The sequence below is a fragment of the Labrus mixtus genome, chromosome 6, assembly GCF_963584025.1.
Source record: "Labrus mixtus chromosome 6, fLabMix1.1, whole genome shotgun sequence".
In the NCBI taxonomy this organism is placed as follows: domain Eukaryota; kingdom Metazoa; phylum Chordata; class Actinopteri; order Labriformes; family Labridae; genus Labrus; species Labrus mixtus.
Window position 1 is genome coordinate 26754316 of NC_083617.1, and position 288358 is coordinate 27042673.

General features: G+C 41.3%; 7 protein-coding genes and 2 long non-coding RNA genes across 16 annotated transcripts; 5 read left to right on the plus strand and 4 right to left on the minus strand.

Annotated features, from left to right (window-relative positions):
• The first annotated feature begins 752 nt into the window (after window positions 1-752).
• Window positions 753-7500, plus strand: ccnj (cyclin J). 2 transcript variants are annotated; one of them, XM_061040727.1, is made up of 6 exons: window positions 753-905; window positions 1045-1196; window positions 2129-2339; window positions 2848-3147; window positions 5454-5613; window positions 6493-7500. In XM_061040727.1, the coding sequence occupies exons 2-6, from the start codon at window positions 1128-1130 to the stop codon at window positions 6833-6835; spliced, it is 1083 nt and encodes a 360-aa protein (XP_060896710.1). In that variant the 5' UTR covers window positions 753-905; window positions 1045-1127; the 3' UTR covers window positions 6836-7500. The 2 variants fall into 2 exon arrangements, with proteins under 2 accessions (XP_060896710.1, XP_060896708.1); XM_061040725.1 differs by having other exon boundaries at window positions 754-905; window positions 1103-1196.
• Window positions 7501-21184: 13684 nt separating this feature from the next.
• Window positions 21185-47695, plus strand: btaf1 (BTAF1 RNA polymerase II, B-TFIID transcription factor-associated). Its single transcript, XM_061040740.1, has 38 exons — window positions 21185-21586; window positions 24691-24814; window positions 25052-25166; window positions 26057-26200; window positions 28069-28268; window positions 30712-30845; window positions 31098-31227; window positions 31345-31413; window positions 31535-31624; window positions 31708-31803; window positions 31939-32115; window positions 32294-32434; window positions 32523-32647; window positions 33711-33831; window positions 34142-34246; window positions 35085-35234; window positions 35698-35840; window positions 35973-36147; window positions 36260-36463; window positions 36754-37174; window positions 37743-37927; window positions 38023-38179; window positions 38886-38995; window positions 39366-39567; window positions 39872-40020; window positions 40266-40418; window positions 40796-40917; window positions 42115-42282; window positions 42476-42553; window positions 42638-42767; window positions 42877-43018; window positions 43130-43260; window positions 43557-43679; window positions 43915-44067; window positions 44151-44362; window positions 44475-44634; window positions 45433-45603; window positions 46608-47695. The coding sequence occupies exons 1-38, from the start codon at window positions 21573-21575 to the stop codon at window positions 46746-46748; spliced, it is 5565 nt and encodes a 1854-aa protein (XP_060896723.1). The 5' UTR covers window positions 21185-21572; the 3' UTR covers window positions 46749-47695.
• Window positions 47696-56590: 8895 nt separating this feature from the next.
• Window positions 56591-110433, minus strand: cpeb3 (cytoplasmic polyadenylation element binding protein 3). 6 transcript variants are annotated; one of them, XM_061040730.1, is made up of 11 exons: window positions 110294-110433; window positions 107734-108629; window positions 97222-97375; window positions 83278-83334; window positions 78283-78306; window positions 74068-74235; window positions 72038-72127; window positions 61952-62070; window positions 60187-60301; window positions 58955-59136; window positions 56591-57041 (listed from the first exon to the last, which is right to left on the minus strand). In XM_061040730.1, exons 2-11 carry the CDS (start codon window positions 108616-108618, stop codon window positions 56814-56816), a joined length of 2022 nt encoding a protein of 673 aa, XP_060896713.1. In that variant the 5' UTR covers window positions 108619-108629; window positions 110294-110433; the 3' UTR covers window positions 56591-56813. The 6 variants fall into 6 exon arrangements, with proteins under 6 accessions (XP_060896713.1, XP_060896712.1, XP_060896715.1 ...); XM_061040729.1 differs by lacking the exon at window positions 110294-110433 and adding an exon at window positions 108903-109126; XM_061040732.1 differs by lacking the exon at window positions 110294-110433 and adding an exon at window positions 108903-109120 and having other exon boundaries at window positions 97291-97375.
• A 1558-nt stretch (window positions 110434-111991) lies between these two features.
• On the plus strand, window positions 111992-143247 carry marchf5 (membrane-associated ring finger (C3HC4) 5). The gene is made up of 6 exons (XM_061040739.1): window positions 111992-112417; window positions 124485-124687; window positions 137462-137592; window positions 137727-137910; window positions 138008-138174; window positions 140797-143247. The coding sequence occupies exons 1-6, from the start codon at window positions 112374-112376 to the stop codon at window positions 140914-140916; spliced, it is 849 nt and encodes a 282-aa protein (XP_060896722.1). The 5' UTR covers window positions 111992-112373; the 3' UTR covers window positions 140917-143247.
• Window positions 143248-143315: 68 nt separating this feature from the next.
• ide (insulin-degrading enzyme) lies at window positions 143316-179901 on the minus strand. Of its 2 annotated transcripts, none has more exons than XM_061040735.1 (25): window positions 179626-179901; window positions 177857-178041; window positions 177258-177465; window positions 175793-175962; window positions 173001-173123; window positions 171049-171161; window positions 170712-170874; window positions 170517-170609; window positions 170302-170393; window positions 169360-169440; window positions 168726-168829; window positions 167140-167242; window positions 166910-167032; window positions 166044-166126; window positions 164462-164606; window positions 162340-162450; window positions 161985-162105; window positions 159824-159915; window positions 156314-156425; window positions 153517-153684; window positions 152920-153192; window positions 149591-149652; window positions 147454-147526; window positions 147299-147366; window positions 143316-146651 (listed from the first exon to the last, which is right to left on the minus strand). In XM_061040735.1, the coding sequence occupies exons 1-25, from the start codon at window positions 179709-179711 to the stop codon at window positions 146556-146558; spliced, it is 3048 nt and encodes a 1015-aa protein (XP_060896718.1). In that variant the 5' UTR covers window positions 179712-179901; the 3' UTR covers window positions 143316-146555. The 2 variants fall into 2 exon arrangements, with proteins under 2 accessions (XP_060896718.1, XP_060896717.1); XM_061040734.1 differs by lacking the exon at window positions 164462-164606 and adding an exon at window positions 165283-165427 and having other exon boundaries at window positions 179626-179894.
• A 1546-nt stretch (window positions 179902-181447) lies between these two features.
• On the plus strand, window positions 181448-203253 carry LOC132975883 (kynurenine 3-monooxygenase). The gene is made up of 16 exons (XM_061040737.1): window positions 181448-181602; window positions 184287-184391; window positions 184728-184797; window positions 184944-185041; window positions 186379-186468; window positions 187095-187143; window positions 189984-190071; window positions 191732-191897; window positions 191989-192060; window positions 199282-199403; window positions 199901-200048; window positions 200121-200178; window positions 200280-200362; window positions 201251-201352; window positions 201431-201490; window positions 203029-203253. The coding sequence occupies exons 2-16, from the start codon at window positions 184329-184331 to the stop codon at window positions 203173-203175; spliced, it is 1416 nt and encodes a 471-aa protein (XP_060896720.1). The 5' UTR covers window positions 181448-181602; window positions 184287-184328; the 3' UTR covers window positions 203176-203253.
• Window positions 203254-206364: 3111 nt separating this feature from the next.
• opn3 (opsin 3) lies at window positions 206365-220043 on the minus strand. Its single transcript, XM_061040738.1, has 4 exons — window positions 219517-220043; window positions 215352-215671; window positions 209086-209337; window positions 206365-208299 (listed from the first exon to the last, which is right to left on the minus strand). Exons 1-4 carry the CDS (start codon window positions 219839-219841, stop codon window positions 208027-208029), a joined length of 1170 nt encoding a protein of 389 aa, XP_060896721.1. The 5' UTR covers window positions 219842-220043; the 3' UTR covers window positions 206365-208026.
• A 49447-nt stretch (window positions 220044-269490) lies between these two features.
• On the minus strand, window positions 269491-270736 carry LOC132975887 (uncharacterized). Its single transcript, XR_009673328.1, has 3 exons — window positions 270263-270736; window positions 270029-270078; window positions 269491-269672 (listed from the first exon to the last, which is right to left on the minus strand). It is a non-coding gene; the product is annotated as an uncharacterized LOC132975887 (long non-coding RNA).
• Window positions 270737-272206: 1470 nt separating this feature from the next.
• LOC132975890 (uncharacterized) lies at window positions 272207-273946 on the plus strand. Its single transcript, XR_009673329.1, has 2 exons — window positions 272207-272700; window positions 273730-273946. It is a non-coding gene; the product is annotated as an uncharacterized LOC132975890 (long non-coding RNA).
• The last annotated feature ends 14412 nt before the right edge of the window (window positions 273947-288358 follow it).

Below are 288358 nucleotides of genomic sequence, written 5' to 3' on the forward strand. Positions count from 1 at the left end.
CTGTTGTATCATCTTTAACCTCTAAATACAACAATAGTAACTAAATAAATAAAGTTTATGCTGCAGGGAAAAACAACTTGATCCATTCATTGTGACCATAAATGTAGGAGGAGATTGCTTAATGGGGTATTTTTCTTATATACTGCCATTTATTGACCACTGGATTCCGCCCCCTGCTGGCCATGGATTTTTTTATTTTTCCTCTGCATCTGGCCTCACTGCTCAAGTTTTACGATCATTTCTTGTTAATCTGTTAATTTATTTTCTCCTTATACTTGGTTATTGCTGTTGTTATAGGATGTCGTCAGTTACTTTTCTTACTTTTTAGTGGTTGCCATTTTTAGGCTATGCCCTGCTACAGCTGGAGATATGATGCATTCTCGGGAATGTAATAGTCTGTATTAAATACCCTCTGGAAGACAATAATTTAGAGCGATACAAGATTTAAATGGCTTGTACCGGAACACATTGTTTTTTTCATTCTCTTGAGGGAAATTTCATCATGAAATGAATACCCCCCCAATCCCAGTGTAACAGTGTAAAACTGCTTTAAATGTGGCCTCTCTCTGCCATACTCGAATAGTGTGGTTTGTATATTGTATATTCAATTTAATGACCGTAAAAAGAGAACACAGTCTGCCGAAGTCAAATCCTGTGTAGTGTGCACACCTGTCCAATGAGGATGAGTCTGATTCTTGTTTAAAATGTTGACGCGATCTCGAAGGGAAGCTCGCGTTTCCGGCGGCCCTTGAAGGCAGCAGTGGTGTTAGCTGAACTCGTGCTGAGCCGAAGAGCCTCGCTGACTACAACAATGAGTGAGAGCAGCAGCAGCAGCAGCAGCGAGCATGTCCAGCTAATGTGAAGTAAAGTTTACTTCAGTGAAACAACATACATGTGCTCATTGGGTGAGTCCACTGAAACAGTTTTAATGTTAGTAAAAACAGTAAACAGGAGATATATACCGAGGTGAACCACTCCTGATCAACTCATGTGAAGCTGCAACGAGTTTGAAAAAATGTGAAAACGTTGTGTTTCCATGTGCAGAGCGGCTTCAGCATTCAGCATGAGTTGACACCCCCCTCCCACATGTTTGTATTTGTAGAGTTTTTTCCACAGCACTGTGTCAAATGGAGCTGGAGGACCAATGGTGGACAGGACAACTCGCTGCAGATATCTACCAGGCGCTCAGATACAGAGTGAGTGACATCAGCTTCAGTGATGACTGCTGAACAAACACACAGCCTATGAATCTTCTGATATGTGCATCATCTTGTGTTTACATCTCTTGGTGGATTTCTCCTTCTTTATGCTTATTCTTTATTGTTACAATTTAGGAGTATTTACGTTCCGGATTCATCCCTTTACTCGTTCAAAACCTCCCCAAAAAGTTCACTGTAGTATTACAAAGAATAGTCTATACATGAAGGAGTGTTGAACCTGCAAAGAGAAACTTTTTTTTTTTGCTAGTAAAATGGTTGAAAAAGTCATCACAAGTTTCTTTTCCATTTATAAATCGACTTCTGGCTGCAGCTCTGGTTTTGTGTGTTTGATTATTTTTAGAGCAACAGACACAAGATGTATTCATTTGAAACCTGATGATATAGGGTGTGTATTCATTCAGGGGCGGTTCTAGACCACTTTTCCTGAGGGGGCCAAACTGGGTCCAGCTGGACTTTAATGGAATTTAAAATGATGCTTTAAAATAATGTAAAGCTGCACAATTTGGTGTTCATACTCTACAAAAGCTGAGGATGACCAGGGTTACAACTCAAACCTGGTTGCCATAGTTTAATAATTCAATCATGAAATCAAAATGTGTAGTTTCCTTACATTTGTACTTTGTTTATCGGACATTAGGAGTTTTTAATACGCCGTCTGGACATGCTAGTAAGGCACTAGCATGTCCAGACGGCGTATTGACAGAGGTAGCAACTCATTTGAATTTAAAATGTTAAGAGAAATGATTATTAATCACATTGATCAGCCCGTAAAACTGAACTGTACCCAGAGGTGAGATATGAATCTTCTCAAACAAACAGTCATGATATTTACACACGGTTTTCCAAAAAGTCTAAAACTCAGATTTGTTACCCGTCATGTCTCTGTTCCCTGACACGTTGTCAAACAGGAGCTCAAGCTGCCCTCCTTCAAGGGCCAGTCCCCTCAGCTCAGCCTGAGACGATACTTTGCTGACCTCATAGCCATCGTCAGCAACCGCTTCAGGCTGTGTCCTGCAGCCCGACACCTGGCCGTCTACCTGCTGGACCTCTTCATGGACCGCTATGACGTCACCGTGCAGCAGCTCCACATGGTCTCACTCTCATGTCTCCTGCTGGCCAGTGAGTTTGTAGATGACCTCTCGCTCCAGCATGTGATTGTTTCTTTCTGCTTCGTGTGATGTTTATTAAGATCCCATATTTGACTTATTTCACCTCTGATGTTGTCAGTCAATGAAACATTACTTCTAGAGTAGCTTTGCATGATTTGCATCTGACTGGCATCAGTAAAAACCCTAAAGCTGTCTCTTTAAGGCCCCCCTCTCTTTACGTGCCCACTTTCCTCTGAATGGCCAGCTCTCTCGAAGTGGCAGAACGCTGTAGGGCTACCATTGGACGGCTGCTCTGGAGTTCTAGGAGAAGATAACCTATGTTAGAGGATTTAACATCTTATGTAGAGGCTTGAAGCATGATTTAACAAGCTGTTTAGCGCCCTCTGTTGGCTCACCCAACATACATTTACCTCATGATCTAAAACTTTGCCCATCTTTAGTATAGGCATCCAGCATTGTAACACCATATGTGAGTTTTAAAAATAGGGTCAACTAGGGTCAAATGTTTGTCTCTGCAGGTAAATTTGAAGAAAGGGAGGACCGGGTCCCCAAGCTGGAGACTCTGAACAGCCTGGGGTGCATGAGCTCCATGAACCTGGTCCTGACCAAGCAGGGTTTACTTCACATGGAGCTGCTGCTGCTGGAAACCTTCCAGTGGAACCTGTACCTCCCCACAGCCGCTCACTTCATAGAGTACTACCTGTCCATCGCTGTCAATGAGGGGGACCTCCATGATGGCTGGCCTATGACGTGCCTGGAGAAAACCAAACTCTACATGGCCAAATATGCCGATTACTTCCTGGAGGTTTCCTTGCAAGGTAAACCCACTTTTTATGAAGTCTTTTTTTATCTCTTATTCAATTTGTGATGATCACGACTCATAGCTCACTATTTGAAAATCAAACCCTGTGCGGGAGAACAGGGGCAATCTGTGAAACTTTTTTTTTTTTGCCGTGGGCCACCTTTGGCCTAGTGGTTATTTTTGCGTGTCCCATGTACAGAGGCTGTAGTCTCTAAAGCGGGCGTCCAATCTGACCTGGGGCTCCTTTCCTGCATACTCTCTCTCTCCCCAATTTCTGACTATCCATTTCTCAACCATGAAGACTCATCCGGCTTCTTGCTCCGTCACTCTCTCTCTTTCTCTACTTAGCTTCATCTGTCACCGTCCTCTTCAGTCTCTTAGACTCAGGCTTTGTATCACACAGGACGGAGATGGGATAGCTGGCGTATTTTTAGCTAACGGCTGTTGTGTGGACGAGTCCTGTAAAGCCATATGCACTTACTGGCCCTCACTTATCAATCTGGTGTAGAAACCAGCACAGATTTGGGTGTAGAAATCATCGTACGACAGGGTCCACGTGGGACCTATGAAACGTGCGAACCTGGCTGATCACGGCGTACGCAAGACCGGGTGTTGATAAGTGTGGCGTCTGGAAACGATCGTCATTTAAATACCACGCCCCTATATATTCACTGCTCAGCTGTCCTCGCCCCCAGAGTTTACGGCATGGAGATACTTAATACGGCAAAGAAGAGAAACGAGATATGACCTGAGTGACACCATAACAGAGAGAAGTAAAGAGGAATAACACTGTGTTGTCTGGCAGCCTGACATGTAGGATTAAAGAGCTTCAGAAGAAATGCGCCTGCATGAAATCTCAACAGCATTGGTTTTAAATATAAAAAATATATAACATCCGTGATATGTAACGTACATAATATAGGCTGTAATATAATTTTTTAAAATACTTTTAGTTTAAAAAACCTGGTCAGACCAAACGATCGCTACAATGTAGCCTAGTGTTGCGGGTCTTAAAAGAAGCAGCTCCCGGACCGGAGGACGCCAGCCGGACCCCACCTGCAATTATCCCAGATCGTGGAGCGAGTAGAGAATATCAGGCCCAAGTGGTGCATGCGAACCTGCATCTGTTTCGGATACCGTCGGCTGCACTGGCAGCTCGCCATTAATGAGACTTTAAAAGAGAAGAGAAACCTGAAACGTCCTGCATCACATGAATAAAGTGTTTGATCAAACGCTGTGCAATGTGCACTTCTCATCCGATTAGCCTTCTTTCCAAACATAAGAATTTAACACTTACATAAAAGAAGGTCCTGACTCCGCCTTACAGCCCCCCGGATTTCTTTATTCGTTATTATGTCACATGTAGTCTGGCCTATGTGCGTCTGCTGTGCACAATTACGCATGTGGCACACCAGCGTATTATTGATGATTTAAATCTCCGGACATACCGATTAGTTATGATCTAATGTTAATATTCTGAATTCTTAAATATTTCAGAGGCTAAAAGTTGTATTTAGTATCCTCTAGAAGTTTGTCTGTCCTTTTTAAAGTAACTGTTTTTAGTTTTTCTGTTTTAATTTGTCTTAGTATCTCTGCAGTGATATTCCTGTGCGCTGAACGTTTAACATGTATTTACTGAAAGCAGCCTCTCTAATCTTCAATCTTTAAAGTAAATCGATTAAACAAACAAAAATTCATCAAATAAAACACACAACTAAAGAAATCACCTGACAGCTCGCGCTGCTCAACATTATTTAAAAAGCCTACAGAGATCGTTAGAGGTGGAGCGTAATATAAAATACATTTTAGATGCCATATCTTATCTAACAGTAAATCTGTGAACCTCTATCTATCTGTCTTAACAAGCACTGTTATAGTATGATCTAATTATTCTCCGACACAGACAGATTCGCTGCAGCGCACGTCCACACTGAGTTGAAAATGTGCGTACACGAACTGAGACCTGGCGTGAGATTTGAGCGTACCCTCCGCTCACGTCCAAATTGATAAGTGCCGAACTTCGCGTGGAAATGACCGTGAGGGCCACTGTGTGTTAAAGTTACATAGTGCTGAAAACAGGTGACCTGGGCACTCTGTGGACATGAGATAGATGCAGTACTACATGATGAAAGTATTGCTTTTAGATCTGCTGTGAGACTACAAGTTTAATGTGAAAAAGTTCCATATTGCTGATTTAGTGGTCAGACAAGCAGACAGTTAAATTTGACCAGAACTCTTTTTCTTTTTAAAAATCATGAATGAATTTACTGCTGCCAGTGTTTCTTTTTGTGATGGATTTCTCTTTTCTCCCTCCCCCTTCAGATCATGTGTTTTTGTGTTTCGCTCCCTCACTGGTGGCGGCTGCGTGTGTGGCCACCTCCCGCCTCATCCTCCACCTGTCCCCAACATGGCCCAACCGACTGCAGCGTCTGTCAGGCTACTCGTGGGACAACCTCGTCCCATGTGCCGAGAAGCTGCTCATGTACGTGTCTCTCTACAGTTCCCGACAGTTTATAAAAATGGCCTGAAAGACAATTGAAAATGAAGGATTTCATCTTGTGATAATAAAGGACACTGACAACAGAGAGCTTGCTGACACACATGACACAGGGGCGACAGGATCGCACACAGACAGAAGGTCACAATGCAAGGCAATTCAACAATCCTATCAGAGAAAGACTGTACATTGACACTTAGAGATTTTTTCAAACATATTGATAGATTAAACAACATGTCATAGAAAGGACAAACCCGAAACAATCAGTCTGCAGTATTTGATCCACAACAACTCTACTAGTCTCCTCTGAACAAAGACGATATCTTCTGTAAAAGACTTACAAGGAGTGAAGCCTAGATCACATCAAAGTATCCTCCAAAAAATAATGAAACAGACAAAATAAATTAACAGATGCCAAAAAAACTTCAGCAAAATATTTATAAGTGAGGGGGGGGGATTATTACTACAGGGGCACAAGGGGAAGATAAAGTCTAGATTTTCATTGCTTCCTAGATCACAAATGTGATAAATCAATAAAATCCATGTATTGCCCAGCCCTAATGGCCATAAATTGTGACAATTTTTGTCTCGCATAAAACACCTTTCAATAAGCGTCATAAACTGGAGACATTCAAGAGTTTCACTGTCTTGGATGTAGTCGACCTCTGTGGAATATGCAGCTCCTGTTAAAACCTCCTGACTGATGAGTACAGTAGTGAAACCTTACCTGGAAACATGCACAGCTAACGTGAGCAGCAGCTCAGCAGAGAGCGTGTGATTATATTAAATGCCATAACTGTTGGCCTTATACATTTGGGTTTTCCCACTAACCAACTCTCCAACTCTTTCTCCATATACTTCTAGTGCACATGACAGTGACGTCAAAGAGGCCAACAAGCAGAAGTGTGTGCAGCCCGGCCAGCAGCAGCAGCAGCAGGGCCAGACGGCGTTCAACAGTTCAGGCCAGACAGCCACTGTGGCGCCGTACCTGCAGCGGTCCAGCATGCAGTATCCCCAGCAGGCCCCCAACCACAGGCCCGCCTCCTACCTCAGCCACTCCACCAGCAGCCTGCAGGCTCCTAACGTCCCCCAGCACGGCGCCGCCCAGCCCATCACTACCTCACTGGAACCAAAGAGCAACATTCCCAACAGGGCTTACCAAGTCAGCATGCACTACACCTGCACTGCTCCCTGCTTTGACAGATGAGGTGTTTTTTTTTGTGGAGATGAGGGATGTGATGTTTCTCCAGAACATAGCAGTATATGAAGAAAGAAAAAAGGTGTGTTTTTAATTTGAAAAAGACAAGAAAGACATGATGACATTGGTAGAGCACTTTGAACCATTAAGTGTACTCCATGTGCAATATGCATGCTCTGCTGTGGAGAGAGGCTGCATCAGGAGTTTAGTTTAGTTTGAGATATCGGGTATGAATGTTGTTGTGAGGTGGCTAGAGGCAGAGTTTGCACCTCTGGACCCACTAGTGTTACTGTATAATTTAGCTACAGACCAAAAGTCTTGTATTTATTTGAGCCAAAATACCTCTTGAGTTATTGAACGTATGAATACCTCATGCCTGTAGCCTTGACGACGATTGTTGTGCTGAGTTAAAGGGGGTCACAGAAAGAAACCTGCACCTGTGGTTAAGATGAGAGAGCACAGTCAGAAGAAATTCTGTACCTCCACATTTTGTTTGTTTTGTTTTTTGATGAGTGTTATTTGTGAAACTAAAAAGATAATTTTCTTCCTCTGGGTGTCACAGTTAATTTGCAGAGGAAATGTTGCTCTTCTGTACACAGAGGATTTCAGTCGGTGCTGTGCACTTCTATGACCATAGTTTTAAATAAAATACAAATCTGTGTTAGTTGAACTGAGGTTGTGGTCCTGTTTACTTCTTTAACATTGTCTTATGAGTGGGTTTAAAATGATTTCACATGATTGAAATCCTTTGAAATGGGGGATTGTTCTCAACCTTCCTCTGTAGGTGAAACACAGGAGGCCCGAAACACCTCAACAATGACGGCATGCAGATGGAATTTAGACTCTGTGCAGCTGTGGAAACTTTGTCAGACAGTATCAGTGCAACCTAAAAAACAAAACAAGCCAACTTCAACTACATAACAAGCTCATCACTCTTTGTTTCATGTGCTGTGCAAATAAGAGGGAAAGTTGGGTTATCATTAGAGCAGAACCGTTCACACTTAAAGGTCCAATCTGAAAGATATCTAGTGAATTACATTTTAAAGTGACCTTACTATATGATCAGACATTAAGGAAACATGCTACAGTTGCAATCAAAATGATTCAACCCCATTGCAAATTAGGTTTATTGGCTAAATTTACAAACTTTCAGCTGCTTGCAATGAACAAATCAAAAAAGCACAATTTACATAGCTCAACACAACTAATAATATCAGTGGTTTCTCTAAGTTCAACACAAAATGCCACTTTTAATGCCTGCTGCAGTCTCAAAATTATTCAACCCCTTTATGACAAGCATCTTTAGTACTTCGTAGAGCACCCTTATGACCTGCTGCAAACGTGATGCGTAGCCAGACACCAGCCTTTGGCAGCGTTCCTGAGGAATCTTAGCCCATTCCTCATGGGTGATTTGCTCCAGTTCTCTAATATTCTTGGGTCTGCGTGCTGCAACTGCCTATTTCAAGTCCCACCAGAGATTTTCAATGGAGTTCAAGTCAGGCGACTGTGATGGCCACTCCAGAATCTTCCAGGACTTCTTCTGAAACAAAGCCTTGTTGGACTTCGAGGTATGGATCATTGTCCTGTTGGAAGGTCCAACGACGACCAAGTTTCAACTTCCTCACTGATGGCATGACGTTTTCTCCTAGAATTTCCTGATATCCTGATATATTGAATTCATCTTTCCCTCTACACGCTGAAGGTTGCCAGTGCCAGAGGAAGCAAAGCAGCCCCAGAGCATCACCGAGCCCCCACCATGCTTCACTGTAGGCAGGGTGTTCTGCTCAGCGTATGCTTCATTCTTCTTTCTCCAGACATTCCACTGATCCATAGGCCCAAAAAGTTCCACTTTGGTTTCATCGCTCCACAGAATAGAATCCCAAAACTTCTGTGGCTTATTTATATGCTTTTTAGCATATCGGAGCTGGCTTTTTTTGTGCTTTTGGGTCAGTAGTGGTGTACGTCTTGGAGTTCGGGCATGGAGACCTTCAGCGTTTAGTATGCGCCTAACTGTGGAAACAGAAACCTCAGTGCCTGCTGCCACCATGTCTTGCTGCAGGTCTTTTGCAGTCACTCAAGGGTTTTTGATCACTTGCCTTCTCAGGAATCTGGTGGCAGCCATTGATAGCTTCCTCTTTCTGCCACGTCCAGGTAGTGTAGCCACAGTTCCTTTAGCTTTAAACTTGCGAACTATGCTTCCAGCTGTATCTCTAGGAACATTCAGTGCCTTTGCTATCTTTTTGTATCCTTTTCCTTGTTTGTGCCAGACAATGATTTCTTCTCTTATCTTTTTGGACAATTCTCTTGATTTAGCCATGTTTCTCACATGCAACCAATTGTCACTGTCAACAAACTCCTTGTCAGACCAGGTATTTGATGTGTTTCAAGCACACCTGATGGAACTAATTGAGCCCTTGATTGGTTGCATCAGGTGTGCTTGAAACAACACTCAATTTGCAAATGTGTGCTTTTATGAGGGATTCTATTCAGGGGGTTGGATAATTTTGACACTGCAGTATTCTTTAAAAAGTGGCACTTTGTGTTGAATATGGAGAAACCAATACTAATAATAATTGTCTAAAGCTCTTAAAATTGTTGTTGTTTGGTTTGTTCATTGCAAAGAGCCAAAAGTTTGTACATTTTGCCAATATACCTAATTTGCAATGGGGGTTGAATAATTTTGATTGTAGTAATAAGTGCTGGCTTCTCTGACAACAATGCAGCAGCCAGTATGTCCTCCTTCTAACTTTAGATTCTGGTCCTGAATGCTCTGGATTTGTTTTAAACTGAGGCTAAAAAGCCTCTGCATGTTTCTAATAAGCTCCACGAGCAGAAACGTGCTCAAACTAGGATCAATATTGGAGATGCTTTAGAAAAATGGAGAGAGGTTAGAACGCAGAGAGGTTTACAGACCGATGCCGAGCTGGATAAACACTGAAGCTACAGTGTCCGCGAAATGGCGACCTGTGTGAGCATTGACTCTAAAGAGGAGGGGGTGGGATAAGACAGCTCTCTCCAATGTTTTGAATTTGACCTGCAGTACACATTTCAAACACTAGGTGTCAGAGTTACATATTGCTCCTTTAAATGGTTTTGAAAATGATTCTTTTATTTGTAGCTATAAGTCAGAAATCTGATATGGCACTGACATATTCTACAGATTTAGACGTTAAGCTGCAGTGAAAATTAAAATATTCCTGTTATAAATATTATCAACCACAGTTAATTTTCTGAGACATTTTTGGTAGATTAACGTGAGCGTCCCAGTTATAGCTTCCTATTCTCGTCATCTTCAGCACTGCAGCAACGTGTGATCCTTGTCTGTACCTTGCTGTTCATGCAGACAGTGTGGCTACTCTCACCTTTCACATGCATGCCATAAAGAAAGAAAAGATTCCCTCACTGACTTGCTCTGCTCAGGTGTGCAGTGTGGTCTGAGCGTCAGAGGTAGAGATGTAAATAACACGAAAATATTAAACACTTGTTCTTTCTGTGTCCACCAGAGGGCGCCTCCAGTGGTCTCAGAAAGATGTCAAAGTGTATAGAAATCTATTTGAAAGACAGCCCTGCACAAAATTCTGTAATGATTTAATGTTTGCAGTTTCTAGATCTGACTCTTTTCCAATACAGCAGGATGTTTTATTTTGTTTACTTTGGTTCCTTTCAGAGGAAAATAGATGATAACCTTAGGGGGAGTTATAATGCAGGCTACCTTGTGATTAACAAATTGCCACCAGGGACGCCAGACAAATATTTTCCACAGCTTTTTAATTTACATAAAAGACAAACTGAGGAGTCTACTGTTTACTTCCTTGGTGAGTACATTTTGTTAAAAGCCTGATTTTGGCCGGCAGAATTGAACAGCCCAAATAATTTCACAGGTATTTCTGTTCCAAAATTGTGGAATTCTCTACCTCCTCATCCTCTGTTGTGATTCTTAAGACTCATCTTAAAACAAACTTCTACTGAATCGCTTTTAATTCTCGAAAACCCAGTGGATCCCAACCATGATGACCCCACTTTGACTTCACAAAAGTCCGGTGACCCCAGACATCCAAAATACACGGAGCTTTTTGCTAAAAGTGTTTTTGATTTTCATCATCATGTACTGTAATAGTTGTAATCACTATACTGTGGTAAACATTCATCTTAGAGCACATTTAGGCCTCTTTGTCTAAATGTTTGTGGACAGAGGAAAAAAGTCTGGATGACATTTCTGCACAATTGACGACAGACAGACAGAGACTGCTGGTTTCCTGTTTGGGCATTGGCTGTGGCCCACTGTAAACCATGTTCAATATACTTTAATGTACAATAAAAAAATGTAATTGATCAATGAATAAGAATAACAGATGACCACATTTGAATTCCAGGTTAGTAAAGCCTGCAATATCCCGTCAGGCTCAGTAAGTTCTTTTGACTGCTGCGATTGTGTTGTCACCATGGCAGCTAAAGTAAGACTAGTACTGCTGTTATTGATGCAGTTAAGAATAATAGTGGACATGTTTTTTAATGCATTTGATTTAGATTTTATTTTGTCTGTTACCATCTTATGCTTCGTAGTTTTGTGTGTATCACAAAGTTGGTTAAGTTGAGTTGAGTCAAAGAAACGTCTTGCAAACGATGCTAATGCCGGTGGAAAACTTAGCATCTAACCCGTTGCTCCTCCCAGCTTCATTTCCTGGTCCAAATATGGTCACATATGACTCCAAAAAGGCAACATGGTGACGACCAAATGTCCAACCTGAACAAACAACAAACAAACAAAAGGTTAGAGTCACTATGTCTACTTCCTTTATACAATGTTTGCTCTCTGTTCAACCAAGACATGCTTTCTCTCAACGTGACATGAACAGGTCGGTAAAAGCTTTGAGAGGAATACGCTAAATATTGGCTTTGTGTAAAACATCATGTTTTATGTACCTCTGGGGTGGACCACGTCCTGTCACACGTGGACATCAAAGTAAAAGTCTAGCACCAGGCCGAGTCTCTACTGATTTACATTTCCTTCACATCAGTTGGTCTCTCTTATTTATTCAACTCTTGGTTTAAAGAAACCACAAACGCTCTTGATAGATTCTAATTAAAGTCAGTTCCTGTTTTCAAACAATGCGGTCAGTTCTGATGAAGACAATACTTCCAAACGAACCTCTAATAATCCTCTCCTGGTTCCTGCATGTCACTGTGACGCCGGCTAACTAAAATAGTATATCCGCTCTGGTGTTCTGCGTACGCTGCAGAGCTTCCTGTGGAGGAGGAAGCAGACTGATGATCCTGGTGCGGAGGAACAAAAACGTCTACACACTGCCTCCCTTCCTCCCACTGCTGTTCACTATACTGTGGATATCAGTTCTGTATCCAAACCAGTAGGTGGATCTGTAATCTGTGCAGGAAGCTTTATCTTAACTGCTTCGTTATTCTCTGGATCCTCCTGCGTCTGAGTGCGGAGCGGCAGCCGAGTCACTGCAGCTCAGAGTAAAGATAACACTACCAGAAAACTATACTTAACTAGAGTCATTCTGACTCTTTATGAATTATCTACATATAAATAATCCCAGAATAAAGGGATCTCTCATCTGATGAGAGGTATGTAATCGTCTCAGAAAAGGCTTATAATAAGCAGGACGCTACATTTATGATCTTAATCAGTGGTTGGTTCTCAACTGGTGGGCCGGGGCAGAAAGTGGGTCATGAATGTGTGCTGGCCTTTGTTCTATTTAGATGTTTTGTACCGTCTGAGGTCAAACCTGCACCCTTTTTTTATTACACAAATCAGACTGGTTAAAACATATCTTAAATTTGGGTCGCGATTAGTGAGTTTGACCTTTGACCCTCAGGTCGTCATTTAGAGCTTCAGTAAGGAAGACAAAAAGACTCCAGGTCTCATTTGTACCAAGTGCAATTAATATGTTGAACAACAATTAGCTATTTGCTCTTTGTACTTGAATTGCACATTTGCACACCTCCACTTTGCACTTTAATAACTTGGTTGGAATTTCCATTTCGGTATGAGCTCTTGACTGATTTTATTACAATGTTTTTATGTTTTGTTGTGTTTTCTGATTTTTTTAATTTGTTTTGGTTTATGATTTATGGTGATGTTGTCCTTGTGTTTCTTGTCTTCTGTATGCTCCAATGCAAATTTCCCCTTGGGACAATAAAGAATCTGAATCTGAATGACTCATTAAGGAGTCGGAGGTGGAGCCTGAGGACAGACCAGTTGAGAGCCACTCTTTGAACTGAAAACAAGCTTCTTTTAAAACACAACTAAAGAGAAGCCAAACACTGACAAAATGACACACCAACATAAAATCCTAGTTAACAAAATAAACTTGTAACTATGGCAACAACACCCTCCTTCCACTGAAAAAGTAAGATAAGCTCTCGCTTTCACACGATCACTGTATGACCCACTGGACACTTCTCCTCTTCTTCTTCTTCTTCTTCTTCTTTTTGGTTTTATGGCGGTAGGCATCCAAGAATTCGCATTACTGCCAACTACTGGATAACAAGTAGTATATAGCTATATTATGAAATATATGGCATTTACAGTGTGTGTACACCCAGTGATCCCTCTTCTTGTCGTACCCTACACATCTGCCTGGGCCTGTACAGTTCCTCCCCTGTGATATCGTCAATGTCCAAAAATATCCTTGCAGCATCTAACACCATTTTAACACGTTTCCGATTTACACTGTAGTATATCTGCAGCACAATCTATGACAGGAACGCTAGAAAACGTTTCTTGTCCATGCAAATGTTTTGGCCGGTTCCAGATCTTTCCTGTTGTCCTTCCTTTTGATGTACATTGACAACTCCCGCAGTTCTTTCAGTCCTTTGACGGCCTCAGCGTATGATAGTCCTCTTTCAGTTCTAATCATGGTCACTTTTTCTTCCTTGACTTGGCCACTGCTCTCTCCTCTCTCCTGCTTTTTATTCTTTTTTCTAAACGTAGTCCCTTTGATTGCTAGTTGGCATCGGGTGAGCTCAATCACCAGCTGTAGTAAGGAGGGCAGATAAGTCAATGTGATCATTATATTAGAATAAAAATGATGCAGGAAAATCAAACTGAACAAGAAGAAGGCGTTAAAAAAGAAGAAGCATAAACTCATCCTATCAGGAAGAATGCCGAAAGTAATCTTCATGAGAAACATTTAAAATATCCAAAAGATGTTCAGAAGAAAATAATGACTTTCACATCCTTCCTGTGGTTTCTTAGAAAAAAAGAAAAAAACACCCACCCACCCACCCACCCATCTGTTTCTCCACTAAAAGGAACACACAAGATTTAACAATGAATAAATGTTCCACAATCAAACGTTTATGGTTGTTAACATGTGTTATATCAATCAGTGTTGTATTGTCTTTGTTCGTTTTAGTGCCTTGGAAAAAACGTGTAGGGCTTCGTCTCATTTGATTGGCCCAAAGCACAGCGGGCCTGCTGAGCATGAAAAACATGTGTCACTATAGCGATGACACATCGGGGGCATTCATAAAAGATTTCAAAGAAAAGATGGTCACAGTTAGAGGAGGCTACACAACGTTTTCTTAATGACAACAGGATTTTTCCTCATAGATTGAATCTTTGATAAGGGACCTCAGAAAAACGGAAACATATAACGAAGGCCGCCCATAAAGAGAAGAAAGGGGAAAGCTCTCTCCCGGCTGCACGAGGGGCCCATGAAGTTTAGCAGAAACATAAACCATCCTGAATTAAAGCAATGATAGCATCATTTTGTTCCTAAACCTAAATACTCACCATTTGAAAATGGAACCCCTCCCTCCCTTTCTTAAAGTAGTATTAACCTTTTAGTTTGTGATGTGAACGTCATGTTGGACTACGTATAGGCTACCCGTGCTAGGTCCTGCACAAAAATAAGGATGGCAGAAAAGAAAGGAGGTGTGGACATTTGACCCCAACGATAACATGGGTCACAACCCAGGCTCAGTGAGCTGGACAAACAGGTAGACCACACAGTTCTAGAGGAATATAAATAATAATTTATTGAAACCTAGGGGGAAAGACCCTCATCAAAGAAGGTGTAATCTGTAAATCAGTGGTGGTTGCTATGGTGAATGTACGTGGTGTTGTGGAGGCAAAACAAAGACCAAAAATCAAATGTAGTGTTGAAAAGAGAGAGCTAGAGACTGAGAAGCCGGCTTAAATACTCAGACCCAGGCTGCCCAGGTGCATGACATCAAATGAACTGGCTCCGCCCCTTACTACCTGACGGCAACCTGAGTGAGGAGAGATACAAGTCAGGAAGAGCACTGGCACAGTCAGGGGTCGTCACACATGTCAACAAACTCTTTCCAGTCAAGTCCAAAAACTGATCTGACCCAGGCTGAGGGGGTCAATGTTAGCCAGGAGGCTATCGCTGCATATCCAATGCATTGATACTGATATTAGCAAATCAAATCTGTGGAGGGCCCATTCACTCTGCCTGTCAGGGGCCCAGTCACAAGCCTGAATATAACTGAAGTATTTTGGATATTTTGAGTTTGGAGTTGGTCATGATAATAGGAACTTCAAAAGACGGTCTAAAACACATGATGAAACCCTCTGATACTGAACACTCATTTTTCATGATCGCATTTCAAAAAACTGTTAATACATTCACATGTTGTGAATGTCACGCTGCTTGTCAACAGGCAAAGCAGGCAACTTTTTGGGGCCCCAGACTGAAAGGGCTCCCAAGGGCCGAAAATCTTTAAACCACACCAGTGGCTCTAAATGTGTCAAGTTTGCAATGACAGTATGAAACCTCCCTAAGGGGGCCCCGTCTGACAGCACTCACAAAGATTGTCAATGCGAGACAGCGAAGGAAACTGAAGATGAATTATCTGTCAGGCATACGAGTTTGAATGATATTATAGTAAATGACTGATTTCTGCTAGCTTCACCTTTTTAATATTTATTTATGTTTAACATTAGTTAACTTAGCGAGCAGAGCAGCCTGACTTTACATTACATTGTATTCATTTAAACACTGGCTCTTTTTCAAAGGTATCTAACTTGAAGATATTTAATCATTTACATTTTTATTGTGCTGGTATTTACTTGTGTTCATATTCATATTTTGATAATAAATGAAATGTGAATTTTTGAATCGTTTTCATGTTGTCAGATTATTTATAACATAATGGTGATGAGGGGCCCCTGCTGATTTTTTGCCTAAGGATCTCAAATCCCCACTGTTTGTTCAAATCTAATTTTAACTACCAGAAAAAGCCTCATGCCTCCCATCATGTTTTTGCCGCCCTCTCTAGGGAGATCCAAACACCGAGATGGTGAACCATGGCTCTAAGTGGACCTCAGTCCATAGACAAGATGATTTAAAACCAAACAAATGATGCCTGAAACTTAGAATCAGAAGAAAATAAAATGTGCATCAAGATTGCAAAAGTATTGAGACAAACTAACCAGACAAAACAAGTAATGGTAAGAGTACAGAAACCATGCAGGGTCCAAAACTGCTGACTTGCAAAGATCCAGAGCTGCAAGTGTTCCTATGTTGATTTAATCAAGTTCCTGAAAACAACAAAAAAAGAAATGCAAAAGGAACAATTCTCTCACTCCCTGTATCTCTACGTCTGGTTATTATAAAAAGGATTACATCAAGGCAGAATGAGAGATTTGACAGAAGCACCTAAATAACTTCCCTTCGGTTGCAGGTGACTTTAAGTCAAGTTCTGACAGGTTGTTTGCAGATCCAGGTACTCCTGGAACATTTCTGTCTGAATGTTGAACTCATAGGTTGAGGCTTTTATACAGATTTAAATAGATGCTTGTATTAAAGGCAGGGTTGGTGATTTTCAGAAACTAGCATCATTTTGAAAGTAGCATTCCCTTAGTGCTCCGTCTGCACCCCCTCCCCTCTGTGCTCCCTCAAAAGCCACTCCCCTCACTTACATGCACGAGCGCCGTTACTCCAGAAGTGGACCTCAGCTCATCTCTTACATTGTGTAGAAACTATGTCGTCTCATGTCTCATTCAGCGGTAAGTACACTCACAGTATAAACTCTGTCATCGGTGACGCGCTTTGAGTGTGAGTTAGTGCACGCAAGAGGTAGAGAACGAGCAGGGAGACAGGGAGGCGTCTGATTGGTTCATCAGATTGTTACCTCGTCAGACATTGGTCAAAGTTTTTACAGGCTTATAAACTGATACAGATGATGGATTTTCTTTGTTCCTTTTTCAGAGAACATGAGTTATTAATTTCTGTCAGGACCTAAAGACAATTTCAACCAAAATCTTAAAAAGTGGATCTGAAGGAAATCAGAAACCCTGCCTTTAATGTTCCACATTTGGCATAAATAAATAAGCTTTAGTTTGTCCTCCAACATACGCAGAAGTATTTTTCAGTGCAGACTTCCCTTGTACGATTTTTGAATGCATGAACAGAGAAGCTAAATCTGGGGGTGACAATCCCACTCAAGGATTAAACAGGGATCAGATAAAGGCACTGCACACGGGGGGAAAAAACACTCTTTTCTTTCCATTGAATCATGTGTCGTCCTCCTCCACATTCATGAGCTCATTATATACACACATCACACACACACACACACACACACACACACACACACACACACACACACACACACACACACACACACACACACACACACACACACACACACTGCTTTGTGAAAATCTCCCCATCCAACTTCTGGAGGAGGAAGAATAAGCCTCAGATTGCATTCAAATATGTCTTAATATTGCATTAGAAACGCAGCTCTCTCTCTCTCTCTCTCTCTCTCTCTCTCTTTCTCTCTCTCACTCTCTCTCTCTCAGCCTCCTTCTCTCTCTCTCTCTCCCTCTCTCTCTCTCTCTCAGTCTCCTTCTCTCACTTTCTCTCTCTCTCTCTCTCTCTCTGTCTCCTTCTCTCGCTCTCTGTCTCCTTCTTTCTCTCTCTCTCTCTCTCTCTCTCTCTCTCTCTCTCCTATTCAGTTTGGAGGATGTATTTCCCCTCACTCTGTCCAGAAGGCAGATGGTCCAAGCATGAGCCAGCATGAATATGTCACTGAGATCCCCAGCAGTGTATTCAAATGAGATGAGGGGCGGCAGATACGTCGCCCATTACACTGCTACATGCGGCTCGTGATGGAAACCTTTGCAGATTGAATTGGACAGGTGTCACTTTGTCTTACTGTCAGCTCTTCACCTGCCGGTTTCTCTCTCTCCCCCAGTGAAAACTAAACCAAATCAAGCGTGATTTGGGCACAATTAAAGATGTAACTTTTCTACCGGCTGGATTCTGCAGCATCAGTTGTTAAACACAGTTCAGTCTGGAAACACAATGTGCACCTTTGCCAGTTCTAAAATAAATGTGCCCAGGATAAATGTTATATATGGACTGTGCTGCAAGCCTCGAGCTGCAGCTCCTTTTCTCCTGTGCATGAGCAAACATGCTGATGTTCTGTATTGCTGTTGCTTTCAACTGTCAGCACAAATAACGGCTGAAAAAAGGTAAATATAGAATCGTAAATTACAAAACAACATGACTTTACATTTATATGAAGAGATGAACATCCAGGTTCTATTTAACTAGCAGTTTATAAGAAGGAGAAAATCAAGTGTACATTTATAACACATCTTTTACTTGTTTTATTTGCTTTCTATAAAACCAACAAATGAATGAAATCAACGAGAAGCAGTCAGTGCACTGTTCTCATCTGTGTTTACATTACATGCACATTCTTTACATTAGCTCATGCAGGAGAGATACTGTACAGTAGATGTGAGCGCACATAGCTCTACTATCTGCTCTGCTCTGTGCTTATTTTAGACATTGCATAACAATGTTTCATAACCAAAATACTGAAAGAAGACAAGATGTTCATTATGTGATACAATTCATTTTAATTTTGAAGATATTAGATGAAACGCCAACACATAAAGTCTCTGCTCCCTCTTCTCAGAGCCATCTTTCTTTTTTTACTGTGGATACAAAGTGATTGATCGTCGATTGATCGAAAGTGTGGCTAACAGTCTCCATAGAAGAAAGGGGACAGAGTGCGATGACATCGATCATTTACACAAAGAAAAATGAAAAGATGGTTGCACCAGATTTAGCCAGTCGCTTATTTCCATCTGTAGTCGTCACATGAAAGTGACACAAGACAAAAAAAAAAGACTCCACTCAACAGAGGACAACAAAGAAACACACCTGACAACACAGGGAAGTTAAACAGAATGCTAAACACTTTGGATCAATGTATTTCGATAAAGGAGGAAGAAAAGTTGAAATGTTGAAATAACATGAAAATGTTTAGAATAAGGATGAAATGTGAAATTAAGTGGAAACATCAGAATTTAAGTCGATATGTTGAAAATGAATTTTTGAAGAATTTTGAGAATGTAGAGCGGAATTTTTTAGACTTGAGTCAAAAACGTGTCATTAATTTGGAATAGAGTCAAGTTTATGAACCAAAGTACAGACAATGAGAACTTGGAAAATAGGTGGAAGTCCTCCGATCCCGTCAAAATTTTGAGAATGAACTTGAATCACATTTTTTTAAACAGTCAAAATCTTTATTTCTAATGTTCTTGACACTGTCACTTTACTCCTGATATTGAAACATTGAAATGCATAATAAAGTAAACCTTCTTTATCTGCTCTTGTATATATACCTAGCTCGGATGCTCCTCTGTATATTCATAATAATAACTATAGTTTTTTAAATTATTATTATTATAGGAGATGCAGAGCAGCAGTTGTCCCCATGTTCTTGCTTACCAACGACCGGATGTATATTTAATGAAGTCTATGTAGTGTATGGCAAAACAACCAAGGGTTAAACTTGTAATCAAAATCACAAGAAACGCTGTTACAAAATGATTATATTTTGTATTTAATGTGAATTATTATTTCATATTTTTCAACCAATCTGTTTTATTAAATTAAAAGTTTTACAGTTTGGACCTCAGACACTACAAAACATTTGATAGAAACTGAAAATTTGGAACATGTTTAATATGCAGGGAGGCAGTTGCTCAGTCTATGGGGACTTGGGTTGGGAACTGGGAGGGTTGCCACTTCAAGTCCCAATGTGGATAATAATATGGAAGTTGGTCTGGAAGCTGGAGAGGTGCCCTTGAGCAAGGCACCGAATCACCAACTGCTCTGGTGCGCTGCTAGCTTGGCAGTGTGTAGCAGCCCCACTCTGACATCTCTCCACCAATGCATATCCACACGTTCTGTTTGTGCATGTGTGTGATTCAGGTCTGTGTGTGTGAGAATTATGTCTCTCAGTAACAGAGTGTAAAACCGGAATTTCCCTCAGGGATCAATAAAGTAAATACATTAATTTACACATTTTTTCCGGGGACACTTTCATGACCCACTATTGGGTCACAAACCACCAGTTGAGAACCACTGTTCTTTAGTATTCTTAAATTGAAAAAAAAAAGTCGATTCATTTGAAATCTCAAGTATAGAGTCGAATTAGCGAGAAAAAAGTCGAAATGATAAGAATATGGTTGAAATGTGGAAAAAAGACGAAACTTCGAGAATACATTATAAATGTTGCGAACAAATTCAAAATGTCAAGAATTAAGTTGAAATACAATTTTGTGAAATTCACGAAATTCTATTTTAATTTCATTTCCGATATTTCAACTTTTTCCTCATGTCAAAGTCATCTTTATTGTCAATTTTTCCATACGTGCTGGACATACAGAAGAATTGAAAAAAAAAATTGTAAGCTAAGTATAAAAAGGTTTTAAAAATATATACAAAAATATAAAATATAAAGGATAAAATACAGATATACAAAGAATATCGGCTCAAAGTGCCTGATTTCAGTGCCTGAAAAAATCTGGAAATGTAGAGAAGAAAGTTGAAATACAATTTCAATGATAAAGTTGAAATATTTCACAAAAAAAGTGGAATGTTGGGAATAAAGTTGGAAAAGTATCAGGAATTAAGTAGTAATGTCGAGGAAAAAGTCGAAAGGTTGAAAACGAATTCGAAATGTGGACAAAAAAGTGAAAATGTCGAGAATTAAGTTTAAATACAATTTTGTGAAATTTTATCTTTATTTACAAATTGTATTGTATATGTTGTTTTCGACTCTTTACTCAAACTGTATAATGAAAAAAATATCTTCCTCCTCTCGTTTATTTCTTATGCCTGGCCCTAATCTTCTTCCGTATGATATTCGTTTGAGTTTAAAATAAACTTTCGCCACGTCGAATAAAAACAATAGTGTCTGTTTCAATGAGAAAAAAAGGTAAACTATTATTTTCTCTTTTTTTCCCCCATTCGTTTCCTCTTTTAACGTGCATTCTGATTGGCTCTCACCGACGCTTGTAGCCAATCAGCTTCGGCCTGCCATGGAGGAAGGAATAAATGCAAGATGGCTCCTCGTATAAAAACAGTCTTCTGGGTTGCCCCCAACGTGCAACAAAATAACTCTTTACACCTTGTCAGGTTAAAATATTTATCCTCGGAGAGTTCTGAAGGGTAACTCGAGCTTCCGATTGATATGCGTACGGTGCTTGACGACGTTTCGTGTGAGAAGGTAGATAAGAGACAAGAGGGAGAAGTTTGAAGCCATGAGTCGGTGCTGAAGTGTTTCTGTGTCCGCGGAGCCGCCAGGACACTCCGGGCCTCGGCTAACCTGCTAACCAGCTAATCACCTGCTGGTTGTTGTCTCCGTTCAACAGCAGAGAGAGAGAAGGAGAAAGTTTCTAAATCACTGACTGCCTGTTGAATGTGGGGCGACACATTAATGAACAATGGCTGTATCGAGGTAAGATTAACGGGTTAGTCAGTCGGGTTAGCTTGCATACAATTAGCGGGCTAACATGCTAACACCCGCTTTTGACTTGTCAAAGAAAGGCCAACAAGCTAACACAGTGTCACCTCACAGTGTAACTTTCTCACTGTTTCATTGACTGATTTAAAGCTCGCAGGAGACCGGAGTTGGTTGTTTTTTTTACCTGCCCTTTCACATTTCTCTGCCCTGAAGAAAGAAGAGACACATTCATGTTAAATAGTGAGAGTACTCTCTGACTGTCTGTGTAACTCAGTAACTAGACCCTTCATTAGGTTGTAACAGTTAAAACAAAAGCATATCACTTCTGAGGACCATAAGAAAGATAACATTTTTGTATTTCTTTGGGAGTGACTATTATTCTGCAATGCATAATATTCAAGGGTTATCTACTATCTCCTGTATATTCATATTATTTAAATAAAACAACACACTACCTACAACCTCAATAACAAAGATGTAGTTGAACTAATGTCTCTAACAGAGCCAGTTAGGGATGTAATGATTCACTCAACTCACGATACGATTCACGATACAATTTATTTTACAAAATGAGACTACAAACCCACTTGGATTGGCCTTTTTTAAATGTTTTTGTTCTCGCAGCAATGGGAGGTTATTGAAGCTTCTCATTGTGGTGTTGATTAAATTCTGTATCATGTAGGTTGTGCTATCTGTGTAGTTCCTTGTCGTCTTGTAATATTTGCACACAGTTTTTGTCACGTAGTCTTCTCACCTCTTTTGTTTTCTGTCTCGGGGAAGCTAAAATGCTTCCACACCTCCGATTTAAAAGACGGTGGTGTGTCCTCAATTTCTAAAACTTGCTCTGCAGCTGCCAACGCTCACCATATTATTGGTGATGGGAAATTTGACATCTTTGCATCGATTTATCACAATTTTACGATTAATCGTTCCATCCTTAGTGCCAGTAGAAAATAGTGTGGCTCGATTATGGCAAAAATCATAATCACGATTATTTTTGCTTGATATGAGATCACGATTATTGACACTATTACTCGTTGATTTTTACAACATTTGCATCATCACGTGTTTAATAAACTTAAACACTCTGAAAAACAAGCAATGCATGAAAAAAAAAAAGTGAAAAATCATAAAAACAATCATCAATAATAATGATACAATACAAATACATTCACCATGTTTTTGACTTAGTAGTGATGAACTCTTTTGGCCAAAATATTAACAACAAACGCGTTGAAACAAACATAACAAAACCTTTGGACAAAACAAACGCAATACGGCCTGCTGTGCAGTAAAAGTTTAATCCCGATTCTCTTTTTTTCCTTCATTCTGAGAAGACAAAATTGAAATCAAAACTCGATTAATTTCCCAGCCCTAATAGAAAGTGAGCATTATGTAGTGAGGCAGAGTTAGATGGCACAGCGATATTGGATCACATTATATCATACAAGTTTATTAATGCTGGTAATCAGACCAAGGACCCTGTTTGATGACTAGGTTTATTGATCCTTTTTAGAAGGATGTATAAATTAGGCTGAACGATATTGGAAAAAAAAGTGACACTGTGATATCTTTTCTTTATGCAATATATTTTGGAAAAACTGGATAGCATTGTCTTATTGAGAATCATGCATAAAGAGTGCAATATGTTCAACAAAGAACATGTTGTATATTTGTAAATGTATTCCCTGTGCTTCCTCAATTGGTACTTATTGTTTATTCTATTATAATTATTAATTTTTATTCTACAGAGTAGAATACAAACATTCCCGCCAAAGAGCTGCGCTGCAGACAGCGCCCGGTGCTGAAGTGAAGCGGTTGCAGCCGACCCCTGTAGTCGGCTTGTTTATACCGCAATATTACAAATTGGGCTTACCGCGACAGCCCTAATGCTGAGTTAGAAAGCAATGCTTGCTTGCATAAAGTAACTTAACTTAATGAGAGAAAATTCTGGATAAAATTGTAATTAATTGTGCAGCCTTAATTGATTAAATATTATAATAGCATTAATACACATCGTAAACATGGACTAATTAAAGATCACCTTCAGTTTTAAATTCCTATTGTCTATCCCTTAAATTAAAGTGCCGGGCGGATAATGGCAAGAGGGCAAGAACAAGTTGGTAATTGCAGCAAATATTTACACCCCTATTTGAAATAAATTAGCAGTGTTGAAGTAAATTTAGTTTTCCGGATCAAAGATTGGTCATCGGGTAAAGCACATGTTGCATGCAAACATTTCCATTTAAAGGAAATACACTAAGTTAGCACAGAACACCTGACGTATCACCTAAAAAGAAATGCAGTAGTAACCCTCATGTGATTTTTGTTTTAATTACAAAGAAATTGTCGTTTAAAGGTTTCATTATAACACTCTATTACTTAAGTTGTTTATTGCATAATGATATAAAAGTAACTATGTGCATCCGGCCTATGACATCATTTGTAGTCCCCTGAATTAAAGCCTATCAAAAGAGTATTATGGCGGACCTTGTGGTAATTACTTTCAAGGGAATCTTTCCAAATGTAAAAGCCTGTCAAAGTGAAAGTGTGTTCTGCACTTCCTTGCTGCACAGTTAAGAATTATCTTCTACAAGCGTTGTTATTCTTGTGTACTTTTCTAGCGCTTTCAGTTGTCACAATTCCACATGTTAGTGGTCCTCTTACTTAGCAAAGTATACTCCTCTTTAGTTTATCTGAAGTATAAGTGGGAGCCAGGCTCAAGCCCAGACTTTCTCTAATCCAGTCACCAATTGTATTAATAGCCTGCTAATGACATCAGTGAAAGGCCGGGATCATCAGACGCTCTGCCTCGTTGCAAAGCCAAACAATTCATTAGACATAATGGTTTTTTTTCATTAAATTGGGAACATCTGCAAAGGACAATCAATTTCTGAGAATATTATTTATTGTGTTGATGTGAATTTAAAGATTATGCTTCATATATTCTGGCCTTTTCATCAGGTTTCAAAAGCTTATACGGTGTCTGTACACAGTAAAGCACCAACAGTTTGAGAAGGGGAACCAGCATGTTTGTTCTCTGCCTTATATTTTCTTTATTGCTTCTGTTCATCTGTTTTTTTTTGTGCGTGTTCTAGACTTGATCGTCTGTTTATCCTGCTTGACACCGGAACAACACCAGTAACCAGGAAAGCAGCGGCCCAGCAGCTTGGAGAAGTAGTCAAACTCCACCCACATGAACTGCACAACCTCTTATCAAAGGTGTGTGTGATAGCTTCCTCCTGTGCATCCTCTCTCTCCTTCTACATAGGATGAGATCACTCTGGGTATCTTTGGTTATCCCTGTGAAATATGTAAAATACTGATCATTTATAACAGTGGTATTCTTGCTGGCAGAAAGGTCTTTTGTTTGACATCTTTCTGTCCTTCTCTTCAGGCTGTTTTATTTTATGCTGCACATCACATTTGTAATCCTTTTTTCATTTTGCCAATAACAAGGTCCTGACATACCTACGGAGTCCAAACTGGGACACCCGTATAGCAGCAGGCCAAGCTGTAGAAGCCATAGTGAGGAATGTTCCTGAGTGGGACCCGGCTCCCAGGCCTAAAGAAGGTGAGCTCGGGAAGTCATGTTAGTTTCTAATTTGTTGAATTTAACTTATTAAGTAGAGGCCGATTTTCTCATTCCTCTCTGGCTAAAAGAAAGAAAACACTGCTTATTCACTTTTCATTTCAGAATCATAATTTATAAAATACTCACAAAACAAATGTCTCTTTGAGTTTAAGTCAAATAGTTTTAAACCTCAGTTGAAAAGATTTACAGTCAACCTACATTCTGTCAGTCAAATATCAACACTTTGTTTATCAGCTGCACAATTGTAAACAGAGCAATGCAGGAGCTTTAATTTAAGCAAATATGAAACTGAAATCATTCTTCTATTTTATTGATATTGTTAAAGCAACGGTGACTTGAAACCCTAAGGGCACACTCACACCAGGCAAAGTTGCCCCCTACCATGCTTATGCATGATTGTCCCCCCTCTCTATTCCCCCGCCGGCATGCACTCATGCTGCTCCAGGACTAACCGGGCCTGAGCCCTGGGCCTATGTGGCTGAATGTGACGTGTAGTGTAAAAGTGAAATGTGCTAATTGAGTGAAGACCATTAACCATTTATGAGTACTTGATCGAGTGCTGCTGTGTTTTTTTTTTTATCGCAACTGATAACAAAAACGTTTCTAAAAATGAGATGATAAATGACGACTGTATTGTATGATCAGCTGTGCTGTGGTACAAAGTGATTCTCACAGAGGAGAATCACTTTCTTAGCATGTAATGCAACAACATCTGTAAATCATGACTGTTTTTAAAAAGCTGCTCTAATGCCTCTAACAAATCTTATTCTTGGTTAAATACATCAGTGTGGACATGAACGGATTCATAAAGTGGTTAAAGAGATAGATGTGCATTTATCTAGATGCCATATCTTTGTTGTTTCCTGTAGAGTCTTGTGAAGATTTATCTCCAGAGGACTCCTCCTGTGACCGTCTGACTTTCTACCACTTTGACATCGCCCGCCTCCTCAAACATGGAGCCTCTCTGCTGGGATCTGCCGGGGCTGAGTTTGAACTACAGGATGACAAAACTGGTTTGTGGTGATTCTTTTGTGCATCTTTCTTTTGTTACAGACAAATTCAAGGGGAGAAAGCTGATGCCTCATTACATTATGGTCATTCTGTGTGTAGAGTTTGACGGGTGCAGAAGGAACGTGTGAATAATTTGAGCCTTAACTATGAGAGAGGGCGTCCTTTTTTCCCGATGCTGATCACTGGAGATTTTGTATTCTGTTGTGCCTTAATTTGAACAGATTTGGTATAATTTCTGGGCCTTTTATTTGGATGGGACAGTGGATAGAGTAGTAAATTGGGAGGAGAGAGAGTGGGGAGTTGCATGTGGTAAAGGAACCACAGGTCAGGCTTAAACTCGGACTATAGCCTCCGTACATGGGGCTTGACCTAACTGCTATGCCATCAGCATCCCTGGAATTATTTTTGACTTAAGGAAACAGATTCTGCCACGACTTTAGCTTCCAAAACAGACTTTGTGCACCAGATTTACTCTTCAACCCTAAACTCACTTGATTGCTGTGAAAATATGTAAAAACTGGACTGGCATGCAACAACAAGTGCTGTTGCCATAAAACAATCTCAAAACAGCATTGTGAAAAATGTCTAACAACAATGAACTTTGGTCTTTTTTACACTCTGGATAGTTGTTGACAGCTACCGAAAAGCTAAACGAAACAATAATTTAATTGAGGGTCTTTAACTCTTTGCTGGCCATGAAAATATTTCCAACTGACTACTGTCATGAATATGACTTAATCGTTTTTGTCATCTGTCTTTGGAAGTTAAGCTGATCTAATGTCAGCAGCAGTAAGTGGCTTGCAGCCTCTGAAGCTATTTGAAAGAGTGTCTGGGAAAAGTCTGCTAAGTTTTAAACCTTGAAACTTCTTTATTCAGCGTTTTAAATATAACTGCATGATCCCTTTTCTGGGACAGAAGAAAACTCTGCAAGACTTCAGCCTCCTACAAAAACTTTAAAGGCAATAAAACAAATCCTACAATCTCAGACTGTGTAGTATCACTAAAGGTGCTAGTCAACCTAAGTGTTTGTAGATGAGCTGTATTCCACTTAGAAATAATAATTTCCACGGGAACTTATTCCAACTGGCAGCAAAAGAGAATAATCATGACAGTATTCATGAAAACAAAAAGTGATCATGGGTATGTTATCTTCAGTATTTCCGAGCCTTAACTGCAGCATTAACATCTCTTCTTGACTGAAAAACAACCACCAGTGTGGTTAGTTTACTATGAATTTGAATAAGCAAAGCAGGGCGTGCTATCTTTTCTATCATTTGAATTTTAACCTCCTGAATGAGTGTACGTACCTGTTTTTAGTTGTTTCATCAGTTGTAGCTTCTGTTTAGTTAAAGACCGTTTGAATGATCTCTTGTAATGAAGAGCTTCTTTTGATACTGTTTCTGTATTTCTTTATGTTTACAGCACTTATCTTTTTTTACCTCCTACTAGGGGTGGACGGTAAACAGATTTTTTGTTCTGCCACAACATCGATTTTTGCAATAACTATAAATCCCAACAATGTTATGAAAAATCTCAGCTAATTTGTAGCTCCTCAACTGTGCAGGAAAAAAACAAAACTTAAAACTGCACAGATTCAGTTTCAAGCTACAATGTACTTCTCAACACAGTAACTTATAAAATTATCTTTCTCTGGTCTCATGCACAGAAATTAGTATTGCACCGTTGCCTTATATCGCTTTATAATAATACTGTTACAACAAAAAGTGTGACATGAATCTGAGGTCAAATCGCCCACCGCTGCCTCCTAGCTTACACTGTTTCACTGTTTAATATTCTCATCTACATGCTCTGTATTCCTCTCATAGCGACGGCTACTAGATCAAGTTTTCATCCTTTCATGTGTGTTCAGGTGAGATGGACCCTAAGGAACGTCTGGCCCGCCAGAGAAAGCTGCTGCAGAAGAAGTTGGGTCTGGATATGGGTGCCGCCATCGGCATGGACACAGAGGATCTGTTCAATGATGAAGACCTTGACTACACCTGCCAATCCAGTGGACTAAGAGCCCATGGAAGCAAAGCCACAGCTGGATCCAGTTCCAGAAACCATGTGGTGGGTCACTTTTCAGCCTCTAAGCTTTGAGCTTGAACTCGTTTGGTCTTAGTGACTGTAAAGTTTAAGGAGAGTAGGAGTGAAGACGTCTTATAGTCATTAAAAAGAGCCATTACATTTTAATTACAATTTCCTCTGACCTTTTCTAGATAATTTCAAGACATCCAGTCTCTTAACTTGTTCAGAAACCTGCAGTTCACAACCTCACAGAGGGAAAGTAATCTATGTCAGAGGCACTTTCACAACTGACAACTTGTTTGGTTTTGGTGGGAGTCACTCGAGGTGAATGTTCCAGACTGTTGCTTACTGTGTTCACACATGTGTGTACATCTACATTACACACACCTTTTACTCGGGGTGGTTTCAGGCTAAAGTCTGTAGGAAATGGGCAGTTTGCGTTCACACATGGAGCCCACCAGGATAATGTTTAAGTTAACTGTTTGGATATTGCTCGGCTCTAAATGTACATTTTGCAAAATGTTGAATAACAGTCTGTTAACGACTTTTGGTGTGTTTTCGATTAACGAACAAAGTAGACAAAACGAGTTTGCTCTAACATTAATACATGGTAGTCAGAACATATGCAGTGAAGTGATTTTGTTAAGTCCATGAGCTGCTATGCTTTTTATAAGTGCTCATGGGATTGTTCTTTTCAAATCAATAACCTCAGTCAGAATTATCTGGTTTTTAATACAAAAAAGGCACAAGATCACATGAGTACAATCAGGGATCAGCAGGCCAAGATCACCGCTTCCACCTTCTGCCTGGTCTACAATGCACCCCCATGCCCACCCCTGCAGGTAGTGGGCCCAAAGGGTGGTGGCTCCATGTTGTTCTTCCAACAGGGCCCCGTTGAGGTAAATCGTGCCACCAGATGCTCAATGTCGAGCCTTTGTTTGTCAAGAGGCTGAAAACCGGCCTCAGCTCCAGCTCTTAGTCTGTCGTTAGGTTGACTGAAAGTTAGAGTGAGACGGGAGGAGCCAGAAAATTTTTCAATTATCAATGACTTTACACAAACTTCTGCACACTATCTAAATTGCACAAAAACATTTGCAATGTTTGAGTATCCAAATATTGTGTTGTGTGGGATGAAGCTGTCTCACAGCTCTGGGATCGGAGCTGTTTCTCAGTCTGGATATCTGTCTGTATTGTCTAGAAACTTCTAATGGTCAAGGATTGTGACTTTTCTGTGTCATTGATGATGCAGTTGGCTCTGCTCCGATCTCTTATAAAACGTCTCCTTTATGGAGCGCTCCCAGTGGGCCTTCTTTCCTACAGCTGTGTAGCATTACAGTCAGATAAGAAACTGAATCTGGTGGTTTGTAAGCTCTCAAATGTGCATCACTAGAAACTAAAGAAAAAATGAAAAATTGCCCTTATTTGTTTTAATACACCGTTTGTGCAATGCAGCAGAAACGCTTGTCCTGACATGGTAGCTGTTCCAAAAATGTATTTAAATTCACCCTGACTCAGCTGTTATCTATTTGGCCTGACACTCTTTGTGACTCATTCTGTTCTCTTTCTTAGCCTCAGATGAATCAAACGTTTGTGTTTTTGTGCTGTATGTGTTTTAGTCTTGACTCATGCGTTCTGCTCGTCATATGTTCTGGCCTGTGTGTAGTTTCTATTTTGGGGAGCTGCATATATCTAAACCTTGAAGGCAGGGAATATCAGTATTGTCAACGTGGTAATGCAACAGAATAAACATATTTTTTAATTCTTTGCTTTGATCTGTGTTAAGGATTTCAAACACACCACAAATAATAACTGTCTAAATGTGCATCATCGGTAGCTGCAGTAGATGTTGCATTATGAAACATAGGGTTTTATACTCTGATGGTGTTTCTGGCAGAAATTTCCTCACAATAAAAAAACATGAATATTACTCATGGTTTAACGGGCAGGAGATTTCAATAAGTCTCAAAAGAACTGCAGAGGTTTTGGAGCAGGAGGATAAACGAGTTTAAAGTCAAATGCACCGCTTGAAGATTCATGAGACTTTGAGGCAGTGAGTGCGTTTGTGAAGTGAGTCATTGAATAATCTGCTCTACATTGTACAGTCATGAACACTGTAAGGCAGCCCACAGGCCAGGTCCAGCCTGCCACAGTTATCTTACCCAGTCTGACCTCTGCTGTTGTGTTACATAAAGTGCTCCACTCTGCTCGACTTGATGTTGACCTCCTCCCACACCATATCCCCGGACTTGACTCTTGATCTTTAACATATTAACCCAACGGTTGCCTTGCACTTAGATCAGTCTTACCAGTGATATTCTGTTTTGCTAATGTAAGTCCAATTTAGCAAATAGTTTCATTCTACCTGCTGCGCCCCCGTGACTTTTGGAAATAATTGATAAGAAACCCTGTCATAATGTATCTGATGGCGTATGAAAGCGTTCAGTTAAATTATAAATTAAACATCTGTCCCCTGTTTTACTTTCAGCCAATTCAAGCTGCTGAGTTGATCGACTCGGAGTTCAGACCAGGTATGAGCAATCGACAGAAGAACAAGGCGAAGAGGATGGCCAAGCTGGTGGCCAAACAAAGATCCAGAGATGTGGACTCAAATGAAAAGAGGTCAGATTATACAAACTGTGTCTAAAACATGCATAGTGGGACTTAGCTCGTCTTCATCTCTTTAGGAAAAAATGACTGGATCTGAATGATCAGTCCTGGCTCTTTAAAAAAAGAGTGTACATAGTGTTAATATCAAAATACTTTAGATGTTCTAATGTATGGCCCAATTTTAATCTCTACAGATCTGGGCCTTTATTTATTAGGTTTGTTCTAAAGATTAAACAATTCTCTTTGTGTCCCTCTACCTCGTAGTAATGACAGTTTTGAGGGAGAACCTGAAGAGAAACGGAGAAAAACCACAAACGTCGTCATCGACCAACCAGCATCAGAGAATAAAGTCTTAATCGACAACGTTCCAGATAACTCCAGCCTTTCAGAGGAGGTTAGTGATCAGAAATATATTCAATAGTTTATTAATGTCAAGTCTTACATAAATTAATTTTCTACAAATGACCATGTAAAATAGTATGTTTCTAATGTCTCATAGCTTTCTGTTCAGGCAAACGAGTGGCCTCTGGAGAGCTTCTGTGAGGAGCTCTGTAATGACCTCTTCAATCCTTCATGGGAGGTAAAAATCAATAAACAACTTAAACAAACAATGCAGACTTGAACACAGGAGGGGTTTAACACCTGTGCAAAATGAATGTGAAAACAGAAGAAAGAATAATATTGCATGTGTTTGTTTACAGATTCGTCATGGTGCAGGCACAGGTCTTAGAGAAATCCTCAAGTCCCATGGTCCTGGTGGCGGGAAGCTGGTGGGAAGCACTTCAGAACAGGTACATCCTAACCCTTCTTAGGTTTTTTTAAAGCTTTAATTGTGACTCAAACCTGACACAAACTCTTGGACCTCATGGCTTAGATGCTGCGGCAGCATCAGGAGTGGATAGAGGATCTGGTCATCCGGCTCCTCTGTGTCTTCGCTTTGGACCGCTTTGGAGATTTTGTGTCTGACGAGGTGAGTTTTCAGTTTCTCAATTATTTGTCAAATCTAAGATTCTCCATTGAGTATTTCTCACAACATATTTTTTTAGGGCAGTGTTAGCTTGATGTATCCAAACGCTTTCTGTCTTGAAACCTTTCCCTTTGCCAGGTGGTGGCTCCTGTCAGGGAGACGTGTGCACAGACCCTCGGTGTGGCCCTTCGTCATATGAATGAAACTGGAGTTTCAATGACCGTGGATGTTCTGTTGAAGCTGCTCAAAGAAGACCAATGGGAGGTCCGTCATGGAGGCCTGCTCGGGATCAAGTATGCCCTGGCTGTCCGACAGGTACCACCTGATGATAAACTGTCAAATAAGCAAAGCAAGGTCCTACAATATGTTAAATCTGAGTGCCATATGTTCAGGAATAAGAAAAAAAGTGGGAAGAGAGGAAGGATAAGTGAAACTGTAAAACTTTTCCTTCTCGTAAATCCACGTTGATTATGTCTGTTTCACTGTGTCTCAGGACCTGATCTCTGTGTTGCTGCCCCGGGTGCTCCCAGCCATCACTGTGGGTCTACAGGACCTGGATGACGATGTCAGAGCTGTGGCAGCATCATCCCTCATCCCTGTGGTGGAAGGTTTGGTACAGCTGCTACCCAACAAGGTCAGAGAGGCAGCAGAGGTGACTTTATAACAGAACACATTTAGTCCATTTTGGCTGAAATTAACTAGATTCTGTGTTTGTGTCTCAGGTGCCCTTCATAGTGAACACACTGTGGGATTCCCTTTTAGACCTGGACGACCTCACAGCTTCTACTAACAGCATCATGACGCTGCTGTCCTCTCTGCTCACCTACCCGCAGGTCCGACAGTGCAGGTCGGTCTCAAAGAAGGTCACTCAGTAAATAGATGCTACTGTCTGCAATATGAAGTGTGAACAAAAGGAGAGGCAAAGAAAAACAAGTAGAAGTGATTATGATCAAGTGTCATGAAAAGGAAGGTAAAGCCCTGAATTGTTGTCAGAAATTTCATATTTATTAAGAATAATATTCGTTCTTATAGTTTTACTAAATACAAAGTATGAAGCCTTCTTGGTGGGGTACTAAACAATTCAATCTTTAAAAGATTCAATTTATTTAAAATATAGAGGACATTATCACCGGTAACAATTTAAACGCCCTTGGCTAAGTGATTGGCTGGTTCGATTAGATAGTTCACATGCTAAGATAACAGGTGCTAACATATGAAATAAATTAAATGACACTCTTACCATACATTGGACAAACAGGAGCACAGACTTCTTGGAAGAACTCCCAGCCCAGTATGGTTTGCTTCGTATGTGGTGGTGCTAATATTTGCATGTGAAATTGCCCCTAAAGGCTCAAACCTCACATGTCCAGCTGAGATGACTCATACATTCAGCAACCCCCACCTGCCAGTCTAAGCACCCACGTCCCTGATTATACAGCCTCAGTGTAATTTAAATGGATGAGTTATTTGTGTTAATTTGTATGTCATGAATGGGGAAAGTGGTCGCTCAAGGCTCTGCTGGCTTCATTTTTGACTGTAGTCATAGAGGACATGTCATCATGGGATTTGCAAAATGTGTCATTGCGTATTAAGGCTGATGTCCTTCACATAGACTGAAGTGACTTGACTCATCTGTTGTCATTTAGCTGAAGGTCTCCTCTGAATTCTGTTTTAAGTTAAATATCAGCTCTGTGCCAAGAAGTTGGCTGAACTTCACTTGAACTTGATTTACCGCTGAGCAAACGTGCTACACACAATTTCCTAATATCATGGCTGACCTTTTCAGTCTGTGTAGGTGTATGAATCTTCTAACGGGGCTTTCCTTTATCCAGTTGTATTTTAAAAGATGACCTTGCAGGGCCCTTTCCTGACTCTGTATTCATATTGACACACTCTGTTGTCCACTCCAGCATGCAGCAGTCATTAACAGTCCTGGTTCCTCGGGTTTGGCCATTTTTGAGACACACGATATCATCAGTAAGAAGGGCAGCGTTGGAGACACTTTTCACACTGCTCTCTAAAGCTGAGCAGGTAAATTTGACTGAAGACAACTGGATACTCATGTTATATATAGCATCCTTATACACACAACATTAAATAAGGTATAAAAAATATCTGCATTAGGATTATTACTGCATAAAAGCTTTTCTTTTTATTGTACATCCATGTTTGTGTTTTTTTTTTTTTAAACCAAAAACAAGAAGACAAATTCCTTGTATGTGTAAAAGTACTTGGCGATAAACTTGATTCTTTTCTCATTCTGATAATTAACTGAACTTTGTGATAGTCTTGTATAGTCCCTCGCCTAAGTGCTTAGACCTTTTCTGTTTTTGTTCATCAGAGCTGTGCCATGTGGATTAACCCCATCCTACAGGACATGCTTCGACACATATTTCAGTCTTGCATACTGGAGAGCAATGAGGAAATCCTTGAGCTGATCCAAAAGGTTTGTTAAATGGGTAAAATGACCAAGGACTTCTTACACCTAATGACTTTTCAAGAGATTTCAAAGTCAGAATAAAATCAGGAGAACGTTGCTAGAGTCTGAGTCTGCTCCAGTGATCTCGGTCTTTTGTTGCAAGGTGGTCATTAAACTTTTTTTGTCTTGCCTTATTCAAATTGTACTTTTAGTAGTTTGAGTAATAGTAATAGCACTCGTAATAGTAGGACTCGCCATCACCGAACAGGAAGCTGCAGACTAGTAAACATGCTCCTGAACTGTGGAATAGGAGGAGAAACTGGGGGAGTTGTGTAGAGAGCACAATTTATTTTAGACATGTTCTTCCCTTTTGTACCAGGATAGCGTGGAGAAGGAAAGAAGGTTGGGGATTTCTAGGTACTCAGCATTTTCTGTCAGAGTATGCTAGGGAAGTTCTCTGTCATCACCGTGGATTTCAGCCCTCTACACTCAAGTTTCAACCAGGAATATAAACTTGTTTATTGTTCTCTGGATTTTGAGGGCCACTCTATCGTGATTTTAAAAGGGGAGGATATGTCAAGAAGAGGAGCTCTTGCTTTCTTCAAAGCTCCACCAGTTTCTACTGAAAAGTTTTAGTTGTAAAATTTTCACCATGTGCATGATGGGAAATCATGGCAAAAGGAATCTAGTTTTATTCTTTCAGTTAATGACCCTGCAAAATCTCCAGTCTTTGTAACATCTTGGTCTGTGACTAAAACTCTGAGAGTTTCTGACGCAAAGTCTTCCAGAAGCCAAGTTATTTTTGTCACCATTTATTTTAAATGTACATTTCTCACTTTTTCCCCTTTCCCCTGTCTTTGTGCAGGTGTGGATGGAGCTGCTGTCTCAGGCACCCCAGCAGTACGTGGTAGCAGCCAGCTGTCCGTGGATGGGTGCCTGGCTCTGTCTCATGATGCAGGCCTCACACATTCCCATAGACCTGAACATGCTGCTGGAAGTGAAGTCTCGCTCCAAGGCAGGGCTCTTTTACTCTACCATACAAGACTGAGACATATGAATTCTGTTAATTCTCAGTTGATAATTTCTGGCTCTAGTTAATGTGGTGTTGTAGTGACTGGTTCCTCAGATATGATTCTGCATTCAGGCCAACTTAACTCTGTGAAAGTGATATTATCTTAGCTTTAACATTTAGAAAAACTAATCTTGAGGTTGTTTTTTTCTACATATATAAAGGTAAAGTCATTTTCTCATTTCATTTAGTAATTATCTTACATATTGGTCCTTTAAGAAAGGCTTAGTAGTAGTGAGCAAAGTAGGAGTTGTACTGTAGGTACATAATGGACAAAACATAAGCAGATACTTGTATTTATATGTAAGGCCAATATTAATGGAAAATGTTTTGGCCTGATACATTCAGCATCCCTAACTTTATTGAATTTGTTAGACTTACTGATGTTCAAGTTGTCTCTCCCTAACAGGATAAGTTGGGTGCAAAGGCCCGTCAGGGGACCATCCTGGTGAAGGAAACGGTTCAGGAGTACATAGCAGGAGCAGAGACTGTGGCAGACGACTCGCTGACACGAGACTATGTCGTGATGCGAGCTCGTCTCATGGCTGCTAGGTAAACTCATACTGTTGAAATTAAACGTTTTCAACCCTGGCTGAACATGTGGCTGCCACTCGGTAAATAAAGAGAACCATGTTAAACTTAAAGTTTTAAAAGTGTTTCTGCTGCTCTGTGTCTATATTCCAGATTGCTGGGGGCTCTGTGTAGGTGTATCTGTGACCCTCAGCTCAACGCTGCATCACAGGAGATGCGACCAGCTGAGTCTTTGGGCCAGCTGTTGCTCTTCCACCTCAACTCCAAGTCTGCCCTGCAGCGCATAGCTGTGTCTCTGGTGCTCTGTGAGTGGGCTGCACTGCAGAAGGTGAAAAGCTTAGATGAACAGTTTGTTAATGCTTGAGTCATTTTAAATTGTAATACTTTTTGGATGTTTTTTGAGCATAAAATAATCAGAAAAGCGTTGATGTCTCTCTCAGGATTGTCAGCTGGTGTCGTCCATGGTGCAGCCTCGTCTTCTGGCTGTTCTGTCTGAGCACTTGTACTATGATGAGATCGCCATCCCCTTCACACGCATGCAGAATGAATGCAAGCAGCTCATTGCACTGCTAGCTGAATCCAACATAGACCTGCAGGATCGCCTCAATTGTAGTGTATTCACTATTGATCAAGCTAACGACCTGGTAGGTACAACCACACATACATGTCAGAACACGAAGTCTGATTAGATGATGCAGAAACCTTTTACTGGCTGTAGTCCTGAATTAAGTGACTTTAAGCCTTTTTGTAATGCAATAAAATAAAAATGCTATCCTTAACTTGGACTAGAAAAGATGACTGACTTGGGAAATGTTCATCTTGGATCTTTCAGTCCTGAACTGACATTTTCTGTAAATGTATGGCACATAGTTGTTCCTCAGGTAAATTTGTTTAAGTTCCAGACTCACACCCTCTCCCGCTGCTTGTTCCCTAGGTAACCACCATCTTTACAGACTCGACAGGAGCTCTGAACGTCAATTCCAAACAGTGGCAGGCACTGGACAGTAAACGGCAGCAGGCTCAGTCCACAGTGCTGGAGACGAGCACAGAATGGCAGCAGCTTCATCTGCGTGTCCACATGTTCACCGCCTGCGCAGTCATTAACCTGCAGGTTCTTCCCGACAAACTCAACCCGCTGGTCCGACCTCTGATGGAGTCAATAAAGCGAGAAGAGAACGCTCTGATTCAGGGATACGCTGCTTCTTTCACAGCCAAGCTGCTGCAGCAGTGCGCTGGACGCTCGCCATGCCCCAATCCCAAGATCATCAAAAACCTCTGTGCCTCTGCTTGTGTAGACTCTGCAGCCACGCCCTCATCTGCCTGCCCTGTGCCCCCAACGCAAGAAAACTTCAAAGGTTAGAGCTGTTTAAGACGCGCAATATTCCAAAATGTATTAAAAATGTTGGCTACCAGGTTTCATATTGAAAAGACAAAGTTAAACCAGGAACAGTCTGAAAGAAAAGTCAGCAGTCGGTCTCAGTCTTGCATGGCTCAACACCAACTTAAAACTTTTGATTAAAAAGGGCATCCTCTTTTTTCTGGTTGCCAAAATTAAGTATATTGTTTAGAAATTAAATAGAATACTATTTGATTTTAAAAAAAATGTAAAATGTCACATAAAATGCTCAAAAGTTTAATAACAGTAACTAAACAATTATACACAATTTGAAACTTTCCCGATTTTGTGCATTAGCTGATCATATTTTAATGCAACTGTTGTCTTCACAAACCTCTCGATAATAGGTCAATCATGTAGCTTAGTGCTCCTTATTCACATGTGTTCATGTGACTATAATGCAGCAAATATTCAAAAGTGTTGATTTAAAGTTCCACAGCCAAAGCTATTAAAACGGAGGAAGTTCTAAGTTCGGTAAAGTCCTAATACAGACTGGATTTTTTTTTCTGTCTTCCTTGTGTCATTAGGCTGTGGGTTGGAGAAAGACGGCATGCATCACATGGTAAACAAAACACGAGGGATCATCACCCTGTACCGCCACCAAAAGGCAGCGTTTGCCATCACCAGTAAAAGAGGGCCAGCCCCTAAAGCCCCAAAGACCCCCAGCACTGAGCTCCCTCCAGGCAGCACCATCAGCACTGATAATGACGAGGTAAAGAAGACTTCTAAAGTACAGATCTTCACATTAAGCTTATTATGACCACAGTTTGTGTTGATCCTCTTCTCTATGAATTGTTTCCTCTTCAGAGCAAGAAACCCTTCCTCATTCAGAGACGAGGGTCGGAGTTCTCCCTGACGACTATTGCTCGGCACTTTGGTGCAGACTTCACTACGACTCTGCCGTACCTGTGGGAGAGCACAGTGGGACCTCTGAGAACTGTGGTGACAGCAGGTTACAGCCTCGGTATGTGGATTTGATTGAATACATTTCAACAGCACCAAAGCAACAACTGTCCACACAAATCTCAAATAATCTGTCTGAAATATAAACTTTTGTGTGAAAAATCTGTAATACTTTCTGATGTGAAACACAGGTGGTTGCTAACTTTTGTTTGGGACTAAGTTATCAGCTAGTGTGAGCAATGTCAGCAAGGTGCTTTAATTTATGGAATAATGTACATTTATTGGATGTCTGTTGACTGGGGGGGAAAACAAATGTTTTTTAAAGGTTTGATGGATCAAAAACAATAAACAGGGACTGGTTTGTCCATTTGTTTCCAATGTAAATTTATTTTAAAGCCTAAATATGAAGAGAAGAGGACGCGCTACTGAGGTGGCTCCATTTGGGTTGTGAATTAGTCTTTCAAACAAGTTTAAGACATTTGCAGTCATCTTGTTTGTCTTTTTAAAGCAAGTTGAACTATTAGAAACATTTTCTGAGGTAATATTCCAATGAGAAGTAGGATCATGTATGCAATCTGTGCCATTTTTTAACCTGTGGGTTTATTCTCTAATTTGACATTACTTTTATAAATAAATTAGTAAAAGGCTGTCCCTCACTGCCCTCACTTTTCAGACCCAACAACTACTTGCACTTCTTGTTAAAGGTGTAGAAGTTGGTATTAGCCTTGATGCCAATAAGTTCTGTATGTCTTCTTCATGTGTTCTAGATAGGCAAGTTGAGCTGGAGAGGGGAGACGCTGCAGCTCAGGATCTGGTTAACTCTCTACAAGTGCTGGAAGTCATGGCTGGAGCCATGGCTGCTGAACTCAAACCTCTGGTAAGACTGCCGCTCCTCCAGTTCTGCTCTACTCTGCTTCTATCATCATCAAATGACGTCTTATCACCGATCAGTTTGAACCATATTAATATTCAACAGTTAAAGACACTGTGTGTTAAGAAAAGTCATTATCAGAAACTGCAGTGGCCTTTAGGTGAACTGAGTCAGCATCCTGTTGCTCCCTTTGTACCACCTGTTAAATTAAGGAACATTTGGTCAATGACTGAAACGATGACTTGTATTCACAAGGCTGAATGTTTTAGACGAGCATTACATTATACACCTTTTGCTTTAGACACAGCATCACCCTGCTTATCCTCAAAGTACAAAGAAAGCACATTTATCTTTTCTGTTTCTGCTTTTGTTGTAGCTCCTGGAGCATCTACCCCACCTGTTCACCTGCCTGCAGCACCCATACACAGCAGTGCGTCACATGACGGCACGCTGTGTTGGCGTGTTTAGTAAGATCGCCATGCTGGAGACCATGAACAGTTTCCTGGAGTGTGTGCTCCCCTGGTTAGCAGCGATCGGGGACTGCACCAAACAGGAGGGCGCCATCGAGGCTTTAGCCTGTATCCTAAAAACAGTGACTGAAATAAACATCCTGTTCTAATGCATTTCATTACAGATATCTGGAATCCTTTTTTAAACAAAGAACAAACAAAAAAATAATGCTAAGAGGAGATGTGATGTGCAAGTTGTTAAAAGTTTACAATCGAAGATCTGATCAAAATTTGTTTAAGACTTCTGAAGACTTTAGGTAGTGTGACATTTTAGATTAATTTAGACGGGCCCGTGTAAATATGATCGACTGACCCTTGAAGTTGTTGCTGCAGTATTCTTGTTCAGTTCTTTCCTTGACTAACATCTGTCCAGGTGTGATGGAGCAGCTGGATGTGGACATCGTGCCCTACATCGTGCTGCTTGTCGTACCCGTGCTGGGCCGTATGAGTGACCCCAGTGACAGCATCCGTTTCATGGCCACACAGTGCTTTGCTACACTCATCCGCCTGCTGCCTCTAGAGGTACGAGCACACACAGAATCAGAGATACTTTATTAATACCCGGGGGGACATTTGGTCGTAACAGTTGCTCTTAAACACAATCAAGTGTTGAAATATAGGAATATAAATAAGTATATGTATTTAGCAGCAGTTTTGTTTTTATGCAACGTTAAGATTCTACAAAATGGTTTGATTGCATCCTTGCTAAACACCACTTCATATGTACCAAGTGTTTTGCTTCTAAAGGTTTCTGTTCTCTCAATCAGGCAGGGATACCTGACCCTCCAGCCATGTCCGCAGACCTGATCCGGCAGAAGGCCAGAGAACGCCACTTCCTGGAGCAACTACTAGATGGAAGAAAACTGGAGAACTACAAGATCCCTGTTCCTATCAAAGCTGAACTCAGGAAGTACCAGCAGGTGGGTGCCAGGGTCCACTTTTCCCTTTAAAAAAACCTCCTTAGCCTGAAATCAGAAGGAGGCTCAGACTGTGTCACATTTAAACAACATGTCAGGTTTTTGACCGAGAGGCTCTTCATGTCGTGTCTGAGGTTTTTCTGCAAACAACGAACGGTCTTCTTGACATCTTGAATTTGGAGCAGACAAACAGACGGGTTGTGTGCGTCTGCTATGACCGTCCATCTCTTCAATGTAGCATTGTAAAAAGCTAATATGCTTCTATTGGTCATCAAACTAGCGTCAACAAGTCAACCTTAACTGTCAGATGATTGCCTATTTTTTATCTCTTTAAGTTGTTGTTTTTTTTTACAGTTGTGTATGCTTGTGTTGTCCTGCAGGACGGAGTGAACTGGCTGTCCTTCCTGAACAAATACAAGCTGCACGGGATCCTGTGTGATGACATGGGCCTCGGCAAGACGCTGCAGTCCATCTGCATCCTGGCAGGAGATACCTACCTCAGGTACGCGGTCCAAACATCACTCAGAGGGCGAATCAGTGTGCTGAAGCACTCAAACTGAAAGTCAAAACAGCAATAACACTCAGTCTCCTTCATGATATACAGAGGACGTGACACGTTGGCATCATTTATAACCCCTTGAACTCTTTAATTCAGAAAGCTTTAAACTCCTAATATTTTCAGGCAGATCCTTGATGTGTCTGCTATCATAAAGAAAAAAGGTTATTAAAACACATTCTGTGGGATTCAACTTAAAGTGAGCTGAAATTAAAACTGAAGAAATGGATCTGAATTTGAACGATGGGAGTTAAGGTTATACATTTGTATATGACTTAAATTCATAAAAATTCTGCGGAAATGAACAATTAGTCAGTCAAGACAACTGTCTATGTTTTCATCCCTAAAGTGTGATCACACGCTGTGTAAACAATGATTTCAAAATGTGTCCTTATTTATTGGTCAGTACATTAAGAACATTTTTTTGTTACTGTGACTATCAGTTTTCAAAACCCTCACCCTCAAAACTCACATTTAAGTTTGCTCTAAAAAAAGTTGTCTTGCTATTTTAACAAAAGGAGGAATTTCCTTTTGACCTGATTTTGTAAAACAGTGTGAATAGATTTCTATTTATTTCTGACGACAGTGAGCCTGCACAAAGAAGGTTTGAGTGTGATAGAGAGAGAGAGTTTGAGGACATTCATAGGCTGGAGTAGTACGAGCTTCGCTTCACCCCCGCTATTAAACATCAACCAAGATTCTTTTTTAAATGAGGTCACCTTCAGACTCCATGGATTGTGTTCCCTGACAGTCACAGAAATAAATCAGAATCCCCCCCAAAAAATGACATATTTGCTGAACATACTCCTAAAGCCTGGGGCGACAGATTTATAAAAACACACTTTCTGAAATGTTCTAAGGATTAAAAGCAGGAGCTTCAGAAATAACTTATTTTCAAGTAAGAAGACCTAAAGCACATTTAGAACAGTTACTCCTACAAACACAAGAGGACAAGGGTTAAATAATCATCATGAAATTATAATACAGGGCAGAAACCGGTGCATGAAAATTCTGATTCAGAACAGTCTGATACTTTAACATCAACACTTCTTTGATCTCATTGTTTTTAAAAAGCTCTTTAATGTTCGAGCTGCTGTGTGAGTAAACCGGACTCAGCCGTCTGTATGTGTGATGTCTGCGCAGGGCTCAGGAGTACGCCAAGACTAAAGCGGCTGACTGCAGCCCCATGCCCTCTCTGGTGGTTTGTCCGCCCACGCTGACCGGACACTGGGTGGACGAAGTGAGCAAGTTCTGCTCTAAAGAGTACCTCCACCCGCTGCATTACACCGGACCTCCTACAGAACGGATGCGGTAAAGATTACTCAGACTTTTATTTTGGAAAGAAAAATGCTTTCATACAAACGCAGAGATTTCTGACCTCCAGTGAACCACTCCAGACTTTATGAGCTAAATAAGCAAAGTGAAAGAAAGCATTGTTTAAAGTTAAGATGAACGTGTTCTCTTAAAAGTCCTCATGAACCTAAACAAACGTTTCCTTTTCCAGGTTACAACATCAAGTTAAGAAACACAATCTCATAGTCGCCTCTTACGATGTTGTTCGGAACGACATCGACTTTTTTAGGTGAGTCTCACTCCTGTCCTAACATGAGATGGTGTTTTAGAGGTCGGTGCTCAGTTTTTAATGTTCTGTCTCTCTGCATCGTAGAAATATCAAATTTAACTACTGCATCCTCGATGAGGGTCATGTCATCAAAAACGGGAAAACCAAACTCTCCAAAGCCATCAAGCAGTTGGCCGCCAACTTCAGAGTCATCTTATCAGGAACGCCCATTCAGGTGAGGCGCTGTCACCTGTCAATCAAATGTACTTGGAAAATAAAAAAAGATCTTTCATTGTGTAGTGATGAGTCAGATGCTGAGTATTTTCCCCGCTCTGTGATCCCAGAACAACGTCCTGGAGCTCTGGTCGTTGTTCGACTTCCTCATGCCAGGCTTCCTGGGAACAGAACGACAGTTTGCTGCTCGCTACGGTAAACCGATCCTGGCCAGCCGGGACGCCAAAAGTTCCTCACGGGAACAGGAAGCAGGTACGTCAGCTCTCTCTCTCTGAACATATGTCACTGGTGTGGCTTGGTTTAGATTTAAAGATCTGGCTTCATGCAGAGTTGACTGTATTTAATGCTGGTTTCTCCTGCCAGGTGTCCTTGCGATGGAGGCGCTTCATCGACAGGTGCTGCCCTTCCTCCTGCGGAGGATGAAGGAGGACGTTCTCCAGGACCTTCCTCCTAAAATCATTCAGGACTATTACTGCAACCTGAGTCCTCTACAGGTACGTGTGAACTCTGCTTCTATTAACTGAAAGTGGACCTACATCTTTCTCCTACCTTGTCCTCCTTTTCTTCTGATTTTCTTTGATTGCTTCTTTTTCCTTCTTCTTCTCTTCTCCCTCTCCTTCTTCTACTACTTTTTCTTCGTCTTCTTTGTGCCATCAGTATTGTTTTTATCAGCCGGATTTCCCATATCTGACCTCTAGGCCATCAGCGTGTCTGAAGTTTTCTTACTTAACTATGTTGTTACTTTGAGGTTGATGATCTAATTCAAAGTATGTTGTTTTGCCACCTGAAGGTTCAGCTGTATGAAGACTTTGCAAAGTCTCGAGCCAAGGCCAGTGTGGACGACAGCCTCTCTACAGCCTCAACAGAAGAGGAGGAGAAGCCTAAGCTGAAGGCTACAGGACATGTCTTCCAGGTACACTGTTCTTTTTTTCTAAATATTTATTTCCAGATGGTACGAAGGGTAAACCAGAAACAGAAGCTGACCATGTTGATGTGCTATTTTTAAACATCCTCATGTTTGTACCTCGAAGTCTTCTTTTATTTTTTTACTCTATTGTTTGGATAAAATTTTTGTTTGGGCACTCATTTTTCAAGTTTATTGTGTAAGTAGTCAGTACTAAGTACATTTTGTTTCTCCATTATTTCAGGCGCTGCAGTACCTGAGGAAGCTGTGTAACCACCCGAGCCTGGTCCTGACCCCGCAGCATCCGGAGTACAAACGTGTCACTGAGCAGCTGGCGAGCCAGAACTCGAGCCTGCGGGACATTCTGCACGCGCCCAAACTCTCAGCTCTCAAACAGGTAAAGTTCCTTTAGATCAGCTTCACTGTTTCCTTTCTGCTCGGCTCCAACAGTGTGATACTCACGTGTCCTCTGCTCTCCAGCTGCTGTTGGACTGTGGTCTCGGTGGTGGTGTAGGATCAGAGGGCGGCACTGAGGCTGTGGTGGCCCAGCATCGTGTGCTCATCTTCTGTCAGCTGAAGAGTATGCTGGATATTGTGGAGCACGACCTGCTGAAGCCCAAACTGCCCTCGGTCACCTACCTGAGGCTGGATGGCAGCGTGCAGGCCGGCCTGCGTCACTCCATCGTCTCCAGGTGAGGGCCTTCAACTTTTTACTCTTTTTAATGAAATACGAAATGAACTGCTGGATCATATCTATGATAAGGGAAATATTTCTGATCTGAATCAAACTATTGTCTCTTTCAGGTTTAACAACGACCCGTCCATCGATGTGCTGCTGCTGACCACACACGTTGGGGGTCTGGGTCTGAACCTGACGGGTGCAGACACCGTGGTGTTTGTGGAACACGACTGGAACCCAATGAGGGACCTGCAGGCGATGGACAGAGCCCACAGGATAGGACAGGTACTGTTGATGAACACACAGAGAAACATCATAAAGCTTAGTGTGAGCCTGAAGCAGGACTTTAGGGGGGACACCATTAACACTGCAGGAGTCTGAGATATCAGAGATCAGACATAAAATATTCCACCTGTGGACTCTTTTTCTGAATGTACAAAAAAAAGATATAAACAGAAGAAGAAAGGGACATTGGGTTTTTTCATTCAAAGCAAAAGCAGCCTCATGTTTATCCACATAGGTGATTATAGCGTCTGAGGGTAATGTATTTCTTCCACTTCTCAAATTTGTTCCTCTGAAGCCTCAAACAGAAGGTGGTCCGTTCCATTTAGAAGATTTCATGACTTGAATCATACCGGTCCTCTCTATAGATCCTGTCGCGGTTTTGTTAACTTTTTGTCAAGAGTTCGTCCAAATATATGTAACTGTGGATCAAACACCAAAGACTAAAGCCTGATAATGATTAATTCACTTTAATTTTCTTTAACTGGATTCTCCAAATCCACTACAGACAGTTTCTCATTTGAACAGTATGAACTGTGTCCCCTTAAAATCCTCATTGTGTGTCAAATTCAGGTTTCATTACGACACTGTCTCCCACTGTGGGATGTTCATTACTGTTTCCCTCATGAATTATTAAAGTCCTCTGTTTGAACAGTGTTGGATTGTGTGACACTGCTGCTCTTGTCTGGAACCAGTGAAGCAAAATGAACCAAGTGAAATGAAGTTGGCAGGGCGGCTCAGTCCCCTTCTCTTCTGGTCCATTCTCTTAATGTTGTCCTCGTGTGTGTTTGTGTGTTGCAGAAACGGGTGGTGAATGTCTACAGGCTGATCACTCGCGGCACACTGGAGGAGAAGATCATGGGTCTGCAGAAATTTAAGATGAGCATCGCCAACACCGTCATCAGCCAAGACAACTCCAGCATGCAGAGCATGGGCACAGACCAGCTCCTCAACCTGTTCACCCTGGACAAGGTGAGACCTCCAGGTGGTCCCAGCTCAGATACAGTGCTGAGGGTGGAGGGGGGTTAATGGGTGTCACAGATTGCTCACCAAGAAATGGAAACAAACATCATGTGGTCACTCTGTTAGTACAGAAGTTCAGTTTGCTCACATCTTAATAATCAAATAGAAAAATTAGACAGAGCAAAATGTATCTTACTGTTACTATAAAAACACTCAAGACATAAATGAGATTCTCTGAAAAAACTGTCAGACTTAATTGTTCCCTTTGATTATCCTGGTTTTGGTCGATATTCAAAAGGAATCTGACTTTAACCTTGTAACTTTAATGTCAGAAGGGATGCAACAAGGCAGAGGTTTGGACTTAACATGTTCTTCTTTGGGGATGCATTATGGTTATTGTTTAAATGCACACAGAATATATTTACCTTCAAGGAGGGATCTAAAGGATCGGAGGACATTCATACGTTTTCTTTGAACTCTTTTAGCCATAAACCAAGTACTATAAAACTGGTTTCATTTCTTACCACATAGATTGTGCTGCCCTGCAGTTTCTGCAGAAATGAATCAAGTTCTTTAATATTCTTTAGTCTGCATTTTTTAGGAAGTGCTTAAAAATTAAACTTAAGTAATTCCAGATATCTTGTACAGCACAGGATATTTCTGTAGCCCATGGCTGCAGACATAGACACAAAAACCTGCTGATATGTATAAAACTATTAAAGTTAGGAGCTTTATAAATGACTTAAAATGAAGTTAGACGGCCTAAAGCACTATTAAAGCAGGTATTCCTACAAACAAAAGAGGACCAAAAATCCCAAAAGGATGTAGAAGAGGGACACATGGGAGCATGTTGTGAGATCAATAAGCCCAGTGTTTGGATTCTTATCAAACTCAATACTGAAAAATACATCTGACATGTGTCCCAAACACTGACACATCCTGCATGCTGTGCTGTTACCTGCTGAGCCTCCTTCCTGTTTGCCTGATCGGTCTGCTGTGTCGATGTGTTTCAGGGTGAGAAGGCTGAGCAGTCAGCGTCAACCTCAGGGAAGTCCTCCATGAAGTCTGTGCTGGACGGACTGGGGGAGCTTTGGGACCAGCAGCAGTACGACTCAGAGTACAACCTGGACACCTTCATGCACTCCCTACAGTAGCACTGCAAGACCCCCACCACAGCCCTCATCCACACCCACACAGCCTCCCGTCTGCTGACCGAGCTGGACCCGGTCAGAGCCGGAGGAGACCCAAACTGCTGCAGATAACTTTCGCAGTCCACCTACACCTAACGCAGGATAAATGAGGTGGGCTGATAGTTAACGTTCATGACCATAAGCAATAACTCAAGCACAGCTGGAATAAAAAAACTCAATTTTAACGCCTCAAACTAAACGGTACACGGCAGAAAAGTGTGTCTTAACATTTTTAGGAAATCCCATAATTCTTTGAGATTTGCAGAGAACCCAGAAGAAGAGGTGGTACAACGTGTCTGTACCAAAACATCTCCAGTGTTAGTTTACAACATCTGCATTAGTCAGCGGTGATGATGCGTCTAGCTATCCTTAAAGCTCCAGGTGCTGCTTTTCTCCCATGATGCATTGCCAGAGTATACAGTGTTAACTACTTCACCATTACTCTCCTATCCCACTTATCTCATGGTCTTAAAGCGCTGCGATGCCCCGCCACGTCTGTCAGCCGCTCTCTGACTGATACAAACATTTTTCTGTACGACGAAAGGGAAACGGGTGGAGAGCGAGGGAGCTCACTGGAGGACGCACAGGATATCATCACTGACTCTTTCTGGCACAGTGATGAGCAGGTTGTGCTGTAGAGGGCGCTGTAGTTTCCCCTCGCCCCAGGAGAGTCTGTTCACATGAGCTGTGTGTTTGAGAAATGAACGAGTGTGTCCTGCTCTTCAAACATGTGGTGTCAAAAGGAGCACTTGAAGCAGCTTTACAGAGACTGAACATGGGGCCAAGAGGAAACTGGTACCTGAAAGATGCCACAAGTATTTTAAAAAGAAGAAATAGACTTGTACATACTTCTGTAACTGCTGCTTTTTCTTTATGATTGTGGAGTTGTAATAAATTCTACAAACCTTTGAGTTACATATTCATGTTTTTATTACCCTGTGTGTGTGTCTCTGTGCTTGTCTATGTGTCTCTCTGTGCTTGTCTATGTGTCTCTGTGCTTGTGTGTGTGCATGTCTTATGACCAGTAGATGGTGTGGTTGCACACTCGAGAAATATAATACTGACACAAACACTGACACATGAATGTACCTGACCTCTGGTGACCCGCCTCTTTGGCTGTAAGGTCCATATTGAAGGACACTTTCCTGCTTTACAACAGTCCCACTTAGCAAATGCAAAATGATGCCAACACTGCAGTAAATCCAGCTGTAAAAAATAAAGTTCCTCTAAATTTAAAAACTCAACTTTCAGGTGAACAGAATTCTGTAAATAAGGACAAAGTGGAAGCAGAAAGATGCTGGAAACATCAGATATTATAAGCAACTGAATACCAAATGATATCATGACTGTTGATTAGAGCCTCACAGATATCTCAATCAGCCTGTTTTCAGTAAGATTATCCTTCATTCGCTGATAAGCATTCACTTTTACAGGACACAATGCCAGAATCATTCAGAGAAAATTGGAAAGTATTCCCATCCAAAGGGATTTTTCTTGAACGGTTACCAGTGGCCATCATTGCTGTCAAGCTTGTGAAGATGATTTTTTTTGGGGATTTAAAATGTTTCCTTTCTGAATAGAATAGAATTACTTTATTGATCCCAAACTGGGAAATTGTGGCGTTACAGCAGCAGGTTATCCAACACACAATATGAGTAAAAAACACAATGTTAGCAATCTAAACACAATATAATATTAACCACAAAGTAAATAAGTACTAAAAGATATCAAAAATAAGAATTGGGTGTTAATCACGATGACCTGCGTATTTCAAACTTGCAGTATTCCCATGGCAGCTGTTTTACTCCAACTTCAAATTCAGGATTTAAAGCTTGCTTATGCTTTCCAGGAGAGAAACATCACGCTAATTTGTTTCTAGTAGCAAGTCATGCAAATATAGAAAAGACAATCGTAATCTTCCTTAATAATCCTGATTGATCGGCTTGTTGTAACTGATATTTGCCATGTTCAAGCTCCCCTTGGACAACTAACATACAGTAAGCCGAAATCCACTTCCCTGCTTAAATAATGAAGCCTGAGTGATGTCATCCATCTGTTCCTGCAGGGGGCTTTGGAGTCCCATCGATGGCGGTCTCCATGCTAGAAATCCTGTCTCAGTCTAACTTTCAGTCAACCTAACGACAGGCTGGGAGCTGGAGCTGAGGCGGGCTTTAAGCCTCCAGACAACCGTTACATCGCGCCCACCTGTCAATCATGTCAGCTACATGCTTTATAGTGAATATAGCTTATCGTTCATTAAATCAAAACGGATGAGTTATCACCCCCCAGATTCCCGACACCTATACTTCTCAAAAAGAGGGAATACTGTGAGAAGAATTCACAACGGCTTTCCATCTTCCCAGAGAGAGGTGTCTTGGGCAGGAAATGAAAAGTGTGTGTGTAGTCGAGGGTGGATTTAAAACCACATCATTTCCTGTTTATTCCAGGGAGGGGGTTCTTAAGGAAAGTGGTACTTAATTTAGTCTTGAGGTTTTCACTTGTGAGTTTTACGTCCTGTAGCCTTTATTGGTGTCCGATACATTTCTACATTTCACGCAGCTTTGGAAACTACATGTAGATATGGACCGGGATTTGTGAGGATACTTTTCACCTCATGTCTGCCTCTATAGAATAAAACCAAAATACTGGATTCAAAAATATTTGTTAGTATACCTGAGCTGTTTTGATAAGGTCCTATTATGACGGAGGGGGAGAGGATGCCATGCCAAAGACAACAAAGCTCAACAGCGTCATACAACTATGTTTAATAAGATTGACTCATCAGTACAGAAAAAGGAAAAGGAAAGCTGGAACGACAAAACTGAAGCAGGTCTAAGCATTAGCAGTGTTGAGCTCCGTGTTTTCAGAGCTCAGTGATCCCATGAAAGAGTTCAGATCAAGCCGACAATCTCCAGACAGAAGCAGTTTGTATGTCAGAAAAACAAAAAACCCAGCAGAGAAAATCACACATTTACACTTTGAAAAGAGCGGGATGTTGGTGGAAAAGCACATCACCCATGTTTTTTTTTTTTCATCTATTCTGGGATCACAGCATGACGTGACCTTCAATGTTTACCTCCTCAGAGAACGCCCGTGAAGCAGAAGTGAATACACACAGTACGCTATCCAGGTCTAAACACTCAAAACAGATATATAGAGAGGGTATATAAAAATGGTTGGCATCAAATGATCTTTTTATCTGCACATCTGGGAGAGAGATACATATTGGGGTTGTGGTGATTACTGGACCCTGGGAGAGAGTATATGGTGAGACAGGTTAAGAGACATCAATGGAGGGGGGGGGGGGGTTGGTATTAAGATCAACTGTATAACCTGTTGAGTATAAAGACAGAAAACACTTAAAAACAAGGCTGCAAAGCCTTAAAGTCAAACAAGCTGACATGAAGTTGGATAAACATTTCAATGTCTCATGACTGTTCACTAAACATGAAGCTCTGATGACATCATCCTCGCTTAAAGCTACGGAAAGTCGCTCCCCCCCCAAGCCAATAAAATCTCCAAACATTGCAGCATGTCAGCGTTTCACTCTTTAAATAAACACGATGTTCTGCAGGTTCTTCTAACATATCTGAAGTGACATTTCTAAAAACATGTTGGGTCATAAAACATCTGACATGATCTTTATTTTGATTGTGAGGTCACAAGTTTTTGATGGCACTTTGAGACACGTCTGACTATCTTTTGCAACGTCTTATTAGCGTGATGTGATTTTTTAAATTATTATTTGTTGTCGGTCTTTACAGCATTTACAGCAGCGTAATACAAACACAAGAAAAGAAGACGGGGAAATGCAAGTTCAGGAAATGTGGCGTCTAGATGAAAGAAATACAGGGAATGAACGTCGGGAGCAAAAAATAAATATGAGGCGACTTGCGAGAAATGCAAAAAGAAAAGTTAAACTTATGACTAAAGGAATCATAGCCGTTGAATAATATGTGAAATTTAAGAAGCACAGATGCGACACTCTGCAAAAGTGTGCAGCAACACTAGCTGGATGTTTCTTCCTTTAGACAGAGTTAGCTTTTCCCCCAACAGTCATTAATGTAGAGCTTAGTGGCTGCTAGCTGTAGCGTTATATTGAATACAGATGTAGTAGGTTGTTTCAGGAACATGAGAGTAGTTAAAATCCTGTCGTTAAAATATATTAAAAGATATATAAAAAAATGTCTGCACTAAATTCGATGCTACAGCCATTTAAATATTATCTTCATCCAGAATAAAAATGGACACCTGTGCCCTTAAACGTGCAGACACAGAAGTACGCTGAAGGCTGACTCATAAAAACATGATATCTTGTTAGCTAACAGCTAGCTAACAGCTAGCTAACAGCTAGCTAACAGCTAGCCGGGCTCCGTCCAAACAAACGTCTCCATAATTGTTTCTTTTAACACAAACTGAAACTGCTTCTGTTGTTCTGTGGGCAAAACTATTCTTCTGGCGGGGGGCTAATGCTAGGCTAAGTTGGCAGACCATAAACTGTACAGTCTGTCAGTCTAGACCAGTGGATCTCAACTGGTGGGATGGGACCCAAAAGTGGGTCACAGAGCCGTTTTCAGTTGGTCGCAAAAATGTTTCTAAAATCTGTGACTACTTTTAAACATGTTTTCATTAAATTGAAAAAAAAAAAAACAGAAATTTGAGGTTGTGATTTCTCATTAAAGACCGGGTGGCGGTTTCTGAGGCAGTCGTTCCCAAACTTTTTTTCCTTGGAGCCCCCCAACTTGTATCTGAGATAGGCTAAGCAGGTACCTCCAAGAACCCAATCAGAAAAAAAGAAACATGGCTGACAGAAATAACATAACCATTAAGAATATGTCTACACACACTCGTTTACTAAACAACCTTTTTATAAACTATCCAGTGAGTGTGTAGTCTGTACAACCTCAGAGCAGACAAATCCTCGCAGCAGGACCCCAGGTTGGGAACCAGTGGTCTAGACTGTACAGTCTACAGGACAGACACAAGTTGGGGTCAATTGTATTTAACTGTTGACAAGAAGGCAAATATCCAAATGTGTAACTCGCCTTTTAAAGCAGAACATGAGGAGGGGACATTTTAAATTAAAGTTAGCCTTCAGAGACAAGTTTAGGATGAATATTAAAAAACTGTGACCTTCTTTTGTTTTTGTTTCGACACAGTAGACCTACATCGCTACATTTACATTCACTCAGGAGTACAATCACACCAGTGCACTCTGCAGGAATTTAAACTAAAGCCCCGTTTCCACCAAGCCGTCGTGTTCAGCTCAGCTCAGTTTAGTATGGTACGTGTTTATTGGCGTTTCCACTGTCAAAAGTTGGGAATGGCACCAGAATAACCGATCTGTAACGTCCTGTAACAAAAGCAGAAAAAGCCAGTTACTGGCTTTGGGTTCGGAGGAAGGACATCAGTTGGGGGCTAGCACCCCGATAGAGGAAGCTGCAGTGGGTGGCGGGGGAGACACCACAGGTGAAACACCAGTGAACGGCGGATTCCAGCGGACGACCCTGCAGTTGACCAAAAGGCACCGTAGGAGGTGCGACAGGCCTAACCTGTACGACAATCTACCACCCTTCTGTTGGGATGCCGAGTGTACCGATCCGGCCGTAAAGGGTGAAGCTAGACCCACCGCAGGCCGTTGATTGGCCAAAAGAATCGTGCAACAAACTAAAAATGGCGGTGTCCGTTGCTTGGCTAACTTCGTAAATTTGTTACTGGAAAGCGGTGAACTCGGGTGTGATGTCATTCCCTGCTCTGACATCAGACTTCTGAGGTAAATGGAACGACCTTAAGGGTACTGTTGGCTGTGGGAACCAGACCGAGACATACAGAACCAGGAACCAAACTGTAGAGAACCAAACCGGGACGCTTGGTGGAAACGGGGCTTATGGGACTAAGTCTGAGTTACTGTAGAGTCATAAAGTATTTAAATATCGGCAAAGCATTGATGTCCATGTCCCACAATGACATCACAACATACTGCATGTCTGCTCCATTCTGCAATTTTTTATTTTATTGCCCATTCATTTGTTTACATTGCGAATCACTTAAACATCACCAACCACCAATCTGCTGTGTGTGAGTAGTTCTTTTTCTTTTTTTCTTCACACTAATGTAAGCAACATCAGCGAGTTAACACATAAAGCTTAGCAGTTCAAGAATCGAGACACTTTAGTAACAATTTAACAAACGTCTTTTTTTCTCAGCTTCAAAATAAAATGAACAAAGTGAACAAACCAAGTAAGAAAAGAAAAAAAAAACTTTTTAAAAGAATTAGCATCATAAAATTAATTTATTCCAAGTAAAAATACAAAATAATATGAATGACATCGACCAGATATGAAAGTCTCCCCCAGAAACAACGGCTAATGGTGGAGAAATAAGTCTGTGAAGAAGAAAAAACAAAACACAAAATAAAAAAAGAAAATATGTAAATATGTTTCAATTCTTTTCGTTTTTAGCAAAACTTTCTAAAAAATAATGAAAATTTTTCTCAGTACAAAGGCTACATTACTACTGGAAGGTACTAGCAGGTAGAGTAGGTAAATACACAGTAGAAAATGATTTTAGTGAATCACAATGCTTGCAATGAAAATAATTCTGCAATAAAGATTTATGCCTCTTTTTTCTTGTTTTCGTCTTTTCTACAAACAGTACAAACAGTATTGCACATTACAACAAAGAATCAAGGTTCTTAGCCTTTTAAAAAAACGGGACTAATTCAAGTCTTGCGTGAATAAGAAGGCCACCGGTCAATTGATGCACCTTTCGGGGGCTTCTGATCAAGTTACAGGTGAAAACACTCTCGTCGTGTGTGTGTTGTTGTTTTTTTGTGTGTGTGTTAAAAAGAACATTCTCGCCTCTTCTGTGACACTCACGAGTCTCCGCTAAGCTTCAGGGTCACGTCGCCTCTTTTACAAAAAAAAAAAAGGGAGCACGAACGTTCAGGAAACATAAAAAACGTCTCTTAAAAAAATAACGAACAGAAGATCTTTCATAACTCTGGTCAGCATAGTAAATGATTGGTTATAAATATACAAAAAACGTGGGAAACATTTTTTTTTTTCATCTATGAGCACCTGATATTTTGTTTTTCTTAAGAGCTCTTCTCGACCAATTTGACCAGCGGGACCCTCCGCCCACCCTCCACCGTGATAAAGTAGACTCTCTCTAACTATGTCATTATATTAGTTATTATAAAGCTCCTTCAGTTTGTCTTTGTCAAAAAAATAAAGTCTTTAAATGAAAGCAAATAAGCATGATACAAATAAAAAAATCAACCATCTGTTAAATCATTTCTCTGAAAGAATTAAATTAATATATCATTTTTTTCATCTGAATAAACTCACTTAGAAAATATCAGTTTCTCTCCGAGTATAGTTCAAAATTGAGGTATTGCAAAAGATCTTGTCAGTCAGAAAGCACGCTTTATCGCCTCTTCTTCTTCTTTTTTTGTTGTTGTTGTCTTTTAACAAAAAGAACCGCTGACCGTCGAAAACTGTTCAGATACAAAGAGAATAGTGCATAACAATATCGATCATAGAGAAGGAACAAACATAGAAAAGCTGTCCGGGTGGGGAAAGAAACGTCACAAAAACACCCAGACTTCACTTTCAGAGGGATACGTATTATTACTCAGGGTTAGCCTCTGCTTTTTTCTGTCAGTAAAAAAAGTTTCTTTAGCTTTGATTCGTTTTTTCTTGGACAACAGAAACACCAATCCAGAAGCATAAAACAGTTTGCGACTATTAAGAGGAGGGGACAGTGGGGGGTGGGGGGGGGGCGCCAACATGGGCAGTTTGACCTTACAGATAAAACGAAGGGGAGCGGACCACTCACATGAACTTGCGCTGTCGCAGGATCCCGTTCAGATTGTCCACAAAACTGCCAAAACCAGTGTAGCTTGCCCCCTTAAATCTAGAGCCGCTCTGTCTTTAGCAGCCAATTCTCTCATCCCTACCTCCCCCCTCCCCAAATAATGTTTGAGCTGTTTAACCCTTTGATAAAAACCAAAAAAAGATAAAGATGTCCACTTTTTTTTTTTTTTAGCAGGTCCATTACTTCAAGCTTTGCAGGAAAAAAAAACATCTGGATAAATATGGTTAACCCCAGCTCGCACATCTGCATCGTCTGGTGTCGTTATTCCCATAACCAAAACCCCACCCACCCACCCACCCTCCCCTCTCCAGCCGTATAGTGAGAGCATGTGCAGAGCTCAACCTCAAGTCTCCAGTAGCTTCAATGTTTGATTTCACGCCTCCTACCCCACCCACAATTCTTCTTCCCTACTCCACACCTCTAATCGTCTGCTCCCTCCGCTCCTCCTCCTCCTCCTCCCCCTCCGTGTGGAGTTTGTCTTTTAAAAGTCGAACATGTGAGCTCTTTGGTTGCGTTCTGGGACGTAAACGTGCGCTTCTGTTAACGAATAAACGAACAGAAAAGACCTCAGTTGTCAGTTTAAGCTCACATTGTTTTGTCTTCTGTGTGTGCGTAGGAAAGACAGCCGTCCTTTGTGTGTGTGTGTGTGTGTGTGTGTGTGTGTGTCCATGTGTGTTCCAGAGGCTTCTGTGTATTCTGGTGCAAGTATGTGTTTACAAGAGAACATACAGTATACACGTGTGCATACACTAGTTATGAAGTTTCACAGGACTTCTATGTCGGACATCAACGACAGTTAAAGCGAATCACAGTTCTAGGCATACACACCTAACTACATACGGTATAAAAAAATTGCACAATTATATCAACAATCACTGCAAAAAAGTTACTTCACCTATCAGAGACAGTTTGAATGGTTATCCTACATTTACTTTGTGATTATTAAGGTTGTTTTCTCCCCGTGTCGTCTGCGGCGAGGCCCGCCATGATTCCGCCGACCCGTCCTCTCTGTTCGTGTGTTGTGCAAACTTGGGCAGAGTCGAGGAGTAGACATGATACTGAAAAGTCTTTGCATGCAGCAACCTGATTGAAATAAACATGCAGTAAGGGGCGACCCACCCCCCCCCCCGATCCCCCTTAAAAAGGTAGCCATCTTTGTCTTGGGGGCGCCCCCTCCCCCTGTTGATAGCTCGTCGTTGCCAGGTGCTTCTCGAGATCTGTTGTGATTATTGTACACCCAGCCTGAAGAAAGTACGAGTGGTACCTGGTCATACCATGGATTTAGCAGCAAAGCTATTGCAGCATTACATTTACTTAACACTAGAAAATAATGTTGTTATAAAAATAAAGACCTAGAGATTGAAAGCCAACTAATCCACGTATGAGGTATTAATATTATCAGAGTCAAAATTGAGAGTGAATATAGCCGTGTTGTTATTTGTACTCACACTACTGGATAGTTGTTGCTACATCTTGTGCCTCCTGTTTCTCTTTTCTGTTTGCCTTTGGTAGGACTCTTCACGAGGGGCGATAGAACTACAGCTTCTCAAAATAAGTGCATGCTCCTTTTACATAAAATTTTAATTATCTATATATGAATAGATAGGTAGAAAACAAAAAATATATACTTTTTTTTTTCTTTAAATATTTAAATGGTCCCACCTCTGTTCTCAGTAAAGGGGGAGGGGTCCAACAGGACGTACCACAGCACCCAGTCAACAGCAGACAGGTGTCAAACAGACCATCCTGTGTGGGTGCGCGTGTGTGTACGTGTGTGTGTGTGTGTGTGTGTGTGTGTGTGTGTGTGTGTGTGTGTGTGTGTGTGTGTGTGTGTTTGGTGAGATTTTGTGCCAAAGTGCAAATTTAGCGCTGATAGATGTTTGTGTCCCCCGCAGTGCTTCATCAGAGGTGACACACTGAGTTCAGAGGGAGGGGTGGCGGGGGGGGGGGACTGTCCCGTGTCTTTGACCAGATCTTTTTTTCATGAGGTGTATGTGGGGAGACGGGTGGAGGAGGTGGGGGGTATAGGGGGTTGTTGCAGACTCAGACTGCAGGGCAGGAGGGGTTCAGGTGGTTGTTCTTTTCAGGGGGTCGGGTGTGGGTTCACGGGGGGGGGGGGGGGGGCTGCAGGGCTGGACGCGAGACCCCCCCTCAGCTCCAGCGGAAGGACACATGTCGAGGCCGGTCGCCCCCCTCCTTCACCAGCGGCTTGTGAAACTCTCGGCCGGCCCTTGAGTGGATGCTGGCCCAGCAGTACTCGCAGTAGTACTGCAGGCAGGTGACGTTGGCACAGAAGAAGGGGGCGAACTTCCCCCCGCAGCGAGCCCCCTGACACTCATCACACATCTGGTCGTCCAGGACGTACGGCTTCACCTCCACCTGGAGAGGAAGACGGAGAGACGTGAGACAAAGTTCTGTTTATTCTCATCCACTGACACAGCAGGAGCAGATCCAGACTGGGGCACTGAGTTGTGCAGGGGTTTCATGGAGCATGTGTGTCTCATTACATCGTCTACAAATACTAACATTAACATGTTTAAGATGTTAAAATCCTGTGTATAAATTCATAGTGTGGTAACATTTAAATGCAAAGAAAGCTGGATGTTGCAACACATCCCTAAAAACAGATTTAAACAGAAGCCCTGCCTCTGACAAGGCAAATCACCAATCATAGTTTGGGATTTTGGGGAGATGCAGATGAAAACACAAATCACAAATTAACATATAATGAGTTTGATATTTTACGCTGCTTGAATTTTGTTAAGTCAGAATTATAAATCCCCGTTTGATGGACCCAAAGTTTCTGCATGACTGTGCAGCAAAGCATGAATATTTTACACAGGCCTTTGTTACAAATGGTAAAACATACACATGCTGAGTGGGAAAGTGTTGCTTAGCAACATTAAAAGTGTTTGTTTATAGTGATACATTTCATATTTTGTGATGTGTTTATTACAAAGGCTTGTAGCTTGATAACGAATTGAACTTAATTACGCAGCAGGAGAGACTTAATGGTATCAGACATTGGTGAAAAAGATGATGTTATTATGTACATTTATCAGTAATGGCATTTTCTAATTGACCAAAAAGACTCCAGCGTCGTGCTCCCCTTAACTGTCTTCTAATGCTAGACTTGCACTCTGATCAGTTTTGAGGATGTAAGTGTGTTTTCTCCCTCCAAGCTTTACTAACAACACTCAGGCAAAGGCAGTCTCTGTGCAGTCCTTTCCAATAAAACCGAGGCCAGATTGAGGCAGGTATCCGGTGAAATGACTTTGACCACTAAGCAGGGAGACATGAAATGAGAGCTCGGTCGCCATGGAGACGCAGGGGGGGTGGATGCTAGCCTAGTTACAGCGTGGCCACAAAATGAAAGGTTATCGAATCCCTCAACTGTAGGAGGGCTGTCCCCTGTTTGACGAACCCTGCAACAACTACAGGAATAAAATCTACAATACGCTGCTGTGCCGTTACATATCATTTAGCTGAACCGGATAATGAGCTATTCTGTGACATATTACCACCGAGAATAAAGGGGAAAAAAGAGAGAAATACAAAGAAAAGTGGCTTAAACAGGCATCCCTCTATAACCGTATTTATCCCTGTGTTTGATCTACTTTCTGCAAAAGATACAATTCCTCAAAAAGTGTTGATTCTGTCCACAGATTACATCTTCAAATAAAAACAAACTTAGAAATATATATAGATATATATATATATCTATATATATCTTAAATCTATCTTATCTTAAAATAATTTAGAAAGGAACGCCTTCTTTGTATACTTAAGTTATTTCCTCTGACTTGTTTTGTACACTCTTTGTATTTCAGTCATAACAAAGACACCCTGCCCTCCTCTGAAGATGGATGAAGAAGAGGTGGGGTGGACTGCCACGCCCTGCAGAGGCTCGGCTTCCTGGCCGACACCCAGTCTCTCTCGGTCACAATCTGCCCCGCTGCAATTGGCCGGCGTGTCTAAAATAAGCAGGCTGCAGCGGAGCCAGAGTGGATACACACGTATAGGGAAGTACTATAATTAAACCGACCCTGTGTGTCTGCAACTTGAAACATCTGTCGGTGGCTCCGGCGGCCAAGGGCCAGAGTGATTGCACAGCCGGGCCTGTTCTTCCGTTATTGTAGGCTGTGCCATAATGAGAGCTGTGATGGATGTGAGAGGGCTCAGGCAGAGTTCAGCTCTGCAGCGTGCCAGAGGAATGACTGTGAAAACCTCAGCTGTGGTGGGGACGGAGAGGAAGGAAGATTGTGAATGAAGTGGGTGCTAAACTCACTCACCCTTTTGTCGATGTCATTGTGCTGCAGCTGTACGAAGCGAGCGCTGATGGCGGCGATGTAGCTCTGCTGGTTGGAGAAGGCAACACGGCCGGCTCCCTTTGGGTATTTGAGCTCCGGGTCGGTGTCGATGCCGGCATAGCAAACACCTCCGTACAGCCGGTCCATGATCATCGCCAGCTCCACTGCAGAGCAGGAAAGGTGATTGATATAAGAACAACATGAAGACGATAAAACAAAGTCCTTACTCAGACTGAGCTAACGTCATTCATTTGTGACAGCTCAGCCTGCAGCCCCCAGAAAACCATCAAACAGCATCAGAAAAAGAAAAAGATTTTTAACCTGCTTTATTCAGAACTTCATTGTATTGAATCATCTTGCCAGTTTGTTTTGAAGAGGAAGTGGCCTCTGCGTCTGATATTTTTTGCTCCTCATAATTACTCGTTAACAAATGAAAATCCTTGCCCAAATTCTCAGTTAACTTTGTAAGCTGCAGCTCAGCTTGCAGCCTGATGTTGTTGAAAACACTGATTTTCTAAAGTGGAAATGTTCACTCAATGTGCATGTATTTTTCAAGTTAAATTGACTTAAAAAAAAAAAAGAAAACATCCTTAAATATATGTGTTAGACAGCTTCGGTACTCTGAAAGTTTCTCCATTTAACAGTGCTCTGGTTTCCTCAGGGCCTCAGTCATACTTTGGAGTAGTCTTCAAACTAGAAGTGTTGCCAAATAAGTATTGAGTCTTGACATTGATCAATACAGTAAAAAAAAAACACAGGGTCAGCCAGGTGCTGTTTTGAGTTTTTGTGGGTTTAATATCTGCTAAGTCCTGAGATGAGAAGCCTTCAGGCTATCTTTAGAAAAATTAAAAGGTTTATTTCAGACTTTGGTGATTGACTCTGTTATTATCCGATAAAAGAATCTACCCTCCCCCCCCCATTCATCCGAGTAGCAGTCTCAAAGTGCTGGTATAATTAGTCGGTGTCACATTGCAGACGAGCAGGCGATGTTTATCCCAGAACAGAAGGACTGAGCCTTCCATTACAGCATGAATTCTTAACATGACGACCGCTTGGCCTGCGTCCTGGAAACCTGAGTACAGGATTGCTTTCTCACAGGGAGAACTTTCATTATAGCCTCTGGCCTCAGAGCTTCATGCCAGCACTGTGCAGCCAATTTAGAGGCTTTAGGGGGGGATCACAAGTAAGTTGTTCCCCTCGTAGAAGTTATTTACCTGCACGCAGGGGCCGCGGCACCCCCCCTACAAAGATGGTCTTGCGGGGGTCCAGAGGCTGGGAGCCGTCCATGACAAAGTCACTGTCGCTCAGGTTCCAGGGACGGATCTGGACCTGCACCAGAAAGAAGGATCAATATGGTCATGAATCAGAGAAATGTATGGTAAACTTCATATATTTCCCCAAGTTATGGATGCAGCCTTGGAGAGTTTTGACAATATCAGATATAAAGCTCTGCAGTGACAGATGTTTATCTAAGGTGAACATTTACCTGTGAAGCTTTTATTAGGGATATGCCCATTTTTTCCACAATTATCAGAAACTTGAAGGCAGTTGAGAAAGTAAAGGACATTGGGCCAAAGTAAAACAACATATTCAACCACCTATTAAGACCACCCATTAGTCACCAATCGACAACAGTAAACGTTGGCATGACCAGTAAATGATACTTTTCAATCCTTCATCTATATATCTACTGCTTATTACCAAATGCTGCAATAATAATATGCTAAACTTGCATTTTGAATAAGCACGACTTTACACCTGCTACATAGAAATGTTACTATTGTTAAAGGTCACATATTATACTAATTTTCAACCAGTTTAAAGAAGTCTCAGAGCTCCCCAAAACATGTGTGTGAAGTTTCTTGTTCTAAATCCACTCTGATCCTGTATTTGATCATGTCTATAAACCCCTCTATTTCAGCCCTGCTCAGAACAGGCTGTTTCTGTGTCTGTACCTTTAAATGTAAATGAGCTGCGTCTGGCCACGCCCCCTCTCTGGAAGGGCTTGGGTGTCTCTGTGCTTTCTCGCTCCATGTCCTATTGTTTACAGAACAAACACCTAGCTGTGGGAGTGTCACCCACCTGGGGGAGGGGTTACTGCCCTTTGTGATGTCATGAAGGGAAAATCTCCAAACAGCCTGTTTGAGCACATTTTCTGAAAAGTGGAGCAGGCAAAAGACGGAGAGGATGGACTTTTCCAATAATTGGGGGGGTTTGTAGACGGACCAAGGACATACAGAATATTAGTGTCAGAAAAACATGGCAAAGTTAGTTATTCATAATAGGTGACCTTTAATGTGAGATACAAGTGAAGAGCCACTGGCAGACACATGGACATGTTTAACAATATAGTTTAATGTAAATAAACAGATTCTTTGAATATGAAATAAAAATCTGTAGTAAGGAAAAGTTTTCTGATGTTGAGAAGAAGTTATAGTTTGTAATCAATTTAGTTTTGACCTTTATTGTAGAGACGGACAGGGCAGTGAATAGAATTATAAATTATTCTCCAATCTTCCCTTTCTTTCAGACCCTAGCCTACCCTAGCCCAGCCTACACTTAGTAGGAGACATTTTGATGACATTTTCTGTATCAATTAATCTAAAACCATTCTCTTTAAAATGCAATCCTTGTGAATCCATCCCATGTCATCTGTCAGAGGATGCATGAGTGACGTCGTAAACAGCGCAGTCATAGACAGCGCAGTCATAGACAGCGCAGTCATAGACACGGTCTTTAAACTCTGTTCTCTTATCTCAAGTTGCTTCTTGGACGGTTCAAAATGGCAGAGGAAGTCTTACAGTGGATATCCATCTGCCACGCCCTAGCTTGACGTATTGGCTATGAGAAATGAATGCTAACAGTTTGCTTATAGTTTACTTATTTTAACTGCATTCCTGTATGTAAGGTTTACTTAATGTCTAGTTGTGTCTAGTTAGTTGGAGAAGACTTCCTCCCATAAAGAACACTGTCACTTACTGGTTTGTCTTTGATGGTGGGACTGGACACACACAGGTAGAGCTTTCCGTCCTCCTCGATGCAGGCGTCGATCAAGGCCTGAACAGAAGTCTCTTCCTGGAACAGCAGGAAGGCGTAGCCTGGAACACAGAGAAGGCAGGGGTTTAAGAAAAGAGATACTCTCTAAGAAAACCTTCATCTGTGGCATTCATTAATCATACCTATTTGACAACTGCTCAAGTCACAGGCCTGTGACAAAGCTCTACACTTTTTCCTCTGTAATAATTCATGCTTTCAGACAACTTTGGATGACCTTGTGGCCTGTTCTCCTGTCCTCATTCGACTTTTCTGAATAAGACGCTCCGCACCCAGCACCCCACTCCCTGAGCTACTTCAGATTAAATGGCTAAGCAAAGTGCTGCACTCGGAAAGAAACCATGCAAAATTGATCAGCCCAACACACTGCAGATCCTCCCTATAGGAATCTGTTCAGGTAGAGAGGATTTGTTGATGTCTTTTCAAGGCGGAAAGAAAGAGCAATTCAGACAGTTACTCTGTACCATTGAATTATTAAACTCCGAGAGCATAGACCTTATGCAAGGTCGGAGCTATTAAGCCGGTTCCGGGGCAACAGAAAGGCAAATCAGGAGGGTGCAACCAGCAGACCATGCTACTGAAAGGACAAAGAACAAACGGCAAGAGCACAAAGCAACTTTTAGATTAAACACTTGATACCCAAAGACAGACAGGTGAATATATTTGCTGTCAGAAAGCAGCAGATGTTGGTGTGCACAGTTGTCTCTGAGTGGGTTGTAAATTATTTGTATATTGCTTTTTTTAAATTAGCAAAAGCCCAACACCACCTGTGGCACCCATGAGTCAGGGATATATGAGCTGCTGTCTGAGTGGGCTGGGTAGATATGCACAAGTGCACACAATCACACACACCCATATGTCGAGAGACTGACTTCTATACGAGTACATTCTGTCTCCAACTATCTATAATTTGGTTTGTAGTGTCTGCTGCAGAAGCTCTGCGCTCAAGTGTCTCTCAGTATCACCTTCACACACATACACACACACACTCACACCGATGTGCTCATGCAGACAAATGCTCGCGTATAAAAAAGGCGAGGAGGAGGAATGTGCAACTGTCATGTTTCACTTTAACATTCCTGAGCGGAGCTGCTGCAGATGAGGTGAGCTGAGAGGAGAAATAAAGCTTGACTCGGCAGTCGGTTGTGTTATGTGGGTAGGTCTGAGCCAGTGTGTGTCAGGGCAGGGCGGAGCGGGGGGAGGGAGGGAGGGAGGGAGGACGATGTGAGCATGTGCTGGAATAAAACAAAAGAAAGAAAAGGTAGCGAGTAGGGAAGGTGAGATGGAAAAAAGCATTCGAGTGTGTCCTAGTGTGGCCTGACACTGCTGCTGCTGCTTGCAATGTTTCTGATGGTGTGTGTGTGTGTGTGTGTGTGTGTGTGTGTGTGTGTATGCACTGACTGCATTTGACAGCTTGTATGTAACTGTGTGTGTGTTCAAGAGATGTGTCCCCTGTCACAATGGCATCAAATCGTAGTATCACATCAAATCACATCATACTGTATCGCATTGTATCCCCAGTTTTGTATTGTATTGTAATTTTATCAAATCATATCATATCATACAGTCAGCATATCATATTGTATTGTTTCTTATTGTCAGTGTATAATATAGTATCGCATTGTATGGTCAGTGTATCACATCGCATCATCAGCGAATTGTATTGTAACGTATTGTATCTTTAGCCGAATGTTTTAGATTTTATAGTCATCAAATCTTAATATTGTATTGTATATTATATCACATATCGTATCGTCAGCATATCATATTTTTATGTATCACATTGCATCATATAATATGTCAACGTATGTTACTGTTTCATTTTCCTCGACTTCCCATTCCATTAAAAATAAATCTGGATCCCTAACTTACATGTTGCGTTGGTAAAGTGTCCCAGTTCCTGGTACGGAAATCAAACCTGTTGGCCACAATAGGCCAGATTAGGTACACAGGATCCCAAAGCATCATTTTAATGTCCCCATTCAAACACTGAATTAAGATACATTTTTCAAGATTAAAAGGTTCCAGCTCCTACAACGTGAGAATCTATTGCACCATCTCTGACAGAGAACTAAATAAAGTCGGGTTCAAAGTGTTGGTGACTTGAAAATATTAAAGAACATGTGCATGGCGTTTTATTTCTACCAGCAGTAATCATTTAGGTTCTTGTCAACAGATAACTCAGTGATGGAGTGAAAACGTAAAGCTGAGGCTTACAACAACAAACTAATATAACCATTAATAATCACCATGAACTCCTTTTATTGGCTGCTACGCAATAATGATGTCACAGCGTTAAATGAAGAAGGGCAGCACTGACAGTCAGGATTAGAAATGTACTTAGTTTCTTTTGGATTGATATCAGAGTGTCTTCATGCTAACACACAATTAGAAGATTGTTTGCATCTGTTTTTTATGCAAAGCAGCCACAGAGGCTCCTCATAATGAACAGTTTGTAGCAGATTGTATTATAAGCACTTTAGAAGTAAAGTAACAGGCTCATAACCTCAGCGGGGATATAATGTTTCCTCTAATAACAAGCTGGAACAAAACACTCATAATGGAAAAAAAACTAAATTGCAATCAGCCGCTTTAATTTCAGTTAATCTCTGTTTGTAACACGGAGCCGACCCTCTCCGGAGCGGCCTCGGCTTTAAGAGGACTTAGTGCATCGTCATCTTCCTCCACGTGCCTCATCATCACCCGACTTAAGTCCCCCGTCTCTCTCTGTTCTGCCGTGTTACATAAACAGGGTTTGTCATTGGGTGAAATCATGTGGTGTAGCACTGACATATCCCCCCTTAGAGGAAAAAACAACTGCAGTCTCGCAGAAAAAAAAAAAAAAAAAAAAAAAACAGCATGAAAAAGGCAGAGTTAGCCAGCAGCTCGTACAGTCTGAGGCAGGGAACAACGTGTTCCATGACCCAGGGCAGACGAGAGACACAGAGAGGGGGAAGAGAGGGAGGGGGGAGAACGGGTGGAAAGAGGAGGGGGGGGGGGGGGGGGGGGGGGGAGTGCGAAAAGGTAGGAAAGCAGCATGAATGACTGCCGTACAAACAGAGTCACAGAGAGGATGTAAAGAGTGTAAAGAAGGACTCGAGGCTGCAGCTTTTATGAGCTCTGTCAGATAGTTTCTAAACTAAACAAGAAGCCAGACAGAGTCAACAGAGAGTGGTGAATTTTTGACCCATATATGGCCCAAATCAGCAGTTCTATGACCCACATTTAGCCTGGAACGATGCCACTGACTCGCCATAAGTCAAGCCTGGCTCTTGCCGTGTGGCCTTCACAAACACACGCTGGAGACTTTACATAAGAAGTGGAAGTAGCCTCTTTGTTTTAAAAGGTAAGTAGAAGTGTCTTTAATCTGCATTGTTTCTAATGGCCAGAAGGAGGCGACTCTACTGGTTGCAAAACAGACTGTATAAAATATGGACGTAGACACTGTGACATCACCCTTTGGTTTCTGAAGAAGAAAAAGGCCAATGGTCATATCAGAAATGATGCCTCCACCTAACTTTTCACAAGTAACAGGCAAAGGGGTGGAGCTGACAAACAGCTACAAGACGTGCACCTGTCGGTCAGATAAGCCACGCCCCTGAATTAATGAATATCTCTTCAGCTTAATAAAATAGAAACAGATGAGTAATAAATAAACCCCCTATACAACGTGAACCAATAAAAACATGAGCTATTTATACCAAAGTATTTTCTTGAACCAGGATGTAAACATGCTTTCTCCACATGTAGAAGTTCGCATTTTAGTATGTGTCCTAATGAGGATCCCTCGGCTCTTGCAGACAGCCTCAAGTGGACATTCGAGGAACTGCGGTTTTTGGCACTTTCCCTTTGGCTTCCTTTTTTGACCCCGAGGTTTGCTGCTTGTTGCAAAAAGAAGTTTAATTTCATGAACGCCGTTGGGAAAATGAGTGTACCTCTTGGATAATGTTAGTTGTACCCTGTGCTGTTTTTCCTCTCTACTCCTCTGTTGTCTCCAGCTCTGCTCAGGTGAAGCTTCTGATTACACAACGAGGTGCACCTGTCCTCCGTGCCAGAAGCCCAGGGTCTGACTTCTGGAGGCGGAGCTTTGCGGCGGTGACTGCTGTGTGTCGCCTCTCAGTTACGGCTTTGTGTGTTGTTGTGTTTTGTTCATTTAGTCTTTAGAGGATCTCTTTGTTCGTCTGCTAATAATAAATGTCTTAGTTGTGACTTTTGTAAGGCGTTTTAAATTATCCATGGGTCAAAGTGTAGTTACAGTCGTTCGCCAGATGGGGCAGCCTTAGTATTCACACGGTTAATTCTTATAACAATTTGACGATCTAGTTTCTTTCTTTTTGAGGCATGAGGTTCAATTTCAGTCTAATCCTTCTCTTTTAATCCTAAAAGCAGAGTCAGGGACAGGGTTAGCAAATTAGCCACGGCTAGAAAAATTGTGTGCATGACATCGACTTATTTGAAGACCTGGTTAACCGGAACCACCTGTGATTGACAAGACGCAACCACAGCTGCCTGTTAAAGTGTTACTAGGCACATACCCCCCCTCTCCAAATATGGTCACTTCTGGCTTTAATCCATTTAGTGTTACAAATGTAACCTTTGTCTGTACTCGTTTAAGGCCATTCTGATTGCATGTGTCTTTTATTCCCTTGGAGCCATAGTGCATAACAACAGATCACATTATACGTCTAACCAGTGGAAATAAATCAAAGACTTAGAAAGTTTTTCTAAGTCCTGAATCATTGTCATGTGTTGTATTCAACTGTTAAAGGAAACTTATCTTTATCAACTTTAATTTCCTTCTGCTGCTATTTCGAGGTCCTATCAGGACGCAGTACTGTACGTCTCTCTGATCGATGAACCTGAACTACACTCAGTTAGGACAGTGTGTGCTTTACAGTCTGAAACAGAGTGTGCTCTAAAGTGCTCGGTGCCACCTGAACGCTCCCACACCGAGTCTGAATGGTGCTGAGGGTCGGCCTTTTTCCATCAGCCCTGCATGCGCACTGCAGAGGCTTACACCACAGGAGCAGGGCACAGATCTGCAGTGGCTCGCACCTCAGGTTTTACAGGCTTCGCTTGCTTGTGAGCTGAAGCATCGTCTATAAAGGAGGGTTATAAATGCAACCCATGATTATTCCCCCCCCCCCCCCTAAAGAGTGCTGTTTAGACATCAACAAGATGCAAAGAGCTGCGCTGACCTCACATAACACTCCATCATAGTATCTGGTGCTAGCAGACACTTTACATCAGCCACATAGCACAGTTGTGTCTTTGGATCCGATCCTGTCGGCTCAGTCACCGATTGGTACACAAACATGTTTCCACTGCTGTATCAGAGTCCCACATCGCTCTCCTGTTCCCTCCATGACCTCATCAGCTGAAAGTTGTGTTCACTTCGCTGAAATCCAAAACGAGATGAGCAGATATACAGTGAGCACAGTCTGAGCGTGTCTCTCTCTGGCTTTCATAGTGACATTTAAATCCAGGTTTATCTTTTCAGACATGTGTCCACAGATTTATTCCACACAGACGAGGGTGCTGAGAGGGAACGGCCGAGAGATGAAGCTGTCAAGAAGAACACGAGAGGCGGAGAAAGTTAAAGGAAAGGAAATGTTATGTAGGAAAGCTGTATGAAGCAGACACTCCATGTTTAATATGTATCCCATGAGAGGAAAGAGAGAGAGGAATAAATCTGCACAGGGCTTTAAAACTGCCACAAAATGTAAACAGAGCGACCGCTCGCAGAGGCTTACACCACGAGGGGAGAGAAGAAGAAGACAAAACAGATGAAGAAGAGGATACGGGAGATAAAACAGACAAAGCTGAAGATGATGAAGAAGACTCTGTACAAAATGACGTTGTAGGTGAAGAAGCAGCGGAAGATGATTAAGACAAGGGAGACAAAGAAGAAAGAAGCCAGAAAGATAGACATGAAGAAGACAAAAAAGAAGAGGACCAAGTAGAGGACCAAGAGGAAGACAGGTAACATATGAAGATGATGACAAAAATACAGATCTAGAAGAAGAAAAGAAAGACAACAAATATTTAAAAAAAAATTGACACAGATATTCAAGAAGAAGAAGACAAGGCCAAAGGAGGTGAAGAATAAGAGTGAACAAAGAAGGCGGCGACGAAGAAGAATAAATCAAGCAAGAAAAATTAAGAAGACAAAGAAGGAGAACATGGAGACAATAAAGGCCGAGACAAAGAGGAAGCAGACACAGGCAAAGAAAAGAAGAGGCAGAAGAAATGAGAGAAGCCGAGAGAAAGACAAAAAGAGACGAATATGAGGACAGAAAATCAGAACACAAAGACGAATAAGAAGGTGACTAAGAAGGAGAGGAAGGTTATGAAGAAAAAGAGAGGATGATAAAGACAAAGAGAAGAAGTGTGAGGGAAAAGGCTAAGGGCATAGAAGGTGAAGAATAAGACCAGGAAAAGAAAAGAAGTTGAAGAGAGCAGAGATGAAGAAGAAGAATAAGACAGGGACGAAAAAGATAAAGACAAAGAAGGAGAACATGGAGACAATAAAGCGAGAGAAGAAGAGGAAGCAGACACAGGGAAAGAAAAGAAGGCAAAGAAAAAGATGAAGAAGAGGCAGAGGGAAAAAATAAGTTACAGAGAAATGCAAACAACACAGAGATAAATTAGGTGATGATAAAGAAGAGGATGGAGGTGAAGAAGCAAAAAAAAAGGATGATGAGGAAAAATACAAAGACAATACAATTAATTAAGGAAGCCAAGGTCAAGGAAGGTAAAGAAGACAAAGAAGCTGAAGAATAACACCATGAAAAAAAGAAGAAGCCAGAGACAAAGAAGGAGAACATGGAGACTGACAAGAACAGGACGCAGACACAGTAAAGGCGTAGAAAAAGTCACAAAGACAAGGCAGCGGGAATAAAACAAGTTCAAGAAAAAAGACGAATACGAGGACAGAAAAATCCTGACAGCACAAAGACAAATAAGGTGGTGATTGAGAAGACGATGGAGGTTAAGAAACAAAAGACAGGATGATAAAGACGAAGTAAGGAAAGGACAAAGTAGATTTGAAACCAAAAAAAGAAACGGAAAAGAAAAGAAATGTAGAGGAGAAAAGGGACAAGAAGAGGAAAATAAATTAGGAGAAAAAGAGGAGAGGATGAAGGAGAAGGAGGAGTAGAAGGAGAGGCATGTTTGGCAGGACGGATGGAGGGGGACACAAACATCTGCTCTCCTAAAAACTAACACGGGCCTCGAGGCTTTGGAGAGGAGTCAGGGCTCGGGCAGAGGAGGAGGAAATCAGGCAGAGCTAATCATCTCTATTAGAAGAAGTCATTCACTGGATGTAATCCCAGCACACGGGGGGGGGGGGGGGGGGGGGGGGGCAGACATGGAGGCCTGATGGTAATAACACCGTAACTTCTGCGAGCTTCATGGAAAAAAGAAACTACTGTTTTTGGGGGCGGATGTTTTTCCCCCTGTGGTGTTTTAATAGAGCCGATAATGACTCACTGCCGTCAGGAGCACATTTTACTTTTTAACCTTTTGAAGGTTTCAAACACGTCAGACACACCGGTCCTGCAGCATGACGTGAGCGCTAGCATTTGTAGCAGTTTATAGCTCCCAGTGCTCAAACTGCAGCGTCACCCCATCCTCCCCCTCCTCCTCCTCCTCCATCCACAATCACAGACAGAAATAGCTCTAGGATATTTCAGGCTCTTTGCCCACAGTAGTGTCTGATGATGGGAGAGTGTGTGAGCGGCAGCACCACACTGATCAGAGTTTCTCCGTCACAATCGATTATTGTTGTTTTCTTTTTCTTTTTTTTTTAAAGGTGAGATGATCAAGAAGGAAACATAGCTAATACTTTAGACCCTTTACTTGACTTGAAGAAAAAAAATCACAGAGCCTTTAACACCAATATTTCAAAATGCTTTCAATTACTGAGTTTCACCACAAACAATCCCAAAACCCATCGCCTATCAACGTCTGATAGACCATTTAAGTCTCTGGGAATGGATGTACATTTGTTTTACATCTTAGTAGTTCTGGTTAGAGATGCGCCGATCCACATATTTGTATTATTATAATGAATAGTGTTATTGTTGTTGTTGGTATTGATATTGTCTGTGAGGCTACACAAAGCTGTAGTAAACCTAGCATTGTGTTGTGCTGGCTTCAAATACAAACAGGAAGCAGTCAGGTTTTCAAATAAATATTTGTTCAATTTAAATATTTTTAACTGAAGTGTACTTTCGATCATATAGAAGGAGCTGTTCCATCTCGTCTGAACGTCGTCATGGAGACGATTTGTGGACACTTCTTTACAGTTCAGTCTGTATGTCTTAAGAGTGAGACTGTATGAGCTGAGTGTGTTTCAAGTACCCAATGATCTTTCTTGACCCGTGACGTTGATTTGCACCGTCAGTCCGATTCCCGATACGTAAATTACTTCAATATCGGACCCGATACCGATATTAGATGGGATCGGTCAGGACATGACTTCCTTACTTTAAAACGCTGTAATTTCTTGGTCCATAACATCTAAGAAGAGCGGCCGTAGAGTCTCAGCTCAACAGTAGATTTTAAGTCACACAGCGGCTTCACTCTGGCTTACTTCAGCGGTATGAGACCGAGAGAGAAACCATTTCTCTTCTGATGTTCTTCTAATTAAAAGGAATTAAGTTTGTCAAAATAAGACCATGATGCAGATCTGTAAAAAGTCAAGTGCCGTCAGGTCTGTCCTCAAGAGGAGAAGAAAACATCTTTTAAAATGCTGCTGGCTGTGTTGTTGTCGGAGCCAGCTACGAGCTAACTAAAGTGTGCTAACATTAGCCTGCTAACACAACAGTGCAGGCCAAGGGCAAATGCAGCTCAAGCCGAGGACAAATTTTGTTAAAAGGGGAAAAAAAGTTGCAGCTGGATAATGACAAGGTTCATTATAGATGATTATAAAACTGAAGAAAAAAGGTTCTAAGATACCATAAATAATTTGAGCTGTAAACACATGAGAGCTTGGGGAACAGTTAGGTAATCCCTGTTCCTTCTTCCTCTCCAAGAACAAAATAAGTCCGGTCCCTCTGAGCCACAAAATGAGTCACCCCTGAACCAAAAAACACTCTGAGAACTGTACGGACGAACGTTAATGTGAAGCAGGACGGAAAGTGACGCCTAGCTTCCATTCAGTCAGGTTTGGAAGGACGTTTAACGCGAGGAGAGGCCGATGACCTTCTGATGCAAATCCAACATCTGTAACTAACACATGCACAGGCAGATGTGCACTTGCTCTCACCCCTGAAGCCATTAGTGCTCCGTCACCGGGCATCTGCCCCAAGCTCACATGCCAGTTAATATGGAGAGTGTGACACAAACAGGACATTTAGGCAGTTTCTCTCTGAGTTTTACAGCGAGGAGAGGAAGGTTTTAAATTAGAGTGAGGGATGGATTTTACGCAGATCTCTCCTCCCCTTACATGGCCGCCATAAGCTCATTCATTCCCCTAAAAGGATGCTGTATTTTTTTTCCTCCTGGATATTAGTATAGCCGAGCCTGTTCAAAATAATCCGCCCAAAAAAACGAGAGTGGGGGAGAAAACTGGCAGAGGTTTCCGCAGGTCCTCCAGACACAGCGTATTACCATCTGCCTGTGGAATGATAGTTATTTCCAGAGCGTCTTTAATATCTCTCCTAATATGTCACAAACAGCAGCTCCCGGTTCAGAGGCAGCGATGTGGAGGCTCTCTGATCACCTGCCTGAAGGGAGACAAACATGCACACTCCTCAGGACCCTCACAGAAACAAACGGCTTCAGGGTCAAATCTCCTGCCGGGCAGTTATGGAGTCATATGTCCTGGGTGTCTCTCACACAGAAAAACCACAGGGGGGCCGCTCGGATAAACAGACAGCTCCATGCGTGCCCGGCATGAGCCATGCATTCTGGGTAACCTGACTCTAAAAAGAAGAAGCCCCCGAGGTGATATTTATTGGTGCATTATGGGAAAGTGAAGACGACGCTCTGAGAAAGTCTTGTTACCTTTAGGGGGGAAGTAGGACTTGCTCTCAGCTTTGTGCGGCCAGTCGACCACAAGGTGTCCGTATCGACGGAAACTGTTGGTGATCTCATCTGAAAACAGGAGAGAAGAAAAGGCAAACATGTTATTTCCATGACGTTATCAGTAGAGATGCGCCGACAGGGTAAATACCAGTGCTTAAAATAACAACTGATGAACCGATATGTTTATTCTTCATGTGTGTTTTTCAGATGTGCTATGACATTTGATTTATTTATATTGTTGCTAATTGTCCCTCCTCTCATGTCTCTGCATGCCGCTGATCTTTCTCAGAGACGATGTAAGCGGTCTCACAGCAACATTTGTTTGATGCTCCAACATAAAAAACAAATCAGAGTTTGTCCAACAGATGACTTCCTCTGTCCAATAAAAAAAACATTCCTCTCCTCTGAATTTCAAGCATTTAATTGATGCAACACAACAGATACACGTCTGTACTGACATCGATGCGTGCCACATTATTTGCCGACGGGCCGATGTCAGTCAACAGGGTCGATGTTGGCTGAGTTTAACAGATGGATCAGTGCATCCAGAGTTTAGAGAGAACACTTCATTAGCAGAGCTCTATGCAGAGTCACAGTCTGTGCTTTGACAGTTTCTATTTTCTGCTGCAGTTTGTAGACCCTGCATTAAACAGCTCAAGCTGTGGAAACTCATTAATTTTCAGCAGGGCTGGTGTTGTGCATCGGCTCATTACACATCTAAGACTGGCTGGTATGTGAAAGATGAATTTATCTTTACAGTGAGGCATGGAACTTCTAACCCTTGACTATCAAACCACGGGGACGTCACCTCGTCATGTTTGGTTCAGGAGATATGATGCTAAAGAGGCTTTTTTTTAGTGGCTACATCTAAAAACAAACTCAACGTTAACCCAAAATCTCACCAACAATCCTGCAGTGTTGCATTACACTGCAAGTTCGAAGCCTTTATATCTGTCTAAATTCTAGTCATAATATAGTATTACACTTAATATAAGAAACATTCACCTGGCAGGTCCAAATAAAAAATTAAGGCCCGGATTGTTTGTAATAAATAAAAATAGCTGTCAATGCAGCACCCTAATTTAGCTTGTAAGGTTTCTTTTATTTTATTTCAGCTTCGCACAAAGATAGATAAACAGGAAGCAACAGCTACTCTGGCCAAAGGTTAGGAAATGTCATGTTGTATTTAAGCCCGTGCTAGTACACTGAAGGTCACACCTAAACGTTTGTAAAGAGGCCATCAGAATAAACTTATCACGTTCATACTAGGCCGAGAAGCAGCGGGAACAACTTCGGGTTCGGACATGTTGCTGCAGGAGCTGGGGATCGAACCCCCAACCTTCCCAGAAATGATCCACTCTACCAACTGAGCCACAGTCGCCCCTGGTGAGGATTATGTGCCAAACTTTACCTGAGTTTCTAGATGCCTTAACAAAAGTGGCACCAGTTCTCTCAAGGTAGAGAACATGCATTCATCCTAAAATCCATCCATTTATTATCTATACTGTTTTTTCCCATTTGGGGTCACAGGGGGCTGGAGCCGATTCCAGCTGTCATTGGGGTGAGAGGCGGGGTTACACCCTGGGCTGTTCAGTCAATCACAGGGCTGACATATAGAGACAGACAACCAGACACACTCACATTCCAACCTACGGACAGTTAACCTAACGAGCATGCCTTTGGACTGTGAGAGGAAGAGTCAAACTAGGAACCTCCTCCCTGTGAGTCAACAGTGCTAACCACTGCAGCACCGTGCAGCCCTCATCCTAAAATGTTGAATTTTTTATTTAGTTTTGATAAACTGTCATTAAGCATATCTGTAGTCAGAGCGCATTGAGGGAGCAGCTTCAAAGTGCAAACGCTGAATCCTTAATAACAGCAATTTGATTCAAGGTGCCTTTAAGAAATGCATCAGTGTGTTCGTCCACAAAAAGCCAAAGACAAATACTGCACTGAGAGGGTTCTTGTTGTTAATGACTGCTTTAAAACGTCTCTCTTCATGGTTTTACCTTCATCTATATCAGGGGGGAGACCTCCAACAAACACCTTCCTGGAGTAGCGCTCCATCCTCTCTCCGTTCTGGCAGCGGGTCGGTGAGTTCAGGCCCGGAGTCAGGGAGGGGTCACCGTGGCCATCGTCGAGGAAACCGTCTTCAAAGGGAAACAGACAGGAACGACCTGCGAGGAGAGGAAGAGAAGGAGAAAAAAGCCAGACGAGGAGAAGAAGGGGGGAGGACAGAGTGTGAAGTAAACATAGAGGGAGGGTGTGTAAGACATTACGGAAATTTAACACATCTGGAACTTATATGTGTTTGCATCTCAAGGTCACAGTTCTGACTGAAAGAAGATGAGTTGGTGTGCGTCTTTTTAATTAATGTAAGGATGTATTTTAAAACCTCCTGACACAGAGACATCTTTACCTGCTTTATAGCCACATTATTTAAAACAAAAACATAAAAAAACAAAAAATAACATCGTATAGTAAGAAGTATGTGGAGCAACATGAACATTAAAAGATTCCCATGGCCTAGAGTTTCAACAAGTTCAATCTGGATCAGAGGGATCTGAATGTTGAAATTAAAATATTTTGTTTTCCAGGATCGGCTGATCCTTCTTACTTTTGTGTCGGCTTTTCTAAGAAACAATTGAATGGATAACACTGATGCAAAAGTAATGTAAACTTTTCAAGATTACCAAAATCGGATTATCGTGGCTCCGAAAGGCCAAGGGCAACATTTCACAGTGTAGCATATTTGCTGTGTAGAGACCAAGAGGTAACATAGCAAGCCTCGTGACACTTAGTGTTTTACTTGAGAGGAAATGTCAGTCAGACCTCATTTGATCCACAAACAAATCGTATTTAAATATCTGAAAAACAGACCCTGGACTGAAGAAGTAAAATTGGACCGTACAACCGAGGGCTGTCACGATACCACAAAGTTTAACATCAATATGATGCTAGTGCAAATCAAACAATGCCAATTCATGTTTTGATACCACTGCACAAAATTAGAAGTCCTAGGCACCACATGTTGGGTAATATCCCGTTTTTAATAACCAAAAGAAATTCAAGATAACAGCTGCACACTGTCTAAATTGCACAAACATGTTGGAGTGTACACTGTACGATTTCAGCATAATATCCTGATTTCTGAGTCATGCTGAACGTTTTTACATCCTGCCGAATTGCAGCGCACGATGGTGATCATCCGCCTCTTCAGCTGCTCAGAACAGGTGGATGATTTTCTGGCATGTTCGATATTTTGTACATACGACTGCTCACACTCACACCATGAGAGCAGAGCCACCAGCCAATTCACCGACTTCGACCCTTTTCTTCTTAAATGTGCCTGCACAAAAAGTGACGGACAGCGCCAAATCCCCGTGGCAACAGCAGGCATCCCTGTTTAATCTGCACTCACCTATGATCATGACAGCTGCTAGTTAGCTTGTGTTTATCGACGAGTGTCTGTGAGAGAGAGAGAGTGTGGGACGTGTGTACTCGAGCCGTGCATGAGACAATACACAAAGATATGACTTAAACATCCATCTCTGGGAGTTTTCTATTGATAATTGTGAATGCTCTGCCCTGATCTAACTCGTACAGTGAGCTCTCAGGTCGTGCATGACAATCGGGTTGGACAGTGTGAGCTGACATTCCACCACCACTTTTCTACAATCGAGCAGCATAAGCCTTGGCAATGTAGATGTGCAGTATAGACAGTGCTCTCTTTTGATCGCTGCAGCTTTTGGTTAAACAAGATGAATGAAGATCTGTAGTGTCTTTAAAGATACTTCCAAACACTACTAAGGGGTGGTATCATTTTAAAGTATGTGTTTTTGTTGTAATGATATTTATGTTTCAAATGTGAAATATTGGTTCCATGCAGAATACTTTCTCTTGTATTTCTTTCTTTATTATTTCCTTCAGTTCGTCCTGAGATCAGATTAACACAAAGTAAGAAGGAACACTAGTCTCCGTCTTCCTGTCAGCACCTCATCACCCATTTTACACGGAGCAGTTTGATTGTTTGCTCCAGCTTCACCGTGCTACAACCACCAAACAGTAATGTTGCAGTGGCCTTACAAATGTCACCCAGCAGCTTTCCTCCTCGCTGCAGAAAAAGAGAATTAGTCAACAAAGCACATCAAATCAGAGCCGAGCTGTCGTTGCCATTCAGATGATGAATCACTTCTGAGTCAGCGTTCCCCATTATGAAACCCTGCAGAGTCATTTTGACAGGACTCCAACCATTGGTATTACCAAATGATGCAAACAGATCATTTGATGTTTTTTCCCTGACAAATTCCCATCCCTAATAGAGCCAGAGGAGACTGGTGTTTTTGGACTGATTACAATTTTTGATTTTTGAAGAGAAAAATCAACTGATTACCAATATGGCAGCCAATTTTGAGCTGGAATGAAAAGAGACATATTCGACATGGACTGCGCAAAAGTGGTGCTTAATCCCTATTTAGAGATTACACATAATGGAGCACAATCTGTAGGCGAAGTGCTTTAAAGTGTCTTTAAAATGACCACTATCAACCACTGATGTTGCAGAAGGTGTTGACTGCATGCTGATAACGGTCCTGTAGATTGCAAAAGGTGTGAAAAGCACCAGCTTTAATGCAATCCCCCAAACTATCTGCAGTCATCTAATGACGATTAAACACTAATTATACATCTTAACCAAGCGGCAACCGCCCATGTTGAGAAATGAAGCCAATGCTGGAGTGCAAAAAACTGCAGTTCTCTGAGGGTCCACTTGAGGCTTTATCCAAAGGCCTAAATATCCCCATTACGTCCCGTCATAAATGTGATTTTTTTACAGCAGAAATAAACATGTTTACAGCCTGGTTAAAAAAAGGTTTTGGTATCAATAGCTAATATTTTTTATTGGTATCATGTAGGGGGGAGATAGTTTCATAATTCACCCGTTTTTATCTTAAAAGAGCTATTCATACATTTGCATAATTAGGGGGGTGACTGTTTTGAATGGACAGGTTGTCGCTGTTTTCCAGGATGTTTAAGACCAGCCTCATTTTCCCCTTTTTGTCTGTTTTTAGATTGATCAAAAGTTAGGCTGAGACAGCATTTGCCAACATGGCGACCGCAATCTTTGGGCTTCATAATGTCTCTTTTGAAAGCTATGGGTGACGTCACCGAGACAGAAACAAATGAGTGAGGTCACTGATACTACGTCCATGTTTTATACACATGTATGTGTCTGTAAGTACAGCTACAGACCGCTCTCTTACCTCATCAAACTGTAAACAAAGGCAACACACAGAGAAGAGTCCTGACGAAGACTCAGTAGAGTCGAAACGCGTTGACAATCCCTGTTAAATAAAGGATTTTTATATGCTATCAGAGTGCTTCAGACTTTCAGTTTAAAGGCTTTATATATATAAATATCTTTATTCTGCTCGTATCTTCACACTGCATGTAAATTTACCTGAAATGAGCGTGATCTAGAAACACAGTTAAGCAGTGAGTACAGTATGTTATTCTTCTTTTCTCTAGTTCCTCAATTAAACAACTTTTATACGTGAGGGGAGGAGTCAGCCGGCCAAGCCCAGAGCCGGCCGGGCGATGTAAACAAACTGGAGGTAGGACTCTGAAAACTCTGAAAACATCACAGACAGTGGGACTGTGTTACACCCATTGTAGACAGTCATGACTCACAGAGTTATTTTCAGAGGATATACTTGATTTATATTATATTTAAGTGTGAAAAATTGCATATAAAGCCTTTAAGACTGCCGCTCCACACTTGACTTTTTCTCTTCTAATCAGGACAGTCAAACTTTTTTATTAACTACACAGAGAAGAGTGTCTGGTTCGAAAGTCCTTTACACGGTCGGCCATTATTTGCTGCTCTTCTGTCTCATTTAAACTATGTTGTAATTTAATTTTGCAACCTAATCCCAGGTAAACACTGACTCAGAATAGAGAGAAGAGAAAATGGGCAGACATTTTTTTTTTCCCTCTCACCATCATCAAGCAAAACGAGATTCATAGAGACAGACTGTTTAGACCTTTTGCCTTCCAGTGTTGATTAAACGCACAACATGGAAAAGAGAGTGTCAAAATTAATATGATTTCATTCAATCACAGCACAGATGAAGAGCAGAGAGTGACACCACAATTGAACCCCCCCCCTCAGCCTCTGAAAGAGACATGTCCGACATGGCAAACAGACCCCCCGTCAGAGAAATTACCTCTTCTGCGGCCATAGCTCCGGGCTGCTTGTGAGCACGGGAGGGGGGGGAGACACAAGGAGAGACAGGGGGGTCGGGGGCAGGAACAGAAGGAGGAAAGAGACACAGAGACATGGGTTGTGGAAATAAACCAAAAGCAGGAAAATCTCTAAGGCAACAGTGGAACCACAGATGGCCACACCTGAGGCTCGGAAACAGGAGGGGGGGGGGGGGGTTATTACAGCCTGGCAGCAGCCCACAGTAAACCTGCAGCACCTGCCCTGGCAACAGATGCATGCAGATGCTGGCAGGTGGGACAGGAGGGGACAGATGAGGTTTATATACGGAAATGTGCCCAGATTAGGCAACATAACGTGACGCCCTATAGCCGGAGATCTCAGCCTAATGAACCCTCACCGGCTCGTGTTCGTGCTAATCTGCAGTGAATATTCACAAACGAGGCCATAAAATCAGAGCGCATGCAGGACGGACGGTGGAGCAGGTTAGTCATTATCATGGCCTTGGTGAAATATTAAAAGTTGGGCACGTATGGCAGGCCAGATGCCAGTGGAAACTTCCCACAGGAGAGGGTTTGAAGGCGTTTGGCAGCGATGGGGCTCTGGGAGGAGGAGTGCAGAGATATGTTGTCTACGCTGAAGTGATCTGAATCTACAGCGAGGCAAAGGTGAGAAGTGTGATCACTTAAATCTAATCAGCTGGTCACATGTGGCAGTTAAAAAAATCTTATCTTTGTAACATTTTTTATGCTCCTTGAAGTGTTCTGTATGTGAAATGTGGCTCAAATGAAGCTCATGACAACAATAAAGTTACTACAGGAAGGTTGGATTTTAAGCTTTCTCCCAGATCTTTAACCCACATTTCCTTGACCCCTCTCTATAAACGACAGCACCTCATCGCATTGCTCGCACCATACCACACCGCAATGTACCACACCGCAATGCACCACATCGCGGGAAGAGAGAGTGGGATGGACATGCACGCAGATGAGTTTACTTTTGTATGTGGAGCGCAAAACTTACCAGTTGACCTAAACCAGAGCCTCAACCATCCAGATTTTTAAATCCTAAAAACCAAACATGTCTGCAGGAGCTTTAAGAGCAAATCTGTTAACTCCCTTTGCATTAGCAGACAATGTCGGCCTGATATTGGTTCTAGATAAGATCAAGACAGATTTCTCTTCTGATTGTTAGGGAGGGAAGGGGAGGAGGTGTATATCAACCAATTGTATGTTAAAATTGTGCTTGAGAGTTTTTTAGTTTTTGAAATCAAGCCACAGAGGAGACAAAATGTGGCTTAGGACAGTTCAACAAGCAGCCGCAGGGCTAATACAGTGCTAAACAAATCCTCCTGCTCCTGTGAGAGCATCAGTCACAAAGCACTTGAAAAACCAATATGGGCCTTTGCATTGTGAGAGCCTCATTGTGTGTCTCGCCCTTCTGGCTTCTCTCAGGGAATATATTGTGTCTGAGCCTCTTCTCCCTTTGCTATCTTTTCATTAAAAAGATCTGGCTCCCCAATTCCCCCACAAAAAAACCTGGGCTGCCTCTCTGCAGCTTTGCCCTCTCACTGTCTGGCCTTGGCAAGACACAAAGGCACCTAGCAACCAAGGCGAAATTAAGACAACTTAGCGCTGGGAACCCGACTGAGGCAGAGGAGAAAAGGGAAAGGTTAGGGTTAAGAATAAGTACCAACTTTAAATTGTGTGGTGTCTAGGGGAGAGAAAAAATGTCTGAAATGAAACTAGCGGTTCCTCTGGGCATGATGAGTTTGATGTCTCTCACTTTGCTCTGCTTCAAAGCTTCAGACACTTCTACTAAGCTGTCAAATGAACAACAGCAATAAATCTGGATAGAAGACCTACGCTCACTACTCTGCGTTCTTTCTTCTTCACTTCAAGTGCTAACGCCATCAGGAGAAAGTGTATCCCTCTCAGCATGAAGCCTCAAAGCTAATGGGACGAAATGAAGTAGAAACACTGAGTAAAACACTTTAAAGTTGAAACCAAAGCTTCCCCTGTCTGCACACATCACAGACTACAGCGGAGAGAGAGAGCCAGTTCTGACAGACTTGGAAGATCCGGGCAGATCTGTGCTTGCCTGAGCGTAATCCCATGACACAACAGTTTAACATCAATCCGGGACACGTTCTCTGAGGAAACGACTGATGAAAGGAACAAAATGTGAGAGGAGCACCGGCGTTGTCAAGATTTGATGGTGGAAAGTGCTACACTGAGAAAGTCTTTCTGCCTTTACCGGTTTCTATACCCTGCAGGCCAACTGAACATGACCAGAGAGGGGGAAAAAACAGAGCTTCTCTGAATTGTCTTTGATCGCAAGTCAGAAAAGACATGCCTGATATTTTGCTGAGGTTTGTACAAAAAGATGGGAAACAATATTACTCCTTAAAGCACAACCAAAGACGGATATGTTATGTCCTATTGGAGTATCGCTTGTAATCTTCAAACGATGCAATTGATCAATTTAAAAAACCCTGGCTTGGAACACTCTGGGCTTGATTCACTAAGAATTAAATGTAATCGCTATTAGCTCCAAAATTGTCCCACTACCTGCTTCCTCTCAAGGTCAAATGCATAACTTTGATGGTATTCAGGCACTGATGCCCCCCAAAGGTTCTCCTGCTCCGTGCTGTTTGCTCTTGTTTTGCATTTTGAATGTGAAGAGTAGCCATCTGCACCTTTACTCTTTTGCAGAGCTGCACTGTCATGCTGACGGGGCACAGTTTTTGTCTTTATAAAGATGATGAGCTGGGACACGAGGGGGAACTTTTTCAAGTTAATTGAGAGGCCAGACTTGAAAATGAAACTGATTAAAACAAAGCTTCCTCTCTGAATGGGGCAAGCAAGGACAAGTTGAAGAAAAAAACAACAACACTCGCATTCTCCTCAAATGTAACGGCTGCAGACCGTCTTCTCTACTGTGGATGAAGTGTGGAGCCTCTGACCGATCTGGACTGATTTAAGCCCTGATTATACTAATAACAGTCAAAGTAATACTTACAGACTTTATTTAATTTGTTTTGAACTCAAACAGAAATGTTTTCCTGATCACTAGAGAGTTTGCGTGTGACATGTCTTATAAATACTGTGGCGCAGTTACCACCAACTCTCAGCAGAAGGTCATTTATACTCCAACTGCACGTGGCTGTTAGCTCCAATGTTTGTGAAATACACTTTTTGAAACACAGCAAATGTGCAAAGATAGGGAGGATTTTTTCCACTAATTACTGCGTATAGTTGCTTATCAAACACGCACAAACAGCACCAGCGCAAAGATACGCTGTTTGCTCCGCAGCGCAGTAAGGGGTAATTTAACCCTTGGCTTTATTTTGTAAGTCAGTCGTGTCTTTTGGACTCATTTCCACTGGTTTAATGGGCACAAAGTCATGCAATCTTTTCATTATTCAAGCCCTCTGTGGTATCACTGAAGCTGCATATGTGATAAAGACCTCATTTCACTCCTGTCTCATCTGCTGGCTGGGGGACACTTTGGGGGGGGGGGGGGGTCTGGTCTCACATGTTGGCGTATTTTTGGAAGTGCTATTCAGATATCAACTGTGCTTCCCTCATTGCCTCGAAGATGAGGTTTATGGTGTCAGGTTATCCAGCCCTTAGAGCATTCTGACACTTTGGTCAGGGGGCGTTTGTTTTTCATGGGAACAAAGCATAACAATACTTAGAAGTCCAAATGGGGGGATCCATGGTGAGTTAGACATTTGGATCCTATGATGACTAGTAGGTTGGTGAAGTTTAGGGTTTTCTCCAGTCGATTGCTTCTGCCTTCAGCCTTTTAAAAAGGCCACAATGTGATCTTCGGGGTAAATGGAGCCGATCAAAGTATGTGCACATAATGTTCTTGTTTTTGTCACTGACAGGATCAGATCGTTGTTCAAAGTCTCTGAAAACATCTCAGAAAGTGTGCCTACAGAAAAAGACCTAACGTATATCTTTTTTTTTTGGAACCAAAAACATGATACAGAACCATATATAGTTCTTTTTTCTCACAGAATACAAGAGATGCTGGTCTACAGGTGCCTTGAGTGATACATTTTTTGTGTAACACAAATTTGTATCCGGACTTTCTTTAAATTAATTTAATTGTTTTAACCTTTCTATCTACACTAATGTTATGTACATGTAAGTAACACACAAAAAAATCTTCCTAGCTTGCTTCTTTAGTGACTCAAAAATAAAGATGCATGCGCAAAATCACAATTTAAAGTCACAAAACTCTTGTAGGTTGTCTAACTTTCAAAGACACATTTATTGGCAAGTAAGTCCATTTAAAGTTTGACAGTATGCACGAGTTATTGCTTGGAATTTTTAAAGGTAAGTTCAAAGTATGCAGAGAATTTATTGACAACTAAAAGTAATTACAAAATGCAGTTAATACATTTACACATATAGAAAACTACCAGCAGACTGTTGAACACATCCAGAATACTTCATTTTAAATTTAGTCTGATTAGGCAAATATCCAACCATTCAGATTTCAAGGGGCCCATGCCACCCCTATGGACACGCCCATGAGTTCAAGGCAGCGTAGATAAGCAACTCCAGTGTTATGTCAGTTAAAATGTGCATGTTTTAAATGGAGCTGGTGGCTTTAAAGAAAAAAATCATGTAACGCCTGCTTCTTGTTTTAACTGTTTCAATGCTGGGATCTTTTCTGCGATGTCTGAAATTTGGAATCACAATCTGATCCTGTTTGTGGCAAAAACACGCACATTTAGTGGATATGTTGAGAGGGAAAATTCAACGTGTGGATTATTGTTGCAGGCTGCGGACTGACGCAAACAACTGGAGCAAAAATATTTCTGGTCCTCAAAGTCATTTAGAACAAATATATGACCAAATATGTCCTGGTTTAATAACACCTTGATCCCCCTTTTTGTCACTTTACAATGAACAAAAGCTGCAACATTTTATCAGTAGAACTGAAACATCTCTAATGAAATGCACAGTAAATGGTGACTTACTGTTTATTGGCATTATGTGGTCTGCTCCAGGGTGGTGGAAGTTGAGGCCCATTCGTCCTGTTGAAGAAGAAAGAGAAGATTTTACAAAAGAGGAAAAACATTGAAATCAATGATTCAAAAGTCACTGTTAAGAATTATTTATTAAACTTCTGTTCTACAGTGGGGAATGTAAAAATGATGCAATGTTTTCAATGAAATGAATAAAAAACAGACCAGAGAGAACAGATGTGAAGAAGAGGTGGCATTCCTTTGTTGCCCCATATCTCATATTAACACACACACACACACACACACACACACACACACACACACACACACACACACACACACACACACACACACACACACACACACACACACACACACACACACACACACACACACACACAAACACAAACACAAACAAAAACAAAGGCAGCTGGAAGAATTCAGCACAGTGTGTATTCTGTTATGGTGACAATGTGTGCATACTACACAAGGCCCATCTGTCAGTGTTTTCATGAACGCAGAGGGACGGTGTGGGACGTCGAAATGGAAGTGTTCCTGATTTTCTGTCGCCGTCATCCTATTGGCATACTCGCCAAAACAAGACACTTAAGCCGAGGCAGAAATAGCTCACCTGCTTTGGCACAAAATATTGCTGTCTCACTGTCAACATCATTTGCAGAGGCAGCCGCAGAGGCACACCCTTTATCCCTAACCACTTTAAATTAGGGCCCTCTGTCAAAATCCGCCTACACCAGCTTTACACTCAACAAACATCAAGCAGGCAGCCCACATAGAGTGAATTCAGAAAGACGGAAAGTAAAGCAGCATTGAACATGGAATGCACATTGATATTTGACATTTAAGTTGTAGATTTCATGAAAACAAAGCAAACGAGTGTCACCTAAAACACCTCAGCACATCTTTTTTTTCTGCATGATTAAGGACATCAACATACTGAAAGCTGCAACTTGACATGTCAAAAGTTTCATGTGTGAACACACAAGAAAGATAGTGGAGACAGCCAGGGGGGCTCTTCATGACTCACACAACAAAAGGGGGGTTAGAAGTTAGTCCAGTGTTGCCAGATCTTGTGGGAGAAACAAGCAACCAGGTTAATGCAACCAAGTCCGAAAAGGCAACGACGCCCCAAAAACTGTCCCCAGTTAGGCCACAGATTGTATGCACACGATCATTGTGACTTCTCTGTTTGTGATGAAACTGCTTCTTTATGTTTTCTATTCCACGGTACGGCCTTCTCTGCTTATTTGCTAATACCGTAAATATCTCGAACTACTCATAGCTTTGATTTAGGCAAAAATTGTCATCATAATATCGGACTCTGTTTCTTCGTCCGCCAATTGAGTGTCATTCTTTTTATATCATGTCTTGTCTCCCCCCCCCCCCCTCCCCGTCACCCGACTAGAATGGCCTCTCCCTGTGAGGTTCAGGTATGTGTGAACAGGCATGTTGGGAAGATTTCAGAGGAAGCCTACCGTGCTTTGTGAAAACGGCACAAGTCAGAGAATGAAAATACCAAGCATTTATTGTTGAAAGTTATCCACTCATTACCCAGCTACAACAAAGTTTTTTTTCTATTCATGAAAAGAATGTAATTTAATGGGTATCTAATAACAAGAATGACAAAAGATTAGCTGAGGGCAAAAAGGTAACCCTTAAACTTTCTTTGTGTCAAGAATTATGACAGTAAAAGGAGAAGAAATGTTGGGAGGAGAGAGTGGAGCAGCAAAGGGCCCAAGTTGGATTCAAACCCATGGCTGCTGCAATGAGGACTTTAGCCTCCATATAGCCGTGCAACATAACCACTATCCTATCAACGCCCCCGAATTCGACATACGTTTTGAGACTAGCACAAAAACATGCTTTTTCATCTTACGTGCACAACTTCACAAAACGACAAGTCCAAAGTATTTCACGCAGACTTGACAACCCTAAGTTGTAAACAAACAGAGATATAGGTGGGTAAGGGGGGAGAAGGGGGCGGCCTCCCTGCAGCTCCACAGATGTAGATTTCCAAACATTTTCCCATTCAGTCAGAATCCTCTGGGGCAAATACACGTTTGTTTGAACACGTTTACCTGGCTGAGTGACACATTATCTTTGCTCTTTCCAACTTATGAACATTTTGTTGACAGAGACTCGGTGCACCTGAAGAGGAGGAACATCCTGAGTCATGTCCTGACACCGAGGGTTATCTGTTATCATCTCATCAGTCTTCCACCTGATCTTTGGGACGCATTGTGTCTCTTAGTTCAGGAGCCCAATGAGGTAGCTGTGCAGAACCCTGTGTATCTATCGGTAAATGTGTGGGTGGTCTGTTTGTATTCCCCCAACAAAATAACCAGGTTAGAAGCCAAATGTTTGACTGTCTGAGGTGTTCTTGATAGAGAGTTCCTGATTCAGAATTTGGACCAAAAGTAAAGCAAATGTACATCTCAGAAGTTGATGGCCAGATCATCTGTGTTTATTTGCACTGTTGAAAACAGATCCCTCGTCTTTTCTGCCCTTGAAAATAAACCGAACTCTAGCTGTTTTCACACATGCACTCCTAAAAAACATTCTCAGCAGGAAGTTTTCCATGTCGGAGTGGGGGGGGGGGGGGGGGGGGGTAGGCAAGATAGAAGGACGAGCAACAGAGTCCGTCACTGTGATCAATGAGTCAATGCTTTGTAAACTAAAGAGTGGAGAAGAACTAACTGGTGAGCATAGATCGTGATGAACTAATATTATAATGTGCCAATCACAGGATGTAAACATCATACCCCTTTCTCACTTGTTTGTCGTGAATATTCTTGTCGGACTTCTGTTATTAAATAAATTCTCCCCCGATGCTTTTAAACCTACACGATGATTGTAATCCAATGCAATGGACTAATCGAGCTATATACTGTAGCTCAACTAAACTGTGCATGTGTCATGTGAACATATTGACACATGATTTCAGTGATTTATATCTATTCATATCTATTCTTTGACTTTATTTTTATTCAAGCTCTGCAGATTATTCCTTTTAGTCTGAACACATGTTTACAGCTCCTCATCAAACTGTCTCTTTGAGCTAGTACATCTGCATTTGGTTGTGGTGATGTGTCGGTCGTAAGCCAGATCAAAGAATCGGCTCTTTTAATTGACAATCCTTTTTTTTTTTTTGGAAAGTAATACAAGGCAGAACGATATGATGATCTCCGCGCTACTGGTGCTCCATGCATGCAGTCACTGAATGTCATATGTGTGCTGTGCAACCAATCACGAGGTTAGACAAGGCTCATACCACCAAACAGAGATGGGCGGGGGTCCATCGCAGCGTTCATAAACGGGTGCGCTGAACAGGAGGGAGTTAATGCAATGAAAACAATTGGCTGGAGTAATTTATTGATATTAGAAAATGGCATCTTTACTTTTGAATACTTCAGTACAAAAAATGTATTGAATAATTTAAGCGATATATGTGTACATGTATAAATCATAAGTCAAAACAGTGCTAAATTTGGGGCGCTGGTGGCGCAGTGGTTAGGGCCCCATGTATGGAGGCTGTGGTCCCAAGCGGGCGGCCCGGGTTCGAGTCCAGCCTGTGGCTCCTTTCCTGCATGTCATTCGCCACTCTCTCTCCCTGGTTTCCAACTCTATCCACTGTCCTATCTCTCAATTAAAGGCACAAAAAGCCCAAAAATAAATCTTTAAAAAAAAAAAAAAAACTGTGCTAAATTTGACTGAATTATAAAAGGTATAAGTGGTAAAGTGAAGAGTCGTTTGGGAGCCGAAAGACCAAGCTCTTGTTGGTGAGCTGAGCCAAATGATCTGGCTCACTAAAAAGAACCAGACTTCCCATCACTATTTGGTTGGGCAAAAAGGAGCAATAAAGGACATCACCATGTAGAAACCAGTTGTCAGTTCAGTGAACTTATTAAAAACATAAAGCTGTGACATGTTTATACAGTACTCAGTACTTACACAGACTTGAGTCATTTTGGGTGAACGAGGGGGACAGTTGCCTTCCTAAAGACTTAAATAGATCTGAACCTGTGGCATCTGCTTCCCCCGGGAGTCGAGTGGCAGGGGGCCTGAGGGGCCCCTCAGTTTCTGTCACTGCTCTTCTGCTGACATTTCCTCACTGCGCGCTTGAGCTATTCTCAACCTCCCCGTGATGCAGGCACAGCAGCGCCAACACTCAGGAGGCACACAGTCTGCTGCCTTTAGACACAGATTCAATCATACCTCGTCTTCACCCTAATGACAATCATCGGACTGAACAGCAACCATGACCCGATCGCTCGGGGAGAAAGTAAGGGAAGGATCACCTGAACACAGCCAGTGGCTTTTGTGCTCCAGAGGAGCGTGACAATACTAGAATTTAAAACTTACAAGTAAAAATCTAATGATAATGACACCTGTTTTGATACCGCAGCAAAAACAAATGGAAGTCCTAGTCACCTGATAATGGGAAACTCTGTTTTTAATCAACCAAAAATTGCAAGCAAACTCCTGCGCACTGTCTAAATTGCACAAAAACATTACCGAAAACTTGCCAATACCCTATCCATTATCTGTACTGCTTTTCCCGTTCGGGGTTGCGGGGGGGCTGGAGCGGATCCCCAGGCGAGAGGCAGGGTACACCCTGGACTGGACACCAGTCAATCACATATAGACAACTGACATATAGACAACCAGCCACATTCACATTCACACCTATGGGGGCAATGTAGAGTAACCAGTTAACCTAACCAGCATGTCTTTGGACTGTTGGAGGAAGCTGGAGTCCCCAAGAGAACCCACACATGCACGGGGAGAACATGCAGACTCCACACAGAGAGGCTCCTGTACGACGGGGATTCCTTTGGGGTTAAAGGTATGACCGAAGTAATATTTTTTAAAAAAGCTTCAGTACTTTTCGATGCTATACTAGTGCAGTTATAGGTGCAGTACTAGAGGTTAGGTCACGCCCCGTGAACGGAGTCTGTGGTCCTCCAAGTGGGCGGCCCAGGTTCATATCGGACATGTGGCTCCTTTCCCAAATGTCATTCTCCACTCACTCTCTCCAGATTCTATTTTAACCACTGTCCTATCTAAAAATAAAGGCAAAAAGCCCAAAAATAAATCTTAAAAAGAAGAAGAAAAGATTATTGTTGTGTCAAATAATTAAAGTTGTTGTAAAAAAAGATGGTGATGGGTGTGGTATGGTAGAAGTTGGCAGTCAAATGTCAGCCGACAAGCTTGAGCAGGCATCCCTTCAAGACCTGAAGTCATAGTCGGTCGAGGTCAATGTCCACAAACTTTAGATTGTTTATGTGGGCTGGGCTTGATTGATTTTACACTCTCTCTACTGTCCTCACTCCAGCTGAACTGTCAGTGGTTAATGAAGAATCCTGATAAACAAATGGTTTACTCGTTGACGTTAGCTAGGTAGCTCAGTTAACGCCAGGATTTAAAGCTTGGATTGAAACTCAACCAACGGAGGAATGATGGTCACACTGCTTACTCTGGAGATTTGGACAGCCATGAGGAAGGGAATGTCAGTCCCGGAGGGGGGGGGGGGGGGGGCATGAGGGAATGTTGGAAGAGAAACGCTGTACATGAGCACAAAACCACACTGAGCAGCGTCCCAGTGACAGAGGCCACTTTGATTACAGGGAACATGGATTTTAGGTGATTTACATTTGGTCCAAATCAAATCTGACTCCAGGGACAACTGGGACAGAAAAGAAATGAGATCCAACTCTGTAAGTTCTAAAACTTCATTTTTGTTAAAGTGACTGTGCAATAACAGTAAACATCCAACTGTTAACTAAACTCTCCTTCTCTGTTTAAGAAAAACTGTCACACACACTGACTGAGTGTAAAAAAGGCTGACTCCAACTGACTTCCAAAGAGGTGGAGTTGAAGCAGGGTGAATGAATGAATTTGGTTGCTGAAACACACTCACCTAGCTCACCATCTTTACCTAGCATATCTAAACGATGAAAGCAACAGGAACAAAAGATGACAGTTAGAGGTCAGTACCAGGTTTTAGCTAAAGTGAAGCATAGCAACCTGGAAAACAGCTTCCTGCCTGTCATTCAATCGGCCACACCCCTTATTGCTCAAAACTATGCGTAGCTCTTAGCCTTATCAAAAGTCATTTAATCAAAAGATGGGTTATGCAAAAATCATCCCCTGAAAAGGGTCATAGGGTCCTATGAGGGATTCCTTTGATTTGGCAACACAGCTCCCTGGTTCTGATTTGCTTCTCTGGCTTGAGGGCCTCTTGGTACCTTTTACTTTTCAAATTATAGAATTAATTGATTAGTTGATTAAAGTTTATCAACAGCCAAAAACTAAATCAAGGGAGTTACCTGCTGAGTCACTGGAACCAATAATCAACCCTGTCCGCCGTCATAGATTTACCATGAGGATACCTGAGGGAAAAGACGTTCGGCCGACGTATTAACATATCTGAGTGCTGCAGTTACATTTTCTCTAAATAAAATTCAGCTGATCACCTATGAGTGTGTCCCACCTGCCCTCTCTGACCCCCGATGACACCTCTGGTAGAAAGCCTCAGCACAAGTTATGAGATCAGAGCGGTTGTGCCAACAGCGAGGTGTGGAAGTGTTAGCACTGATGAAAAAACACAGCTCAGCAAGGAGCCTCCAAGCTCTGCACTTCTTCCTGCTGACTGCTGCCAAAGAAACCTTCAATTACCAACACGACACTGGCAAAAAAAAAAAAAAGGTGAAAAACAAGAAAAGAATACCAGCTGAGGGCAAGTGTCTGGCACAAAGCCGATAAAAGACTGGAAAACTCTGGAGGGAGGATGTTTCTTTCAGGAAACCTGATCAGTAATTGTCTGTCTTCAAACCAGCTCGAACTGAACCCAACGACCCCCGACAAGATGATCACAACAGAGCCCTCAGATTTTAACATTTAACACTTTAAACTATAGAAAATGGTGCTCATTATGAACACAGATTGTTTCAGCATTTTTCTCGGATTAAGTCCCTACTGGTGCCAACCACCCACTGTTACTTATTATTTCATAATCATAAAACTATTAAATGCCTTTCATATTATAATAGAGGATTTCCACAATCCAGTTAAGCCTGATGCACAGCTTGGCAGTGATATTAATGCCCTCAATAATATTTCATGGCTTTAGAGATCTGGAAAAGCCAGGATTTTAATAAGACAAAAACAAGCCCAGACTTGTTGTGTTGCTTGGACTGGATTAGCTCAGTCATGCTCGCAGGAGTCATGCATTTTCCACCACAAAAAAACACACTCTGACAGTGCTGTTTATTGGAAGGAAGGTGCTAAAGCTCAATCTTTAACACATGTTCTTATCTCTGTGTAGTCATTACGCGTGTTTAAAGTACAGGGCATCCCTCTGACATCAGCTCAAGTGTTTTTTTAGCTGCAAGGGTTGAAAAGTTAAGAGGTCAAGTCCAGCTTGTGGGCCAAACATCAGCACAAGAAATGTGTTTGAAACATTGACTTTCACCTAAGGTTTAGCTGGGTGAGTGCTCCCTGACCCTGAACTAAAAGAAAAGTTCACATAGTTCAAGCTCACCACAAAACTACCAGGATCTTCAAGAGCTGCACAAGGAAGTGAAATCCTTAACTCAAGCTGTTTTCACACATGCACTCACAAAAATATTTTAGGCAGGCTACACCTGACATTTTCCAGAGTTGCTTGTTCACATATGTCCCTGACAGTGGGAGACCTTTCCTTTCAGCGGTAAGGGATGGAGAGGTGTCAAAATGGTGAACAAGCAACAGAATCCAAAGTTATGATGACAGTTTTTGCAATGATGAAAGTATGATTTATTTTTTATTTAACCTTTATTTAACCAGGTTGGTCCCATTGAGATTAAAAACCTCTTTTTCAAGGGAGACCTGGCCATGAGGCACCTTGATTACGTGCACGATGATAAATTGTAATATTGTAAATGGACTTGAGCTTGTATAGCACTTTTCTAGTCTTCTGACTACTCAAGGCTCTTTTATGCTACAGGTCACAGCTACACATTCACACACTGATGGTAGAGGCTGCTGAGTAAAGTGTCCATCAGAAATAACTAATTCCATTCATACACATTCATACACCGCCTCTGAAGCAGTGGGAGTAACTTGGGGTTAAGTGTCTTGCCCAAGGCACAGGGACATGGGACGTGTGGCTGCAGGAGCTGGGGATCGAACCGCCAATCTTCTGTTTGATAGACGACTGACTCTACTGGTTGCGTGATATTGATATTACCTGCTGTGCTCCCGCATTAGCTCGCCCAAACTTCAGCCACACATTTACTAGGGGGGCTGGCAGAAAAGAAGTCTTGCTAATAATTTGCAGCACACCCCAAACATTTGCAAGAAGTTTCTGGTAGTTTTGTGCGTGTGCGAAAACACCATCAATAACTTTTTTAAACCTTTATTTAGCTTTACAGAGCGTAGAGACAGAAATAGCATTGTGTGTGCTCTTACAGTGTTTTAAAGACGACTGAGCACCTTGCCCTCTTCCACTGTAACTCACCTGACCTGTGCTGCATTTGTAAGTCTTGTTTTCCTCCTGATAAGAGCCCCTGTATATGTGTGTGTGTGTGTGTGTGTGTGTGTGTGTGTGTGTGTGTGTGTGTGTGTGTGTGTGTGTGTGTGTGTGTGTGTGTGTGTGTGTGTGTGTGTGTGTGTGTGTGTGTGTGTGTGTGTCAGCTCTTATCCACTGACCGATGATCCTGTCAACAAGCCCACAAAGTCAAACAGCACCAGTGTTTGCTGTCCCTCGACTACTGGCTTCATTAAGACCTCACACCTTTTGTTACACCTATGTACCTCATGCATCATGGGTGACACAGGCTGTGAAATCAACACAGGAGTGCCTGATGGAAGCTTAACTAGTGAACACTATCTACGCCAAATGAAGTCGGTGTTTTTATTTTATTAATACCCAGTCCAAAGAACTATTAATAGACTTTAAAAGATTAAATTTTGGCTATGAGATTATGTTTCGCCTCATATGTCCTTGTCGGCTCACACTGGGTTGTCTCGTCACTTTTAGCAAAACCTTAGCATCAAAACGTGTTTATTAACCCAATCTGTGCCATTAATCCAAAATCTGAACTAAAAGAGATCCTATATCAGATCAAAAAAAGGTTTGAAATCAGCTCGTTGCTCTGCGTTCACTGTGTGTGAGTTTACAGTCATACAATCTCAATTCCAAACACCCTAACTCATCTAGCTGGTCAGGAGCTGCAGATCAAACTCATTCCACTCTGTACACTGCACAGCAGACGTCGACGTTTGGTCTGATATCCGCCTCACTTCAGTCAGTCCCGACTCAGGTCAGAATCGCCCTGAAATTGCACGCCTGTGCCGAGCTTAGACATTTTTACATTTTGCATGGACACTTGAGTATAATGCTGATGATTTCACACAGTTTTGAGGAAATCAGAGGAAACTCAAGCTAGCTGTGTGCTGACCTCAGGTTAATTGATGCCAATGTATTTGTTTTTGGATTTGTTTTGGATTCAAGAGAAACATGTTGCAAACACAGGTAAAACAAGAAGAACAGCAGGTAAACACTAAAACAGTAAATTATCGTTATTATGCACTCTTTGTTTATATATTGTACCTCGGTTTTTTTTGCAATATTGAACATTGCACATTTTTCTCATATCATGCAGGTGTACAGTGCATATAAAGGGAGAACGCTTTAAGGGTTCCAGTTTGGTGGTTTGAAGTTTTGGTCACTGTGCGGGGCTGCTCAGCTGGAAGCACTGACAAAAAACAGAAACTACTCTACTCTTAAACTATTATTAAAGAAAAAAAACAAATATAAACATTACTTTTGCAAAAAAAAAAAAACATTGGCAACAGAGTTCCTACACTAAGAGACAAAGTGATGCTTTGGGATTCAGACCAGAGCAGAGACACTGTGGGCGGGTTTGATTCACACTCGGCTGCCACGAGGACTTCGGGGACTTATTACACTCTGGATGATCTCAAATGGATAGTGACAACATGGAGAGTGTGTGTGTGGGGAGTGGTTCATACTGCAGACACAGTATCCAGTCTGTGAAGTCGTCTTTTCAGAGACGACCGTGACAGCCTGAGAGAGTGTTTGAGGTGAGTCCGCTTTGTATGGAATGTCACAGTTGATTTACATGTCAGGAGCATTAGGCTGTGTGTGTCCTGAGTGTGTGTGTGTGTGTAGGCTGTTGTCAAACCGGTGGTGTTTTTCCAGGCCAAAGGGGAGAATCTCTGGTGTGTTTGTGTTTTTGTGGGTGGGGTGGGGGGGGGGGGGGGGTGCCTGGATCTCCACTTGTGAGCTCAGCTGACCCATTTCAGGAACTACACGTGGACCAGAAAGCATTTGTTTGTTCAGGCAGAACAAAGTTAATAAATTTATAATAATAAAATATCTCTCTCCACCTCACACTTTGCAGCTGACTCTACCTACTATCTTACACATGCACAAAACTCCTGAATGTTTCGTCAATAGGTTTGCGGTGAGCTGAATGTGACATATCTGAATTTTTTCACCCCCGACCTTATCTGGACTTTTTCCTGCAGTCCCACCAGCAAACTGTCTGCAGGAAGTTGGGTAGTACATAATTGAAGCCGCTTCAATGTGTTTTCCGCTTATTCATTTATACTGCGCATATGCCTAAATGCACATAGCATTATATGGGATATAAAGGCAAAAAATGTCATCACTTGTTTGATTTGTCCGCCAACTCAGCAGCGTCCTGTTTGCATGATCTCCTGCCTCCTGAGCCACTCTGAAAGAGTAATTCAGGACATTTTCAGGGGAAGCCTGTCCTGAAAAGGCATTTTCAGGGGGAACAAAATCAGAAGGGCATGTTTGAAAAAGGCTTGTTTTGCTGGTTGACTCACAACAAATTGACCTCCCTTCCAGCGGAGAAAAGAGGGGGTGTGGGTGGGATGACATCACACTCTTTTAGCGGACCCAGTAATTCAGATTTGTACCATTTAAAAAATGCTTCTGCTTCTTTAAAAAAAAAAAAACACACACTCACTCATCCAAACAAGGACTCATAAAAGAACTATTCCAGTCACAATGGGAAATATGTCAGACACGTCTGTGGATGTGGGTGAGACGTGTTCTGCTGGGAATGTGAAACTGGGCCGGCGGTGTTAATTAGTTTTGACTCAGACGGTGATTTGTTTCTATCTATCCTCAAAGTGCCTTAAAACACAGCTATTGGCAGAAATACACCCATTAAAATCATGTTTTCTCTCATCATCACCCCGTCTTATCATAGGTGGCTGCACATAACACTTACTGACCTAGATCTGTTCAAGTTAGAACCCGACAACTCAAAAAAAAAGTGAAAATTTGCCTGAACACTGGCATCCGAATACAAGCCTTGATTCCACCCAAACTTTGGTTTTGTCACTGGCTTAGACTGTGCGCTGTCATGTTATCATTTTAAAATGCTTCTTACAATTAAATGGCAAATAACTGTAGAGACTGGGGGAGTAAAAGTCCTCCTGCAGGAACAGTGTTTGCTACACAATGTAATAAGGCCTTTGAAAATGGAGTCTAAGTGTCGAGCCTGAAAGTGCCCATTCTGTGTTCACTCCAAGGCCGTCCAGTTTCAAAGGCTCTTTCAAATGGGGACCGCAAATGCATCCTCCTTTCCCCTGCCGACAAAAATGTTCCACCCCCGTGCATCCTACGAGGCCCAACGTATATTGAGATTCGTTGCAAGCCGTTTCAAACGAGCTGGCGGACTCTGAAGGCAGACTGAGAGCGCACTTCTAATGTTTAAAGATTAAAGGGGCCTTGAAAATTCTCTCACTAAATGAATGTTCGTTATATAGTTCAGGAGCAGCTGTTGAACCTGTCCACATGAGCAACATGAGCTGCAGGTTAGCCCGGCCCCCTTTATGGGGAAACAGGTGAGAGTGCTAGCATGCAAGCTAGGCTATACATCTCAGCAGACTGGACCATATGGCCACTATCATTTTGACAATTTTAACAATTAACGGACCTGAAAATGAAGGAAAACTATATGGAAGGTATCTATTGGACAGGATGTTCCCTGCTGGCTTTGTGATGTGAAATTGAGAACTAAATTATGAAATGTGAATGCTCTGTCAGCTATGTTTCTTCAATATATCATTACAGCAGACTGGGCACATGCAGGGCGGAGCTGATGCCGTTGGCACATAGCTTACCGCAGCCCCACGCAGTCTACATGAGGAGAGGGGTAAACAAGAGAAGAGAGAAGACAGGAATGCACACCTCTTCACATCTAGCAGACTTTCTGTATTCCCTTGTATGTGCTCTGTCTTTGCTCCTGAGCTTTGATAAACAGTCTGTAAAGCCCTGCAGGATGTCACCACACCTCTACAGTGAACATAAGCAGGGCCGGACGATGCTCTAACAATTCTCTCACAGGACGGGACTACAGGACAGCAGACTCCACACACGAGAAAGCGACATGCTCTGCTCATCACAGACGCCTACACTGTACCACCAATCTTTCCATTTTAAAGATGTGAGAACGGGTAGAGAATATAAACCCTCCACCCTAACCTGACAGGGCCCCAAGGGGGAGACTGGATCCAAAGTTTTTACAGCACGCACGTGACCTGAGCTACGAAAATATTATCTTAGAGGGCCTGACATACATTGGATGGCCTTAAAAGGGTGTGAAGAGATATCTGTTTTCATGATTTCATAAACTCTCTTTTCTCTCCAGGAGATCAAACATGACACTCTTATTTTTTTATGAATCTACACTCCACAAGGTTACTTGGAGGCACTGATAACCCTGATCTTAGGGCTATGTGAAGTCATGAGACATGTCACACGTGTTAAAGTGAAGCAAAATGGTAATAAAAATATATATATATTATCATATTCTTCCAATGCAAATGAGATAATGCTGCCGGTTTGTGGAGTTACCTGATCAGGATGGAGGCCTGAAGTCAGATGGTTTATGTTAACTTTAAAAGGCTGTTTATTTATATCAACAATTTCTTCATTGTGGAAAATAACTTCACTTCCATGCATTTTGTTCATCTTTCACAGAGGAAAAGGAGGTAGTTATACGCACATCACATACAGGTGCAGGACCGTTCAAAAACAGCAGACTGAGGAAGAAGATAGGCCCACACACTGAGGGTGTCTGTGACAACCTTTTGACCAGACCAAAACGTTGTAATTGTGATGAATTTAAACTTTTTGTGACATTTGAGCAGGAGAGCGGGCCTATCGTCATCCTCATCTTTCACAGAGGACAACGACTGTCTTTAAGCGCAGCTCAAACAATTCTTTACAGCGGGCGAGAGTCTGCAACCTCGTCATGCACTAAAAAATATCCTGCAGACTGACTGGCTGATGTTGCTATTTCCTCTGTGTGATTGGCTGTTTGAACGATCCAATTCCAGGAAAAAGTCAATAGTTTATCCTCAATATTTGCATACATTTGATCACATTCCCCTTCAGGCTTCATTCCCTTGCCCATCCCTGACATGAGTGTTTCTGATTCTGCTGTAGGAGAACATCATCCTCAAAAACATTGAGATCCACTACACACATTTATACTAACATGATCAAGTCAACAGAAGCACAAGTCATGTGACATTAACACTTGATCCACTGATTTCAACCAGAGCCAAAAGTTAAAGAATGGAAAAAAAAGGAAAACACAGTTTGCAAGTAAAGAAAACATGATAGCACATTGCTGTATGTCTACTCCACCACAAACACACACACCAACAGAAACACGCACAAACAAAAATCATGAGAGATTTTGCAGGTAAGGCTCATGATGTTAATCATTAATCACTGGAATTTTGAAAAAGAACATTATGATCCACACCTGATTGGTCGAGAGATTGGCAAATAGAAATGAAAAAATGTATGCAGGGATGACAAATTCGAATGAAGCAAAAATAAAATAAAAATACTGTAAGCATGAACGTATGAATATTCCTAACCTGCAAAATGATTCCTCCATATAATATCAGCGATAGTCATTGGTGGGCCACCGGCAGGGTGTGGTTTACCTTTGTCGTGGTCAGTTCTTATCATATCCATTAAGGAATTCTCCAAAGAGTGCAAGCTAAAAGCGTCGAAGGGCCGATTCCGGTCCTGAAAACACAGCAGAAACAGGACACGGGTTAGCATTACAGTCACAAGAGCAACACTTTATCACCTCATGATCTTCCAGGACTCGCACATGCTGTTGGAATTAGACGCGGTTCCCCAACTTGCTCAAGGGCAGATCACTGGCAACCCCATACAAGTACATACAGCTCCCATTCATGCAAGAGAAGCCAGACAGACTGTGGTGCATTCTCATCTAATTTAGAGCAATATAAATCAACCCTATCAAAGCAGACCTCCTGTGTGCAGCTGCTGGAGGTCATCCTTACAATAACTGTGTTTAAATCAACCTGAAATAAAAAGCTATAGAGCCCTCATTCATGTTGGAATAAGATGCTGAACACTTTAAAGGGGACATATTATGTACAGTATTTTTGAACATATATTTGGTTAACCTGAGTGTCTACTGACCCACAAAATGTGAAATAAATCCATCCAGTCCTTTGTTTGTGATCTGCATTAGTCTTACAACACAGAGAAAAATGCTCCGTTTCAAATTTGCTCTCCTTGTGATGTCACAGTGGGATTCTGGTAAAAAAAAATAATTAACCTCCCCTCCCCTGGTATCTCCACCCATGGACTCCACCCCCAGCCTAGAACAAAACTTTTGCGCAAGTCGGCCATTTTTAGTCCACAGGGAGTGATGTTTAGAGTGATGTCTACGGGGAAAACTCAGGGGGGGGGGGGGGGGGCTCATTGCATTTAAAGAGACACACACACCAAAACAGAGTGTTCTGAGAGAGCTGGTTTATACAGGGTCACAAACCTCCTCTGGTGTTTGATTCATGTTATATTTTGATCAAAGCACAGCACAGATGTTTCAGTTAGACCACAGGGGACTGTTTGAAAAGGTGGAGAAGGGGGACAATATGTCCTCTTTAAAAAAAAACAAGCAATACATGAAAATGAATAAGTAAAAGAGGTAGTAGGTGGTAGTGGTGATGTCCATATGAAACATATAATCAACATTGAGGCACAATAATTGATTCATCTCGATTATCTTGTTTTCTTGATTGTGGGACGCCAACATTGTAATTGAAATTGAATCTCTATTACTTGCCCAGCCCTTGTTGTGAGGGTGAGTTGACATCATGTTACAATTGAAAAACAGAAACAAACTTTAAGCCTTTTTCATACCAAAAAGCTGCAGTGAACGCGGTCTGCCTGAGAGTCCGTACAGAATATTCCTCTACTGTCAGGTGAGTGGGTGGCGAGGTAACAGAGGGGCGAACAACAGATACCCCGCTGCTGTGCCTTCTGGTAATACATCATTGTGCTCGTGACTCTGTGGATGTTCTGAAGTCAAGTCGATTAAAAGAAAAATCCTCACAGATGATTGTTGAAGGGATTGTTTTAGACTGAATGCCCACAGGTGTCTGGTTTTAGCTGCTCTAATGTGAACATTTGCTGATTCATTATCTATGAAGTGTTTTTTTTGCTTTTGTACTGCAGTGTTCACAAAACCAGCAATTTGAAGAAGACACCTTACCAATCACAACCTGTCTCCTGATCCTGTGAAGTAAACTGGTCTACATAAGTCCAAAACCTGAGAGTCAGTACATCAATGGTGGCTCATCAAACACGTACACACCCCCTCTATGTGTGTGTGTGTGTGTGTGTGTGTGTGTGTGTGTGTGTGTGTGTGTGTGTGTGTGTGTGTGATCAGTAGAGTAACATGTGAGCCAGAGGTGCAGCCTGGAGCCAGAGTGTACGGTCCTGGCAGCTGTATCCTGTGGCGGCTGTGTGAAGGGGGGGGGGGGGGGGGGTCTCTTTGTTTGAACTCACAGCTTTTGTTGCTCATTCGGCTGAGCATTCAAAAGTGTTATTCCCCCCTCTCTGGACCCGACAGCGGCATGTAGATAAAAATCTGCCCACTTGGTACAAACGGTAAACACTTAAAAACGCTGAGCTGTGGGTTTCCTCCCCCCCCCCCCGACACATGTGGATGAGCAGAGTGACGGGTGGGGTGGGGGGGGGGGTGTCACAGAGCTCGATATGGTCTAATAAAGTAAATAAATCATAAATACAGAAGTCCAAACAGACTTCAGATATGGAACCAGCATGTGGAGTGCAGGTACGTGTCGACCTGTTGACTACACTGCAGCTCGTCTTTCCTCCTGACATGATTTAAAGGAGCTCGTGATCAGACAATGATACCTGATTTTAATCCATACACTCAGTCAGACTGCAAGGCTCAGGAGTGGATGCTCAATTTATAAACTTTGTTTTATTCTAACTTCATGGGGGGGGGGGGGGCAACAGATGATAAATCTATGTTCAATCAATCGATCGAACAGTCAAACAAACGATCAATAAATAAAGAAATCAAATCAAAGACATCCATCATTTGGAAAAGATCAAGAGAGTAATGTTTCAGGAGCCCAGATGTGATCCGTTAGGATTTTATGGAAAGTTTCAAGACCAGGCATGAAGATTCATTTTTTTAAATTGCATTTCCAGAACTGAATTGAAAGGTTTACTATCAAGAAGAGCTCTCAGTCAAAGTAAAAATGAATTAGAGTAGAACAAGTTGTTTTTTTTGCATTATGAGAATAAAGTCAAAATATCTTCCTCCACTGTTTACTTTTTGTTTGTTATACCTTTCATTGAAATTTAATCAAATTAAAAATGAAATCTCCACAAAACAATTCAATCTACACGTCCCAGCTGGTTTTTGGACAGTTTTGATTCTCATAATGCAAAATAGGAAAACAAATCGGACATCTGAGATTTTATTTTTCTGGCTTTCAACCATCTTCACGTCTTAATTCTCGAAATACAAATCTACCTCCTCTCATTCCGACACTTTTCCTTTCAAATATCTGTTTATTCTATCTGATATCAGCTCACTTTTAACACTGAATCCATTAAATGTCGTCAAAAACTACGGGAGCCCTGACATGCATCTGTACATGTTGTCTCACTCTGTGTCCTGCACTAAGGAGTAAATCTTTGTTATCTTCTCTAGATCTGAACTTATTTATCTCGCTATCTTGGCAGCTTTGTTATCTCAACATAAAATAGATAAATAATCGGAAATGACTTGCTCTGATAAAGCAGCAACCTCCGCTGTTGAAAAATGAAGCAAAATCAAAAACCTACAGTTCCTTGAGTGTCCACTTGAGGCTTGCTGCAAAAGCCAAGGAATCCCTATCAGAGCCCATGTTAAAATTAAATAAAACATATATACAACAGAAGCACACATTTTTATAAGCTGGTCTGAAAATTTTTTTTAGTTGGAGCATTTTGAGCTCATGAAGGATATGAGTTGCATGATTAGGGGCGTTGTTGATGCGATTGCAAACGGGACCTTTGCCTGTGTTTCTCAGGCGTTTAAAGACACACTAAGCTCCACCTCTGTCTGTTACCAGGTTGAGTGAAGGTTAGGTTGAGATGGCATTTCCAATATGGCGACCGCCCCTTGTTTGGCTTCTAACCTCACGTTCAGTAACCAATGGATGGCGTCATGGAGACTACGTCCATGCTTCATACAGTCTATGGGTTTCACAGGAGAATAGAGTAAAATAAATGTATGGGTGTATGTCCTCCTGGGGCTTCCATACAAATTATACAACCTGGGATAGACTTATAATCAGTATTGGATATTTAAGAACCTGTTCAAACCAGGTTTTCAACTACACGTTTTTCTCAGTATCAATTAAATGGAGGATTATTTTTCATAGTAACTGATTATGTTTTAGTCTAAAATGACAGAAAGGAGATCTTTCCAAGAGTCCACGATAATATCTTGATGATGTAACTTGATTGTTGTAACCAGCACTACAATATGAAAATATGAATATTCTATTTTCAAAGAAGCATTAACAAGGCTTTTTACATCATTGCCATTTGTGGGAAATTACTGACATTATTTGGAATTGAAATAGTTTTCTGTTTTTTCTGATGGTGCAAGCCAACATGCCCCCTGTGCCCTCTCAATCCTGACCAGAACCACAACACGCTTATTATTATGTAAACAGCCATTTGACAGCTAATATAAGACATTACGATTGGCAAAATAAAAAGTTTGGATAGTAAGGAAAACATGTGAAAACATGTGAGCTGCAATGTGAATGTTTTGCATCATGTTCCTCAGACAGCCTCGGCCTGTGAGACTCTGCTTGTCAGTCTGCAGAATAACTTTCAGTGTGTTGATCTGATCTGATCTGATTGTGATCACAGAGGAACTCGCGATAGAAGGCGACTAACATGACTTTAAGTCAGGGTGTCTCCTCAGCACATCATGTGACTTTGAGTCTTGAGCCTCACGCAGACATGTTAAGTTGAATTCCGCACATTCCTCCGCCTTTGAGCGTCAGCCGGCAGCAGGTGAGAATGAGCACATATCGCAGCACACGGGACTCCACATTTTAACCTACAAAACTACCGAGGCAGATCTACAGAATGACAACATGTACACCTGTCACCAGCTGTCCACATGACGGCGCGGGGCCGCTGAGTGTAACCCGGCCTGCTGCTCGGATCAGCAGTTTGCCTCAGTTTCACTTCAGTAAACAGCACACTTGACATGTGGCACCCTGACCTTGCATACGGGTGATAACTCCTCTCCAATTATGGCTGTAATTGCTAAACAGCTAAGTGTGAGCTGAAGCCAGGGTTGCATGACTGAGACACATAAGCCCTTAAAAACATTACTTCCCTGCCAGACGGCAATAACTCAACAGCACAAAATGCTTCAGGAAAACTGATGAGCTGTGTGATCTTAAAGAGGGTTTTCAATTCACACTTAACATGTCTGTTTACTAATCATAGAGAGCAATAAGCACCAGTTGAAATTAAATGAACAAGTTGTTCCAGACAGACAGGATAAAAGGTAAGGATTCGTACAATACTTGTTGTTGATCTCAATAATCAATGTTACTTTGAACCTCAAGAACCACATTACACCTGTCCTTGCTTCCCCTAACTGGCTACCTGTGAGCTATAGAAAAGATTTTATTGCTGATTTCAAAGCCATAAATGGCCCGGCCCCAGCCTATCTGTGACCTGCTTACTCCTTGTGAGATCCTGCACCAGCAGGTCTTACTAAACTACTGGTAAAATAGTTAATGGGCCATTTACCAAAACAGTCTTCTGACTATTCAAAGTACTTTACACCGCAGGTCACACCTAGCCATTCACACCCATTCTCACACTGATGTCAGTGGTTGCTATGTAAACAGTCCATTAGCATTAACTAATCCAACACATTCACACGCCGCTGACAAAGCTGCGGGAGCAACTTGGGGTTAAGTGTCTTGCCCAAGGACACGTCGGAGATGTGCCTGCAGGAGCTGGGGATTGAACCCCTGACCTTCCGGTTGAGAGACAATCGACTCTACCACTGAGCCACAGCAGCCCCAGCCTACTATCATTTCCTGAAACCCGACTCGACACAAAAGGTGACCGAGCCTTTGCAGATTGGGCCCCACAGCAGTGGAACTCCATGTCCTCTTTTAAAATGGCTTCTTAAAACTCAATTTCATCGGCTTTTTTTTTTAACTGCTGGCATTGTTGTGAACTTCTTTGGCAGGTTTTCAGTGACATATATGTTGAATTGACGTTAGGGTCTTGAATACTGTAGAGAAAAAAGATCGTAAGGCGTGCAGCCCAACCCGATGGGGGTGAGCTCCAGCCTAAACTGGCTTCTGGCCCAGCTAAGCCTTCCTTGTTCTCTTTCTCACATTCTCTCCGCAGAGTGTCCTGACTGTTTTCCCTTTACTATTGTCGTGGTTGGGAAGGGGAATTTCTTCACTGAGCGTTTTTCCTTATCCTGATTGATACAGGTATCTAGTTTTTATGTCAAGCACCTGTTTATTTGCCTAACTGTTAGTTTTATTAGTTTTGCGGTATGAAAAGCAGTTTTGCTTGTTTATATAATAAAGCACTTTGTAACATGTTTTTAAAAAGTGCAATATAAATCAGTTAATACTATTATTATTTCTCGCACCATGTCAGCCGGGACCAGCAAAATTATGTCTGGAAGTACTTTGACAAAAAGTCGACAATAACATGGAGTGCAAGATATGCATCTAAACTTGCATATCACCGAAATACTTGTTTAATGCTTAATCATGTGCGCTCATAGCACAAGGAACAAACCAGCGGAGACAGACAGCAGGCAGTCTCGCATCACATCATCTGAAAGCCTTGTTAGCACCCTTCATTGTGATCATACCAGAGCAGAGATTAGCCCGCTAATACGGAAACTGGGGACTGAAAATATGCTCCCATTGAGTTTTGTGGAAGGAGAAAGCCACCGGGAGCTGATGGCGTTTGTCAAACCAGAGTACAAGTCACTGTCACGGAGAACAACAGCCCTGAGAGGCCAAAAGATTAATGAGGAAACAGCAGAATTTAGACCTGTTCTGCAAGGTGTGTACAAAGAGGCTGCTGCTACAGACTCATGGACAGCTCTTAGTACAGAGTCATAGTTTGACATCCCTTGTCATTTTATTCATTATTTATTCACCGCTGTCCTGCAGAGACACAGTACTGATTAGCCGCACAAGCAGCTGCAGAGGAGTGTCGGGGAAATTGTGTGCTTGTGTACATGACAACGCAAGCATTTTAAAATATGTGTTTATTCGATTACTCATTCATATGTTTAGAGTTAGTCAAATATTTAAAATGACAGAAAATGCCATTCTCTAATAAAAAATAAACATAGCCAGCTGTGTCTTTTTGGACAAGCGTTTTGAAGCCTTGACTTTGGTGTATTGGCCATCGCAATCCTGGTTATTAAAAACCAGAAGGACCGTGCATTACGGATGGGGTGACGCTACAGAGGAGTAACGGACTAGCACATGTTCAGGTCAAGTCATTAGCAGGCTAATTAGCTAGTTGACGAATAGTTGTTGTATTAAAAGAATCAGTCGTACCAACTTCTCTGCAGGAAAAAAAAATTATAACGGTATCATTATTATAAAAATGTTGCTTAAGCTAATATAAGTTTAGAATTTAGGACGATCATCTCACAATGTGAATGCTTCTACGAGCTACGTCAAATAAATAACCAATAGAAATGCAACATTAAAGGACGCACCAATCAGCGTGACCACACAGGCGCCAGAGCTCTTAAAGCTAATGCTAACAATAACATGACAACCCAACCTCGTTTTCCTCACCACAACCGTGTACACATTTTTCTATTCCTCCTCTTTTTCTTTTTTTATGCACATGAACGCCACTATGGCAAGAGCTAGCTTTATGCTGACCGCCATGGCAACCTCAGCTCGATCAGGTTGACGCACACTGATGATGCTATTGACGCTCCGTGTTGATTTGCTTGGCAGCCTACGATTCACTGGGTACCTCATTGCACAATGCACATTTATGCCGTACCAAACATTATTAGATCAGCACAGTGTGGTTTACATTAATCTTATAAGATCACAAAAATCACGCCGTCTGTAGGAGGCCTAAAGGGGATTACGATACGTTTGGACCCGGCCTCTAGAGGACACTTAAAGAAGTGCAGTTTTTGGCACTTTTCATTTCTCAGTCATGGAGGTTGTACCATGATTCAGTTATTTTTTGTTTGTTTTGCAGAGATAAATCACCACAAGGTCAGTGCGATCATTATTTGCAACACCAGCTTGGCCTCGGATTCAAATTCAAACACTACAACCTAATAATGTTTTCAATCGACAAATTTAGCTTGATTCAAACAAAGCATGAATTGTCAGATTTCTGCAGATTACTTTTTCACACATCCGTTTATATCTCTAATTGGCGTATATTTCTCACGCAGTATGTCACTTTAACCCTGATGTTCCATCTGGCAACAGCACATGAGAGAAGAATACATGACAGCATTTCAGTAAACAGTCACCCTTCTGTACAGCGTGACCTGTGGCATTTTGACCTCGTGTCCTGGTGACAAGTGGAGCAAAAGAGGCACTCACCAGAGGACAGCCGGGAGAGGAGGCCTGACTGACACACACAATCATTATCTCCTGAAAGCAGTACGTTTCAAGCTGGCTGGAATTTCACCCTGCACCGGGCTGCCGTTTTTCTCTGCACAGAAAATCCCCTCTGCAGTAACAGTTCAACGTTTAGACCAGTCTGCCGCTCTGCATGCAGTTACTCACATTCATCGAGCGAATAACCTCTTCTTTTTAAGAAAGTCAGTGACTGTAGGGGAGAGTATTCAGCTGGATTCATTTTTGATGTTGCAGTGTGTGTCATGCAGCGTAAACAGGGATAAGACATGATTAGAGAAAAAGTTGCACAGTATGAGGACCGTTCATCCAATCAGACACGCCAATCAAGGCAGGTTAAATTAAATTCATATCAGTATGAAACAGGTGCCCATCATGGTGTTGTATAAGAGGACAGGGGCAAGACTGTATTCCCCCTAGTGTATGGCGGGACTGTAAAATGATCTTGGTCCAGGATGGTGATAGAATCATTATCTCTATAACGCTGATAGATTTGATAGAAATTGTATTGCACAATATGGATAGATGAAACAGCCTCTCCATCAGTGGAATTGAATTTAAAAATACACAGTCAGTCTGCAGATTGTTCACACAGACTTTAAAAGAAGCTTTGCAGATGGCAGTTCCTGAAATCTCAGCCACTGAACATCGGAAAACGATCTGTTTTTAACAGGAACAGCTATTCATCATTTTACTCTCAGCAGCTTTTGGTGAACATTGTTGTTTTTTTAAAGCTTCGACCTACTTTTTGCGACCATCGTTGATTAAAATTTCAAACCTATGGGTGTTGAAAATGAAATCAAGCTAAGTATCACACAATTTTAGACCAGCTTACAATAGACAAATGAAGAAGGCAGTAGGCCTAAACATGGCTTTTGACCTCATTTGTAAACTATCATATTTCTCTGTTTTTTCAACGTTACTGTAGCTCACAGATGTTAGTCACTGGTGTTATGAAGCTAGAGCAAAAACAGATCTTGTTCAACTCTGGTTGAAGAACTTGACTTCTACTGAGCCGTCAGTTTGGTTTATTAGAAGACCAGAAGCACTTACAACAGACCTATTAGCTTGTTTATCCATAATTAAGTCAAAAAAAAAGCCGAAAATAGGGACATAAATCAATGTGAAAACTTCAGGTATGTCATATATTGAATAAAAACCCACACCTATCTTAATTTGACTGTAAACTGTTGTATGAATTAAGTTAAAGATAATTGCCTCTAACTTCCGGGTTGGACCTGCGCTGCGTTACCATCTCGGTTCAAATCCCGCCCACTATGCGATAAGGAGCCAATCAAAAACGAGTTGTGGGGTTACATTCATGTACTATCGTAAATCTAGCCATATTGACTACTGCGCAGAACGTCCTTCACTTTAAACATAGTTTATATTATTTTATAGGACATTTTGTCATTTTCTTAAATAATAATAGTTTTTATAATAACAATAAATATAATCCTCAATGTTCAGTTCTTAGTAAACTTAGAGTAATACTTTCAGGTAATTTTAATGAGCTTACAGACTGATGCATGTTTTCTCCTATTTATAGTGCAGCATGTACTCTCTGCTACCAGCTATTTATCAATCAAAAACAATTTAATGACAGCAATACGTCATGGCCCACGCTGATCGTCAGGGCGGAAAGTAATCAAGTGACACGGATCTTGTTGGACCGAATTCAGAAGGTTACGAGGATCACCTGAATTAGTCATGTGCCCTTTAAACTTCACGGAGTGAGCGAGAGAGCTGGCAGGGGAAACTTAACCGTTTCGTGTAAACTGTGCACAGCGACTATTTCTAGGACAGTCTGTCGGTCTCAGTGCGTAAACACAGTGGTGATCGATGGTTAATACCTGAAGGACTCACTGTCTCCATCGATTTTTTTTTTACCTCCATAACACAACCCTGCAGCATTCAAGTTATAGCCTATACAGCCTGCAAGATTCACTGCAACCTGCAAAACCTGCTCGTCATTTGTCAGATCAAATAGGTTACAGCTTCTGTTTATGTCGCATCAAACTAAAGACATGGCAAAATATGAACATATATCACATCATTGTGAAATAGAATATGAATAATCATAGACAGCTCACTGATGTGCTGAAATTATTTCTAAGAGGCACATTTATCCATTAAATAGTTTTTGAATCGCATAATATCTGAACATATTTTATGAGTCAATTCTGACCTTAGGCTGTCCTAGTTATTGTAACCTATCTCTGTCACTTAAAGTTTCCCCTTTTATTATGATATGGAAAAAAAAGGTGGAAAACAATCAAGTGAGGCTAGATTTCGGAGAGCTTGACCAGAAGAGTGAAAGTGACAACATGTCAACGTTTTTTTTTAAATGACTAAATGGAGCAGCAGAGATAGGCCTGTGCCTGATCTGAGTGTATTTACCTGGAAAGGCAGTATGTTGTTGCTGTTGTCAGTCCTGAAGCCGCTGTCCTCCATCCAGGGTTTGGGGGTTAGAGGACCTGGTCTTGGGAATTTTGGGGGTGCTATAACATTGCTGGAATAGGGTTTTTTCATTGGAGAAATGGGGTTCAGGGCAGACGGCACCCCGACACCGACTCCTACCCCGACCCCAACCCCGACACCCACCGCTCTGCGCGGGTCCCTGCCCGCCTGCAGACCGCTCCATGGGTTGGAGGCTGTGCTCCATGTGGCGTTTTGGTGATTATTCCAAGCGGACGATGGGGCAGAAGATGACGACCCTTTACTGTTATTCATTATGGTTTGATAAGCGTTTCTCTGGGGGAATGGCCCTTGGCTGGGGCTGACAGGGGATCTCCTCTGCTGGGACTGCTGCTGCTGCTGCTGCGGGGCTTGCTGCTGTTGATGCTGCTGAGTCTGCGGGGCCAGGCCGATCTGCGGGGAGAAATTTCCCCCGAAGACCGGGTTGACGTGGTGGGGGAAGTTCTGGAAAAGCATCGTCCCGTTCACAGAGGGTATTCCCTGGAAAAAGCTATCGTCCACGGCGTTCGTGGTTCCTGTGGACCAAGTGCTCCCAAAAGAGGAGGAAGGGGAGGACAGGGGACCGCCGGTCTCTTGGTGGAAGTTCAGCCCGGGCAGGATCGGCGACTCCATCGGCACTTTGTCCTTGCTGCTGCTCAGCGCTGAAGCCGCTGGGTTGCTCCCAGATGACGGGCTCTCCGACTCCGATGAAGACGAAGTGGGCTCCGATGACGGGGTCGGGGTGGAGGGAGGAGGGTCTACTTGCGTTGGATCTTGCTGGTGGTGAGGCTGGGCTTTGTTTTTGTCCATCAGTAAATCATCCTGCATGGTTTGCTGAGCTGCAACGAGGGGAAACAGAGACGAGCAGTTATTATTATTATTATTATTATTATTATAGCTGGTATGCAGGAGATCACTGCTGTAGTATCTGATGAACTGGGACAACTCCGACAGGGAGAGGATGTTAGAGGGACCAGGCAGCTGCAAAGCGAATGCGTGATCACCCATTTAGCCGCACAGAAGAAGAGGAAAACACACTTCCCAAGACTACGACAATGATTCAGAAATCCCACAAATTACAAACGGGGGAGCATATGGCTGTAGATATTCACCAGATTTCGCCACGTCTCGTTTTTTCCTTCCACGCAGGAACTCCGGAGCTGCAATGTGAAACTGATTCAGAGTGTGTTTTGTGCCCAAGGACCTCCCCTATGTTCATTTACATACGTCAGTAAATACAGCTGTCCTTCAGCAAGGTTAAAGACAGATCTACCTTGACACAGGCAGCTCCGAAACACACTACTAGGCTATATTTAAAGAACTGGACCAAAATGTTTATTTCGCCCTTTTTTTTTATTGCTGAAGAAAGTGATGCACTTGAAGCACGAGATCCAAACATTTTCTCTGCATTACAAATAAGTTGTTCATATGTAAGCACGGTTCATGAGAAGAGAATAATATATTGAATAAGATAAAGTTGATGTGCCAAAATGTAGCCTATTATAATTTATTATGACGCAAAGGGGGGCTCAGGTCGAGTGGCGCATTGTCACAGCCCATGAGTTGGCAAAACACGTGAAGAATTATAATACGTAAAAGAAATTAAAGCTCAGGCTGTGACAAGACTAAAACTATACTCTGTGTGTTCGGCTCGAAGTTAGAGATGTCAGAAGCCTATACTGGACCTTCATGCAGAATTCAGCACACTTTAACTTCGTGACAACGCCTTGCAAAAACCCAAATAGACTCACACGCAGATAATTAAGACGTCAGTTTCACATTCAGAAAGCCATAAAGTTGCAACACCATAAAACACATCTGTAAGCAGGTCAATGTAAAATGTAAATAAAACCAATATATGATTATTGCGAGGCCACTCTGAAGCACATGCAGCACCTACCATAATAAATAGCACAGTGTCAAATCATGCAAGGTTTAAATTATGCTAAATTGAATTTTTTTTAAATATAAATAATGCTCCTCTTGACTGCAGGAAAGCTAACATGCAGCATACTAGGCCTGTCAATAACATGACAGGAAAAGAGTATGAAAATATCCCTGAAGACGACACATTCAGGATCATTGCTGCAGCAAGATGCTACTTTGAGCCCTTAAATTGGACTTTGAAGGTATAGACTGCATTGCACTCTCTCACACACACGCACACACACAAACACACTGACAAGCACGCACACACACACAGCACCAGTTAATCCGTATTTTCTCCTCCAGGAGCAGCTCCTCCAAGGTCATCAAAGCAGCTGAACCAGCAGCTCACCTCCCTGGCCCCTCACCTCAGCAAACTCAGCCTAAAGCTGACCCCTCACATGCCTGGTTATCGCGATGATCGAGGCATCCGATACATTTCAATAAACCTTGAAATCCCCCCATAATCCATATGTTTCCCTGCACAAGCGGCCAAACAGCATGCACAAACACACGCACACAAACACAGAGAGAGACAGCGGGGTCGCTCCTCTGCCTCACGTCCAGTCTGAATTACCTTTATCGTTCACCTTTTGGGATTCTGTAAATAAAGATATTTCTGTTTGCCTCGTCTCACTTAGGGTATGACAAACGAGCTACCCTGGTGCCGAGATAGTCAGCAGTTGCCTCAACAGCTGATTGACTGCGGCGCATGGATGATGCCGAGGGAGGTGTAGGGAGTTGTAGTTTCTCGCTATTGCAGTGGCTGGTGGAGCAAATTTGTGTTTCCTCGAGTCCTATGATGGGTCTAATGAGAAAAAATTTATAGAGTAAACACTGAGAATTGTTGCCTGAGGAATGCAAAGATTATTTGCTGAATAGGTTTATTTAGCCTATATTTTATTATTAGTATGCACTTTTTGTATAATCCAATCAAGCTTTATTTATAGAGCTCATTTTAAGAACAGCAGTGTTCACCAAAGTGCTTTCGTCCACAAAAAATAGTGGCTGCAAATAAATTACATATAGGCCTAATAATAACAAATAATAAAAAGAAAATAAACACAAGATCAACACAAAACACTATTATTATTATTCGTGTATTTAACAGGGACACATGCAATACAAATAAGAGACTAAATGAGACTAAACAGTAAAACAACTATTCTAAGAGGAAACATTCAATGCTCACAAACTTGCTTCAGTTTCAGCCACTGTTTTACTTGTATCTTAAAAACCTTGAACTTTTTTGCAATAAACTACTTGAACTCTATAGGCTACATATTTATTGATGTATTTTATAGTCGTAAATGTAAAGTCTATTTTTTAGGAGTGCAAATTTGATATCTAAGAGAAATTGTGATGTATAACTATTAGTCAAATACATTGTTTTGTCTCTTGTGTTCTGAGGTGAAAAACTATTCAGGTCCATAGCTGGCCCTTTGTAGATGATGTGGAAGCAGCAGCAGTCAGAAAAACCCATAGATAATTGACTTTAAATAAAGTGTCTTTGTGAGGAATACTCAAGTTTACACTATTCCCCGACAATTGTTTTGTAGAAAACGTAATGTTGGCTATAAAACACTTTCAGAATCAAGTCATTTTCCAATTAAAAAAAAGACATGACTTTAGATAAAGTCCAAAAGGACTGTGAGCCAAATGATTTGATAATCAATAGTCCTACCTCTTCAAAAAACACATGCTTGTCACAATGTTCTATTGCTTGTCCTGTTGGGTTTAGTCAAATACAAGGCCAAATTACCCAAATTGGCATAATGTTACGGGATTATTCCTGCATAATTCTTATCATTTTAACTTCAATGGGCTATATTTAGGCCTATAGTATACATTTGGCCTATCATACTCCTGCAGTCATATAGGCTACTACTCATGCACACATATTGATAAATCTGTAGGGTACCTGCTGTATTTCTAGTAATTAAAGTATAACAAAACGCTTTAATTTATGTAATTGCTTGCTAAATACATTCTGAATTACTCTACATAGGCTACTTTTTTAATTTTTTTAGATAAGTCGAAGACATTTTGTGAACAGCTGTGAGAGGTTTTCTTCACTCACTTATGCAGATTCATGACGAGTGTATTTATAAAAAGGGTGTTATATCCCTCTGTTACACTAATATGTAGCATATTTCATGCATTTGTCTGATTTATTTTCCGCAAGAGGGAATGAAACATTGTTAAACTACATTTCCCTTTCGGATGAGCTTTGTGGGCGCCGGCCTTGTTTTGATGACGCAATCACGCACATGCGCAGCGTGCCTTTCTGCGTTACCTCAGAGACGGCCAGTCAATGGAGTCAAGCGGTCACACAAACGCGATAATATTAGTGACAAACGAGGCCGTCGCCGCTGTACAGATGCATTTTAGTTGACAAGTATATGTTTTCCGGAGTACAATGACCGCGAAGGAATAGTGTTATGTGGAGAAATTGTCTTGTATGCAGCTGAAGCGCCGTTGTCAACACAAAGGCCTATGTAGGTAGCTAGTTAGCATACAACGTCTGCTAGCTGGCTAGTGATACAACCTCAGCTGCAGCAGATCAACAGGCGTTCAATTTTAATGTTTTATTTGTAACTCGGTTCATCTGCCCTACAAAAAGACATCGTCCGGGAGTTTGTCGCTTCACAAAGATCATGGCGGAGCCGGATGCCGTGGTCATGCAGCAGAATTTAGACAGGTGAGTTCAAGTTTATGTCTAGCATGCTAAATACAGCTACGTAGCTTTACGTGCGTTAAGGACGGCTGGCATTAATGTGGGAATGTGAACTTCGTTTCAACTTTAACGTAAAATGATAGTTTCATACTGACTCCTGACACTAAACTCTGTTGTGATTAACATTACAGCTAGCTGGAGGGTGTGTAGGTACAGGACATGCTGTCATAACATTACCCTCAAACTATGGCAATATCTCTAAATCACTTTGGACTTATTTACTTTATAGGACACATTTGCAACTCGTCACCAGTTGACCCTTAAATAAGCTAAATGTCATAATGTCATCTGCATTTTATTTCCAGAGGCTTGTTAACTGTTTACTCTGAGAGGGGGGTGTATCCTGTGAGATCTCTTTAAAAACAATGCTCAGATGTAACAGTGTAAACTGTACAAACAGCCAGCTTATCATCTCCAAACTATGTCCAGGGCCAGTTTGTGTTCATTCTTTTAGATATGTACAGTACACACACACACTTAGTTTGAATAATCAACATTCTTAATATCTTGATAAAATCACTGCATTGTGTGGCACCAAAGATTTTTAAAAGTCATGTTGAGTGCTGTCTCTGACAATAAAAACTGAGTGTAAAAGAGAAGAAGTGCAAGCGCGTGCTAGAGTTTTGGTTGAAAAGTCATCTTGGGTAATTTATACAAGCATGAGGAGGGACAAGCATACAACAGTTACCAACAGATTTAGGAGCAATGTAAAGCAGAAACATGATCCCAACAGCAACAAAGCACATCTGTGATCGCGGTAAAGGTGCTTTGTTGCCATATTTTTGTGTGAACTCGCATATTTGACTTTGAGTCATTCTGCCAAACTGTCATAGCTGTCCAGTGCCTGTTCACATAAGTTAGCAGATTCCCTTTGAAGTCCTGGGAAAGTGTTGCAGTGGCAAGTTTTCCAGTTGACAAGTCTCACCGTGTCTTCTCACCTTGAAATGTCTGACAACACAAGTTTTACTCTGCAGAATAGGGCAGCCCAATGAGCAGTTTTAATGCTCACATGGAGGGGACATCCATGGTGACAGTTTTAGAATCAGATTGAGATCAAAACACATACACTCTTGTCCTCTGTGCATTTCAGCTGGGATGTCAAGCTTACATTCAGCAGCTCTGCACGTTGCTCTGAGCAGTACCAGGCCCTCAATGCTGTAGCCTGTCATATTTGTGGTCACTCCAAACATAAAATCCAGACTTGCAAAAGCTACCTGCTCGATACAGTAGGACCCTTCAAAACCCTTTCAATGAATTCCTTACTCTCTTAAGGTGCTTTCACACTAACACAAAACTCCTAAAAAAAATCCCAGAAGTTCTCAGGGTGGGCTACATTTGTGCACGCAGAAAGCCAATGACCTTGAGTTTCTCCTGCCAGCACCCGAGTGGGATGGTGATTTTTCTCCCCTGATCAGTGCACAGCCAGAGATTGTGTGAACACAACTGGTACGATCTCTGTGCACTAAATGAAACTACTTCATTATGTTTATTTTTTGCCAGTATGTTCTTCTCCCCTCTTTTGTTGATATTGTGAGGTTTTTTTTGCCCCGATGGTAGCTTGTACTCCGATTCAACAAAAGCCATCAGCTAGTGGAAGCCTTCTCCCTCAACAGGCGTAACTGCGGCATATTGTCAGTCATCTTTTAGTTTTGAATGAGCTCCATAATCTTGATTGCACTGGTGACATCACGACTGCACATGCTAAAACTTCTTCCAAAACAGGTGACAAAGAGCTCCCCTGTTATCCAGGTCAGCGGTTTAACTTGGGGAGAATGAACCGTTTATAATCAAACTTCTTGTTTTATGATACCAGAAGTCAAATTTGAAGTAGATTGCATTGCACCTTTATTTGCTTATACTTCCTCTGAATGCTTTAAAACATCTATCCTACTTGCCGGCCGCCACTCTGCATGGGGTGGTATCATATGTCAGACTGAAAGCTTCAAAAGTTCTCATTTCTGCTGTATGAATCTGTTCTGGTATTTCTAAATATCAGTTATATTACTGTGTCCCATTTTTTTTAAATGTTGATATTGACAATATTTTAAATGAAATTACTCGATACATCTAGCAAAAATTAACATCCGAACAGGCACTTGAGTATTCCTGCTCTTAATCAAATATATTTTTCAAGCACAAACAGATGATCTTTGTCTCATGGGTATTGCAGTTTAAAATGTGATTAGATTGAACTGTTGTCCACCATGTGAGCAAGCTGTTATTTTTTTCCCTCTAATATTGAAACAATAACAACTGACCAAAATTAACAGACCAGGTTCATGTCTACCCACCTTTATTCTATATGTTATAATAAAACTGCAGCCACCTCTTTAAGTTGAACAAGGCACAATGGTCGATCACGAGATATACGGCTACATGTGTAAGAAGGATTTTCCATGTTCTTTGATGCTGCAATTTTAGTACCGCAGTTTCCCTCAAAATAGTCTCTGTTATTGGAAACCTTGTGCATGACTCAAAGTAACTTGTAGACATAAGAGGTTACAGTTTCTGTCAATATTGAACTTTAAACTTTCAACCATTTCCCAAGCACCGGGTACAGTATAGCAGGGAAAAAGGAAGGGCAAGGGAACTCTGTGAAATGTGCTTCAGCAATGTGTTGCAGATGCAATAACCCTGACTGTGTTTGAGGAGCTGATAGTGGAAAGATGTATGTCATGTCCCCTTACTTCCAGACGGTTGTGTACCCAGCCTCTATCACTGACAAACATAAGGCTCCACAGGCTCTTATCTGGGCCTGCCACCTGCAGCCAGCTGCCCCTGCAATGCAGTGTTTCACAGAGAGGTGTGGGGGGTACACATTTCAATTTAACTTGCCCTTTTTATTGGCTAACACAAAACCTCCCTGTTTTATTCTTGTAATCGGCTTTGTTGTACATATCTCTGACCCTGTTGCTTTTTTTATGATTGGCTCTTTGTGTTGCTCAACCTCCTGGTTGAGAGATAACTTAACTCTACCTGAGCCACAGCCATCCGTATGTAATTTGTTTTGCTAAGTGTGGCTAACGTTAGCAGTGTTGGCACAGCCAACCTTAGATCGTTCTTGCAGGTTAATGCTATGACTGTGCTCAATATGTGTACACCTCTTACTGTATATACATTTTCTAGATCAAAATACTGCTGATCCGTTTACTGTGCTTGTATACATCCGGGTAGTAGAGCTAAAAGAGAAGGCCCATTACTGGGGGTTAGAAGCCAGTCTGTGGCTACATCCCTTTTGCACCTATTTATAGTGAGTACCCCTCTGGGATAATAAAGTTTACCTTGACATTGACATCCCTGGCTTGTGAAAGACGCCGCATTTCTGCTTGGACATAATTGCGCATAATTGAGGGCCAACGTATTAAAGGTCCCATATTATACTTTTTCTGTTTTTATATGCTCTTTAGTGTGTTTTCCATGTGTCCTGTGCATGTTTAGGCACATCTATGTGCAAAAAGTCCTGTTAGCTGTAGCATTAGCCGCATGTAACGCTCGGTTCTAGCCCCCCTCGATAAAAATGTGTCAGTCCGACGTCATTGTCAGTGTGAGATCACTCTAAGCCCATTGGCTCGTTGTGGCAAGCCCTGCAGCTCATGTTGCATGCCCGTTAACTTCTGTAGCACGCCCACAATATGCCGTAGCCTGCGGTAGCACAGTGCTAAGGTGCTACTGTTTATGCTACCCTCGGACGGAGCCAGTGGCTGCATTCCCAATATGGTAAAAGAGGCGGGACATTTCCGAGAACCGTGCTGAGCAACTGACCAATAACGACAGAGCGGATCGGCAGACCAATCAGAGCAGACTTGGCCCACGTGGGGCTCTGCAGTGGGGGCTCAGCAGAGTGTAGCTGATGGACTCAGAACGTAGTGGGAGCAAGGAGGAGCAGTACATGAAAACAGACACTTTTTTCGGACTTTAGCTATTGTGAACGTACAAAAGTAGGTACATAGATTAAATATACGAACCCCAGAAAGGGCATAATATGGGCTCTTTAAGATATTGGTAAAGGTTTAACCGACTATAAATTCTGTTGCTGACTAGCGAGGGTGAAAACGTACAATCGTTTAGTCAACTAAACGCTCACGGCTTCCTGGCTTGCTTAAGTTTTTACAAGCTCAGACCAGCAACCCAGTAGAACAAATCAGAACTTAAAACTGCTGGGCTGAACTCTTTGCAGCCCAACTTTAGTGGCTGCTGCAAAAATGTCCTTACTGCAGCCTTTTTCAGTTTGGCGTCGAACTAAACTTCAGCCTACACGAGTCACGTGTTTAATTTAAAGAGGCAGGTTTTGATTCCTTGGTGATGAGAGAACATCTGATCTGAAAAAAATGTGTCTCCTTGCAGGTTGCTGTCAGTGCTTTCATAGAGGGAGTCAGTCACAGAAAGGGGCAGCTCAGCATGTTGTCACAAAATGTGCTTTAGCTGTCTGCAAAAATAGCCGGAGATCTTTAAATCAGAGTTTGTCAGAACAGCCGACAGACTAGAGTGTGGCTTTGCTACCCTCAAAATGACTCATCAATTTTATAGTTATTTAAAGTATTGGTTTATGATTCAAGCTCACGATTGCTCCTTCATTGCTCTATGTACAGTAAAGCAAAAAAAATACCTTCAAAAAAACAGATTGTATTTAATAATTGAGAAACATGTAAACATCAGTCTTAAGAAGTTATAGTTTTATTAATCCTACAATTAGTTGAGCTTAATAACCAAACACTTTTATATTTACTGATGTCAAGTTTAGTTTTTGCACCTATTTAGTATTTATAGTGAGTATTATCGTAATGAGTTATGATATTTTTGTCATCAAGCTGTATTGATATAGTTATATTTTAAATCCAAACAACATCGCTACCAGTCAAAGTATTATTAACTCTGCAGCAAATCATAAACAAAGATGTTTCCTGGACTCCTGTGTATGTGTTAAAGTAGTACAAAGGTCAGGGAGCCTAGTACTGCAGCTGGGGGAAGCACACGTTTGTTATGGAGTGGCCTGAGGCTGTTATGTTGTTGGAGGCTCCTGTGTGAGTTTACTCAATGGACAAACTTATACAACAAGTTGTATAAACAATGTTATCACACATCCCTGCATTCTGTTATCTGATCACTTTCTGTTACTTTTGAAATATCATATATCATAATCACTTTAAGTAATTAACTAAAACATATACACACAGTCACTGCAAGACTGAAATGTATTTGTTGATGCTGTGAAATGAGTGTTGATTTAGATCGGGTAACAGCAGAAGCGGGACTTCTATAATGCTGTTTTTGATTGCACAACATTGTAAGTACATCCTGTTATTTTTCTGTAATCCTGATATGAAAAATACCTGAACATAAGTATCACATCTTCTCATAGTTATGGCAGCTGACCCCTAAAAGTTAACCCTTAATTTAACCAGAAGCTGACAGATACAGTGTACTGATCTTGCACTCTTTATGGTAATATGGTCTTGGGTAATATGCATCTGTCAGGGTGGCAGAGAGACTGGGTGGTTGTAGTTTAACTGACATGGACAAGATTAGAAGCAGTCAGATGTGAAGAACCCCCCCCCCGACCATAACTTTCCTTTAAGATCTTTGTCGTCCAGGATCCGGTGGTTCTTTGCCCCGCCTTTTGAACCTCCAGCTTTCCCACCGTCATGTGACCCCCACTGAGTGAAAGAGGCTTTTGTGGTTGGGGTCTTATGTGATCTTTCAAGACCGGGGGCCTGACTTGTGAGATGATGAGAGAGTGGCTGTGTTGTCTCGCTCATCTTTGTACACAGTGTCAATCGCACTGTTGCTTCCCATCAGACCCCATTCTCCCAACTAACATTTGTACGGCTTTATCAACAGTTCTGGGTTGTAGTTTTTTTAATTGTAAGTATCCAGAAAGTTTTGGCCAAAAGCAAAGCAATTTTTGATTTGATGTAGTGTTTTTCCAGGTCATTACAAATAAGCAAATTTGCACCATGAAATGTAAATCGAGAGATCCAAATAACACCTACACAGGATTTAGCATCAACCCAGCAACACACATTTTCATAACTTTGGTGACTTATTTATTTGACGTTGTATAACAAAAGTTTATCAGGGTTCAAAATCTGCTGACTTCCTGACATACAAAACAAGCGGTTTCAAATGTTGTTTTCTTATCTTGTTTATTTGGTCAGATCTGATAAAATGAATGAGATTTGTTATTTCTGATGGTCAGACTAGAAATGCTCTATATAAGCTTAGTCCATTTACTGAGGTTGTTGTATTGTTTTATCGCCCTAAGACTGGTTTGGATCATTCTGTCTTTAAATTATAACTACAAGTTTGTGTTCCTGCTTTCATTCCTGTAAACTAGAGGCTGTGTTGTACTTATGCAGCACAGAGCCTAATGTTGAACAGGACTGAGGTGACAGCGAGGCAGAGATTAGGGTTTCGGTCGGAGGGTTGTATTTCCCCACAATTGTATCAGGTCCTGTCATTCTGCTGGGCTGGGTTACGTTATACTGTAAGAGAAGGATCTGAGGGAGAGCTGAGTTTTGTTCTTCACTGGGGTGATCCTGCACATGCTTCCTCGTGTTACACCTTCAGGTTCATTCTCTGTACTGTCTAACAAATGGCCACATGATGAATATTTGTTCTTATTTCCTTTCCAGATGTGTGGGTAAAATAATGTGATAGATTTTGAGTGTTGGGTTGAAGCAAGGATGAGATGGGCTGTTGTGTCCCTAGATGTTTAGGATGGTAGACGCCATGTCCCCTAACCTGTCCATGTCATCTGAGCACCTTGACCCTAAGGCATACTCTCTCCTGCTTAGTCATGTTTTATTCAGCACCAGGGAGTATAGTAAAGTTAGTCTCTGCAGGTGAACAGAGACCCAAGCAAAGACCCAAGTTGGTCTCCCTCACTCTTTCATAGATGAGCCCTCTTTATTTGAGTAACAGCACACGACCTCAGTGTGATGATGACAGAAATCCACAGATTTGGCATCCATTATTCTATAGTTGGAGCCACAGGGTTGAAAGATGCATGGTGTATTTTCTGAGTCGACTTCTGAATACATTTTGAAGCCAATGAGGAATTTGTGCTAAATATGACTGTCAGTGTCCAAAATATCATTTTTTGAATCATCAGAAGCAGTTTGAGGGCATTGTTTGCCTTTATTTATAAAATTGTTTCTCTGTCACAGAAAGTTGCAATAGTTAGAACGGTAACCACTCTCTATATTAACAGCCATTCAGGCATAATATTAACAGTCAATCAGGCATAGAGCAGGAAATCATAACCACAAGTCAAGTCTTTAGTCATTCCAAACAAGCACATTTGCACCAGGCAACATATATCATGCCAGCAAAATCATGCAACTCATTGTCTGCATCTATAGCAACTTTTTTTCAACTCTGTTGAGAATTTCAAGTGATGCTATGTCTCTGTACCATCTATTAGTAGAGCCAGCTGAAAACCTGGGAAAGAAGTAATTCAAAGTTGCATAGTCTTGTCTTGCTGACCAAACATGTATTTTATTTTTTATAATCATAATGTAGTTATTTCAACATCTTTTGACTTAGTAAAGCCCAGTTTCCACTAGGGCTGGTTAAAAATATTGATTCATCAATGCATTGCAATTATTATTTTCCCAATTCAATATTGATTCAGGGAAATCCTGAGATTGATTTTTTGTTGTTGTAATGACCTCCCTTCCCACTGGAGGCACGGTGGGTGCTGTGAATTCAGGTCAGGCACAATTGTGCACTTTACATATAGTTTTTTGTCCATGCCATTTCAGTACAGTTATGTTTATTATGACTTAAAGAAACTCTGTGCAAAAAACAGCATAGCTTTTGGTCTGAGCACAGCCCTAGGAACCTCTGTGATATCACATGGCTCCATGTAGTCTCTAGGTTTCAAGACTTTGATTTCCCAATAAACTTGTACATCATGGGAAGAACTTGCAGGATATTTATAGTCACAGAGGCTGTGAATAATTGTGGGAACTGTTGGAGCTCACAATGGTTGTCAGTATACACACCAGAGCTTTTCCATACTTATAGATGTTTTTTAGGGTTATGGGACTTCCTGTACTCTGAAAACAAGTGAACAATTAGATATTAAGTACACACCACTATGGGATGTTTCTAATGTTCCTGGTGCTGATAGAAACATTTCCTACTGCAGAGTGAGTGCAGGTTTCCTCCATTCCAGGCATACCTGCTATTAAAGACAGGAAATAAACTCTTGCTACGTCTTATCAGGTCACATACAGTTGTCAAAGTCCTGTCTGACCTGTGTGCTACCTCTTCGCCTGCTCCAGAAGTTTTAGACTGACTATTTACAGGATTGTAAAAAATGGACAGACTTGTATGAATGCGTCAGAATATGTGAGTTGATGTGGTAGGGGACGGGGTGAAAAATTAATTATTCATGCTGTCTTCTGTATATTATAAAAGTAAATCATCCTAGTCTTAAATTTCCAAATTAATAAACCCACATTTCAAATGGTAAAGATGCACCACAATTTCCACAAAACAGCCTGAGAAGAGAAAAAAGACAAACATCTTTATCACAGTTGTCATGTTCCAAAGGTGAATGAGGGTGGAGGTGTGTGTAGGCTAATCATTGTTTCGTTCATCCTGTGAATGCCACCTGTTCAGTGCCATGTGTAATTATGAAAATGAGAGCGGAAATGTCACAATTCGCAGGATCAGACTGTAAACGGGTAATGGGTCCCTGAACCAGTTGGTCACCTAGCAACAGACAAGTCTAAGGCCAAGATGAATTTGGGTTTGGGAAATGTGGGTTTATATTAAACGGTGTTATTTTTCTGTATTTTATCAAAAGGCCCTAGTGCTCCTTTTAGTCTTCAATCAGTGATTTAATTCGAACCTATGGCAGTTTGAATTGGTGTGTTGAAGCTAAAATAAGATCTGGTCTGCATTGTTAAATTTAGCCTCGTGCACTGAGACATTCAGGTGCTTAACCTCCCACCCAGTCAGATGCTGATGATTCATTATGAAACGATTATATAATGTCACAGTTTGGGATTTCAAATTAGCTCGCAGATGTTGGACAGGTATGAAGCAAAAAGGGGTCTGGGGGCATTGATCACAAATGAGAGCATTTAACTGGGAGTAAGTAGAAGCAGGGTCAACAAAAAATCTGAGGGCTTTCCACTGTAAGGGAAGAGGCACAAGTTTGAGAAGATGGACCCATTACCCCAGCCTAATGATCATTGGTTGAAAAGACCCTTACTCGACTTGTAGTATGTCAGTTAAATGTTTTCAAATATGTTTTTTTACAGCATTGTTCATGAAACAATGCAGCAGCAAATGGTAACAGCATGGCAGACTGTTACTGTTTCTGTTACACAATATATCAAAACCAGTCTATAAGGTCTATTGTTTATAACGTTTTTTAAACAGGACAGAGTTATCCACAAATGTCTATCCTAGTGATGTTACCAGGTGACACATTTCAAAGTCCATTAAAACACAGTTAAATTCAGAGACGTCGATTAGTCTGAAGGAAAGAAAACCTTCATCAAACAGTGAAATTGAGCACAGTTTATTACACATTGCTCAACACAGGATCACAGCATCTGAGGGCACACAATGTCAAAGTGTTTTGCTAAGTGTGGCTAACGTTAGCAGTGCTAGCACTGCCAGCCTTTGGTCCTTCTAGCAGGTAAACATCGGCAAACCTTCGCTGAATGTGGTTACGCATTCCAATAGTTTCTTAATTTGAGTGATCAATAGTACTGCCAAACCCCTCTGGACTATGAGGTGCCATCCTTGCTGGTTTACGTCTGGGGGGTAGAGCATTATGGCGGTATGGTGTAGCCATTGACCAGCTCCCAGCCCTGGCTACGGGTGGGCAGCAGCATTACAGCTCAGAGACAACCTTTAACCCCTTCTTCAGGCCTGAAAAAATAAAAATATTAATTTGTTTAATGGACTTGTAATTCTGGTTTCAGCTAGCAAGGGTGAGGACGTTTGATTATTCAGTTTACTAATTGCACACATCCCCGAACCTCCCCACACATCTAGAAAACAAACGAGAGTGATCGTTCACTGGTTAAACCATAATAAAGCAGTCTAAAAAAAAAACCAATTTCTTAGACACTAGAGCTGGGGCGATATGATTACTCACCGTCTGTGTTTGTGCTTTATTCAGTTGTGCATTAGACTAACATCTATCAGTATCCACTAAAATATGTCATAAATTTTGTATCTCTAACTAGATTGTTTTAATGCCTAGACCTTATTCCTCCTTCCTCATACCGTGAATCCTTTTTTAAGAGGAAGAACAGTCAGGACTTTGCATGTTTGGGAGGATAGGAAGGAGGATGTGTTGAGGTACTTTTGTGGAGGATGTTAAAATATGGTTTGGCTCGAGGCCAGGACAAGGCATTTGTCTGGATGTCACACACAAGGGAGATTGTGTCTCCTCTGCAGCCCAGCCTCTGCACATCCTCACGGTGGTTCATCAGAACATTGTGTTCACTTGCACTGCGATGCCTTGCTGAATTTAGGCCTGAGTCGCAGTGTGATAAATCCTACAGGCAACGTAGGACAAGAAGCATGTAGCTCAAACTAGAGGCTGCAGAAAGCAAAAGAACAAGGTGCACAATGAGGTGAATGTTAGACCTCATTTGAAGGTTTGGTTAGAACATTATTGATTTTGATGAGAAATGATAGGCATGTTAATGATGTGAAATATAATCTTGATCCTGAATACCTGGCGTTGTATCCATATGGCTGCGTGAAGGGCAAGTTTGTATGAAAGAGAGTGACTGTGCTCTGAACATTTCCTACTGTGCTGTCAGCAAAACAGCTTGTTTGCCTATACACTCTACATATTGATCTTGGCTTATATCATGCAGAGTCACTGCCCCGGACTGACGTGGTGTGTGTGTCTGTGTGTGTTCCACTTAGAGACTTTGATCAGTACCTGTTTGAATGTTCTCTAAATGTTCTCTCCAACAATTTCCTCAGGAAGAAATCTAGAGGGAGTTTGATCTAAACCTCAACTTTGACTCATTTTAGAAGTGACTTTGTTTTTGCTGAGTGCCACATTTTCAAAGGGAACATGAAATGACATTAACACTGGTCTCTCCTTCACTGTACCACACAAGGACAAACAGAAAGTCAAACACACTGGCATGTCTCAATAGAAGAAAGCATAACCTACATAATAAGAAATACTACATACTCCTCATCTAACATTTACACCAGACAACAGTAGGGGGGAAAAAAACCAAAAACAATAATACAATTCTACAATTCATTTTGCAGACGCTTTTATCCAAAGCCACGTATATCAGAGAGTAAGTATAACACAAGCAAGGATCTAGAAAATAGGAAACAACATCAGTAACGTGCAAAGGAACAGCTTTAAGTCTGATCAGACACACAGGTACTGACAGGAAGTGAACAGAGGCAAGCACAACATCGGCATCAAAACCATCCTAAAATTATATTCAAACAAAACAATCATCATCATAATCAGTAATATCAAAACCATCGTCATCATCATCAAGGTTGAAGGTATTAAGTAAGGAGGTCAAAACTTGTGACTTTGACATGAAGGGCTCTATATCAGGAGAGTCACCGATGTTATAGAAGTCGTAAAACAGTTTATTTAGATAACCAAGAATGCATTGTGAAAAGATATAAAGCCTGGAAGAAACATCAGGATGGTTTGTTTTGTTAGTAGTGTCTACTGTTGGTCTTTGGTCTCTTTGGTCTCTTGTAAGCCTGTTTTTGGGCTGGGGATATTGTTTATGCATGACACATTGATACAATCAGTGCAAGTAAAGGCTTGTATTTTGTTGAGGCCATGTTTGTTCTCTATGTTGGTTGTCTCCTTCTCTGTCATTTAGCTAATGATAGACTCTTAATGTAAAAGTATACCACAGAAAAAGCATCGCTTAACTATAAAAATACATTAAAATGTATTTAATTTAGACATCTTTAACCTGCTTCCTGAGTTATTTTGTTCTTTGTGTTTCATTGTCTTCATCTGACCTGTGGTGTGTTTTTGTGTGTTTGTTTTCAGGAGCTGCTGGGTGTGTTTTGCCACAGACGAGGATGACCGCACAGCAGAGTGGGTGCGTCCGTGTCGCTGCCGCGGCTCCACTAAGTGGGTTCACCAGGCCTGCCTGCAGCGCTGGGTGGACGAGAAGCAGCGGGGAAACAGCACAGCACGCGTGGCCTGCCCACAATGCAACGCAGAGTACCTCATCGTCTTCCCCAAACTGGGTGGGTTTCATCTCACTATGAAATAAAACTAGGGGCTTTTGGGGTTTTCTCTTTGGGCTGAGAGGCTTCAACAGTCAGGGGGGTCTAAGGCATCACAACGTACTTTTATACTGGGCCGAATTGTATCGGCGCTGATGAAGGCCTAGTGCTGTCTCTTTTTACACTTTTTAGTTTTCCATAGATATTAAAGAGGACATGTGGTCTCAATGAACCATCTGTGCTGTGCTTTGGTCAAAATATAACATGAAGCACCAGGAGGTTTGTGACCCTGTATAAACCAGCTCTCTCAGAACGCTCCGTTTTGGTGTGTGTGTTTCTTTAAATGTAATGAGCCCCCCCCCCCCTTTTTCCTGTAGACATCACTCCTCTGTAGCGAGAATAAAAATAGCGGACCTGCGCAAAAGTTTTGTTCTAGGCTGGGGGTGGAGTCCATGGGTGGAGATACCAGGGGAGGGGATGGTTTTTTTTTTTTTTTTACCAGAATCCCACTGTGACATCACAAGGAGAGCACATTTGAAACCAAGCATTTTTCTCTGTGTTGTACGACTTGTGCAGACCACAAACAAAGGACTGGATGGGTTTATTTCACATTTTGTGGGTCAGTAGACACTCAGGTTACCCAAATATATGTTCAAAAATACTGTACAATTGGATATTTCATAATGTTCCCTTTAAACTGTAGTGTAAAAGAGAGCGTGGCTGCTGCTCTGCTATACTCCACTGACAAGGAAGTGACAACAAGTTTCCAGTCTGTAATTCTGAATTTAATTTGCTCGACTGTGAAACTGACCTGACACCGCTCATTTTCCACTACTTGCCAACGTACAGGCAGCATCATGAAGCAAGTTTCCATGTAAACAGCTCGCTGCAGCTCCTCTTTGAGGGCTCTCTAGTAGCTGCTTCCTGAAACTGTATCCAAGCTGTTCGCTCAGTGTTGCCTGAGTGTGTGTTTATTTACCAGCAGAGGTTCTGAGGTGAACTGGGTAAACATTCCCTCTCCGCCTGACGAGGAACAGAAGGGGGCTCACTTGTTATTCAACCTGTTTGGAGGCTGATTAACCAGCTGCAGGTTAGAGAAGCGGCTGCACCAATTATCCCGACACGTCAGAGTGACGAGGGCTTCAGTCGTTCCTGAACATCAGCCATGATTCATTTCACTAACAAACATTTCATAGGGACATGCTTATGTGGACAGAATCAGTACTTATGTTTGTGTCATGAAACATGTTTCTGGCTGCGGCAAAAAGATTTAATGTTCACATCTTAATGTCTGACATGGACATGGAAATAAAACAAGCGAGCTGTCGTTTATTTGCCCATCGCCTCCCGGGCCGCTGCTGTACCGACCTCAAAGAGAGAAAAGTTGCAATTTGAGACAGTCGCTGGCCCTGAGACAATGTCGGTGTGCGCCGTGCAGAAGGCCTGGCCCAGCTGGTAAACAGGTTCAGGTGTATTTATAGAGGGGCTGAGGTGTCCGTCACCATGGTGCTTTAAGAAAAAGAGGTCTGCTCAGATTCTGTTAACACTTCCTGCTCCTCTTCCTCATCAGTAGATAATAGGGATGGGAATTTACAGTAATCCCTGTACTCGATTACTCGAATTACCTAATGAACGAGTACTCGAGTACCCGCAGATTATTATTATTATTTTTAAACAAAAAAAGGGTCCGTCGGACACAGATCTCCCGGACCGGAATCATAGACTTTATAGACCTGTAAAATGACATAAACATCCAATATTTAAACATAAATATAAATAAATAACCAACAACAGAAAGCGATTTCAATTTCAACGACGTCGCTGACAACGACGTGTGCTAACAGGGCTAGCAAATGACGTGATGCGAGACTGCCTGTTTTCTCCTTGTGCTTTAAGCGCATGTGGTTAAGCATCAAACTAGTATTTCTATGGTATGCAAGTTTAACGCCACATATCTTGCACTGCACATTAACTTTATCGTTCTTGTCGAAGTACTTCCAGACATCACTTTTCTTGACTGACATGTCGCAGGTGTAGCAGACGGTTCTGTATTTGTTGTGCTTTTGCTTTCGGTGTAATAATATGTTCCTAGAGAGTTGCCGTAGCTGCCGTAAAGCCGTTGTTTTTGCTGAAATCTGGCTCGGTGTGTACAAAAGCTGAAGCCGTGGCCGGAGAAGTCATACGTTTGTATCCTGTTAATTATTTTCCTACCTAGTATATTCAGTTAGGCGAAAACAAAAAGCTGGGTCACACATGTAACGCTGTATGAGTTCAAGTTTTGTAGCCATGAGCAGTGCTTGCACAGGTGCGCGAGTAACGAAATGTTACTCGAATAATGGGGTCAACGGCGAGTACTCATACCCATCCCTAGTAGATAACAATGTGTTTGTGTGTATCTCACTCTGAGGCCTGACTACTGGTACTGATGTGGTCGCTGGCTACGTGTCTGTCTATCTGTCTGTCAGGCTTGCTCGCTCGTTTTTGTATTTAAGGTCATCTTAATTGGCTCACAGGTCCCACAAGAACTGTTCATTAGAGCTGTATCAAATCTCACATGCAATATGAAGGCACATGTAGAAGAGCAGTCCATCGTGCTCTAATAACACATGATTAGTGATAAATGATTTGATGTAACAAAAAAAAAGACAATACAGTAACATGGCCACAGAGCCCCTGAATTTGCTGACCACAGTACATCTTTCATGGCCCGACTGTGAACTTATAGGGAAAAAAAAAAAAGTACAGAAAGGCAACTGAAAACAGCCGTCTTTAAGTGTTGGCCTTTAAAGGTACAGAATGTAGATTCTGCCATCATTAAAATCTCATAGTTTGTATATTAATCAAATTAATATTGTTTCCATTTTGGCCGTATTGCATTGCACAAGTCCTTTCTCAATCTTAATAAGAAAGTCATCCTTTCCAACTTTGGATTTCTAAAACTTTTTAAAGCCTTAAAGAAACCCAGAACAGAGAACCAGAACAAAAGGACACGATGTCCAGGTGCTGTCTGTTACACCTGCTTGACCTCTTCCCCTGCTGCTGCTGCTGCTGCTAGCTCAAAGGAACAGGATGTGTTTGGAACTGTGGCCATGTGTTTGTGAAAGAGAGCAGAATGGAGGCCATCTTCAGCATGTACCATGGAGTGGCCAAAAAGTAGCTTTTGGTGAACATGGGCCTTATGGATTACCTTTAACATAACAAAACGACTACTATTGTACAGTTAGCGAGGCTCCAACGAGCTGAAACTCTGAAAGAATCGTGCAAAACAGTTTTGTTTTTCTTGCAGACGAACAAACGTAGTTGCACTGAATGCACAGAAGGTGTTAAAATAAAAAGATGACAACACGTTTTCTGCTCTTTCTATATCACTCCACTAACTATGTCAGTTTGTTGTTATCTGTTTCTTAATGCGCATGCTCTGATATTTTGAATGGTTTTCTTGTGGCTTGATATTTCACAAGAAGATACCTCTCGGCCGGTTAATATATTAAAACAGATTGAAGCTGTAAAATGCATCTATATGGCTCAGTACTTATATTTTATATCAATATAGGATACATTGATCTAAGGCTGTGAGTTTTAAAACGGCTGTGGCTCAGTTCATTGAACGTTTTGATGTATTAGTTTATGGTATTTTATCAGAATTTAGGAATGAGATACTCATCCAGGTGTTTCACTGCTATCATTTCTGTTTTTAGTCAGTTTTAATACATTTATAAAATGGGGTTTACATAAAGATATGTCTTTTATTGGTGTGAAGATAGGAGAACTCTGGCTCAATTACTTTGTATGCACCGTGTTTGCATTTTATGTAAAAAAAAATAACTCAAATGAATTACAAATTCCTTCATGTACAGCAAAGGACAAACCTCTGCATTGGACACTAACATGAAGAAATATCTTACTGGTTACCAAGCAACATGGTTAAATGAAATGTAGTGCTAAGGCAAACTTGAAATACATTTCTCACTGTCAGAGTTATATGGTCGTGATGTTCATGAATCTTTCCTCCTACAGTTTGTGTGCTGTGATGAATTAATATCCTATATTTATAAATTCCATCTCAAGCTTCGATGACTTTAAGTACACTCTGTGTTTGTTAAGTGGTGTTAGCCGCCTCGATCACATGCTCTGTCTTTGGGACTAGCTGTGAATTGAGCCCTTGTTTGTTAGTTATTATTAAAACACATGAGTGTTTTCCTCACAGTGGGCCACATCATTATGTCTCTGTGGTTACGTATATTCATCCAGTGAGGAGTGAAATGTTTAACCCCTCTGCCCGTCGGCTCCTTTGTGTTCCTTTGTCATCATGTGTTTCAATGTTGAAGTGGTTTGGACATCAGCCCTAGGGCATTGTAATGGATGAGCCAGTGATTTATTTTGAAAGGGAGCTTCCTGTTTTTGGTAGCTGATCTTCAGAGGGGAATTGCCCTCGGGGATTAGGCGGTTTCAGACTGGAGAGACTTCTTCACGGTTCTAGGAACAGAAGTGTTTTTTAATGTGAGAACTGAAGACGATTTGTGTTCTTGTGAGAGCCTGAAGGGTTTGATTTTTCATGTTAGACAGTTGTGACATTTTTGAGGCTGATACTCATTCTAAAAGGGTTAATAATGACAAACTATGGATATGGAAGCTGATTTATCTGTTGGCCTACATTTTTGAGCTGAAATAAAAACACAACTTTTCATTTTGATTGTGCTTTGATGAGCCAGTACTATGGCCGTGCTAAAGCATCCAGAGAGCGTTTCAGAATAACATTTTCAACTGAAGCCTGGCCCACACTAAAAGATTTATGAAATGTGAGCGACCTCACACAGGACGACAAATAATGATAGATTAATCTGTTTTGTTCCTATAGTGTGTGGAGAGCAGTGAAATGACCACAACAACCCATCACACACTCACAGGTTAATTCACCAACATCCATGGATCATGGATTGTAAATATTAAACGTGTTTAATATTACGATTTGAAATCAGTGCTACCCCGATGTTCTTCCAGCAGATCCGATCACTCCTAAAACACTGCACATCAAAGGAAAATCTGGAAAGATGATCTTTAGAACCATCAAAAAATTGTGACTTTGCTGAGTTTTGACGAAGGGGTATTATCTCGCTGCGTGTACCCCGCTTAAGAGAAACAACCAAAGGGCCATAAAGGTAACGACAGATTTGACCCTTTTTTAATTTCTTTTGCTCCAGAAATAAAAAAAGCAAGTATTTACTCAGACACAAGCACTTAGGTCAAATGATTTACAGCCACCTTGTTCTAAACACATACAAAAAGAGTTTATTCCCCCGATGGTAGCTTAACCTATGAGGACAGGGAGTGAAACTGTGGTTGGTGATATGCAAAGGCCTGAGCTGAGATGCTCTCCATCCTTGGAGAGAAAATACTTTTTCATAATCCCATTATCAAGTGTGAGCCAGAGGTGACGAGGGAGCGGAGCAGAGGGGCTTGATGTGTCTGGGAGTGAAAGTGGGTCATGTCGGAACAGCTCATCAAATGAACAAGTGGAGTAACGCTCCTCTGCTGATGACTCCATGAAATCAGAGCCATCCCACAGTGTTTCCCTGAGACTCAATCATCACATTCGCACCTCATCAGAGCTCAGGTCTGTGATGGTGACATTTTTACAGAACAGGACGTGACTCAGACCACATCCTGCAGAGCGCAACATGCAAAAGATGATGTGGATTTGCTCATTTTTGCATCTCTGGCGCTGCATGAGGTCAGACCTGGGTCAAATGCAAAAGCTTTTGGGTTTGTTGCTTGGACTACCAGATTGGTGTTCTTTTAATCACATTGTGACTCTTATGTCAGGGTTACACAAGAGATCCAGTACGAGGTCATAATTTGTAACTTTTGACATACATCCTTCAGCAAACACCCCCAAAATAAAACCTTAAACACCAGTGCTTCAGTTTGAATCAAACATATTATCCAACATCACGTCCTCCTCACATTTGAGGTCGTCTTTGTACAATGTGAGAAGTTCAGTCTCTGGCTGCAGGATACTCTGGGTGACGGTGCACTTTAAGATGAGCAGTAGGACTTTCTGTTATGCTGCGTCATGGCTGCAGTGTTCCTTCCCTGTTTCATCTCCTTTATTATTAAACTTACAAAGATAAAATACCTTGAGAATCTGCTTGTTGTACAGACAGCCAGTTTGTCCATGTGTATCATGGAGTATAAATCAAGTATAGGCATATCAAGTATAAAACTATAGAGCTCATATTCGTCCTTTCAAACAACCTGTGCAGCTCTGAGCCCTCTGATTGGAATAACAGCAACTTGGTGACTGTTTGTGATTTTCAAGGAACAAAAGTCAAAGTGTTTTTTTGAATCACAAGACGAAGAAACAGGAAATGGTCTCTATTAAAAATGTAAACCCGGTATGAGGTTTTGTGTAAGTTAAACCTTTGTTAAGGCAAAGATAAGGTTAAAAAAGAACTCTTTAGGTTACAATTTTGCTTCTGACATTGATGAGAAGACCCACTGTGAGCTGGTTTATGGATTATTCTTTAATGCTTTTTCCCCCTCTGGCATGAGGCAAAAGGGGAAACAGAGCAGCATCACTGCAGCCCACAGACATCAGAGTATCTATACGCTGGCATTATTCCCAGCAGCACCTGCTGCAGCCGTCATGCTAATTTGGCCGGCGGTATAACTGTGAGGACGCCGTGTCCTTGCCGCTCTTTCTTCACTGACGCTCTGCCTACAGAGTAAACATGCCAGCTGGAACCTTGTGCCAGCGTGCATGCCCACTACTGACAAATAGCACTTTTCCCCTCTCTCCTTCACATCCCCCCTCTCTCTTTTTAATTATCTTAATATGGAATCGGCTGCCAGCGGCCGAAACGGATTGCTCAGCTCTCTGTCCTGCCAGCGGCCATTAAGGGCGACCCAGTTCCCCTCGGCTGTGATGCCGTAATGCTTAGGCAGGGAGAAAGCGGAAGAGGTTCCAACCCTGTCATCAAAATAAGCCAAATAAATGCACTCAGGCAGTGCAAGATCAATCTGTTCTGCACACACAGGTGCTGTAAAAGTCGAGAGAGAGCTTCTGTGTTTGCAGCTACTTTAGAAATAAAAGTATGAAACCCAGTTTATTATGCTTCTGACTTTCTGTAGCTTCCTTCCTCCAGAAGTGGCTCAGAGCAAAGAGCTTTAGCATGGACTGGCCTGTGCAGTAAACTCACAGATTTTATAGAGTCCGCTGCAGAAATAGGTGAACAGCTAACAGTGGCAGAATTGTATACGAGATGTGGAAAGTGCTTCTGGGCTGGCTGTACAAACAGTCAAATACAGTCTGACTTACATCCTGACTGCAAAAACCTATAACCCAAAAATAAGCCTGAAAGTGAGCCTGAAAATGACTTCTGAAAGCTGGCATTACTTTTACACATGATGTGTCGGCTTGCCAAATAAAAATGTATACTATACTTTGGGCTGAGTAATGATAAATGATATATGAATGATAAAAGTCAATAACTATAATAAAGTATGCATGACTCTTACTCAATGTGAGTGTGGATGGTTCTAAAAGCATAAACCTGAAAAAGCTACTCACCTCCTTATTTTATGTCAACTTCCATTTCCCTCTAAAGGTAAAGAACATGTTTCCAAATAAGTGGCAGAAAGTCAACTTAGTGGATGTCAGTGACAGCTCAGCAAGCAGCTCCTATGTTGGACAGCCTTTGTCCACCAGTGTGAAGAGAGAGAGAGACTTAAACCTGTCTGATTTAGTGCTTTTACCTGTTTGAAACACCCGGTGTGCTCGTTCTTCGGACAGGAGGGGACATTTTTGCACCTTTAACAAACCTTGTTAATGATGAAAACTTAAAGAAAACAAACTGAGCTCCTTGAAAGAAGCTGAGCTCAGTTTGGCAGCTCAGCTCACAGCCCCTCACAAAGTCCTGTGTCTGTTGAGAGCAGGAGAGTAACCAACTTTTAACATGAAACACATTTTAATATAGATCTATACAGGTTGTTTCTGTGTCTTTAAATATGTAAATGAGCTGTGTCTGACCACACCCCCATTTCTGGAAGAACTTGTATGTCTCGGGATTTCTAGCTCCATGTCCTATTGTTTACAGTGAGAAGGCAGACTCAGAGGGCAGAACAAACACCTAGCTGTGGGAGTGTCTCTCACCTGGGGGAGGGGCTACTGCCCTTTGTGATGTCATGTAGTGAATATGTGTCATAAATGTCGATAAACTCTATTTTAAGAACACATTGTGATAATATTTCCTGCCATGTCCAGCTTTTATGAAACCTTTTGAGTCCCTGATTGAAAGATGTCTGTGCAGCTCTGCGAGCAGTCTGTAACAAGCTCCAGCTCAGTTGATCATGAATGGAAGCTCTCTGTGCTACAAGGTCGAGCCGTTTCTACGTGCTGTATGGCAGCCTTGTAGAGTAAAATGAAGAGGATAATATATCCATCAGTTTGCAGCTGACACACCAAAGGGGAACGTGTTCTTGAACCCAGTCCTGCTTTCACAATGACCAATGACTCAGCACGGTTTCAACGCCACTTCACATCTTTATTTCTCAACCAGACAAGACACGTGTCAAACTCAGTGTTTTAAAAATAAGATTATAAATGTCAGCCTTCCCCAGAGACGAGCATGCTTCTCAGAAAGCCTGTTGAAATGACCTTCAACCACTTTTATAAATAAGTCAGCTTGTGTTTCATCTCTGAATAAAAAGTCATCATCAGATGTCTGAAGGGAAAAAGGTTTAAACAGCCTGAAACTAAACAAAGTGCTTGTTTATTATGAATATATTAAATGTTCAGAACTAATTTTAAAGGCATTTAAATTAGCAATAATTAAAGGCTGAGACCTTATTCATGTTCACTGTTAAAGAGTAAAAGAATGGATTAACTCGCTCTGCTCTGACAGAACCCAGCTCATTGGCTGTATGATACATGGACGTAGTCTTAGTGATGTTATCTATTGGCTTCTAGGCATTTTGAAACCCAATATATCTCTGGTGCTACCAGCAACGACGTAGCCCGTTGCTAGCACTAGCTGAACGTGAGCAGAAAGACTCAGGACAGAAAGTCAGACGTAGGAACGCTTACAGCATCCGTTCAATTTCAAGTTTAAATCAAGCAGCAACCTCCGGTCTTGAAAAATGAAGCCAATATGGAAGTGCAAATTCCTGCAGTTCGTCGAGTGTCTGCTTAGACACATGACTGGCAAAAAAGCTGTTTTTACAGCATAAATAAACATGTTTACAGCCTGGTACAAAAAACTAAATAGGTCTGAGTAGTTATTAGGGATGCAACAATACGTACCTCGGTTTTTTGGTCACGGTTCATGGTTCGGTTCGGTTCTGACGGGCCGGGCCGTTAAAATGTTTCCAGTGTTAAGTATTTTAGGCAAATTTTACAGAACATCAAGCGATTTAGAAAGAGACCTACTTTTTTCATTTTAAAACTATTTATTTTACTTTGAAGCAAAACAAATTCAGGTGCTCTCCTTTCAGCCTATTGCAAAGTCAGATTTGATTTGAACATGAAGTAAACTACAATTAGGCTTTCGGAAAAAGGGCGTTTGCGGCCGTTAATATACCTGGACGAGTGAGAAACACTGCGCTCTACATGTTTTCCAGGCGCGCACGCTCGCTTCACACTATCAGAAACTGGTCTGTAGTGAGACGCTACTTGAGCAATGACTGCAGCCTGTATGATCTATAGACTGTCACTGTACCGGCCCTGGCGGCCCTTCAGGCAGCCCGGCCCACCGGGAATTGTCCCGGTTCTCCCAATTAGCCACTCCGGGCCTGGCTGCTCCTCACTGCTCGCCGTGCTAAAAGTAATGTTGTTGTCAGCGTCACCAAACTTTAGCGCGTGGTGATTGGCTATTAACGCACTTGGCGCACAGGGTTTCCTCATCCCTGCGCGCTGACTCACAGGCACACACAGACAGAGCCAATTTAGAGAGAAATACAATGCGCGGAAACTAGTTAAACGCCAAACCGTTAAAACCACAATTCACAAGTCAGTATTGAACTGTGGATGCCGTACCGAACGGTTCAATATTTTATTGAGAATTGTTGCATGCCTAGTAGTTATTGTCATCATGGGCACACACTGTACGGGGGGGTGAATTTATTTAAAACGGCTCTGTTTTGATTTTGAGAAGGATACGTATTATCCATAGTTAGGCTGACATAATTGACAGGTGCGCACGATGTAAGGGTTTGTCAAGAGGGTTAAAACCAGCCTCAGCTCCAGCTCTCAACCTGTCGTTAGGTTGACTTAAAGTTAGACTGAGACAGGATTTCCAACATGGCGATGGTCGATGAGCCGCCGTAGCTCCCTGCCGTAACAGATGGGTGATGTCACTCAGGCTTCATGTCTGTTCACAAAATGATGCACACACAGATCTTGTGGAAACCACCAGAAAGTCCAGAGTATGGTTGGCAAAAGTTTGGATACTTTGATCCTCTTTGATTCCTCATGTTCTCAACCGATACTATCTCTGATATTTTGATAATCTATACTTTAAAAAGTACCAAAGTAACCCAGAATAAAAAATCATATCTTCAGTCATCATCAAGTGGTGCCGCGAGTAAAAAAGGGAGAGCTGTCTAAATTGAACATATATGTTGGCAAGGTTTTTTTTTCTGCAATTGAGACAGTCTGCAGAAGCTTTCCTGCAATTTTAGTCAATTAAAAAAATTAAAGGTTACCAAATATTGGCTGCCTAGGACTGGTATCTGTGTTGCCATGGTATCTAAACAGGTATCAATAATGTTTCATTTTTACTGGTTTTGTATCAAAGTTTCAGATTCTGGTATGTTGACAGCTCTTGAAGTCCTGAGTTATTCAGTAAAGACAGGCCAATCTCTGCGCTCTGATATTTCAGTGTTACCTCTGAACAAGGAGCAACAACATGACAAGCTGTTTGAAACTCAAAATGTAGAAAGTGACCACATACATGTGATAGATCCAAATCAGAAATTTTACAGATTAGCATTGAATTGTGAGTACCAGTTCAGACATGAGACTGATAAGAAGTTTGTGTGGTGACCATGTAAAAAAAAAAAAGGTTTCACAGAGGATGTAGTTACTGCTGAAGCTGCCAAACTTCTGCTGCGCTGTTTCAGATTTACACAATGAAGGAGTTGTGTCGTTAGGTTTCTGATGTTCACTTCCACATACAGTATGATGCATTCACCTGTAAAAAACGAAGTAACACAGACAGCATGACATCACAAAGGGGGTCAGATCGGAATGTGCGCCGCGCTGACTTTAGCTCCCTATTAACATACGAAAGCAGATGCTGATGAACATCTTGGAACATGATGTCAAGAACCAGCACTGATCCGTCTCTCAAATACAAAATAGCCCTCATTAGTGAGTGATGTGTACATGTAGAAAACTCTGATTGTGGTTAGAAGCTGTTCTCTGTGCTGTTTAACAGAGTCACAGCGCAGCACACAGAGGCTCGGTGCTGTGCGCTCTCCTCTCTGACTCCTCGGCCGGTTATTAATAGGATGTGGACAGCTCTTGTCAGGTTGCCTTCCTGTAAATATTGCATGATTTCCCTGAGGTGGGCCTGAGAGGAGAATGCAGCAGAGATGGTTTCAGACGGGGCGGTGCAGGTGCTCCGAGGGCAGGTTTGGACTTAAGATAAATCCTTACAGCGAGCTTACATGAGAAGCGACCAGGTTATTTTTGACCTCGGTGGAACCTGCCTGAGAGCCTCCTCCCTCTGTGTCAATAACCCCGCAGCACAAGGTGTGCTCGATACCTGACCTGCTTCCCTCCGGCTCTCACATGACTGCATTATTGTCATTTTTCTGTCTGCTTCGTCTCACGACCTTTACTTGGTTTCAGCTTCCTCGTGTCTTCGTTTTTTTTTTTTTGTTTTTTTTTTACTGCAGTTCACTCAGAAACTTTTTGTCCAAAGGTCACCTTGCTGGTTAAACTTGACTTTGACACTTTCACATTTCTGGCTGCAGGCTCTCTTCCTGAAAGATGACTGAGATGTATGTGTGTTTGTTACCAGCAGCAGTCTCATGACCCCTGCTGTACACTCAAATAATGCTCTCAGCGTTATCACCCACGATGCATCACACTCGCTCATGAGAGTTGATGACATTCAGAGACACTGTGACACTGACATTTTTGAAGGTTTGCCTCCACCAGTATTATCAGCAGGTTATGGGCCTATTCAAGTTCAAACCATTATCTTTGTATTAGTATTTTCTGATCTACCCCGATATTAAAACCTTTTACAGAATATTTAATGGATAAAAAATTCACTTTGTGATCTAGAAACTACAGTTCAGAAGTTATGTTAGTCTTTCTGATGAACCTCAGTGGTGTTAGGGCTGAGCGATACAGACCAAAAATCATATCTCCATATCTCTTAGCTGAATCATAATACACAATATTTTCTGTAAAGAAACAACAAAAACAAAGTCAGTCCTAAGCCAATGCCACATTCCAAATGTCACACTGACACTTTATGAACAGCCGGCTGCACAGCATTTTCTGAGTTTCGCTGAGAGAGGGAGAGAAAGTGAGAGGAGAAATGAACTGGCAGCTCTACGGAAGAAACGTGTAACATTATTTTAACAACAACAAACTTCTATATTGATATGAACGATAATGTCTCACCCTGTATCTCGTTTGAAAATATATCCATTTCTCAAAATCCCCTAAGTAGTGTGTTATTGCATACATATTCCTTGATTTGTGTTAATGGAGTGATACTTTGTGTGAGATGAATTATTAAGAGTTCATTGGGGTCTCACTCTGTTTTCCTCCTCCATCAGGCCCTGTTGTCTACGTGCTGGACTTGGCCGACCGGCTCATCTCTAAGGCCGGCCCCTTCGCTGCAGCCGGCATCATGGTGGGCTCCATCTACTGGACGGCTGTGACCTACGGAGCGGTCACTGTCATGCAGGTATGAGCAGCAGTCTCTCTGTTTTAACAAAAAGCACAGGTGTTGAAGTTCTTTTTTTACTCATTAGAAGGTTACAGTGAACTATTTTTCTCACTGCGGAATTTTCCCACTGTGACATCCCGTCTGCTCTCCAGGTGGTCGGCCATAAGGAGGGTTTGGACGTCATGGAGCGGGCAGACCCTCTGTTCCTGCTCATCGGCCTGCCCACCATCCCCGTCATGCTGATCCTGGGGAAGATGATCCGCTGGGAGGACTACGTGCTGCGTCTGTGGAGGAAGTACTCCAACAAGCTGCAGATCCTCAACAGCATCTTCCCAGGTCAGGACACACTCACTGATGTGTTCATGTGTCCTTTCTGCTGCTTTAACTGTTGGTGATGAAGTAATACAACACAGTTCTGTGCTGCTCTCTGCAGGAATCGGCTGCCCGGTTCCTCGTATCCCGGCGGAGGCCAGCCCTCTAGCGGACCACGTGTCAGCCACGCGGATCCTGTGCGGTGCCCTCGTCTTTCCTACCATCGCCACCATCGTCGGGAAGCTCATGTTCAGCAGCGTAAACTCCAACCTGCAGAGGACCATCCTGGTGAGTCCAGCCTGAAAATACCCTCATCTGCATTACATATGTGAATATATGAAAGAGGGGCTACAGGGGTAAGTGTGAGCTTAGCATCACAATCAGGTGTGCCTCTGAAGGTATTCACTGCTGTTGATGATAAATATTAATTACATGTCGTATAAAAAGTCGAGAATAAGCCCTGAATATCATGTTGCTAAAGATGTGCAATGGCTGGATGTTGATTACCTTCAAACAAACCTGGACTTACTGTTTGGTCTTATTGCTAAGCTAACAGCTAACAGCCAAGCTTGACATTCATTTGCACAAATATAAAAGTCAAATCTAAGATGAGCTTGACCATGGACGGATTTTGCAGTCAACAGTTCAGGCTTCTGTTTTTCACATCATCATGTTTCTCATTTGTGGATGACGTCATTACATCATGTCGTGTCTGATGTTGAAACTGAGCACGTGTCAGTGGACGATAGCCATCTTTAAAGGCTTTATGTGATTTTTCACACTTAAATATAATATAAATCAAGTATCTCCTCTGAAAATAACTGTGAGTCATGACTGTCTACAATGGGTGTAACACCCGAGTCCCACTGTCTGTGATGTTTTCAGAGTTTTCAGAGTCCTATCTTCAGTTTGTTTACATTGTCAGGATGGCCTCACGTATAAAAGTTGTTTAATTGAGGGACTACAGAAAAGAAGAATAACATACTGTACTCACTGCTTAACTGTGTTTCTAGATCACGCTCATTTCAGGTAAATTTACATGCAGTGTGAAGATACGAGCATAATAAAGATCGCTAGCATTAGCATGCTAACACAACAATGCAGCGCAAGTTGTTTTGGTTTCATGCTGGTGCTCAAGGGTGACATCTGCTGGATCAAAAAATCACATATAAAGCCTTTAAACTAAATAAAGAACCCTACATTTAGAGCATCGCTATCATCTCTCATATAATCTTTAAATTGGATTAAAGGGATCAAAAGTATTTGAAGTATTCACATCAGAATACTTTGTTCCTGGTACAGATGAAACTCAAAGAGCATCAAACCTCTTTTACCTTCTGGTCAACCAATTAAAATATAACAGAGTTGAAATAATGTCTGCAGTTTGAATATTTAATCTTTCTGGAATATCCCGTTTATCAAAGACACCAGAGCAGCACAGTTCTCTATAAGGATGTGTTGATAATTGATTATAATTTACTGTGTAGGTGTGTTGTTCCTACATGCTGTCCTTGTTTTACCTCTTGTAGTTTAAAGGGAACACATATACATATCTTAATAATAATAATAACAGATGATTATAGAACAAAAGAGAAGCTTGTCGTCTTCTCTCAGCTGGAGGTGAGGACAGAGGACGTAACCAGAGTGTCTCGTGTGATCTGAGCTGCAGCGACACAACTGAACACTTTGTCCTCATCCACTGAACCCTGTGACTGACTGAGAGACAGACAGGCAGGCAGATAGGGAAACAGACAGGCAGGCTGCTGACTGAATGCTCTAAGGCAGAAAAAGGGAAGAGCCCTATCATCAAACACCTTCCATAGAAACATTTCTAACTTTGTTTAAATGATAACAAATCAGACCAGAACTTAACCCCTCCCCCAGGTGGGTGACACTCCCACAGCTAGGTGTTTGTTCTGCCCTCTGAGTCTGCCTTCTCACCGTAAACAATAGGACATGGAGCGAGAAAGCCCGAGTACACCCAAGCCCTTCCAGAGAGGGGGCGTGGTCAGACACAGCTCATTTACACATTTAAAGGTACAGACACAGAAATAGCCTGTTCTGAGCAGGGCTGAAATAGAGGGGTTTATAGACATGATCAAATACAGGATCAGAGTGGATTTAGAACAAGAAACTTCACAGACATGTTTTGAGGAGCTCTGAGACTTATTTGAACTGGTTGAAAAGGAGGAGAATATGTGACCTTTAAAATTGTTATGTATCTTTAAATTACTATAATGGAACATCTTGTTTCCAGACATGTGATGGCATGCTCATGTCTCACTAATTATTTTTTGCACCATCTCAGCCGTCACACTCAGACTGCAGAGCTGATGCCATTAAAGTCTGTGAGTGTTCAGTACTCAGGGTTAAGGGTCGGGATTGGGATTGAGTTTAGTTTAGCTGCACATGGCTCACACATATTATCTGAAATGTAGAGCTCGCACATCTGTCTGCACATCTGCTCTGTACTTTTTTTTACACAGCGTCTGTGTAATGTCTCTCCTGAATCCAAACAAATCCCAATAGCAGTTGTTTAGTTCTTTGCCACCGCACTTTTCCCTTTACCACATTTCCTGGTTCCTCTCTCATCCTCAGCCAAATAATCTGAGAGTAGCTGATGTCTTTCTGGAGCGCTGAAGAATCGAACCTGTACACATAAAGTCTTGTTACATCGGGACGAGCCATGTCGACTTAAGTAACTTCTATAAAGTTTGCACCACAGTTGAGCCCTCGTACAGGTTTCTGGAGGATCTCCTCTCTGTCTGTTTGTGTTTATTGGATGTTAGAATCTCTCATCCGTGTGACAGCCGGCGTGAAAATGAAAGAAGATCTTTCTGAGTGTGGAGAAACTTTGATGTGTGGCGCTGAATCGCTCTGTTTAAAAACGCTTTACTTCCGTTCTTTCAGGGAGGAATTGCCTTTGTGGCCATCAAAGGGGCGTTCAAGGTCTACTTCAAACAGCAGCAGTACATGAGACAAGCCCACCGCAGGATCCTCAACTTCCCCCCCGAGCAGGAGGAGGCCTGAGGAGGCTCCGAGGACAGCCGGGTGGAGCGGGGGAGTAAAAAGAAAAAAAAACTGTGGGACTGTGAACAGGAAGTGCTGATGAAACATTCAGCATCAGTGTCACCCTTTATCTCCCTCACACCTTTCACCCCTTCTGGAGTGACTCCCCCACAACAACATGGCACCTTTTTATAAACCTCCATGAGCTGAAGCCCGACTGGAGCACGATAACACACACACACTCACACACCTCTGGTGGATGTGCTTAAACAATCACATGACTAACCTTTATTGTGAACTTACTGTATTTTAAAGGAGGAGTGCGGGGCATGTGTAATTAAGTTTTATAATATCAATAATAAATAATCATTGTTTTATAAAGGTTTATTTTGCAGATTTGAAGCCCTGCCTTCGCCAATGTTTGCGTTTCTATCGAGCGAGGAGCGATGTTCAGTGTGGAATGTATTAAAGATGAATGAATAAATCGTGTTTAACCGTCGTGACTCAACACACAGACGGAAAGTGAACGAGGAGCTGTGTTTGAACTCTATTTAAATGTATCTGCAGTGCTCACGTCGTCTGTCTGCAGCTTTATCCCTTGTTTTTTTTTTTTTTTAACACTTTTATTTGATGTTTAAACCTCAGCCACCGTCACATCAAGAACCTGTTGCTGGGAGACCGTCTCCTCCAGACGGACAATATGGAGGCTTCTTTCCTCACGAGGTCGACTTCAGCACTTTTCAGAGGGGAAACAAAGATTCAGTGATGATGGTACTTGTGTGTGCAACCTGAGGTCTTTATCATGATGCAGACTGCAGGGACACTGAACAGAGGACGTGACAATGTGGAAAGAACTGTGTGAAAACATAAAGTGTCGGTCAGCCAGATGAACCGTGTTTCACTGACTTCATACTGATGTGATCCAACAGCGTGGACGACTCATATCCACATGGAGGACACTTTTCTCTGACGTCACACTCAGGCTGGGAGGCTCAGATCTTTTGATGTCGTATGAACAGTGTGCCAGCTTCTTAGTGGTGTAATTGTAAATAATCTAACAAACCAATAATCAACGCTCTCTGATTCATCAGCAACTGAAAAAGATTCAAAGTTCTTATTTCAGGTTCTAACAAAGTATTGAACAGCTTATGTTTTCATTCAAACACTTCACAGCTGATATTGTTTTATAGTCACATAAAATAATAAAAAGTTTTTTCCTCGCTAAAGGTCTCGAAGCTGGGAGGGCGTAACATTCTGACACTAGAGTTTGTCTTTAAAGTAAACCAATGTTTTGTTTTAACTAAGAAGTATTTGGTCCGGTTTCCCTCCAGGTGTCCCCACATCATCAACGCTCCTGTATGGAGTTTTTTTTATTTTACTGGTTATGAAACTGAAATTAACATTAATGCCTCTCGATGCGCTACAAAAGCAAACAAGACAATTAGCATAAAAATGATAGATATTTTAATGATTCTGGACTGCCACTGTGGGGCAAGTGTCAAAGTTAAGTGTGCTGCAAGCAAGAGGGAGCAACGGTGGCCTAGTGGTTAGTGTGCACGCCCTATGTACAAAGGGCTCCTTCACCGCATTCCCCACGCTCTCTGATTTCTGACTCTATCCACTGTCCTGACTCTCAACTAAAGGCATTCAAAAATATATATATATATCTACACATTAAAAAAAGAAAGCAAGATGAGATTGTAAAACAAACCCCTCCCTACAGGATAAAGTAACAAAGATTGTTTTGATAGAGCAGCCAAAATGGACAGAAAGTTCCTCACTGACACATTGACATGATTTGGAAGTTAGAACACAGCGGCAGTAACACATTTACTTTCTTGATGGAAACGATTGGAGCCTCCCACAGAGTATGAAATGAGAGAAAAATGTGATTGTGTTGGAAATCTGTGATATTTTCTCAGGTTTGTGATTTTTCAGAGATTTATTAAATGTGGCAGAACATAGAACCATTTCTTTGGTGGATTTTTCCCCCATGACATCCAACAACAAACAAGGGATGCCATTTCTTTACATACTAAACTGCTGTTATGGTAACTAAATGGTGGGTCAGTGGAAATCTTAAACCATGGGCCAAAAGTGACTGTGTGTGATGAAACTTTATGTACCTTTAGTGAACTGACTCTGACATGATGGTTTGTTTTTAATGATTGTGAGCATGATGTGGTTACCAGTGAAGCTATACACAAAGGAAATATCAGTCTGACCTCCACAGCTCCCCGCATCATGTTCACCTCCAGCCCGCCAATAGAGACTCAAATCTGAACGGTGTTGTGGCTCCTGACTTTAGACTTCTTGTGGTATCAGTTCTGTGAATAAATGTATTTTTCCAAATGTTGAAGTGCATTTTTTGAGACTGGTGAGGGGGTGGAGAGAGATTGAAAAACAAACGAACACAGAGACTCATTTAGTTGTTTATTAATTAGAAACACACAACAGACCAACTGAAAACCGGCCCATGAACCAAAGCGCCCCGTCGTTTGTGATCCACAAAGACATCCAGAAATAAAATATTAAACACCTTCAGATTTTCTAAATGAAAACCAATCACTACAAACTTCACAGGGTAAACAGTGCGCGGCCCGCCCGCCCACCCTGACGTGATATGTTGCTAGTTTCCTCTGAATAAAGTGACTGTCAGCTACTGTCTGAGGGAGTGAACGTCTGCTGCTGGTTGTCTTTGGGTTTGAACCACAGAGAGGAACAGTGATAAATATGAAGGTTTTGATCTGGTCAGGACATAGTAAAATGCTGGAAAACATTGAAGAAGCTTTTGATAGATCAAGATCACACGCTGGTCTAAGGGGGAGGGAAAGGTCCACATGTGAAACATTTGAGTTCTGACTCCAAACTTAGCAATCATCCCTTCGTTTTAGAAGACTTTAAACACATTTTTCTGACTGACATCTTTTCTCAGTTCATACCTAAAAACTCATAAACCAAAATATATTATTAGAAGCCACACTTCATTCTTTAGTCTCAAAAATTCACATTTTAGGATGCAGACTGCAGTGACACTCTGACACTGTTCATTTAACGAGACTAACCAGAGCGAGTGACATTACCGCGAGAACTTTGACAATTTAAAGGGTCAGCTCAGGCAGATACTCAACATTTCACATGTTCCCCCTCAGAAGTATTTTTCCCCTATATGCAAATAAAGTCATAAAGTTACACAAATCATTCCTTCCCAACTGGCCCCCGATCCTTCATACCCTTCTACGTTCGCTCAGTCTTGAAAACTCTGCAGCATCATAAGTAAGCAGTGACCTCATCTTGAGACCCAGGGAGGACAAACAAAGCCTAACTCAGATTCCCCGCTGTGTGAACAGCTCGGTGTGCAGCTCCACCAGCTTGATTTGTCACAGCAAAGCTGGTTAGCACCTGAGAGAGCAGGTATCGCTTTCATAACACTGCCATCACCATGCAAACACCCTGAACACTAGGCCTGTAGCTAAGGCTGGGCGATACGACAAACACATTATTCAACAATTATTATTTTTAAGAAGGATTTATACAGATTTTTATTTATAATGTGTTAATGTTTGAAGTGTATCCTGATAACTTTTACTGATTCATGGTTCTATTTTACAAGTTAAAAAAACAACAAACTGAAAATGAATGAAGATATTCTCCTTTCTCTTTAATCAGTTTTATCTGACTCACTAGAGCAAACATGGTTCATCAGAAGGGGCTGCTAGCTGAGCTGCTGCTAACAACCTCAGTTCAGTTATAAGGTAAGCAGTTTTCAGGGTTCAAAACAAACTGACCTTGAAGATTTAAACTCGTAAAACACTGATTTCACCTATAAAAATCAGCATCTCTCTGTGGCTCTTTAACAAGGGCTTCAAGGGGCCAAGAGCCGAGCTGCCACTTTATTTTTCTCAGCTTTCAGTCTCTTAACTTAAACAAATCTGATGTCTGTCACCCTTTATCCATTTGGAAGGAATGTCCAAGATCTAAAAGGTAACATTGATGTCTTTTTGGTGTCTGAGTGGAGAGAATAGGAGAGGCTGTGAGCTGAGCTGCCAGCAACAATTTAAGCTCAGTTTTAACTAAGTTATCATATTTTTAATTCACAAGACGTTTAAAGGAGGAGCATAATTACCCAAAAGGTCTCATCCTCTTAAAAGCAAACACAGCCAGTGATTTATACTGGCACAGCCATAGAATAAAGCAGTTTTATGTTTAAATCTTTTTTTCAATGCTCATCGAGGGGGACTTTGGGGGGCTGCAAGCTGAGCTGCTGCTAACTTTTGTCGTCTGTCTCTCCCTGCACACCCAGATGTCTTTACAGTTAAGAACTTAATGAATTTAAATATAAAAGCATTCAGGACCATGATTAGGTTTTTTTCGCCCAGCCCTACTTTGAGCCTTTTGGGGGGGGTCAGTTTGGACCACTCTGCTACATCTCATCCTGCCTCACACTGTCATCAGGATTATTGCTTAGCGAGAGAAGTGCATATTTAATCAGAAAACAAACCTGGTGAGGAACTATTTCTTGACCCCTCTTTTAGTATTGAACAAGAAATATTTCTCAGAGTTAAAGGCTAGCTGCTGTGTTTGACATCGATGCTGTAGAGGGGGTTGTGGGGTCAGATTGTGCCCCGGATACAAACGAAGTGATGCCACCCCCCCTCCGAAAAGGCACATACTGCAGAAAGTCTCTGCAAGTCTCAGACACAGTGGAAGAATGAAGATGATAAAATGCACAAAAAATCAAATCAAAAAGTTCCTCAGTTTCAGAAAAAAAGAACTTGAAGTGAAAAACAAAATGATGATCAAAGTGTTTTTTTTTATTTATAATCCATCACTAGTAAAATGTAAAGTAAAAAACAGCATGGAAGTTCCCCTGAGATGTCTGACTTACACACTTCTACTGTAAAATGCAATAAAATGTTAAAACCGAATTCTCACAGGCGTGATTCTCTGATCAAACTGCTCCTCAAAGGCTCCCAACATTTTACCAGTACAAGCAAACAAACATGTCAAACCTAACCTGTGAAAATGATTAAAACCAGAATGAGAAAGGCAGAGACTCTTCAGAAATGCATAAAGTTGAATAAAATAATCTGTTGAGTGTGTGTCTTCTTCATGTTTCAGGAGAATTTAAAGTTAAACATTCGAGTCCATCAAATTAGAGACCTTCATGGAGCTACTCTGTGTCTGTGTGTGTGTGTGTGTGTGTGTGTGTGTGTGTGCGTGTCCTCTACAGCTCGTCACAATAAACCAGCACTTCTCTGAAAAAGGTCAATTAAAACTATATTTAACAAGACGTGTTTCTACGTCGTCTACGGCCGCCCTACCTGCTGCTGTGATGAGTGTTTGTCTCCTTTAACATGAGGTGATTCTGCTGTGACTCGGTCATCACAGCTACACAGACGACCAGAGGCTAACTCTGCGATTCAAACACACACGACTGTTTCCAAGCTTCTCTTCTAGTGGCTGCAGCCTGCCACACGTGTACACACACTCTCTCAAACACACACACACACGCTCATGCAGGCTCAGTCAGATGAAAGTCTTCCTGACGGAAAGAGGAAGGGGGGGGTGGGGGGGTGGGGGTAAAGTTGAGGGAGCAGCAGGTCCCCCGCGGTCGTCCTCCCCTCCCTGTCAGCTGCGTGTCTAGCCAGCAGCCTCGCTCACAGTTTGGCAGCCATGAAGTTGATGTGAGGCCGGACCAGCGGGAAGAGAGGCAGGCTCCTCTTGAACTCGGTCATGTCCTGAACCAGCGTGGGCTGCAGAGACAACAAGAGAGGCTGCAGGTCAGAGGAGGCGGAGCAACAACGGCTGAACACATCAGTCAGCCTGCCTACAGCAGAAACAGCTGCACTGACACCGAGACTCATTCACCTCAACTGTAATAACATATTTATATATTTTACACTGGGTTTTTTGTTTTTTCTCTTTAAGTCAACAAAAAAAAAAACCCAGAAGAACGACACAGCTCATCTGAACAGACTCTATTCTTCTCTTTGATACAGAAACCACAATTATGTCAGACACTCCCTGACTGACAAATGTCTCAAAATAAAAGGGTTAAATAAATATTATTTTATAATACTGAAACAAAGGAAAATGCATCATTGTTTTGGACTATTTTAAGAGGCCAATGACATTTGTTGAACTGGCGGGAATTTGGGTGCCAAGACCGTGTTTCTTAAACTAAAATGTGTGGAGCCTTTCAGTCTTATTCACACACAGCTTTTCAGAAATGTAATAATTTTGAAAGACCTCTTCTAGTAAAAAACAGCTGACTGTTGATTAATCACAGATGGGCTGTATGCAGTTCACTGTGATTTACTGTCTCTAAATGTGTGCTCGGAGCGTGCAGAGCCAGCAGGTTAATGTGTTCAGGAGCAGAAAAATAGAACCTGATGATTACCTGTGGCAGGGAGGGAGCAGGGGCAAGGTTGACGTCATTCTGGGCGGGGAACTCTCCCACGATGGGACCTGATGAACACACAGAGAGACCCTCAGTTCAATCCGATGCTGCATGAACACACACAGAGTCTGAACAGAGCTGACACAGATACTCACAGGAGTCCATCTCTCTGGAGAGGACGTGCACCGACACCTTGTGTCTCCTGGGGGCTTCGACTGTCAGACGATCCTGCAGGAACGCACACAGACAGAAACCGACAGAGACACACAGACAGAAACCGACAGAGACACACACACAGAAACACACACACACACACACACAGACAGACAGAAACACAGACAGGTGAGATGATGCACAAGTGTGGCAGCAAGGAACATGGCTGTTTTCAAATTTGAATATATAAATAATTTCTTCTGAAACTCAAACTGAAGAAGTCCCTTTACTCGGACTCAGAATATGTCCGGTCAGTCTTGCAAACACTCTGATCTCAAAGCCTTTCCTGATGCATGCCTAATGTTCTTCTACTTTATGATATCCAAACTAAACAAGTGAGAGTAATTTGACTCTAAACAGTAAGATGCTGGAAAAGCTCAAATGTCCAACGTGAAAGCTAAAAACTGCAGCTACATTTCCAGTTTGGTGTTTCTTCTGTTCTTTGATTTATTTATTTTGGGGTGAAACTGATGATGTTTTTATTAGTAGTTTACATTTGATCAGGATCTTGTACAGAGATTATTTTATCATCCAGCCCTAACTGGAATGACTCATGATTTAGTTCAACATTGTTCCGACCACAGACGAAGAAAAAGCGTCCCGTGTGTGTTTGGCCGCCCATGTGTGTGTCTCAGTGAGTCTGCAGTGTCCTCACAGCCCAGTGGATATTTAGCTCCACAGTCGGGCCTCGTCACTGTCTCTGCGAGGAGGATTATATTAAGACTGAAGAATTAGCTCGTCTGCAGTCAGACTGTGTCGGCTCTGGCTACCAGAAATGAAATAAAGAGAGAGAGAGAGAGAGAAAGAGAAGGCGATTGTGGGCGATACGACATTAGAAATGCATGAGGGTTATTGTGCATGGGGCCTGTAATGGTTTCTGCTGGGCTCAGATAGCGGCTGTGTGTCATTATAGCGGCTGATATGCTGTGAGCGTCCTGTGTCAGTGTCACCTCCACAGCTACGAATAGAAGCAGAGAGATGAAAGCGGCCGCATTGAATCCACTGACACACACAGTTTGACTGGATTCAGAGCAGGAGTGTGTGGAAAAGATGCTGCTCTTTTATCTCTAAAGTGTTTATCACGCAGACTTTTAACTTTCACAAAGAAAGCATATCGGATATTTTAGATTGTTGCCATAAAATTTAAGTTGATCTAGTTTTATTCTGGAGCTTTTTTAGTACAGCTACAAAATAAATTGCATTTTCATCGTCATGCTAAAGACTCATGAATAAAAAAAAAGAAGAAAATGATTTTATGTTCACGCTCCATGCATTCACTCTCAGCATGCAAGTGTTTAACAGTCAGGTGAACTCTACTGCTCGCCGTCTACATCTAGTTATAACACATACACAAACTGACGGTTTTTGCAAAACCTTGATTCTGCAGATAATTTTCCTGCCAGCTCCCTAGCTAAATTTCCCAGTGAAGTCAGGATGAACCAATGTGTGATCACATTAAGGAATATTCAGGAAAATGCTCCTCGAGTGAAAGGAGTTGGTGACGTTTACAGTATATCATGAGAACTGTGAGACCGGAGAAGCTGCTTTTCTCTGCTTGCAGTTGTTGTTTGTTTTCCACTCGTTTGTTGACACTGTGAATACGGCTGATAACATGTAGCATTTATAGAGAAGGCAAACTGTCATAGTGATCGTCTATCATTTCCGCATGCTTCTTTTTACATCATGTCCGGCCTCCTGAGACCCACCCTCGCGTCTAACGCTGCGAGGTGCATGTGTGAACAGGTGAGTCCAGATTTAAGGGGCAGCCTGTCCTAAAACTCTCTTAATATTTTCAGGAGTGCCTGTATGAAAAACACTACAGGTTCTTTGCTGGTATCAGTGAGGTTAGCGGGCATGTCGGCTGAACTAGGAGAGAAAACGAGGAACTAACCCCGGTTTGAATCCGACCTGTGGCTTCTTCCCCGCATGTCGTTCCCCACTCTCTCTCTCTTCCCTGATACTGAGCCTATCCACTGTCCTATCTCTAAAAAAAAGTGAAACTGAACTATTCTAACACTCAAACGTGCTTATTCTGTGTCTCCATAGAGATTCCAAAGGGCTCATAAAATGAACACTTACTCGGTAGAACTGCATGACGTTTTCTTTAGTCAGAGTCTTCAGATAGGCAACTTCAATGTTATCTGAAAAACAACAAGGCAAACATTAACATTAGTTCACATGAGTAAAGAAGAGGATTGAAAGACCCGAACAGAATCTAAAGTACTGTGTGAAGCAGACCGTCTCTGATATTATTAATCACAGTGAACACTGGCCTGATTGTAGAGAGTCAAATTAAAATGTGTTCAAATGAATCAGAGTGTTTGGAGTTATTATGATCTCAGTTCTTTTTGCTTTGGATCTCTAGATTCTGTACAACATAAACTGAAGTTAATGCAAGTCAATGAACCAAAATGAAGTCTTGAAATGTTGATCTTGTGTTTTTCTGAAAGGGTGTTGAGGCTGAGCCGAGCAGAGGAGAAACAGAGCACTGTCCAAATTGCACAAATACATTTCCAACGTTTCAGTAATGAAAGGTTTCCTGTTTATTTGTGCAACTTATATCCCAGACAGTAAACACAAAACGACCCAGTATCTGTGCTGAGGACTTGTATTTTTGTTGACCAGGTATCAAGTGAAGAATTGAAGTTTAAATATCTGGTATGGTGAGAACCCTAGCTCCAGCTAATAACGATTATATTTTAGAGAAATTAAAACAAGATTATGCAAAAGAGAAGCATCATCAGTCGTTTATGTTTGTCAACACATAGAAGAGCTTTTAAAAGTCTGTACAAAGAAAAGAGTTGTGATGTGATTCTTCTTTTCAGCAAAGGGAACAGTTAGCTAGCGTCCCAGCCTCTTCTGTGACCTTGGCGTAGAGAAATGTAGCCACCTTCACACTCCTGACGGCCCTCCCCTCCTGTAACGCTGCTGGTATCAGTAATCAGCACCACTCCCTTGGCTGCTGTTCCGGGTTGCCATCACTCTGAGCTTTAGGCAGATTACCAGTGAATCAGTCCCATTACAATCCATTACGGCACTCAGGAGAGCGCGGCGAGAAAGAGGTGTGCTACTGCTGCAGATTATTTCAGCCTTTAATCGATCCTGATTTATGCAGCTCTAAGCAACATCCTGCTCACCTTTGAGACCGACCCGCAATACTGAGAACTCAGAAGAACGTGTACTTGACTTCTCACCTAACACGAGCTGCTTATAACAGCTGCTAGATTACAGAGAAAGTGAAACGTGTATTTGGCCTGAGAGCCAGGGCTGCCCAGTGAAAGTCGATGATGCTTTTCTTTCATCGAGAACACGCAGAGTCACTTCACGTTTAGTTAGTCGAATCAATGCACTTTAGTTTGTTTTCGCTGTGTCACTGTACTCAGAGCAATCAAGGTGCCACAGCCTGAACTTTACAGAAACAGGTTTCAAAATGACCCTTCAGTGTCCATTGTTCACAGGTTTTCCCCTGAAGCTGAAATATCAATGAGGGTTTCCTAATCTGAGACGCAAACTGACCCGCTGATTCAAACGTGTAACAACACAGAGTGAGGCAGCTTCATATAACAGTCACTGTTTCTCCAACAAAGACAGGAAGTAAGGTGGGGGTCGAAATGAGCAACAGCTTCTTTGTTACTAGGTACTCTACAGGTTTATACAAAGATCTGAATTCCTTCAATGTTTAAAAATGTTAACAGTGAGCCGAACTATCTGCAAAGGTCTCGTCCTATCAAAACAAACAAAAATGCTTTATGACGTGTTTTCACCTCTTTCATCACCTTAAGACTAACACTCCAGCAGAGCTTTGGGGGCTGCTGATATCTTTAACTTTAGCTGAAGGCCAAAGTGATCCAAATCTGATATCTTTGCTCATGTGTGACTCAGATCAATTTTTTTTTTTTAAAAGGTCTATTTTGGAGAGTTTTGTCTTTATTTTTACTCATGACAGCAGATAGAGTAGGAAATCAGGAGAGAGAGAGAGAGAGAGAGAGAGAGAGAGAGAGAGAGAGAGTGGGGAGTGCTTGGAGGACATGAACCTCTGTGCATGGAGCGTAACCAAACTGCTAGGCCATCAGCGTCCACATCAGATTTTTTTATGACAGTGTGAACAGCACAAGTCACATTAAGTCTGGTCTTTTCTTATCAAACTTTGTCCACCTTCGTACATTGACGTCACACTGACTGACACTTGTTGCAGTCCTGCGCTGGCGGGAGGAGCAGTCGCTCTTAAACAAAAAGAAAGGAGACAGCTGCAATGGAGGTAGTCATAGGAGTGACAGTCAGTGTCAGACCTTTTAAGTTTTTGGGCTGACACCTACAAAGAAAATGTGAATGATGGCTGTAAAGTGTTAAAGAGCATCTCAGTGGAAATAGCAACAGACCAACGTGACTGCAGTGTCAACAGAAAGGTAAGAACCTTAAAGCCAGGTTTAGAGACGCTAGGTTAAGAGCAGCAGGTGACGTCTCTGTTGTTGTTCTTTGGCACATGTGGTCAGTTCAGGTCACGTGACCAGTTCACAGGAATCTGCTACAGGCCACATTTTAAAAGTAATGTGAGCAGTAAGGTGTGCAGTGTGAAGATATTCAAATGGTTGTCCACCAACAGTTTGACAACTCTAATAATTGCGCACTTCACACCGTGCATCATAACTGGCCCACTGGCTCGGACGCACCATTCAAAGACTCCTGGCCTGCTGATTGCACAGGCTGATATAAAATACAGTTAAAATTCAATAGCACAAATGCACAATTTCCCATCATTTTACTGTGATACTGGTGTTTTTTTAGTGATTCTTGTGAGATTATCCTATTAATTTATTCATTACTGCTACAGCATCAAAGTTTCATAAACACCCACACAACTACATGTGTCATAGTTCAAAGACAGCCGCTTCTGCGCTCACTACACTCGGATTGTACACTATGAAACAGAGCGCAGGTTTTCTCTCTTACTAGTATAGTAACATGCTTTTAAAACACAAATAAACTTGAGAGAAGAGTCAGGGGAAAGTGACAAGAGTATGAAATCAGAAGGGGGAGAAAGTTCCAGGCACACTGTCGAGACCGCTGGAACAAGATGCAGCTAAAAACAAAATATTTAGCTAAATCTGCCAATCAATGCCGACGTGAGGACAATAAAGTCGAGTACAGCACAGACAAGCTACTTCTGCTTGGGTATTGTAGGAATGACTTGTTACTCTCTTCTGATGTGTACATAAATCAGATCAGTTCAGTTTCTTCATTCCACAGTAAAATCAAAAGTAATGTTCTCGGGCCGCTGAATAATGTTGTGAGATCTTAAAAAGTGAATAATACTAATAAAAGAAATCGTCTACTGACAAGTCAAATCCAATTGGATTTCTGTTTAAAATGGTGAACAGATAGCAGTGAGGGGGGAAGAGGAGTGTTACCTCTGTCGAAGTTATACTGCTGAGAGATGATCTCTCCCCAGTACTTGGCGCACTCAGCCGACAGCTTCTTGGGTTTGTCCAGGCGGCGGATGGCCAGCGCCTGGATGTGTTTCTGGAAGGCTTCGTCGCTCATCTCCTCCACAGACTTCTCCATGGTGCAGAGGAAAGCCTCCACGCGGCTCTCCAAATAGTGCGGTGCCTTCTCCGACTGGATGATGAAGCGCAGGCCCTGCACGCCGTTAGCCCGCCGAGGCCCGCTGAAGACGATGTAGCCTGGGGGTCGAAGGAGGAGCGGACAGAGCGGGTTTTTTAACTTTTAACTTAACGAAAACATTTTGGGGAGTTAACTTCACAATTACTACTTTAAAAAGCATTTTATTCTAATCATAAATGAAGTGTAATGACTCCATAAGGTTATTAAAAATCATCACAGATGACGACACGCTTCCTGGTCTTTATAGAGTCATATCTAATTACTAATTAAAGCTGCAGATTCTCAAAGAAAAACAAGAAGTCTTGTCTCCACATGGCCCGTTCTGTGCTAGAAGAGGCTCTGTGTGATGGTGTTTTCATGTTTTCATGTTTTCAGGGACTCACCCAGTTGTTCTTTGGTTCTCAGCGTGTTGAAGCAGGGCTCTGAGATGATCTGACAGAATAGCTCCAGCAGCATGTTGTCATTGGTGCTCTGCATGTCTGTCTGATAGTAGATCTCAATGCCACAGTTGTTGTGCACCTCGTTCCTCTGCTGGTAAACATACCAGCCACCTGAGAGAAACACAACATCATAGTTTTATGTTGATTTATTCCTGCAATCGTATAAATAAATAAACACAGAGACTTAAAAATACAGAAATACAACAGAAGCAAAACGTGTACTTTGGAAGCTTTGATATGATTAGGAACTGTTTTTTTAAGGTTTATTTTGGTCTTTTTATGCTTTTATTAGTGAGACAGGACAGTGGATAGAGTCAGATATCAGGGAGATAGAGGGGGGGAGTCAACAAGCGGAAAGGAGTCACAGGTGGGACCTGAGCCTGGACCTGAGCCCGGACTACAGCCTCCACACATGGAGTGCTCGCACATAACACTACACCACCAGTGCCCCTGTTTTTTTTAGTCTTTTTAAACGCACTGCATATCAATATCATTAAATCGTTATATGTTTACTGTGGGGAATAAAGGTTGACCTATAGATCGGCATGTGACCGGAATCAGCTGGTTTTCAGCCTGCTCGGCGCTGATCGGCCGGTTGGAAATCAGAATCTAAATCTAAATTCTTTAGTGGGGATCGAGCAGTAAGTAAACAGAATGCACAACCCTTTTCTGTCGACCAAACATTGACCAAAGCTACCGTCTTGGGTTTGGGCTGAAATAAATTGCTTACTACTGAGCATCACATTTGGGCAGCGGGGTCTCCAGAGTGTAAGAAAATGAATATGCTGAGATTGTCACAGAGCTAAACAAAGCATACTCAGCCACGCCCGGTGAAACCACGCCCATCAGGTTGGAATATGGTGTTTTAGGAGCTCAATTATTATATTAAAAGTCCTGGCTTTGAAAACCAGAATCACTGTACCTGTACAACTTTGCCTAATTTATGGCTGCAAACTGCTGAGCTGTGTAAGTTGTAGATACCCAAGTTTTTTTTTTTTTAGATCGAGGCGAAGAGGAGCGTAGCAGTAAAACAGAAAGGGTCAGACAGAGGACAGCAGTGACACTGAATGCTAACATGGTTCTTCCCCTCTCGCCTTTTATCTGTGCTTTACATTTTCTTTTGAGCAGTGAGGATGGGAGCTGTCCATTCTGGCACAGGGGAAACTGCTTCCTTTTTCCACTCGGCTTCGGTTTTATGTGATCAAGTTCACTTTGAATGGAGGACGAGTTTGAGGAAAATGCTGACTGAGCACTTCAGCACTTGGGGAGTGTCATGTCAACGGTCTCCTTTCTCTGCATGTCCAGAGTTTAACTTATAGTTACTCAAAAAAGTAAAGGGGAAGTGTTTTGGTTGGATAAGTGGGAGCACTAACATGAAGTGTGGACACTTAAATCTTGACACACTGTTTGTTTTGTTTTTTCACAGGACGTGTCCATGCTGTCGACATGGTGTAAGCCAGCTTTCAGTCAACTCTAGAATGTGTGACACATAAATAAAACACGTTTCTGACTGCAAAGGTCAAACTGTACTAATTACTGCTATAAAGTCCAATCTGTCTGCATTGGACACAATAGATTACAGGATGAGAGCATTTAGTGCCTCAAATGTTGCACAAAAGATTTAATATTTTCTAGTATAATCCTTTATAATAACTGACAGTGCAACATAAAACCCGTTAACAAAGCATATGTGCAGTTTCTGAGCAGAGTAAAGAGACGTTTTGATTATTTTTTTGGCAACAGAGCAAGAGATCCTTCATTATTATCTTCAAATGCTTTAAATGCCTGAAACTTGTGAAACCTAAAGGTTTTTTAAGTTAAGCTCTTGCTACCAAGGTGTTTATGTAAAATCAATTTATGCAAGATTATGCAACCAGTGGTCCCCGTTGCCAGATGGCCTGCATGTTTTTCACCAGGTGCATGTCAATGACATCATCAGTCTGATGATGAAAAAGATGCCCTGCAAAAATAATGAAGGCTACAGTTTTTTATATTGATTTAAAGAAGACAAAAAAACAACAACTGAAGTTTCCTCAGGGTTAAAAGTGAGCAGGTCATCCTTCTCATCATGTTTGAATAACAAGGGGCCTTTAACAAAGAATAATTTGAATTTTAAGCAGTGAGAGTAATAACTTCTTTCCGTTTTCCGTCCATCTGTCCATCATTCCAGGAGCAGACTCTGTGTTTACATCCTCTCTGTCCTCCTCCTGCGCTCCTGCTCTGTGTCTGTCTGACACGCAGTCTGGAGCCCGGCCTGGAAAAATCCCTGAGTGAGACTCAGGAAGTCTCCGTGTGGCCCTGAGCAGCTCTGCTCTGCCTTTCAACCCCACTCACTCAATCGAATCAGAGACAGGTGCTTTGCTTGGCGTGTGAGTGTTCATGTCTGAGCTCAGTGTGTGTGTGTGTGTGAGAGAGTGTGTGTATTTGGCCTGATGACGTCCATCTCGGCTCAGTGACTGTTATGTTCCTCTGAAGGAAATGAGGGGTATTCAATTTAATCAAGTCTTCACAGACGCACAACAGCGTCACTGATGACGAGGATTATGGGTAAGGACTCTTCAGTGTGGTCACAGTGCCAGTGGACATGCATGACTGGCATGATGATGAACATAACAAAGAGCGCGGTCACACCTGCTCTTCTTGTGGAGTGTCTTGAGTTAATATTTGTTATGAATTGGCGCTATAAAAATGAAGATGGAAGAATGATTACGAATGTGTGTGTGTGTGATTTCAATCCTACCATCTGGAACTTGCACCTCTCTGTAGCGAATGAGTTGGCTGGGGAGGAGGGGCTTTGTGTGAGCGTGCTCAATGAGCGTGTCCTCCAGCATTTGCATCATGCCAAGAGCCGACTGGAGGAGAGAAAACAAACAATTAGTGCCCAAAAACAGGATTTCAAAAGGAGGATACTTCTCTGAGAAAAGCATTGTGCTCTGTTTTGCTTTTCAACATTTCTGTCCTACTTCATTAGCTAAGCCTGCAGATAGTTGTAAACACTTACAGACCTTTCATTTTTAAGTGCATGATTTAAAAGGATGCTTTCTATGCTACTCACTAAAATAAAAAAAACACACATAATATAACAAGGCCTCCTTTTTAAAACGAGCTGGTCAGTGGGGCGTCGTAGGACCACGCTGTAGCTTGAAGACGAAGAAGTGGATCATTGATCTCACTGGTTAGCCTAAGGCGTGTTCTGACTTTTTAAACCAAATCTGTTATCTTGATATATCCAGGCTGCTCAAATCAGATTGAACAGCATCTTCTGCATCGCTCAGAACACAACACCCAACAACGTCATATCCAGGATGACGGGATTGAGTCAGAGAAACTGAGTTGTTGATCGTCTTTTTTCTTTATGGGAGGACAAGACAGAAAACCTGGAGTGACTGAGGCGGAGACTGAATAGTACCATGGAGGAGGGTGAAATGTTGGTTCTTATTTATTTAGAGGCGTAGTTTTCCAACATAACTTCCTGATTTCATGTGAGGCATTATGAGATATTTTGTCAAGCTTCACTCAACCCCCTTGCCTTTGTACTAAAATAGTCCCTGCTTGTGCTTTGCTCTGTTTGCGCACTAACCGTTTGCTGCCGACCAATGCAAAGATTATTCACTCCTCGAAGACGTGTTCATTTTCTTTTAGAGTATCCTTTAAGAGCATTTAATCTTAAATAGGGTTCATCTTTGGTTAACCTCCTCAGCTTTGTTTTAGGTACTCAGGTTGTCCCGACACTAGGATTTTAAAACTTGCACATGATACTAGTGAAAATTAATCAATATGAATAGCTGTTTGAATACCACACCAACAATAACACAACTCCTAGGGACCCAATATTTGGTAATTTCTTGTTTTTTTCCCCCAAGAAATTGCAGGGTAACTCCTGCATACTGTCCAAACTGCACAAAAACATTGCCAACATTGTGGTACTGAAATGTCCTGAATGTATTTGTGCAATTTCGACAGTGTCATCACTAAGAAATCCAGTTGAACCGACCTTTGAATTTAAAGTGACCACAGCTGCTCTCTCTCTTTAAATCACACGGCAGCTTTGGATTAAAACGATTACTGGACATCTGTAGTTATAAAAAAGCTTCAGTACTTTCTCATACTTTCAAATATTAAAATAAGAGACTGTATCGTTTCTAAACGTGTTGTCGAAAAGTATCGCAGGATGAAAAACTTTGACAACCTTTAAAGTTTCCTCACAGCGTGTTATTAAATAAAAATGTTGAAATCACAGAGTAACATGACATAATTTCTACATGATAACATTCACTGGTCTTTGATTAAAATGAAGTTCCACAGATACACAAGTGTGTGTGTGTGTGTGTGTGACACCTTTTTAAACAAGCGTGTATGGTGACTTGCCAGTAAAGGAACAATCATTAACAAATAGTTTAATTCCTCAGAGCTTGACTGAGCAGCTCACTTTGTTTTCTGTGATCAAATATCTTCTCTTACGTTATATGATTGTCTTTTTTTTCTTATTTTGGAAAATATGCTTCTGTAATTATCCCATCTCTACCTATACCATTTTTTTTAACGAGTAAGGTCTTTTGTAAAGCGCCTCGAGACAACACTTGTTATGAATTGGCCCTGAACAAATAATGATTGATTGATTATGTACTACTCCGTTGCATTGTTGACATGAAAAAGGAACAACTTTGATGACATTTTGTTTTGCAACTCAATACAATTCATATATTTTGAGGATGGATGGGTGCCCTGTGCTCAGCCGTGCTACTCCTTGAGGTCAACCTAGAGCAGGATCAAACAGCTTTCAGGATGAGATTTATCCAGCGCACACCACGATTGTTCAAACTAACTTTAAAAGGTCAATCTGAAGAATCCTGGTGTGCATACTCTGATCTTGAAAACTATATATTTTTTGTATTTATTTCTTGTTCATATTGTTCTTGATGTTTTTTGAGGAAAAACTGCATTTTTATTTTCAGCTGAATATCTGTGCCAAATATGTTCACTTGCAACATAATAGTTGCCATTTTAGAGCTCACATTCATCACTGACCTCCGTTCTTCTTGCTTTGCTTTAGAAAAAACGTCAACAACACACAAATCTGACCCGATCACTTGCAAATGAAAGTGCGGACAGTCTATCATCGAGATCAGATATGAGAAATAAATCCTATTAGCCTGCAGTCTGCACAAAGCCTCGTTCTTTCTCTCCACCAGACTGTGACGCCACCCTCCTAGAAAGTGTGACTTTATAAGAGGTTTGAAAATAATCCTCTGTGATACCACCGGACAGCCAGATAAAGGGCTGAAGGTGATCCAGAGGATTGAGAATTAAAGTGAATTCAATATACACTCAGAAAAAGGCTTTAAAAAAAGGAATATGAATGCTCAGAGTTTTAAAAATAGGTGTAGATTACGCAGCTCTCCCCTTGTTTCTGTCTCAGTCTAAAATCAATCTCAGTCTCCAGCGTGTCCAAAAACACTGCAGCAAGAAAACCAACTGGAACCAAATACAAAAGCCATGTGACCTCGGCCGGGGCACAGCTGTACCGGCTACCAGTAAGATTAAGAACTTACTCTAAGTTTTTCTTTTAACTTCAAGAAATACTCTAGTGCTTTCCTACTTCCAAAAAACTCCTGATATTATGCGGAGGAGCTGCATGGCTGGAGATTTATTTATTTTTCGCTCAGACTTCACCCGGAGTTTCTCCTGCCAGACCCGTGGTATTTTTTTGGCTGAAAGTCCGAGTGAGCTGATGTGAGAGAGCAGCAGGATATAATCCAGAGAATTCACCTCGAACGAGTGGGAGGGGGTTTTAACTCCGGTATAAAGACTAAAGGTGACTTTCTCTATCAGGGAGCCGCCTGCTCTCTGGAAAGACCAGCCAGGGAAAATTTGCCAAGCACAATCAGTATCCCTCTTAAAATCTTTATTTAGAGGATGACTTTTATAAAAAGGAATATGAGATCAACACTTTGAAAGTTGTTTTCTGAATCTTTGTATTAACCTTTCTCAGATTTTTATCTTTTGGTTTGTATCTCTAAACATCGATACGGTTTAAGAGCTAGATACGTTTGTTGGGCTGTGTGTGTGTGTGTGTGTGTGTGTGTGTCTTTAACAGTTGATTTTGTTGTATTGTATGGACGGTACTTAATAAACATTGCTTTTTCAATTATTATACATAATAAATTATTACAATTATGTAATTGTATCTGAGAGGCATAGTGTCATAAAATTCGCACAGATCGAATAAATAAAAAAAGCAGTGACATACCTCCTTGGGGATGTTGCCGTGGAGAAGGGCTTCGATATGTAATCGTGACAGGAGTTGAGGTATGAAGGCCTTGAGGCGTGCAAGAGTTACATCTGGAATACAGATCACACACAACAACAGCAATCAATCAAAGAGCAATTTCCCCCGAGCTGAAGACTTTATCAGAAAAAAAAGAGAGGAAGAGAGAACCTGCTGTGTGTGTGTCTGTGTGTTCATCATACACTACTTCAGTGGGCACATGTTACACAAAACTGCAATCTGAAGCTGGACAGGAAATATGATCACTATAAATTTGTCATCATGGACTATTGGAGATACTTAACAAGATTTATATCGTGTGTTTCTGCTTCCTGTTTGAAGAGGATCACTAACTGCAGACAGAGTACATCCTGCATGATGAGCTGACACTTACAGCTCGTTTCAGAAGCTCAGCTTTTCTTGCATTATTATTTTTTTTAATTACTTTTTGTCTTTATTAGTTAGAACAGCTGAAGAGAGACAGGAAATGTTGGGGAGAGAGAGAAGTGTATGACATGCAGCAAAGTGCCAAGGTCAGATTCCAACCCACAGCCGCTGTACGAGATATAACCGCTCGAGTCAGGCCCATTCAACTGGCGGATCAGTTCTATTTACAATAAATTATAAACAGGGGGGGTAGCTTGTGAATGACTATCATTGTTGCCACAGTAAAGTATTAAAAACAGCAGAGCGCTCCCGTTTAATAGAACATCTTTGGTCCTGTGCTCGAAGCCTATCACAAGCTTGTATTGTTGATGGGAAAAGAGAAACAGCTTTGCGCACTGTACTGCGGTGGTGGGCTTGTTGTTCTGGCCCCCAGGTCCTTGGCTTTCTGAAAATTGGCCCCCTGAACAACATAGTTGAATAGCCCTGCGATAGACTATCGCCGCTCCAACTTTTCTGACATTATGATTCATTTTATTTCTCATGTTTACATTGTTTTTATAGGAACTACATTTTCCTCAGAAGTCTTAAACAAGATAGGGTACTACATAAAGCAACTTCAGTCTAGACATCCTTCTCTCTTCACCGGACACACAACATGTGGTGATAGAGCTTCTGGCCAAGCTGCATATTACAAACATAAATATGGAAATGTAACTTTCACTATTGTTTGTGTGTACCTTAGTAGTATTTTTTTCACTTTTACAGAAGACCTCAACTTCCTTCACATTCATCTCAAACTAGGTTTTGTAAAGGGTCATGGAAGTGGGCATTTTCTCTGTTGAGACTTCACTTCTGAAGCTGCTGCGAGACAGGAAGACTTTCATATAATGAAAAATGGCTCTAGCATCTTTATTGATATAAGTTGTATTTCAACCCTTTTCAGAACATTTTATGGCCCCACACAATTGCAAGCCTGGCCAAACACACACTCACACATCCAGTTATACACACAAATCTAGTCTGTCTGTGGGCTGGCCAATCTGAATTCAAGTATCGTCTGACCCAGATTCAAGGATGAGCTACTACAGGGACACGCTCACTTTACCAAGACGATTGTTTGTCCACAGCACCACACAACACACACACAGAAACACACACACACACACACTCAGAAACAAAGGCGTGTGGTGGAGCTCAGACAGACAGCAGGGGCTTAAGGACACTGATAAGAGAGCGGTGGTGATAATTGGAGGCCCTGGTGACAAGTCTGCTGGCTTTCACCCTGCAGGTTAATTGAGTCTCATGTGAATCTGAGGATAGTCTGTGTAACATCCGTTGGTGAAAAAATAACAATCTGCCCTTCAGGTTCCAGACCGGCACAGCGGAGAGGAAAGACTGCAGCCAGGGAGGAGCACAGCCTCAGCATTCAAATGAAGAGAAAGACACACAAGTGAAAAAAGAAGAACAGTCATCGATCAGCTGTGAGCCAAACTCCTCAAAACTACAGAAACTTGTTCATACTGTGCATGTTACTGATAAATATGAATTGAATAACCATGATCAAATTTTCTACTACATAGCTGAAGTTTGCCTGCTCAATTCTAGCCCTCCGGAAAGGTTCGACTCTGCTGTTATTCTGTGTTTTCGGGGAGCTGAGATTGGCTCCCAGTAGTTAAAGGCTAATAAGCACCAGAGCTGGGACTTTGAGACAGAAGTGAAGAAAGAAAAGAGAGTGGTTTTCAAAGTTGTGTCTCACCATCCAGAGCTTCTCTGAGCTCGTCTTTGGTCCAAGCAACCTCGGTCATTAGCAGACGGAGGTAGTACATGGCGTGCTGGTGAGGCTGCTCGGCTCTGAAGTTATTCAAAGACCTCATGTACTGCGGGGAGATAGAGAAGTTCAGCACTTAATGATGTTGATTTAAAGATAAATGTTCAGTATGAGGCTACAACTGCTGCAACCTTCACTGCTCTTGTTGTTGTAAAATAATAAGTTATGAACACCCAGGTGAAAAGGTTAGCTGTTCAATAAACATTTCAAAGTCAGCGCTTTGTTGGATCATGACTCAGCAGAACTTTTGTGGCGAGATGATGGAGTTGCAGTCGGGTCTTACCGCCTCTTTGATGATGTCAAAGCGCTTCTCATCGATCTCGAACGTGGCCATCTTCTCGATGATCTTCTTCAGCAGGATGTGCTGTTTGTCATTGTAACCTTTAACTGACAGCTGCGGCACACAGTAACAGAGGACAGGAGGAGCATTATCAACCAACAGAAAGATCAGGAGGATCAGTGGTTCATATATCACACTAAAGTTTCATTTGTTGATTTAAAGGTCTGGAAATTCATTTGTGACATTTCTAATTATTGGCTGACGATTACCATAAAAAGCCTTTCAGAGAGGTGATATTTGTCAAATACTAGAGCCTGACAGAATAATCGGTCGATATTAGCATATCCAGTGACTTATCGTATCAGCGAATTCTATCACAGATATGCGCCGATATTACTAGATTTATTTACCAGTCAAATAGCATTTAATTTGAGTTTCATTGTATTACATTAGCAATTATCTTTCACCAGCAGAGGGCTGGATATATATGGATTACAACAAGCAACATCACTCTTCAGAGTGTCAAGCTGTGATGCACATACATGCACAGTTACTTTTCCAGTTGAGTGACCATCTTGTCTTCATTATATATCTTTTCCACAAGTGTGTGTGTGTCAACACAATAAATGTGTATATCTGTATATCTCTACAGATCGAAGATAGATCTAATAAAGATTTCGGCAGATATATTGGTATCAGATTTTTTTCTCTCCCTAATATCGATAATCTGTATCGGACCCAACAATCCTATATCGGTCAGGCCCTTAGCATAATGTAGATTTTGTCATGAAAGCATGAAACATGGTACGATCATATAAAGGGTTGGAAAACGCAGGGTAATGCATAAGATGATATCTCTGTCTTTGTGTTTTTGTTGCTGTTTTTCTCGGTCAGGTCTCTCTTGGAAAATAGGTTCTTAATCTCAATGGGACAAAGCTAGTTAAATAAAAAGAAGTTAAACATTGCTGTGGGGTGACGTTACGCCACTCTTGGCGCAACAACCACAACAACAGTGTGTTTATATACTTTCAGTCGGTAAGATTTAGTTCAGGTGATCACAAAACCAAAACCTGTGTAATTCAACAGACACTGAAACATGTTCTATCATATACTGTAGATGTTGATTTAAAGACATTTTTGGAGTGGTCTGTTATCTTTGTCCAGAGCTGTTTATCATCAAATGTGTAACTTCACATCTTCATTCATCTAAAATGTTTTAATCGACTTGAAGTATAAAAACGGAGGAGGAATGCATTTTTTTTTTTTTTTAAAAGCGATATATTCTCATCAAACACGAGGATAAAAACAGACTGATCTATAAAAGCAATCATCACCACATCATCCCATGCATTGTAAACAGATTCAGTGACGTCTCTCTGGGAGTCACAGCCGTCCTGAGAGGCTGATGATGATGATGATGATGATGATGTAAATTAGTATTTTCAAAGTGGAAAAGAACAGACAAGGTTATTTAAAGCCTCCGTTTTGCAAAGTCATCCACACTCTACGCCCTTCATGACTCAGCAAAACCTCCAGCCAACATGGCTACACCCGCACACCACGTCCTGCCCACTCCCTGTGGCCGAGTCCCTGCACTGGAAACTCTCCTAACATCATTAACCTTGACAAACATACACCGCTGACTCATGTCCATTATCCACACAGACCGAGTAGCTTTCTTTAATCATGGAAACATGGATGGCATGCAGCTAATGAATGCAGGTTACTGGATGTTATAAGGATGCAGAGGTTTGGTGCAGAAGTCAGAAAGCTCACAGAGAAAGGAAGAAACACCACCACTGCAATCCAGTTTCACTCTCACAGGCAGGTTGTCACTTTGTTCTGAAGGCACACACAGTCACACACATTCAAGCAGACCGATGTATTCATTAACTCATTGGTGCCCGATTGGCTGGACTCTCGCTTAAAAAAAAGCGAGGTGGTCTGTGGAGGAAATGCACGAGCCAGCAGACAGTCTTACAAATCTATTATGTTAGAGAAATTAAGCACCTCAAATAATCAATATGGGCGTAGAAAAATCAAAGCCATGTCCACACAGCCTCAAAGTGGACCCTTCATCACCATCACCCCCCGCTTCCCTTCACACTTCACACATCTTACTTACGAGGATGGCATTCATCCCCGAGGCTACGCCATACACCAGCCCAGCCAGGCGGGCTGCATATGTATACTCTTTTAAATCATCCTTCAGTAACCTGAAGAACAGGAAGGTCATGTTGCAGTGTTGGGGGTCTGTGTATAGGTAGCGACTGATGGAACGGGGGAAAAAAAGGACAAAAACAAAAATACATGTTTGTTGGGAACGTTGTGTTGACAAGAACTTAAACACAAGACAATGCAAGTTAGAGAGGAACGATATGAAGAGTATGTATATGCAGCCTCGTGACCAGCTTGATGTCCCGTAAACACTTTCACAGCAGCTAAAAATCACCATTTCAATCATGAACTACAAGTCTGGGTGGGACTCTGCCTCACCTGTGTTAACTACAGGTGTGCAAGATGCACATGACGATGATTCGGTCTGCCTGACAATGTCACAAAATGAAAGCCTCTTATAGTGGTGATGGTTTCGCAGGGAGGTGGGTGAGTGAACAAAGAAAGGGTTGATGAAGAATAAAGAGGAAGATGCGGACAGAGACAAGACCAGCCAGGTCTGGATCAGAAGGTTTTAAAACTGTGGGTTTTGATAATAAGGACAATAGACTGAATCATTTTCATTTTTTTTTTTCCAGGAGACAAAACCTTCCAGTCTGGTGCTACAGTTAGCTCACAGTCACCTGTCAGCGCAGACCTGGCTGAGCCTCAGCAGTCCTGTCTTGAGGATGATAAAGGTTGAGACTTTGAGGTCCGACTGGGATGCAGCGTTACGGCGACAGGGGAGGGGGGAGGGGGGGGGGGGGGGGGGGGGGGATTTTGGATACTTACATACATCCCATAGACGGTATTTTGGAGGTCATAGTTCAAGCCAGCTAGCTCGGCTGCATATGCATACTCGTTGAGGGAGTCCTTGAGGAGCTCCAGGTATAAATATGCCATGTTACAATGCAATGGGTCCACATACGCAAACGGGCTGTAGAGAAAACGGCAGTGGTCAAACAACATAGGGACGCCTGTCTCGTCATTTTCTCACCAATAACATGATTCTACTATAAAACAAAAGCATTCACTTCAGTAATCAGGGGTGTCGCAGAGCAGGAGGTTTGGATCTGACTGGTTGCAACCACTAAATCAAATAAATACACTCTTATTGGGTTATATTGTCTAATGTCCCCCAAGAAACAGTTTGAAGTGTTTTATCTGTCGACTACAACCTGATCCAGATTATCTCAGTTTAGTGTCTTCTGCAGGGAAAACACTTAAAGGCAGGGTTGGTAATTTTCAAAAACTAGCATGATTTTGAAAGTAGCATTCCCTCAGTACTCCATCTACACCCACCCCCTCCCCTCTGTGCTAGGTTAAATTTCATGTTTGTAAATTATATTATATCAAACTCTAAACTCATAAAGCAGGAAATTATTGAATTACCCAACAACTGAGAGAATCTTACTTAGCTGTACTTCTTCTCGTTAGTGTTGTGAATTAAGAAAACATGAGCATTTAGGAGCTCTTTGCGTCTAGCTGGGGTAAACTGTAAAGTAACATCAAATGAAAACATAGTGTCCAAAGTTTCATCATCACTGACTCACCTGAAGAACTCAAAGTTCAGGCATGCCTTGGGCAGGAAAAACTTGTCATCCTGTTTGAACCACACCTTGCTCATAGCAGTGTCCTAGAAAACACAAACACAGACACACAGGAGGGTTTCATCTTCATATTCATTATAATCCATTCTGATTAAAGATAATCGTCTGGAGTCCCTGGAAATCCTTGTAAAGGCAGAGGCTTACTTTGAATTTCAGTCTTTCATTTATAGAAACATAAAAGGCACATTGGCAGTTATTCAGTCTTTCCTTAAAGGAGTGGAAATATGTACTCTGTTGCTCTCTGATCCTGGCAGAACTAAAATCTTGTTTGCCTTATGGTCATGTGAAAAAATTGAAGAATTGTAAACAATATGCAGTTAAGCACATATGGTGCGTTCCAGTTGATCTCGTTAGTGGGAAATTCCCAGTTCCCAGTCGGAATTGTCAACTGGAACGCCCACTGAAGTCGTAATTACGACTCGGAAACTCTGGGGGAAAAAAAAAGTTCAGCTCCAATATGGCTGCTACGTGCATCGAAAGGGATGTTTAAGATGCAACTGTTGAGTTTATTAGCAGCTTAGTCGTCTTTTTCTGTAATTAAATCAATCAGACCGATGGTATCGTGCAAGTTCTATCTGTCGAGGTGTTGTCATGTTATCGTCTGATATTAGCTAACAAAACAAAGGTACTCCTGGAGGCGTCCATGTTGCTTTTCCGACTTGCAACTGGAACGCAGTTTACTCGGGTGTGACGTCATTCCCAGTCCCGACTTCCGAGGTAAATGGAACGGGGCATTATAGTCCTGTGCAGTCACGGACAAAGAGAGCAACAGAATGCTGATTGCAGAGCTCTGCAGCACAAACACTTGCCTTGATTAAAGTGGGGACTGATGGAGAGTCTTTCTCAAGAGGGTAGATCTCAAAGCTGGTGGGGATGAACTCGTTTTTCATGGGTAATTTGAACTTGCCGTTGAGGTCTGCACTCGCCCATTTCTGAAACACAAGACAGCAGACAGCCGTGATCACGCACTCATCACAGCAGCAAAGACTCACAGTACGGTTTAAGTTTCTATAAGAGCACGGTGACAGCAGCGACTCACCTCGAGGGTCTCTTCAGAGATGGCCTCCTGTTTGTACTGTGTGCCGTACCACTCCTCTGTCTTGTCTGTTTGTCCTTCAAATGACTTTGACACCACTGCAACTCTGGGAAAAGAAAAAGAAACAAGCTGGGTCAAATCACTTCTCTCTGAGAGCAGAAAATAGTTTATTTGTAATCACAAAATGAGATTTAAATTATTTTAGTGAGCAATGCGTCTTGATACAGTTTGCTACAAAAATCTGAATTTTAAACTTTGATAAAATACTAGTAAAACTCAACTGATATCGCTTCCCCGTTTCGATACCACACAAACAAAAATATAAATCCTAGGCACCTAATATTGGATACATTCTTGTTTTGGACCATCAAAGAATTCAAGGAACATCCCGCACAATGTCTAAATTGCACAAATACATTGGCAATATTTTGGTACAGAAACAAAACTCGAGCAGGAAGTGACACTCCTTGGACCTTTAATTACAATGAAGTTGCTGATGATACACACAGGTACGGTTATAATGTAGCCACACTCTCTGTAACTTCATTCACAGCTGCTAGAAAGAGATTAATACATAACGAGGCACAGTCGGGCTGGAAGAGTAGAACTGGCAGAACTTCAAGGTTAACCATCCACTTCAGTAGAGGAGGAAACTGGCACTCCGTCTGTCAGGGTCAGCCAATGAGTGCATGCAATCTCCTCTGTTGTAAGCATTAAGGAATGGACCAATTACAAGTCTGCACTCTGCTTGACACTTCCAATAAAATGAAGTGGTGGTAAAGCTGCACGTGGCAAAGTTTCAGAGCCAAAGAGGGGCTTCGGGGAGATGTAACTCTTGTAGGAATCCATTTGTCACAAAGGAGGTTAAGGTTGTCACGATAACAGATTTTTAACTTTGACACGATTCTAGTTCAAACGATATCGACACCTGTTTTGATTCCAATGCAACAAAGATACAAGTCCTAGGCATTCAACACTGGGTTGTTTTACATTTTTAATTTCCCAACAATTGCTTTCTGCACCAAAATGTTGCCATTGTATTTTTTACAATTAAGACATCTGCTCTCTGTCTGTTTTTATCTGCCCTATTAGCCCCCACATCAGGATAGGTAGTATAGGCGTTGTCACTACCTGGTTAGCTAACCAGAGCCTGGGTCTATTGAAGAGGGCAATACTGGTCTGGTTGAAAAGGCAACTAAGGTCCTTGTGAAGGTTATGTAATGTATCAGTAGGGCACTGGGGCATAATTGGGAAGAGGGGTTTCTTCACTGGGTTAGGGTTACCTACTCTTTTATTAGAGAACAAGTATCTTGTGTTTATTTCAAATAGGAGACAAAAACACAACTTGGCTGCCAAAAGGACTCGAGAAACATCTGTAGATCATTTTAAAAATAGAGATCATATCATTGTAAAACATGTGGTGTTGGAAAAATGTCCTAAGTATTGGATATTTTGACAACCACACAGGAGGTTTTGTTGACAAAAACAGAAAAAAAGTTTAAAAGGGTCTATAGAGTTTCACTTGATTCTCTAAAGTTATTCTGAACATAAGGAGACACCGATGTCATCATGAAACATGTCACACCGACCTGACGTGTTCTGGTCTCAGTTTATCCAGAACCATCTCAATCAGATCTGGCCTGAAGTCCTCCAAAAGGTACTCTGCAGCTAAAATCTCTTCTAGAGGGTAGTACTGAAATACACAAAGAAAGAAGCTGTTAGTACCGTGACAACTAACAATGAAACACATGTGATCCTTGTTTTATGTTCCTAGGCTGCAATAAATGTGAAACTGTCCTTTATCAGAATAAAATGTTTGTTAAAGCGCTCAATTCTAATCCAAAGTTGAATCACTGAATTTAAGCCTCCTTACTGTAGAGACGATCATAATTACACCTAATGACTCATTTTACAAGGTGACTACAATAAATGTCACATAAGTGTAAAAAAATGTGAAATGATTTGTATTGTCTGGCTAAAAGAATAACACAATGTATGTCTGTGATTTTCAGCATTCTCCGTTGGCTGCACAGGTCACATAAGAACTGTGGTAAGAATAAAAGTCTAGCCTATTTCTTGATCGACTGTCCCTCTGCAAAATCTCCAGACTCTTTATCCAGAGTCAACAGCAGCAGACAGCCTGATGACGACAGCAGGCACAGACGCAATGAGCTGCATCGAGTCTCCCTGGAAACAACCTTTGCAGATGGGGAGGGGACTTACGTGTAGCAAACCGGCCACTTTGGAGGTGTAGCCGCGGGGTCGCTCCTTGTCCTTGAACCTGAAGGCCACTTTGTTTAAATCCTACAGAGATGGACAGAGATGGAGAGGGTGTAACAAGTGAAAACACAGAATAATATGCAGATTCAATTCTGTCATTCTACAAATAACCATTTTCATATATAGACTTATAGTGTAGCATAGAATATCTATTTTCTGTGGGCGGCTGTGGCTCAGTCGGTATGCAGTTGTCTGTCAAACGCAAGGTCAGGGCTTCGATCAGTAAACATGTCCGATGGGTCCTTGGGCAAGACACTTCACCCCAAGTTGCTCCCGCTGCTTCATTTGTGACGTATGAATGTGTAACTATAAAAAAGTGCTATACAAGCTCAAGTCCATTTACCATTACCATTTGTTAAAACAACACAATCTTAATGATTGATGGTATCGAAAAGTAAAATCACTTTAAAAAGAACTTCAGGTCCTCAGTCGTATTTTTTACTTAAAGCGGCCGCGAGCTAAAAAAAAAAAAAAGAGCATCGTCTAAAATGCCTGTCTGGCATTGTGTGCATGTGGAGCTTGCTCGCACTTCATCAACGCAGTAAAGCAATGTGAATTCACAGATTGGGACGCCAACATTACACTTGAGGCGAAATGACGGCAGATTGTTACAGCGCTGTTGCAGAATTGCACTTTGAAAAGGACTTTTGTCTACATTTTTTGGTAGTTAAAAACAAGAAATGACTTTTTACTGGGTGCCGAAGACTTGTATTTCAGTTGCCATGGTATCAAAACAGACACTGATCCAGTTTGATTTCATATTGAAGTCTACAAATCTGATGTCTTGACAACCCTACTGTGCTCTTTTATTAGTTCATCCACTGGGCAGGCAGAAGTGGGTCAGGTTTATCTCCCTGCTCGGTCTGAACAGACAACATTAATTACCTTGCACTCCTCAAACACCCACGCCTGAGGTCCCTCAGTACGCAGCTTCTGGATGTACTGGAACATGTGGAAGATGATGTCCTCTACGTGCACTACAGAGGCGAAAGTCTCAATGAACATGATTTGCATTTCATTTCCTTACACAAAGGAACAGTCAGAGGCAAAGCAAGTCAGTATATGTGGAACAAACTGATGTAATCAGCGGCACTACTTACAGAGGCCCTCCTCAGTCAAATCCACATTGATGATAAAGAACATGAATCCTCTGGCTCCTTCTTTCTGCCCTCCAACAAGAGTGTTCACCCAACCTACAGATCAAAATCATCATTTTAATTAAACTGTTAGAATTTCAGATTTATTATTTTTGACACCTCAAAATGTTTTAAAAAAGACAAACATGTTGGAGCTACCTTTAGATTTGAGCTCTGATAACAAACTTCCCGGCCCCTCATGACCGATCAGATGCCCTAGATAATGTCCGGGGTTAGATTTGTAGTACTTCTGAAGGTCTGGGATTGGGAAAGTCACATACAGGTTCCTGATGTCTTTAATGGGTACCACTTTGTAGAATTGCTGTAAAGAAAGATAAAACATATGTGATGTGTCATGTTTGTCAGGAAAAGTCCTTCATATGATATACGACACAAAACAGTGTATAAATAAGGAGTGGAAAAATATTAGCTATTGTCCTACTGTCTAAATGCAAAAATGTGCTGATTGTGGGTAAAAAAAAAAAAAGTATATTACTCTGAGGTGCTCCTCCTGGAAGGGGTGCTCGGGGAATTCTGGGATAGGCACGTTTTTGTTCTCTACTTCTCCAAAAAGTTTCACCACCATGGAGGCCAGCTCGTCTAATGATTCTGTGTGGGAAAATGGAAAAAAAAATAAGATGAAGAAAAGAGAAAAACTTGTGTGCACACATACAGGAATAATACAAAAAGATGCAGGAAAAGTAAAAACTGCAGAAAAAAGGTCTGCACACTGTTCAGCTCCGAATGAGCTATTGTATTTTACCAGGGCAACGTTTCAATCCGCTTTGATATACTTATAAGTTAAATGACCATACAGAAATATATAAAAGCACAACACAACTGAAAAAGGAATCCCTTCATATTTTTGGCCTTTGATAGAACATTATCAGGAAGTTCTTCTTCTGTGGTATGTTTGACTATAATAAATGAAGGAGAAAGCTAATTTAACATTCAGCACTTGAGAAACTTTTAAAAAAAGGAGCCATTAATCATGCTGGGCTCTTCTGGTCAGCACTTCTGTCAAACTGCATGTCTTACAATTGACCCTTCGCTAAACCCCCTCACCAAACAGCGTTTTTCCAGCCAAATCCATAGCAACTGTAACTAGGCACAGCAGGTCAGTCGAGCTCTGCATTTCACTGAGGTGCAGTGTACCGATTAGGCTTTGAGAGGGACATTCTGCATTTCAAGATTTTTTTAAGGTGTCTTTTTGTCCTCAAAAAAACTAAAACTAAAAAGCAAAGGTGACAAATGTATAAAAGAATATGTTTATCTGCTCGTGCATAAGCTGTGATAGTTAGCATTACAGGCCAAATATCTTACTAATTACATTATGAAAACAGTGCTTTAAGTTTCAATTAAAAGCTCCATTAAAAACCAACACATATACTGCCTTTGTATTTCCATGCTGGGTGAAAGTTGTTCTTATATGGATTTAAGTGATTGCTTTAGATCAGACGCTCTGTCTTGATTTGATTTGCAGACATTTCACTTCATTAACTCCAGCAAATGTAATTAAAAATAACCGTACGTATGCCAAAGCTGTAAATTCTGCCATAAGCAGTCTTAAAAGCAGCATGCAAAATCGATGTCTGTTGGCTAGAAACAAAATGGTAAATGGACTTGAGCTTGTATAGAGCTTTTTACTCAAAGCGCTTTTACACCACAGGTCACAACTACACATTCACACACTGATGGTAGAGGCTGATATGTAATATGACCATCAGAAGTTACTAATCCCATTCATACACATTCATAAACCACTCATGTTTCACTCATGGGAGTAATTTGGGGTTAAGTGTCTTGCCCAAAGACACATCGGACTGCAGGAGCTGGGGATCGAACCCCTGACCTTCCAGGTGAGAGACAACTGACTCTACCCACTGAGCCACAGCCGCCCAGAACTTCTGCTAAATGGTACATTTACTAAGTTATCATATAGTACATAAAGATCATTATAAGGAAAAGCTAGACAAATGCGGAAACAAAGAGGGTGAGGACAAAGTGAAGGGGCAAATTAGATGAGAAAGTTCTGCAAAATGTACAATTCTGTTTGTTTCTGTTCTGTTTTTTTTGTAAGAAGAAGCTCTGAATTTGAGGAACGAAATATAAAAACTTTGTGGTTTATAAAATCCTAAACATTAAACAAAAACCTGTTAAAAAAAAAGGGTCATCTCGAGTTAAAATTAACTCTTAATTTTAATAAATCATGACCAATCATTCTGGGATGTTTTCGTTCTTAAAGACCATGAGGTGTGTGTGTGTGGCAAATCAATTCTTATGCATTGCATTGCAGTTTGCAGGTTAAACTTGAGAAATAATTTCTACAGAAATGAAAATAAAGCCAAACATGATCTGCATGTTTCTTTGGCTGACATTAGTCATTGACAGTTCAAGGTGTTAAATCATAGAAGGGCCATGTTTGTGAACATGTAAACGTCATGTTACCTCTTCCTAACACACACAGTCCCATCAGGTTGGATGAGTAGAACGTAGAATGAAACTTCAGGAGCTCCTGGCGGATATCGATGCCATCTTTGGACGGTCGGGTCTCCAGGGTCAATTTGTTACCTACAAGAAAAACAACACATTGAATTGTTAACGTTTGCATTTTGCAATCATTCCATAACTTCTACATGACAAAGTACATTTTCAATGAGCTCTCTGTTAAAGTTTCTAAATTAAATTTACAACCCTACCGATTAATCGGCCTATATAAGCTTAACTTTATTACAGATATCCGCCGATATTACTTTATTTATTCACCAGTTAAAAAGCATTGGTTGGTGCGTGGCTGCGTGCGCCCCATGTATAGAAGGCTGTAGTCCTCCGGGCGAGCAGCCCGGGTTCAAATCCAGCCTGTGGCTCCTTTCCCGCATGTCGTACCCCACTCTCTCTCTCCCTGATTTCAAATCTATCCACTGTCCTGTCTCTCCATTAAAAAAGGTACACAGCCCAAAAAAATAAATAAATACATTTTAAAAAGCATTTTACTTTCGTTTCATTGTATTACACTAGCAGTTACCAGCAGAGGGCGCTGTATGGATTACAACAATCATCATCGCTCTCCAGAGTGTGAAGCGGTGATGCACGTACAGTACATGTGCAGTTACTTTCCAGTTGAGTCACCATCTTGTCTTCATTATAAAACTTTTCCACAAGTGTTTGATAACTGCATTTGAGGGATCAACACTATAAATGTGTATATCTCTAACCATCTCTACAGATTGAACATAGATCTAAGAAAGATATCGGCGGATTTGTCAGTATATGACTTTTTTTCTCTCTCCCTAATAACGATATCGGCATCAGCCCCAACAATCCTGTATCGGTCAGACCCTGTAAAAATGACTGCTGTGCAATGCTGTCTCTCCGCTAACCGGTAAGGTGTCATTTAACATCCATTATTGTATTCCACGTACTGACAGTCTTGCTGTGGCGTTCCCTCCGAGTAAAACAACTAAAAACAGGGGTGACAAAAAAATACCTTGTGGTAGTATTACATTGAGAGTGGTTAGTATAACCTTCACATTGAAGTACAAACAACGAATCATTTCAACCCAGAGTCTGAGTGAGGGGCCTTTTTTGCCACATTTTAGGAAATTCCCTGCAGACGTTCCTGACAGATCATGTTTACTGTAATGGGACATAAATAATTAAATGATCTGATGACACAGTAAAGGTGATCTTTTATCATTCATCATTTCATCCCATCAGACATTTATAGTATATTCTGTCACAGTAACAGTTTGTGTATAAAACCACGCCTCCTGCTATGGCTTCACACTGAATAGAGGCTCAAAATACCTCAAATCCTTCAGGTCATCTAACTTGTCTTACGGCACAAACCACGTTTGTTTGAATCATTGCATTCACAAATAAGAGCTGCACCGTGTAGATGATAATTAGACCAATAAAAATTACTGCAAAGGGTGGAACAAAGACTACTGTTCTTTTTAGAAAACAAAGGCTGCAACCGCAGAGGAACGTCAGTGAGTCATAAATATTCAGAGCCCTAAAATAGAAAACTCTGGGAATCATTATTCTGAGAACTGTTTTAAAATCATTTTAAGATGGCAGAGTGATATGAGTCTCTCAGATCTGTTGATAAGCTGGCTGCCAGTCATATTTCAAATACAACTGCAGGCTACTGAGACGCACTAAAAACAGGGCAACAAACAATTAAGGAAGATCCAGTTGGTTCACTAAGAGTTCATGACATTCAGACCTGACTGATCCTCTTCTGCTCTTAACAGGAATAAAGATTATAAAATTCAAGACTGCCATCAGGTGGCTATTCTGAGCTGGAAGCTGCTCCGAGTATGTCAATCTGATCTGGGAATTCACTCAGAGCAAACTCCCTTCACGCTACAAGACGCTTAGACTCAACGGTTTAATGTCAGAGGAGAGTATGTTCATAGATATGTTAGGGGGGTGTCAATTGTGTCATACATGTCACAGAAATAAAATAGTGTGTTCATAGGTCAAGGTCACACTCATTATAGACAATAAATCACTTATGGAGAGGCAGAGTGAGGAACTTCTGCAGCCTGATATCTCTCAATATTTCCTTTGATTTCAATATTCAGTCCTAAAACTCTGCAACAGCAATGTTCAGATTTATGATGTGAATGAGCATCTCTCAAAGTTGTTTGAATGATTTCATCTCCACTAAAAACTACGCTGCCTAAATTGGTATTTATGCTTGTTGTGATGTCATTTTTGGAGCATCACCAAATGTTTAATGCCTTTTATGTCTGCAAAATCTAACTAAATAAAGGAAAAGCCTTCAAGGAATAAAAGAAGAGCCAGAAGACAAAGCCTTCCCCTGTAGCTTCAAACAAAAAGAATGCTTTCTCTGTTATAGGAAATAGATTTTTTTTAAAGGTTTATACAAAAACAATCACATGCAAACAGGTCGTTATTATAGAGTTGACTTGTTAAACCAGAGACGTTGATATTTTAAATATTTTGGGTAGTTTTTTCAACACTGTATATTCAGTGCAACGTACGATCCATGTATTTAAATATACACAAATCTAAACTTGAATGCAAACAGGCCAACAGACTGGTGCAACATATGCACAATTATATCATCTGCCTTACACAGGATACTTTAGTTTAAATAGAAGTGTTTGAATGCATAGTGTTTCATTTGTGTTCAGTGAGAGATCAATCAAAAGGAGCTCAGAATGCCTCATAGTTCAATGTACAGTTGAATTGACTATTTTGTTTTCTACCTGTTCCAAATTTACTGAAGGGGTGATTCGGATTGCCTGTTGCCTTCTCCAACTGAAACAGTCTCCAGGCGTCATTCATCAGGTTCTTCTCGTGTTCAGAGTCCACAGCATTCACCTCCCGGTCCTTACAGCTCTCATCAAACAGTGGGCACAGGAAGAACTGGGAAAACCTACAGCGAAGCAAACATTCAACTGCATGGTTCAGTAAAATAAAGAGTGATTGTTGAGATGTGTGATGATAATACTTTTCAGTGTAGGGTTGTGTAATTTAAACGTTTAAAGATGTTTTTGCTCTTCTGAGTTGAATGTACTGTTGATTTAGACAGTTTATAGACACAATGGAAAGCAGGAGACTGAACATGATGCACATTTGCATGGGAGCAAAAGAAGAGCAACTGCCATGCAAATGAGAAAACCTAACATCTTGATGCTTTTCAAGCTACTCCTTAGCTTAGACTCTGCTTCAGATTTATGCAACTGAAGTCTATTATTATTATAATTCCTGTGTGTCTGTCTGTGCTGCCACTGCCAAGAGCAGCTCACACTGTTTCTCGTTGTTTTTATAGCAATGACAATAAAGATCTACTCTATTCTGTCTGTTCTAAAATCCCTATTGAAGCAAACTAAAACGGTCCCATCAGCTGATTCTTAAGATCAATAAAACATTCTTATAAAACAATCACACCCCAATCCTTGCACTGATTTGTGTATAAAGACAACCATACGGGCTGCAGAACATCAATATTTTCTCCTTGATCTTAACTTCAAAGAAAATGTTAGATAAAGTGTAATTCTGATGATTATAGCAATGGTATGTTAAAAAAAAAAAAGAAATAGGGCCAGCTAACGACACACACGATCCTTTCAGACACCATGCCCTTTTCTAAAAGGAGACATCATCAATATTTCAGCGACTCTGCGCTGCACTGTCCTTTCCCACCACAACAGTCCAGATGGCCTTAACAATTCACTGGTGCAGGGGAACAGTCAGCCTATGACTTGTAAACAGGTGCATGCTGGACATCATTCATTTATAAAGAAGGTAAGCTGACACCACCTGACTGCCTGCCCCAAAACCAGCACAACTGACACATGAGGAGACCCCCTGCAGTGCTGGGGACATCAGCCTCACCCTGGGGTGGGGGGGTAGGAACTATGTAGATCGTTACAAAGAGTGGGCACAATGAGGTTGGGTCTGGTAACCAAAGGCTGACAGACAAGGAGCTGGCAGCTCATCAGGATTAACACCTGGACACCCAAGGGGCCGGTTGTGTACTGACAACTAGACAACCACTTAGGAAGAGAGATGACATCAGTCTTAACTGGTGAATTATATAATATACAGCCTTGAAAATGAAATGAGCTTTGTCTGACAAAGACCTGGACAACATATCAGGGGTAATAAGAACATGATAAGATGAACATGAGATATGGACATTTAAGTACAGAGTAAAATAATAAGTACCTATCTAGTGCTCCTTCCAAGTGCTCATGGGAAACATCGAAGTAATAGTTTGTATGCTCTCCACTGGTGAAGGCGTTGGAGCTGCCCGCATGCTCACTGAGGAACTGGCTGTACTCGTTCTCCTTGGGATACTTCTTTGTTCCCAGGAAGAGCATGTGTTCACAAAAGTGTGCCAGGCCCGAGATGTTTCCTGGGTCTGATAATGAACCTGTGAAATGAAGAAAACACAGAAACTCAGTTGATAAAGCTGTAGCTCTGTGCTCACTGGAGTTCACAGATACTGAGCCACGTTGGACAGAAAAAGAACAAAGGTTTCATATACACACAGAGAACAACACAGGAAAACCTTCATTATATGACTCAAATGATTAAGAGAAATTTCTACTAAAAAGGGACCTGATCAAGATACCAGCATGGTCAAATTTTCTGTATCATTATCTTTAGCTCTGTATGAAACCATTGTTTCTTCTTCCTGTCTTTACATTCAGAATACTGTCTATAAAATCATAAAGGATCCTTTGCACATTTTCTACTCATGTTGCAAGTTTAATTGCTCGTTCGTAGCTACATGACAAGGTAATGGTGACGAAAAGCTTTACCTATTTGGACATCCAAAGCAGCGGAGGATTTGTCTGTAGTGGGGTCACTTATGAGAATGGCCCTCAGGCCATTGGTAAACTCAAGACCCCTGTAAACCCGTTTGTCCTCTGGGGAGCGAATGATCTCGCTGACCACCCTCTGCACAGCTGGGTCGGTCATTCTGAGAGGCAAGGATGACACAAGCCTGCAATGGACGGAAATGTTAGTAAGTACAGTTAGCGAAGAGGTATGCCTTCATTGTTACGTTTACATTCGTAATTTGACTCAACAACTCTGAGGAGATCTGAGTTAGAGATTATATAATGAATTCTTTGTAAGCAAGAAAAAAAATCTTCTTACGAAACAAGTGTCTGGACTCTGAATTGAGACTTTCACTGAAAAAAGGTGTACTTGGATCCAGAGCAAGTTTTATTGGCTTAATCATCTACTTCAGAGATAGTTAGTTCTCTGACATGTTTAAAACCAACAAACCTTTAAGGAACTATTACAACAACTTTGTGTTGCTACTATGCTTTGATGGTAATTCACAAGCACTTCATAACGATCATATGAATGTCTATGACTAAGTCATCTTGTTATGGTGTGCAGTATGACAGTAAGAAGAGCGCCATCATGATGGTAAAAACCAAAGATGATCAGATACAATTTCCTCCATTCTTTATTCAAGATGAAGTTCTTAGTTTTGTTAATTGAAGTGAAACATCCAGGTCACGTCATCCGGATTGATTTGAGCGATTATGTGACTATAAGGATTTTATCCCTTTATCCAAGTTCATCTGTGGCAGTGTAATGTTGTCTATGTGTTTCATTTTATGAGGATATGGACCTATGGACAAGGTGGATCTCTCCATGACTTGTACACCTCAAGTACCATGAAGCATGCAGGCGTCCCCTCTCACCCCAGACACTGGACTATTCGTGACCCCCCCCCCCCCCCCCCCCCTCCTCTGGAAAAAGACTGCGGTCCATCAGGACCAAAACCTCATTACCTAAGAACAGTTTCTTCCCCTTTGCTGCCAGCCACTTTCATCATGACCGTGTCAGTCTGCCCACATTACACAGACTCTCATCCAGCCCCACAGTCACAGAACACATCAGTCTTTAAGTCTGAAACAGATTTTATGTGTTACATTATCTCACACTGGAGTATTTTCTGTTCATGTGTGTAAATGTTTAATCTCTGTACAGCTTTTAATCTATGATATATGTTTATAATATATGTTATTCAATTCCCTGTCAGCTGTTTCATAACCTTCAGATATTTTTACTTCTTCGACAATAAGATATTTCTTTGAATCTGTAAATAAAAACTGATTCTGAGTGTCTGAAATAAAAAATATAATAAGGTGAAGTACATGACAAAGGGTAATTGACTAGACTTCAAAGTCAGTTTAAATTAAAGTATGAATAATCACATTTAATGGCTAAAGTAAAATAATAGCTTCTTCTCTCGGTAGATAATAAGTCGTTAGCTAAATGCTAAATTAGCATCTAAAGGTCCATAAATGTGTACAAAGGTCCGGGTTCGTTGGTCTCATTGTGAGCCCTATAGTTTACAGCCCGGTCTTGTAAAGTGTGTAAGTGTCCGTCAGCTCTGCTCTCTTTGTATTAAAGCTTTCACTTTAAGTAGCATCAAAGCTAACAGTGCCGGGCTAGCTTAATTTAGCTAGGTCAATAAACCGGTTAACGTTAGTCCGGTAACTAGCCGAGTATTATCAACTTAATCATTTTAAACAAACACTTCCAACATTTGTCTGACAGCACTTACCTAAAGTTTTGGTTGAAAGTGAAACCACCGCCTGCTGCCTGTAGATATCTCGTGAACTGGGCCGGTCGGTTAATGCACTTAAACATACTTTGAACCCATGGAAAACAAACCTCGGCTTTTACAGCGCCATCTTTGAAAAGACAAAATCAGTCGAGCACAGAGCAGCGTTTCTTTCTCACGGTAGGTTTATAAACATCAGTATTGGATACACGAGTCCTAAACCATGGCTATCGATAAGACAGCGAGAGTGATATGCACACGGTTAAATGTATATAATATTCCTAAAAAATATGTGGTGTATTTTTTAAAGTCTATGGGCGTCATTGAGTCTGATATCGACTTGATACCCTGGGCTGGGATTTCTCATTACGTCACAGTCTGTGGTTCAGCGTAGTATCGGATCGTGTGTCAAGTTACGCCTCTTTTTTATTTATTTATTTAAGATAAAGTGACAGCACAAATAACAGAATACCACAAAGACAAATAAACAATAAAGAAAAGAAACAACTACACAACTATATACATAAGGGTTTAATTTCTATTTTTCATTGCTGTATTTTAGGCTTTTTTAAATTCCATTTGTGGATGTAATATTTCCCATGCAAAACTAATAAATTCAAGATGAATATTTATTTGATAGTCCGTTCCACTCTTATCGTAGGAATTTGTAACCTTTCTTTTAATTTAACAGTTAAACCAGTCTGTGCTTTAAAGAAAAGCTTAACATCTTTTATTAAACTTCAAAATGTTCGAAGAAATTGCTCTACATAAAACATGGATGTTTTTACAAGTCAACTCAACACTGGTTTTATGGATTAAAAACTTTCTAAAGGACAGACCACAACATGTCACAGTCAATGGTTTTAAATCAAGTGGCATTGTTTTAAATACCGGGGTACCACAGGGCTGTGACTTGTCGCCGGTCCTCTTCTCCATATACACAAATGACATAACCTGTGATGACAATGGACTGACTCTGCTTAAATATGCTGATGACATGGCTCTGGTAGCCTGTCTGACAGATGAGCATTCCCTGTCCACATACAGACAGCAGGTAAACACCATGGCCCTTAAGAAGCTCCCTGGAGCTTAACATCACTAAGGGCGCGGTCACACTGGTCATCTGTACCAGGGCTGAAGTGTGCTTGGGCACGGTACGGATGGCCAGTGTGACCGCGCCCTAAGACCAAGGAGCTGTGTTGCAGGGGGCGCCGAACACTCGACACCCCACACCCTCTCTCTGGGACGCTCATGCTGGAAGGGCAGGTGGTGGAACAGGTAAACTTATTTAGATACCTGGGCACGGAGATCGACCAAGACCTCTCCTTCACACAGCATGCAGACTGCATCTATAAAAAAGCACAACAACGCATGTTTCTCCTGAGGAGGCTAAAAACAGGACATTTTAACAGCAGTATACCGTCACTCATTGAATCAGTCCTCACATTTAACATTATATCCTGGTACAACTTTCTCACCAAAAAATGCAAGAAAAAAATTACTAGTATCATTAAACATGCAGCAAAAATCACCGGCACCACCCAGATCCAACTGTCAGAACTCTACATGTGAGCAGCAGAAAGGAAAGCAGTCTGCATCACTCAGGACCCTTCACACCCCCTTCACCACTCGTTTCAGCTGCTCCCCTCAGGCACTCGTTTTAGAGTACCACTGGTGGAAAAGAAAACTTACAGAAACTCTTTTATTCCCACTGCAATACGCATTTTAAACAAAGCTAAATAAGCAATGTGTGCAAAAGGTCCCCCACTTTCATAGTTTCAGTGAAGACACTCTAATTCCCATCACTCCATCTGTCCTTGAACAGCCCATGCCTGTTCATCTGCTCCTATCACTGACATCAGACCACCTAACTACACCTCATCAGAAGCAGCATCACACAGAGAAGACTACTGCACCCCTCAACTCGGTTCTCTGGACTTCTGTTTATCGTTTTATCTTCTGTGCCTCCATGAGACTGTAAGTTCATGCACATTATAGTTCTCCTGTAAACTTTATGTTGTTGTTCAAACTAATTTGTGGTCGGTGCTGCTGTTGTTTTTATATCACGTTTCTAACACATTTAGCAAGACTGTTAGCCTATATCGCGACGGACATTTTCTCACTCAATTCACGTTTGTTACTGTTGTAATCAATGCTGTGTTTGTATAGTTAATCATGCCCGAATGTTTTCTATATTTTCTTCATATTGTGCCAATCGGAGTGTATTTATTTTCAGTCGGCTCTCTGTTTGCTAACACTCACGTGTAGTAAGGGACCGTCCCTCAATTCCTCGGCTCCCCCTGTGTGTGCACTCTGCTTGTTCATATGTGTGCTGCACAGAGGAAGTCATTTGTTGACGCTCCCTCAAGTTAGGAGGATTAATTTTCCATTTATATCGTTTCAAGCATTGTTTGTCTGTTAATTTAATACAATATTACCAGTGTTTCTATATCATGTTGTTTATTATTTATGCATATATCTAATGCTTGTTTATTCTTTTTCTGTCATTGTAGAAACACACACACTCATCTTCATTTATCTTCACTTCATGTCCCAATAAAACATATATAATGTTTTACAATAAATGAGTGGCATCTCAAAGAGAGAGTGTGTGTCAGACTGATTTCCCATGTTCTTACCGGACAACCTGTGGTGTCTGCATTTCCTATAACCACACTAAAGTTCAAACATCACTGAGGTCTTGAGTGGTATCCAGAAACCATCGCCTCTTTTATTCAATGTTTTTTTTAAATGCTGTGTATATGTGTTTTTACCAAGGGTACTTTATGACCTAATGTGAGTGTTAGTGTGAATGTTTTTATGTTGAGCCTCAACAGAAGGTAATTTTCTGTCACAATGTGATAGAAAATAAAGTTTCTTGAATCTTGGGCATACAACTGTAAAATTCAACAGAGCATGACTGTACTGATGCCTCAAATGAGTAAGATTTTATTAAAATTGTATTGACACAAAATGCAATCATATGCATTTGATATATTAAATGTAGTATAACTTTTGAACAAGCCAGGGGGTCCGATGTCTGTAATTCAATCTTCAAGAGCTCAAGCTTAATTCATTTCCTTCAAAATACAATAAGTCTTTGCAGCTTTATTGCTTTTCATAATTGAGGTGCAGTAGCTAGTTCAACAATAAAACGATGAAAGCAGGGTATTGAGGAAGTCTATTTTGGTTTGTTGATGGGACATTTTTCAAGAATTATGAGGTGTTTGTTTAAATAATTGACTCTAACATAACATCAAATACCATAATCTGTACATTAGTACTAGAAAAAAAGAATAAAAAGAATAGTTTCATTCTCTGAATTGCAAAAACAGGAATAATCTTATTTGAGTTTAATTCTTTCTGACACTTCTTTCACTGGATAGATTCTGTGTCAAATCTTGAAGGATACTTCTTTCACTTTGTTAATATTGCAATATTTATTAAATACCCAACGAGCCTCTTTCCACAATAAATCGCACGTGTTAGAAGACCCAAAGAACATTACTTCAGGAGGTGTAACACAGTTCTGTGAATCTTTATTTTAGTTCCACAGCAGACAATATTACACAGCACTGAGACAGAAGAACAGCCTTACTCTCCTCTGCAGTTCTCAGTTTTTTGAATATGAAGAACTAGGCTACATAGTAGGAGAGATAAAGGCTTCATTAAAAACTTATCAGAAATGCTTCAAGAAAAGAAAAAGTAAAGCGTAAATTAATAAGGTTTGCGAAGAAAAGACGACAACACAAGGTCCTTGGTTGGTCACCTTCACAAAATCTGTCTGCAGAGACCTTACATTTCTAGCAGAGTTTAAAAACAACAACAACATATATGAACACCATGACACTATCTCACAACCCATACAGCCTTGAGAAACATCATACAGAATTACAAACAAGTTTTTTAAACATTCAGTTTGCACTGAGGGACTCGACACTTTCTGTATTGTGAGCAATTTGAACCTGATCCCAAACATACATGTATACAAAAGATAAGAATGGCCAAAAAGTTATACAGATCAGCTCAGGCTCATATGTATAAATACTATCTGTATGTTTGTATTTATCCTGATTAAGAGGCATTTTTTAAACTTTACTCTATTTTGTAATTTTTCATTTTTTTGGCAGGTTCCATCAAACAGCCACTAGATGGCGACAGATTTCTTTCATTTTACATCCCAATGACATTTATTACCTGACGTCTGACACACTTATCCATATCACTAATCATTTCACCAGTCTGCACACACAGAAAACAAAGTGGAAAACAACTCTGTCGTGATCATCCTGTCCTATCAGTATGACCAGATACACATTTACTAACCCTACCTGCAAAAGGTTTTCCTGCAACATGTTATTGAATGGGTTTTTTGAGAGTGTTTTTGCACCTGCAGACTTATTATATATCCAAGGAAAGCAGGGATTTTACAAAGACATAACACTTACTCTGCTTATACTATTTCAGCAGGGGGCTGGAGTATACACAGATATGGTTCAGCCCTTGTGACACCGGAACAGATTGTCAGACAGTCCTCACTTATCTGTCACTTGTGTTTGCTTTGAAAGGGGAACTGTTCTCACGAGTTACATTCATAGGACTGGCTCTGCTCCTCCTCTTTTTTAAATCTCTACCTTCTTTTTGTGTAAATCACTCTGAAGTGGACGGTGAGAGGGTCAGACCTGCAGAGAGCATTCAGCACCATGGAGGAACCGACTGCCAGGACGAGCAAGAAGAAAGTTGTAGCAGTGGTGGGCGGTGGTTTGGTAAGAAAAAGAAACTGGAAGTGAATAATTTAATCATTATACAGTTCTTTTAGACTTGAGCTGAGCTTTTGACTGAATACTGACCTTATGGCTCCTCTTTGAAAAGGGGAGAGCTTTATAAAGTGTATTATATGTGGTAGGGAATGGAAGCACTTTGGTTTGTTGTTTATAAATGTGTTTAAAAAGTGTGAAATAAAGGAAGTAAGACTACAAAAAGGGACCAGAAACAGCCACACAGCCTATAAAGTGTGATCACTGTATAAATCTATTTCATTCTTTCTGTAAATAAAAGGCATGACACTAAACGCTCTGTCCTGACTGCCCTTGCTCCTACAGGTGGGGGCACTCAATGCCTGCTTCTTTGCCAAAAGAGGCTTTGAAGTGGAAGTCTTTGAAACTCGGGAAGGTAGTCCTCAAAGCTCTCTTTTCTTTTTAAATAACATTGTCACATCCCCTGAGTCAATACAAATTACAATCTTCCTAAACACTGTTTTTTTTAAACACATAATTACCTAAAGGTCACAAACAAACTTTGTGTCTGATTCTTGTCAGATATTCGACAAGCCAAAGTTGTAAAGGGGAGAAGCATCAACCTGGCTCTGTCTCACCGGGGCCGACAATCACTGAAGCATGTTGGGATGGAGGAGAAGGTATGCTGATCAATTCTGTTTACTCACTGTCTTACTGTAGCAAAGTGGAAAACAGGTATGTTTGATCCCATTGTGACCTCGTCTTGCAGGGTTTCTTTTTTTAAGTCTAAATGATGGGCTGCAACAAATAGTCTAGGTCATCTTTTACTCCATGCTCCTATTACTCTAATAGTCCTCTTAAACCCGACCTCAGAGGCAGATCAGAAGGCAGGCCGGTAGAAAGCCTTCACTTTCTGTTGAGCTGGGTTTGTAGTAATGAAATATTAACTCTGTGGCCGGGCCTCAAGGACTCAGTCCACCCGAGACATTCTGGCTTCTGAGGTCAGCACTCTTTCTCTGTGTGTGTGTGTGTGTGTGTGTGTGTGTGTGTGTGTGTGTGTGTGTGTGTGTGTGTGTGTGTGTGTGTGTGTGTGTGTGTGTGTGTGTGTGTGTGTGTGTGTGTGTGTGTGTGTGTGTGTGTGTGTGTGTGTGTGTGTGTGTGGGGGGGGGGGGGGGGGGTCTGCATTTGCTGCACTGACCACGTTATGCACGGCCAAGTGCTCTGCATCAGACCATGATATTGCACACAAGCATGAGAAAACAATCTTTTCACAAATATCCAGGGTAGATTCAGGGTGAGTGTTTCCAGCCAGGCGGTCTCTCACGTGACATACAGTCCTTTGGCTAGGTATCTACCGCCTGTGGACTTTTCCGCTTTTTACCTTGCCATAAAAATGTAAGTGTGATTTTTTACAGTCCGATTAACAAATAAGTGAAGTCTGAAAAGCAGACATCTGTTGAGTACTGAAGAGCATACCCTTGAAGGTAATTTGAAGCACCTGAGCTCAGTTCAGGGACTCATTGCAAAGCATGTTGGTGGGGAGAATGCTGACCAAAATAAATGACAGTACTGATAATGAAATCAGTGTTTGAAATGCCTCCTAATAGGCCGTTGTAAATGAAGCCCCCGAGCCCGTGAAAGGAAATTAGAAAGCCATTTTTAAATCCGCTCTCACAGTTTACAAATCAATACACTGTTTATGACCCACGGCAAAGCAGCCATGTATTATTTATCAAAAATTATGAACACCATGAAATGTCCCCCCCCCCCCACTTTAATGTCATTGAATGTTTTGTTTCTTTACATACGACACCGTTAAATTATTTGCAGTTTTAAGATAAGAAAATGTAAGAGTTCAAGTCCAGCTACTGTAGTTGTTTTATGCCCATTTAAAGATGAAATGAAAATGTGAATTTAACTTTGCAATGTATGAAATTATGCAGAATTCATTTTCCTAGATGCATGTAAATGTAATGTTTTAATTTCTGACCCCCTGTATTCATGTGTTCGTCCTCAGATTGTCTCCCAGGGGATCCCCATGCACGCAAGAATGATCCATTCACCCAGCGGGAAACAGACGCCGATCCCTTATGGGAAGAAAGGACAGGTAAGCTCGCCTTACGTTTAATCATACAGAAAGAGTCTGAGAGACTTTTTATACCCTGGAACATTATAGGACAACTTTCACCTTCTAAAGAACTGTGCCGAGAATCTTTAAGATCTCCTACATATGAGTGAAAATGTTTCATTTCTGCAGACAGTCACAAGCGAGTATTCAAGTTACACTATAGTGCTTTACGTCTAATAACTGTACAGCCCGAGTGTTGGCTTGTTAGTATGCATACTGTAAGAATGCAATATGTCTGCTGAGTCAGTCTGCAGGTTAAATCTAATTGTGCAGCCTTTTAGATCTCACATGTACCAACACGCTGTGGGTGTGTAAAGAAAGCAGCAACGTGACAGACTTTAAAACTCACAAAGTCTGTAGAAAATGGACTATTTAAAAGGAGGCTAAACTGACTATTGTTAACTGACACCAAAGTTTGTTTTATTTTGATGTAACCTCATCAAGAAAAGCAAATGAAATATTAATAAAATAAAAAAAAGAAAGCAGCAACGCACTTTCAAAAACAGGTACGCCTCAGAAGCGTCCTGTTCCTCTTTCAGTGAACTGTTTTAATTGTGTTTGTGAAGCTGCAGATGATTCAGTGAAACTGATTGTTTGTCTTTCAGTTCATCCTGTCAGTGGACCGAGCCAATCTGAACAAAGAGCTGCTGACAGGTAAGAAGCCAGATGTTAACTTCGTGCCTTTCTCCTAGAAGTTACAACACAATGTTAAAGGAGGAGCTTAGGGTTACGATCACTTCGGACATGAACCTGCAGGAGCTGGGGATCGAACCCCGGACCTTCCAGCTGACAGGCTACCAACTCTACCACTGATCCACAGTTGCCCCAGAAGCTGAACAAACCTAATTATAGCCAGATTGAAATTGCCATGACATTCACTACATTAAAAACCAACGACTCTGCGTCTAGCAGCGATGACGAGGAAGCGTCTGAAATGATTATAAAGTCGAGATGTTCTGATAGCATCTTTCCTTCCTGTTGTAATTAATATACCTAGACTTGGCCATCAGCCAACACTGAGTATTCTCAGCACCAGTGTGAAAAACAATTTACATTTCATTCATATTAATGAACAGCTGTGTGCTGCCACCTCTGTATGGATGTGATGTGATTGCTGTCATGTGGCCTGGCTTGGTGTACACTGAAGGAAAGCTCAAACAAGCTGGGCTAAGATTGGCACCAGCTCAGATCTTTGCTTCTCATGATGTCTCGAGTAGATCGATGAGGGTTTCAGACACTCTGATTTTTTTTTATTTTTACAAGTTATATTTTTGGGCCTTTAAGTTTTTATTGGATAGGACAGCTGAGAAGAAAGACAGGAAATGTTTGGAGGAGAGAGAGGGGGATGACATGCAGCAAAGGGCCGAGGTTGGATTTGAACCCAGGGCTGCTGTAACGAGGACTATAACCTCTGACCATGGGGAACACGACATAACCGCCAAGCCATCCGGCGCCCAAAACTCAGATTATTTTAATGAAACTTCTTTATTTTGTGTTTTTACCAGAATGAATCCTCATAACTTTGAATGGAGAATGAATACAGCCTTATTTGTGAGGTGTGATGGGAAAACACATATTATTGAAAGTAAACCCACACACACTGTCTAATTTGCAAAAACACATTTATTGGAAAATGACAGTCTTCATCTTCATCAGGAATGGTTTGTTAAAAACAGGAGGGACATCTTGAGTATGAAGTGGCTTCATAACTGCGACCAATCAACATCATGACATCAGAACTGAATCATTCAAATAATTCTTAAACAACAAACATCAGTTCCCTGATTGAGAGTACCAAAAAGTGACCTTAAGATACATTTTTTATTTCAGGATTTTGAGTTAAGGTTAAATTACAATCCAAAACAAAAGTGTTGCAAAAGATCCAAAGTCCAAAATAGATGCAAAAGTTCAAAATAATAAATGAGTAACAACATTTTGTCAATACTAGTCTAGAATAAGAAAAAACACAACAGTCAAAGAATTCACAGATATGACAAGACATCAGTGGATGAACGAAAGATTCAAGATTCACTTTATTGTCTCACAAAGTGAGAAATTTGTCCTGGGCTCTTCGCCCGTGCTGCAGCCATAAAAAAAGACAACAATCAACATCATTTACATTAAACATCAAACAGTATACATTATTAAATAATGTCCGGAAACAAATGAGAATATAAATAACATCAGGTTCTTAAAATACCAGAAACACAAGGACAAAATATATTCATAACCAACAAATCAAAAATATCTCTTCCTATAATAAGTATTTTTTCCAAATTCGGACTGGACAGTCACAATCTTGCCTGAACAAACAAACATTAAAACATCTTCTACGCCATCGGTAGAGTCGTTGTCTCTCAACAGGAAGGTCAGGGGTTCGATCCCCAGCTCCTGCAGCCGGCGGCGGCCTATGTTACTTCTGATGGTCCGACTACACAGCAGCCTCTGCTATCAGGGTGTGAATGTGTAGGTGTGACCTGCGGTGGAAAAGCACTTTGAGTAGTCTGAAGAGTAGAAAAGCGCGAAACAAGCTCAAGTCCATTTTCCATTTAGCATGGCAGCTGCTGCAGATGAGCCTCCACAGCCCCCTGCGGTAACAGATGGCTGACGTCACTCAGGCTTTGTCCATTAATATTTACAGTCTCTGGGTAAGGCACTAAACTGCAACATCTTTACAAAGTTTGCTAATGTTAGCGCTCATTAGCTGCAATTAGATACCATATACTGGGAAGTATATATGCGACAGTGTAGCCTATTGAATCGAGCCACAGTGACACTTATTTTAAATATATTCAACTTTAAACTGTCTTGTTACACACTTCTAAAAACAGCATATTAAACTGTATGTTGATATATATTCCTGATAGAAAGCCCTAATCATGTCCGTACCCTCGATGCATTCTTAATTCATGACCTCTGCTGCTCAACGTTAGAACACACTCCAACCAAACGAGGCTGTTTCTAGTCATGCAGAGCAGATACTCCCTGTGCGTCTGCTACATGCCAGGCTTGTTACACTGCATGGGCATGAAAAGCAGGCGCTGTGCAAGTCTTTCCAGGCTGAGGGGATTTTGCTTTATATTTAATGAAGTGCCTGAGTGTGCGCTCAGGAGATAATTTGTGACAGCACGGGTCTGTGTTTAATTAATTTGCTAAAATAGAGGCTGATTGTAAAGCCGAGCCTCTTATCTTATCGGGGCCGATCCAGACTCCTGGAATGAAGGTTGAGATGAAGAGATTTCAGAAAGTGTGACAACATCATTTTCTGTCTCTGGATTCTCTGGCTGCTGGAGCTGCTCAGCAGGAGGTCGCTCCCCTGCAGCAAGGAGGAGTGATCGAACCGTTTGCTGACAGTCTGGGTTCTGACTGCTTTTTATTAGAACAGTTGAAGGTTTCCTGTCTTGTTGTATTAGTCTTATTAAACTGCAGCCATTATGTCACGCCTGTATCTGTGATATAAGCTCCTTTTGTAACATGTTATGTTCCCTCCCTAGCTGCAGAGAAGTATCCAAACACAAAGCTGAACTTTGACCACAAACTGCAGGACTGGAGCGCTGACACAGGGCTAATGACCTTTGCCAGGTAAATAGTTACCGATCTTACACACTCACTCAAACACACACACACACACACACACACACACACACAAATACATATAAGGGTTATCTCGTAGGAGGATTCTCTGTTTTAACAATGGTTTTATTGATGCTGCTCGCGCCGTGGTCCCACATGTAAACACATGTTAACAGGAGGCGGATAACAATGTCGCCTCTGAAGCCTCTGTGTGTGTGTGACTGTGCTGTAGCTCTTTAATTGGTCGTCCTTGAGATAAATGTGACACATAATTTACAGCCCAATTAACACTGGAACACCTGCAGCTGTTTTTAAGCTCTCTAAGAATTATTAACACAGTATGCAGGAGCACAACCTGAGGTTTGAAACTAAATCCATCCTTATCAGAAAAAATGTGTAAAAACCAATTGGATGAGTGTGTTATCGTTTCTGTTTTTTTTTTTTTTTTTTCATTTTCATGCCTGACAGTAAAACGTGGCGTATTAAAAATGTGGATTAGAGTCACTGTGGCAGTAAACACCGTCATGCACTTAAATGTAATCAAGTTTAACATGACGGCTGTGATTGTGCCCCTGGAGAGCACCTCACACATCCAGGACACATCCACATCCTTCCCTCCCTGCTGCAGCCGAGCAGCTTGTGTTTGCTCTCCAGCTCGCTCGTCTAATTAAAAGGTACACGTAGATGCCTGCTGCAGCTGTGATAGCATTACCAGCCTCCCACATCAGGAAATGTTCAGAGATAGACATCAGCATGGAATAAATGTTCATGACCTAATCTCTTCTCGGAATCATTCAGTAATCGAAATTATTTTCTGTAAATCTAATAACCTGTTGATGAACATCTCTGATCCTGATCCTGATCGGTCAAACAAACATCATTATCATTGTTCAGGTGCATTCATACATATGTGAGAAAACCTCATATTGTGAGTTTAATATGCACTGGTTAAGTGCAGTCTGACAGTCTGAAAATGTATTATTACTTGTACTCTATACAAAACAAGGGAAGGTTAAAAAACGTTTTATGAAGTCACTCACTTAAATTTTTGGGATGACGTGAGTAAGTTCATACTGCAAGCCTGAAAGCTCAATACAGATTTTTTTTGTTCAGTCTGTTTTCATGTACTGCTCCTCCTTGCTCCCTCTCTGCTCTGAGTCCGTCAGCTACGCTCTGCTGAGCCCCCACTGTTAGACCCCACGTGGCCCAAGTCTGCTCTGATTGGTCTGCCGATCCGCTCTGTCGTTATTGGTCAGTTGCTCGGCACGCGTCTCGGAAATTTCAACGTGAGCTGCAGGGCTTGCCACAACGAGCCAATGGGCTTAGATCAGTGATCTCACACTGACAATGATGCCGCACTGATACATTTTTATCGAGCGTTACATGCAGCTAATGCTACAGCTAACAGGAGGAGGTAGGAGAAGACTTTGAATTTTTGCACATATATGTGCCTAAACATGCACAGGACACTTGGAAAAGACACTAAAGAGATTATAAAACCAGAAAAAGCAGAATATGGGACCTTTTAATGAAGGTGTCTGACCATAAAGATGACTTTGCTCTATAAGTAATATTACATATTGCAACATGCTACTGGTGTTTTTATTGTCACGGTTATCACTCGCAGGCTAAGCATGGAAAGGATAATAAATGTGTTTTTGTGTCTCAGGGCTGATGGGTCCTCACAGCAGATCCAGGCAGATCTGATCGTCGGCTGTGATGGAGCTTTCTCTGCCATCCGCAAGCAATTCCTCCGCCGGAGCCGCTTCAACTACAGCCAGACCTACATCCCCCACGGCTACATGGAGCTCAGCATGCCCCCCATCAATGGAGAGGTCAGTCCTCTGTACTGTAAACTGCTTTTTAAGGCTCTACAGTAGACATATTTTTGTGTATTTCACATCCCTCTTTGATCATCTTCTCCAGTTTGCCATGAAGCCAAATTATCTGCACATCTGGCCCAGGAACACGTTCATGATGATCGCCTTGCCCAACCTGGTGAGTGCTAGATGTGATTTTCTATGTTTTAAAACTAATTTCATCCATCATTTGAGCCGTTAATTTGTTATTACTTCACAATGTTCAGCCACCACTTCCAACAAAGGCGCAATCACTTCAGGAAAATGTGCAGCATAGTTGACCTCTGGAACGTCCTCATCGAGTTAATTAGCCTCATTCAGAGACGCTTCAGAAACCTTCCGCTTCTTCTCACACAGCACCATGTGTGTGTGTGTGTGTGTGTGTGTGTGTGTGTGTTGAGTCAGACTTTTTTGCCATTGCTATGTCCTTCTTAATCCCATGTGGATCTTTCTGCACGGCTGACTCAGCACAGCTCCGTCCTCTCCTCTGGGAGACCAGATTAAGGCAGCGCACTCTGGAGCAGATTCACTCTGTGGCTGACTGCCCTAGTTCCCAGCAAACATTAGGGGCAGAGGAGAAAAAAAACTCAACTAAACCAAACACATCCTTGCTGCTGTGGGTGCCATGGTAACAGAGACAGTGCTAAAAGGTCCTCAGGGAGGAAGTGTGTGATGTTGATAGATAGCAACTGCTCAGACAGGCTGATAATGGCACACCTACAACCTCAGAGCTCTTTCATCCATCAGCTTCACCGAGCAGAACTCAGCTGTGACATTTTCATTAATGATGGAGGATTTACAAGACCTTTAAAAATGAATCTGCATGAAAATACAGTAAATAATACGCAATATATGTGAAACATCCTAGAGACACAGGATGCTCTATTCATGGAAGGATGCTTCTTAATATGTTCGTGCATCGGTCCTGGATTATTTTCTTGACATTTCCTGAAACTTTTGGAAATAAATATCAGTCTTTAAAAAGTGTTTTATTTTCTATGCATCCAAACCAATAACGGTATATAAAGATGGAAAGACACATCCACCACAACATCCAATGACATCTTGCGCTAGGAATGTAATTTTGGATTCTGAGCTACAGGGATCAACTGCTGGGGCCAGAATATGTCTGGTACAGCTAACCAAAACACACATTTAACTTACCGATAAAACAGGTCAGGTGGGTGAAGTCCACAGCAGAATAGATTCTTGCGTCAGTTTGAAGCACACACACATGGTTTTGAAAAGTTCACTGACTCTTGTGTTAGTGTTTGTTACGTTTCCTCTCACCGTTCCTCCTATCTGATACACACGGCTGCTGGAGATTTAATAATCATGAGAGCTGTCAATCAGTTGAATTAAAACATTTATATAGCATTAAATAACTTAATAAATCTAAACTAAAGTGAATACTCAAGCACGCTTCAGCTTGATAAGCTCTCACCGTGACGACCCATGTCCCAAATGTTTACATGGAGGAGGCGGAGCTTTATGACCTATACTGCAGCCAGTCATTTAGGCGAGATCCAGATGTTTTGGCTTCACTTTTTGGGAGCTGTCATGTCGACCAAACAGGCAACCAAAAAAATATTTGTTTTCAGATTGTCCGTCCGACTGTGATACCATTTGGTAATCAAAGGTCAACGTCCCCATGATTTCTCAATACAGTTTCTTTGCAGTGTTGAGATTTGTACCTAAAGGCTCAACTTGAGTGAGTCATCATAATGTCCTTGAAAAATACTTTTCTGTCTATTATTCCGTTCCTGTTCTCTCAAAGGCTTTCTTCACATTTTGCACAAACATTCACATTTACACACAAGTGTACTTTGGGTCAAGGTCACTGTTACCTCATCCCATTCCTTTTCTTTAGAGCAAGATGAATCAGTAACCTAATTGAGGGACATTTCAAATCCTTGTTCATTTTTGTCAGCAGCGTTGATGTGTTACTGTAAAATCTCCCCCTCAATCTCTGTGTCACATACCTGAATTTCCTGAGAATTATCTCATAATCACACGATCCTAAAAGAAAAAGAGAAAGAGATGTTCAGTGGTATTAAGTCCACTGATGATAGTTTTTTTTTTCTTAATATCTTCCTGTCTCTGTCAGGGGTATAAATCAGCAAGGAAGCAATTTCAGTTTGTCATTTGTTATATAACGAAAAACGTAAATAACATCTAAACTTTGTTGTCATGTTCAGGGGAAAAACAACGAACTGGACCCATGTGCAGAATTAACTAAATATATTTAATAAACAAAAAGGCCAAAGGCAAACGAAAACTTACTTCCAAAAGTTCAACAAAAAAACACAGGGATCAAAAACAGGGAGCCACACAGGAGCACGAGCAAAAACTGACATACCAATGAACGACATACAGACAACAATGAACTGACCTGGAGGGGAAGAAACACAGAGACTAAATAGACATAGGGTAATCAGACATAGGTGAGACTAATGACACAGGTGAAGACAATGAGGGCAATCACACTGGAAGGAAGACAAGAAACACTAGAGACTAGAACTACAACATAAATCAAGAAACACTAAGATAGAATAGAATTACTTTATTGATCCCAAACTGGGAAATTGTGGCGTTACAGCAGCAGGTTATCCAACACAACAATATGAGTAAAAAACACAATGTTAGCAATCTAAACACAATATAATATTAACTACAAACTAAATAAGTACTAAAAGATATCAAAAATAAGAATGTGAATATATACAACCAGGATTTCACTAAGCATTACTAGTCTTAAATAGGAAGATTAAATATGGAAGATTGAATGTAAATGTGCAAAAACAGAGTCGTAGATGGTTATAGATTAACTGTAAATGTGCAAAAACAGAGTTGTAAATGGTTGTAAATTAAATATGAAAGATTAAATGTAAATGTGCAAAAACAGAGTAGTAAATGGACAGTATTGACATAAGTTAAAGTGCATGAGTGCAGACATATTATCAGCAGAAACTATACAATATAACGGCGAGTAGACAGCCAAATTAAGTGAACTTGAGTGCAGGGATAATTTGTAAATTTAACATGTGCAGAACAGATTACAGTATGGAGAGACAGATATTATCATGATGACAGTTCTCTGCTCGCATGAGGTGAGCTGTTGTACAGAGTTATGGCCTTCGGTAAGAAAGATTTCTTGTATCTGTCCTTGTGACAGCGGAGTTGGATCAGTCTGTTGGAGAAGCTGCTCCGCTGTTTGTCCAGTAGGGAGTGCAGAGGGTGATCAGGATTATCCATAATGGATAACAGTTTGTTAAGAGTCCTCCTCTCTGTCACCACTACAAAAGAGTCCAGCTTGCAGCCTATCACAGAGCAGGCCTTCTTAATCAGTTTGTCCAGTCTCTTAGTCTCACCAGCTAAGTGACCACTGCTGCTCCCCCAGCAGACCACAGCAGAGAACAGTGCACTGGCCACAACAGACTGATAGAAGATCTCCAACATCTTGCTGCACACATTGAAAGATCTCAGCTTCCTCAGAAAGTAGAGTCGGCTCATCCCCTTCTTGTACACAGCCTGAGTGTTGGCCTTCCAGTTTAGTTTGTTGTCTATGTTGACACCCAGGTACTTGTACTCCTCCACCACAGACACATCCTCTCCCAGGATGCACAGCGGTGGTGGCTCTGTCCTCTTCCTTCTGAAGTCGATCGCCATCTCCCTGGTCTTATCCAAGTTCAGAATCAGGTGATTTCTTCCTGTCCACTCCACAAAGTTATCCACCAGCTCTCTGTACTCCCCCTCTTGCCCATCCCTTATACACCCCATCACCACAGAGTCAGAAAACTTCTGCAAGTGGCATGACCTGGAGTTGTACTGAAAGTCAGAGGTGTACAAGGTGAAAAGGAAAGGAGACAGCACAATACCCTGTGGAGCTCCTGTACTACTCTCCACCATTCCAGACTGAACACTGCCAAGTCGGACAAACTGTCTGTCAGGTAGTCAGTAATCCAGGAGATGATGGACGAGTCCACACCCATCAACTGCAGCTTCTCTTCCAGCAGTTGTGGCTGGATGGTGTTGAATGCAACAGAGGGTCGAGGGATGGTTTCACCTGCGGCCTGAGGTGGGTCAAGATGAGCCTCTCCAACACTTTCATCACATGAGATGTGAGAGCCACTGGTCGATAGTCCTTGAGATCAGATGGTGTCGTCTTCTTTGGGACCGGGACCAAGCAGGATGTTTTCCACAGCACCGGTATCCTCTCCTGGCTCAGACTCAGGTTGAAGAGGTGTTGCAGAATCTCAGACAGCTGGCTGGCGCAGGTCTTCAGAACCCTTGGGCTGTACAAATACAAAGGGAGGCTGTAAGGTGTGAAGTACAGGGGTGTTAGCATACAGAAGGTCCAGTGTTTTATTTTCTCTAGTTGGACAGTTAACATATTGATGAAAAGTGGGTAGTGTTTTGTCCATTTTTACATGATTAAAGTCCCCAGTAATGGCTACAAAAGCATTTGGATGCTTAGTTTGAAGCAGTGAAACAGTAGAGTGAAGTGCATTACTCGCAGACTCGGCATCAGCTGACAGTGGGATGTAAACAGCTATAACAATGGCGTACGTGAATTCCCTGGGCAGGTAATATGGGCGCATTCCCACAGTTAACAGTTCAATGTCCGGGCTGCAGAGACGTTCCTTCACACTAACATGGCCAGGATTACACCATCTCTCACTCACATACAGTGTAATCCCTCCACCTTTCTTCTTACCGCTCTTAATAATGTCCCTGTCCGCCCGAAAAGTCCTGAAGCCGGGTACCGCCACGCTGTGGTCCGGGATGTCCGAGTGCAGCCTTGTCTCCGTGAAGCACATAATACTGCACTAGCGGTATTCCCACTGGTGCCAAACAAGCGCGTCAAGTTTGTCCGTCTTATTGCCCAAAGACCTCACGTTCCCCATAATCACCGCTGGTACAGAAGGCTTATGTTTTCTCTTCTTAGCTCTTCTCTTAGCTCCAGCTCTGCAACCCCGGCGTCGCCTCCTCAGCTCCCCCGGAATTACAGGCCTTGCTCCGGGCAGTAGCACCTCGGAGAGCGCCATCAGCTGATCACGCGCTGCTCTCCGTTACAAAGAGTGTCCAAAGTAACAGAAAAACAGCACAAAAAGTTCCAAGAGCGAACGTAGCCATTACCACACAATAGGTTAGACTAATACTCAAAAAACACACAGTAAAAACAAATAATAACTAATCAAAAAATACGATATAACGACACGGACAACGGGAGCTGCTGCAACCGCCGGCCACCTCACACGTGTTACAGAGAACTCAAGTAACAAAAACACACTAGAACATAAAGAAACACTAGGGTACAAAGTTACAAAATAACACACGAAACACTAAAGACTAAACTATGAAACATTAGGACAAAAACACACAAGGGAAACAAGCAACACTAGGATAAACAGGAGAAATTAAAACACAGAAACCTAAACGCTGAAATACAAAACTAAATAAGACCAAATCATGACAAAACCCTCCCCTCAAGGGACGGATCCCAGACATCCCAAAAACAAAGCAGGGTGGGTGGAGGGGGTCCAGAGGAGGGACTCCGGACCGTCAGGCAGACGGCCTGAAGGCAGGGCACATAGCCCGGAAAGTTCAGGTGGACGGCCAGGAGGCCGACCAAACTCAGGGAACAGTTCTGGTGGATGGCCGGGAGGCCCACCGAACGGGCAGACTAGTTCAGGGGGGAGGCCAGGAGGTTTCGTTCTAGCCTCCGAGGACACAGGAGTGGGCAGAGTCAGCTTGATCTCCGACGAGGGTGCAGGAGTCAGCAGATCCTCTGACAACAGCGTTGGAGTCGCCAGAACCTCCAACGAGGGAGTAGGAGTCGCCAGAGGCTGAGACGAGAGTGTAGGAGTCGTCAGGACCTCCGATGAGAGCACAGGAGTCATCAGGGCCTCTGACGAGGGCGCAGGAGTCATCAGGGCACAGGAGTCAGCAGGGCCTCAGACGAGGGCGCAGGAGCCGAAAGCAGGATCTCCGACGAGGGCGCAGGAGTCACCAGGGTCTCAGACGAGGGAACAGAAGTGGGCGGGGCCTCCCACAGAGACACAGGAGTGGGCAGAACCTCCCACGCAGACACAGGAGTGGGCAGGGCCTCCCACGCAGACACAGGAGTGGGCAGGGCCTCCCACGGAGATACAGGAGTCATAGGAGTGGGCAGAACCTCCCACGGAGATACAGGAGTCAGACGGCGCTCTGCCGGAACGGGGAAAGGGGACAGACGTGGCTCAGCAGACAGACATGGTTCAGCAGACACAGGCACAGGGGACAGATAGCGCTCTGCCAGAACAGAAACAGGAGGCAGATGGCGCTCCGCCAGAACCGGTGGCAGACAGCGCTATGCTTGAACAGGAACAGGAACACATGGATGATGAGGCTTAGACTGAGGCCTGGGCTGAGGCTTGAGCTGAGGCTTGGGTTGGTTCACCGGCTGCTGAGGACAAACAGGCTCAGAGGTATAGGACTGTGAAGCAGGCGAAGAGAAAAAGTCTCTAGTCCACTCAGGGAGTAAGTGTTTGAGCAATGGTCTTGAAAGAACTTCCTCTTGAGCCGTTGAAATGGCTGCCAGTCTTTCCTTGCTACAGCAAGCATATTTTAAGTAATTTCTGAGGCATGTGAGATTATAAGTAACCTCACGCAATTCAGAAGAAAATAATCCTGCTGGGTCCATGGTCTGGTCAGTTCATTCTGTCACGTTCAGGGGAAAAACAAGGAACTGGACCCATGTGCAGAATTAACTAAATATATTTAATAAACAAAAAGGCCATTGGCAAACGAAAACTTGCTTCCAAAAGTTCAACAAAAAAACACAGGGATCAAAAACAGGGAGCCACACAGGAGCACAAGCAGAAACTGACATACCAATGAACGACATAGAAACAACAATGAACTGACCTGGAGGGGAAGAAACACAGAGACTAAATAGACATAGGGTAATCAGACACAGGTGAAGACAATGAGGGCAATCACAATGGAAGGAAAACACACAGAGGCAGGAATAAACACAAGACAAGAAACACTGAGGACTAGAACTACAACATAAATCAAGAAACACTAAGATACACAGAGAACTCAAGAAAGTAACAAAAACACACTAGAACATAAAGAAACACTAGGGTAACACTAAAGACTAAACTATGAAACATTAGGACAAAAACACACAAGGGAAACAAGCAACACTAGGATAAACAGGAGAAATTAAAACACAGAAACCTAAACGCTGAAATACAAAACTAAATAAGACCAAATCATGACATTTGTTACCAACTATAGTTTGTGTGTGAGTGTAAACTTTGGTTGACAGAGGACTTTAAAATAAACATCCTGTCTGTATTTCCTGTTTCAGGACAAGACGTTTACCTGCACCCTCTTCATGCCGTTTGACGAGTTTGAGAAGATCACCACAGGAGACGAAGTCCTGGAGTTTTTCCAGAAATACTTTGCTGACACCATCCCACTAATAGGAGTGTAAGTCTGTTTCTCAGCTCTGCCTCACCCCCCTTCTGTCCCCCTTCCCCCACTTTATCTCTCCATCCATCCAACCTGCCAAGCCATCCTCTAAAAAACATTTTCATTCCCCGTCACCCCGTCAACCTCGGGACACGTAACGGCAAGTTCTGTGAAGTGTGAAATTGCAGACTCACTCTGACATGGGTTTGTGCAGCGAGGTTTTTAATTTGAGATGAACCGTATGTTGTGGGTGACGCACAGATAGCGGGGGAATTCATTCACCCGCTTCCTCTCTGGGTTGACTTTGGTTAGAGCACTCAGGCATGTTTTTGGCAGTTTAACTTTACAGAGGCAGGTCGATACACAGAACGTGGTCTTTTAAGCTTCCTGAGATGTAAAAGGTTAATTTTAGTAGAGAGCTGAAACAAAAATCTGTTGTTTAGAAGTAAGCAACTGTGAAAGTGAAGATCCCAGAACGTGTTTCTAATAGCTTTATTTCCTTTTCTTCCCGGCAGTGATGCTCTCAAGGAGGATTATTTCCGACTGCCTGGGCAGGCCATGGTGTCTGTCAAGTGCTCCCCGTATCACATCGGGGACAAATGTGTCCTAATGGGCGATGCAGCCCACGCAGTGGTGCCTTTTTACGGGCAGGGGATGAACGCGGTGAGTAGGACTAAATGAACGTGAAGAAAAGGCAGAAAAATGGAGACTCATACATGCGTCTGTGCTCTGCAGGGCTTTGAGGACTGCATTGTCTTTGACGAGATAATGGAAAAGTTAAACGAGGATTTCAGTAAGTACTTTTGAAAAGAGAAGTATAATACACTGGAGCAGACAATAGAGTGACAGTTAATTTATAAAGGTGTCTGCTGTCTTTTGTGTGTCTGCTCTCAGGTGCTGTGCTGCCTGAGTACACCAGAGTGAGAGTCCCAGACGACCACGCCATTGCAGACCTGGCCATGTACAACTACATTGAAGTAATTTCTTTATAACCTCTTCCTTAATTAAAATGTCACACTTTACATCCTAACACCTTTAAACAGAGGATGAAGAAGAATCTGATTACGCCTGCTTTTTCAGAGAAAGCAGCTTCAACCTAATCAGCAACTTCTGGTGTTGAAAAATTAAGTTCTTTAGGTGTCCACTTGAGGCAGCTTCAGAAGCACCTGAAGTCACATACACAACCATTATAAATAATCTGTTTTTACAGCAGACATGAACATGTTTACAGCCCGGTACAAAAACCCAAATAGGTCTGATTAGCTCATGTCTTGATCAGCACACACTGTACAGGGGTTGAACTTATCCGTTTAGATTTTATGAAGGACAGTTATTCTCAAAGGAGCGTATTGCTGACCTGATTGACAGGCAGGTGCGATGTAACGGTTTGTCAGGAGGCTTAAAACCTCAGCTCCAGTTCTTAGTCTCTTAAGTAAGTTTGACTAAAAGTTAGGGTGACACAGGATATCAATCAATCAATAAATCAATCAATTTTTATTTGTATTTGTATGTCCAGCATGGAGACCACTATCCATTTGGACTCCAAAGGTTTAATTACGTGACCAGAGAGCCACTGGTGCATTCGTCCTGAACATAATGTAGCTACTCATACTCTTTTTTTTTTAGCTCTCCAGTATGTTTTTCTGTGTTCTTTAGTTTAAACTGTGGATACACAATAACATGAAGCATTGATATGACACAAAGAAAACTTCTCATACTGTTGAACTTTGTTGCAATGTAGTCATTTCAGATCTGAAAACTGACCGCAGCAGTTTTGTTCTGGCTGAAAACCCAACAACTGTTCACATTCTGGTTGTCAGATTAACTGAACGTCACATTAAAACACGTTCTGTTTTGCTCTGCAGATGCGAGCCCATGTCAACTCCAGATGGTTCCTTTTCAGAAAACACGTCGATAACCTCCTCCACTTCATCATGCCAAAGACAATAATTCCACTCTACACAATGGTAAGTGTCCTAATGAACAAAAGTAACCACATTACATGATATGAATCTTCACTGTGTGTGTCTCTTCAATGTCTGCAGGTCACTTTCACCAGGACGAGGTACCATGAAGCCGTGCAGCGCTGGCACTGGCAAGACAAAGTAAGACCCTCTCTGTAATTTAATCTTTCTCTCTTTCTGTTTACATTCACCAGCCCATTTTATACCTTTGAAGATTTTAATTGAGTAAGGACTCTTTTGAAGTCGCACTATTATCAGCAGCGAGCATGAAAGGCGGATGTGACTCTCACTGGAGTAAACACTTCCCTTTTTAGAAACATTTGATTTATGCCAACACAAACACAGCGCTCTGCTGCACAATGGGCTGTTTGTCATTGCACCAGTTTGCCTGCAGATGAGCCGGTCCGTCCTTGGCTCTGTGTTGAACTGTGTGATGTGACCTGTGCTAATGGTGCACAGTCAGAAGGGCGGCAGGGATTTCACAGCCTCCCCTGCACTGTAGAAAACCCCTGAGGGTGTCTGGGAGGAATGACCTCTACGTGGGGAAAGTAGAACGGCTGAATGAAGCAGCATGTACCGTGGCAGAACATGGTTGTTTGAAATAAAGAAGTGGCATACTGACACTGAGGATTACATAATAAAGGAGGATATCTGCTCTTTTAGATGTTGTGAGCTTCATTTACCTCATTTTATTTTGCATTATATACAGTAGTTGTACGATTTTACATAATGTAAGGGTGTGAGGAACTATTCTGTTTTTATGTGGAGCATTGAATAAACTTCTCCCTCCAAGAGAAGGGGAGACATTGTTAACAAACTACTAAGAAGCAGAGCCGCTGCTTGTCCACAGGCAAAACTGGCATTTGCTTGGGGCCCAAGACCAGTAGGGGGCCCCCAAAGGGCTGATAAACTTTAAACCTCAGCAATGGCTCAAAATGAGCAAAGTTTGCAATGACAGTAGGGAACCCCCCTAAATGGCCCCATCTGACAGCACTATAGCCTATATAGTCTATAGCCCTAAATATGGGGGTGAGACACTTTTACAACATAACTTCCACAAAAAATTCAGATTCAGATTATTTATAACATAAATGTTGGTATTTATGTGGGAGGGGCCCCCTGTTAATTTTTGCCTAGGGCCCCAGCAGACTCCAGAATCACCACTGCTAAGAAGAGAGGTCTTTTGGATTCACACACTCAACACAGTTGGACTAAATGAGGAATTAAGCCGCTCATGTTTTGTGTAGTGATGTTTATAATGACGTCTGATTTGTCTCTATAGAGAAACAGTCATCTTGTAAATATTGTAAATGTGATCACACTTTGGAGGGGATGTTGTATTTGATGGTTACACGTGAGTCCTGTCACAGTATTGATTAACTGTCTGCTTACCTCCCACTTATCAACCAATGAGAGAAGACTCTCTCAAGACACACTCTGTGAGTAGGAGGGTATTTAGGTTTGACTCTGAGGAAGATGCGGAGCGTCCAAACATTAGACCTTTGCACCTTTATAAATTTGCCTTAAGTGATTTATGTGCTCGAATACTTTCTTTGGATTCTGCCTGTGTGTGAAGGAGCTCTTTAAATTATTTTTCGATTGTTATTATGTGTGTTAAACTGAGAAAAATTAATTCTTGTTTCCAAAGATTTTTCTTAAATATATATATTTTTTCTCAGGTGATAAACCGGGGCCTGATGTGCAGCGCTGCTGGAGCTGTTCTGGGAGGTTCCTACCTGCTCATTAAAAATCCTCCTGACATCAACAAGCTCATCATGCCGGCTGAGAAAATGTGGAACAGGCTTCTGGCCCTCAGGACCGCCTGAGCGCCGTCTCTGATCTGACAGATAAAAAAATAAAGCATGGAACACCAGAGGGAATCGAGAGAGTCCAAACTTTAATTAGAGATTGATTCAGTCCTTAATGAACACAATGAGGGCTCCGCCAGGCAGATTAATGTGCTGTAATAATGGTTGTCATAACTTATCGCAGTCATCATGATTGATTATGAGATTTAAATTAGACTGGTCTAATTTAAGGTGCTGAAACACTGAAGATTTTCAGTCTTTCCATGTGATGTTTCTAGGCCACCCATCATCATTTGCACAATTCTGCTGTGAAACCAAAGTTATCAGTATTAATCTCATCGACAGAGACTATGCTCTGTATTCACCTGGGAGATGATTAAATCCAGTTTGTTGCAAATACATTTTCTCTCAGCTTGCACTTCCTGCCAGTTTTCTTTTGTCAATTTGTTTCTAATCTTGTATAATCCATCCTGCCAAAAGTCTTACAGCCACTTTTAACTGTGAAAACAAGTCATCATCACCTTTAAATTGTGAAACTTGCAAGTAAGAAGTGACTAATTAGCACACCTACTGTTCATTTACTGTTACTGTTCATTTTGAGACCAAAATCAAGTCCTCTTGTGGTGGTTTTTCTGGTCCCAGCAAACTCTTGATGGAAAAGTCTGGATATTGAGAAGCCACATAAGCCCCGTTTCCACCAAGCGGTCCGGTTTGGTTCAGTACAGTTTGGTACGGTAAACCCTGATCTTGCTTGCGTTTCCACAGCCAACAGTACCCTTATTTGGTAAGCGGAGTGTAAGCCCGATGGAGATAGCCGTGTCAGCTATGTAATAGTGTGACATCATAGCAACCCAACACGGTGTAGCCCGCTATTAATTAAGTTCAACAAAGCAGAAGAACGGGACACAGTAAACAAAAGGGACCCTTTAGGGTCAGATCAGTACCCTTGGCACCCCAACAGAAGGGTACCAAAAAAGTAGGATGCTACGGATCCCTTATTTTGGTACCATTCCAAACTTTTAAGGTGGAAATGCCGTACTGAACCGAACTGAACCAGACCGCTTGGTGGAAACGGGGCTATAGTCCCTAGTTGTGACTGTTTTCTGTTAAGTATTGTCATAACCCGGCTCGTGGGTCATGGGTCAAAAGACAGAAGGAGTCAGAATTTTACCAAAAAATGAATAATTTATTTCAAAGCGAGTTGAATTAATCAATAACCAGAGTTCTGAGGTGTGTTTCATCTTTATCATCAGTGGTGTAAGTGTGGGTGTGTGTGAAAGCATTATGTGGTGTGAGGTGTTGAGGAGTGTACTAACCTAAAGAACTAAAGAATCAACAAGCATCGTTCAGGCTGAGAGAGAGTGAATGAGGGAAACCAGCATATCTTTGTAGGCCGGTGCAGCTGATCCTGCAGCCTCCAGCCAGGACACACCTCCTGCAGCAATTACACAGACAGACAAACAGCAGCAAGCCGAAGACTCTCCGCGGGTAAGATTGACCGTGAGATTGTTGGGCGGATTGGTTCAGCGTCGGCCATATTGAAGGGGGTCGTTGTTCTGGACCATTGTGGTGAAGATGGAGCTGAGCCTGAAAGCAAAGCTCTGAAATCACACGTCGATCTTTGTTCCAAGCCTCACCTCTGGGCAGTGGCCAAAAGAATAAGATTGCGGATATGCTAGTTTCAGATCATCTTTAATACAGCATGATTTTTGACTGCAGTTGTAAACTTCAGTCACATTTAGAGAAAAGAGGAGAAAAGGTAGGACTTCTTTTAAGGCGTGGCTTTCTTGTGATTGAGAAGCAGATACGAAAGTGGTCTTGATCCATTTCAGGAGTTGACTGTCATTTATTTGATAAATTAATTTTGTTCAAACTGCTTTTGCCGGCCAAAACTAGCATCCTTAATAATCTGTTGGATACTGTCAATTAAAGGTACACATTTCTAACCATTCTAGCTCTAGGGTTGGTGATACCTTTTCTTCTCCATGGCTAGTTCTGGCTCAAGAAGTCTAAAATGGCAAAGGCCAATTCAACAAAATCGGTGGCTACATCCACTTTTTCTGAGCAAAGAAAAACACATTAACTTCATGAAATGGTTTCAGCGCACATTCGCTGATTAAAAGCCTTTTTTTTTTAAACGGTACCTAAAGAATCTCTAAGAACCCTGATTCAAAGCAAGGCACTATTTCCAGTGTTCATACTATGCTAAACTAAGAGTCTCTAGAGACTTTGGATAACAAAAAGATAGCAAATAAGAGTATTTTCCATAACACCAAACTATGCATGGACCAAGTGATATTAATACAAGGCGTGCCGGGTCACATGGTCACTGAATGAGGGTTTTACCAGCATGGAAATCAATTCATCACATCTATTCAGAGCTGACAGCCCAGGAGGTTATGAGAGGAGTGTCTCACAGGAGCCTCCTGAGGTCCCTTTCTCATCTCCTCTTATCTAATTACACTCCGCTCGTCCTCATACATATAAATCCACCAAATGTCTTTCCACACCGACCGCTCGTCACGCTGCACACAAAGATGGAAGTGGGATAAACACACAAGACGGATACCTTAAAATAGCTTCTCTTTATTGAATCCATACACGATCAGGTCAGTTTGTGTATCATGGTGTATGGCTAAGGAGCTGAGGCTTTATTTTACAGTTGGGTACCAACCAAAATCGTCTGATCCATATCACAGCTGGCCTCTAAAGACGCAGCTGTGCAGATGTCCTGTGTGATATAATAACACATAAGTGTGATCCTTAGAGAAACATATGACTTACTACATCATTAGTACTTGTATCACCACAGCTGATGTTGGAAGGTATGTCACCCTCATACTACCTGCTTACATAAAACACCGTCAGGAAAAAGGTTTGGTGGAGATCCTGGGCTGACAGTCGATTATTGACCGTTGGTGCTGAAGCTGCGATCAGACCAAAGCGAAGTCAATTTTCTTTCTACTTGCTTGAGGGATAATTTCGAGCACACAGCTCGCTAAATTCTTATGGCCATTTCCAGTAACTGTAGCTGTGTCTCAAAGCAGCGGCTGCATCCTTGGTAAGGGTGCATTTGAAGACCGGTTGTGTCAAAGAGGCCGGCCCATTTCAACTCCTTATTCTGTTGGGGCCACGAGGATGCATCCTGTGCAATCCTTGTGAACCAAAACATCCAGAGACACCTTCCATGCCAATTAAAAAAAAAAAAAAAGTCAGACCATCAAACGGCAGAATATAACACTTTTATATGTCAATTAATTATTTAAGTTTAGTCAAAAATCAAGCAAAACAAATGATAAAAACAGACGAGGCCGTGAAACTTGAAATTATATTTAAATTGATAGATTAGTCAGTTATATTAGCTAGTTCTGGTGCAGCTTTTGTGGTTGCTAGGCGACAGGAGCGGCTCTTGAACCTCAAATTGTTCCCGCTGCTACACCAATGGTGTGTGAATATTGTTGGCCGGTTGGTCACTTTACGTAGCAGCCTCCTCCATCAGTGGGTGAATTTTAAGTGTTGTGTAAAAGTGCTTTGAGTAGTCAGAAGACAAGAAAAGTGCTATAGAAGTCCAAGTCAATTTATCATTAAAGGCTGGAGAACACCTGTCCATTTAAATTTAGGCAGTTCATTGTATGAAGCAAGTCACATGACCGCTGAAATCCCGCTAACAGGGCAATATGAACCCAAAGTAAACAGATGTTGTGTTTTCTTAGCAATTATCAGGCAGAGGGGATGCTGAATCAATATCATTATCAGGTACGGATGATATAAACAGGCCAGCAGGGCTAAGCCTTCCCTTTCTTATACGATACAGAAGAAAACAATATCTTCAAATAACTTACAACAGGTGGTTTTAAAGTTTGAGTAGCAACCACACCTAATGTTAAATAAAAATAATTAAATACTCAGAGGTGCTGTGAAACCGAACCTACTGACAGCATCAAAAACATGACTGTGATTCGGTACTAGAGGAAATATTGAAGAAAAAATGGCAGAGGAGATACCTGCACAACAATTTTGCCTGGGCTAAAAATCCACAAAAAGTCCACAGGCTGAGAAAAATAGCAAAATAGCCTCTTTAATTAAGACACGAGTCGTCAAAACAGTAATAGTTAGTTGGTTGTCATAACTTATCGCAGTCATTATGATTGATAATAAGATTTAAATTAGACTGGTCTAATTTAAGGTGCTGAAACACTGAAGATTTTCAGTCCTCCCATGTGATGTACAGTGCAAAAAGGAGAATAAAAACATGATCAAACATCTCAGTCCTTGCAGCAGGGATTATAGTCAAGAACTGGAACTTAAGATTCTATTTTTATTCACCTTTTTGTGGCTTTTTAGCACAGGTGAATTTCTGTGTTGGTATCTCCTCTGCTATTTTAACAAGAAGCACAAACAATATCGCTAATAATTTACTGCCTAAACACTGTAGCATCCTCTTCCATTCACTCCTGTGGTGTAAATGAGTGACCGGTGTCATGGAACGACCGCTTGGATTGCTGATCATTTGTGCTTCATTTGTTAAGCCCACCGACTTTTGACCAGACACAACTTTAGCTGTGCAGACCTTCGAGATGCTACCAAATGTACAAAAAAAAGATTGTTTCTTAAGTTAAAATTACAGCGATCTCAATGCTACTTCTGTTAGCCCAAATATTGTTAGCATGAACAACTGTGTACGTCATTTCATGCTTCAAAAATTCTCTTTGCTTTTTGTCTGAACGCATCTTAACAATCACCTACACATGTGTAGACGCAGAAATGTCCAGAGAGGTCACGTAAGGTCATTTTGGCTTGGAACTGTATGTAAGGTCCTAAGGCAAACAGAGTGGTGGGGGTTTGGGTGGGTGGTCCAGTCTTTGTGGATCACAACGGCCTCACTTGGATGACGTTAACCTCGCTGGACTCTGCAGCCTTGGAGGTTACATCCATCTGATCGAAGTCATGGCTGGTGATGATGAAGACGATGGAGGAGGAGCTGAAGGTCACCCTCTTTTTGGGTCGGTCCCTGCTGCCGTACTGCCTCGACACCACGATGGGTCGGATGGGACGCTCGACAGGAGCTAGGGGGCGCTCTTTGAGGCTGCGCTGCAACCAAGAGAGCCGCGAGCAGAGCAGCTGCGACAAGCAGCGGCGGAACTGTGAAAAACAAAAGAAAGAGGATACAAGGGATGAAATATCACCCTTTGTTTAATCGCTCTACTGTCCCTCTCTCACACTCACACACACACACACACACACACACACACACACACACAAACATGCACACACGGACACAGAGACACACACACATACACACACACACACACACAAACATGCACACACAGACACAGAGACACACACACACACACACACACACACACACACACACACACACACACACACACACACACACACAAGGCACCAGCCTCTGAGGATGCCAGGGACAATCATCCTCCTACACACATGAAAACTGCACATATTAAGGTGCTGAAAATTAAAGTAAAAAAATACTAAGATGAGGATGGTACTCTCAGTTTGAAATAGACCCTATATTTATGAAGAAATTGGGCTTTTGGGAAATTAAGTTCTGAGCATCTCTGTGTAGGACAGATCCCCAAAATGCCAATAAAGAAACCATCTTTCATTGACAAATACTGAAGCACTCCTCCTGCTCAAAATGCAGCAGCACAAAGCCATGGCCCACGATTGAGAAGTCATTGATTTGCCCTATTTGTCCACAGAGAGTTCAGCTTTGGCCACTGGAGGGGAAAGAAATCGACTGAACCCCAGGATGAGGCCAATCACGACTCCCCAGTGAAATATATTGTGTTTTAGACTGCAGCAAAACTTTAGCCCGGCGATGCTTAAACTAATGCCAACCTCATCCTTCACTGAAAGTTCATCAAACCTTAAAGTTATGTACAGAGCCACAGGGCTACAAACCTTTCTGCTCATGAACACGTAGATGAGCGGGTTGTAGAACGTGCTGGACTTGGCAAAGAAAGAGGGGATGATGGCCAGGGTGGGAGAGACCATGCTCTTCCTGCCGAAGGCCTCCATCATGGAGACGACAGCGTAGGGCGTCCAGCACACCAGGAAGCAGGAGATCATCAGGAAAAACATGACAGCTATCTTCTTCTCGTACCGTAGGATCTTGATGATCTGGACCGTCTGCAGGTCCTGAATGGAACGCAGCTGCAAGAAACAGGAGAGAGAAATTTAAATTTAACCATGAGTGGGAAACTGGCCTGACAAAGACAGGCTTTTAGACTGTCATTAAAACCAGTGATGGTCGAAGACGGAAACAACTAACAAGACGTAAAAATTCAGTCTTCCAAAAAATGGAAGACGCTGTCAACACCATCAAAACAAATGTCATACTACAGAGGGGTATACCACAAAGCTCAATAATATTCATTTAAATTTGAAAGACAACGCAAAGAATAGAGGGACTGTTTACGCATCAAGGTTAGGTCAATTGGAAATTCATATTTTCAGTTGAAAAAAGGTCAACATTTTTTGTTGCAGTCCTTATATAGTAACACTTAAGACCCAGGGGGTCCAAAACGGCCATGTGTGTATGTGGGGGGGGGGGGCTTAAAACCGCCTACCTTCTCTGGTCCAAACAAATCCAGAGCATTCAGGACCAGAATCTAAAGTTAGAAGGAGGACATACTGACTGCTGCATTGTTGTCAGAGAGGCCAGCACTTCAACATGTTTCCTTAATGTCTGATGAGATAGTAAGGTCACTTTATGATTTAAATCAGGACATGTCTTACTGATTGGACTTTTAAAGTAGCTTTTGTGAAACAGGGAGACTATTCATTAAGAATGTTTCTAAGACCTTGAATGTGTTTATAATGTATTAAGCTTTGAATGTAAAACATTATATTTCATTATTTTCTTAGCCTTGGTTTGTGAAAGTCTCTTAGAACGATGCAGTAATACCTCGACAACAGACTCTGTAGGTAAGCTCATATCCTTCAGCTGAAGTGATGAGATGATAAAGTTTGTATTTCAGTTTCCTAGACTCCCTCAGGACAGTCTACAGCAGCTGACTGAATCAATGAAAGTTTCTATTTGTATTCAAGAATTCACAGGTTCATTTTTTATTGATGTGCTACAGTCCTTATGAAATACTTTCCATTTTAGTGTTCCACTTTTTTCAGGTTCAAACGGGTCCACAGTTAGATTTTCAGGCAGGACAGTATCATACTACATCTCAAATATATCCTGCATCGGGTGCATCTGGTGGTCTGTTTAGAGCCGACTGGTGTAATCATTTGTTCTCTGTCCTCCAGTTTATTCTTCTCTGCTCTTTCGGGGAACTACACGAAGCAATGATGGAAAAAAACGGTCATTGAAGTGTCCACCACTTTCGCACTGTTCTTTTTAGGTCATGTACGGCCTCCTGAGAACTCCCCCCCCCCCTCACCCCCACACACACAGCCTCCTGCTCTGAAGTGCATGTGTGAACAAGCAATTCAGGAAGATTTAAGGGGCAGCCTGTCTGAAATCTTTAGGGAAATTTTCAGTGCACATTAGAGGTGGGAAGAAAAATCGATTTACGTAAAAATCGAGATTCTTATCTTCTGAGACTTTAAATAGATTTAAAACTTCCAAAAATATTTTTTTTGACTAATCAGTCACTCCCTGCTAAGTGCTAATGCTCGCTATTTAACTCAGTAGAATGCCAAATGGAGCAGCAAGAAATTCAGCCAGTCTCTGAATCATGAATCCAGAATCGTTTAAAATCGTTAATAGATTCTGAATCGAATCTTGACCCCAAGAAATCGAATCATGATCACCCAAAGATTTACAGCCCTAAAATGCATAATTCCCTGCCCATCTTGTTACGTTCTTCGGACTCTGTTGAGTCTTTCAAAAAGCAGCCAAAATGTTGATGTTTAGACAGGCCTATGGGTAATCATGTCCATTCAGTCTACCAGTTGATCCATGTTTTACTGTGCCAATTATTGTTCCTGGTCATAGCAGGTTTTATAATGTTGGTCCATGAACTACTCGTTTGTTCCTGTTTTTTTTTTTTAACTTATTTTTTATTTAGTACACAGATAAAACATACAACTTCAGGAGATGCTTTTCAGTTACACTTGTCCATTTTCTCATGAAATCCTAACATGTCATTTTACCAAACAACTACACATCCATATCCATACATGTATACACACACTATTTCCTTCATACCTACATTAGATAGACATAGACTTACATATAACCACACATATGGCAGCCTTCACATCGTTTTTCAATCCTTTTCCCTTGGATGACTAACGACTTCTGCAAACATAGTGGTAATTTGCTATACAATAGACAAGTGCATTTAAAGTAAAATAAATAAATTAATTTAATTTAATTTAAAATCAAAATATTAAGAGGTGACTAGAGCCCAGGCATTACCTGCATCACTGGAGCCCATTTTACGTCAAATCTATTTGTTTTCAGCTGTAATCTGGCTGTGATTTTTTCCATGATGAAAACATTTTTTAATCTTTGTCTCCACTGATTTGTGTTGGGAGGCTGTGGTTTCAGCCAGGATGCTGTTATTGTTTTCTTTGCTATTAATAGCAAAATTCTAAGCAAGAAAATCAAGTCTCTGTCCATGTTGGTATCAGGAGCTATACCTAAAATAAAGAGTGAAGGATCCAAGATTAGATTGATGCCCACAATCTGACTTTTTCTTTTTTTCTTTTTGTACATTTTTCCAAAAGTCTACAACTTTTGGGCAGTCCCAAAAAATGCCCCACTAGTCCACATCCCCTCCAGCACAACTCAGAAGTACTGCTGTATTTTGAGGTGATGGATGGAGTGTTAAAGTATCACATTTTGACTTTCCAGTCAAACTCCCTCCACATTGGACTGTTTGTTAATTTATGTCCCTCTTTAAATGATTCCTCCCATTGTTCATCTCTTATTATAATGTTTGTTTCTAGTTCCCATTTTTCTTTAACCCTCATGTTGTTATCTTCAGATTCATGTTGTAATGCTTTATACATTTTTTAAATAACACCTTTCTTTGTATCTTTTTCTGTAAATGACATAAATACTTGCTCTATTTCAGAGGGTGCTCTGCAAATGTTATCCCATTCCTTATGGTTCTGAAGATAACTCCTTAATTGTCGAAATTTATAAAAATCTTGTGCAGGGAGATTAAACTCCTTTCTAAGTTGTTCAAAAGACTTCATGTTTTGTCCTTTAAACACTTGTGCTATATAAACCAATCCTTTGTTTGCCCATTTGTTGTATCCTGTATCCATAGTGGAGGGTACAAAATCTGGATTTAATGCTATTTCAGTCGCTCTGCAAGTGGAGTTTGACAATCCTAATTTCTTTCGTACTATCGACCATATCTTCAACGTTTCCCTAGTGCATTCATTAGTAATCGTAACTCCCCTCTGAGACTTTTCTGTCAGAAAGGGAAGTGCAGCTAAAGGTAACCTTGGACATGAGTTCTGTTCCATTCCTACCCAAATAGAATCTGTATCATTAGTTATCCACATAATAATAGCCCTGAGCTGTGCTGCCCTATCAGAGTCAGAGGCAGGATTTCCCATCTAGCTATAACCCTTTTGATTTCTCCAATCAATTGTCTTCAAAAAGCTGTGATATGACAGGGGTAACAATGATACCTAAGTATCTAAACCCATTGTTAGACCATTTGAAATGCACCTTCTTCTCTAGTTCTGCTGGATATTTGCCTGAGAGCATCATAGCTACAGATTTAGACTCATTAATTAAATATCCTGATATTTCTCCATATTCAGCCAAGTTATTTAACAGAGCTGGAACAGATGAGGAAGGTTCACTTATATAGGTTAATATGTCGTCTGCAAATAACGATATTTTGTGTTCCAAACCCCCCTCATCTTTAATTCCTTTTATGTCTTTGTTCATTCTTATTGACTCCGCCAGGGGTTCAACACTAACAGCAAACAGTAATGGACTAAGACAATCTCCCTGCCTGACCCCTCTTTTGAGGAAGAAGAAGTCTGAGCAGCATCCATTTACTCTGATTCTTGACTTAGGGTTATTGTAAACTATTTTTACCCAATCTATAAATGTTGTGTTAAACCCAAACTCTGCCAAAGTTTTGTATAAAAAACTCCACTTCACCCGGTCGAAAGCTTTTTGGGCGTCCAGACTGAGTAACATGGTATTCTGTTTGTTATTCTTAGTATATGTTATAACATTCAATGTTCGCCTAATATTGTTAGCACTTTGTCTCTCAGGAATAAACCCTGTTTGGTCCGGTTTGATTACTTTCTTTATATTCTTCTGCATTCTCTGTGCTAAAATGTTTGTCAATATCTTTAAGTCGTTACATAGTAAGCTAACAGGCCTATAGTTTTCACATAAAGTTGGGTCTTTCCCCTCCTTATGTAAGACTGAAATGATGGCTTCTGACCACGTTGTTGGTGGGTTACCTGATGCTAGAGCAGTTTGTTCCTGTTTTATTAAAGATTTGTTGTTTTTTGTTGCTGTAAATCACTTTGTGACCCTAGTATATTAGTCCATGTGCTTTATGAATAAAATGTACTTACTTGTTGAAGGAGAGATTGTAGCTTCTCCAAACTGATGCAGACAGAAATCTGGGTCATTGGTTTAAAATTGTGTGTATTTTTTTTTCTCATTCACACATTTGCTCACATACTATCCTGTCCAAACATTTGAGTGGCCATCTGCTCCACAGCCACAAACAGATTAGAGCATTTTTTTGGCTGAAGATAAACTTTCATCTGTGTTCGTTGCAGAAATCTTTAACACAAGCCTGCTTACATTTAGTCAATACGACCAGGCTGTTTCTGCAGCTGATGACGTTTTAAAAGGCTGCATGTCTGAGGCTCAGTACAGGCACGAAGTACAATGAGCTTTCCAATTATTCCCACTTTACATAACGAGCACTAAAAGTGCGGAAGTATATTATGATAATGGAGGGCCAAATAAAAAAGGAGTGAAGGTTAGCACTTTGCCAGAGAGGGTCAAGAATGTTTCATTAAAATGAAACCCCCAGAGGCGTCTGAATCTGCACCCTCTTTTGTCCAAAGTAATAAGATCCAGAGTCTATTCTACACACATCTTGTACTTTATTTCACAGGTGTAATGAGGAAAGATTACATTTTCTGAAATAATATGTTTGAGGGCTCGGTGCTAAAGACAAGTCAAAGTGCTGAAAGCAGTTCAGAGTGAGGTGATAAGTAAACTGAACTGGAAGTTAGCTGGAGTGGAACTAAATTGATAACTATAAAAGATAAAGGCAGTCAGAGCGTGAGTGTGAGCTGAGACCTGAGAGGGTGTGAATTGTCGTTTAAAGCTGTTTTTATGACCTTTGGAGGAAGCAGAAATTGTAAGATAGTATTTGAAAGTATCCAGTCGGTGATTTATCAAAAGCTATTATCTGCTAAAACTCAAATCTTAGAAAGTGTGCACGCGTCTTTCTTGTCGAACAAGACTTCACTTTTTATAAGCCACATTCACCTGATGAGTCCTGGTAAACATCTTATTTTAAGGTAAAGGGTAAATGGACTTGAGCTTCTATAGTCCCTTTCTAGTGTTCAGACTTACGCTTCAGCTCATATCCATCCATTCACACTAAATTCACACACTGATGGCAGAGGCTACTGTTTGAAGTGCCATCATTAACTAAACTAATCCATTCATACACATTCACACGCTGATGAAGCAGCAGGAGCAATTTGGAGTTAAGTGTCTTTATACAAAGTAAACCAAAGAAAAACTTGTTAAGTGTCTGGAAATGAGATGTGTTATCTTTTTTAAGTATATACATGTTATTTCAAGAAAAACTAAACCCAGCTTGATGCACAGCACGCAGTTTTACTCATTACTTTGTTTTTGCTTTTAATATATTATGCATTTATGTTGGTAATAATGTCAATCTATACGTATCATAGATGGGGGAAAAAAACTGTCATCATAGCGTGTTGTGTCATCCACCACTTTCCCATTGTTCTTTAAACGTCATGTACTACCTCCTGAGAAGCTCAGACATTTATATATTTATTCAGTTTTTGCTCGTAGTAGGAACACAACATTCAGTTTTCCTTGTCATCCTTGTTTACTTCCCAGCAGCAGCAGCTGCCCTCCATTCATGAATCTGTGTGATTCATTCTGTTTATTCGTCTAACTCATAATTTATAAAGTATGCAGAAACAGAAGAAAAAGCATGTCTTACCATTTGCACAGTGTAGAGGATGTTCCCATAGCAGTAGATCATGATTCCCACAGGCACAAAGAAGCAGGCCAGGAGGAAGAGGAGGATGAAGGAGGCATCGTTTGGGTCTTTAGATGCCCAGTCCAGCGAGCAGCCCAGCCGATGGATCTCCAGCTTGTAGCGGTTCCACCCCAGCAGAGGAGCCCCCGTCCAGGCCAGGGAGTACAGCCAGATGTGGGCCATGGCCCGCCACACCCAGGGGAAGTCCACCACCTGCGCATGGACCACCCGGATGTAGCGCTCATAGGCCAGGGCCGCCAGAGTCATGATGGAAACGATGCCTGGCAACAGGAGAGGTGGGGGGAGACAGACACACAGACACGCTGAGTAATGCAGAGCGATAAGTGCAGGATCTGGGTCAGTGGCTACTCAGCGTCTATTTGGACTCAATGAGCTTCATCATGCATTCTGAACATCGCATTAAAGCATTTTGTCATGAATCCTTGAAACCTTTAAGAGACACTTTACACCCACACAAACAAACACACACACACACACACACACACACACACACACACACACACTTCTGAGACCTGCATCATGCTTTTCTGCACTCAAGTTAAGTGTTTATAAACTAATGGCGAATGCAATTTATATTAAAGTATTTGCATTTTTTATGTTCTTCTAGTGCATCAAAGATCACATTTGAAAGCCTGAGTCATGTTACACCGCCCAAAATCAATTCTGCATCTCGTATCCTATCGATTCATCCAACGACAATCATCCAATACCCTTAATTCATTCATCTCTTGATAAGAGGGAGAAACAAAAGGGCCTCTGAACAGACTCTGTGCAGTGACTCGTTTTAGCTCCCCTGCTCGGGTTTCACGAGGACGGACGGGCACTGACAGAACTGCCAGGGCTCGTTGCTGCAGTCCCTGTGGCCAGCGTGTCGGGCACACTGACACCAACCTCCTCTGAGTAATACATATAACAGGATGACGACACGTCCCTGCAGAGGACTAGAGGACACAGATAAGAGCTATGGGATTCTTTTTTTTACACTGTTACAAGCTGTGGAGCTGAACATCAGCTGAGTATTAAAAGTTAAGCAATTTGCATCAATATTTATCTTGATATTTAATTCAATAAGGCTGTTAAGTTAAAGGGTATCCTGACTACGACAGAGGACTGAAGACCAGATTGTACGTTATTTAAACTCTCTACATAGTTTATTAACGAACACTTAAGTTACTTATCACATATTTTTGAGACTTGATTGTATTTGTTTGGAGAAATTATTAATAAAACCTGTAGAAACATCAAGTGAAGAACTTAAAAGTTTTTTTCTTTGCTGCTCCTGTGCAGACATTGAATATCAAGAGGGGCTGCCAGCCGAGCTGCCACAAGGTTTCTGGAGCAAACTTGTTCACAAAGGTCTCCTCCCTTCTAATTAAAAGATACCCGGTGATTAAAACTGCTGAAACACTAAATAAAGCTGTTAAACATTTAGAATTGTTTTTTCTCTGGCAGTTCATGCAGGATATAAGATGTCAGGAGGGGCTGGGGGCTGAGCTGCAGTTTACGTCATTAGCTCTGTTTTTATGTATTCTTTCAGCGTTTATCTTTCAAGACCCAGAGGTCAGGTAGAGCTGAAGAATGAGTTATTAACAATGTTAGCTGAACTTTAAGGTCAGGATTCCTTTAGCTTTAGCTCTAAGTATGAATAATTTTTGTGGTGGCCACCATGACATACGCTACGTGTTTTTCATTGTCATGGAAACACCAGATGTTACACCAAAGACCGCTGAATAAGGAAGAGTGAAAAGCTACTGAAAGTTGCCTTACTGTTGCTGTATGTGCCGCTGTGATAAAAACATCATGTAAATGATATATTTGATACATTAGCTTGTTGGTAAACATATTCTCTTTCTCAGGTCGGCTTTGCCCGTTCATTTTGACTAATGGTCAACTCAGAGTTTGTTTTCATCGGGATGGGGATGGAGTAGCAAATAAAAATCACTCCTATGATTCCCCCACCAGCCTCGACGTCATATTTTGTTATTGTTTGGATGGAGAGTCCCCTGGCGGCCACATTTATGTTCAGTGCCTTTAAAAGTAGCGCTGGATGTGCTCCTAGTTTACAATAAATTGGCCCTGTAATTGAAGCAGATTAAATCATGAACAAACCAGTATTCATGTTCTCTGACAGGGCTTAAAGCAACAAGAACTAGGAATTTGGTTTGGTGCGCTTTGGCACCCACCGAAGGTCTCCAGAGTTACATACTGCAGGAAACAGGTGATTGTGCCGCTCTGTGGACATGGAGGAGACGCCATTTTCCCTGTTGAAAGTTATTTTGTTATTAAATTGACCTTTGAAACTATTATTTAAAGGCGTAAAAGTTACATATTGTTGCTTTAAGGGGCTACGTACCAAGCTGCTACTGCTAACATGAGCTTATTCTGTTCTTTCTTAACTTACGGATATAACCTTCATCTGTTTACAAGACACAGTTACAAAAAACTAAGATCTAAAGGGTCAAGGTGACAAAACTTGCAATGTAAGAAAATAGTTGGTTGCAACTGTTTGAATGTCGAGCATTAAAGCTAAAAACTGCAGATTGACTGGCTTTAGTTTTGTCAAATGCTGCTGTGTTTTTGGCCGTATTAGACCCCTCGATATCAACTAGAAATACCGCTTAAATTTCACATTGATAACAACATAAATGTTTTCACCATTACGTATCTGGATTGATTATGCACCCGGCCCTTTCCCAAATCATGACATCACGGTCTGTGTGACCTTGGGGGTTTCAACAGGATATAAAATGTCACACAGTACATGTGAGCTTATTATCTAAGCTGCTGTAGAGCACCGTGAACGGCGAGGGAGAGGCAGGAGAGTCCTCAGGATGAGTAGAAACTGAAATTGGAATCTCAATCATCTGCCAGGCTCATCAGAGTGAGGGCCAAGAAACCACATCCTTTCTGTCTCAATGTCAACAAAGAAAGAAGGCATTCCCATGTTTTTGGATTAAAATAAACTTTCGATCAACATTAAAAAGATCACAGACTGTGCAGGCTGTTTTTCTGGAACACAGTAGAAATGAAACCTGATCAACACAGTCAGTGTTGCAGAGTGTGGTGATGCTGGAATACATGTTCTTTAGATCATGATGTGCACAGATGATTACAGGACATTCTAATGTGTGTAGTTTGCTGATATAGTAGCAAACGCCTGGAGGGTTTTACTCTAATGAGCTCATTATCACACCCCCGTCCTCCTGAGCTTTATTTCCTGCAGGGTGGGACCTGAAGTGTGACCCTGACTGTTCATTCACATCACTGCAGCTCTACACAGTTACGCTGACAATAAAAAGGACAATTATCTTACAGTAAAATGTGACAAAAGCACTCTCTGCATAAGGCAACTATACCTGCAGAAAGACCTCACTTTGAATAAAAAAACACTTAAAGACATGAGAAGAAAATGTTCAGTAATGGGAAAAGAATTCAAGGTCGTTTGTTTGATGTCACAGTTTACCAGGAGAAAGGGGCAGAGGTGTGCACAAAGTGATGTTCGACTGTTACCTGCATTTGAATGCAATTTTTTTAAATTATTTTGAATACCCATTTAACATGCAGTTATCTACACTGTGGATGAGCTTTCAGCATAATTGTATGCATGCACAGATATGCTTTTATTCTAAATAAGGCTGAGACTTTTACATTTTTCATCTTAAGTCAAAAAGTAATTACTTTGGGCTTATTAAACAGTTTTATAGTCTGCAGAAGAAGAAAACTGTACAGGAAACTCCAGTATAATGAACTGAGACATGTATGATAAATATGACTTATATTCTAGTGAAATGAACAACAACAGAGTAATGATTTGATGTTTGAGATGTATGATGTATGAATTTAATTAGGACACATTGACAGTTCTAACAGTATAGATAGGTTTATTAAATCAAGCAGCCTCTAATAAATAGTGGAAGTTTATGCAAATTTAAATCGAAAGAAAGTCATTATAATTGTTCAATCAATTTTAACATATAGGCTACTGTCGTAGAATCGATATTATAGCATTTTTATGTGACAGTGCAGCTTCTAGAATAAATAAAGAATGAATACATCTGACATGCATGTTGGTTTTAATAAATAAATAGAGTTGGCGGGTCCTCACCGAACAGGCTGTTGCTGAAGCCGTCCCACACGCATGTCGCCGGGCTCCACTTCCATCCGCCTTGGACGCACGCAGCAAAGGTAAAGTTTATTCCGATGACAGAAACGAGCAGGTCACTCACACTGATGTTGACCAGCAGCAGGTTTGTGGGTGTGCGGAGCCGCTTGAATTTACAGTACAGGATGATGACCACCACGTTGTTACAGAAGCCGAACACTCCGATGGTGCCGATGGTCAGAGCCAGAAGTTTGTAGGTTCCAGCAGCAAAAAGGTGATGATCCGAGTCCACACTTCTCCCGACTCTGCTCTCGTTTGCGGGATTCATTGCGTGGATGAAAACTTGGGCTCCAGCATTGTGCTCTGCGCGTGGAGTGAGGGCGCGCGTCCTGGACACGAGACAGTCTGCACAAGCTCTCCACTCCACCACGCGCTCCCCGCGCCGCTCATTCAAACCAGCTTAGGACTGCTGTTTCTCCAAACTGGGTCAATGAACCACTGTCAGCTCCACGAGCGATACACGTCATATTTCCGACTTCACTTTCAGAATAAAACACTTTTTGACATAAATCCTAAATTATTAGCCACAATTGTTTTTATAGTGAACCCTGTTGTGGAGCTGTGATCCACATATGTCAGGGTTGGGAAGTAACGGATTACATGTAACGGCGTTACGTATTTAAAATACAAAATAAGAGTAACTGTGTTCCGTTATAGTTACAGTTTAAATTGGTGTATTCTGAATACAGTTACTTTCTCAAAAAAAAGGATTACCGGTAGGGATTACTTTACGGCACTACACGCAGGTTGCACTGTGCGGATGCAGAAGCAGGTGGCATTATGTGCGCAGGTACGCTGCAAGTCAATGCGCGAGAGCACTTTCCACACACCGGAATGACAATGGCAGAGGATGAGAAAAATGACCAGGAGGAGGACAAAAATGCATTTTTGGCATGGAAATTCAGAGAACATTTTACCTATAAACCTGGTCAAGAAGGCCGCAACATCACAGTGTTTACATCTTTCAAATGACAGAAAAATAAATGGCATGCATTTATTTTTTAATTTGATTCAATATTCTCATCGTTAAGGAAGAGGAACACGATTAAAATTAAGGCTATTGTTGCCATATAGCCAAACAAAACTGAACCTTCACAGCCTCTGCATTGTATAGAATTTCAACATGGACATTTATGTCGTCCTATTTCCCTCTTCGCCAACATTACATATTAAGCTTGGATTTTCCTTTTTCTCGGGTCGCGCGTCTCTCCCCCAGCTCGCCCCCTCTGGTACGCTCCTCTCCATAATGCGCTCGTCTCCTCCCTCTAAAGCCCGCTGCTGCTACTCTGTAGGACGCTTGGATTTGGGTACCTCACCACTGTTTGTACCCCCGTCTTCGATACCTCTTTCCAGGGCATTTATGTCCGATCAGGTTTGCACCTGGTGTCATTCGCGCAAATTTTCTTAGTAGATCACCCGCAAAACGCCCACCAACCAAACGTGCAAACTTTTGGAGTGAACACGCAATTTAGTACTCTTTACTTGGTAGCTTAGTAAATCTGGCCCTTAGAGTATAACAAGTGGCAAAATGAATAATGAATGATGAAGGAAAGCACATTTGGCAGAATTAAAAACAATCCACTAGTGGTGGACCTCTTCTGTTGTACATGCCAGCAGCCTACCATTTAGTCCATAAATGTATTGGCACCACTAGGTTGCAGGACAAAATTTACCACATTTGTGTTTTGTGTACTTGTATAACTTTTTCTCTGAAGACAGTAATTAGATCGTTCTCTAAAGCATGTGTTAACTAAATTCAGTGTTCCAGATAAACACGCTCAGCTAGACGATTTTGAAGTAAGCTAAAAGTAATCCAAAAGTATTTAGAATACATTACTTTACTTGAGTAATCCAAGGGAATACATTACAGATTACATTTTAGGACATGTAATCAGTAATCTGTAGGGGAATACATTTTAAAAGTAACCCTCCCAACACTGCATATGATTAAAGGATTAGCTGAGCTACACTTTCCTGTAGCCAGCTGATAGTTCAAATGTAATTATATTTTCACTATGATTCAACCCTTTCCTATGTTATTTGTGCCCTTGACTAACATTTCAAACATTGTAACATCTAACACCCGCTGTCCCCCCTTCCATATGCAGGAGTGTGTCCAGACTTTTGGGACTGGGGTGGCCCAACAGGGGTCAATGCAAATTGACTTATGCACACACATAAGTGAAGAACATTTATTTACTGTATGCATCTTCTAATCTTAATTAATCAAGTACTTAAACAATTTGTACGTCCAGTGTCAAAACTGTTAACAAGTCTTTCAAAAATTGCAAACAATTATCTGCACACTGAAAACTATGAGATGCCTGTTGCAACACAGTCTGATGGTGGATTTCAACATAAGGCAAATAGCCAATAATAGGACTTTGGGGTAGCACCTGGGGTGGCCAATAATATTCCATAATCCTATACCACCACTGGCCACCCCTCTGGACACGCACCTGTCTGTATGTATAACCTTTATTAACCTGCACAAAATGTTACCCCCACAGAGATCAAAATTAAACCTAAACAAAGAAAATCTAACCTTTACAGTAATAGGAATAAAAAAATAAAAAAAACATGCATAATTAAAGGTGTCTACCACGAGGCTGTCTCTTTGAAACTGCAGTGCAGCTGCAAAATGCTTTCTGTCCATCAGGTGTGGTCCACTGCTTTCCCCCCTGCCATAACAGAGAGGTGTTACACATGCTATGGCCAAGGGGACAGACGAGTTCCTCAGTCTAATAGAGCAGAGAGCAGAGTGAGCACATTTGATCAGTTACGGGACCTTTTAATGTCAAGCTGTAGGCCTATCTGAAATCCTGAACAAGTGAGCACTTCTTGCATAAAGACTTCTCTCCTCCTGCTCTCGGGTCTTAAAGGAAAGTCATTCTTTCACTTATGAAGATTTCTGTTCTTTCTGACTTGAATCATGAATTGGGAGCAACTGGGCACTTCTTGCTTAATATGTTGGGTTTTCTGTTACTAGTTCATTTTAGCTGTTTTCTCATGATCTCAGCTCGGCTGATAGTGAAGGACTGAAACATAGGTTTGAAATGTCAAGAGTGTTTACATTAAATTCCATCCTAGAGATGCCTTGCAATCATCAAGTCACATCTCAACTCAGCAGATGCTCAGCCTCACATGCAAACGGCGCCACATGATGACAGCAGCAGCTGATGGTGTAGTGTGTCTGCACCTTCAGTGACACTTAGAGGTGCTCAGTGACAGAAAGGTCACTTTGTTGAAATGTCTGATTTCTGCAGCGATGTTGTTTTTGTGTCTGACCTCATTTCTCATTGCCTTCAGGTTGATCCAAAATAGCAGGTCTCTCTCTCGCCAACAAATCAAGAGATGAGTGTGTGCGCTTGAGATGAGCATGACACACACACACACACACTTGAGGAATGGTTAATTCTGCTGGCGCCCGTCCACTGACGCACTTGCGATGTTGTCAGGTATTTATTTCATGGCTGAAGACTCACTGATATAAATGCAATGTCTGATGCTTGCTGTATGGATAAGTGAAAATAAATGTTCTCAGTTTTTCTGAAAGGCATAGTGAAAGGACGCCATGAGCACGTTAGTTTAATTTGCCTAGAACATGTCGTCACACATCATTGTATCAGTTTCTTATGATTAATATTGACATCTCAATGTAAGCACAACTTGCTGCATTTGCACCACATTGATCTGTCTGGGATGCTACATGTTTTATTGACAAGCAATCCTCTAAATTGAAGTCTGTATATTCTGTGCACACAAACAGCAACCACCAGGAGCAAGGGCAGAAGGGCCAAAGACCTGCAGTTCCTCTTGCAGCCATTTGGGGCTGGCTCCAAAAGTGAGTGAGTCCTAATAGAGCCCAATGCAAAACTTTACACCAAAGTAAAAACATGTTTAAAGTCCAGATCAAAAAACAGTTGTGGACTCTATGGCTAAATTCTCTATTAGTGACGCAGCAGTGTCAGTAAATCAGCGGCACTTTGTCAACAGAATGTTGTCATAGAGACAGGATGGACAGCCAGTGCTTTTGTTGCCGGGAAAAACGCTAGGTGGACACGGGGCCTAGGGCTGGCTCTAAAAGCCATGAAAGGCACATACACACCCCATGTTACAATGCCCACTTTGACAGTGGAAATGAACATGCTTAGACTACAGCTTGGTACAGTTTTATTTATTGATTTTTGTTTTGTTTTATTGGTGATGATATAACATAAGAGGAGAAAAAGTGACATTGAGGGCAAAGAAAGGGAGGCACTCAGACGCAGTACAGACACAAACAGTAAACGGTTTTGATGATACAATGAGTAGAAGAACAAATTACAGCAGAAAAAAAAGTTTTTTGTCTGAATAGGTCATCTCTTTATTGGCAAAAAATCTATATATCCATCTATATTGAGATGAAGTAAACCTTTATAGATTTAACTCAAACCATTGTCTTTCCAACATTTATTACTGCCTGGGCAGAAAATGATTTCTTTGATTTTGTAAAGCAGTCCCAGCATTAGTAGATGTTATAATATTAGAATAGTGTTCATGTTGTGATAGAGCTTATACAAAGCTATGTGATTATGTTTGTGACAGAAAAAGGCCACTTAAACACTAATTACAATCACAGTACATTGTATTAAAGCTGTGGTAATTACATCTCAGGGACGGCACAGCGGAGGCTGCTTATGCTTATGCTCAGAGATTACCTTTAATAAGACTCCACTCAACACAGCCTATCATGTTCATTGTTACTAATTTAAATGAGAGAGAGAGAGAGAGAGAGAGAGAGAGAGCAAAATGGGAGGAGAGAGAGAGGAAGGGAGGGAATGGATGCTTTGATTGGATGTTTGACCTAGTTACTGAAACCCTGACCAGAGATAAAAAGCATAAGGGGATTTATGCACTTTTGCGTCAGCAGCATAGGCTAATGAACTAGTTTAAAGGTCCCATATTAGGCTTTTTCTGGTTAGCTCCTGTTAGCTGTAGCATTAGCTGCATGTAACGCTCGGTTCTAGCCCCCCTCGATAAAAATTTGTCAGTGCGACGTCATTGTCAGTGTGAGATCACTGATCTAAGCCCATTGGCTCGTTGTGGCAAGCCCTGCAGCTCATGTTGAAATTTCTGAGACGCTTGATGAGCAACTGACCAATAACGACAGAGCGGATCGGCAGACCAATCAGAGCAGACTTGGCCCACGTGGGGTCTAACAGTGTGGGCTCAACAGAGCGTAGCTGATGGACTCAGAGCGTAGAGGGAGCAAGGAGGAGCAGTACATGAAAACAGACACTTTTTTTCAGACTTTAGCTATTGTGAACGTACAAAAGTAGGTACATAGATTAAATATACGAACCCCAAAAAGGGCATAATATGGGCTCTTTAACTAATAAAAGAGTCACAACTGCACAGAACCAGAATGGAAAAAACCATAAAGGAGTGTGAAGCAGCTTTGTTTAGGCACAATGCTCACACTGGTCGCTCACGGGTCTCGTAATATAGATGTCATGCCGCTCACCCTGAAAATGTCAAGAAATTTGACATTTCATGTGTGAAAACAAACTGGAGGGAAGATACTGTGGGTTTAGAGGTTCTGATTGTAAATGATCCTTGGCACTGTAGGAAAACTAGCCAATCACAGCACAGTCTGGCTGTTTGTCTGTCAGCAGAATCCACCTTCTTCTTCCTAAGCCAAGTGGCGAGCTCCAGAGTGGGGGGAGGGGGGGTTTATAACTCATCAGAATGAGTTATTATCGAGGTGGGGCGCATTGCAGCTGTTTGTCAGGAGGCCTAAAGTTTTCATTGGCTGCTCTACAAGCACATGGGCAGCCCTCCCCTGGCAACCCTGCAGCATTCTGCCCACTGGCCAATCAGAGGAAAGTGGGCACGTGGGGAGGGGGCCTTAAAGAGACAGTAGCTGAAACAAACGGTTTCAGGCATATGCTAAAATGAGGGATTTTACTGACTCCATTAAAAGATGAATAAGGTTTTTTTGAGCTGCAATTTATGCAAAGGTTTCACAGACTGACAACATGAAAGGTGAGAATGAGAATATGGGATCTTTAATGCCGGCGTCAGCTCCAGGTCTTAGCCTGGTGTTAGGTTGACTGACAGTTAGGTTGAGACAGCGTTTTCCAGCATGGCACCACCATCGCAAGCTTCCAAAGCCCCCTGCAGTAACCAATGGTTTGTGTCACTCAGGCCTCGTCGACTTTCATTTATAGTCAATTTATTTCTTTTTTACAAAGACCTCCCTCGGATATAGACATTTAAAGTAGATCCAACTGCATGTTTGTTATTAAATACACTTTTTATAATTAAAATTCTCTTCATGTTGATTGTTATAAACTATGGCTCTTGTTTTAGTCTCAGAGCACTAAAGTAGTCTTACATTTAGTCCACAGTTGTTGCTCTAACAGCTGGCACCTGCTTTATAAAAATAGTGCATTTGCCAAGAACCAGCTTGTCTGAAATAGCGGTGTCACATAATCCCATCTCTCATAAAACAGATTAACATAAATGAGAATATGAACCTGAAAGTTGAGGACAGAGAGACTGCTGTAGACACACAGTTTGATTTTAGCTTTTCACATCTGTTCTTCCTCTTTTGTTTGTGCATTTTCTGAATATTTAATTTAAGCTGTATAATGATATATATATATATGATCACACGCGATGCGTTTAGCGTTCAGCGATGGAGACGTTCATCGTTTCGTATCATCATCAGTCCTTCTCACTGTCACTGAGGAGCATCTCAAGAACTGGCCAAAGGAGCTCAACTGTCTGTCTGCAGACTGACAGATGTGTGAATGTTTTAGTTTTTGTCCTGCAGCAGTTTTGTCTCGGAGATGTAAAAGGAAACACTCAAGGTTATTATTGCAGGTTACAAAAAAAAAAAATTTACAAGAAAGAATAGGGATAAATGTTGTAAATGCAAATGACCTGCACATGTGGATGGTGAGACTGCAGTGAGACAATATCAGGTATCCAAACGTTTTAATCTGTAATGTTTCATGTGACCCTGGTGGAGCTCCAATGTCACCCAGAATTAAACAGTAATCACAGAGAGCCTCAGATCTGTGGCCCAATTCTGCCCTTGCTAAAAAGAAAACGTTATTACAGCGAGCAGCCATGTCAGCTGAAATCAAGATATAATCTGTTAGAGGGATTCAGAGCAGCACACTCCAGATTAACATGCTAACCTTTGTGCTACGTACTTATCCATTCATGAATAATTCATTAGAGTGGAGCATGTCTTACCGAAGCAGTAACTCGATAAGATTCATCTTTGTGTAAGTAAGTATTGCTGCAGAGTAGAAGTGTCACAGATGTAAACTACAACATATCCAGTCTCTTATTAAGAAGTTATTATCGACTCCCCGGTGTACTGTCGTCAGAGCCAAACAGAGACAGCAGTAGAGGCTGGTTATTGGATGCTTCAGCTCTCCCGCGGAGGTTTCTCTCCTCTGGAGGCATCAAGAAGGGATTTTGTTGTCAGGCTGGTGTCTGGTTCTCAGTTTCAACTAGAATTTAGGAGCCTGGCCAGTGTTGTCAGTCAGAGGGATGCAGAAGATATTTTTGAAGAAAAATCTTTTAAGATTTTTCATATGAAAAAAGTTTTTGTAAGTGAAAGTGGTTGCAATGGACCTACAGTGGACTTTCAGGCCGCAGAAATACTCGCCTTAAACTAAACGTACATGTCTGTCCTCAAAAATTAGAGCAATGCAGCCGTAATATGCAGTATGCACATGAGCAGTAGGGGGCAGTGTGGAGGAACATGTGACAGAGTCTCCGCAGCAGGGACAACAAGGTAGAAAGTTTTGAAGACAAGCTTGTTACGCCGCTACACAAGCCCACAGCTAAATGCTATCCTTGCACCTAACGCTAAGGCCAGTGAGCCCGTAACTTAAATGCCTCTCCTTACGTGTTGTGTAAACGTGAATGTGTATCCTGCCTTACCTGAATTTGTGTGCAACTGTCCTGTCTGTTTGAGGGGTGCTGCTAATGAAGATTACAGAGACAGAGCCACCACACCCCCCTCAGGTGTGTCATCAGTACTGACCCTGCTCCTCCTCCTACCAACCACACCTACCGCTAAAGACACTGAAGTGAATCCTCCTAACGCATTATCATAACAAGCTGATGACTTAAGTCCATAATGATCCACATCTGTATGTGTCATTCCCACTGCAGCGACAAACATGTCTGTCAAAATTGGGGATGTACAAATACATCGGTTTAACATTTGTATTGTCTGACATCGGCCCTGTTGACAGACATCGGCCTACTGGCAAATAATGTAGCATGAACCCATGTCAGTATCCAATGTTTATCTGTTGTGTCATATCGATTAAATGCTTCTATGCAGTAAACCAATGACTGAGTCAGAGAAGAGGTTTTCTTATTTCTGACACAGCATTAAAAACAAGTATCTCCAGCCTTACTCTGTAGTTACAACCTATAGCACAACTGAGGAAAACATTGAATTATTATTATTATTTTAGAATTATGTGATATGATGTAAAATAAATTTCCCCTTCAGACTGAGACAAGACACTTTCTGAGTTAATTTCACTATAATGACCTGCATTATCTGATAGATAAACTGTCAGAACGTTACAATAGCATAAGCTATTTTTTGTAAATTGAAATTCTATGAAGGTACGTTTTTTTTTTCCATGTGATGGTTAAATATTTCCCTCATTAAAACATTTATAATCAATGTTGTTGCAGGACCAGAAGGGAGAGGTCGTTTGGTCTCAGAGGTATCTGTGTACGTATCCTCAGCTTTATTTTCCCAGCTTGTTGTTGAGTGTTTTCTGCGGCCTTGAGACAGATAGTGTTTCAAAGTGGTGGAATAGATTTTTACTTGTTTGTTTTCTGCGCACACACACACACACACACACACACACACACACACACACACACACACACACACACACACACAGTCCTCGTGCCCTACATCTCTCCTCACAGATTGAAGCTATTTTTCATCTGTGATGTTGGCTCCCGACCACTCTAATGTTTTTCCACCTTTCTCTCTGATGCAACTGACATCTCTAGAGTTTTTTTTTTAGGCTCGATACTGAAAAATGTTTGAAGTCAATAGAAAATAACATCACACACCTGCTCGTTCAAAAAGACCACTGACTCCTGCACCAGTGGATGCCATGAAGCTGGTTTTTATCTTTGCTGTTTGTTGTTTTTGCTGTTGCACTCCCCAGACGCAGGTTTGATGTTCCCATGGACAATAACAGCGTTCAGACACCCAGTGGGACCCGTCGGTGTCAGCTGTCTATTTTCTGCCTAGCTCAATCAGCCTGTCTGCTCCCCTCTGTGCTCAGCACGCTCATGCAAGTAAATTGAATTGCTTTACAAATCTGCCATGCGAGTGAAAGGGTGTGTATAACTTCTCTTCAGTGGTCATCTTTAAAGTCCCCTCACCTCTCGATGAATCACACACTGCAAGAAACCCTCCATGTCATCTTCAGTGTCCTCTCCTGTCACTCTGATCATTCACGGAAACGATGCCCCCAACACACACAGTCGTGTGCAAATGATTATAATCAGCATCTCCTCAAGACCTCATCAGCACAAAGTCATTTGTGGATTTAAGAGTGGTGGGTGGTTTGGAAGAAGGCCAGAAATCTAAAGTCCACACTCGAGGCTCCCCTGAGAAATTGTAGCTATTAAAAACTAATTCACTGCAATTTCACAATTAATTTAATTACTTAATGTCAATCTGAACAGCTTTCCCAATCTCTGCACCCGAGCCATTACATCCGATGTGCTGATTTGTATGTAAAGCTCCGCCAGCAGCACTCCACTCACTCACTTACTAAACCTTACTCTGTTCAGGGAGACTAACTAAAACTTACTCTGTTCAGGGAGACTAACTAAACCTTACTCTGTTCAGGAAGACTAACTAAACCTCAGGGAGACTAACTAAACCTCAGGGAGACTAACTAAACCTTACTCTGTTCAGGGAGACTAACTAAACCTTACTCTCTTCAGGAAGACTTACTAAACCTTACTCTGTTCAGGAAGACTAACTATACCTCAGGGAGACTAACTAAACCTTACTCTGTTCAGGGAGACTAACTAAACCTTACTCTGTTCAGGAAGACTAACTAAACCTCAGGGAGACTAACTAAACCTCAGGGAGACTAACTAAACCTTACTCTGTTCAGGGAGACTAACTAAACCTTACTCTGTTCAGGAAGACTAACTAAACCTCAGGGAGACTAACTAAACCTTACTCTGTTCAGGGAGACTAACTAAACCTTACTCTGTTCAGGGAGACTAACTAAACCTTACTCTGTTCAGGAAGACTAACTAAACCTCAGGGAGACTAACTAAACCTTACTCTGTTCAGGGAGACTAACTAAACCTTACTCTGTTCAGGGAGACTAACTAAACCTTACTCTGTTCAGGAAGACTAACTAAACCTCAGGGAGACTAACTAAACCTTACTCTGTTCAGGGAGACTAACTAAACCTTACTCTGTTCAGGAAGACTAACTAAACCTTACTCTGTTCAGGAAGACTAACTAAACCTCAGGGAGACTAACTAAACCTTACTCTGTTCAGGGAGACTAACTAAACCTTACTCTGTTCAGGGAGACTTACTAAACCTTACTCTGTTCAGGAAGACTAACTAAACCTTACTCTGTTCAGGGAGACTAACTAAACCTTAATCTGTTCAGGGAGACTTACTAAACCTTACTCTGTTCAGGATGACTAACTAAACCTTACTCTGTTCAGGGAGACTTACTAAACCTTACTCTGTTCAGGATGACTAACTAAACCTTAATCTGTTCAGGGAGACTTACTAAACCTTACTCTGTTCAGGAAGACTAACTAAACCTTACTATGTTCAGGGAGACTAACTAAACCTTAATCTGTTCAGGGAGACTTACTAAACCTTACTCTGTTCAGGAAGACTAACCAAACCTTAATCTGTTCAGGTAGACTAACTAAACCTTACTCTGTTCAGGGAGACAAACTAAACCTTAATCTGTTCAGGGAGACTTACTAAACCTTACTCTGTTCAGGAAGACTAACCAAACCTTAATCTGTTCAGGGAGACTAACTAAACCTTACTCTGTTCAGGGAGACTAACTAAACCTTACTCTGTTCAGGATGACTAACTAAACCTTACTCTGTTCAGGGAGACTAACTAAACCTTACTCTGTTCAGGGAGACTAACTAAACCTTACTCTGTTCAGGAAGACTAACTAAACCTTACTCTGTTCAGGAAGACTAACTAAACCTTAATCTGTTCGGGGAGACTTACTAAACCTTACTCTGTTCAGGGAGACTAACTAAACCTTACTCTGTTCAGGGAGACTAACTAAACTTTACCCTGTTCAGGAAGACTAACTAAACCTCAGGGAGACTAACTAAACCTTACTCTGTTCAGGGAGACTAACTAAACCTTACTCTGTTCAGGGAGACTAACTAAACCTTACTCTGTTCAGGAAGACTAACTAAACCTCAGGGAGACTAACTAAACCTTACTCTGTTCAGGGAGACTAACTAAACCTTACTCTGTTCAGGGAGACTAACTAAACCATACTCTGTTCAGGAAGACTAACTAAACCTCAGGGAGACTAACTAAACCTTACTCTGTTCAGGGAGACTAACTAAACCTTACTCTGTTCAGGAAGACTAACTAAACCTTACTCTGTTCAGGAAGACTAACTAAACCTCAGGGAGACTAACTAAACCTTACTCTGTTCAGGGAGACTAACTAAACCTTACTCTGTTCAGGGAGACTTACTAAACCTTACTCTGTTCAGGAAGACTAACTAAACCTTACTCTGTTCAGGGAGACTAACTAAACCTTAATCTGTTCAGGGAGACTTACTAAACCTTACTCTGTTCAGGATGACTAACTAAACCTTACTCTGTTCAGGGAGACTTACTAAACCTTACTCTGTTCAGGATGACTAACTAAACCTTAATCTGTTCAGGGAGACTTACTAAACCTTACTCTGTTCAGGAAGACTAACTAAACCTTACTATGTTCAGGGAGACTAACTAAACCTTAATCTGTTCAGGGAGACTTACTAAACCTTACTCTGTTCAGGAAGACTAACCAAACCTTAATCTGTTCAGGGAGACTAACTAAACCTTACTCTGTTCAGGGAGACAAACTAAACCTTAATCTGTTCAGGGAGACTTACTAAACCTTACTCTGTTCAGGAAGACTAACCAAACCTTAATCTGTTCAGGGAGACTAACTAAACCTTACTCTGTTCAGGGAGACTAACTAAACCTTACTCTGTTCAGGATGACTAACTAAACCTTACTCTGTTCAGGGAGACTAACTAAACCTTACTCTGTTCAGGGAGACTAACTAAACCTTACTCTGTTCAGGAAGACTAACTAAACCTTACTCTGTTCAGGAAGACTAACTAAACCTTAATCTGTTCGGGGAGACTTACTAAACCTTACTCTGTTCAGGGAGACTAACTAAACCTTACTCTGTTCAGGGAGACTAACTAAACTTTACTCTGTTCAGGAAGACTAACTAAACCTCAGGGAGACTAACTAAACCTTACTCTGTTCAGGAAGACTAACTAAATCTTACTCTGTTCAGGGAGACTTACTAAACCTTACTCTGTTCAGGAAGACTAACTAAACCTTACTCCTTTCAGGAAGACTAACTAAACCTCAGGGAGACTAACTAAACCTTACTCTGTTCAGGAAGACTAACTAAACCTCAGGGAGACTAACTAAACCTTACTCCGTTCAGGAAGACTAACTAAACCTCAGGGAGACTAACTAAACCTTACTCTGTTCAGGGAGACTTACTAAACCTTACTCTGTTCAGGGAGACTTACTAAACCTTACTCTGTTCAGGAAGACTAACTAAACCTTACTCTGTTCAGGAAGACTTACTAAACCTTACTCTGTTCAGGAAGACTAACTAAACCTCAGGGAGACTAACTAAACCTTACTCTGTTCAGGAAGACTAACTAAACCTCAGGGAGACTAACTAAACCTTACTCCGTTCAGGAAGACTAACTAAACCTCAGGGAGACTAACTAAACCTTACTCTGTTCAGGGAGACTTACTAAACCTTACTCTGTTCAGGAAGACTAACTAAACCTTACTCTGTTCAGGAATACTTACTAAACCTTACTCTGTTCAGGAAGACTAACTAAACCTTACTCTTTTCAGGAAGACTTACTAAACCTTACTCTGTTCAGGAAGACTAACTAAACCTTACTCTGTTCAGGAAGACTAACTAAACCTCAGGGAGACTAACTAAACCTTACTCTGTTCAGGAAGACTAACTAAACCTTACTCTGTTCAGGGAGACTAACTAAACCTTACTCTGTTCAGGGAGACTAACTAAACCTTAATCTGTTCAGGAAGACTAACTAAACCTCAGGGAGACTAACTAAACCTCAGGGAGACTAACTAAACCTTACTCTGTTCAGGGAGACTAACTAAACCTTACTCTGTTCAGGGAGACTTACTAAACCTTACTTTGTTCAGGAAGACTAACTAAACCTTACTCTGTTCAGGGAGACTTACTAAACCTTACTCTGTTCAGGAAGACTAACTAAACCTCAGGGAGACTAACTAAACCTTACTCTGTTCAGGAAGACTAACTAAACCTTACTCTGTTCAGGGAGACTTACTAAACATTACTCTGTTCAGGATGACTAACTAAACCTTAATCTGTTCAGGGAGACTTACTAAACCTTACTCTGTTCAGGAAGACTAACTAAACCTTACTCTGTTCAGGGAGACTAACTAAACCTTAATCTGTTCAGGGAGACTTACTAAACCTTACTCTGTTCAGGAAGACTAACCAAACCTTAATCTGTTCAGGGAGACTAACTAAACCTTACTCTGTTCAGGAAGACTAACTAAACCTTACTCTGTTCAGGGAGACTAACTAAACCTTACTCTGTTCAGGATGACTAACTAAACCTTACTCTGTTCAGGGAGACTAACTAAACCTTACTCTGTTCAGGGAGACTAACTAAACCTTACTCTGTTCAGGAAGACTAACTAAACCTTACTCTGTTCAGGAAGACTAACTAAACCTTAATCTGTTCGGGGAGACTTACTAAACCTTACTCTGTTCAGGGAGACTAAATAAACCTTACTCTGTTCAGGGAGACTAACTAAACTTTACTCTGTTCAGGGAGACTAACTAAACCTCAGGGAGACTAACTAAACCTTACTCTGTTCAGGAAGACTAACTAAACCTTACTCTGTTCAGGGAGACTTACTAAACCTTACTCTATTCAGGAAGACTAACTAAACCTTACTCTGTTCAGGGAGACTAACTAAACCTTACTCTGTTCAGGAAGACTAACTAAACCTCAGGGAGACTAACTAAACCTTACTCTGTTCAGGGAGACTAACTAAACCTTACTCTGTTCAGGGAGACTTACTAAACCTTACTCTGTTCAGGAAGACTAACTAAACCTTACTCTGTTCAGGGAGACTTACTAAACCTTACTCTGTTCAGGATGACTAACTAAACCTTAATCTGTTCAGGGAGACTTACTAAACCTTACTCTGTTCAGGAAGACTAACTAAACTTTACTCTGTTCAGGGAGACTAACTAAACCTTCATCTGTTCAGGGAGACTAACTAAACCTTACTCTGTTCAGGAAGACTAACCAAACCTTAATCTGTTCAGGGAGACTAACTAAACCTTACTCTGTTCAGGAAGACTAACTAAACCTTAATCTGTTCAGGGAGACTAACTAAACCTTACTCTGTTCAGGAAGACTAACTAAACCTTACTCTGTTCAGGAAGACTAACTAAACCTTAATCTGTTCGGGGAGACTTACTAAACCTTACTCTGTTCAGGGAGACTAAATAAACCTTACTCTGTTCAGGGAGACTAACTAAACCTCAGGGAGACTAACTAAACCTTACTCTGTTCAGGAAGACTAACTAAACCTTACTCTGTTCAGGGAGACTTACTAAACCTTACTCTGTTCAGGAAGACTAACTAAACCTTACTCTGTTCAGGGAGACTAACTAAACCTTACTCTGTTCAGGAAGACTAACCAAACCTTAATCTGTTAAGGGAGACTAACTAAACCTTACTCTGTTCAGGGAGACTAACTAAACCTTACTCTGTTCAGGATGACTAACTAAACCTTACTCTGTTCAGGGAGACTAACTAAACCTTACTCTGTTCAGGGAGACTAACTAAACCTTACTCTGTTCAGGAAGACTAACTAAACCTCAGGGAGACTAACTAAACCTTACTCTGTTCAGGAAGACTAACTAAACCTCAGGGAGACTAACTAAACCTTACTCTGTTCAGGAAGACTAACTAAACCTTACTCTGTTCAGGGAGACTAACTAAACCTTACTCTGTTCAGGGAGACTAACTAAACCTTACTCTGTTCAGGGAGACTAACTAAACCTCAGGGAGACTAACTAAACCTCAGGGAGACTAACTAAACCTTACTCTGTTCAGGAAGACTAACTAAACCTTACTCTGTTCAGGGAGACTTACTAAACCTTACTCTATTCAGGAAGACTAACTAAACCTTACTCTGTTCAGGGAGACTAACTAAACCTTACTCTGTTCAGGAAGACTAACTAAACCTCAGGGAGACTAACTAAACCTTACTCTGTTCAGGGAGACTAACTAAACCTTACTCTGTTCAGGGAGACTTACTAAACCTTACTCTGTTCAGGAAGACTAACTAAACCTTACTCTGTTCAGGGAGACTTACTAAACCTTACTCTGTTCAGGATGACTAACTAAACCTTACTCTGTTCAGGGAGACTTACTAAACCTTACTCTGTTCAGGAAGACTAACTAAACCTTACTCTGTTCAGGGAGACTAACTAAACCTTCATCTGTTCAGGGAGACTAACTAAACCTTACTCTGTTCAGGAAGACTAACCAAACCTTAATCTGTTCAGGGAGACTAACTAAACCTTACTCTGTTCAGGAAGACTAACTAAACCTTAATCTGTTCAGGGAGACTAACTAAACCTTAATCTGTTCAGGAAGACTAACTAAACCTTACTCTGTTCAGGAAGACTAACTAAACCTTAATCTGTTCGGGGAGACTTACTAAACCTTACTCTGTTCAGGGAGACTAAATAAACCTTACTCTGTTCAGGGAGACTAACTAAACCTCAGGGAGACTAACTAAACCTTACTCTGTTCAGGAAGACTAACTAAACCTTACTCTGTTCAGGGAGACTTACTAAACCTTACTCTGTTCAGGAAGACTAACTAAACCTTACTCTGTTCAGGGAGACTAACTAAACCTTACTCTGTTCAGGAAGACTAACCAAACCTTAATCTGTTAAGGGAGACTAACTAAACCTTACTCTGTTCAGGGAGACTAACTAAACCTTACTCTGTTCAGGATGACTAACTAAACCTTACTCTGTTCAGGGAGACTAACTAAACCTTACTCTGTTCAGGGAGACTAACTAAACCTTACTCTGTTCAGGAAGACTAACTAAACCTCAGGGAGACTAACTAAACCTTACTCTGTTCAGGAAGACTAACTAAACCTCAGGGAGACTAACTAAACCTTACTCTGTTCAGGAAGACTAACTAAACCTTACTCTGTTCAGGGAGACTAACTAAACCTTACTCTGTTCAGGGAGACTAACTAAACCTTACTCTGTTCAGGAAGACTAACTAAACCTCAGGGAGACTAACTAAACCTCACGGAGACTAACTAAACCTTACTCTGTTCAGGGAGACTAACTAAACCTTACTCTGTTCAGGGAGACTTACTAAACCTTACTCTGTTCAGGAAGACTAACTAAACCTTACTCTGTTCAGGGAGACTTACTAAACCTTACTCTGTTCAGGATGACTAACTAAACCTTAATCTGTTCAGGGAGACTTACTAAACCTTACTCTGTTCAGGAAGACTAACTAAACCTTACTCTGTTCAGGGAGACTAACTAAACCTTAATCTGTTCAGGGAGACTTACTAAACCTTACTCTGTTCAGGAAGACTAACCAAACCTTAATCTGTTCAGGGAGACTAACTAAACCTTACTCTGTTCAGGAAGACTAACTAAACCTTACTCTGTTCAGGGAGACTAACTAAACCTTACTCTGTTCAGGATGACTAACTAAACCTTACTCTGTTCAGGGAGACTAACTAAACCTTACTCTGTTCAGGGAGACTAACTAAACCTTACTCTGTTCAGGAAGACTAACTAAACCTTACTCTGTTCAGGAAGACTAACTAAACCTTAATCTGTTCGGGGAGACTTACTAAACCTTACTCTGTTCAGGGAGACTAAATAAACCTTACTCTGTTCAGGGAGACTAACTAAACTTTACTCTGTTCAGGGAGACTAACTAAACCTCAGGGAGACTAACTAAACCTTACTCTGTTCAGGAAGACTAACTAAACCTTACTCTGTTCAGGGAGACTTACTAAACCTTACTCTGTTCAGGAAGACTAACTAAACCTTACTCTGTTCAGGGAGACTAACTAAACCTTACTCTGTTCAGGAAGACTAACCAAACCTTAATCTGTTAAGGGAGACTAACTAAACCTTACTCTGTTCAGGGAGACTAACTAAACCTTACTCTGTTCAGGGAGACTAACTAAACCTTACTCTGTTCAGGAAGACTAACTAAACCTTAATCTGTTCGGGGAGACTTACTAAACCTTACTCTGTTCAGGGAGACTAACTAAACCTTACTCTGTTCAGGGAGACTAACTAAACTTTACTCTGTTCAGGAAGACTAACTAAACCTCAGGGAGACTAACTAAACCTTACTCTGTTCAGGAAGACTAACTAAACCTTACTCTGTTCAGGGAGACTTACTAAACCTTACTCTGTTCAGGAAGACTAACTAAACCTTACTCTGTTCAGGAAGTCTTACTAAACCTTACTCTGTTCAGGAAGACTAACTAAACCTTAATCTGTTCAGGGAGACTTACTAAACCTTACTCTGTTCAGGAAGACTAACCAAACCTTAATCTGTTCAGGGAGACTTACTAAACCTTACTCTGTTCAGGAAGACTAACCAAACCTTAATCTGTTCAGGAAGACTAACTAAACCTTAATCTGTTCGGGGAGACTTACTAAACCTTACTCTGTTCAGGGAGACTAACTAAACTTTACTCTGTTCAGGAAGACTAACTAAACCTCAGGGAGACTAACTAAACCTTACTCTGTTCAGGAAGACTAACTAAACCTTACTCTGTTCAGGGAGACTAACTAAACCTTACTCTGTTCAGGAAGACTTACTAAACCTTACTCTGTTCAGGAAGACTAACTAAACCTCAGGGAGACTAACTAAACCTTACTCTGTTCAGGAAGACTAACTAAACCTTACTCTGTTCAGGAAGACTAACTAAACCTTACTCTGTTCAGGAAGACTAACTAAACCTTACTCTGTTCAGGGAGACTTACTAAACCTTACTCTGTTCAGGAAGACTAACTAAACCTTACTCTGTTCAGGAAGACTAACTAAACCTTACTCTGTTCAGGAAGACTAACTAAACCTCAGGGAGACTAACTAAACCTTACTCCGTTCAGGAAGACTAACTAAACCTCAGGGAGACTAACTAAACCTTACTCTGTTCAGGGAGACTTACTAAACCTTACTCTGTTCAGGAAGACTAACTAAACCTTACTCTGTACAGGAAGACTTACTAAACCTTACTCTGTTCAGGAAGACTAACTAAACCTTACTCTGTTCAGGAAGACTAACTAAACCTTACTCTGTTCAGGAAGACTTACTAAACCTTACTCTGTTCAGGAAGACTTACTAAACCTTACTCTGTTCAGGGAGACTAACTAAACCTTAAGGCCCTGACACACCAAGGAAACCGTCGGACGTCGGTCTGTCGGTGAACGGTCGCCCCCCTAGTCTTTGCGGTGTGTCCAGGTCCGTCGCTACCGGTTGGCCCCATATCGGCCCCAGTTGGCCTTTTTTTGGCCAACTCTACATGTTGAATCTGAGGTGCCGTCGCTGTAGTGGGGTAGGAATCTCCCTGATTGGCTGTTCATCTAAGCGAAACAGGGGAGCCAGTGCACGGGAAGAAATACGGAAGCGCCTCCTCTATTCTTTTTACACTATTAAAATACCAAAGGCTTACAATGCCATTTTCAACTTTTTATCAGACATTATTCTCCATTAGAAGTACCTATATTACGAGTGTTGTGCGACAGCAGTGAGAAAATGGTCTTCTCGTATCACAGCGGTTTATTTATCCGCGTTCTTCCTCGTCCTCTTCTGGTTTCCCCTTTTTGGAATTACGATTACAGACTAATGCTGCCTGCTGGCATGGAGAGTTATTGCCTCTCGCGCATGCACAGAACGTCCATGGTTGTTTGGCCGTTGACTGCAGTCTGTGTTCTAGTGCAACTTTTTGGCCAAGACAAAAGGCGTCGCCTGCCAACGCCACATGAGGCCTTCGTCGCCACTAGTTCTTGGCAGTCTGCTTGGTGTGTCAGGGCCTTTAGTCTGTTCAGGAAGACTTACTAAACCTGACTCTGTTCAGGGATTAATCTTTGAATCGAATAAATCCCAAATGTTTTCAATAGGATTCAAATCCGGACTTTGACTTGGCCAGTCCATCACTTCCGGTACTCCCTATTCCTTTTTCTTGGTCAGATAGTTTCTGCACAGCTTTGAATTATGCTTGGGCTCATTATCTTGTTGGTATATGAACCCAATTTCAAAATGAATTCCCCTTTTTAAATCAAAATTGTGGCCGGCTCACAGGGCTTCTCTGAGAAGTCAGAAATTAATCAAGCATAACGTTCAACCACTAAAACACATTTTTCTGCTCAGGAATGCAAGTAAATAACTATAATTTGACATCTTATTCAATAAATATCAATTTGCTAATAATCAGCATTGAATCTACTTTTAAATAGCAGTGTTTAGAGAGTTACAAGTTACACTTAATATTGGCCACCATGGTGCCCCAGGGGTGCATTTTTTGCTGAGCTTTTCCTTTTACAGATGCAATACATTCCACATCAATCACCAAAAGAGGAATAGATGAGATACAGTTATCACTGTAAATTTCCCCAATGTCTCCAGCCTGCAAACGTTGGTGCCCAGGTGGTCCAAAGCTCTTGTATAGATGCCAACACTCCCCCTGCTCCGTGCTCCCGCACCGGACAGTCGGCTAAAAGAGGACATTAGAGGGAAAAAGTAAAATATTACCTCCATAAAATGATTTTGCACAATTCAGTTCCAGTTCTATTCCCCTGTTGGGACTTGGAGGCTTCAGTCGAGATAATCAGTGGTACACTTTTTTATTTTGTGAAACAGTAAATTTGAAAATTCATGGATAACAATAATAATGATTTATTATTTTAGCATTAAAATATCATGTTGGTTAAAGAGCTTCTTCATACTGATACTAACTATTACTGAAAAGATAAAAAATAGCTGTGGCAGAAGTAGTGGTCTAATAACTTTGTTAAGCACTGTTTATGTCAAATTTCAATACAAATATTGTTAAAATACAAACATTAACAACATTAATGATAACTATAGCAGTTCAAATCAAGCAGCTGTTAGATTCACATCAACCGTTATAATATTGATAATAGAAGTAAGACTTATATCTGTAGTTGTGTCATGATTTGGTCTTGTTTGGTTTTCTTATTTTGTATATTTTGAGAGTTTAGATTCCCTTTCTTGTTTAATTTTGTCTCATTCTTCCCGTGTTGTTGTTTCCCTTGTGTGTTTCTTTATTTTAATGTTTCCTCTTTTTTTATTTTGTCATTTCTGCCTTTTGAGCGCTGCCTCCGCGGAGTGTGTGTGTGTGTGTGTGTGTGTGTGTGTGTGTGTGTGTGTGTGTGTGTGTGTGTGTGTGTGTGTGTGTGTGTGTGTGTGGGAGGGGGTTACATCCAGGTTTCCTGCCAGCGGTCTGGCTGACCCCTGGTTCCCCTAAGACAGTCCCACCGACCCCTGTGTCCTTGTCGGAGGCCCTGCCAATAATAGAAGTAGGACTGATATTGATGTAACAGTTGGAGTCGGACAGATTCACAGCAGCAGGTCGTCTGCAGCAGCGATCCAGAGGAAGCTACGAGATGAAGGAGCTCAGGATGTCGACTCTCTTAAACTTACATAACACACAGGTTTGTTAATCCTTTGTCACGTAATATATGTTACTTACATTAAGCATATAACACAAGTGTTTGTTTGTTATGTAAATGTTGTTCATTACATAACAAACACAGATCAGTCATGTAACAAAATACACATTAATTACTTATTTAAACCAAAACATGATCCTCTCTCTAAACAGATCCACGTTTTTTTGGTGCCTAAACGTACGCAAACAGATACTATTTCCATTTACCACAACTTACATACTGATAATTGGTGCTTGTTCAAAACTGGTTGTATTGTTTATATCTAACTTGATCACTTTTTTAAATATATATATATTTTTTTTTTTTCATATTTCATATTTAATATTCATGATTAGGTAACTGTGAACCTCTTACATGCTTAACTGACACATAAGTTGCATTTAGACCCCCGACAAAGCTGCAGTGTTTGACGATACTGGGGCTTGTTGGCCATCGTCATAGCAACAGATGAAACAAAAAGTGCTGTGTGAGGGCAAACAGCTGAATGTTTCACTTGGACTTCATCCGGAGTTTCTCCTGCCAGCCCTCCTTGTATTTTTTTCAGCAGACAGTACGAGTGAGGTGATGAGGCAGAGTATTCTCATTATATAGCGTTGTATAGCGGGCAAACTGTGTATGCCCCCCCCCCCCTCCCCCCAGGAGTGCATACTTGAGAACAGCTCAAGGCTGTGGTCGCTCAGAGACAGAAAGTACAGTACGAATTATCTCCAGCATTCACCTAAAGTTCTGAAGTTAAAAACACAAACAACACTTAAGACGATGAACAGTCTGTTAAAACAATATATTAACTTTGTAGTTCTTCTCCTCATCTCTATATTAAGACTCCTCGTGTCAACAGGGTAAAATGAAGATGGACAAATTAATTTACAAAGCATGAAATCCTTATTTCTCCAGCTGGAAAAAAGAGTGCCATTGGCTTTTATCTTCAACAAAAGTGAAACAGTGTTTGAAGATATGGTTGTCACTGTTTCACTCAGATACGATTTAATCCCAGAGTCTTTCAAGGACAATTAAATAATGAATGTGTCAACTGTGTGCAAAACATGCAGGATATCAGAGATGTGTACCCTCTGTTCTGGGTCTGAGCTGAGTGAAGTAAAATCCTCATATACTACAAGAAAACATAAAGGGTGTAACTGCCTCCACACTCTGCTTCAGTGCACTTTATTTGTTTCCATCATTTATGACCTCCTGCTGCTGTGCACACTAACAGGATTTATCCTGCTCCTTTAGTCCTCACTGCCCAGCAGCAGCTCTGAGATTTAAAAAAATAAATCCTTGGTCAGGTCAGTTTCGGTCACTGAAACTCCTTTTCTCGTTGACCATGTTGCCACTGCACTGTAAGTTTGTTTGGATTGTTGCTATTTTGTCAAACAAACAATGCATTCTTTGTCTAATTTGTGTTTATTATTCTTTCCTGCAGAGCAGGGCCGTGTCCAGACTTTTTGACTGGGGTGGCCTAACTGGGACCCTGACGTCTGCAGGGGTGGAATGGATTACTCCTGCATGCACACATGACTGAAACCATTAATTTAGCCTTTCTATCGCCACTAATCTTTTCTACTTTGAATTACTTACAATACAGATGTTGCAGTCCTATGTTTAAAATACTCATCATCTCATCTTATTCCAAGCAGCACTCTAAAATAAATGTATGTGCAGTGACACAAATTAAAGTACTTACACACTGTCTTATTGACAATGTTTCGGTAAAGATGATTTTTTTATGGAGTCATTCATCTAAACAAATGAAATGTGCTGAATTGAAATGCAAAGAGAGCTATTAGCATCCTGTCCTAACACAGCCTAAATATTAGATTTTAATATTAGTCCCGCTGCTGACAAGGCAAATGGAAAATCAAAGTTCATGATTTTGGGATGGCACCTCTGCTGGCTGACCAGATTTCAAAGGGGGCCCATGCAGAGACTGTATAAAACATGAATAGAGTCTTAGTGACGTCACCCACTGGGTTCTGAAGCACATTTTTTAAAGCCCCTCGATGGCAGATGTCAAATTGAAAATGCTGTCTCAAACAAACTTTTGGTCAATCAAGTGAAAGGCAAAGAGCTGATGCTGAGGCGGGCCTGAAGACTCCTGGTAAACAGCCACACCACACCGAATATGCAGTCGGATCAGTCATGAGGGACAACACTAATTATGTACAACTCTTATCCTTAAAAACTTAACACTCAACAGTGTGCTGAAAAAAAAACATGAGCTATTCAGACCCCAATTTTTGTACCATGCTTGAACATGTTTATTTCTGCTGTCAAAATGGACATTCTAATATGGAGAGTGTGAGACTTCAGGGTCTTTTGGAGCCAAGTGGACACTTGAGGAACTGCAGTTTTTTGCTCTTCCGGATTGGCTTCATTTTTCAACACCGGAGGTAGCTGATTGGGCCCATGACCCCCTGCATGTCCACAGCTGTGGACACGCCCCTGCTGCAGATAATCATTTTTTGTTTAAAGCTGGTGTAAATACTGACGAGGTTATGAGATGAGGTTATTCATGCAGATAAAAACATTTTCAGGGTACTAAAGAAGTGTAAGCATGATCCTGAGAGAAGATAAAGATTCCACATTTTACCCTGATGGATGAATAAATAAAAACCATCCATCCATTCATCCTTGTCTAATATAATCCCCCTGTACTCGATGAATGGTGGACTGGCTTTGGGATCCTTTTGTTTAACTCTGCACACCGAATAGAGGTCTGACGGTCCAGCAATCGTTATCGCCAAGAGCTTTGTTCATTTTCGCTCCCATGTTTTCTTCCTTCCTCCTGCTGCCGTCTCCTCCCCTCTCAGTTTCACCTCCCGCTCTCTGCGTTTCACCTCCTGCTCCGGCCTTTATCGCTGGCTCTGCAGTCAGAACAGATTAGTCTGAGGAGATGCACTCTCTCTCCTCTCCGGCTGACACATTCTCACAAATGAAATTTAATCTCCCTCAAGTGTCCGCTTCTTTGTTCTATTTTCTGACTTGTAATAATTATTCCTTTTCTCTCAGAGTTAGATTAAGTGAACTGAAGGCCACGTTCAGTCTGAGTCTCCTGTCTGAAATCTTTTTTGCATGTTCATAGTAGCATTCTCGTGTTCACCTCCGCCGACTTGTATCTGGTGGTTGGAAGCGTAACTCAGTACTTCAGATGCACATTCATCTCAATAAAAATAATATTCTAATAAAAACACAGCGGCTTTAAATTGCCCTTGATAACATAAGAGAGGTGATTAGCATGTAGCAGAGTTGTGATGTCTAGAACAATGCCTCATGAGTGAGGAACTTTTTTCCCATCTGGACTGATTGTCACCATCATTAAGCGTAAAGCTATTTTTGGTCGACTTTACATAGCTTGTAATGTGCAGGAAGAACATGCATGCAGCAGTAAACATCTCACTGACACATGAGTGGGTGTTTGCTAATGTTCACTTTAAAGCAGCTCGTACTGTAGCCGTTATCTTTAAAACTGTTTTTCTCGTCATTATTTCAGTTATAAGAACAGTATTCTTGTCCAAAGACTCGCCAACATATGTGTTTAAAGAGGCTGTCCTAACCAAATATACCAACAAAATGACTTTGACTCCATTCTCTTTAGGGGATTGTTATATAATGTGCTGATGTTTAAACAAGAGAAGGACAAGGATGAATGAATTTCAAGTCCCAATCACACTTGAATGCAAAGACAACACTTTGCAACAGCAGCTCTTATTATGATGAAAAGTTTGGCATTTAGAAAGCAGGCTTTGTATCTTAGGAGTACATTTTTAATCATAAAGGGCAGCGAGTGTTTTCCTCAAGTTTAAGAATCCAAACGCTGTCATGTAAAAGTTTTGTAATGCTGTTGTACAGTAGCTCTACTATAGGTTCAGTTATTGCTAACAGGAATACTCAGATGGTGTTCCACTGCATGTTTTATAGAAGTCACCATTCTCGCCATCGGACCATATAGTCGATGCAGCTCAGAAAAATGGAAAGACGAAAAGTCCGAACAGGAGATCTGAGAACAGCAGAGTGCAGGGATTAGACAAACAGTGCAGTGCTTTTATTTTGATGTTCATGCAGGAAGCAGACGACCTGGAAACAAAAGTGAATGTTGATGTGAAAGCAGCGAGCTGTGAAAGCCAGGTAAATGTCAGAAGCAGGGCAGGTATAGACTCAGACGCTGCTCTGTTTTTTATGTGTACATGTGCTCTCTGTATTCTTTATTAAATATTATCATGCAGCACCTCAGTGTGAAACACAAGGTTAATTATGTACTATGTAATGATTGGTGAGTGTTGTCATGCATGCACTTCATGAAGGACAATGCACCCTGAAAACGTAGTTATTACCCTACATTAAAAAAGTGATGTTGATTTCACACATGCACAAAACTCCTAAAATCTGCATGACATTTTCTAGGTGAGCTGCATGTGTGAACACAAACAGCCGAATTATTCAGTCCACCTTGGACTAGAATCCCTGGTATATTTTTCAGTGTGAAGTGAAGATGAGCCGATGTCAGAACGCAGCTGGAAATATTCAGGAAAAATTTACTGAGCTCGAGTGGGAGGCTGTGACGTTGATGTCTTGCGACTGTAATGAACAGGACCATAAACGACATAGCGTGCAAGCAGTCGATCTTTGTGTACATAATGAAACTGCTTCATTATGATTTCTGTTTGCACGTGCTCTTTTGTTGATTTTATGAATATGTCCAACTACACCTAGCATTGATATAAAAGCAAAAAAAAACCTGTCATCACCTCTTTCAATATCGTTCTTTTTACATCATGTATGCTTCCTGTGATGCCTCCTCCTGTCCAACAGAGATAGTCACAGACGATGTGAGGTGCATGTGTCAACAACCATCTCCAGAACAACAACCATCTCTGGAAGATTTCAATTGCAGTTTATTAAAATGTTGCAAGAGTGCATATGTAAAAACAGCTTTCCAGAAACACAGAAGAATCTCACATTCAGGAAGCAATTTGTAAAAACACATTTTGGAAATGTTTTATTCATGAAGATAGATGACAGACCACTGATACATTATTGTATTAAACCAACAAGGGGTGCAGGATATTCCTACTTTTTGGAAAGTAGGCAGTCTGCTCTGCTGATGGTGACTTCTGTCTTCTTTTTCTGCTCTCATTTAGAGGTGTTACCTGCAACACATCACACCTCTTTTACTCACACTCCTGCAAATTCCCAAGAAGCAACTCCATTTTTATAACGAAGAAAGTCAATTTTTATAACGTTTCTGTTGCTTGCACCTTAAACTGTTCTCAAGTTGAAACACTGTTCTTAGACTTATTTTCATTTCACAGTAAACATTCACTGAGGCAGTCTGCCATCAGATATGATGTGCTGTCCCTCTGGAAAGTTTGTGAAGAAGACTCAGCAAACCCCCCCTGAGAGGCTGAAAACTCATACACAAGAGGGGGTGAAACCAGATCACATAATCAGGGGATGGTGACAGTTTGAAAGCGATCTGATCCTCTCTGTGTCCCCATCACTGTCCAGCTAATCTCCACGTCCTGAGAACAGATATGCAGCTCTCTACCGCTCTGGTATAAAGGTCGACTAAGGTTTTGTTTAAGGTGGAACAAGTTACAGTGGAGGCTTGTCTCTGGTAGCAGGGTAGGAACGGTTATAGCGCCAATTCATAACAAGTGTTATCTCCAGACTCTTTACAAAGACTATATGGGATTATATGTTCTCCTTTGCATTCCTCGCCTTCCTGTTGTCCACACTTCCTTGCCGTTGAGGTGGAGGTCGGAGCAGGCCGTGCATGAATGAGTCCAATATTGGTGGCTGGACGTCAGGCGGTGGTTGAGGGATGTTTGAGATCTGTTGGTTATAAGATTGTGAGCAGTTGGTAGAATCTCTCATCGGAAGGTCGGGAGTTTGATCCCAATCTCCTGCTGCCAAAAGTTTGATGTGTCCTTAACCCCAAATTGCTCCCACTGCTTCGTCTGTGGCGTATGAATGTGTATGAATGGGATTAGTTACTACTGACCGTCACTTAACATCTGCCATCAGTGTGTGAATGTGTAGGTGTGACACGTGGTCTAAGAGTGCTTTGAATAGAAGAAAAGAAAAGCACTAAACAAGCTCAAGTCCATTTACCATTTAAGATAAGATAATCCTGTTTTGATCCCCAGTGGGGAAATTTAAGTGTTGCAGCAGTAAACGACAAGAAGAAGAGCATGCATATGAGTACAAATACAATGAAAATATATAGTCAGAAAATTAAAATAAAACATAAAAATATAAATTCAGAGCAGCCCTTAAGTGCTCCTCCATTCATCCATTTGTTGGACATTGCGCCATAGCACATCTTTATTTCCATTCTCTGTACTGCAGTATTTCCCATAGAATGATGTTGTACCTGGGTGTTGGTTTGGAGTTGGCTCTCTTTGTGAAATGTTTCACTCAATATATCGTTATAACATCAGGGGATCTGCGCTTATTGATGATGATGATGATGATGATGATGATGATGCATATCACAGCAATCCCCACAGCTGCAGCCAAATATGAAAACGATGGCACAAGAAGCTACAGTTTTAAATTGAGACATTTTATTGATGTTGGTAAAAGTAATTGTTGAATATGGTTCAAGTTAGGCCGACCAGCAGTGAGATAATATTAATCAAAGAATTGTTTTTTTAAGAGGTAAGCAGGTAACTATATTCAACATTTAAAAATCAATGAGGAAGTAACTATTTAATGATCCTTCTTTCTCTTAAACCATTATTTTCTGGTTGAAAGAGACAGAAATAAACTAAATGTTCTACTTGTTGGTGGTGATCTTCTCCCCTGAATGAACTGTTCAGGGGACAAGATCAGGGACTGCAACAAGGTGATTCGGTCTTCACACCTAACAAAGCTTGTGTGATATTAAAAGGTTTTAAAAGAACTCTGTCACTGTGAAGCTGAGTGCTCATGTTTGCACAGCACAGTGACCATTTCAATCTGAGAACAGGATTTTCAGTATCTGCAGTGATTTAGTTTCAAGGACAATGTGGCGTTGCACATTCCGTTTAACCTTGAGCAAAATCATTTATTTTTAGGAAGCAAGTACAGAGCAAAAGCAAGACTGTGTTACAGACTTCACACCAGTGAGGAGTGAAGTGAGTGACTGCCATGGAGAACACTGAGATATCTGTTACCTCCACCTGACCCAGGAGGGTGTACAGAGACTCAGATCCCATCATTACTGCCAATCAGATAACAGCGTAGGTAAAGAAATCCTGTTTTATTGTGGAAGTACCAGCCCCTGTGTGTCCCTTGTGATAGAAATGTCACCAAAGAGATCCCATCCGAATTGATTAATATTTCAAGTTCTCTTCAATACTGCAGCAGTGATGAGCGAGGTTTCATGCTGGTCGCACCAACTTTGCAGCACGTATGAATTTGTCTGTTACTACATCCTGTCAGAAGATTGAGTCTGTTCCATCTGTGTAACTAGAGGGTCTGTAGGGTAATAAAGTGCATGGCTTTAGTTATTATTACCCACCCTGAAACAAGAACACATCCTCCTGATTCTGCACAGAGTGTGTGTGTGTGTGCTCCAACAAGGCTCAGTGTGTGAGAATATTTATTGAGCGAAGAGTATCTTATGGTTCCTCGAACCCATCAAACAAACTTGAATCCCTGTTCCTCCTCCACACCTCTGTGTGCTTTATTTGGTCGGCCAGAGAGACAAGAGCAAAGATTTCATACAGCCTGCAATTCAGGGTTTTGGCGAGTACCCCAGTCAATGCACCAAAAACCTCAACTTACTTGATCAAAAATCTATTATTTCTTAATGTCCCACAACAGTAGACTGCAAAGCAAGTTGCTTTTTGCTGCCAGAGACGGTTTGGATAGCTAGTTGCTGTCACCATGGATTTTCTTTATGTGCAACTGAAAATTACTTTTTCTTCAGACCCATAAAGACCATATTTCTAGTACTGTATTAGGTGACAATAGCAAACAAAAATGTTAAAGTGCTTGTGGAAAGTATAGAGCTCAAGAGTTTGGTTCTGAGGGCAAAAATCCGATTAACTCTACAAAAACTACAATAATATATTACAACAATATTGTTAACTATATAACACTAAAGCGCGCTAAACCACCTTTTGTTGGGTCTCGCTTGAATGGCAATGAATTGTGGGATGCGTAGTTCCTTCCCTCCCAGAAAAAGGGTACACTGTTTTGTAACTTTGGATTTTTCTCAATTTCTTCCATTCTCCATTTGTTTGCACTGAACCAAATCATTTATAGTCATGAGTTTCGGGTAGCCGTTTAGCGTGGTTACAGGATAAAAAATATTGACATAAGGACTTTATGAAATGTCAATGGAGGATTTGAAAGCAGAAACTTACCTCCAGAACCAGAGCCGCTGAAAAAGTGGGCAGAGTTTGAACAGATGTTTGTACAGAATTCATTTCTAGGATGACGAGGATCTCCCGATAGCGTTTGATATGGAATTCAATGGACCCAAAAGCAAACTCCAGACACAGAGGAACAATTTAACAGTAATTTAATTGTGAAACAACGAATAATTGTGCAAAAGGGGCGAGGGGGAGTCAGTCCAGGGATCCCAGGTCCGAGTGGTGAGGTGAAGGAGCGTGGTGAGGGTCCAGGGGAATAAAGGGTATTGATAGGTGAAGCTGAGCGAGCAGGCGAGCACGAGCATGGAACACAGAATGTGAGGCAGAGTGACACAAAGGTTAGCATTAGGCTAAAACACAAGAGCTCAAGTTTACACCGAACTATAAGCAATAAATGAGCCAACACGAGCGATATACCACAGTGCAATACGGGATACTCAGGCGACGAGTGGTGGAGAGACCAGAGTAGATATACTGCCGATGATGAGGGGGAGCACCTGGGCTGCCTGCAGAGAAACCCACTCCCACACTCAATCACACACACAACCATGCACTCAGAACGCACAGGGGAAGAGAAACAGAGGGTTGAGACAAAGAGAGGGAAACTACCAACGTACAAGAGGAAAGGAGGGGCTGCTATGGGTTGAACCATAACAGTCTCAGATGCATCGATAGACAACCTTTCTTCAATTCTCTGCCTCACCATCTGTGTGGCCAATTTCCCTAAAATGTTCTTACTCATTGTTCATTGTTTGCTTACCTGATCTGCGGGAAATGGTGATGCCAGTTTCAGGCCCTGTTTGGAAGTCCGTATTTCCCATACTTTGCCAGCAGTGAAAAACGGTGTGCGGTTGTTTTAGTTAAACATTGCTGGGACCCCCATGTCATAACTCCGGGCTACTCCTAGGGGTCCTGGGCCACACTTTGGGAATCACTGCTTTCAGTTATCCCACAGGTCTCAGATCAGTGATAAGTTACGGGTGATCCAGGGAAGAAAAAAGTAGGGACATGTCTACACAGATGCATCCAGAAGTTCAGTAAATCTGAAGTTGGATTTGATGATTCACAGCTGAAATAGATGTACAGTACAGCATGAGCTCCAAATGCAGCAGGATCCGAGAGTATATCTGATGAAGTTTCATCAGCATACGAAGCCTGAGATTGCAAGTTTTTCTTTTTCTTCAAGGAGTCACTGCTGCCTTCCAAATATGCTTTGAAAATGGATCAGCGAGGTGAAAGAGGTAAGACTTTTGATTCTATCTAAGGGAAATTCTGTGAAATAAAAATTCACACAGCAGAGTAAAGATCAGTTTTACTTTGTGGGACATTGATTCACAGCGTATTACAATAGAACTCTTGTAGGGATGACATGAAACAAATCTCCATCACACAGGTTCACGCTCCCAGCTTGTCTGATACACCGGCCTGGTCGGTTCAATATGTGATGAGATTGGTATCAATCTTTGTCTGCAGGGCTCAGAAGAAAGGATGGCACAATAAATATGCAGCTTCTGGTTAGACTTTCAAAAAAGTGTGCTGGGAACCACAACAACACGTTGGCTTATTATTGTGTAATGGTTTGGTAAGGTTAAGGCATAAAAAGGTACAAAGTTTTATACTTTATAAAAACCTATTTGTTATGTTTTGGAAAATTATCAGTTTAGTTTCAATTACTGTAAAATCAAGTGTGTCAGGCACACTTTTAATACCGATGCGACCAATATATCAGTATGAAATGCTGAGGCATGTGCCATCATGACCACAAGAGGAGCGGCCACCAACACCTGTGAATTCCTCCATTTGTTGTGCATTGCAAGCAGCTGCTTCCTGGCTGGTGGCACAACTTTTTTGACAGCTTTTCTCGCTTGTTAGGTCATAATCATGCATTTAATGAAAACTGTGGTATGTTGTTCAGTAGATAAAACTTGTTGAGTGCTGGTTTGATTGAAAAGAATCCTCAAAGACGAAGTGACAAGCAGAGGTAGGCAGTTTGACTTTTTGGGCAAATTAATCACAGGCTCTGGGCAAGTGGCAACCTCTGGTGTTGAAAAATGAAGCAAATGCAGAAGTGCAAAATTATGCAATTCTTCAAGTTGACTGACTGCAGAAGCACCAGAGGTCACATACACACCCCGTTCCACAAAGCCTGTTTTTACAGCAGAAGTTAACATGTTAACAGCCTGGTTCAAATACCCAAATAGGTCTGATTAGCTCATGTCTCGATCAGCACAAACTGTACAGGGGTTGAATTTTTTTCGACCACTCATCTGCTTTTATTTTATGAAGGATTACCCTTATTCACAATAAGGAGTGTAGCTGACCTGATTGACAGGCAGGCACAGTGTAAAGGTTTGTAAAGAGGTTTAAAACCGGCCTCAGCTCCAGCGCTCAGCCTGTCTTAAGTTGACTGAAGGAAACATTTCCAGCATGGCAAACACCAACCATGGGACTCCAAAGCCCCCTGCAGATGGGTGACATTACTCAGGCTTAGGCTGAAAGAGCTCAACTAACGCACCAGAAGCTAGCAGGATTGTAAACAGATGGTTCTAGAAAGAGCTACTCAGCTGCACAGAAACTGCATCTACTGTATAGATGCAGTTTCAGTTTCTACCGGTGTAATTTATAATTTGGATTTTACAGAAATGGATATAACTTATTGCTATTTCAAACCTTAAACAACCCTTTACGTATTTTATGCTGTATCCATGATATTTATTAAAACTGCCAATCGCATTGACGCTCATGTCTTTTCATTTGTCTAATGTGGCAACACAATACATTTTGTTTGACTGAATTTTTCAGATTTGATTGGATTTGTAACCTGGAAAACAGTGTGACATTAACCTTTTAAAACAAAATGTAAGATTCCAACACTTGGTGTGATGTCGAGGGCAAATCAAAGTCATGTAAATATAGTTTACAACATATCATCAATTAAGTTGATCTACTCATTAATGTATTATTCCTTCACAAAAGTTTAAAATTCTAAAGACCCATTCCCGCCATAAACACATAAAAGTTGACAGATGCTAAGCCGCTCACAAGATGAAGCTCATCTTGAGACTTGACCACTTAATTTGACCATCAGAAGTCAAACAAGCAGATTGAACATTTTTTGTTTAACACAGGGGGGAAAGACTAGATTAAGAATTCCAATGAGGAAATCAACGACAATCCAGTCATCTCCCTCTGTCTGATGTAAACACAGGTCATGTCTGTCCCTCTTTAACCTGTCGTCAGGTACTTAAAGCCTACAAACCAGAGGTGACTGAGAGTCACTATCAGAAACGTTGTCTCAGAAATCATATCAATGAAACAAAGATGTGGTTCAGAGGTGTGAGTGTGGAGCTTTGTGTGTCTGGAGCTGCAGGTATAAGAGGATCAGCTTGTCTCATCTTTAATACATGACTCATTGTCTTGGATGGAGCCGGTCTGAGTCAGAGACCTGTTTGAAGTCTCTTAACCTTATTAGGAAGTGGTTTTCTGATGGGAGATGAGGTCTTGTCTTCTGCTCGTCTTTCAAGAGTAAAACCCTAACAGGAGGAGGTTAAGATGCTTCTTAGATTTTTGCAGGGATGGATTGTGTTTCATGGTCCACTGTCAATCCATCTCTCAACTCATTCACAGAAACCCTCAAGCACGGCGGTTGAAGTCTCTTTCATGAAATCTAAAGGATAAAAAAAATTCTCCTCCACTTCCACTTCCACTCAGCTTGTTTCTAAGTCCACCCTTTTTTCTTTTTTACCTTCCTCTTTGTGATGGTGGGGGCTCTTTCATCCACTCATCCGCTGTCTGACATTTCCATTAAGTGACACGCATTTTCTTGCAACTAGCAATCAGTGGCACATGTCCTGCCACAGCTGGAGGGTGATTTTAATAATTGTACTGGAGCTCCATCACAAACATCAACACAGCATCCAAACAACAACATCACAACATCCATTTTGCAAGTGTCGATAACAGTAATAGCAAGAAGGGAAACCAGAACATGCATCTTGGATTAGAAAAAAAAGCAAACATCAAACCTTCCTTTGATACTTACCCGGGTTGTACCCAGAAAATAGTCAAGTGTTCAAGTGTCTGAATGTACCGACAGAAATGAAGGACAGACGGAGGGAAAGGAAAAGTGGTGGAATTGGATGTTATGCATTCACATTTTGCATTTGTTCTTAAGAGATCAACATTATTGTGGGTCTGCAAGTGGGGGGATATTTTAGTAATTGCCTTTTGCAATGTTTTGTCGAAATGGGATTACTGTACAGTTCTGAATGTAAGATGACCCTGATTATAAGACGACCCTCCCTTTTCAAGACTTAACACCTTATTATGATCACTGTCTCTCCATCTGGTCTCAGTCAGGTGCGTTACACTTGCCATAGAGATAAGTGGCTTCCCAGAGGTGAAAGTAACGGATTACAAGTACTCACGTTACTGTAATTGAGTAGCTTTTATGGGTACTTGTACTTTTTTGAGTATATTTCTAAATCAGTAATTTTACTTATACTTAAGTACGTTTTAAAAGAAGTAAAGTAATTTGTTACATTTCTACACCCAACCGTTACTGAGTAAATTATTATTTTTTGTTTTAAAATGATCAACGGACATTGTGAAACTACAAAAAATGAAATGACCAGACAACAATCAAATGCATCACATCATAGCCGACCAACCAGATTAAAAGTAACGCACCGCGCCAAAACAGCATTGAATGCCGGTTATTTTGTCAGAGCATCGCCAGAAGAATTAGCCTACTGCTGCTTATGTGGACCGAAGTGAACCATGGACAGCATAGGAGACAGTCCGGAGGAAACACCACAAGAGAGAGAGGCTGATGATGATGCAAATCCCTGGCCGCATCTTTCTGACATATTTGCATTTAAACGTAGGAAAGGCGACAGTATCATAATGCAATGTAAACTTTGCCTACCCAAGCAAATGGATGTTGCCGCGTTCAGGACTTCTGCGTCAAACTTGGGGAAACATGTAAAGGTAAAAAGCATTCACTGCTAATGTTTAGCAAAACATTTATAGACCCGCTCCCAAATGTTCATTTTGCCTGCAGAAAACGAGCATTGCTGGTCAACTGCTGCCTCGTCACATGTGGTGAGCTAAAACGTTATTTGAGAACGTATCTAACCGTTTAAAACAACAGTTTTACACAACATGAATGAACCCAGAGAGGCAGCGGTTTTCCAGCAACTCCCGTCTTCTACTGTAGGGTAAAATGACGTATCTGTTCAGTATAATGGTCACAAGTAATGGAGCCAAAATGTGCTACTAGATGCTTCTAATGCAAACAATCTGTATTTGTCCTATCATCTATGTAGCGTCAGTACAGCATGAAGCTGTAACATTTTTTTCATAGCAACCTGGCGCTGAAAAGAGACAAACTGAACCAGTCACCTTATTTATAATAATTGATTTTATTGTATTTTTTAATATATGTTTTGGCAATATTGTCACAATCATGCTGATAAAGCTTACTTAACTGAATTGAATTAAAGAAAAAGCCTCCAATGAAATTAATTAAAAGGTGTTTGTTTGATTTCAGCATGATTTTGTGATATTGGGGTACTTTTAGCTTACTTTTCTGGTTATACAGTTACTCAAAGACATTGCTTCTATTGCAGCCTGTCTGGCAACTGCTGCCCCAGGTGATGTTCTTAAACAAATCTCAAAACCTTTAGTATTATTTAGTCTATGAGACACAGACATATAAACATAGGGCCCTAGTTTTAAAATCTCAAAATTCAGTATAATTATAGCTGGGAGTTGAGAGCTATATATTACACAACAAGCTTTAACCCAATGCTTTATTAGACATTTCTTGACATTAGGTAGACCTATTAGCCTACTCTTTAACTACATAAACCATTTCATTTTTATGTTCACAGAGGAAACATGCATCAAAGATTGGAGCCTATGAAGACCTCATCGCAGCTCGAAAAAAGCGAAAGGAACCATCAAACCCCCCATCAACAAGCAAGCAGGCAAAGATCAGTGACATAGGGGCAGGAGGCAGACAAGTAACTCAGGCAACAGTAGACAAACTTATCATAAATCTAATTTGTGAGACTCAGCAGCCAATCTCTTTGGTTGCGCAATCGGCTTTTAAAGAGTTGGTGACCACCCTTCAACCTCAACGCACAGTAATCTCTAGACCTACTGTAATAACAAGGATACATGAAGCTGCCCATCACATGCGGAAGAATTTGATAGCCAACCTTGCGTGAGTGAATTATGTAGCTACTACAACTGATTGTTGGACAGCTCACCAAAAGAGCTACATTGGTGTCACCGCTCACTGGATTGATGAGGAAACACTAGAAAGACAATCAGCTGCACTTGCTTGCAAGCAAATGAGAGGATCTCACACCTTTGACATCCTGGCAGCCACCCTGGATGACATCCATTCTGGGTACAGGATTAGCGGGAAAGTAGTGGAACTGCAGTTTTCTTTCCACATTTGCAGTGGCTTAATTTTTCATCCCCGCAGGTTGCTGCTTGTATTTATCCTCTGAGGATTAGAACCACAACCGACAGTGGTTCAAACTTTATCATATATATAATATATATACATATTTATAAGCGTTCAAAGTTTTTGGTGAACAGAGCATTGCAGCATTAGAAGAAACAGGTACAGAAGAAGAGCCTGCAGAGGAGGCTGATTATCAAGACACATTCTCCATCCTGGAAGAAGACAATGGGTTAGAATTTCAACTTCCTCAGCATCAACGGTGTGCATGTCACCTGCTAAACCTTGTTGCAGCAACAGATTCTGCCCTTGGAGAGGAGAAGAGTGACAGCTATAAAAGGATTTCCCGTTCAGTCTTCTCAAAATGCCAAGCCATGTGGAATAAAGTTGGGCGGTCATCCCTGGCTGCTGAAGTTGTAAAGAGCGAGTGCAACTTACAACTGATTCGGCCAAATCAAACACGTTGGAATTCCACTTACCTGGCTGTTGAGAGGATCACGCGCATTATACAAGAGAAGGGGACGATGCAATAAGAAATGTGTGTGAAGAATTCAAGGTGAAAATGTAAGTAACGTCATAAAATGTGCCCATATTTATAAATGTCAAACTGTTTACAGTAATAGCTGCTGATATGTGTTGCCATTATTCTAACATGTTCACATTATGTCTTTTAGGCTGAGCCCTGCTGAAATTGCCTTTCTCAACAAGTACTGCACTGTGATGAAGCCAGTGGTGAAGGCTTTGAATATCCTACAATCTGAGACAAGCACACATATGGGGTGGCTGCTGCCGGTGATATTCCAACTACAAGCGAAACTGAAGAGGTTGGAAACCTCATCTCAAATCTGCCTACCCCTCAACAAAGCCATCCAGGAGGGTGTCCAAAAACGCTTTGGAGGAATGATGGAAGATCCCCAACTAATTGCTGCTGCAATCCTTTTGCCAAAGTTTAAAACCACTTGGACTGACAAACCAGATGTCATAGAAACAGGTAAACCCTCGATTATATTTTATTTGGTATATTTAGATTTTAAACCCCAAACATTTCCCTTTTATGAAGGATAAAAGTGAGAAGGGAGCAATGGATTACACCTCAGTGAATCTAGGGAAAGGGAAGGGGTTTGCAGATGAGCTCTTCCAATTGACTAATCTCATCATTCTATAACTTATCTGGCAAACTTAATAAGCTCTCAGTATCTGAAAATAAACAGTATTGGGAATTTTGTCTTGGTTTGATGTTTCACCAAATTTTGATATAATCCAGAGTTTAAAAGTATTATATATATATATATATATATATATATATATATATATATATATATATGTTATTTATTGTGCACTGCAGGTTTGGCCTACTTGTAAAATCAGCTTGAAGCAATGACAGAGGATGAGGAAGAGCAACAGAGGGAGCCTTCATCTGATGAAGACGATTTCTTTTCATCACTGACGTCCAGAAGATCACAAGGTACAGGGGAACTGGATGGGTACCTTGCCTGTGTGTCAGACAAGATGGACCTGCTTCATTCATTTCCATTAGTGAAGAAACTCTCTCTCAAACTGAACATGGGCCTGCCTGCCTCTGCTGCATGTGAGCGTCTTTTTAGCTCTGCTGGGCTACTCTTCACTGCAAAGAGAGCCAGGATAGACTCGGTTAACCTGGAAAATCAGCTTCTGCTTAAACTGAATCACAGGTTTAGAGAGAAGTGAAGATGCTGCAGATTTATTTAGATAAATGACAAATGAGTTATAGAAAGAGATGATTTATTGATTTATTGATTCGGCACTTTATTTTGTATTGTTTTCAAGTTATGTACAGTTTTTAATTTTATGTACATATTTATTTTTATATAACATTATCTTCAGCACTAAAAATCCAAAGCTTCCTGTGGACTGTCCTTGCTCAGATTAAAAATGGATATAAAAGTATTGGAAGATGAGACAGAATGTTCATCAGTGAGTTCTTGTTTGTTATTGTCAAAAAGGTACCTTAAACCACAGTACTGTACTGATTTCAGGTCAGCAGTTTATGAAGACACATTGAACAACACAAGGGACAGTATAAATATAATCCATATGTTCTTAGTCGTGCCATTTCTGATCAACGCCCAGCCACTTCTTCGGTTCAGGTTGGGGTTTCTACCTATTATGTTGTTACCCACATGGCACATTTGGCATTGCACTGTTTTAGAGTTCATAAATTTAGCTATACTTAGAGCCTGAGAATTTTTTTTATTTTGAATTGAATTCATTGGTGTTATTTTATTTTAAAAAGAATTGTACATTTTGACAAACCTTTTATTTTATACAGATGCCTTTGTGGAAAATAAATTAAGTTCCAATTGCGCAAGATTTCGTCTCTTCCTTTTTAAGTTTATACATGAGATGTGTACTGTATGCAATGGAACCGTGGCAAGATTTATTACCAAAAATCAACCTGGGGGGTGAAAGTAACTTGTAACTTTTACTTTGAGTACTATTTAATTGAGCTACTTTTTACTTGTACTTGAGTATTTTATGTATGACTTACTTGTACTTGTACTTGAGTACAATTTCAATCAAGTAACAGTACTTCTACTTGAGTAGGATATATCAGTACTCTTTACACCTCTGTGGCTTCCTCTATTGTTGTGTAGATATACTGGCATTTGAAAGTGTAGACCTCAAATATAAGACAATCCCACCAATATGGTATTTCAGTTGAGTCTTAGTCCTGATCTGAAGAGCCATGTTTACTTTTGTTTAGTTTTTCTCATATTGTTCTGTTTGTATGATTGTTGAGTTCTGTGATCTTAATGTGATTATTAGTCTTTTTGTTTTGTACTGTCTCTTGGTTTTTTGTTGTGTCAAGCTTCAGGTGATTGAAAGCCAATCAATGAGCAGCCATTGCAAATCATGATGGCCTATAAATGCTTTGGTGTGTATTATTGGTTGGTATGCAAACTAAAATATATCAAAATAAAATGGTCACTTTCTCAACAACACAGAAAATGGCCTTCTCTCTTACTGCTGAAAAATGAAGCTCTAGCGTAAGTTCAGTCAGGAAGACTATAACTGCCTTCACGATCGGGTCTTTCTCATTCATATTTCTTTTTTTGCACACTTACTCTCGTTTCCTCTGTCATTCTTGAGCTGTCATTTTCTGGGGGCTGTCATTGGTTAATCAGCTGTCTCGTCAGTGGTACTCATCTAACAAATGGCATGGTGTTCCGCCCTTATTTTCAACCTATCATCGTTCTGCTCCCCTTTTAAATATGATTCTTTCTCTCCCTTAAGCCCTTCATGCTGATGTTTCGTGCGCCCCTCCACCTCCCCAACACCGCCATCTTGCAGAATCATCATCCATCATTTCTCATCCCATCTGGTCTCATCAAGTCATCAGCTTCACCACCACCAGTGTCTGGACTCCATGGGGGGGATCTATTCTGATGTTGCTAAGAATTGTCATTCTACACCTCACCCACCCCATAGAGTCCAACCTCCAAAATTATTTCTGTCAAGAAACATTTCCATATTTCACTGTAATAAATAATTTTCTTTATTCAATTGTCTCTCCTGATTGAAATGATTTTCAAACAGACTCTTAATAAGGTGACATATATCAGTGCACCAGGGTTATTTCGTTTTGCATAAAAGGCATTGCATGCTGTGGAAATGGCATTTTCTCAAACAGCAGGTGTTTGCATCTCGCTGTGACTTGGAGTTTGTGCAGAAGAGAATTTACACCCTGCTGACTGTCAGAGTCACGGCTCGATGAATGAGGAAATCTATACAGGGGTGAGTTATTCTCTTTCTGCTCACATAAAGAATTACTGTTGTTCAGGCAGCACAGTTATACATTAAGGAAATCATGGAGCGACTTGTTTTTCTTTGACCTTGGGTATCCATTAGTTCTTGTAAAAGCAAAATAAAATGTTAGGAGAAGAGTTTAATTCGTCCCTTAGAGGTTTATTTCTCAGCCTAAGAGCCAAAGATTTTCTTTAAATCTCAAAGTAGAAAATTGTGAAAAAGTCAAAATATATAATATAATATCATAATGTTCCAGTATTAAATCACATCATCAATGATTACCTCCCACTTCTTTCATCATATAACCTACAAAGAGATTGAACCTAGGTTTTACAGTGTAATTACCATAGCAGATGTTGCACAGCTTGATTGCTGCTGAGAATCAATGACAATAGAGAAAACGAATAATCTAAAGGGCTGCAACAGTTTGTCATGTTCTATCAGGAGAATGAAAGCTAGCTGAAGGATAAACTATGGATAAATCCATCCATCATGCTTCCACATAAACATCCATCCACCCGACCATCCGTTTTTCTATCCATCCACCAGATCATCCATCCATCCATCTATCCACATAACCATCCATCCAACAGACTATCCACACAATCATCCATCCACCAGAACATCCATTTATCCATCCATCCACCAGACCATCCATTTATCCATCCATCCACCAGACCATCCATTTATCCATCCAACCACCAGACCATCCATCCAACACACCATCCAACCTGTACACTGATTGATTCACACATGCATGCACCTATCCTGCCAACTGACTATGACATTTGTATGCATCATTGCATGCATCCATCTAGCTTTTAGTCCGTACATTGTCCATTTGTCCAACCTTTGACTTATGCAAGAATCAGTTTGTTCCATTTCTCCATCCATGCATTAAATCACCACTTCCTGTCCATCAATACATCCATCATTCCCCTAATCCATCATCCAATTAATAATATATGAATATCCCAAGCAATCCATCCATATGATTTGTTCCATGTATTATCACTCCTTTCATAGGACTCCAAACATTCATACATCCATTATTTCCAATGAATATATTAACTCTTACATGAAGAAGTGTCTCATATTATATCAAATTAATCTGTACAATGTTTTGTTCCTGTGCAGCAGTGACAATCTCACACATTTGTTCACCTAAAAAACAAAGAAGTGTGAAATCATTGAATTTCTGAGTGTGAAAAAAACAAATGTGTGAATTTTGTTAGTTCCAGTTTGCTAAAGATTTTTAAGAATTTCTTGGCATCATTGACCAGAACAGGTGCAACAGGCTATCTAAACCCTCTCCATTTGTATGATAAATATTTACCAAAGTTTTGATTATTATTGATATCTTGATTGAAATAAATAAATAGCTTTTAAGTGAGTGAGGAGCCTCCAGGTAGATCATTCTTTGTCAATGTACCTAGTTCAAAGTCCTTCATGTGTTATGTATTTAAATGTGGAAGAAAGCTGTGAGAGATTTATTTTTGATTCTAAAAACAAGATAAACAAAAAAAGTGAATAGAGCTAAGTACACACTTTGAAAAAAAAATAGGTAAAAAGACTGGCTTGTGTATCATAAAGGACATTTAAGAATCCTTCTTGGGAAAATCTACTTGTTTGCTTTAGTATGATCTGTAGAACGTATGTCATTAATAACTTAATTTCTGTAACCATTCAGCAAACATTTCTAAATGAAAACATGTCACCAACTGTCTTCCTTTACAACCAAATCATAATGTTAGTAGTATTCAAAGTAAATACAGGATTTTACAAGGTTCCATTCATTTCATAGAAGTTTTAAAAAAAAAAGGTTTTTAAAGACAATCCCTGACATAAACTGGGAGGGTGAGTTGGCATGGAATGACCCAATATACATTAAATGTCTTGAAAAGGGAGCAAGCAACCAGCAATATTATCTCTGCTAAGGACTTTTGTAAATACTTGACTTTACACAAGAATGATTCAGGAGACTCAGACTTAAAATGTGGTGCTAACTAGGGTTAGTAGCCGGCAAACCCTGGTGGATAAATGGACGGCTAATGTTATCATTTATGGCACACCTGTCGGACCACATGGGTCTAACAGAGGCTTAAACATCTGTGCTAACCGCAATTAACCGTTACCGAACAGGCTGAACTTTCACAACCCCTGAGGTAAACAGGTAGCTATCATTGGTGTTTATTGCCAACAACAGTCTGCCTGAGGCTAACAATTGTCAAAATCTACCTGAGGTCCACTAAATAATAAAATTATGTCATAGTCAGTAAAGTTTAAGATACACTCAAAGTCTCTTAAAGTCTGTGTAAAGAAAAATCTGAAAATGGTCTCTAAACATACAATGTTCCAAAACATGAAAATAACAATGTTTGACTATTATGGATTTAGACCTTTAGAAAGTATTTATCACTTTTAGATTAAGCTTTCTTTGGGTGAGGCCAAATGGGGGGCTCAATGACAGAAGCGTGGTCTGTTTATTTAAATTCCCTGATGAATATAAGTATAGAAGGTCAGTGACCCCAGGTTCAAAATTAGATTCTGGCTCTGGTTGATTAAACATATAGGGCTAGACAGGTCCAATGGTGGCCATGTGAACCCTACATTGTTGGGTCATAGAAGTTTGCAAATAGCCGTGGTTTTACCAGTACCATACTAGTACACTCACAGCATCCCAGTACAGAGATACTGCTTAATATTTCATGATCTTCAAACTTAATTTGAATATACTTGGCTATTTTCTTTTATTGAAATATAGCTTGGTGGTTAATAAAACAGTCTTCTTTTGTATAACAAACTTTTAAAAACATATTTTTCATTGCTTTTCAGCATGACTTTGTCGAGACTCAGTGATGAAACGTTAAGTGACACTGTGCAAGCAGGTGATCAGGAGGGATTGACACGTGCACACACCTCCACTGAGTTTGTTATAGCACCACGGCTTTCACTCAAGTCCTCATTAAGACTTTGACCTTTATACCTTCATTTCACATGGGATCAGTATCTCTCATTATTATTAGACTGTGTTCTTTTGAGCACTATGTAAGCATGGCAGTGTGTATTCTCAGAGCGGCTTGCTCTGAAGTGAAAGTGCTGTTGACCCTTTCTAAAGGTCAACCTGGAAAAATGATTGCACAGTGATTGGTCCATATGTCAGTTTACCTTGATTGGTCCAACACAATATGGTACCAACAACAGTCTATTTAAAATCCCACTGTAACCATTAGCAAATAACAGTAAATAACAGTCTGTAAAAGCTCTTATTCATTAAAATGGGAAATAAACATGGACAAATGGACCGACAGCAAATTCCAGGCATTAAGGAGGGACATTGCTCTAGCATTCAATGGTCTTCTACGTCACATTAAGGTTCACATCAGCCATCGCTAAGTCCCAATAGTGTGTAGTTCTCAGGGAACTCCTTCATGAATAGTTAAGATTAAAAAATTCCCCAGAACTATTTGGTCAGAAAACACCTAATCACTTAATTAGATACTGAAGATGATATTTTTTCTTTTTTTCTTTTGTGAATCATTTAAAAAGTTGGAAAAAAAGCTTGCTTTCCCAATTTTGACTCTTCCAATAAAAGCCTGTTTTCTTATTTACTTTTTTGTATATGTATGCTATACATATATGTGATTCAATAATATTTATTTTTACCATGAACATTTATCATTATAAAATGTGTGTATGCTTTTAAATGTCTGAGTTTCCGGTCCAGAAAGCTGCTTTCAAAAAACTCTCTTATCCTGAGAATTCTTTGACAACAATTTAAATCTAAAGCTAAAACCTGTTCTGGTTCTGTCATGTCGATTTACAGATCTTCCACTTCACTATTTATTTTTACACTCTTCCTGTTATGGACAGACGCTCTGTATTACTTTTCTGCCCACAAACTGTGTCAAAGACTGTAAAAGAAAGTGATTACTTAAATGACTCTGATGCTTTCACCCATTAAGACACAACACAATAATTCAGTGAACCTGTCTTTGCTGTAAAGTCCAGTTTATGAGCAATTTCCTTGAGATACAATTATAAAATACCACCTGAGCAGCCAAGAAACTCATTATCATGAATTACTGTTGCTGTTGTTGTGTTTGACCCCCCAGATATTGTCATTCAGGTCACATGTGAAGAGCGCATGTGGGAGACTAAAATACATGTGCTTAAAGTCTATGTGTAGGATGCACCGTAAATGATAATTGTATATAATTAAGAGAACTATTAATGCAGTTGTATAATGTGATGCTCTACCTACATCAATACATAAAAACACCATCATCATTTAAGTTTTTCAGGCTATCTGTCACAACTTGCAGAAATCGATTCACTGTGACTGGACGATGGGAGCATCACTCCTCTCTGACTTTTACGATCAAATGATTTTAGCTTTATTTAAAGTGAGCAGCTGCAACGTTTACTCCCACTCTGGTGTCAAACGTGCAGAGGCGACTGGACCCCCCGATATCGGCTATAATTATTCTTATCAAACAGCAGCTGACCTACAAAGTGGGACAAATATGTGGTCTGCTCACTTTCATGATGGTGGAGTGTTGTAGTGTATATGCTGCAGTTAGGGAGTGTGAGGGTAAATGCCAAGGACCAAATTACTCGAAGAAATATAGATTTTATCAGATACAATAAGGTGAAAAAGATTTTGATTTCTATTTGGTGTTCCAAACTTTTTCCAGTGATCTTTACTTTGAAATCTAAGAACAGGTTTTTTTTTTACGTTACCCTAAAAAAAGGAAAATTTATATCAAAACAGTAAAAAAGCATCTTTGATATAAAATGTGAGGGTAACATTTACAATAAAAACTGAGTGAAAAAAGGAGTCTTAATATAAGAAAACCTTGTAAAAAAACACCTAATTTGTTGCTTGGAACATCTCCGCAGACCGTGTCGGCGTGGTAGATCAAGCTTTGATTGACATTTCCCTCTATTTATTAAAGTCTATGTGTAGGATGCACCATCTCTTTGGCTCCCCATAAAGTACTGGAGAGCGTGACACTCAGTGGAGCGCTGTTTAAATTAGAAGCAGACCAGGAAGCAGTAGTAGCAAAGCGGGAACATAAATAATCATTATTAAGGATATGCAATGCCAACCCTAACCCGCAATGTACATTATCTGCTCTAAAATATATTTTTTTAAATCTCTCCTAAATACAGGTTGTTTGTTGTGGATGTCTTTAAGTTTGTGCACTTTGAGGTGAAGCATTTCTAATTTCATTGTACAGTTATATACTGACCATAAAAGCTTTCTATTACAATCTTATTGAGATACGTAAGACAAGTCCACAATTCCTATACATATTTTATTTTTAAAAGACAAAAAAAAAAAACATGACACCTCTGCATAATTGACAGCTTGTGGAAACCCACGTGCAGTTTTGAACCCACCAGAACAGAACCACTTATTTGCAAGTTGATCTTCAAGACGATCAACCAAGGGGAGAAGGAGATCAAGAGAGGAGAAATACTCAGTGAGCAAGAGACAGAGAAAGAGAGAGAGAGTAGACTCCTTTTGGGGGAAGTCAAAGTTCTTCATCAGAGGAGGAGCTATTTTCCAAGTTTTCTTCTTCATCAGCGGACGAGTCATCCATAGACACCGTTTGCAGTCCCAAAACACTTTGGTATATTGTACGTGCTGCACTACTTCACGAACCACAATAACCTCCTCTTCTTTCAGTCTGGTCAGCAGCATTACCTTGTCATGAACGCTTTTTTTCTTTGCCATATCGCCAATGTACTGCAATTCATCACATTAAAGTGTTATCAATAATCTAACGTTTCTCTCAAGGCATGTGCATCAGAATAGTGTATTCAGTGTCAGACATGAAGGGCACAATGTTACTCACAGCCATCATTGTCTTGATCAGATTCCTCTTCTTCATGTGTGTTGCTAAGGCCACTGGAGGGCACCCTCTCTTCCTGCAGCTGCTGTGGATGCTGCTGCTCTGTAAGGCGTCCCTCTTCAGCCTCTGTTTGGTTCAGATCCAGTGACCGGTGGGGGCTGGAGTCTGATTTTAGAATGGATGAAAGAATGCATGCACATCCTGGCGAAGAGCATGGAGGACAAACATGAAGACATGGACAGGTTCAGCTTGAACTGTTCGGAAACATCCTCTGAAACTGACAGCATCCCCTCAAAATATGAACCAGAGGAAAGCTCCAAAGGTTTGCTGAATGATTCCAGTGGTGAGGACACCAGCTATAATATAACGGAAATCATTGCTAATCTGATCGATAAACAAATAGAGCAGTCGGAGATTTTAGAATGGATGAAAGAATGCATACACATCCTGGCGAAGAACATGGAGGACAAACATGAAGACATGGACTTGAACTGAGATGCCTCCAATGATGCGGACAGTCCGGACACAAGTTTGCAACCAGCTGAAAGGGAGCAAGATGAAAAGCAGCAGGCTTCATCTGATGGTACCACTGTGCTAACACCGCCAGTTGAAGAAGGATGCAGAGGAGAAGGAAAGCACGAGGGATTACTTTAGTGTAAACCCCAGCTTCAAGTACCAAGTCAAATGTGAATAGTAGAGTACAAGTAGGGCAGCTGGAGGATGAGGCGAGGAGGAGCGATGCAATGGAACAAGAGGACAACATTACAAAAAGCCTCATCCCATATCAGATCAAGGAGAAAACGGTCAAAAGGAGAAGACAACTTTGTGAAAAGTAAGATGAATCTTGCTAACCTTCTGATTCATCTTTTAAGTTGGAGAGATTTGAAGATGAGGACTGAATGGCTCAGGCTCAATAAGTGCTTGATTCAGAAAATGAAACATTGTGCATTTAAAAAAAAGTCTTCCGTTTTAATAGATTAACAAAAATACTATCACTCCCTACAATGTGATGTTGCTGCAGTGTATCAGTGGGATTGATGAGCTGGTCAGGTTCACTGTACAGGTGCATTTTCTCAAATAAACTAGTATTCTCCTTCTACTGGTTACACCAAGTTCCTCTTTTCTTCAAAATCAACTCTTTAGAGATAAGAAGTAACAAAGAAAGACAGTTCTGCTGGCAAAGATGGTGTGTCTACAGACATCAATATTTACCTCACAGCAGTAAAGGAATATTAACGCACATTAATGTGAAATTCATCTGGGCATCCTATTCACGCCACGCCAGGTCTCAGTTCGTGTATGCACGTTTTCAACTCAGTGTGGACTTGCGCTGCAGCGAATCTGTCTGTGTCGGAGAATAATTAGATCATACTATAACAGTGCTTGTTAAGACAGATAGATAGAGGTTCACAGATTTACTGTTAGATAAGATATGGCATCTAAAATGTATTTTATATTACGCTCCACCTCTAACGATCTCTGTAGGCTTTTTAAATAATGTTGAGCAGCACAAGCTGTCAGGTGATTTCTTTAGTTGTGTGTTATATTTGATGAATTAAGGGGGGTGACCCTGTATGCATCCCTTACATTAGCATACAGGAGGTCAATTTTCATGTTGCCAGAGTAGAGTCCAGGCTGGCATGTTTAAAATCACCTGAAATGATGAAAAAAGCTTCAGGGTGTTGTGTCTGCAGTCTAGCTGTGACTGTGTGGATCTTCTCAAGCCCAATTCACAGATACTCCGTGCACGCTGCGATCCGTCAGCGCCGCGCACTACGTTGTACTTAGCTTCCACTCTAGTCAATCATTGTGTTCACACAGGGCACGCTGCGGTCCGTCTCTGGCACACCAGAGTACGCTGCAGGCATGCGTCAAGCTGGACAGAATATGACAGCCCGGACAGGAAGTCAGACAAGGAAACGCGCAGAGCTTCTGGTCAGTTTCAAAATAAAACACAATATACGGACTCGCAATCATATTTTTCATCACTTTATTAACATTACGTCAAAACAGGCACCGAATTAACAATAATGCATCTTCAGAAAGACAAAGCAACATGTTGTTTGCATGTTTTTCTCTTTATTCCCGCGGGATATTGTAGTTCTCCTGTGAGGTGTCATGGGTGCGCTCCGCTGCACTGACATTCCAGAAACGGATCCAGTGTGAATGGGCGTGAGCCGTCCGACGGACACAGGCAGTGGCTGCATCGGCTCTTGGAGGAATGTAAACACACACAGCGATCACGTGACTGAACTCCCTTGGTAAATAGTATGGCCGGAGGCTAATGGCTAGCAGCCCTAGGTCCCGGCAACATAAAACCACCTTCGCAGAGACATATCCTGGGTTACACCATCACTTGTTGACATATATGATGAGTCCCCAACCTTTGCTTTTCCCACAGGCTTTTGTGTCTCTATCGGCTCTCACTGCGACGAAACCCGGCAGGTCCACGTTAGCGTCTGCGATGCGGGGGGTTAGCCACGTCTCTGTGAATATTAGCAGGTTGCTCTCCCGGTAGTCGCTGGTTGTTTAGTGCTGATAGCTTGTCGATCTTGTTTGGTAAGGCGTTCACATTCCCCATTGTGACGGAGGGAATCGATGGTTTAAAACGCCTCCGATTGTCCGCTAGCCTAGTGTAACCCAAGGTTCCGTTTTTGGATACTGAGAACAGATATGAATAAAGTATAAACTTCAATCAAACCTCTATACTGCCAATGAGAGGACTTTCAGCTTGGACCAGCGCATCAGAAGTTAGGTTCGCTCAGGAGAAAATGGATACCGACCAGACACAGGTGAAACAAGACACAGACGCGGGATCATTTGAAAGGTAAGTACAATTTAGAACATGTATTCTCTTTTTTCCACTTTAGTTGGTTTACGTGTTAGAATATTCCCTTTTTCCTTTCACAACACAGACAAACATTAGACAATATTCAACAATATGATCACAATAAAACCTTTGTTTTGATCTTTTTGGGGGGTCCTGGTCCTATTACTTAGTTTAAAGCTGTTTACTTTGCTTTGGGCTGCTGGGTCCTCTGTTTTTAACGAAATCATTCTATATTTAAACTAGGTTAGCACCACAGACCGTAGGCTAGAGGTGGTAAGATATGTTGTATTTTGTTAGAAACTGATAGTTTGCAATGTGATTCATGTCTGCTTTTCTAATATATTTAAGTGAACAGTAAATCAACTGTTTTTTGTATCTTCATTTAGGCAAAGAAGCATAAATAAAAGCAGCTGGTCTGACATCTTCCACAGAGGTGAAGTGTAAGTTAAAATCATCTGTTAAAAGTTATATATCCTGTGATTTTTTTGAAGTTTCATTAGAGGATTGTAAAAACAAGCTATTGTTAACAATACAGTCTTCTAAAATAAAAATCACACTGAGTCATACACCAGCTAAATGTTAAATAGAAAGGTGATGTTTTCTTTTCCATTTTACAATCAACAGAAACTAAAAATGACTAATTTCAACCTTCGTCTGCACACCTGTTACAGTGGTCAGGCTGGGGTCGCAGTTTGAAGGAACCTCCTCCTTTTTTCACCTGTGCTTGGACTAAGAGCTGTGCCAGATGCCCTGCTCATCCACTGTGGTAGAAATGACCTTACACCAGCAGCTCTCCCAGATGAAGAGTCCTCTCTGCCATCACCCAGAGGAGCTGATCGACGTCTGTACAACTGAAGAAGATGGACAGAGTCTGGAGCTTTGTGACAGTGAACAGTGAGAAGGCTACCATAGTCATCCTCAGATAAAACACAGAGATCCTGGTCAATATTCAATGCTGCTATTTTTCTTTACATGATGTTGCCCTGTGTTTGAAAGGCCAAATGCTGGAGGGTTGTGTTGGATTTGCTTTTCCATCATATTTTAACAGTCAAACAATCATCCAGGATCTCTATACTTTATTTGATTTTTGTTGGGATTTCTTTGTTCTTTTTATACTTTCTCCTATGTCCCAGCAATTCGACCTGATGGTCTCCCTTACTTATTTTCCACATGTTTAATGAAGCCAGGGGTTGTTTATTTAAGTTTTTTTTTTTTCATAAAATGTTTAAATAAACTTTTTTTAAATCTGACATGACTGTCTCTGATTAACTGGAGCACTACAACGTGTTGGTCACAGTAAAATAATTTAGCAGTTAAGTTTATAGCTCACATTTGAAAAGGCTTTGAACTGACATTAATTTCTTCTTGACCAACAACAACTAAGACAACAGCAAAGCTAACAGACGAGCTCAGCTTGTCACAGCCGGTCTCGTCTGAGATAAATGGCCTTCAAACTTATTTAATACTAAACATTTAAAGCCAATAAGCATAACAAGATATGCATGAGATTCCATTTCCATTTATTCAATCACACACTTGTCAAACAGTCTGGCATTTTGTGCTGCTGTTTTCAAGAGTTAATGACTAAAGAGAAGAACTCCATCGAGAGAGGACAGGAAACGTTCAGGGGACGAGTCCTCCATGTTGTCAGTGGTTGCTGATGGATCTGAATCTGAGGGCATCTTCTGTAATAAAGAAAAACAATCATGGAGTTAAATGTAAAGTATAATGAATTTTACTGTGATGTTTATGCTTCAGACCTGAAATCAGATCTGTCCTCAGGTTCTGCTAAACTTCAGGTTCTAAAGTTTGTTTTAAAGACAGGAGAACTATTTAAGAGGAAAAACAAAATATATAACAAGACAGGATGAATCCAATAATATGATCAGCTTTATGAATTTATGTTTTAAGACAAAAGTGTTCCTGCCACTTTCTATTGAAGATTATTTTAAACTGTCATCACATGGGCCAGCCTGATAAATTAAACTAATGTTAAATATTCTCATATAATCAGACAGCCAATTTGTGTGCAGAACCTCACCGGAGCTGGAATCAGAGTCTGGACTGCTGTTTTCTTTGGGCATTGATTTCCTTGAAGACAGAAAGAAGAACAATTTAAACATGAACTAGACTTCTTGCAGAATCATAGAGGCTGTTAAAATCTTCTGCTAGTCTTCCTTACATTTTAAGAAGGATTATAAATTGTTACTAAAATTACTTTGATGCTGATAGCGGTTACAATAACACAGTCCAATCATATGAGAGATCATTTTACCTTTGAGTCCTATGTGAAGGCGTTCTCTTCAGAATCAGCGCTGCAAAGACAAGATGATGGCGTCCACCTTCACAACCTGCTGTTTCAGTCTGGCTGCATCATGGTCACCTACAGGAACACCACAGAAATGCAACCAAAGTACTTCACTGTATTTATCAGAGGATGTACTGTATGCAAAGTAGAATTTTTTTTAGCTGTAATTCCTCAAAAAGATTTGAGACTGCTTTGTTATTTGAGAGCACAGATTGTTTCTTTTCCCTTCTCTCTGTTTGCCTGTACATGACCTTTTAGCGCTGTAAAAGATGTTACAGTAAATCCTGGATCAGCTGTGTGGATGGTGTGACTGTGTGGTAAAGCTTTGTTAAAGTTGTCACGCACATACTCATATGCCTTTGGAGAGTAAAAGTGCAGTGTGGTGGCAAACTGCTTATAAAATATAAAATAGTATTTTATTGGTGAGGTACCCCAATCAAAGCGTCCTACAGAGTAGCAGCAGCGGGCTTTAGAGGGAGGAGACGAGCGCATTATGGTATTGTATAATGTACTGTATTTTTACAGTCTATGGTTAGACCCCATGTGGGCCAAGTCTGCTCTGATTGGTCTGCCGATCCGCTCTGTCGTTATTGGTCAGTTGCTCAGCACGGTTCTCGGAAATGTCCCGCCTCTTTTACCATATTGGGAATGCAGCCACTGGCTCCGTCCGAGGGTAGCATAAACATTAGCACCTTAGCACTACTGTGCTACCGCAGGCTACGTCATATCGTGGGCGTGCTACAGAAGTTAACGAGCGTGCAACATGAGCTGCAGGGCTTGCCACAATGAGCCAATGGGCTTAGAGTGATCTCACACTGACAATGACGTCGGACTGACAAATTTTTATTGAGGGGGGCTAGAACCGAGCGTTACATGCGGCTAATGCTACAGCTAACAGGAGGAGGTAGGAGAAGCCGCGTTTCCGCGGACTTTGAATTTTTGCACATAGATGTGCCTAAACATGCACAGGACACTTGGAAAACAAACTAAAGAGCATATAAAACCAGAAAAAGCATAATATGGGACCTTTAAATTAAATTTGACTTACCAAGGGTTTAGTTAAACAAACGGTGCTCTTTGGAACACGTAACAAGGAACACAAATCACTTCAACAACTTTTTCTCATGTAAGGTAACTCCACGCAGCCACCGTCACTCCGTCTTGTTCCAAAAAGAACCACTCTCGGAGATTCTGCTCAGACACAGAGAAATGTGGGCAGGTCTTATTTTAGATTGGCTAATTTAGTCAACATGACATTAAGATTGACAGGTGGTTTGACTGATCACATATGTTTATTAGCATTTAATACACAAAACAGTATTTATCAAAGCACTTTTCTTATATTAAAGCTGTCGTCTTACAGATAATTTTAGTTTAATTGTCTAATTAATAATAACTGTTTTGTTACAAGTTACATCAATTTATTACACTATTTTCAATATTTAAATAATAAAAGTGAGAAGATAACGGCACTAGTAACCCTGGGTTACACTAGCTTTTAACTTAGCGCCAGCCTTGCAGCACCGATATATCCTCCTCAGCTCTGCTGGTATGTGGTGCCGTACTCCGGCTTGTGCTTTTGTCCTGAGAGCCAACAACGCTTCTCTCGAATAAACAAGAGAAAAGGCGCTTGGTTTCTTTACAAAGTCAGTCATATCCATTGGATATTTTAAAAACATCTTACTCCTGCACGAAGGTAGCAGAAATAGCAAAAAAAAGAAGAAGAAAAGAAGGTTTAAAGAGCCCATATTATGCCCTTTTTGGGGTTCGTATATGTAATCTATGTACCTACTTTTGTACGTTCATAATAGCTAAAGTCCGAAAAAAGTATCTGTTTTCATGTACTGCTCCTCCTTGCTCCCTCTATGCTCTGAGTCCGTCAGCTACGCTCTGCTGAGCCCCCACTGTTAGAACCAAGGGGCAACCTCCGGTCTCGAAAAATGAAGCCAATGCGGAAGTAAAAAAAACTGCAGTTCCTCGCGGTTCCGCTTGAGGCTGGCTGCAGAAGCGCCGGAAGTGCCATAAGCCCACAGCCAAAAAAGCCCGTTTTTACCACAGGAATCAACATGTTTACAGCCTGGTACAAAAAACGAGATATATCTGATAAGTTGACGGCCCCTTCTCCTCACACTGTGGGGGGGGGGGGGATATTTTTATAACTCATCGGATTTTATTTTATTAAGGAAAACGGCTATGCCCATATTAGGGTTGTGGTAGATTTGATTGACAGCTCTGTGCGCTACATCTGTCTGTCAGGTCAGCAGGTCAGGAGGCAGCTTGATCCGTCTGATTTCTCCTCTTTTTTACTAAGTTTGGAGAGTTTGTTTAACACATATCTGACAACATACATGGCTTGCTGTGCGGTTAACAGACCATCCAAGAAGTTGATGCTTCAGCTTTTTTCGGTAAGTGATATAGTAGTGTTATATTTACTGCATACTCATGTCGGTATTTATATTTACGGACCTAGCTTGTTTAGCGTTAGCTTGTAAACCAGTCGGCTAACTGTACTCAGTGTAGCTCATTATTTACAGTCAATGGTTTAGAAATGTTTGTTAAGATGTTGTTGTTGAAAATAATAAGTTTGTGTGATGTTAGAAGCTAAAGGTTCAGCTCGGTGGTTAACCGCAGACTGTAAATCTGGTTATCTGACGTTATGATGAATGTTATACTCCACGTAAATGTCGACATTAAAAAACTAAACTTTGTGTAGTAATTATCCGTCAGTAACATAAACTCAACTCAATTGAACCTAATATGCTGTGTAGGTTATAGAGGATGACATTAAAGTTACATGGTTGATGTAGTGTCTTAAGATTTGTACAAACTGTTACCAAATTAAAAAAATAATGACTTTGTATGAGTTCAGGGAAATTTAATCTGGTTATTAATATAGTTTTTAATCGTTACAGATGCTCTTACACAGAATATAGCAGTAGAAATATAAAATATAAATAACATATGGAATGAAAATAAGATATAAAGCAATAAGTACAAGAAATAGTTTTAAGAATACAGCCATGTACCTAGCTCATGTTAATAATAAATGATCTACTGTATGTTCTGTACTAAAGCACAGAGAGTTAGGACCTGTTAATGATTTAAATAATTCAGGTTATATTTGTTTCATGGTAAGATGAAGTACTATCCACAATAAACTGCTTAATTTTTCCTCACACAAAATCTGAGGCAATTTGATGTGGAATATCATTGTGCAAGTGAGTGAGAGAGCTGAAAACAGCATGATTACAATAAGGTTTATCTTCTTAACTTTGAATAGATGTTGATTACCTGAATACTGTACCTTTGTTGTCTGGGTAGTACACTGTTGAATTTATAATTGTGCTCTTACACACAGATGAATACAGAAAATGCACAAACAAATTGATTTAATGAATAACTGATATTTTCTCTCTTTCTTAGCCATCCTGAAGACCCCTCACTAAAAGTCCATGTTCTCCTGGATCCATGTCACATGCTCGAGCTTCTTCAGAATGACTTTTCAACAGTCGAAGTTCTGGTGAGAGAAGATGGCCAGCAGATAAGACGGCAGTACATGAAGGAGCTCCACAGCCTTCAGGAGAAGGAGGAGGGTTTGCACCTTGGAAGACTGTATTCATGCTTCAGCTGTTCAAATAAAAATAGATCTCCTCCAAACAACTTGCAATCAAACTATTTTCTTCCCATTTTAAAACCCTTTGTCCAGTTTAGATGGGAGAAGTTGATATTATGTGATATTGATCTGGGAAGACTACATTTCTAAATCATTTTTAACTCTGTTTTTATTCATAAGTTATTGATCTTATTACTCTCGGTGTATCTTGATTTAAGAATGGGGCTGTGTTTAAGGGCAAATTTTTGCAATGACTCTCTTCCATCCCATTTTCAGAAATGAACTGCATTAGTATTTGGTAAAAAAAAAATTCAAAAGAATAAAAAGTTGTGTAAAAGTAGACTTCCTTCCCTAAGCTATTGACTTGAGCATTAATGCACATTTTAGTCTCTGAGTTCCTATCCAGAAACGATCTGTTTGACCCAAATCAGTCAGGCTTTAAGCGGGGCCACTCTACTGAAACTGCACTACTGTCAGTAACTCTAACTTTTAAGGTTCAAGTAGCCTCGATTGCCCGGTCATGTCGATTTGCCCTGTACAACATCAGGAAGATCAGACCTTACCTGTCAGAACATGCTACACAGCTCCTGGTACAGGCTCTTGTGATATCACGCATCGACTATTGCAACTCTCTACTGGCAAGTCTTCCTACATGCACTATCAAACCTCTGCAAATGATACAAAATGCAGCAGCACGACTGGTCTTCAACCTTAGTAAAAGAGCACATGTCACTCCACTGTTCATCTCCTTACACTGGCTCCCAGTTACTGCTCGCATCAAATTTAAAACTCTCCTGCTCGCTTACAAAACAGCGACTAAAACAGCTCCTCCTTACATTGACTCTCTCATCCAGGTCTACACTCCCTGCCGCCCACTACGCTCTGTCAATGAAAGGCATCTGATCCAACCTTCACAACAGGGTCCTAAGTCTCTGACTAAACTCTCCTCTGTCGCCCCCCGGTGGTGGAACGAACTTCCAAACTCCATTCGATCTGCAGAGTCCCTCTGCACCTTTAAGAAAAAGCTAAAGACCCAGCTCTTTCATGAATACCTACTAACTTAATGATGATGGTCTCGATATTATTGATGATGATGATGGTTGTGACGATTGTTTTTGTTTGATAACGACGACTTATAAGATGGTTTCTATACTGATTAGAGCTCTCAAGAACTGCCGTCAATGTTGTGCTTTGCCTGTCACCACCTGTGTGTCCAATCAGACTCAAAGCTGATCGTTTGCTCTTACTGACATTGTTCCCTTTTTTCTAGATTCTTGCTTGTGTTGTACTTACTCTCTGATGTACGTCGCTTTGGATAAAAGCGTCTGATCAGTGAATTGTAGGACACTTGGAAAACACACTAAAGGGCATATAAAACCAGAAAAAGCATAATATGGGACCTTTAAACAACTCGGTGCTACGGAGCAACTGGAGGTGCTGCCGTCACTCACAGTGCTCACTCACTCTTATATCTTTTGTTTTATTGGAATGTTGGAATAGAATTTTGGGTTTCCACAATAAACTGTAAATATTTTCACTGGTTGTCAACTTGTCCAAACAATATGCAACGCAAGGGAGCTTTAGCGACAAAATCAGCCTGATTCTATTTTTAGCATTCTCCATGCTGAAAGATGGTCAGGCTCTCAAACGGATGTTTCACAGACTTTTATTTAAAGTAGTTCACTTTACAATCCTTATTGAGAGAAAACAGCTTAAGAACTAAAAGTGAGTGATGAAGAAGAGGGGGCTGTACAAGGCACTGACTTTTCTCACTTAAAAGAGCCTGTTAACTTGTTTCACAAAGGGGAGATAACGGTGCATAATTAAGTAATGTCCACACCTGCAGCAGTCACTGTGAACAGCCAGTGCATGTAGCTTGCAGAAGTAACAGTTAGAACTTCTAACACGGTGTCCTAACAGCACGCAAGCGTTATGTCGCGTCCTGTTACGCAGCAACGCTCGCTGTCCACACTGCATGCGTTAAATATTGAATTCTATGCTCTGTACATTTCAGTATCCCCCCTTGCAAAGAGAATAACATCTAGTGCTTTTGTACTGAAGGGGGACAGTCGGATGTGTGGTGCTTTGTATTAATGAGCGGCGGACTCAAATCACAACACAGAGGCTCGTCGGTGAACGGCTTGCGTTGAGCAGAATTCTTTATTTTTTTTCGGTGTTGACACTAGTCAAAGCTCAACATTTTACTCACAAATGTGCATATTATCAATGCACCGTTATCTCCCCTGTAAGACTACCAAGCTCTGTTGAGTGAGAAAAGCGAGTGTCAGGGCCTTGTAGAGCCCCCTCCTTCCTCGTACCCTGTCTGTTGACGCGAGCAACAGAGAGGAAAATATAAACGGGGCGTCGGAGTAAAAACATTGCGCTGCTTCGCTCGCGGGCAGTTAGGACACTCCAAAAGGAAACCATAGAATCAGGCTGATTTTGTCGCTGACGCTCACGATGCACACTGTTAGGACAGGCTGTAGGGAAAACCTTCCACATTTCCTGCACGTGTTTCCATAAACATATCTCAGTATCAAGGTGAGGAAGAAGTTGTGCATCATCGTAAGTGACTCAATGTGTGGTCATGGTTGCATCTGTAAAACCATATCACGTAAGCAGAATAATCATTGCCTTGATGTTTGAGAAAATTATACTTATATAAAATACTATTGTGTGTATGTATAATCTATCAGTCTCTGCTTCTAGTATTGTCTGCTTTCTTTCTTTCTCAGCAGACAGCTTATTGACTGGAGTCCATTTATAACATAGATGCCTGGCTGCAAAATATTCATTGTCTATATGTAATACGAAGAGGATCATAGTGCTGCTACTACCGCTGCTACATTACATGAGTAACCGCAGTGCAATGTGAGAACAATCTCCAGAGACCCCAAACACCACACTGACCATATATGGAGGGGTTAAAGTGGGCTGGGGCCGTCCTGGGTCTGCAGTCTTCTGTGTCATCAGAGGACTCTTTACAACTACAAATACATTTTTACACTTTTTTATTTCCTGAACTCTCACCTGAAAGACTTGATGTTAGAACTACAAATAGCACAGCTTTTCTTTTTCTTTGTCCAAAAGCAGTTCAAAGCAACAGAGTCCAGCGCTATGATAACTCAGTCAGACAACTCAATGTTTGTATTGTTCAAAATATTATTGCAGCAGAACATTGTTTGTTTTTGGCGTCTAGGCTCCGACCTAATCACTCCTCACAGTTTTAGTTTACATGCAGAACATTGAGGATTGATTGGATGTTATCTACAGGTGGATACTGGGGTGGTGGTAGGGCTGAGCAATGGCAGCGCAGAGGGAGAGACCTGAAATCCTGCAGCTTAAATAGACCGCTATTTGGAAGGAGGTGTTGTCAGTGATGGTGAGAATGCATGAACAGTCGATGCTGCGTGTATTCGTATGTATTAACAGTAAAAACAATAAAGTGGAAAAAAACTGACTGGCAAGCAGAAAAGGGTATGCTACAGCTTCATTATTAGCATGAATATCGCACCGGTTGCACTGCGGTCACATGATATAGCCTACAGTAAACCTCATCCTCCCATCCATCTTGCCTGCAGTGATTTTTCCTTAATATGTTTTTCTCCTGAAAATCTCATGCAACTTATCAACCCTTGGAAGCATTTCTATTATTATGTCTTGGGGGCGATCTTGAATTTATCTGTAACTCAAACACAGGCAAGATGTCAAATGATATGATCAGAATTTACAGTCCCTGCATGCACACATGAGCACCTTTAAGAACCCTGAAACCACACACACACATTTCAAATGTAGATATGTGTGTCAAACACATATGCATCTTTATTCAGCCCCACATGCCATTGTTTTAGTACTGCTCTTGACAATCGGTGTGTGTGTGTGTGTGTGTGTGTGCGTGCGTGCGTGCGTGCGTGCGTGTGTGTAGGGTTGATTGTGACAGCAGGATATATTTTTCATCTGCATTCATTATTTCTATTTTTCCAGCCTTTGAGTGGAGGCTACCTCCTCGTCTCATTTGCTGCCTTGGCTTTTATTTCTCTCTCCTCCTTCACACATGGTCCTCCTCCTGCAGCTCAGTCGAGTGGAGGTGCTTATGGGCACAGGCAGAACAAGGCACTGCCGCTCAGACAAATGAGAGGGAGACTCCTGCTGCAGCTGCCTGCTTCACACATCATGACCACACAAACGCACAAAGACACACTACCTGTCTGCAGAGTGTTGTTTATGATGTCCTGGTCGTCGCATCCCATTCTTTCTGCAGAGGAAAGATGTAGCACTAAGGTGAGCTGAGGCCAAATAACTTGAAGACATGAATATCTAAAATCAAATCATAAATTCTCTGTTGTGTCCAGGTTCAAACATTCAACCAGATATTTCTTTCCAATTCACCACAATAACTTTTCAGTTACAAATTAGCAAAGTCATATTTCATAAACTGCTATTTTGTATATTTGAATGTGTTTTGGACTATAATTTACCAAATGAATGTAATCGGTGGTCTTCTGCTTTTTGTTGTGATAGGTCTGCTGTGACAGCAGCATTCTCTTCACTGGACATGATTCATTCTCTGGCAGAGATAAGCACGGCTAAAAACCTCCATACCCAGCCTGCTCTGGTTCTCCACAGACTTAATAAAGATACAGAAAAAAGAAGCTTTTCCGTCCACATAATCGAGCTTTAACTGCAGTGCACAACAAGCTAGCTGCTATAACTAATAAAATGACCATTTATACAGCATATTTAAATCAATCATTAACTTTCACAGTTAGAAGAAGACTCTAAACATTGTGGAGAACAAAATGCACATAAAGCAATAGAAATACGGGGATGGATGAATACAATCTTTGACAAAACAATGGACACCCAGCTCGCCCACAGGGAATCGTCTGCTAGAGGAAAGGGGAGGGGGCACAAATAACATAGAAAGAATAACGTAAAGAAAAAGAAAAGAAGGAAGGGGTTGCAAACCACAAGACAAGTTAATCATGGAGTCCCAAAGTCCTCTCAGATTAACATAAAAGATAAGGTTGCATATTTGACCCTGGTATATGAACATTAATCTATAATGGAGAATAAGACTAAGCGTGAAACTTCTAGTGACCGAGTGGGAAACAGCAACCTCATTAGGAAAATCAAAGAACTAACTCAGAGTTAAGGGACTTCATTATTGACTCTACTCTAAGACCCGGGGCTATGGTCCACTTCCTGCACAGATTGACTCTGACCGCAGCCAAACGCCCAGAGCAGTGGCAGAGGAGGGGGGGGGGGGGGGGGGGGGGGGTATTCTCATACATTAATTGTATGTGTATGCACTAGATTTTAATATGGCTTCTCCCACAATGCATATCTTATTGAGCTGCATCGGTTCAGTACATTTCTCACCCTCAGAGTGGCTCAGGAGAATGGTGACTACAGGAACGGTCACAGGCAGTCAGGAGTCTTTGCACTATGACAAATTCTGTCTCCGTCTCTGCAGAAAAGTGCTGACACTGCTGCAAAGCTCAAACCATTCGTCACACTGCTGCTGTACAAACAGCAATATGCAAGTTTGCAGTTTCTTTGAAGAAAATGAATTATTAGTCAATATCAGTGTGTTAGAAATATCTTTTATTCATATAAAGCAGACTTTGGGAAACATGCTGAAAAATAGAGTAAAAGGGAACTGACAGCAAACGGAGCTCTACACGACATAAAGCAGAAATCTGTAAAAATTAAGAATTAAAAAACAAAACGAGCGATAATGAAGCCAGTGCAGAAGTGCTGAAACCTGCAGGTCCTTGACTCACCACCAGAGAGTGGCTCCATAAGCAAATTAAGTCACATTAACACCCAGACCAAAATGCTCATTTGGACAACAGAAATGAATGTGTTTACAGTCTGGTACAAAAAAACAAAACCTTTTGCCCTGAATAGGTCATGCCTATAATTGGCGCACACTGTACCGGTTTTTCTTATAACTCATCTGTTTTGATTATATTTATGTCAAGACTTGTGCATAAAATAGGGGCGTGGCTGAGGAGACTAATAGGTGGACACATTGTAGCTGGAAGTTTTTTCTTAACACTGTAACCTTTCTAAATGTTGCTTAGTGCTCATGATGGATTCATGTTAGGTAGATAATAAAGCATGCAATAAGGTCTTTGACCTGCTTTTGTAAAGTGTCTTGAGAAATCATTTGTTATTTATTGGCGCTAAATAAAGATTGATTGAGATTGACAGATAGGTGTTTGCCAGGAGGCTGATGGCTAAAGGCTGGCCTCCGCTCCTCTCTGCCTGTGTCTCCATTGACCCAAAGTTTAAGTCCGCATTTCCAATATGGCAACTGCAGTTGTTTGACTTAAAGACTCCACCTCAGAAACCAGTGGGTGACGTCATTTACACTTTGTCTATGTTCTTTGGAGTATGTTGTATCCAGTCTATGAATAAAACCTGCAGTGGGCACTTTAACATTGTCACTTTGTTTCTTCTCAGATGCTTCTATGGAGACACGATTTAAGCTTGAAGCATCACAGCAGCAGGATGGACATGATGGTAAAGCCACTGGAACCCAAACACCACAACAGTCTTTCAACTATTTAAAGTATTTTACAGTTAAAAAAACAGCATTCTTTGGTTAAGCATCGCTGCTTTAAAAGCTTTAAACTTTTACTTTGAATGTCTGTGCTACGGTGCTTTAATTGTACTTCAGTGAGCAATTGTGCATTGACTTTAGGAAAACTTGGCCTCTTCCGATGGAAACGAGGAAACTTGTCTAATTCACAGATGGAGGCACACACAGCCTTTTGCGTTTAAAGTAAAAAAAATCTGTCTTCTGAGAGTTAGTGGTAAATGCAGATCTACAAGTGGCAAATTTACAAATGGTGGAGCTCTAACTGAATTCTACCCTCTGTGTGCAGAGCACAGATGTGAGGGGGATGCCAATCAATACCTGATCGTGTTACCTTCAAATCATTACATTTGCATTATTTATTATAAAGAACATCTTGGGGATGTTTTGTAAATCTCTTTCTCTCTGACTATAATTTATATACATATTTACCAGTGTTGCCAACTTGGCAACTTTCTTGCTAAATCTGGCAACTTTCTAAATCCTCTTGCAGACTTTTATACTCAAAAGCTACTAGTTACAAATCTAGCGACTTTTTCCGGTGTTTTGGAGACTCTGACGTGAAAGCAAGTATCGCTCTGCAGTTACTGTCCTCAACGAGCAGTGGGTGCTGCCTTGAGCCCCTTCCCCCCGCCCAAACCACTCACAGGCGGTCAGTCTCACAGTAGCCTCACGCAGCAGTCCCAGCTGCAGTCAGAGCAGAGAGGAGACCCACACCACTCCGCGTCCAGATTATGCAAATTAGGCGATGGCGTTATTTAGTGACTTTTAGGACCGCCAATAGCTACTTTCCTTACTGAGGAGTTGGCAACACTGATCTTTACTCTTCAAAGCTACACCTCCAGGGGCTTTAAAGGAGTCAGTCTTCAAATATGAATGATTGTTTGGACGTGAACTCTGAAGTGCATCAAAAGCAAGACTTTCCAGCCCCAAGGCGAATTTGAACCTTTGAACCGAAGTTTTCAACCTTTTTAACGTTATGATTGTGAAGAAGTGTTTCTCTTCTCTGTGCTGTACAGCTGCACTGCCCTTGAACTGCCAATCTCTTCTACTCTCTGTCCCCTCAGCTCTGTGTGCACCTCAGACTCCTGCTGTTGAACCCATCACCCCTGAATCCCCGCTGTTCAGCTAAAATCCCTCGCAGACAGGACTCTGATTAAATGATCTTATCTCCCCCACTGCGGTCCTGCTGACAGGCTGTTAAAGAGCCGTTTCAGTCTTTAGAGTGGGCTGGAACATTACTCTTTTGTCTTAAGCACCTTTACACACTTTCCTGCTTTGTCTCTTCAATCATTTTTAACCAGCAGGCCTCTGTAGAAAACCTTCTGGTTCTTGATTAAAACACAAAAGATAGAGCAAGCAAAATAAATATCAGAGGTGAGCATGCAGTATGGATGTGTTGTTTGGTACTAAAACTTCAATAAACACTTAATTTCAGTGCACTTTAAAGTGCCATTCTCTGACATTTATTTCAATTTCCTTTGACGGATGAAAGACTGAGATTCTGAAAAATTATTACCAGTGAATGATAAATAGCTCAAAGGCAAGCTTCTAAACCTGACCCTGATTTTCATGCTTTTTGTTGTCTGCAAAGTCGTGAACATGCTTTTAATATAATTGCTTTAGAAGTTATTCATTACATATTCTTTTCATGACTCCAGAAGGCTGTTTTCACTAAATGCCTCTCCCTAATGGATTCTGTTCAGAGCAGAACGTCAGCATCCTCATCGTTTTTGAAATTCATTACTAGTTTTTGTCGAGAGCACTCAACTTTATGTACAATCAAAACCTAATTAATGTTTCCTGATAATTTGGGACTTTGACACAGAATAAATGAAAGTGCAAAAATTCAGTACTCGTAGAGCCAGAGCGCAAAATATTCTCTGACACCTATTACTGATATGTGTGTTAGATTTGTTTACTCTAGAAGTCTCTAACATGTTTCCCGCAGAGTGATAACATGAATGTCAGAGCTTTGTCCACTCATTGAGTTGTTTCAGAGGCGTTAAACGTAATCCAAGTAATAAAAAATGTCTGATCATCTTGTCAGACAGAGCAGCATGATGCTTAGTTAAGCATAGTTTATGTACCCTATGTATATATATTTAGCATAGTTTCATATTTCACCATCAAAGCTTTGACGTTGGTGCACAATAAGCTCATATAGCCTATAAAAAAAGTTTGCAAATGTGGAAATGAATTGAAATGAATGAACTTAATCTTTCATTTAACGGTCACATATTCTCCTCCTTTTCAACCAGTTTCTTGTTGTAAATCCACTCTTATCCTGTATTTGATCATGTCTATAAACCTCTCTATTTCAGCCCTGCTCACAACAGGCTGTTTCTGTGTCTGTACCTTTAAATATGTAAATGAGCTGTGTCTGACCACGCCCCCTCTCTGGAAGGGCTTCGGTGTCTCGGGCTTTCTCGCTCCATGTCCTATTGTTTACGGTGAGAAGGCAGACTCAGAGGGCAGAACAAACACCTAGCTGTGGGAGTGTCACCCACCTGGGGGAGGGGTTACTGCCCTTTGTGATGTCATGAAGGGGAACTATCCAAATGGCCTCTTTAAGCACACATTATCTGAAAAGTGGAGCAGGCAAAAGACAGAGAGGATGGAATTTTCTCATAATTGGGGGGTTTGTAGACAGACGAGACACATATTACATTGATAACTTTTGATTATCTTAAGGAAACAACAAATAAGGGAGGACAATTAGTCTCCATGTTTGGAGCCATATTTTGAAAAAAGTGTCCCTCATTAGAGCCTCTTTTTGAATTTCCCTCGGGATCTATCTCATCTTATCTTGTTTCTCTTTCTATTGTGAATCTTGGGTCAAACAAAATAAAAAGCAGAGTTGAATCCCCCTAACACAGCTTTTAAGAAACCTAACAATGATCAAAAGGCTCCTGTGATCCCCATTACTTGTGTCATATCTGAAGTCTGCCTCCGCTCTCGGGCTCTAAATCCGACATGGACGCTGCATGGTGTGCAGAAGCTAGTCTTGCATTTAAATGAGGTGTGTGACAATCACAGCAAAATCCAGATTAGGCAGGATTTAATACGACAGAGTTACTCAACACTGAACTTTTCGTAGGCTTTGATGGCTTTCTTTCAAGACATCCTCTGACAGGCATTATTCAGATAAAAGCATTGGAGGTGGACTGCTTTGTAAGTGCTGGACCTTGAGAGTTAAGGGTCTTTTATGGCAGCTACATGACAGAAGTAAAACAGGGTGACGAAAAAGAAAGCTTTTGATGCTCTTCTCTTTGAAGGGTAACAAAATGACAGACGTTATACCTTATGTTTGATGTAATTCTGATTCAAACTCTGGACACGAGAGTTTGGTGATGTTGGTCTAGTTCTCCTCTGTGTGATACGTGTGCTGTCATAACTTGCAAGAAGCCGCCTTTTGCTCTGCATGTTGCATGTAGACTGATATTCGATAAATAGTGTTACCTGCATTTTCCACATAGTCCATGCCCGACATGCTGCTGCCCGTCTCTGGAGCGGATCAGCAGAGCCACTCCAATACACACTGGGTTTATTTTTAACGGAGCCGTCTGCAAGCTAAACAGAATACAGGACAGGAAGTCAGACAAGGACACACAGAGAGCATCCGTCAACATAAAAAATATATATACATACAGTCTCCTGATCATATAGTAGACTGTTTAACGGCCTGTGTCTGTCACAGTGAAAAGAAGTGGGAGGGGCAGAAAGAGCTAAGACAATTTCCAGATGTCAAGTAGGTATACTATATTCCCTATTTCCTGACTTTGTTTTGCACACATTGCCTCTCATTTCAGATCCCGCCTTTATGCATCTTCTGCCAGAGTGATAGTCGCCCCGTCCAGACTTTTTCCAGCTCTGTCTCAATGTCTAACCTTTCCAGTATTTAATCTTTCCCCTACTCTTTCTGCCCGTTTGTTTGTCTCCTCCGTGTCCCTTCTTGAATTTGTTTGCATATTCTTCACTAATATGAAATTTTGCAAGTAAAGACTGCTTTTGATCCTGTCTCGAGTTGTGCTTTGGAGTCCAATTATCTGCAGATCCATTGTTGTGACACAAGACATGTTTATTCACAGATAGAAAACGCTGTCACCTGTGGTAATGATTTATAGCAGCACAGCCTGAGACACACTGATAAAAACATGATTTAACATGAGCACCAGGCTGACATTGAAGGGCTTGCCTTACTTTTGGCACATTTTGTGATGTTAGATGGTAAATTGTTTCCCTTGACTCTAAAATGTTTGTATGTCTTCTGTGAATAAGTCAAGTTTGTCTGCAATTAAGGCTCTGTCTCTGCAGTCTCTGTCCGTTTAGGTAACTCGACTTGAACTAATTCTTCGGGTATGTAGGCATCATAGTAACATGTTTTTCCTGACATGCTCCTTTCCACTTTGCTGATTTAGAGCTCAGCAAACAGACTGATTTGGGGCGGCAGAGACATTTCTGTTCCTTAATTTATCCAAGGTGTGTAAATCACACTAAGTGCCAGCGTAAAGTGTCAAAACCATTCAAGAGTGCAGCTCAGGCTTGAATGGCTCAGGAGGTCATCTCTTAAATGTGTCATATTGTTACAGAACAGTAATGCACCCACTATTCGAGAGCGGTGAAGGCTGGGGAGCAGATACATCTGACTGGATCACCTTGAGAACATTATCCCCAAGAGTATGCTGTGTGTCAGCTCCGATTTTTCGCACTGCTGCTGAGCTGGAGTTAAAGTACAGGCCGGACCTCAGGAGGACAGGCAGGGATTTGTCGGGGTTGGTCAAATGGGGTTCCGAGAAGCAGTTTGGATAATTGATCGTCTGTGTTTTTGTCATCACATCCCTCAGGTACAGCATCTCTCTCAAATGTCAGACAGCTCTCTGAGAAATGAGACCACTTTGAAAAGGCTTGTCCTCCTAACCGCTCCTCCTCTTAAAGTGCACACAAAGAGGAGATGCCAGAGAAGAGAGGATGAAACTCTACAGACTACTCCTTTGTGTTTTCCTCTAACTATGCAAAGGGTTACATATAAGTAGCAACAAGGCATTACTAATTTGTCAAATGAAAACAGCCCTGTGGCCTGTTGCACCAGCTTTGTTGTATTCTGGTGTTTAAGTGTAAAGTCCGCACTAAACCCTACGTTTAAACTGATTGGTTTGAAACTTAAGTTGTTTTATTGGTTGGTCGCTCCAAGGGAACGCAAGGTTCATCCTAATAAGTATAATAATAATCTGTAGGGCCCTAAAGGGTGGGTTCCCTTTAGGTCCTGGGCAGATCCCCTAAGAGGCTTCTCCGAAGCAAAATTATCAACATCACCTGATTCAGAATTGTCAATCCAATATAACCAATATAACAATGGTTGAATTGCATCCCTTTGATGGTTTGGTCCTTGCTGGTGAAACTGCAAATAATTGACAAAACAGCAACAAAAATGTATGTACAATATGCAAAGAATCCTAATTAGGTGATAACTACAGCCTACAACCTTAATGTACAGCCTATAGTGTAACATAAAACAGCATACAGTGATGTAATGCTACACACAGGATTTATCCACTCGTAAATGATCCAGTATCAAAATATCTTAGACTCACTTGAAGCAGTCTGATGGTTAATCCTCCGCCAACAGGTCGGTATATCTCCTCTCATGGAAAACGAAAGTGGGAGTTCAAATCTGAGAATTCATACATCAGTATTGTTGAGGTCCTGTTACTGAGCAACAGCTACTGTAACCCTCTGCTTCGCCTCAATCTCCAAGTTTTCCCACCTTTCAAATCAATTCGCAATAAAAACCGTATTTTAAAAATGTGGTAACAAAACATTTATGCAAAAGGACAAAAGAAACACTAAACAAGAGAAGGGGAACTTGGAATTCTTCAACAGTCTAATTTCAATTCCCTGATAAACATTGTTTTGCTTGATATGTTTTTTCCGAAATATCAATGATGTTGTGAGTGGAGAGTTCCCGAGGATAAGAGTGAGACACAACATGAACAGTAAAGGAATGTTCTGACATATTCATTTATTTCATATACACTATCAGATTCTCTGTCAGTGCTGAACATCCTGCACATTGCAAGAAGACACTGAAAACCCATTTGAGTGTGTTCCCTGGACGCACTCTCTGACAGTCATCACAGGTGGGAGTGGGAAAGTGGGCTGAATTACAGAGATTTGTCTGCACTAGTGAATGTCTGCTGTCACAGAGTGTCCAGCTGCTCCCCACAGGAACAGAGCAATCAAAGGGACTCCCTCAGTTCTGGGAAACTGTGGTGATACCTTTTGCTTCTCTTATGGAACTACTGGCAAAGTCAAAGAGAGAAAAGGGAAATAAGAGAAAGAACTGTAAGAACTTTTTAAATATACATGTTAAAAAAATCCGCCTGAGGCTTTGGGATACATTGATCTGACCTGATGATATAAGAGGTTGGCTGGCTGCAAATCAAGACTTCCTTTTTTATTTTTTTACAGTTAATTAAGAGGCCAATCATTCAAAGTAACCCCAATATTATGAAGCACACAGAGAGGACCTGAAAGGGAGAAGTAAAATCAACACTAGCAGTTGATTAATTAATTAACCCCCTTAATCCCCAGACACGTAAACAGAGATGCAGCAGCTTTTATATATCTGACAGTCTTCTTAAGATCCTCTGCTCGGCTCTGAATCAAGGCAGCCTCTTTTTTTTTTCATAGAAACGGGGCTTTATACATATTGTGAAAAGTCACAGTTAGTGATGTTGTTCTCCTAAAATATCACTCATGGAACGCCTCTCCAATCATGCTGCTTGGTCAGAACTAACCGTACATAATGCTGATTATCTGGACTAGTTTAAGGAGGCTACAGATATCTGCCCTGACTCACAAGGCACTGCTGGAATTTGGGTTCCTGGATTTGCCGGACCTTCCCTTATAGGCACACTAATAAATGATATCATGAATCAAAGAGTCCAAGACCGTTAACAATCACCAGTGAGGCCAGGTGATTTATGACAGCAGGATAGGTGGGAACTGGGAGGCCTACTTGACCTGGAGATGTCACCTTTTACTGAAGTTTGGCTCTGGATACAGAGGTTGATGGATGACCTTGGATTAATGAGGTTTTAACATGCTCTCTCCCTCCTCCTCCTCCTCCTCCTCCTCCTGCCAGCCATTTAAAAGCACATAATTATATTTCACCACATGCTTAACACCATCAGCTCCTGTGCTACAGTAAATGAGCTGTAAGTCTGATGCCCTTTAACAAAGCAGTGCAGAGAGAATACATGATGACCACCTACAGATCATTCCACACAGCTGTCTGAGAAGAAGACATACAGAGAAACTATCATAAATGCATTCATAATCACCCATCACTCCCAGAGCTAAGGCTTATTTCTAGCCTGTGTTTAAAATGTTGAATTTTAATTACAATTTTAACTGCATGTTTTATATTGTAGATCGTCAGACATGGAGCATTGAAAATGCAGAGTTCCACGCGTGCACAGCCAGGTCGGGAAACTCACAATTATCCCTCAAGATCAACAGGAGAGAAGAGATTATCACGTTACTTTCTTTTTGTTACTGCTCACAAAGTATAGCTGCCCTAACTCTTTGGTTGGTCTCATGGTTAAAGAGGAATTCTAACTTAATGTTAAGACCTCATCTTCCATTTTAATATTTTTATGTATAAGAGAACTTTAAAATTCACTGCACTCTGACTTCTGATCCACCCAATCACATTCCTATTCACTCTTCATCAAGCTGACACTTTTTCGTACACTTAAGATGTAGCTTTCAAAACTGTGAACAATTGATGTTTTCATAACCTGAAGTTTATTAAAGACATTCTGTTGTGTGGGCT

Excerpts from the sequence above, each read along its gene's own strand:
- ccnj (XM_061040727.1), top strand. The coding sequence starts at position 1,128 with ATGGAGCTGGAGGACCAATGGTGGACAGGACAACTCGCTGCAGATATC. Across the intron at positions 2,340-2,847 it reads CTCATGTCTCCTGCTGGCCA|GTAAATTTGAAGAAAGGGAG; the intron begins GTGAGTTTGTAG and ends TTGTCTCTGCAG. Across the intron at positions 5,614-6,492 it reads TGTGCCGAGAAGCTGCTCAT|TGCACATGACAGTGACGTCA; the intron begins GTACGTGTCTCT and ends ATATACTTCTAG.
- btaf1 (XM_061040740.1), top strand. Across the intron at positions 25,167-26,056 it reads GGCTCCCAGGCCTAAAGAAG|AGTCTTGTGAAGATTTATCT; the intron begins GTGAGCTCGGGA and ends TGTTTCCTGTAG. Across the intron at positions 42,768-42,876 it reads TATCAGGAACGCCCATTCAG|AACAACGTCCTGGAGCTCTG; the intron begins GTGAGGCGCTGT and ends CTGTGATCCCAG.
- cpeb3 (XM_061040728.1), bottom strand. The coding sequence starts at position 108,798 with ATGGGTGATCACGCATTCGCTTTGCAGCTGCCTGGTCCCTCTAACATC. Across the intron at positions 72,128-74,067 it reads CCCCCCTGATATAGATGAAG|ATGAGATCACCAACAGTTTC; the intron begins GTAAAACCATGA and ends TCCTGTTTTCAG. Across the intron at positions 57,042-58,954 it reads ACAATGACATCGACAAAAGG|GTGGAGGTGAAGCCGTACGT; the intron begins GTGAGTGAGTTT and ends CTTCCTCTCCAG.
- marchf5 (XM_061040739.1), top strand. The coding sequence starts at position 112,374 with ATGGCGGAGCCGGATGCCGTGGTCATGCAGCAGAATTTAGACAG. Across the intron at positions 112,418-124,484 it reads ATGCAGCAGAATTTAGACAG|GAGCTGCTGGGTGTGTTTTG; the intron begins GTGAGTTCAAGT and ends GTTTGTTTTCAG. Across the intron at positions 137,593-137,726 it reads GAGCGGTCACTGTCATGCAG|GTGGTCGGCCATAAGGAGGG; the intron begins GTATGAGCAGCA and ends TCTGCTCTCCAG.
- ide (XM_061040735.1), bottom strand. The coding sequence starts at position 179,711 with ATGTTTAAGTGCATTAACCGACCGGCCCAGTTCACGAGATATCTACAG. Across the intron at positions 153,685-156,313 it reads AGAGGTGCAAGTTCCAGATG|GTGGCTGGTATGTTTACCAG; the intron begins GTAGGATTGAAA and ends TGTTTCTCTCAG. Across the intron at positions 153,193-153,516 it reads GAGAACCAAAGAACAACTGG|GCTACATCGTCTTCAGCGGG; the intron begins GTGAGTCCCTGA and ends TTCGACCCCCAG.
- LOC132975883 (XM_061040737.1), top strand. The coding sequence starts at position 184,329 with ATGGAGGAACCGACTGCCAGGACGAGCAAGAAGAAAGTTGTAGCAGTG. Across the intron at positions 184,392-184,727 it reads CAGTGGTGGGCGGTGGTTTG|GTGGGGGCACTCAATGCCTG; the intron begins GTAAGAAAAAGA and ends TTGCTCCTACAG. Across the intron at positions 190,072-191,731 it reads GGGCTAATGACCTTTGCCAG|GGCTGATGGGTCCTCACAGC; the intron begins GTAAATAGTTAC and ends TTTGTGTCTCAG.
- opn3 (XM_061040738.1), bottom strand. The coding sequence starts at position 219,841 with ATGAATCCCGCAAACGAGAGCAGAGTCGGGAGAAGTGTGGACTCGGAT. Across the intron at positions 215,672-219,516 it reads CTTCAGCAACAGCCTGTTCG|GCATCGTTTCCATCATGACT; the intron begins GTGAGGACCCGC and ends TCCTGTTGCCAG. Across the intron at positions 209,338-215,351 it reads TCCTCTACACTGTGCAAATG|CTGCGTTCCATTCAGGACCT; the intron begins GTAAGACATGCT and ends TGTTTCTTGCAG.